General features: G+C 38.4%; 1 protein-coding gene and 1 long non-coding RNA gene across 6 annotated transcripts; one reads left to right on the top strand and one right to left on the bottom strand.

Annotated features, from left to right (window-relative positions):
* Window positions 1–18,040: 18,040 nt before the first annotated feature.
* Window positions 18,041–233,522, bottom strand: TEAD1 (TEA domain transcription factor 1). Of its 5 annotated transcripts, XM_087718159.1 has the most exons (19): window positions 233,143–233,522; window positions 232,182–232,312; window positions 229,162–229,213; window positions 173,178–173,256; window positions 171,249–171,360; window positions 170,583–170,736; window positions 169,185–169,300; window positions 144,057–144,310; window positions 87,489–87,553; window positions 81,585–81,647; window positions 81,433–81,495; window positions 65,775–65,909; window positions 65,527–65,573; window positions 57,138–57,199; window positions 55,498–55,622; window positions 43,940–44,113; window positions 29,757–29,897; window positions 28,490–28,642; window positions 18,041–26,259 (listed from the first exon to the last, which is right to left on the bottom strand). In XM_087718159.1, the coding sequence occupies exons 8-19, from the start codon at window positions 144,202–144,204 to the stop codon at window positions 26,146–26,148; spliced, it is 1,290 nt and encodes a 429-aa protein (XP_087574285.1). In that variant the 5' UTR covers window positions 144,205–144,310; window positions 169,185–169,300; window positions 170,583–170,736; window positions 171,249–171,360; window positions 173,178–173,256; window positions 229,162–229,213; window positions 232,182–232,312; window positions 233,143–233,522; the 3' UTR covers window positions 18,041–26,145. The 5 variants fall into 5 exon arrangements, with proteins under 5 accessions (XP_087574285.1, XP_087574296.1, XP_087574313.1 ...); XM_087718170.1 differs by lacking the exons at window positions 169,185–169,300; window positions 170,583–170,736; window positions 171,249–171,360; window positions 173,178–173,256; window positions 229,162–229,213; XM_087718187.1 differs by lacking the exons at window positions 81,433–81,495; window positions 169,185–169,300; window positions 170,583–170,736; ... (1 more) ...; window positions 173,178–173,256; window positions 229,162–229,213 and having other exon boundaries at window positions 233,143–233,521.
* Window positions 162,307–165,438, top strand: LOC148049611 (uncharacterized). The gene is made up of 3 exons (XR_015697008.1): window positions 162,307–162,335; window positions 164,501–164,671; window positions 164,934–165,438. It is a non-coding gene; the product is annotated as an uncharacterized LOC148049611 (long non-coding RNA).
* Window positions 233,523–246,544: the final 13,022 nt, after the last annotated feature.

Below are 246,544 nucleotides of genomic sequence, written 5' to 3'. Positions count from 1 at the left end.
GTTAGCTAAGCATTTTGGAAGCTATGCTTCTTTACACAAACTTGGGCTACTGATAGGACAATCTAGGACAGGGGTATCAAACTCACATTGTCATGCCAGCATCATGTGACATATCTGGACTTTCCCATCCCCCTTATGCATGACCAGCACATGATGCATCCAGCCCGCAAGCTGGGCATTTACAGCCCTGATCTAGATCTTTAAATATGTATTTTAATATGTATTTATTTTGCAGGTAAAGTTTATGCAGCTATTGCGAAATGCAATTGATAACCGGACACAGGTTTAAAAATCTGGAGTGGTTGTATGTTTGTTTTTCACAAACTTCTGATCATCTTGAGTTCTGGCAGAAATAGCCAGTCTGTGGCTAAGCCAAAGATTTAACAAATGCTTTCCCAGGAATTCATTAATAGCATAATGAGGCACATTGTCCTCTAATGCCAACTTTCCCTTTATTGTAAAAAAATTTTAACTGAATAGTTCTTGAGAATTAGTTCAAACAGCTCATTTGGGAACACACTCCTTGTTTCAGGTAATTCCATCTCCATTTCCTAATTTCAGAGAGTTCCATGTTCCAGTTTACACAAGTAATTTTGCATCCTCCCAAAGACCTGGAAATTAGCAGTAATTGAAATTAGCAGTAATTGGGTTACCTTGACAAGCCACTAGGTGGCTCCATTTGCATGGCAAGTCCTTCATTCAAGGCATTAGCGGCTCATTGCTCAGCCTTGATGCTCTATCTATCCTAACAGCTTTAATAATACATATGGAGGCAATTACTGTATGCTGAATCACAGTGAGCCGGCACTTCATTATACAGATGCAATTCTAATGCAATCCATAATGTTTCTCAACTAGCAATGATATTAATCATGGTCTTTTGCATCTCAGACTACTCACTTGTGTAAATAGCTAATAATTATTTGCTGCCCTTTAAGGACACTAAAACCAGCTGTTTGCAACAGATGCCTCACTTGGCCTATTGGCCTGCCTCGTTTTAATCACTCATAACCGTAATGAAAAGATGCACTTTGGGAAGTTTTACAACCTCATCAGTTTGCATTGGAATTACAGCCAGTTAGATGCATCCTAAATCTCCTAGGGAGCCCATGATGGTGCTTGTGCTCAACATCAGAGCCATGATTGGCGAACCTGTGGCACATGGAGACATTTCTGAGGGCCCGCGAGGTGTTGCCCTGTCAGCTCCAGGGCGTATGTGCACGCTGGCCAGCTGACTTTTTGCCTTGAAACCTCAGGAGGGAAAAAACAACCCAATGGGCAACACGGAAGTCTGTTCCTGAACTTCCAGTTTGCATGTTGAGCTGTTTTTCACCGTCCCCAGGCTCCTAGAAAGCCTCTGGAGTCTGGGGAAGGCCAAAAACGGAACTACAGGGCCACTGGAAGTCGGAAAATGGCCCATTTCCAGCCTCTGGAGGGTCTTCAAGGGGTGGGGGAGATTGTTTTCACCCTCTCCAGGCTCCAAGAAAGCCGTGCATACAAGCATGGGACAGTGGGGGGGGGGTCATGCACGCATGTGCAGGGGGCACAGCATGGGGGGGAATTACATTATGGAGATGGGCACACCCGTGATAGCGAGTGCACTGTGCTTTTGGCACCCAAGGTGAAAAGGTTCGCTATCACTGATCAGAACTATTGTTGACAACAAGTATTCTCCTTTACTGATGTTGACCTTATGGGCAAGATTCCAAGAGGGAACCCCTGCTATTTCCTGCTTCTCAACCTGCTCCCCGCACCTCCAGCATAATGTCTTTAAAAAGGCACAATCTGGCGACCCAAGTCTACAAGGATTTATACACATCCCAGATCAGGATGGCCCAAAGTCCAAAGCCTTTTTTTTTCCTTAACCATTTCTGAAGGATGTACAGCAGTAACATCTGTAAAGGGCCTTCTCCATGGTGGCTCCCTCTCTCTGGAACATCATTCCTCCAGAGATTAGAATGGCCCTCGCTCTAACACTCTTTTAGAAGGAGCCCATTTAATGGCTTATGTGATGTATTGTCAGGGGTGCGTGCGGTTATTACATTATTTTATTATTTTATTATATGATTGCTCACTTTTATTAAGTTTTACTGTTTTATATGTGAGGTTTTTATATTCCTGTAAATTGCCATGTGTGAATAGGCGGCAATATAAATTTCCTAAAATAAAAATAAATTGCTTTCAAGCTTTAGAAGCAGTGCTAATAACAACGTCTCTGTTTGAACTTCCCTTTGTAAAAGATAGAAGGAATGGAGACCTGGAGAGAGTGGTTGGATTTAAGGAGAATCATGGATGGAATTACTATAGGTAGTCCTTGCTTAATGACCATTTGTTCAGTGAGCAAAGTTACCATGATGCATAATGACTGGTAATTGTGACCAATCCTCAAAATTCTGGCCATCCCAGCACCTGGTGGTCATGTGATTATACGTGATCTGGGCACTGGGCAACTGGTTTGCACTTATGATTGCAACATTCCATAGTCACCTGATCACCACTTGCAACCTTTCCTGTTGGCTTCCCACAAGGAAAGTCAAGGGGAAGATCACAAGTTGACCCTGCAAGCCGCTTGAGTTCTATCTCTCTCAGCAGCATCCCCTTACCTGCCAGCTGGGCAGCTTGGAAACCACCCGGGGACTGGATTAACAATCCATGATCCTTGTTTAATGGCAGTGATGGGGAGTGCAGCATTGTCATTCCTCAATAATGCAGCCATGTGACATCATACTTTATAATTATATAACTTAGGAACAAAAATTCTGGTCCCAATTACCACTGTAAACCAAGGTCTACCTGTACCAGGGATATCCAAATCCCTAGCTTAGGAATTTTAACTATTAATGCACGCCAGCTTCTTTTAACAGTGCATGTGACAGAGGTCTGAAACTGTTAAACCTTCCATAGTAGACTGGAAGGGCGGGGGGATGAACAAACAGGACTCTGTGATATCATCAAGTTCATTTTAAAATCATATTCCATTAAGAGACAACGTTATATTCTTGATCAGAGCCACTTCTGTTTTGCCTCTTGCTTTGATCAAAAGTGGGGAGGGGAGATACATACAATACGTTTTACTTTATGAATTACAATAAAACTTGTCTTTAACAATAGGCACTTTTGTGAATGTTCCCAAAAGAGACACAAGGCTGAAGGAAAAAAATTATCCTTTCCTGCTTACAAATAGTCTTTCAGGAATAAAGGAATATATTGTCAGGTGCACCACAATGTTTATGTTCCCAACAAGTATCTAAAGAGAACTTCACTGAGTTTTGTTCACGCCAAGAATCTAGTAATTATTTAAATGGAAACATTCTGGAAAAGATTAGCAGGACATAAAAGAAGATTTTGTGAGTATGTTTTTCTATTGACGATTACTACAGTCAGCAATACTTCTACAAAGATTTATTAGCGCTTTATCTATTCATCACTGCCAAGACGAAGAATATTGTTCTTTTAAAAATGAATACAGTTCACATTTCATGCGCTTTAACATGCCACATTTTCAGAGTAACTAATCTGTTTCTTAATTTATTGGGGCAAGTCAGAGATACCATTATTGTCACCTTGGTGTACAAAATCTGCCTTTTATGTTAAATAATTGCCACTCTAGCAGCATTAAGTGTTTTTTTTAACATAGGGACACATCAATGAAACGTTGGTTTAAAAATTGTATGAATTAAAGAGAAATTAGTCAGTGTTCAATTATGAAGGGATAATTTACTAATGAATGTAGTGCCTGCATATTTTTGAAAGCCAACTCCAAAAATATATGTGTGTGTGTATGCATGTGTGCATGTGTGTGCATGCATGTGTGTATGTAGAGAGGTATAGATACACACACACACACACACACACACACACACACACACATGATATGGTGCTCAATGGCTAAGGCGCTGAGCTTGTTGATCAGAAAGTTGGTGGCTCAAATCCCTAGCGCCACGTAATGGAGTGAACTCCCGTTACTTGTTCCAGCTTCTGCCAACCTAGCAGTTCAAAAGCATGTTAAATGCCAGTAGAAAAATAGGAACCACCTTTGGTGGGAAGGTAACAGCATTTCGGCATTTAGTCATGCCAGCCACATGATCACAGAGACGTCTTCGGACAGCGCTGGCTCTTTGGCTTTGAAACGGAGATGAGCACCGCCCCCTAGAGTCGGGAACAACTAGCACATATGTGCAAGGGGAACTTTTTCACACAAACACACACACACACAAAGATTCCAAATATCTGTCTAATAAATTCTGACAGGAAAATAAAAAAATCAATCTGTGATTTTCAAGAGGCACTGAAGATGCTGACTTCCACATGCTTAAAGCCCAATTTACTTTTCCATTAAGGTTGGTACAGTAAGCAGAATTTCAGCAGCAATGAACAGATTGCCAGTGAAAAACGAAACAAAAAGACTTATTTCCTGCAATCCAAACCGAAGCATGGATTGCGAACTTTGCACTTCTTCGGTTTGGTCATCTGTGAAAGAGGAAAGGAAGGAAATAAATAAATAAATAAATATTTGTTCAGTATATATGTATATATACTGGATGGCCGTGAAGCACTCTATCAAAACAAAAGCTTTCATATCGGTGACAGGAGAGTCACTAGCTGCCATATGCCACTCTAATCTACATATGCTAAGCTCAGCCTGGCCAATGGAGTTCCGTCAAACTCTTCCCTGACCCTGCTGTTCCCTATAATGAATGCCCCTTTGTCAGCAGTGATAATGCTACGCAATCTGTTTGGCCATATTGCCACATGTAGCCCAGCTTGGTGCAGCCCCGCACATTTTGCCACATCAGAGTCCCGTGCTGGATGCTTCGCAATCTGTTGCTCTTGAAAAGTGGCTGCAAGAAAAGGAGGCCCTTCATTGTTATCCCCGTCAGGCATTCCAAGTGTGGCTCTTCTGAGAGCAGCTGTCTCCCAGGCCTGGGTTGAAAATACACTTCCTGCCAACAACTTGGCCTGTTGTATGAAAACAAATTGCAGGGTGAAACAGAGTTGTTTTGACCAGTTCCTTCAAGTGTGTAGGTTACACTTTCCAAGTCTTCAAGCTACATGAGATTCCATCCTGCCCCTTTGCCTGTTAGGACGACACCTCTGATTTGGTGCTGTTCACTTTTGCAATCGGCACACTCCCTGATTCCAGTAAATTGGGATATCTCTTATTGGAAACTGGGACTAGTGTACTCTATAATAAGGAGTGAACTTTTTGCTGAAGTAAGCATATGATATTAGGGGAATATTCTTGGATTCATGTTATATAGTTCAGTTAATTATTAGTCAGCCCATGAATCAATTGCTTCCTTTGTGGGCATCAGTTATAACAGTGACATTCATTTTTTATGTGTTGAGGATGATTACTAAGGGTGAACTTATTTGTTGTTGGAAACCACTTTGATTTTGCTTTCTAATGACAGGGGAGAAAAAGGTATCATTTCAAGCACAGGCAAGTTGCTTTTGTTTAATATGTTTTAACCTTGCATGTGTATTTTTGTTTCTAAAACTTCCTATATGGATATCTAATTATGTATTTGTAAAGGGATTTTTATAAATATTCCAAGTATTTTTAAACAGCGCATTTTTAACAAAAATGAAACCAAAATGCCGTAAGATCTGCTTACAGCCACAGAATTGTCATTAAAAAAAAATAGTAAAAGAAGAGTAAGATTAAGAGTAAGAGTAAGATTTCTCCTGCTCTGTCTTACATTGTCATGGAGTGTAAAATAGATTAAAAGGCAATGCTTAATCAAGTATAAATATTTAAGTTGCTTCCAGATTTAGTTTCCATTGTAATCTAGGTTTATGAAAATAAGAGGTCTATGTAAAGGAAATTACTGTTTTCGACATGAAGGATTAATTTATCATTTATTTATTTACATGACTTTCCAAAGAGAGGCAAAGTGGCATTTAAAAGAGGTGTGAAAAACAAAAGGCAGTAAAATTAAGAGACTATCCCTAAGTACTTAAAGCTCTCTGAAGAGCAAATATTAAAAAAAAACCAAAACACTACCACACACTTTTGCAATACACCAAATTTTGCAATACACCAAATAAAAAATGAACCAAATGTTAGCCTAGAAATAGATAAATGTATAGCTACTGTAACTATGCGTCCTTTATTACAAAACACAGCTCTTTTTTTCAAAACCATGTCATTTAGATTTTTGTTTTTCGAAAGTTCACTTTTGACTTACCTTTTACTATACAAATACTACCATTTCGTGCATACGTAGGATTTCATGTACCTGTGAAAAATATTGAACTTGAATTGTCTTTTTAAAATTTTTATTTATTTATTTATTACATGTATATGCCACTCACCTCACTACCAAGTGACTCTGTACTGTTTGATTTTAGATAGTTTTATTAGAATAGGAGTTTATTAAAAGATTTTCTTGGCTTTGCTCTTGAATTTTCCTTGGTAAAGCAATGTTATAAACATGACAATTTCTTAATCCCGATGAACCTATTTCAGATGAGCCCTCTTTTTGGGTTTGTCCTTTATTTGTTTCAAGAAAATATGGTTGCTGAATTTATAGTACACAATAAAGGGAAAGGGACTTTCTGGCATGTTCATTTGAAGCCAGAATAATAGCAAATGGCCTTTTGCAGACAGTAACTATTTCTGATCTGGTAACTGTAAAACATCATTTCCCTCAGTAGTCCATCTTCCGTTCTCCACCAGTTCCAATATAGTTCACTCGCATGATACAGGACTAAAGAAGAGACACCTGCTGTAAAATAAACTGAATTTTGTCATGAAAAGCTCCCTTTGCCATGAAAGCATATTTCTCCCTCCTTACTAAGACAAGGTTTATATTAAGCACATGCTGGCAAGCCAAAAAAAGGCTGTGTGGATTTATGGCCGGCTTTACTGCTGTCACACAAGGAAGACACGTTTGCTGTACTCAAATTGTCAAAAACTCTATGCGACACCGCTGCCTTCTCAGCCATTTTCTTCAGCAGGATCCTGGTGTGTGATATTATGAATCAATACACATTCTGTGCATGATTCTTCTCCTTTCCTAACTAAATTTAATAGTTACTCATCTGTGGGCCAGGTTCTCCAAAGGCACCAGCATTCTTTAGGTATTCATTGCTCAGCCATGATAAGACTTTCACTCACTGGACGATTCTAACAGGTGACTTTCCATTATGAGCATCCAAAGTTGATTTAATATCACGTTTCTTGCACAGATCCTCCTCCTCTTTTAGCGACTTTATAATTCCTTGTGGGGTGGAGTCTGGGCAACCGAATGGAACTGAGTGTTTACTGGCGGGATGCCCTTCCTATCGCCAATGCGGAGTTATATCCAGCAGATATATTCTCAGTGTGCCCCGAGAGAGAAATATCTGCCTCTACCGAGGATCGAACCCACAGCCTCCTGATTGTGAGACGAGAGCTCCACCTCTAGGCCACTGCAACCCTCATTTCTTGCACAGATAAACTGATTATTTTATTTGCTTATTTGTTTGAGAGGCACTGGCCGAAGTTTTCAGAGCATTGCACCGCCCCAGGGCCTCTGACTGTGTATCCCTGTATGTATCCCTTAATTGGCCTTTTGTGCCACTACACTATACTATACTTCAAAAGTATTGAGATGGTTAAGCCATTAAATCCAGGGTTCACATACCTGACTGGTTACATTAGTCCTTTGATCACAGGCAATTAGGAAATCCTAAAGGTGTTTTAGCAGATTAAAAAGTGGCAGCAATGTCCTAGGAAAGAGACATAGCTTTTGCAATAATGGAACACCCTCCGTCAGAACATGTAGATTGCTATTGTCTGTCCCAAGGCCAGGTAAGGGTTCAATTATACTGTAAAGTCAGTTGGTCTTCACATTTGCTCCTGCCCATGCAGTGACCACACAGAGTTGAGACTGTCTAGGATCTGACATTCCCCTCTATGGTGGCCCAGATATTGTGGGTAATTAAGAGAAACGACAGAGCCTCTAACACATACCAACTACTCCAAGAAAACAATAAACATAGTACTTAAAGCTTGGGTAGGAAAGCCTTGGATCTGCCCATTGTGATGTCTCCCCTTGGCATCTCTTGCCAGGATGAACCAAAATGATCTGGAGAAGAAAACAAAGCAAACAAAAAAAATAAAAACACTGTATGTATCCCTTAATTGGCCAGAAAAGCAAAATAAAAGCAAACATGCAAAACACATGTAGGTCAGTATAATTATTTCTCCAACATTCCTCTAAATACACAGTTCTCCCAATTATTTTCATCCTGTCAACATGAATGAAACACAAACATACTTTGGAACAAAGCCAAATCATCGTCTCTGAACTATGTCGTTAGATATGAAAAGGCCAGCATTTCTGAAATTTTCCAGTGTTCTTTACTTTGAAACACAATTGTTTCTCATGGAATGTAAGTTAATCCTAGTGAAAGAGATTTGTTGAAACTACGCAACAATTCAAGAGAAAGAATGGGCTCATCCAATTGTTACCAAGCTATGCAATAAATATAATGGTAATATTAAAACAAAATCAAATAAAAAAGTAGAAGGAGATTTAAAAAGCTCAGAAGTTGGGGACTTCCTGGGGGCGTGGCCTGTTGCCGAGGAGGGCTCCACCGAGCTCCTCAGAGACCTGGTCTGTATATCTAAATAAGATCATAGATAGCACCCCTTTTTGGCTAAGAAAGGGGCAGGGAGGATAGCTCCGTAGACTAGGGTCTATTCGTAAGCCACAGCCTTTTTTTTTTTGGGCTGTGGAAGAGATTAGATCCAGCCGAAGCGGAGCTTTTATCTCCGGCCAGTTCTTCTCAGCTGCCTTTTTTTTTTTTGGCAGCCCCAGACAGGCTATCCCCCCCCAGGACAAAACAAAGTTTTTTCAAGCTAGAATTGATACGGGAGGGTACCACCCCTGTGAGATTTATGTTTTTATTACTATCTTAAATACCAGCTCCATTCGTCTTAAAGACTTCTTTGTTTAAATAGACTTCAAAATGGCGATTTCTCTCCGTGGATGATTACTGGATGTACTTAGCCGGGTTTATCTTCCTGCAGACTGCTCCTTAACAAAATAAACTCTTTTTCTTTGGAAATAGAGGGGAGTGAAGCGCTGCTTACTTGTTTATTTATTATGGCACCCAGATCAAAGAAGCGTCCTGCTACAAATGTATCTAAGGAATTTAAAGAATCTTTTCTGGAAACACAGCCTTTGTCTCCTACGCCCTCTACTGGAGAAGTCTTAACACAGGAATATCTCTTTAAAATGTTTAATGCCTTTAAACAAGAAATTCAGGAATTTGTATTGCAACTTTATGATGATTTAAAATCTAAAGTTAATCAAATGAAGGCGAATACGTTTGCAGCCGTGTCTGCCCTCTCAGATTACTCTGCTGAAATAGAGAACAAATTGGAAAGTCTGGAGAAGGCTAATTTTAATTTGACTACCAATATTCAAATTTTACAAGAAAAAATTAGAAATAACAAAGATCAGCTTATGATGTTAAATTTTAACAGGAAGGCATCTGCAATTAGAGTCAGAGGATTCCGTGAAAAGGAGCAAGAGGATTTGAAACAGACCTTTGCTGAAGCCTTCAGCCATGCGCTGGGAAGCCCGGGACTTAACTTTGATTGGCAGATTCGGAAAATCTATCGCCAGAACTCATTGATAGCGGAACAGCGACAACTCCCGAGGGACATAATTATACATTTTTCCACAAAAGAAGCTAGAAATGCGATTGTGCAAAAGTTTCATAATAACGGTTTTCGAGTTGAAGGCCAGGACCTGATTGTTTTCAAAGATATTCCTTTTCAGATGTTGAAGGCAAGAAGGAATTACACCTTTTTAACTAAGGAGCTTAGGAGTCAACAGATTCGATACAGATGGGAGGCCCCTGCCGGTATTACAGTTACATTTGAGAATCAAAGATTTCGTCTTAACTCTGTTTCGGAGGCTCAAGATTTCTATTGTAGGATTCTGAAGGCGGGTCTTCCTGACGCGCTTGGAAGGGAGGAGAGACAAGCGGAAGGAGAAAGCAAACGGCGGGTCATGCGGCTGCAAGATGGAGGGGGCAGCCCCTCCTCCCTCAGAGAAGCAGAAGAACGCAGATCGAGAATTTAGATACTTCAAAAGACTTCCTAAAGTTGAGGACTGAATGGGGGTTTGAGACCTCTCTCCGGTAGAAAAAGTGGACTAATTTTTATCAGAAGGGAAAGCTGGGTGAAACTACTTTGAGCTAGATTCTAAAGTAACGTTAGCATAAATTTGATAGTGGTTAAAAGAATGCGGAACGATTTATGTTGTTTAAACTTTGTTAGATGGGACTATTTTAAAATAGAAGGTTAACTGACTCTTGCTGAAAGTATTATTTGAATATGATCCATGCTACTTAACTTTTATTTGAAGGGAAAGTTGGTTGTAATAGTTCTGAGTTACTTTTTAAATAAACGCTAGTATAAATTTGATAGTGGTAAATATCAGACAAGCAAGAGATGAGGGTAAAATGCATGTGGAATGAACTACGTTATTTGTGGTAAATATCAGACAAGCAAGGGAAGAGGGCAAAATCTACGTTGTTTAAAGCTTATTACAACAGGAAGCCACCTGGGAAGATAACTGTAAAAAGAATGCAGAATGACTTATGTTGTTTAAACTCTGTTAGAAGGGACTACCTTAAAATAGAAGGTTAACTGACTCTTGCTGAAAGTATTATTGGAATATGTGGAATGATTCATGCTACAATTCACTCTGAGTTATATTTTAAACAAATGCTAGTATAAATTTGATAGTGGTAAATATCAGACAGGTGAGGGATGAAGGTAAAATGAATGTGGAATGAACTAAGTTATTTATTATTTTGAATTACTGTTTGAAAAAGGGGTAAAGAAAGATTATTTACGTTGTTTAAATTTTACTAGAAGGGAAAGTTTGATTACTTGTCTGTAAAGTTATATTTGAATATATGGCATGAACCACGCTGCTTAAATTTTATTGGAAGGGATCATGAGGTTTAGGAAGGGAACGGGAGAGTCTACAGAAGGTTGGGGTAAATAGCAAAGAAGTAAGAGACGAGAATAAAATATAGATAGAATGATTTATACTATTTAAGCATAGATAAAGATGGGGGGCTGAGATCAATACAAGAGTGGTTTCTTTTTTTTTCTTTTTTTTCTTTTCTCTTTTCTTTTTTTCCTTTTTTTTTTCCTTTCTCTGCTTTTCTTTTCTTTTGATATATACTTTTATTTTTTAATTCATATGTATACAAGATATTTTAGACAGAAGGTAGTGCCAGGTGTGGGCCCTGGGAAGTCGGGAGGATTAGGGATGGGGATTGTGGGGGGTGGGGTGGGGGGGTGTTAACATAGTTTTAATAAGAACAAGAATGTATTTATATACGGTGGTTCTTTTTTTTTTATCATTATTATTATTATTTTTTCCTTGGTTCATTTTACTTTTATCAGATCAAACAACACTCGAATAAAGGCATACACCAAGGAGGGAGGTAGAGGGAAAGAAGAGGGAGGAGTAAGGAAGGAGTAAGGGGAAGGTAAGGAGGGTGTCCGGGGAGTAAGGGGAGAAGGAAGGATTGAGGGGAAAGGGAAGTAGGAGGGGAGTGTTAGAGGGAGAAAGGAAAGTTGGAGGGGGTAGATGGGGTGTATGGAGGATGCAAGGGTGGGGTTGTGAATGATGAGTTGTGTTTTCTCTTTACTTGTTCGTTTTATTCCCTTTTTCTTTGTTTTTCTTTTTTTTCTTTTTTTTTATATAGTAAATACCCTGTATATAAATGATTGCAAATGGAATGTGAAAATTGAATAAAATATTTTTATGAAAAAAGCTCAGAAGTTGGATGATGCACATTTTCTTCAGGAAAACAATGGCACAAAGAGAGGGTTATCTCCCCCTCCAACTTCTGAACATCTGAAACATCTGGCTGGCTTCTGTGAGAAGCAAAATGTTGGTCTGGCAGAGCCCTTGCATGGCTCCTATACAGGAAAAATATGCATTTGGCACAGGAGAGAAATTACAAGGAAAACGGTAGAAAGGATTCTGGAAATTATAAAGAAAACAGCAAGGGCAATAAGAAAGGGTTTTGATTAATTTTAGTATTATATATTTTACAATGGCCCTTTTCTACATGAAAGTAGGTTGAAATTTAGACACACAGCAATACAGATATATGATGCCAAAATATTTTTCAGTGCAATCTCATTATTTTATTCTTCTGTTCAATCATTGTCTGATTCTTGGAGGCTGTCAAGACCCAGCAGTTTTCTTGGTGTGGTTTTTCAGACGTGATTTTCCATTGCTTCTTTGGGCTGAGAGAGTGGTTGGCCCAAGGTCACCCAGCTGGCTTTACGCCTAAGGCAGGACTAGAATACATGATCTCCCAAGTTCTAGCCTGATGCATTAACCACTATTACAAGATAACCCTTACAGATATACTGTATTATGACACAAATCCTATAGCTATCGCCCTGGGATGTTCTAATAGTCTAAATTCATTTTTTGAGTATAGTTTAGATTTGAATGAAAATCAATTCAGATTACAAAGCAGAGAGATTTTTAAAGGTCTTCGCATATATAGAAAGAGTCTTACCTTAATATGTTTTTTTAAAAAAATCTTTGATGCTCCCTGTCCATGATAACCTCACCTCATCAATAGGCTTTTTTACACCTCCAAAAATGCTTTGTCTTATCACAGCTTGAAGAGTGAGCAGTGCAAGAGTTAAAGCCATGTATTTGGATGCTTTTCCTGCTTTTGAGGGGTTCTTGTTCAGGAAAAATGACTTCTGAAATTATTTTAGCTTATTTTAGAGGTATGCTTGCATTTCCAGTTTATTTTCTGTAATTTAAGCTTTAAGTCTGCCTGCCCATTTTTGCTGCAGCTCTGTACATGTGTTACTTTAAATCACGTATTTGTAATGCATTGTTATCCATATCTGGCATAGCTCTCCTATGGGTTAAACATACATACATGTGTGGAACAGGTGTTGTTTACCAGAATTTGCAAACATTGGGCTTCTAATGTTGGTCATATATTAAACCAAAATGGAAACTGCTCCATTATGATTGCATGAAAGATATACCCAGAAAACAGCTGCAGGCATGGTGAAACGGCTGTTAAGAACAGAGTTTGGGGATGGTACATACAGTCGGGGGTGGGGTTCAAAATTTTTAGCAAGGGGTTTTCTGCCCGGTTGCTGGGTGGGTGCTGCCTAGTTGGCCTTATGCACCATGGTGATGAGGGGGGGTGTTTTTGCCCTCCTCAAGCCTCTGGGAGGGTGAAAACAGCCTCTCCACGCCCTGGAGGCCCTCTGGAGGCCAGAAACGGGCCTGTTTCCAGCCTTTCTGAACTTCCGGTAAGCCCATTTTTTGCCCTCCCCAAGCGTCTGCATGCGCCCTGCACTTACCTGCATCCTAAAGGTGTCGTGTGAGGACTCCTGGGAAGAGTGGGGCAGGGTGGGCAGGGCCAGGAGTGGGATTTGGGAGTTCTCTGAACTGCAAGAATCTTAGCTAGAGGTTCTCCCAAACCCCCAGCAGCCCACCCCTGCATACAGTGAAATAAACTACACAGCGTTGTTTAATATGTGGTGTGAACATACCACGTATAACTCAGAAAGTGATGTGGTTCAGCTTTTCTAGCATGGCCTTGTCTCAGTTCTTTCATCCATCAGGGAATCCACCACCACCATCATCTGTAGCTTACCGCCTTATTTGCAGCATGTGAGGGTCAAGATCCAGACCCTGTATTTGGAAGTTTATGGTCCTGATCCTCTGCGCCAGCTTGAACTTTGAAATCCTGCACAGAACTCTGATCACAGGATGTTGTTAGTGATAAAAGAGACAAAGAAATCTTTCCCCCGAAAGCCTTTTTAAATCTGCTCTGGAGACGGGGTGCATTTGGAAGAGTTGCCATAGAAGATAAGAGTCGGGAAACCCCCAGATAAAAATAGCTTCTACTGAAAAGATCCCTTCATGAACTGTTGGGCCCTAATATTTGTGGAGCAGCAAAGTCGATCCAAATCTAAAAAACAAGCCTATTGCTGAAAGTGGTAGCCATAAAGTACCATAAAGTAAGGACTGAACTGAAGATTAAATAATTTTAAAGTATTCAAGCAGTCTAATCCTAAATAAAGTTTCCAGAAGACGGCATGACGAAGCACCTCCATACGGGCAAGAAAAATAGGCAGAGGTGTCAATAGGTTCATTAAAAATTGGCTCAATTTTAGGAACTCTTTTATTTTTAAACCTCAAAATATTTTCTGAGAAGTACATTTCCCTTGTGGCAGTCCTGCTCATTATTCCCAACCATTTGCAAAGATGTGAACAAGAACAAAATCAACTAACTAGCTCTGTACTTGACACTATATATGTCCGTGATGGCGAACCTATCACACGCATTCCACAGGTGGCACAAAGAGCCATATCAGCGGGCACATGAGATGTTGTCCTAGCTTGGCTCCAGCGTGACAACTGATTTTTGGCTGGCCCACCCATGCTGCCCTTCCCTTCCCAGGACTCTCCATGCGATGCCAGGTAAGCACAGAGCTCATGTGAAGGCTTTGGGAGGGCGTTTTCAACCTCCAGAGGGCCTTCAGTGGGGATGGGGGATATTTTCACCCTCTGGAGCCTGGGGAGGGTGAAAAACAGACCTACTGGGCCCACTGGAAGTTGGTAAAAAGGCCATTTCCAGTCTTTGGAGGGCCTCCAGGGTGTGTGGAGGCTGTTTTCGCTCTCTCCAGGCTCCAAAAAAGCCGTGTGCGCATGCGTGGGGCAGAGTGTGTGTGGGGTTATGCACACATAACCAGGGGGTAAGTGCAGGGGAGGACTTATTAAATTATTGGTGTGGGCATGCATGCAATAGTGCGTGCGTGTGCTTTTGGCACCTGTGGCAAAAATGGTTCACCATCACTGGCATATATGTTGACCTGCCTATCTCTATGCAAAATATCTCCATGTGATCCTTTGCTAAGAGAAGTCTTTATGCACACTGAATCGTTTCAGTGATACACTTCAGATAAGCCAGCTCTCAATTCTCTCAATTCTCTCAATTCTTCAAGTTAGATTGGGAACAGGCTCCAGAAGAAATACTAGAAGCTAACTTTATAAAAACAACACATTGTTAGAGCCTAGGGCACCTGTGGAGGTCCGATAAGTCCGAGGCGAACCGAGCACTTCTGACCACCTGCACCAAGGATTACATCCGGGCACTAAGAGATGCCAAAAGAATGCATATCTCCACCTTGGTTGCGTCCGCCGAGTCACACCCAGCCGCCCTGTTTAGGATCACCCGCTCCCTCCTTAATAAGAGGGATGTGGGAGATCCCTTGCAGGATAGGGCTGAGGACTATGCCCAGTTCCTGGCGGACAAAGTTGCTCGGTTTCGGTCGGACTTGGACTCCACTGCAGTAGATCCAGCCGAGACACAGGGGGATTACTTGGCAAACCATCTCTGGGTTGAGTTCCAGGATGTTGCCTCCGGGGATGTGGACAAGGCCATTCGAGCTGTAAGTGCCTCCACCTGTATTCTGGACCCGTGTCCCTCCTGGCTGGTTGCCAACAGCAGGGAGGTGACACATGGCTGGATCCAGGCGGTCGTGACCGCCTCCCTTCGGGAGGGGCACTTCCCCACCGCACTTAAAACGGCGGTGGTGTGACCCCTCCTGAAGAAACCATCCTTGGATCCAGCCATTTTAAACAACTATCGTCCTGTCTCCAACCTCCCCTTTATTGGGAAGGTTGTTGAGAAGGTGGTGGCCTTCCAGCTTCAACGGGCCTTGGAGGAAGCTAGTTGTCTTGACCCCTTCCAGTCCGGCTTCAGACCTGGTTACAGCACAGAAACCGCTTTGGTCGCATTGACCGATGATCTCTGGAGGGCCAGAGATGGAGGCCATACGTCCATCCTGGTTCTCCTTGACCTCTCAGCGGCGTTCGATACCATCGACCATGGTATCCTTCTGCGACGACTGCGGGAGGTGGGGGTGGGAGGCACTGTTTTGCAGTGGTTCTCCTCTTACCTCTCGGACAGGTCGCAGTCGGTGTTGGTCGGGGGGCAGAGATCGTCCCTGAGGCCCCTAACACATGGGGTGCCGCAGGGTTCGGTCTTATCCCCCCTACTATTTAACATATACATGAAACCGCTGGGCGAGATCATTCGAAGGCATGGGATAAAATACCACCAATACGCGGACGATACACAATTGTATCTGTCCGCCCCGTGCCAACTCAATGAAGTGGTGGACGTGATGAACCAGGGCCTTGAGGCCGTTAAGAGCTGGATGAGCGCTAACAAACTGGTACTCAACCCGGACAAGACCGAGTGGCTGTTGTGCTTCCCTCCCAATAATTTGGCCGACATTCCAACACTCAGGCTGGGGGGGTCAAATTTTATACCCCTCAGACAGGGTCCGTAACTTAGGAGTCCTCCTGGATCCACAGCTGACTTTTGACCATCAGCTGTCGGCTGTGACCAGGGGGGCATTTGCCCAGGTTCGCCTGGTCCGACAGTTGCGGCCCTACCTGAACCGGGAGGCTCTCGCAACAGTCACTCGAGCCCTTGTGATCTCTAGGCTGGAATACTGCAATGGGCTCTACATGGGGTTGCCCTTGAAGAGCATCCAGCGACTGCAGTTAGTCCAGAATGCAGCCGCGTGAGTGATAGTGGGCGCACCGCGGTTTGCCCACATTACACCCATCCTCCGCGAGCTGCACTGGCTACCTGTCGGTCTCCGGGTGCGCTTCAGGGTACTGATGACCACCTTTAAAGCACTCCATGGTAGTGGATCTGGATACTTGAGAGACCGCCTTCTGCCGATTACCTCCCTCCGACCGATTAGATCACACAGGCTGGGCCTCCTCCGGATTCCATCCGCCAGTCAATGTCGACTGGTGACTACACGGAGGAGAGCCTTTTCTGTTGCAGCTCCGACCCTGTGGAGCGATCTCCCCATTGAGATTCGTACCCTCACCACCATCCAGACCTCCCGCACAGCCCTCAAGACCTGGCTCTCCCAGCAGGCCTGGGGATAGGTTTCCAATTTACCCGCCCGAGTGTTGACTGTTGAATGCATGTTGTGGTTTACCATTTTATTTTTGGTCACTTATTGTTTGTCTCTTGTTACTGCACACCCTTCCCTTATGATTGTAAGCCGCCCTGAGTCCCCTCAGGGAGAAGGGCGGCCTATAAGTCTTAATAAAATGACTAAAAAAAAAAATGACATTGAAAATCAGTGAGTGTTGCCTCTTCTCCTACCCTCCCTATTACATGAAAGAAAGACAAGGTGGGGCTACTGTAAAATTATTTTCCACCCTTATTTTGTTTTCCCAGATTTAGCTCATGTTTTGAAGTTCACTGAACTTCTGCAAGTTCCATGAAACACTGTTGGATTTTCATTTCTGTTCTTCTCTATACCAGAGTTCCCCAACTTTTCTGGCTTAGCAGACTAGCAGGGGGCAGGAAAGGAAATGGTTTTGTGTGAGCAGTGGGAACGCAGGCACGCCACTCAATCAAAGGGCACATGCACTTGCACACTGCTCGCATAAGTGGGGGTGCATGTATGAGCATGCTCGCCCAGCACTTCCACATCCCAGTAATAAAAGGCTCAAGGCCTGTTAGTAGGTTGGAGACCCCTGCTCTACGCAACCCTTTCACCTCTATCCTGTAGTAATCTGGTGCTCTGTATAAGGCAATACAAGCAACAAAATGATAACAACAATAGCACAACAGAGATGCTCAACAGATATGTCGTAAGTAAGATACAGTTGGTATGCTCTTTACTGCCATTGAAGAAAGTATGTGCATGGGATTAACATTCTTGTAAACTTCTTTACCAAAGTTTGACCCTTGGAAGATGTTGTTCACAAGGCTTTAATGTATAATAGGAAGACCCTTTATTATGATGTGTTTAACAGCCAGCTTTTTGAAAGCACTTATCCTTTGAGAAGATAAAAGTGTCAGGGCGAGATCTCACGGCCTACAAGCCAAACTCTGCCTGCACACTCATCAGGGGCACCTGATGTGTAAAGAGTCCTGGCTCAGGGCCTAACTGACAACAGTGAAGCAAATTAAAACAAAATTGACAATGATTTTATTTCCTTTATTTCCAATCAATACTGTAGGAATACAAATTTTCTAGAAAGCTACAAAAAAATCTACCACTTTATCAAGAAGGCATCAAAATGTGTCACTTTGCAAAGACATGAACACCTGCAGTAACCGACACAAAAATAGCATTTTTAGAGTGATGAAATAATTGCACTTAACTGTCATGGATATTAAAGGTATCACACATATGTACCGCGAAAGCTAGAATACAATTTTTTTTTACAAAGCACTTTTATAAAAAAATTCTCTGCACACAAACCCTATACTTTTCATATTACTATCATACTAAAGATAAATTCACTTTAAAGCCAACACTTAAAACGTTTTTAAAAACAAAGAAGGTACCAGTACCTACACACAGACGACAAATACAAGAATACTGTACTGCCAAAAGGTTGGATTGAAAGTTGTTTTGAAAACTTCAAAATATGTTAAGACACAATTTGCCGAGGTTCATTTTCCTTTTTAAAATAGAGCTTTCCCTCAATGCCTAAGCAAGAGGTACTTAGTCATCCAAGGCAGATTGACACCCCTATTCCCAAAGTAACCAGCAGCAGTACAATATTAAAATAACCACTGACCATATATGAATATGCTTAAGTCACAAACCCAGTTTATACACATTACACAAAGAAACAAAGTGAGAATTCCATTAAGTCATTTACAAATGTGAACAAATGCGTGTCAAATTAAAAAAAAAGGAAACAGAAAGAAAACCTTTTGTTTTTACATAAAATGTACTGATATTAAAAAATTAAAGGCTATTCAGGTTTTAAAAACTGTTATAAAATTATTTTGTCTTTTTCAGGCACATATTGTAGGCTTTTCTTTTGCAGTTAGGAGCCTTGATTGAGAGGCCCGTGTAAAAGAAAGAAAACAAAATGAGAAACAAAAAGAAAACTACCGTGGGAGGAGGTAACAGGATGTATGTCCTTTGTGAAGTGAGTGCATTTTGGAATTGATACAGCAGAACAACCTTATGGGAAACTCTCACAGCCATAGTAATCTACTCAACTGGAGATCAACAAATCCAAATTTACACTGTACTTTCAATTATTCAGTCTTTCTATTCACGGAAATGGCCGGGACTAAAAAAAAAAGCCAAACAAGATTACCATATAGTAACCAAAATAATAATAGTAATGATAATATTAATAATAATTAACCTGAGTAGAGAGAAAAAGGGGAACCAATTTATGTTGCTATGGATATCCCATTTGGAGGTGGGCAGGGAGTGATGCTTTAATGCCTCCAATCCCCTTACATGGGAATTGGGGTGTGAGCATTGCAGGCAATTAAATCACTACCTACTGCAGATGGCGGAGTGTTCTTATATTAGCATATAAATCACATATATGTGTCCTACAGAACAAAGATGCCACATATATCTATCCTACAGAACAGTAGGACATTATATCTGTCCTATAGAACACAAATGGGCTAGTTTTTAGCCTGTGTTGATGTCCTTGTATCTGCATTATGTCCAGGGGCTGTAGAAAGTATGGGCAGAGTGGGTGAGGCCCCACCTTTCAACCTTGCTTTTCAGTATTAGGCAGATGCCCATACCGTCTGCTCTGGCCTTAACCCCCTTCCACCAACATGGGAAGAATGAGCCCATTTGACGGAGGGATTAGAGGACTTTTAATGGGTGAACTGGGTGCAAGTCTTCACCCTTCAGCCCACTACCTCAAAAACTGGATCCGCATTTCAGAGCCAGCCACGAGGAACTGCAAACAAGGTGGTGCAACCCCATATGTTGACCGCTCCTATAGCAGAACCACATGTTACATGATGCTAGCGTTGTGTTAAAGTTGATTGATTTGTAACTGATTTTCCTACAATGTCAAAAGACAAGGTCAGTTTAGAAAACATGCCAAAACCATGGGGTTTTTTTTTTGTTTCCTGTAACCTAGAATCCAAAAACTGAACAGCAAATTTTTCGAGCAGCCTTATGGGAACAGAAAATCTTTCATGACGAAAAATAAATGAAATTACATGAAATGTCCCTCAATCTTCTCACTTGCTCAAACCAATTGTTTATATTGTAAATATAAACAACAGCCTGTGAGATTTGTGGGATTCTGAGATTTGACCTATTTTTATTTTAACATGTTTAATTCAGATGTTTAATAATGGCTGCCTCGTACTCATGTATGTACTGCCAACTCTAGGTAGCTTAATTTATGATTTGAGATACAAAATATAGTAGGCAAATCATGATTCTGAGTTACCATGTTTGATTATATGATTGTTCAGAGATTTGAAAGTGCTATGATGCACAGCTCCTGCAGGATGAGTAAAGAACCTTTTTAATAAAAGGTCATTAATGCAGATGTTTTATCAAGTATAGAATGAATAAAACATTGATTCATATAACATTCCACTCTATGATTCTGATTCTGTGTACTTGGAAAATTGTGATTAGATTTCATAAAATTTGGTATTACTTAAAAACTGGTTCATACACTACAATATGATTAATTTTTATTTAGTAGATCCAAGCCAATATGTTTTATAAACTGTTTGTTAAACTTCAATGTGTAACATGAATCGAGCCAATATGGCTTATATGACAATCATCATTAAGCAAACAAAGATTTAATCAATTGTGTGAACCATTTCCAAAACATCATTAAATTTCTTTCCTGGTTTGGCATGATGTCTAAACTAAACAAAATGAAGCATACCCTAAGAATTGAACTAAGACTAAATTTACCACTTTGCAGCTTTTGAAATTCTATAAATCACCTTCATATTCTTGGTTGGTTTTGTTTCATTTAATTGCCTCTGTTACTTGAAGGTGATAAAAACAAGAAGATTGAGTTCAAGGGAGTTGCCAAACTGAATGGACTCTAGTAGTAAGTGAGAAAATAGATATGAAACTTGCAAATTACACAACATAGTGGTACAGTACCTAAATAAACCATTCTAGAATTCAAGTAAGTATAAAATTACATTTGTAAAAGCTATGTTTCAACTGCAACAACTTGTACCATTTCTTTTTTTTTCTCAATTTATACATAAGACAATAAATAAAAATGATTCCTTTGCAATAAAATATACTCCTCCCACTTCCTTACTTATATCTGTCTCAGCAGATATATTTAATAGTTGTAAATATATATAGTTTACTTTTGAGGCCAAGCAATCCTTAGTGGATTAGATGCAAGAAGAGAGTGAGGGAGATTCAAATCTTTGAAGAACAAGAAAACCAATATGAATCAAATGAAAGAGAGAAGGGGAACAATCACAAATGTTACTACTTTGTGCTGCACAGCAATTTTAATTTAAAAAAAACTATTAAAACCATAATAGCTACAATTCTCTCTGCCAACTTTTGGTTTTACTGCTATCAGATTTCTCATGTGTGTATGTCTGCATGTATACACATAAGCACACATACCTTTTTGAATGAGTACATCAGTATCAACGTTGTCAATGTCTCTTGAAATAAGCATTATTCTTCAAATTCACAAACTGTGTTAAATGGCACCCTTTAATTACAGAAGCTGCCTGTCTAGTAATGTGACAGTAACAGACTGAATGATACCAGTCTAAAGGATTTTCTAACAATATTTCTTATTCATTTCTAAAAAAAAAAATGGTGCCCAAAAGCATGGGTTAAATTTCAGAAACATTTTGATCCATGCTTTTCAATTTTAGACATCCAATTACTCACGTTTGTAAACAAAATAAGTGCAAATTTAAGATGGAGAAGAGGGTCATCTTCACAGAACTAGTTAGTACATTAATAAAATCCCATTTGTCCTTTGCTTAATTTTCTGCTAATTATGGAGAAATGTCAAATTGAATGGAGAAAGACATGGCAAAGGTGAAATACTGATTTTTTTTTTCTTTTTAATGCTAGTTATCAAAGCCTCAGAAACAACAAGAGGGATATTAGTTTCCAGTATTATGCACTCTTGTGATTTGAAAAAAAGCATGCTACTATAAAAAGATACTCTTTGAGAACGGAGGCCTGTTAGTTTTGACTGTGTCCAATAAACCAAAGGCATTATGGTGATCTCTAAATATTTTTGGTCTCTACAATTTGTCATTATTATGGCAGCACTTTTCTAAGCTGGAACTTCAAAACCAAAGGCACTTGCATGCACGAGTGCAGAGTCAAAACTAAGTATTTGGTCATGAGAACTGGAAAAGGCAGCATTATTTATACAATTCACTTTCTGCAGAAAATTATAGAACTGTTTTGTTTTGGTATAAAGATTCCAACTATGTGGTAATGGGGACTGACTTGTGTAGGAAGGTTTCTTTGACCAAAAGCGTTTCCTCTAGGAGATTATTTTTATATATATATATACATAAATAAACCAAATTAATGGACTACATATGATTGGCATGATAGGCTAGAAGGTACTCCTACTATAGCACTAAGGCACTGCATATTGTAATGCTTTGGCAGCTTGGAATTAAGAAGTTCCTACCACAAATAACAGTAACAAGAGAGATGCTTCCAGCTTACAAAAGAGCTCACAGTTGCCAGGCAGCGTTTGGGGGACCAGACACAAAACCTTTGACAGACTTAAGGCTTGAGGAAGAAACATGCTCAGGGGATGAATCGTTTACATTCACAAATAAGTGACTGACAAGGCAAACAGTTCCCCATACATTTTTACAAAAACAAACATCAAGAAACATCAGGATGCTTCAGACGGTAAAGTCATTACATATGTTTTGTTGCAGGCTGCATTATCAGAAGAAGAAGAAAAACTGTGCCTATTTTGCAAACCAATGTTTCACGTGTGAAAAGTGATCCTAATGTTTTAAAACTCCCCCCCCCTAAAATAATAAATAAATCTAAAACCCAAAGCCTTGTAATACTCGACTGTGAAAAAGAGAATTTTAGACCTGTAACACCAAGTGCTTCAAATAAAGGGCTCCTTCTGCTAGGTTAAATGCAGTGCTTCTATTTAAAATACTTTGCTTGTGTTAGAAACACGTGAAGAGACCCAACCATAAATGTTCAGTTCTAGTGCTCGCAGACAAAATGACTGACAGCACAATCCTGTGTGCATATATACCCAGAGGTAAGTCCTATTTAGTTCAACAGGATTGACATCCAGTTGATTGCAGCCCAAGAGGTTCATCTGCCTTAACATCCATTAGTCAAAAGATGCTTAGTTTACCAAGCATTTCAACGTTCTTCTTGGCCTTCCATTCTACTGCTGGCCTACCCTCTTACTTTTGTGAATGCAAATGTTAGAAAATGTTTGAGGAACCCTGTGCTGCAACAATCCACTAGACAGGTGAATGCAATCATGGACAGAAGACCACATCATTATGCAGTCTTCCAGATGTTAAGCACCATAATCTTCAACAATGAAGTAAAAGAGAACCTTCCAGATGAACTGTACCTTGACACATCCTCACAGTCTTTGATGCAAATGTTTTTAATTGTGGAAGTTTATTAACACAGTGCCTAAAATGTTATATATAGCATTTACCCTAAGAGTGACTCCAAAATTTCGAAACTGTAGGGAATTGTGACTCTAAGAGCAGCAACTATTGTCATTCTATCATGAATGTAAAATCAATATGAGGAAAGTGTCTGTAGTTCTTTGAGGAACCTTTCCCAATTTGCAGCTTTGGATAGCTGGAGGCTAAATTTTCATTCTAAATGCCTCAAAAAATCCCAAACCAAAGAAACTTAAATTTAGAGCTATAAAGCAAGACTGCCAGGTGCAAAAACACCCACAAAAAAGGGCAAGAGGTGCAATGACAAAATGTGCAAATTAACATCATGATGGAAAAATGATAACTTATGTCCTTGTCTCAGATGTTGGAGTGCAATTATGTGAAGATGGAAATTGCATTTCAGCATTTATCTACTACTATGCTTCTAGAAAATTCTCAAGTAAATCTGATTCCACAAGTGAAGAAACGAAGACAGACTTAGTTGCTATTTGTGGCTAATATTTTCATGTGCCAGCATTTCAAACCACCAAGTTGAATTATGGCACATAAGGAGATGGTTTAAAATCAGAGTAGTTGTGTAAATCAGGTATCAAACCATCTTGTGAGCATGTACTCTTCCTAAATTGCATGTCTTAATATAATCTTGACTAAGCCACATTTCAGCCTTGCTCTTTTATGAAGATTTTCATAAACTTTGTTCATAAGATGTTACTGAAGGAAAAACAACCCCACAGAGGTACAATCAGATTGTGTGCCTCAGCAATATGAACTATGGATATCTAAACAGTGGGGATGAACAGTCAGATGAAGGGAAATTATAGTACAGGAGCCAAAATGAAGAGATTAAGAGTAGAACTTGTGTAGAAAGCTCTATATAAATAATCTGTTCAAACCTTTGGCATGAGCGCGGTGTTCCTTTTCCTGACAAACACAGTTGTGGACAGGAAAAGAAAAACTGGGATTGAGCCAGATATTTTGAGAAGTCTACAAAAGAAAAGTTGGTCACAAAATCAACCATCATTGCTGGTTGGATGTTCAGAGAATTATCCAACCCATCTGGAGGGGCATACGGCTGGGGAAAGTTATATTCATCATGACAATTTTAAGACAGAATCTGCCAAGCCACCTGTAGCTCACCAGATATGCATTCTGGGCAGCTAAGTGTTTGACAGTCCTTGGATTGATTTCAAATAATCAGAGAAGCTACTTATTTGTGAAGGGATATAGTCGTGCTGGCATTATATATAAAAGGTCCAGTCTTGACTTTTATTTTTATTTATTTATTTATTTATGATTTTTTTTTTAAAAAAAAACATGCTTGATATCCTAGAGCAATGTTTCTTAATTTTGGCAACTTTAAGATATGTGGACTTCAACTCCCAGAATTCTCCAGCCATTGTGCAATCCTAGAAAATAACTCTCAATCCCTACTGGCAAACCTGAGCTAGGTGAAACAGTCTTTTGAGTCAGTGTAAAACAGTTCTGAAATATACTAAGTCCTTAATGTGGCTTCCACAAATAGCTGATATTTTACATATTTCGTCTGGTGGATCACATTGCGCAAGACTAGCTTGAGGAAACTAATCAGTCTTTTGTCAATGTCAAATATTTTTAGGATTCTAAAAACATTAAAACAGATGAACCTTTTGTTTTAGACCTTCTATTGTTCCCCCCCAATTACAATTGTGGCTTTTATCTGACAATGTAATTTAAAAAATAACACTTTCAAATCCCTCTCCCATATAATTGGTAATTTGGGTGTTGCAATTTCTTGAGTTGTTAAGAAAAACAAAACAAAACCATTTCATATAATATATAATCACGCACACAGGATTACATACACTGTAAATCTAATCTCAGTATTTGTCTAGTTATTGCAAAACGAGCCATCTTTTAATTAAATAGCCGAATGTCCTTATTAGTACAAATATTTTATATTTTTAATGCACTAGATAAAATTAGTAAAAGAAAGGAAGTCTTCTCGCTTTGCAATACCTGCTTGAAAGTTTCAGTGAATTAGAATATTAGTTAATATAGAGGGAAAGAAAAAAATATATTTTGCCTACTTTAAGGACCTATCCATTCCCATCAGGCATTTCTTAAGGCTAAGTTTGTCATTTGGCTTCAAACAGAAATTGAGTTGCAGTATAAAATAATTTAGTGATTTACATTCGTCTGTATTTTCCACAGTAATCAGTTATGAAGATACTTTAAAAAAAAAGAATTTGTGTGCTAATTTATGCTTAGTCAAAATTCATTTCATTCTTGCACCTTAGAAACACGATTTTTTAAATTTAGACAAAACACCTCATAAATTCTTAAAACTGCTGTTAAGCTTTTCCATGGCAATTGCTCTGTCTTACATTTTTCTAATACAACAAATTAAAACTTCCACAAATTCTTAAATATAGTCTCCCTCCAAAAGGGTGGCTTTATAAATTTAAAGAACACTTTGTTTTAAGAAAGAATTTGTACAACTGTACCAGAATTTCACAGCTACAATATTTATCAACACACTCCAATGAGGTTTAGAAAAATGTTGGGGACAGCTCAGCCAAAGAAAACTGCCACTTAGTGTTGAGGTTGACAGTCTGTATTTTCATAAGGAGTCATATTGAAAAGGTGTCTATAAATAACTGTTCAGTCCTTTACAAGCCTGTAGATGTGATGCTGTGCACCATGTTCACTGTTTGAAACTTCAAATACACAAGCCATGCAAAGGAGCGTTTCTTGAGTGTCCCTGTTTGTTACAACCTGTTTGGTTTTTTAATATGAAAAAAAGAAAGAAGAAAGGAAAATGTCATGTTAGAAACCTGTATACAAAGACACAAAAGGATGTAATTTCAAAAGCAGGCATCTTTTTCAATTTGTATATCAACAAATAACATATTTCTAAACTCACCCAGTCTGTTAAACCAGCAGTTTTTAAGTTAGATTTTTTTTTCAATTCTACCTTCACATGAGAACAAGGCAGGGTGGAATTGGTTCAATGTCAAACTCTGAAGGAATATTTTTTGAATTTTCTTAAGGAAAATAATTGTTAAACCCCGTCCATTAGTTGATTAAAAAACAGCAACTGAAGCATCCATGAATTCAAAGAGGTGGGAATATTACTGTGTTTCCCCAAAAATAAGACCGGGTCTTATTTTCTTTTGAAACCCAAAATAAGCACTTGGTCTTATTTTTGGGGAAGTCTTATTATTTTTGAGGTGCAGGAGGTGGCGAGCGTGGTCACCTCATGGCTGCTGCTGTATTTCAATATTTTTGGGGAGGGCTTATTTTAGTGAATGTGCTCAAAAGCCCAATTGGGCTTATTATCTGGGGAGGTCTTATTTTCAGAGAAACAGGGTAGTTCCTTCTCCTTCTGCAACCTTCCTGCAAAACGTGCTTCATTTGTTTTGGGATACTTTGAGAATAACATAGAAGCTTTCATAAAGATTAAAAAAAACAGTTCACAGATATTTTCTACTTTTTAAAAAGAGCATAAAAGTAAAGATAAAGGTTTCCTCTTTCGGTTGTGTCTGATTCTAGGGGGCAATACTCCTCTCCGTTTCTTAGCCCAGAAAGGCACTATTGTCCAAGGACACTTCCATGAATGATCATGTGACCAGCATGACTATGCGCCAAGGCACATGAACCACTGTTATCTTCCCACCAAAATGCTACCTGTTTATCTACTCATTTTTTTTCATGCTTTTAAACTGCTAGATTTGTAGGAGCTGCAGCTGAGATCATCCCATCATGTGGCACTCGGGTCTCAAACCGAGGCTGTCAGTTTTCCAGCTGACAAACTCAGTGTCTTTAAATGCTATATTATCGTGCCCCTTAAAATAAAAGAGAATATAATAGTGCAATTGCAGAACCACCTAACTTTTTAATAACCTGTTCCATCCTAACATGTGGAAATCTGAATTTCTAACCACTTTTTAAATGGAACCAAACCTACTCCAACTTAGAATTTTGGAACTGTTAGTGAGCAGTTCCATTCTGCTATCTTGCTTTAAATCCCCGAGAGAATGCACACAGCTACTCCAAAACTCTTCTACTGTAGGCTTGGCATATGGCTTGAGCTATTTGAGCTTCTCTGCATTTCTAAAGTGCTCCGAAAGTTAGGAGTATTGGAGAAGAGAAGTGGCAAAACAGAGGTATAATAAGTTACAGAGACAGATCTGAATTATATCAGATGTCCTGATATCCAATCTTCCTAAGTTCTCAAGAATTTCAGGAGCTTCTGAAATACAGCCTGTTGTGAAAATCAATAGCTAACACCGAACATTGTTTGAAATCAGTAAACTGACAAATGCCGTAAGGAAACATTACCTTCCTTGCACTTTGTACTAAAGAGGTGCCAGCTTCTTCCCCGAATCCCACTTCATCACTCAGAATACTTTGAGATAAACACATTGGGTACCCAGTCCAAAGAAAACATGTAAACTCCATTGCTAACATAATTAATAGGCACACATTAGATCTGAAAGTGTGTAACAGGCTTATGCGAATGTTGGTATCTCTTTCCTATTAACCTTCACAGATAAGGGCTAAGAGGAAGAAGCTCCAAGTATAAACACAGCCAAATTTCTACCATAAAGGCACAAATCAGTCTAAATTCACATGAAATATTAAGCCGTAATGCAATTTGCTTTTTGTTTCATTTAATGCACTGTGCAACCATTCCATTGTGCCTTGATTTCATATTTGAGGTAGGAACAATGGCTTGTTCAACATATCATGTTTAAAAATCCTAGGTTAGCATTGTCAGTTTCTGACTCCTAAAATTTTATTTTAAAAACCCTGAATCCTCAACACATAAAGTTTCAAATATTGTCCTATCAGGAAAGATTAAAAATCAGAACTGTCCTTTAAATGACATACCTCTCAGCTGAAGGACGTGGCATTTCTAACTCATTAAAACAAATCATAAGAAACATCTACCTCCTCCCAACACACTCCAGAGAACAGTGAGCAAAGGGAAGAAAATTATTACCAATAAAATTGTAAAGTTTTCCAACACACTGTTCATCATATATTTCTCTGGTAAATGTTTGAGCTTGTGGATGAAGTTGATCATATATTCACACATTGGGGAGCGATTTATTCTAAACACAAACCGACCATTCTCGAACCGTGCATATTCCGTCTAAGAAAAACAAAGCAAAAATAAAGTTGAAAATTGAACTACTGCAAATAATTATTTAGAAATCATTTGATTTTCCCATTAAATTAAACCAGTGCTTAAATATAATAAATTAAATACTGTAAAGGCATAACAAATTAAGAGTATTTAATTAGACTGCGCCCAACAATGGAATTAACTTTCTCTCCCTCTGCAACCCAATGCAAATCTTCAACCGTCTAAAATAGATGGGGAAGACCCTCTGAAGAAAACAAGAGGTATGGGGTCTATATGAGGAGAAAATGTAAGAAATCAGGGTAGCAAGGAAAACTCCACTTGCATAAACCAAAGTTATTCAGTTGAGAACATTAAGGAAGATTTTGAAATATTCCCTATTCAGTATGTGGTGAATTCTCAAATCTATAAAACAGATTGTTCATAGTTCCAAGAATTTAGGTAAGAGTTCTTAATTCTTGAGCTAAAAGCATGTATATAAGGCGCTCTGGTGGCACGATAGAATGTGGTATATTGCAGGCAAACTATGCCCCAGCCCATAGTTCAATCCTGATGGGGCTCAAGGTTGATCTCATCCTTCCAAAGTCAAAGTAAAATGACAACCCAAACTGTTGGGGGCAATATGCTGACATTGGAAACACCCAGAGAATGCAGTAAAGCATTATGGGGTGATATATAAGTGCTATTGCTAAGTACTATATTATGATTCAGCAGAGGAAATATGTAGACTAAAACAGCATTTTAGGCTTCTCCAAAAATAGTGGAAAAGGCTGTTACAGGGATGCATGCTTACATATCTGAGACACAAAGAGGTTTCATAATGAGCAAGCTGCAATACAAAATACTACAGCTGCCAAACAGCCAGACTGCTTTAAGGATTTTAAAGGGCACTCATTAAAGAAAATTCTCCTAGCAAATTAGTTCAAGTTGAATAGCAGGGAGCATATTCCATTTCTCTAGTCACTTTTTTCCCAAAAAGATTCCTAAGTATATGGAGAAAATATACACAACAATTTTATATTAGCGCAACTGTAGCTGCGTTGATTCAGATGGACAATTTGAAAGACGGCATTTCTTTCTTTTTAAAAAAAGAGAAGTATGAGATAGCAACAATAATCCCTACCTCTACTTTTTCCACCACTTGCTTTCCAAATGAGCAGACTTTGGTGGAACAGGTGATTGTCATGTTTTCTGAACTTTCATATTGACTAGTTACACCATAGAATGCTCCTGTATCATCTTGGATGTTGCAATTTAAATCCGCCTGTAAGAAAAACAGCGTTTATATAAGAAGCAATTAGCAATTAGCATTTTACCTTTATGTAGGCCACCCTGGAACCAAAAACAGCCTAGTTATATGCAAAGAAATATATTGCCTTGATTCTCACTGCAGGTGTATAATTGTTGCCAAGTGACTTTCCACTGCAATTTTGAAAGGCATGGTTATTTCATCTAAGGTTTGGATTCCAAATTCCTGGCCCATAAAAGTTTTTGACTATTTGAACTACCCAGTTTCTAATTCAAAGAATTAAGGGGATATAGCTATTCAATGGGAAGAATATCTCTTTTCCCCCAACTTGAACTGGATACATATAAATAAGTCATGAGTCAACCTTTGAAATGAAAAGAGCTAAAATATATAGCCCTTTATTTGCTTGGGTTAGGGTTCTCTTTGCTTTTCAAGAGAGCATTCAATAATTCCACATGCCAATAATGAATCATATCATACACTATATAATATAATAATCCACCACAAATAATGACACCCTCACAAACTCAGGTGGCATAGGTAAAGTTTAGATCACTGGGAAAATAAGTTATAATTTATTTAATTGCAGCAACTTGTAAAAACAGCTGAGAATGATTATTGATATAAATTCATAGGCGTGAAAATATAGCTACTGTATATGCCATATGTCATTGAAGAATAAGTAAGATTGTCCAATATTCTTCAACACAGCCACTGAAAAGGGCAACCACACCCTTTGAAAATTTCTCAGCAGCTCACAAGAAAGAGGAGAATAGATAATCTGTTGCAGACAGTGACGTGCGGTCAGGTTTATGGCTGGTGAGGCACTGACACAGGAGTTTCTAATTCTTTTAGACTTGTGGACTTTAACTCCCAGAATTCCACAGCCAGGCATGCTCAGTTCCGATTTAAAGTGACAACATTTGTTTTTCTCCTTTGCGAAAAAGTTTTTCTTTTTCTTTTCTCTCCCCCTCCTTCCCCCCTCTCTCCCTCCCTCCCCCGCTCTCAAACGGACACACGCGCATAGAGAAGTTGGATCCCTCTCTCACTCACTCACTCTCAAACAAACACAAACACAGAAATTGGATTGGATATATTTTTCAATGGCTTGAAAGCAGCTCCTCTGCCATACCCCCCCCCCGCCATTCCCCTGCTGCCTTCCGATCCGAGCCTTTGATTGCAGGTGGAGCCACATTGCCTTTTCTAACTTGTAATCAGTGAAGCTGGGCTTATATACTTTTATCCAGCTGTGTGTGTGTGTGTGTGTGTGTGTGTGTGTGTGTGTGTGTGTGTGTAAAGGCAACATAGCTCTGCATGCAATCAAACTACACTTGGGAAGGGATCTACACTTGAGGATGAAGTTTGAATTCCTCTCCCTCCCTCTGACCCACACGTACCTTTTCCAGCTGTTTCAGAGGGGGTTTCAACTCTGCTCTTCCCTGCCATCATGAAAAGAAAAAAAATTGAAAAGGAAAAAGGCAAGAGCTGAGGTCAGGCTGAGCTAGTTGACTCTGCTTAGTGCTTAACTGTTTAAAAAAGCCTCTAAAAAAGTGCCCTCCACGGGAGGAGGCAGGAGAACGACGTGCTTCATCTACGTCAGGAATTTTTCAGCTTTTAACCCTTGCTTAACTCTGCTTGAGTGATCATAAAACACCAGACTAGATGAGGCACATCATTCTCCCGCCTCCTCCTTTAGAAGGCATTTTTTAGAGGCTTTTTTAAACAGTTAAGTACTAAGCAGAGTCATCCACTGTGACTCTGGCAGCAACTAGCTCAGCCTTTTTCCTTTTACATTTTTTTTCTTTTCATGATGACAGTGGTGAGGCTCTGCCTCTCATGCCTCCCCTGACTGCACATCCCTGGTTGCAGAGTATAAATAATTACGCAAAGCAAGAATAAAGACACACTAGCTAACATATATTTGGAGAAAGTATTAGAAAATTTGCAGGAAACATCTCCTATTCAAATCCTCCCACCCAACACCACATTTGTAAAGCACAGCAAAGATGGAATGGCTTTATGATAAAACAGAACTATCCAAACATTTTGCAGACCGTGTTGTTTGGAGTAAGTAACCAAAATTTGATCATAAAATGGATGATTGGCAGCATTTGTGATGGATGCAGCTAATCCCAGAGAACAGTAAACTCCAAGGGCTAAAAAACAAAGAAACTGACTGCATGCAATTAAAAATTAATCTTGATTATTTATTATAATTCAGGATTATCCCTCACTCAATTCCCTCTTTTCCACTTCACATTTCTCAAACAAAAGTTATCTATTCACCACAGAAAGTCATAATTATCTTCTAAGCTCAGCACTCAGATATTTTCCTTTCTAACTTTCTACTACATTTTGTTAACATGAGAAACTCCCAGTTATATTCTGCAATATTCCCCCTCCCAGCCCAAAAAGAGGTTGTCCTTGGTTAATGACCATTTGTTGAGTGACTGTTGCTAGGACACTGAACTGATCTTTAAAGTTGTGGCTGTTGCAGCATCACTGCAGTGATGTGATTGTGATTTGGGCAGTTGATAATCAATTTGCACTTTTGATGGTTGCAGCATCCTGCAGTCACATGATCAACATTTGTGACTTTATTGCCAGCTTCCAACAAGCCAAATTAATGGGGAAGCCAGCAGGAGGTCACAAATGATGTCCACATGACTTCACACTTAACAACCACAGAGGATTTGCTTAATGGCTGTAACCAGACCTGCAGGAACTGCTGTTGTAAGTCGGTGTGATTGTGTGGCATCAAACTTTACAACTGCATTGCTTAGTGATGGAGTTTCCATTTAGTGTTGTTAACTGAGGACTTTCCTTGTCCCTCAAATAAGTTATTTCTAATCTCCACCATTCCTCACCCCACTGCTATCCCATTTCTACTGACTTCCTCTTTTATCTGGCAAGTGGTGTATATCCTCCTTTCATGGGAAAGGAAGCAATAGGAACACATTAAAATAAAGCATGGCCCTCTGACCACCTTTTAGCTTGACTTCTTAAGAATGTGAGGTCTAGAAAAATTATGAAGAATAAAGACGATGAACTGCTTTGTGTTGAAGCTCTCCCAGGAACACCTCTCTATTATAAAATCAGCATGAGTGAGTAAGAGTTATTTGTATTGCAATGGTTACATCCTTTTTCCAACTACCATATTTGCCGGAGTATAAGACGCACCAAGGTTTTGAAGAGGCAAGTTAAAAAAAAGTAGGTAGGTAGATAGAGTGATAGAGAGGGAGAGAAAGAGAGAGAAATACAGTAGGTGGGTAGGGAGAGAGAGAGAGAGTAGTTAGGTAGGTAGGTAAAGGGATAGAAAGAGAGAAATAGAGAGAGAGATAAATATAGTAGATAGGTAGGGGAGAGAGAGTAAGTAGGTACGTAGATAGATAGAAGGGGGAAGAGAGAGAAATACAGTAGATAGGTAGGAGAGAGAGAGAGACAGAGTAGGTAGGTAGGTAGATGTTTCCAGGTGTATTTATCCATGAGTTGGAGAAGGAAATTGCTGACAATCTGCAGCACCTAAGACTTTGTTTCTGCTGGCACAGCACTTGATCAACGTAATTCTCATCAATCAGTTAAAGAGCTTTCCAAAAGAAAAAAAAAAGTTTTTGCATTCTGCAAACCTCCCCAAAACGGCCTGTTTTTCACAAAAACTGGCTTTAAAAAAAAAAAGGCATGAATAGCCTTGGGGGAGCTTGCAGAGTGCTCCTGGGGGGATGCCCCCTTAAACGAGCAAAAAGTGGCCCATTTTTCATGAAAATGGGCCCGTTTTTTTTAAAAAAAGGCATGAATAGCCTTGGGGGGGCTTGCAGAGTGCTCCTGGGGGATGGGGGGCCAAAAGCGAGCAAAAAATGGCCCTTTTCCCACAAAAACGGGCCCCTTCTTTAAAAAAAGGCATGAATAGCCTTGGGGAGGCCTGCAGAGTGCTCCGGGGGGGGGGGCAAAAATGAGCAAAAAATGGCCTGTTTTTCATGAAAACAGGCCCATTTTTCATCAAAAAATATTGCATGCATAGCTTATGGAAGCTTATAGAGTGCTGCTGGGGCCTGGGGGGGGGCAAAAATGGCCCGTTCTTTGCTCATTTCTGCCCTCCCCAGCCCCAAGGAGTTCTTTGAAAACTTCCATAAGGCTAGGCACGGCCATGTTGGTGAAGAGGGTGGGGCTTTGGGGGCAAAAAATGGTGTATTCGATGTATAAGATGCACCCAGATTTTCAGCCTCTTTTTTAAGGAAAAAAGGTGCGTCTTATATTCCGAAAAATACAGCATATTAAAAGGGACAAGTAAAGCAAAGAAAAATGTATAAGATCAGCCTGAATCTATTTGTATGAAATTTGTATTTATATTTATGAAAGAAGGGGTCCCTGAGGATTTTAGTCGGTTAAGCATAGCTGATTTTAGGCAGTAGTGCTCATCTTCATTTCTAGAGAATAGAACCAGCACTGTCCAAAGACATAACTGTGATCATGTGGCCAACATGAGGTCATGGAGGGCTGTTACCCTCCCAAAATGGTACCAATTTATCTAGTTGTATTTGCATGCTTTCAAACTGCTAGGTTGGTAGGAATTGGGGTGACAACAGGAGATCACCCAATCATGTGGCGCTCGAATCTTGAACCTGGGTTGCCGACTTTCCAGCTGACAAGCCCAGTGTCTTAACTGCTATGTCATGGTGCTGCCTCCATTCATGTTAGTGCTCCCACATTATTTTAATAAACACGAATACAGGGCCCACAGATTGGAGTTTGAAGATTTGGGGCGGCTTTGCATGTATTCCTGTCACTAGTTAGTTAACTCCAAAGAGAAAAAATTTGCATCTAACTGGAAGAGAAATATCATTACTGAGATTTCCTTAGCAATACATCTTTTTGCAAATCTTCATGGGACTGGTTATTCAAAGTTCAAACACTCAGATCTGAATAAGTATTCTTAGTTTACACTGCAACAACATGTGTCTTATAAAGCACATGAAGCAGCTTTACAGATGAACCCAATTTTTATTAAGAACATTTTTACAGGCATTAAATTGAAATAAGTGTGAAAAACCAATAATATAATCTACTTCCACATGACCCCACCATCATTTTATTTATTTTAGTTTTACCATTAATATAATTTTAATATAATATATTAAATATATATAATTATAATATATAATTATAAATAATTTGCTATCTTCTTAAAAGATAGTGAAATCAATTTGCCATCAATCTGCATTCACAGTTGACTAATTGTTATATCTGAACAGTTATAAGGATAGTTATTTTGTCAGGAATCATCGTACAGATTTTTAAAAAACATTGCATTAAGTGTAATTATTCTGTAGTGTATGAATCATCTTTCTATCAGGAGTAGTCATTTTGGTCACATGGCAGATCTGCTTTTATCATCACAATGTTATTGGTCTTAGCCATTGTCTTAAGTAGCAACTCTCCTGAGGTAAATTATCATCATCTTCTCCTGTTTTTAATATTCCAACATGAGTATCTTAGAACAAGGGCCCCCAACCCCTGGGCCGCAGCGTACTACTGGGCCGTGGCCTATTTGAAATCGGGTCACATGAGTGGTTGGCCAGAGTGTGCACGCAGAGACACACATGCAACTAAACTTGCATGAGTGTTGGGCTGACATGCTAGGCTGCCTCTTGTGCAAGTCAAACTGCAAATGTGTGACCACTGCCATTTGTGCAAGGACTATGTGCGCGCATGGTCTGCTGCTTGAGTAACTCAGTTCCCCTCTCTCCTCTGCTGGACTGGCAAGCTGCAAAGGCCTTACACGCCTTTACCACTGAGGCAAAGATTATAAAACCAAATTATGGGGTTCTAGAAATATTAACAAGAGGCCCATTCTTCAAGAGGCCTCTCTTGAATTTACATATACTGTATTAGACAACAAGCCCATTTTTAGCAAAATAAAAGGGGGCATGCAGAGAGTTTAGAAGGCCTGCAGAGTGCTCCTGGGAAGAGCCAAGGTGGCGCAGTGGTTTAATGCAACACTGCAGGCTACTTCAGCTGACTGCAGTTCTGCAGTTCGACTGTTCAAATCTCACTGGCTCAGGGTTGACTCAGCCTTCCATCCTTCCGAGGTGGGTAAAATGAGGACCCAGATTGTTTTTGGGGGCAATATGCTGACTCTGTAAACTGCTTAGAGAGGGCTGAAAGCCCTATGAAGCGGTATATAAGTCTAACTGCTATTACTATTGCTAAAACACCCCCGTTTTTATGAAAAACAGGCCCATTTTCACTTGTTTTCACCCTCCGCAACCCCCAGGAGCACTATAGGTCTCCCAAACCCTCTGTACGCCTTGTTTTTGCAAAAAATGGGCCCGTTTTTCACTCATTTTTGCCCTCCCCAGCCCCCAGGAGCACTTTGTAGGCCTCCTTTGTGGGAAAAGAAGGGATGCCAGGGATGGTTTCGGGAGGCCAAAAATGATTTAATTCAGTGTACAAGAAGCAACCAGATTTTCATCCTCTTTTTTGGGGGGGGGGGGAAGGTGTGTCTTATACTCTGAAAAATACGGTATGCTTTGCCTTTGGAAAAAAACAAGGGAAAGGAAGAAAATACTTTCCAGATCTAAGACAGTCAGGGTTCAGACCTAAGCATAAGGCTAAAATTGCAATGGTCCCCTTCATGGATCATTGGTGGTAAAGTACAGATGATAGGAAATGATTACTCTTGTCTTGCTAGAATACTGTTGATCACAGTATTTTTTGAAACAGCTACGCTTGCTGGAATAGTGTTGACCATAGTATCCTTTGAAAAGTTAAAAGCCAGGGGAGTTGCAGACATCATTTTATGGTGGATTTGCTCATCTTCAAAGGTTCCAGTTAATTGTTGTAAGAGGAGAGTTGGAGTTACACCTTCCATTATTAGGATTGGGGTTTCAATTGGTGCATAGTGCAGTGCTCCATGTGTCTACTGGGCAGTCTCATTGTTGCCCTGTAATACGACTGCTGTGGGAGCTGCATTGTGTGATTTCTAGGCCCAAGTGAAGGTACTGAAGCTCTATATGACTCAGGAGAATTTCCTTGGGACCACTAGAAATTCTGTCCACTCAATCAGCTGAACCTTTTGGTTTAGTGCATTTAATGCCGAGTTTGTATGAGTACTAATACTAAAGCTTATACGAAAGAACTTTTCATCAGCGTACTTCCTGAAATGAAATCTTACGTTTTGGATGGTATTTTTCTTTCTATTTCTTCTATGTTGGCGAGTACATTTGCAAAAGCACGTTGTTCAAATTAAAAAGGGGAACGTGGAAGAAGAAAAATCTAACATCTAAATCTAATCCAAGATTTGAACTGTATGATTAAAGCCAACTGGAAACAGAGAATTGGATTGTTTCCTGCTTTCACCATATCTTAAAGGCAAGAGTAGTAGCAAAATTATAGTCTAAAATCCCAACACGGGTGTTTCAGTGTTAGATTTCCTTTTACTGCAAATACTTCAGCAACATCCTGGAAAATAGTACTGGCCATTTCCCAGACACTTGTTCTCTGTGCCTGTTGATACATATAATGTATTCATCCATCAGTATAATGCAGCTTGTCAGTACTGAGTGCTGGAAATTTTACATACCAAGCCTATCAGCTGCTTGACATGATGCATGCAAACAGCTCCCGCTGAAGGCCCACAGCAGGCATTGAAAGAGAGCTGGCTGAAAACAAGACTGCTGTAAGTGAAAAAAAAAAGACTAAAATCTGGGGAAATGGCATTTGCCTGCATGTGTTTTTACAACAGCATACTTTAACAATTTGCTTAGTTTCTCCCCCCACCCTCCCCAAACAGCATGTGCAAAAAGGGACTGAAATTCTTTTGCCGTGAACAGGTGGGTGGGTTGGGGTGGGGGAAAAATCCTAGGCTGCATTTCCTGAGGGAGCAGCATAATTAACAGACAAAATATGCAGTAGTTAAAATTGAACACGGAGGGTCATTTGCTAAATGGCATTGAGGCTTCCTACCATTAGCATGAGCTGCAATGAGTTGTCATTCATAGGAGCGCATTATGCTTCCTCTCCTTCCAGTGAACAGTGATCAAAGGGCAGAGATTCGTTCCAATTTCTTTTCTTCTCTCTCTCTCTTTTTTTTTTCAAGTGCAGCATCTGGAACTGTGGCTCTGTTTGCTGCCACACGGCTCAGCTTTTTGCTGCCCAAGCCAAGCCACTGTACTTTCCAACTGCTCTCTAATTCATTCACCAGAATGAACACACTTGTATCAAGAATTTTGTATTCAGGTCCTGAAGGTCCCTGGGCAGGAACGATCTTCTCTCGGGTGACTGGAAAGGGCAAGCAGCAGAGCTTTCCTTTCACCCCCAAAGAGGTTGCAAAACTGGGTCAAAATGACCAGGCCGCATCCTTCTAACCTCATCTCTCTAAGGCAGTTGATTTGCCAAGCCTCACTCGGTTATGCAATAAAAATGACATCTTAGGAGGGGAAACATTACAATGGCTTTTTTGTGAATGGAGACAAAGAATTGACATGCCTCCAAAGAGGGCAGCAGACACACATGAGGGACGTGGGAGGAGACCATGTGGCGGAGCTCTTTCTGAACACAAACTATACTGAATTCATTACTGTTAACAATGGGCCACAAAGAAACAGCATTATATTTTTCTCAGGTCACATCTATTTTACATGATAAGAAAAAGGAATAAAGTTAACCATCCAACTCATGTTACTTTGCCACTAATTATGGCATATATTTACATCTATAAAATGGGAGAGATTTTTGGACATGATTTAATACCCCTTTATTGTGCAGATTCCTTTATCTCTGTTCTACATTTGAATTTCAAAAATGCTTTGGACTTCAAAGCATCTTTAAAAGAAAAAAAAGCAAAGAAAACTGCTAATTACAGCATGTGTTGTTTTCTAGAATACTTCTTTGCAATGCAGATTCTTGAAAAGTAGGTATTCATTAAAATACTTATTGATATTAATCAATAGTTCTTCATGAAGCCCTCTGTTTCACAGGCATTCTCTGCCACGTACGTTTGCATTATTCTGAAGCAATGCCACAGCAATTTAACACTGTAATAGCATAATTCTGAGTATATTTACTCAGGAATGAGATCTATTGTGTTCCGAGTGGTGTTTATTCCTTTGTAAACATGAATGGGACAGCTATCTATGCCAGTTGCTCGTGAATATATAAAACTGATCAAGGTTTATGTCTTGTTCTGCTTCGCTCAGTTCAAAGCATATATTATTTTCTTTAAAAATATCCCAATCTCTCATTTCCACTACTAATGTTCTTACTAGGTGGTGCTCAATGGCAGATACTGCCAATTATTATTTTGTCTCAGATCTAACAATAATAAAGACAAAACAGAATTACAATGAAACAGAATAAAATTAAACACACTATTAAAAATAATTGATAAAAAATATAACTGGCACTCAATTAAATTAAAACAAATACCCTTACAACTGATAAACCAGTTTGAATAACACATTTCAATAGTAGACAGTATTTGCTGGATTAAAAACATTTGTCTCTCAATACTAAAGTATTGGAATCTTTGGTGGTCTCTGAGCTTGGTTCTTTGCTTGCAAATGTTTCATTACCTAACTAAATAATATCTTCAATGTGAGCATGATTTTACCCCATTTATATACTAGCTTGCTCTGCTACTTTTGGTAGGGTGTGGTTTTCTCCTTGGTGGTTCTCTTCACTAGGATATTGCTTTCCGCTTGAATGTTTGCCTGATGTTAATCTCTGTTTATCCGGATGTGGCCTGCTAGAGAGGATATGTTCTGGTCTTTTTGGTTCCTTCTTAGCTTTGCTTATTTTTCTCTTTTGAATAATGTGTAAGTATTCTTCACGTTTATATATCTATTGATGGCTGATTTATCTGAATGCCAAGTTCCCAAACATTTTTTTTTAAATTTCAAACCATTTTATAACTTTGTTTCAAGTAACAAAAGATATAAAGAAAGAAGCATACAGCAACCACCTACCCTTTTGGGATATCCTTATCAATAAGAGAAATGATGGCAAATTAGAAATGCAAGACTATAAAAAAATAAAAATAAACCACTAACCAATTGCTCCATCACCAAAGTAAGAATCCAACCTCCTGCAAGGGGATTTGTGTAAAGTCTTTATTTAGATAAGTACAAATACAATGCAGCAACCCAGAACACCAGGAAAAGGAAACAGACTGCCTATACAATATCTTTGAACAAAATAGATACCCACAGATCACTCACCTTACATCAGCTCAACCAAAACAAGCTATGAAAAGGATGACACAAACATACATCAAAATATCTCAGAAACAACCAACAGGCTATTAACAACCGCATGGCATTATCATACCACACAAACCAACAAAAGCCCCCCAAAATATCTTAAGCAAAGGAAAAGATCCAGTAGCCCAAAACATGAATCATCTACAACATACAGTATAAGGACTGTCGCAGCCACTATCTAGGACAGACAGGCAGAAAACTAGTAGACTGCATCAACGAACATTAATTAGCAGTCAGATGACATGATGAAAACTTCTTAGACTCACAACAATGGTCGACCATAATTTCAACTGGGAACCTGTAAGCATTCTAGACCAAGCTAAATCCAAAAATACTAGAGAATTCCTGGAATTCAGGAATTCAGACAGACATTCAGACAAATCAGTCATCAACACAGAGATAAAACAAGATTTACTAACCATTTACTGGGGGTGGGGGGAGAGGAGCTAAGAAGGAAAGTAAAAAACCCAGACACATCCTTCTGAGCAGCCTACATCCAGATAAGTGGGGATTAACACCAGACAAACAATTAAGCAGTAAACAATAGCCTAATCAAGGAACTACCAAGGAGAAAGCAACATTTCCACCAAAATCTGCAGGGCAAGCTATATAAAAACGGAGTAAACCCCACACGTCTTAGCATTGATAATGTTGCCTAGTTGGGTAATGAAATGTCTGCAGGCAAACAATCAAGCTCAGGGAGCACCAATTCCACAGTTCAATTCTGAGCTACATATATTCTATTCTACTGCAATAGAAAGATTGTTATCTTGATTAGCCAGGAAAAAAGCTATTTAAAAACCCAATTTTCTTATATTCCCATCAAATATGTTTGTAATGGTCGCAGAACTGAGAGGAGAACTCTTCTACAAAGTTTAAAAATGGCTAAGTAAATGCATACCACATAATTTTCCTGGACTGGGACTTTGTAGTTCTCCACAATACCCAATTTGAGAATGTGCTTCATAAAAACACTGGATGTTTTAAAGAAGAGATCGGATAACCATTTGTCTGAAATGGTATAGGGTTTCCTGCCTAAGCAGGGGTTTGGACTAGAAGACCTCCAAGGTCCCTTCCAATTCTGTTATTCTGTTCCAGACATTTATTGTAGCATTAAATAGTGACTCCTCTGAAAAATCTGTTACTGTAAAGTCTGCATCCTACAGATAGTGATAATGATAAAACCATTCTGGAAAATAGCCTCCAATGCCAAGGCAGTTGGGCAGTTGCTTGGGACACTGTCACTAACTTCATTCTAAGCCTCATTCCTAGTCATGTGATGCAGGATAGAGGTATTTTGCCTACCCTTCCTAGTGCGCACATACAGACAAAGATACAACATGAATAGAAAACAGAAACACATATTGCTTCATCACACAGAAGAAAATAAAAAGGCTGCATATGGCCACTGCTGGCATGAGAAAGAGTTCCAGCAGCCATGCTCTGCATGTTTCCCTACCTTGATTTTTTTTTAAAAATTGTGTTCAAGGTTTTATTTTTTTACTATTTTTCCCCATATCATAGATTAAAATAGGGATTAGCAGCTGTCCAGAGCTGGAGGCAGCAAACCATATGATGGCTTTTAATGAAAAATAACAGTTCATCAGAGAAAGACAATTATATATGCCTAGATCCATATGCATTGGATACAACAGGACCATCTTCTCCAACCTTAATGTTGGCCTTCATCTTACAACATTTTCTGTCAGCATAGCTCCTTAGAAAGCTTAAAAAAAATATCACTGTCATCTAAAACAGCCAAAATGGCCATCATATGTTATATTATCATGTTATTTCTATATTATTGTACCTACACTGGTTAATAGACTGTATCTCTTCTGAACTAGTGTTCTCAAGCCAAGTCTAAGTCTTTTAAGTCTAAGCCACATTTTACTCCGTTGGTCAAAGTGGAGCTACATTGTTTTTGTTTCCCCAGAAATGAGTATGAGGAATGGGGTCCTACAACAATTTGCACCCTTACATTTCTGACTCCAGTCTGGCCAATTATAGTTACACTATTTGCGTTGTTAAAAAAAATAAAAAGAGAAAAAGGAATTCGGTGACTTTTAGAAGTGTACATGAACATTCTGGAAATCATATTACGATGTATAAAGGGCACCTCGTTGAATTGCCTTTAAATACCACACTCAAACTTCTGCATCCACTCATACGTCATGCCAACTGTCAGATCTTGTGGATTGTTCCCTCCTAGCCATCCCTACTTGAGTAATTGAATAGCTGTATTATTCTGCTGTTTTATTCCATTTTCAATTTTCTGATGATCACCTAATTATGCATTAATAGTAGGGATGCCACTGTGTGTCTGGCTGTACTTAGCAAAATAGGTTAATCTAAGGTTTGAGCAGCTAATGTGATGTGTCAAATACTTTCCTTAGCTTAATTACTTTTTTAAAAATCTAACCTCTTGGCTACAGCGTCTCTTTCCTGAAATGTAGCTGCACTCTATTAACACCTGATATAGCATTCATCTTCCAAAGAGGGTTTCACATTTCTAAAATATAATGAAAAGCTGAAGTAGATACCTTACATCACTGAAGCACACATTTCATAGAAATACATTTCATAGATAGTCCAGTTTAGTAAATTACAATTCATATGGGGAAAAAGACAAAAATTCTTAGGAACAAGGCTGTAGGAGAAGTAAAATTCAAAGGTGGCTAGGAAAATGGTTTGAAAAAGTACAAGGGAACAAAACTCTAAAGTTACAGATCTTCTCTGCTGGGAGAACAACCTTTATAATGATGAATTCTTCCAAATTGGGGAAAGCAGCTTAGCAGTTGACTATTCCATCTATTCCATTCATCCAATGTGATTGCATTAAACTGGATTTGCATATATATTGTTGGTATATAGAGCATATTCTTCTAAAAATATATTGCCAAAATAATATGTTAGAAATAGCTGCAAATTGTCCATGTGTTTCCAGGACCTGTTGGAATTATGAAACTGAAAATTGCTTATGCTACAATTCTGAAACAAAGGCAAAAATAAGATATGCCTTTTTCAATTTTGGAATAGGATGTCAAACCAGAGTACTATATAACTGATTTGCATCCTAAATTATCTTGACTTTGGTATATATTTAAAAGAGCATTGGATAATTTGATAAAACTTGATAGTAACAAATAATATATCCATTGGATTATTGTAATAAATGATTTCAGGAAAATAATGTAACATCTCTACCACCTCTTCCTCCATTTTTCTTCCCGATCACAATCATTTGAGATGAAGGCTGAACTTCAAAATAGTGGCTTTTCCAAAGTAATGCAGTGAACATCATGGCTGAAACTAAATGTGAACCTCCCCTCTGAATTCAATACCTTAATGCCCTAATACTATACAACACTGCCTCTTCATTATAGCAGAAATCCTTCTAGATTAATATTCCATTCTAGCCACTGAGATTCCTCCAAAAAGTTCCCAAACAGAACCCAAAGATAGCAGCCCCTTTCCTACTATTGCTTCTTAGGACATTTCTTCCAATCATGACTAAAATATAGTAGTGGTCTTGTCTTCCATTTGTCTGTTCTTTTAGAAACCACTTCAGCTTGAGCCCTTAACACATTGTGAGCAGCCAATCCAAGTGAAGTGCCTTCTATGTCCTTTGGAATCTATTGTCATGTCTGTGGGTAAGACTGAATTATTCCTTGAGAGAGAGAAAAGTGCTTCCATCTACCTACTGTATACCAATCAAGTTTATTTTGACATTCAGATAACACAAAACTAAAGATGCACATGCGTAAAACTCAGGCAATATTTGCTTAATATTTTACTCACCCAAAATTTTACTAGGAAGAAGGCATTCTGGGGTCCTTTTCCAAACAATTCCTTCAAGCCTCCCTTCTTTTCAGGGAATTTGTCATAAATCTGACGAATGTCCACTGACTCCAGCAATGGATCGCTATAAGAGTGGTTGGCATGTCCAATGTGCACAAAGAGGTGTTTGTTATACTACAAAGGAAAAATACAAAGGAAGAATATATTTATATTTATAATATATTTGTAAAAGTTAGATGTACATAAAAGATCTTTCTTCTTAAAAGGAAATAGCCAATATAGTATTACAATTGCAATCTAACAGAAATCAATCGGAGCTAGATAACCTTTAGTTTGATACAGTATGTTCTCATATTCCTAAGAAACTTGACTACCAAATAACCTTCATTTAATAAATAGAACAGAATAGAATACTTTATTGGCCAAGTGTGATTGGACACACAAGGAATTTGTTTCCAGTGCATAAGCATTCAGCGTACACACAAACAACAAAGTATATCATCATAAGACACCAATGGAGAAGGTAGTAGAAAAGATTAGAAGGACAATAGCCTTTAGATGGGTAAATATCCTTAGACATAAGGCATTGCTGGGGTAATTAAGTGTTCAGGAGAGTGATGGCATGGGGGGAAAAACTGTCTTTGTGTCTAGTTGTTTTGGCACACAATGCTCCATTAGTAGCATTCAGGGAGAGGAGTTGAAACAGTTTATGTTCAGGATGTGATAGGTCTGTTGACATTGTCTCAGCTTTCTTTCTGATCCATGCAGTATACAGTGTAAACAATGAATAAAACCAATTTATTAATGTGTATCTATAATCAGCATTATCACAGTTTTTTTTAAATTTCAGAATCAAGAGTAGCATTTTATGACGTCTAAATTAAACTTAAACAATTATGAACTAGTTCCGTTTTTTTCCACTATTTGAATTTTCCCCTCCAAAAATAAAAGAAAAAAAATCTTCCTTTCCTAATAGCCAAAATCACACTATTGCCAAGCACAAGTAGAAAACTTTTCTATCTTCTAGGTTAGAGAGCTAGAGAAAGGGTATTTCTGTTTTAAAGGACAAAGTATATAGGTCAGAAAAGTAAACAAATGAATGGGAGAAGCTAACGCACGAATGAACAAATGCATGAATGAATGAATGCTTATGAGCAAAAGCTTTTGAAAGGGCAGGCTTAACTTGCATACCGATCAGTTACACAAGAATTACAGTAATTATCATCCTATTCTGTAACTCCAAGTAATTACCATACCGCGTCTGCGCAAATATAGGACAATTGCAAAAGCAACAAGCTTACTAAGCTCTTTGAAGCTCACTTCAAAAATATGTAAAAGGCTTATAATATGTACCATGATGTACCTTTTTAGTAAAAATAACTCAGTTTCAAACCTAGGCTTCATATTCCTTGTTTTCAAACACTTATATTGAAATATCCATAGGGATGCTAGCTGGATTATTTCTCAGGCATCTTTCTACTGTCTCTTTAGAATTCTGGATTAAGATGCTACATTAAGCACACTTAATGTAAAAGAACTTCAGTCTGGTTGGATGTTGAACCAACAAAGGATTATGAAGTTGCATGCATACTGCTTATCAATTCTAAAAAATCACTAGGAATTTCATTTGATATTTTTGTTTTGGTTTATATAGAATCCCCCATGGAAAACATAGACGCTAACAAAATATTCACAGTGTTTCAATGAAGGAAGAAATTGATTCACATATTATCTGAGAATCTTTTCAGCCTGTGGGTGAAATCTTAAATATTTATTGCATTTAGATTCCCGCCTTTCTTCTATCAAAAACAAGGTGGCTATATTACCAAGTAGTTTGATTTACAAACCATGCTAAAGCATATAATTTACATTGGTTTTCCATAAACTTTCGTTATCTGAACTCCACAATTCTTATTCTCTCATGCCCTCCCCCCTCTTACACACAAGTAAATTAATCAATTAATTAGTGAGAAGGCAGTCTTTGGTCCTACCAATCTTCTGATACCTGCTGAAGATGACTGTATGAATTTATAGTAATTACCAGTTGTAGATTGGTAGTGAATATTCCACACATGGTCACCATCACTTAGCAAGTCTCATACATCAAATCCCAGAATTTATTGGTTCAGTTTCTACTCTTAGTAGTTCCACCACTTCTAAATAGCTCATTTAAGAGAAGATAAACCCACAGCTGTGTTACAACCATTGCACATCTACTGTATGCAAATGCAGATTAATATGTTAAAAATAACTTAGGGGTGTTATAATCTTGAATACTTTAGTGTAATACAAGATTTGGGATGTAATCCTATCTACTTATACTTAATAGTAAGCACTACTGAATCAGTAATCCATATGAATAGTGTCTTTAAAATATTTCAATTCCCTATCTTCTTATTTTGACCTTGATGGTAGAGCTAATCTAAACAAAGGGTACTTCCAAGGTTACATATTATGAAGGACACTGCTATGTCCATTTTGTACTGCTGCCTGTTCAGATCCATGTCCTCTGTTCAAAATGTTTAGGGCTCTACATACATTAAAACTTGATTAAGTGTAAAACTGCAAAGATAATTCAGAAGTAACCTTGGACTGGTATAGATGTATTTTAACCATTTTTATGTATGCTTTTTGATAAAGAAAGATACAAGCATACTTTGATTCTGCCATTCTGGCATAGCTTTTCCTTTAGATTTCTTAGGCACCCAATAGCAAGTTTTCCATAATTTTTTTTTATCAATGTAAGTAAATAAAACTGTCCCATTTGGGTTTAAGTAAGCAGGAGCAGAGAAACAAAACATCACAAAATAATTGCCATACTATGACATGTTTGGCTTGGAACATGTATGTTAGCAGACTCCAAAGCAGATTTTAGACCAGAAGAATTCACACACCCCATGTTACTTCTGTTTTGAAGTCCAGGAAAATCAGTTTAGAAAAACATAATTCAGAAACTAAAAGGATTTGTTACAGAAGGCAGTGCAATTTAAGTTGAAGACAGTTGTAAAGCTACTACAGTTGTTTGCTGATCTTTCTGAAAATACCAGATGCTGCAGTAGCAGCATCAGAAAAAAAAATCCAATATGTTTTAAAGTAGCAGATGGTATAGCCTCATCTGACAATATTCTTAGAACATAAATGTTTTATTTTGACATTACATGAATGATTATTTTCTTCTTACATTACTGTAAATGCTATACTCTACTGAATGTCTTATTCCTTTACTTATGACATGTTTCTAATGAACAATAAACAGAACGTGGAAGGCAACTGCTCATATGCTTAAGAAATCACTGACATGGTTGAGAAGAGCCTAGAAGACGGGTGTCAAACTCGCTGTTGCCATCATGTGACATTTCACGATGTTTTTCCCATTTGTGTAGCTGGAGTGGATGGGGCCTGCGTGTGACACATCCAGCCTGCGGGCCACCAGTTTGACACCCTTGGTCTAGAAAAACTGCATATGCTAACAAGCAGATATAAGCTGGGAAAATTGAAAAAGGGAGTAGACCAGCTAACTTATTCCTTGCTATTTTCCTTCCAAATTGATGTTCAATAACCGAAAGTTACATCAAAAGGATTCTTTAAAGTGATGATGAGGAACTGGGAAAGAAAGCCCAACCAAACTTCTTCCTGTTGCCCCCCCCATCCTTTCTGTTTGAAACCTAGTTTTGCTTTTTGTTCAAAATTGTCAAGGCACAGAAGGACTCCACTTGCTCTTATTTTTGACACATAAACTATGAATTTAATATTTTCCAATAAGATAACATGGTGTGCCTTGTATGGCATGAATAGTGTTTGTTAGTGGAAAAGCTCCAGTTACAAACCCTTTACAACTGAGTTTCCATTGCAAAAATATCTGGGTTTGAAAAGATCATGAATGTATGTCATTCAGTCATAGTTCTTTCAATCTCAAATATTCCAGATAAAATAACATTCGTTTCTAAAGAGAAATTTGCCCACCAAGGTGTTCGCTGTTTTCAATATGACATCCTAAGCTGTTTTACTGTTGTAGCCATTGTTTAAAAGAAGGTTAGATTGTCGCACTAGGGAGCACAGAAAGTAGAAAGAGGTTGACAATGTACTTTCATGAATGCATAGTCTAAAATAACCCATGTAGCCTCGAGATGGAGGCTTCTTACTAAACATTCTTATATTTGAAGAATGCATAAAAGTGGCTCTTGTGAAATAATACTAGGATAAAAACCTATATAACCCATTTAGAAATTCAAAGGAAGCAAGACAAATCATTGTTATATATGGATGCATTTGTTTTACTTATAACATACAATTAAGAAATGGCATTGTTTTGTTTTTAAAGAACCACCACAATCCAAACCCAATAATAGTAGAAAGCTGTAAACATTGCAAGCTTTAGTTATAAACAAGATTATCTATTGTGTTTGTTTCAGAATACGCTACAGAGGAAAATAGAAATGTAAGATTCATTATCACTGTGGCCTAAATTAACCAATTCCATTGTTTCCACCAAGAAAACCTATGTCAAAGTGAAAAGTAAGAAGGCCATTCCAACATTTTTCTCAGTGGTATTTTAATGATTATTCCAACAATAGATACCACCTCAAAGTTATTTTAGAGAACCTTCCTGGATTATAGCCAGAATAGTTTTCTGCATATGATATATATAAGGAAATAACAATTTTGGTTTTATTTTGTTTCCTACAGAGTCATCACTATCCCAGGAGCCCTAGGAAAGCTCGTCACGGATTGTAACAGGGGATCATGCACAGCAATATTTCATCATTCATTTTTAATCTAAAACCAATCAACCAGAATTTCTGCAAAGATTGCTGCAAAAAGTAAATTTATTAAGATTTAGAAATTTGATTAAAGGAGAAGATTTCAATCAAATTCCAAATAATGAATTGAACTGGTCTTCTAAAACAGGATGAGGGAATATGACAACACTTGCCAGTTTTATTGATAGATAATGAAATAAACAATTAATTCAAGACAACAGAACCAATTAGTTATCATATTATCCTAAGAAATACTTTAAACAGTGTATCCAACAGACTCTAGCTTTTTTCTGATTCAATTAAACAATAACTAAAATAAGAGACGGTGAGATACATTTTGTAAAATATTTCTAGAAAGACTTCATTTGCTTCGTATTTTTACCATTAAAGAAAGAAACTTCAGCTAACAGCTTTGTTGTGAAAACAAATCCACATTACACTTGCAAAGCATCCCAGTATTTTTAGGGTGGAAGAATTATGACAAATCAATTCCCAAATACAGCAAGCATCTAAATGGAGAGCAAAGGTCAACATTGTATTGAATTCGCTTTCTGTTTTTCTGTGTGGCTTTTCCATGAAGATTTTCTCATTTCAGATAGTCTTCGACATACAATCATAATGCCCATTATAGGCAATTGTTATAACATTTTTGGTGGTTTTTAAAATGAATGTGGGAGATGTAAAGTGAACACTATGGTTGTTAAGCAAACCAATAATTGACTATGGGCATGGTTTTGCCAAAACTCGGAAATAAGTGGCAGTTCTTGGCAAAACCCTTATAAAATATGCTAAGTGACAAGACTACCTTATGCCTTTTGGTGCAGGCATAACATACAACTTCATTTCTTATTTATGGCATACAATCTCTACTGAATCTCTCTTAAATTACACAGGGAATAAATACTTACTGTTATTCTCCCTTTAAGTTAATCTTATTTCTGTTCATGAACTTCTACTCTACCTTTCAAGTCAACTAGTTATTTCCTTTACTCAGATTCTTTTTATTTGCACAATGGCTATATCAGTTACCAGTAAATATAAACTCAAAGAAGCAATCATGTGCTAAATTCAATTAATTCCACATTCTCTAATTGAAGGAAATAATCGATTTTGACTGAAAAGGGATGATAGGGTAATGGCCAATCACCCATACAGGTTGATCTGTTAGCACTTTATATCGGCAAATAACAGAATAATGCAAATATGAGATTTGGATTTCAGTGTTTAAAACCTGGATCATCACTGATCCAAAGTATTAATAGGCTCACTTAACATCGATACCTTAGCTTATAAGAGATAAAGCGTCTTTACTTCTAACATTAACATTTATTCAGTCTTTCAAAGAGCAGCATTGAAAAATGAACCATTATTGTTTCCGTTAATATTTCTTACTATTGTGCTGTTACTTTTTATTCATAGATTGTTGTAAAGATTCCTCTTATGCAAGGTTATAGTGTTACATCTCTGATCTCTATTATTCTAAAAAACACTCTTGATAATATCTCCTTGCACATATTATACTTACTGCCTTAGAGAAAACAGTTATATACAGACACAAAAAGCTCAAAATATCTCTGTAGGCTATTGTAGTTCACAAGCTTTTGAATAAAATTAAGATCGAAAATTCCATGTCTTCATGGAATATCTGTGGGGAGGGGGGAATCTTTATAAAATGTTCAGTTGAACATGTTTTCTCTGTGTGAAAACAAACTAAAAGAATTTTACTCTTTTGTGACACTCCATAGAGAAGCCAATTGAAAATAATAATAATGGGAATTATATAAATATAATAATTATACTTCATTTAATATAATAATACAATGTCATTAAGTGAGATTTCTTAATATTGCTATAGTTTCCTGTAAGTCTTATAGTATAAAAATTCTATAGTATAAAAATCCAGCTGCTTAATCTCAGATTTTAAAAAATCCATATAGAAAGCGATTCTGGTTATTAATTCACTTATTGCAATATTAATGGAGCGTTCAATTTTTCACATGAAATACTACTTATCTGTTTCGAGAAAAATTCACACTTAAATAAAGAACCAAAGCAATTGGAGATAGATGCCACACAAAAAAACACCCAACCCCTCACCAGAGGAATGGAGAAAAGCCCCAAGGCCAGTGGTGAAATTCATTTTTTTTTACTACCGTTTCTGTGGGTGTGGCTTGGTGGGCGTGGCTTGGTGGGCGTGGTGTGGCTTGGTGGGTGTGGCAGGGGAAGAATACTGCAAAATCTCCATTCCCACCGCATTCTGGGTCCAGTCAGAGGTGGCATTTGCGGGTTCTCTGAACAACTCAAAATTTCTGCTACTGGTTCTTCAGAACCTGCTAGATTTCACCCCTGCCCAAGACCCGTAAGGTTACAGGTTATATACCCTCTGGAAATGACATAAATTATATAAAAACTTACAAAAACAGTGTAAATTATACCATGATCTTCATTGCAGAAATATAGGATCCGACGACAACATAAAATGACCTTATTAAGGGCTGATTTGGTGTTTTCACATTCTGCTATTTTAAAGAAACTCCAAGCCTGCCTTCAGTACTGCTACCAGCACTTTCTAACATAAACAATAACTATTATTGGACAAATATATTCATTCCCCTTTGGATTATGGAAAAATACCACAATCTATTTTTTTCTGTTTCCTTCCCTTCCAAAATTATCAAGCAGCTTGAGCTTGCCTGATCTGCCTGCTATGCACTTCAGCATTATCCACGTATGAAGAATATTTTTGCCCCCACACACCTTCTGTTGATCATTTCAGGCAATGAGCCTTACAGCGGCATAATGTGACCATGTGATGGCCTAGAAACCAGGAGACTATGAGTTCCAGTTCTACCTTAGGCATGAAAGCTGATTCGGTAACATTGGGCCAGTCACTCTCAGTCCAACTCATCTCAAAGGTTGGTATTGTGGGGAAAAATAGGTGGAGAAAGGAGTATTATAGTATATTCCCTGTCTAGAACTACTTATAAAAGTAATAAAAGTGGGCTTTAAAAAACAATTCTAATAAATAAAATACAAATAAAATCATTTAACTTCAATTTTCATGTTGTTAATATAATGATTTGAATGCATTTAATTTTTTTTAAAACTTTCTGTTACATTCAAAATTCCAATTTATTGGTAAATTTTGGGTAAGTACTGAGAAGGTTTCCTATTCTAGGGAATGCAAAAGATTTCAGCAGTGAGAGAAAAGAAAAATGCTGTCAGAAGAAAACGATAGAAATAAAAGTACGAGGAAGGAAAGCCAGAGAGAACAAATGTTGATAATCAAAGCACAATATAACTACAGCATGATATGGGGTTGTTTGTCTGTTTTTTAGGTATAAGGAATACCAATTAACAATGGATGATTTGAAAGAAAAAACAATAACAAAAATAATTGATAGCTTTTTGGTTGGAGGGTGGGAGTCAGATACATAAATCTCTTGATTAGAATAATAATAATAATAATAATAATAATAGTATGCAAAGAAAATGAAGCCTACAAATACTTAGGCATTCTGCAGTTGGATAACATCAAGCATGGAGAAGTAAAAACTATTGTCAGGCGAGAGTACACCAACAGAGTTAGGAAAATTTTGAAATCTAAATTGAATGGTGGAAATGCAATCAAGGCCATAAATACCTGGGCAATACCAGTTATAAGATACACAGCTGGCATAGTTAACTGGACACAAGCTGATTTGGACCTTTTGGACCGAAAAACCAGGAAACTAATGACAATGCACTACAGTTTACATCCACGTGGTGATACTGATAGACTGTATCTGCCCCGAAAATCAGGTGGCAGGGGATTATTGCAAGTGAAGCAAACAGTTGAAGAAGAAAAACATGCACTGGCTGATTATTTAAAAGACACTCAAGAACATCTATTAATCGAAGTAAAGAACAAAAATCTACTGAAGGCCCAACAGACAAAACAAGAATACAGAAAAGATGTGATAAAATCAAGAATGGAGAGTTGGCAGAACAAAGCACTGCATGGTCAATTTCTGGAAAAAATAAAAGATAAAGTGGACAGTGAACAAACTTGGTTATGGTTAAAAACAGGTACATTAAAGAAAGAAACAGAGTCACTAATCCTGGCTGCGCAAGAACAAGCTATCCGCACAAATGCCATTAAGGCCAAAATCGAAAAATCCTCTGATGATGCCAAATGCAGACTTTGCAAAGAAGCTGATGAAACTGTTGATCACATACTCAGCTGCTGTAAAAAAATCGCACAGACTGATTATAAATTGCGGCACAATTCAGTAGCACAAATGATCCACTGGAATTTGTGCAAAAATTATAACATTAAAACAGCAACAAACTGGTGGGAACATCAGCCTGAAAAAGTCACCGAAAATCAGATGGTCAAGATCTTGTGGGATTTCCGTATACAAACCGACAAAATACTGGCGCATAATACACCAGACATCACACTGGTTGAGAAAAATAAGGTCACAATCATAGACATCGCAATACCAGGTGATAGCAGGGTCGCCGAGAAGGAACATGAAAAAATCGCAAGATACCAGGACTTAAAAATCGAAATTCAACGACTATGGCACAAACCAGCAGTGGTAATTCCAGTGGTAATAGGCACACTGGGTGCTATTCCAAAAGCACTGGAATTACATTTAAAACAGTTAAAAATTGACAAAATCACCATCAGTCAAATGCAAAAAGCCGCACTGCTTGGATCTGCACGCATATTACGAAAATACGTTACGACGTCCTAGGCCCCTGGGTGGGGCCCGACTAGTAACCAATGCCAAATCCGGCGAAACAACTGGCCGCTGTGATACAATTGTATAATAGTAATAATAATAATAATAAACAAGATGACTCAGGAGAAAAAAAATGTTCAATCTGTTATGCTTATTGTGTGTGAGAAGGTGACATCACAAAGTGATATTCACAAAACCTAAGTGAATATCAGCAGGAGATGAACAGAGGTTGCGAGATCTACACTGTGATCATCCCAACAGAAATGTATTGATGAGGTTAGTCAAGAGATAATCATCAAGAATAACAGGAGACTAACAGCAGGATACTGAGAAATCCCAGCAGGTAGAAAATGATATAAAGAGGAAAGAAGGGGGTGATTGGGAGGATTCACATGCCCTTCTAAGCTCAAATCAAATCAATCCTATTAGCAAGATAATGTAAACTAAGCCACATTAAGTATAATTTATGCTCTAAGTGCTCCAAGTCATTGCTTCCCAAATGCTTTCCTTCATTACCAAAAATCACTTATTAGAAAGTTCTTATTTAAATGTCCATATTGTGACTGATTTTTGTGTGTGGTTTGTGTGTAGTTACCCTCCCCCCCCATGGTGAAATTCAAAAATTATCCCTGCTGGTTCTGTGGGCGTGGCTTGGTGGTCATGTGAATGGGTGGATGTGGCTTGGTGGTCATGTGACCGCGTGGGCAACAAGCAGGGACCTCACAAAGTCACAGAGAGCTTAAAAACAAACTATCACACTTTACACAAAAATAACACAAAAGCTACATAACTGACTCACACACAATGCAAAAGCAGCTGGACTTCACACGAACAAAAGGTTCCTACGGTCCTGCGGCACAGCTGATTGTCACAGCTGATCAGAACCTCTTTTTTTTTACTTTTTAAACCATTTTTTTACTACCGGATTGGGCGAACCAGTAGCATTTTTACTATCGGTGTGGGCAAATTGGCCTGAACTGGTAGCATTTTAGCCCTGTGCCCCCAGCAAAAAAACATTTTTATCTAATTACACATTTGGGAAGCACTGCTCTATATATGAATCCAGCCCTTGTTATTTATTTGACAAACCAAAGTTCAAAGTATAGTTTAAAATGCAGAGTCGCCTTTGGTGAGATGGGTGGCATATAAATGTAAATAAATGAAAAAATAAACATGTGAAAACTTCCATTTATTTACAGTAAATCAAAGGGGAATTATGAAAACTGGTACAAAGCGGAAACATTAGATTTCCTAATAAACAATTTAGATGGAGTGAAAAGGTGAGTATTTTAAGAGGTTAAGACACAGATTTAGAACAACTGAACTAAGCAGAAAGTAAATTGAAAAGACAAGATTGGCCAGGATGTACTGAGTGGGAAAAAAATGGTTTTGAATGAATGACAAAAATGACTTTAAATGCTAAAAAAAACCCCAATTTTATGTTTGATTCCAAATAGTTCTGTTTTCTGTATTTATTATATTCTCTTCTGCACAGTTTTTAAAAATATTTAATAGCTACGTTGAAATAATTATTTTTAAATTTTAAATTAAATTAAGGTGAAAGATGGGTGTAAGCATTATGTATAATTTCACCATGTTAACATAGCTAATAAATGACCCTGAAACAAATTACACTTGAGAGGTTTAATATATAATTCTTAAATTTTAATTTTGGCTGAATATTGCTAAATCTCGCAGGGATGTTTGAGTGGTTGGGGATTGCATTTTTCTAAGAATTTGGCTAAGGCAGCAAAAACTATAATAAGTAAGATATTATCTACAGAACTAGAACAAAAGTTATGCTGCCAGAAATTACTTATTTTACTAAGCAGTAATTGCACATTAAAGTATTAGTAAAAAAGGTTCAAAAGTCAGATTCACTTAACAACTTTGTCATTAACTTAACAACTGCAGTAATTCCTTAACAACTGTGGCAAGAAAGGCCATAAAATGGGGCTCACATAGCAAATGTCTTGCTTAGCACTGAAAATTTGGACTCAATTGTGGTTGTAAGTCAAGGACTACTTATGAATGAAAAAATGAAGGAATACTTTGGAGATGCACTTACGGAGTCTGGATCTCTTTGTTGCTCTAGAAAAGCAGAAAATTCTACGAGTCTGAGTTTAGCTGTTCCAATAGATCGACCTTGCCAAGCTGGAACAGAGGGTGCTGGAGCTGATGTGGGTTCAAATCCTAAAAAAACAAAGAACCATCCTGTATGAAATTAACAAATGTATTGGTTGTTCTAGACCAGGGGTCACCAACCTTTCACAATTTTAAATCTCGCAGACCACTAATATGATCTGCCTAATGACTGGATGGGTGGACATGGCTAGGTGATCATGTGACTGGGTGGGAATGGCCAAATCGGTATCACTCACATCAAGAAGTGCCTTGCCAGCCTCTACTTGCCCCTCCCTTCCCAGACACTCCCCGCCTGCCAGCCTGGGCTCCAACAGGAAGCAGTTGTTGGAGCTAAGCAGCTACCATGAAAAAGTGTTGGCAAAACAACTGGCTCAGTTCAAATTCTGACCGAAAAGGAGGCTCAGCAGAAGCATCTCACTGAAAACTACAAGCATAGGATTTCCAAGCAGAGGGAAGACCTGTGAGAGTGCAAGGCTAGGTACCAGCACCTGGAGGCTCAGCAGGCTGAAATGGTCAGTCAGTTCTAGGCCATGTTGCACTTCCACTGGAACAAGGCCCCCCGTCTCTTCGCCACCAGCGGTACTTCCCTCCGGCCTTTGCTCAAAGCCCCACACCAGGAGGCCAAAGCAGACCCCAAGTTGGAATTTCTGCCCTCCCCCAACCCACATAAAACACTCTGAGGCAACACAAACATTCATTGCACATATCCGGCCACAGTTTGAAGACCATGATTTAGTGCAATATAAAAAATGCAAATAATTTTTCTGTGGACCACCAAAATTTTCTCAACCACCAGTTGGTGACTGCTGTTCTAGACAGTAAATGTTACGAGCTAATGGTACAACTAGGCTGTCTTTTCTGAGGGAACTAATTTCATGCTGTCTTTTAAGGTCAATTGAAGGCACATTTGTTCACTCAGACATTTGCAAGATGACAACTGTCCCAAGACTAAGCTGCCTTTTCAGCTGTCTTTGACCTGAGCTGCATTTTTCATGCTGGTACTCCAATCATGTCACCCTACAGTTGTATGAGAGTTTGCTTTATAATGTGTGTGTGTGTGTGTGTGTGTGTGTGTGTGTGTGTGTGTGTGTGTGTGTGATGTTTTCAGAAAGTTCCTTTGGGAGGAAGAGTGGAATGAAATAAATGCATGAAATAAAATTAAAAAGAAAAAAGAAAAACAGCAATTGTTTACAGGGTCAACTTGACACTGCATTTTGATTTCACAGCCAGGCCAGTTTGAATGATTCTAGCTGAGTTTCTGCTTCATTAATGCTTCCACCGTGTAGAATTCTGGAATACACATCAAACTACTGCTGTGCTCAGAAGCGGGAGCAGTTGTTAACCAAGCTCCATGCATATTCTGTAACTACTGATGAATGTGCACGTAATTATGTACACAAGTTCACATACATATAGACTCATTATTGTTAACTAAATAAAGAGGCTACCAAACTCCCCTGCATATTTTGATACATGTTTAACAACCTGTGCTGAGCTCTAAATATAGGCTAAGTTCCATCCACCCCCAACCCACACTACCACAAACAAATTAATAAATGTTACCTGAAATGGGAGTTGTGACTGTGGGCTGTATAGGATAGGCCTGCTGAACGAATGGCTTTATGCTGAAACAAACCAATGGACAACGAAATCACATTACTTAGAATAATCATTACTAAAAGTATTTCTTCTCATTGCAATCCAGTCCAGTGCAATAATATTTATTGTACATATTGTTTTGTATGAAAAACCTTAATAAATGCTACTGACTAAAAAAAAAAGGTGGGGTGGGAGATTCTGTCAAGGAGCATTTGGTTTTAATTCAGCTACGAGCTAGCCACAAACAACCTTTGGATCCTTACTGGGAATCATGATTATCATCTGCATCACAGATCTGTCATTGTTCCTGCCTTTTTATGGGTGACACATGGACCCAGTTTTAACTCTGGGAGATTTAAGGTGGCAGGATTCCTTCTTTCTTGCACAAGAAGTAAGGGCCATGCAAAGCTTCATGGGAGTGCTTTCCTATGACAGCAAAGCAGTTCATTATTTGCACCTTGCTACCTCTAACAGCAAACGGGCTGGCCACACTATCTCACTTTGAGGCTTCCTCTGGCAGATCCCAGGAAGGGAGTGAAGAGGCTTCTTCACTATACATGTACAGAAGTCTCTTTCAGCTACAGTGAACGAAGCTTAGAGCAATGCACAATATCTCCCAATGCACTGTCCTACCTTCTTGTCTTGAGAAGGAATTGCATTGCCTCTGGGCTGCAAAGTGACTTGCCAAGGCATACGCAAACTACCTCCCACGAGCCTACTAAAGAGAGGTCCTGCCCCACCCTCAGCTGCTCTAGTTGCTTTAATTATGGTGCCAAGCTCACTACTATGATTCATTGGTCAAACATATGCACAAAGTCAAATTACTCAAAGCATAAACCAGAAATACTCATGCCTTTTTAAGTTAATTGATTAGGTGATTTCCTGGACATTCAATAAATTCTCCTATGCAGCTAGACTGGGTTATATGTTTCTTCTTAAAAAGCTTTCAACATTTGTATTTGCTTTCTTTTAAAATGTACCTATTTTTCAGCCAAAGTACTCACAGCAGCCTATTGAGTCATATAAAATTATGTTATATGTACAAAGCATCTAAACTGAAATATGGCCACCATTTGCAGCTCTTAGACCTCAATAAAATGGATGGAGTCCTTTTTGGCTACGTTTTTAAAGTTATGGTGACTGTAAGACATGAAATGGTTAATGAAAAGGCCAAGTCTTTACCCTCAAACACTGAAAGCCATCCATTCCTTATTTACTTATTAAGATTAAATATCTGCCCATTTTTGAGTGTGACCCTTGACATCCGGCACAAGAGATGTCAAGGGATATGCCATAAATCTTTTCATATGTATTTTCCTTGACACTAAATACTAAAGGAAAAACCTACCTGCAGTTAATATGTGGAATTTGTGTGTGTGTGTGTGTGTGTGTGTGTGTGTGTGTGTGTATGATTGGTGACCTGCTGAACAGAAGAAGACACCAAGCCTAATTCTGTGATCTGGTGTTTGTTGAACCTATGGCACGCGAGGTGTTGTCAGGGCATGCGAGGCGTTGCCCTGTCAGCTGGCCAGTGCACATGCGCATGCTGGCCAGCTGACTTGAACCATCTTTTGAGACCTTTTTTGCCAATCGGAGGTTTCCTTGAAGCTTCCAGAGCATGAAAAACCGGCTCTATGGGCAAACCGTAAGTTTAGGCACCTACTTCCGGTTTGCTCGTAGGGCCGGTTTTAGCCCTCTGGAGCCTTTCAGAGGCTTACCGGAAGGCTCCGGAGGACAAAAAACAAACCTACGAGCAAACTGAAAGTCACTTCTGGGTTGCTCGTAGGACTGGTTTTAGTCCCCACCCCCGGAGCCTTCAGGGGCCTCAAGGTGTTTTTTGCCCTCTGGAGCCTTCAGGGAAGCCTCCTGAAGGCTGTGGAAAACAAAAAACACCCCTATAGACAAACCAGAAGTCACTTCCGGTTTGCTCGTAGGGTCGTTTTTTGTCCTCCAGAGGCTTCAGGGAAGCTCCTGAAGCCTCCAGAGGGGGGGGGCTGTTTTCGCCCTTCCCAGGCTCCTATAAAGCCTCTGGAGCCTGGGGAGATCAAAAAAAGCACATCAAAAATGGGGGGAGCGCAGGTCATGTGCACATGCATACTGGGGTCATGTGCATAGCATTATAGGGAATACACCAGGGCACTTAGGGCAGCAAAGAGATCCCACATAGCCACCCTGGTAGCATCCGCTGAGTCCCGTCCAGCCGCCCTGTTTAGGATTACCCGCTCCCTATTGAACAAAAGGGAGGCGGGGGAACCCTTGCAGGGCAGAGCTGAAGAGTATGCCCAATTCTTAGCGGACAAAATTGCTCGGTTTCGGTCGGACTTGGACTCCACCCCCGCAGTTCCAGCCGAGACACAGGGGGATCAAGTAGAACAGCTCTGGGTTGAGTTTCAGGACGTTACCCCCGGGGATGTGGACAAGGCCATGAGAGCTGTAAGTACCTCCACCTGTGTTCTGGATCCGTGTCCCTCATGGCTGGTTACTAACTGCAGTGAGGTGACACGAGGCTGGATCCAGGCGGTTGTAGCCGCCTCCCTTTGGGAGGGGAACTTCCCCGCCACACTGAAAGCGGCGGTGGTGAGACCCCTCCTGAAGAAACCATCTTTGGATCCAGCTGTTCTTAATAGCTATCGTCCAGTCTCCAACCTTCCCTTCTTGGGGAAGGTTGTTGAGAAGGTGGTGGCCTTTCAGCTCCAACGGTCCTTGGAGGAAGCAAACTATCTAGACCCCTTCCAGTCAGGCTTCAGGCCCGGTTACAGCACAGAAACCGCTTTGGTCGCATTGATGGATGATCTCTGGAGAGCCAGAGATGAAGGACATTCCTCCATCCTGGTCCTCCTTGACCTCTCAGCGGCTTTCGATACCATCGACCATGGTATCCTTCTGCGACGACTGCGGGAGGTGGGAGTGGGAGGCACCGTGCTACGGTGGTTCTCCTCCTACCTCTCGGACAGGTCGCAGTCGGTGTTAGTGGGGGGGCAGAGATCGTCCCCTAGGCCCCTAAATTATGGGGTGCCTCAGGGCTCGGTCTTATCCCCCCTACTATTCAACATCTACATGAAACCGCTGGGAGAGATCATCCGCAGGCACGGGATTAGATACCATCAATATGCGGACGATACTCAATTGTATCTGTCCGCCCCGTGCCAACTCAATGAAGCGGTAGACGTGATGAGCCGGGGTCTTGAGGCCGTTATGGACTGGATGAGGGTGAACAAGCTTGTGCTCAACCCAGAAAAGACCGAGTGGCTGTTGTGTTTTCCTCCCAAAGATTTGGTTAATATTCCACCACTCAGGCTGGGGGGTCAAATTTTATACCCCTCAGAGAGGGTTCACAACTTGGGAGTCCTCCTGGATCCACAGCTGTCATTTGACCACCACTTAACGGCTGTGACCAGGGGGGCATTCGCCCAGGTTCGCCTGGTGCGCCAGTTGCGACCCTACCTGAATCGGGAGGCTCTCACAACAGTCACTCGGGCCCTTGTGATCTCTAGGCTGGAATACTGCAATGTGCTCTACATGGGGCTGCCCTTGAGGAGCATCCGGCGACTTCAGCTAGTGCAGAACGCAGCCGCGCGAGTGATTGCGGGTGCACCTCGATTCACCCGCATAACACCTATCCTCCGCGAGCTGCGCTGGCTACCTGTCGATCTCCGGATGCGCTTCAAGGTGCTATTAGTCACCCATAAAGCCCTACATGGCAGTGGATCTGGATACTTGAGAGACCGCCTTCTGCCAATTACATCCCTGCGACCAATAAGATCTCATAGATTAGGCCTCCTCCGTATTCCATCGGCCAGCCAATGTCGGCTGGCAACTACAAGGAGGAGGGCCTTCTCAGCAGTAGCCCCGGCCCTTTGGAACGAGCTCCCCGTGGAGATCCGTACCCTCTCCACCATCCAAGCCTTCCGCATAGCCTTGAAGAACTGGCTCGCCCGTCAGGCCTGGGGACAAGGATAGTTACCCCTCCCGAATGATGTATGTATGTTGCTTACTATTTTATTATATGTGTCTATCTAATGTCTGTATTCCCCCTTCCCGGTTTTGTGTGAGCCGCCCTGAGTCCCCTCAGGGAAAAGAGCGGCCTACAAATACTAATAAAACCTATAAACCTATAAACCTATTATGGGTGTGGCATGCCCACACACAACCCCCCTGCGCTCCCCCCATTTTTGGCCCACGAGCCAAAAAAGGTTCGCCATCACTGGCCTAGAATGAACTATGGTAGGACAAAAGAGAAACAAGAAGCAGTTGCGGGCTTAGCCCTAACTTGCAAAGTTCTTAAGCCAGGAAGACAATTTGATCCTTCTGTGCCACATCTGACACCCCCCCCACACACCTAAAAAAAACAACCTAAAAGTGGTAGGGAATTGCTCTTGTGTATCATTTTTATTTCCTAAAAATTCTTTAGGGACCAACACAAACTATGGCTTGCTAAAAATAATAATAATAATCTATGATTCATTGGATTGGATGAATGTCCTACTTGCCCAGAAAACACAAAAGTCAGGTGATAAAAGTGGGAACATATGTGCATGTTCATAAATTATTCTTTTCTAACTGGATATATACCCGTCCCTCATAGCAGCCATTTTATAGGTGTGCCTGAAGTACCTCTCAAAACTGCAAATCAGTCCTCTGGACCAAAAATATTATCTTTCCTTCTTCTACTAGCTATTGTTTAAGTTGTTGCCTTCTAAATTAAAAATAATAACTTTCCAATTAATGCTATTTTTTTTAATTTTCAGATTGATGTCATTTGTTCTCGGTAAAATAAAGCAGGACGTGGCTTCACCTGGAAATAACATTATCAAGTATAGCAAGCATTCTACAGACTGCATAAGCATGACTAACAAGGAAAATTACAGCTATAATGTGATTGGTTATTCTTTATCCATGATATGGTTCCGCCTGATTTTTGTTGCAGTGAGAAACTGGGTCTGAGTTGTTTGTACCCTCTTTTCCCCCAAGCTCCTATCATCTTATGAACTAGTTATTCCTGAAGTTACTATCCTACTATTGCTTAAGCTAATATGTACGTTTTGACTGTGCTTCTTAACTAAATGTATAGAAGTAAGGAACTAAATCCATTTACCAAAAGCCCAAATTTCCCATCCAATAACACTATGTAATTAAAATAGCTCAAATCTCAAAACTGTGATAATTAATGACAATACAGGTAGTGCTTATTTAATAATTGGGAGCAGAATTTCTTTGGAAAAATGGTCTTGTCATAATGAGCAACATCATGAAACTGCATCGGGAACAGGAGTGACTTACCAGAGCACCTTGCAAACTCCTATCAGTTTCCTCATTGGCTTCATTATTTATTTATCAAATTTAGAGACTGCCCTTCTCACTCAAAGACTGACAATGGGTGGTATACAATTAAAATATTACTTGTGAGAAGCCAGAAAGGAAGATTGCAAAAGGCAATCACGTAACTGTGAAATATTGCAACACTGTAAATGTGAACTGGTTTCCAAAAGCCCAGATCACCTGACCATGGGTCACTGGGTCAGCCACAATTTCAAAGACCAGCCATAAATTCCCTTTGCTCAGTGCCATCATAATTTTGAATGCTTATTGACCATGTTGTTGTAACTGCAAGGACCATCTGTAGGGTAGAAATGTTTGGGGGATTTTCTAAATTTCAGGAATTAGTAATTTTACAGGAAAGTTTGATCATTCAAATGCTGCATACCAGTTGGTTTACTACTTTCTTCATTTATAGGGAAAGGCACTAAATTCTATTGGACGGGTAAGCATCATTTCAAATAACAGATAGTCCTTGTTTAGAGACCACAGCTGGCACTCAATCATTAAGACTTTAAGACAGCTAATTTCAATAAACTTAGAGAGAGCTTGGGAAACATTCCATGGATGAAAATCCTCAAGGATAAACAACTCAAGAAGCTTGGGAAGTTTTGAAAAATGAGATTACAAAAGCCCAGTCTAGCACAATACCAATGAAGAAGAAAAATAACAGCTCCCAAAAGAAACCAGCATGGCTGCATAAAGAACTCTCTGACAAATTGAAAGACAAAAAAGGTAAGTATAAAAAGCAGAAAGGTGGGGAGGGGGACATAACTAAGGCAGAATATCAGCAAATAGCCTGAGCATGTAAAGATGAAGTGAGGAAAGCTAAGGCTCACAATGAAGAAAGGCTTGCCACAAAAGTAAAAAATAATAAAAAAAGCTTCTTCCAACATGTTAAAAACAAGAAAAAAGTTAAGGAAACAATTGGTGTCCCATTGCTGGGAGAAAGTGGCAAAAAGGTGACAAGCAACAGGGAGAAAGCAGAACTATTTAACTCAGGTTTTGCATCTGTCTTTACACAAAGGGATAAAACAGTGCAACCTATCAAAAACAGCATCACAAAAATCAGATTAGGAACACAACCTGAAATAGGGAAGAAAACGGTAAGTGAGCACCTGTCTACCCTAGACAAGTTCAGATCACCAGGACCAGATGGATTACACTCCAGGGTTCTGAAGGAACTGGCAGACGAGATCTCAGAACCACTGAACTATATCTTTCAGAGATCCTGGAGTACCGGGAAACTACCAGAGGATTGGAAAAGAGCTGATATGGTTCCCATCTTCAAAAAAGGGGAAAAAAACAGATCCAGGAAATTACAGACCTATCAGCCTGACCTTAATACCAGGAAAGATTCTGGAAAAGATAATTAAGCAATGAATTAGCGAACACCTAGAAGCAAACAAAGTAATAGTCAGAAGCCAACATGGGTTTGTCAAAAACAGATCATGCCAGACTAATCTTATTGCATTCTTTGATAATGTGACAAAATTAGTGGACCAGAAGAATGCCGTCGATATAGTTTACTTGGACTTCAGTAAGGCATTTGATAAGGTAGACCATAACCTACTACTAGATAAAGTAGAAGAATGTGGGTTAGACAGCATCACCACCAGATGGATTTGTAACTGGCTGACCAACTGCACTCAACGTATAGTCCTCAATGGAACTGCATCTTCATGGAGGGAAGTATGCAGTGGAGTACCCCAAGACTCTGTTTTGGGCCCACTACTCTTCAACATCTTCATCAATGATTCGGATGAGGGAATAAATGGGGAACTCATCAAATTTGCAGATGACACTAAGCTGGCAGGAATAGCCAACACACCAGAAGACAGGCTTAAGATACAGAAGGATCTTGACAAACTTGAACATTGGGCACTATCTAATAAAATGAAATTCAATGGTGAAAAGAGTAAGGTTCTACATTTAGGCAACAAAAACAAAATGCACAGGTACAGTATAGATGGTACCTTGCTCAACAGTAGTAACTGTGAGAGGGATCTTGGAGTCCTAGTGGACAACCATTTAAATATGAGCCAGCAATGTGTAGCAGCTGCCAAAAAAGCCAACACAGTTCTAGGCTGCATAAACAGAGGGATAGAATCAAGATCACGTGAAGTGTTAATACCACTTATAGCACATTGGTAAGGCCACACTTGGAATACTGCATTCAATTTTGGTCGCTACAATGTAGAAAAGATGTGGAGACTCTAGAAAGAGGGCAGAGAAGAGCAACAAAGATGATTAGGGCACTGGAGACTAAAACATATGAAGAACGGTTGCAGGAACTGAGTATGTCTAGTTTAATAGAAAGAAAGGCTAGGGGAGACATGATAGCAGTGTTCCAATATCTCAGGCATTGCCACAAATAGTCAAACTATTTTCCAAGGCACCTGAGGGTAGAACAAGAAGCAATGGGTGGAAACTAATCAAGGAGAGAAGCAACTTAGAACTGAGGAGAAATTTCCTGACAGTTAGAACAATTAATCAGTGGAACAGCTTGCCTCCAGGGTCCCTTCCAACTCTGCTATTGTATTGTATTAAGTGGAATAGTCATTAAATAAAACTGGGACTGTAATTACGATCTTATTTCAACTTTCCTTTGTTTTACAGACTAGTTTTATTTATTTAGCGTATGGCACTTGTTAGCCAGAGATCACTGAGATGGCTAGCTACCTCTGTAAAAGGATGTTTTTTGGGTGGTGTTTTCTTTTACCCGCGGGTAAAATCAAGGGAGGCTCCTTTCTAGTCCCTTTGTGGTTTATTCACTCACGGGAATTGAACCGCTGAGCTACCAACCTCAGCAGCACACAGGCCCAGCATCTTACCACATGAGCCACCGTGGCCCCTACAGACTAGTGAAGACTGTCAACACAAGAATTGAACACTAAGTTACTTTTTCATCACTGCAAACATTTGCCAATAGAGGCAATTGCTACCTGAAAGTGCAATCAGGCAAATATTCCATATTATCACATATGTAAATAAACATACAAAACCAGAGGTAGCTGTTTCTTGATTTCCAACTTACTCCTGAGAAGATCCGGGCTGTCCTGTTTGTAGCATCCCAGGCCAAAACTAGATTGGAGTAAAAGGAAAGAGAAAAATGAAACACAGAGACTTAAAGTATAAAAGTTGCTTTCATGAAAGCACATTTTTAACCCAAAAGATATATAATGAAAAAGGGGAAGAACCTTTAATGGATAAGTTAACTAATTTAGACATATCCTGCCAAACATATCTGGGGAAATATATATTTATTTTAGCCAATTAACTTACTCCAGGTGCTCCAGGGAACGTCGGACGGGGAATTCCTGGCAAACCCAACTTATTGTGAATCGCTGTTGCAGACACTATTTGAGCGGAGGACATGGCTGCCATGTGCTGAAGTGCTTTGTCCTTTGCAGTCTGATCCTTTAACATGACAATTACAGGCAATCATCAATAGTCTGGACTCAACAAAGCACACTGAACAAGCACAGTTAGAAAGCATATGTGCTAAAATTAAACGGCACAGGAAATGTGAAAAATACAGAGCATACCATGCAGAAAAATGTAGCTTGGGGGAAGATAAAATACATTCCAATTGCATCAGGGCAAAGTTCTTTGCTCAATATTATTATGTTTAATTCTAAAAAAGATTCTCTACTGAAAAACAGTAGGAAGTCGACTGAATGAGAATTGAAAACTGGGGTGATGCCGCAACAAAGTAGGAAAGAGCCTATGTGCTGTGCTGTGCCATGCCAAAAATGAAACTCTGAAGCAGCAACAAAGTCCCATTTCTAGTGTGGAATAAAGTTTTGGGTTTAAATATGTACATCTGTAGTTTGTAAAATAAATGTAAATCCTCTGCACATTAAACCTCATCTAACTTTTATTATTTTCAGGCAGCTTAAAAGCTGTTTTAATGGCTGCTGTGTGTACAACAAGGAGAAATAGGTAAAGATAAATGTTCCCCTCGCACATTTGGGCTAGTTGTTCCCGACTCTAGGGGGTGGTGCTCATCTCCATTTCCAAGCCGAAGAGCCAGCACTGTCCGAAGACGTCTCCGTGGTCATATGGCTGGCATGAGTAAACACCGAAGGTGCATGGAGCACTGTTACCACGAAGTGGTCCCTATTTTTCTATTTGCATTTTTTACGTGCTTTCGAACTACTAGGTTGGCAGAAGCTGGCACAAGTAACAGGAGCTCACTCCGTTACACGGCGCTAGGGATTCGAACTGCCAAACTGCCAACCTCTCTGATCGACAAGCTCAGCGTCTTAGCCACTGAACAACCACGGCCCTAAGGAAAAATAGGACAGTGCTATAATGCAAGGCATAAGTTTGCAAGAGTTAGAGCAAGTCTTATCTGAAGTGGTTGAAAATGTAGCAGAGAATTCAATGCATCCAGCCATAGTTAAGTGCCTACAGTACCTCCCTGCTTCTTTAAAGAATATACATATGCACTGAATATTTTCTTAAGGAATGAGGTTTAAACACATAGGATGGACTCTAATTTAAAGATTGATCTATAGAAGAAGAATCATAAAATAAATATCCAGACACTTGGAAACATTCTATTCCAAACATCATTTGATTAAAAGTATTTATCTATTTTAGTTATTTTTATACAGCCTTTATTATTTTTACAGATAACTCCAAGTGGTAAACATATCACACACATCTTCTTCCTCTTATTTTCTTCACAACAACAACCCTGTAAGGTGGGTTGGTCTAAGAGAGAAAGAGAGACTGTCTCAAGGTCACCCAGCTGCTTCCAGGGCTAAGGAAGCACTTGGAACTCACAGTCTCCAGTTTTTTAGCCTGGTGCCTTCACCACTAGCCCAAACTGGCTCTAGCAATGAAGCACGTCTAGAAATAGAGTGATATGCCTAGATTCCCTCAGGACTACACTGTAATTGTGGGCAACTAGAGCAAGAATCAGGACATGAGAAATTAGCACATTGTAGTAAATTATAATGTAGTTGGTTTAGTTTTGGATAAGAAATCTGAGTGCATAAAGCATGATTTATTTTAGGATAATAAATTATAAACTTAAATAAGAGTTTGTTATTGGCTTACTGACTGCAATTCTATCTTGAGCACAATGTGCAAAGAGGGATACATGATTTGTGGGGTTCCGTCTGTCTTTGGGTTTTTTTTCTAGCCTAATCCTCTAATCAATCCAGAGGATGCCAGAAAAGAACAGCTAAAAAGAGAGGAAACAAGCTAGGAATTAGCTAACAATTATTTTGCACATCCCAAAGAATGATCCTGGTTTGTTTCCACTTTCTTCAATAATAAATCTATGAACACAACCACTTGTATCTTACTTCCTAATGTCCTAAGATATAAGACTTGCCTTGTTAATCGCACAAAGACAATCATCTATGTTCCCATAAACTAAGGTTGGGTTGGCCACTCTTGAGCCATAGAACCTAACTAGCCCAAGTTCCATCTTGGGACCAAGAGATCTGGATTCTGGCTTAACAACCTCTAACACATTGTGTCAGTGGCTGTTGCACAGCAAGAATTGCTAGTTTAACATTTCCCTTCGTATGTCAGGAAGACAGAATAACTGTTTTAAAAGGGAATGTTGTTGCTAAACAAATGCAAATTCTGTGTAGGACTGGAATAATGCCAGCATGGCTAACCCCTATACTGTATTATATACAAGCCTACCTTGGAATCAGCATGTCTGAAGGGTAACAAACCAAGCTATCAAGGTTAAAAACTAAGAACCATTTATGAATTATAGTTCTAAATATGGACTAACACTGCCCTTGAGGTTTGGATTTCTCTTGAGATGTTTAACATCCACATCTTTGTTTGATTTATTAAATAAGGACAGAATTCTTGAATTAGACAAATTTCTATTAACTCATTCTGACTCATTGAAATTAAAGTGATTATTATTGAATAATATGATTTTAGAAAACTTCTGAAGGGTTAAATGCAATGTTTTAACATGGAGGACTAATCTTAATTCAGTTTATTTACTTTTATACTACTTAAGAGTCCCCTTTTGCTTTGATTTTCTTTTCTTTTTTTTACTGAGATTTTAAACCTCTACTAAATAAATCTTGAAGTAAGAAAGAAAAGAAAATGTGCATGCTTGGATATATTGCTGCCAAGAGCCTACATATAAAAGATTAGGGGTTCATATGATGTGGAGAAAGCCAATTGCTACAGAGAGATGCTTTTGATTGATAGCATCCATGCATTTGTGCCATTCACACATAGATTCCACCTGTGTGGGGTTTTCCCATTGAGCAGCAGCATCCTTGGAGTTACAAGCTGTGCATAAATGGACTGAAATGGGCAATATTCCAAACAAATACTAGCCAGGCACTGATTTATTGACAATTAGAAGTTACATCATATGCATTCACATTTTTCTCACAGATCATTTATTACTACTGCTGTACAAGCAGCAGAAGAATTGATTTTAATGGAAGTGAGATAATTTACATTTTACTTCAAAAGTTTAACACCATGGAACAAATCATGGTTTTATGAACTGGTCAATTTTGGATTAACACTGAAGGGAGAGAAGCACTAAGAGGCAAACCTATAATTACAAGCAAAGTTGCAAGCATGCTGGCTAGGAATGCATGCCATCCAATGTGGAATACAGATTCACACAAGTATTCCCTTGAAAGCTCATACAGAGTAATGAGAAGTGAGCAGCTTTTTAATTTGAACAGCTCCTTTAGAAGCAGCACAGGCTAATAGTATAGTTAAAGCTATTAAAAAAGAATATATATGTATACATATATATGTGGGCACACATACACATATGTACATATATACATATCTCTGCCAAGCATAGCTAAAGTATATATTTGTTTTACTGACAATACTTACCATGCTTGTTACCTGGATGTAACAACAAAAAGTTTGTTAAAATGTTTGTTTCTATATAAGTGCAATTTCTTAGCAAAATAGGCTACAGCAAAATTAAAAAATAGAAGGGGGTTGGAATTCATTCGGTATTTACAGGAATGTTAAATTTTCACCATGAAGCAGATTCATTGAAAGAAGAAGGAAAAAGGGATTTAAGAATAGACATATTGATAATTTTAATAAAATTAAACACTTTGTTTTGGCAATAGATTTAAGACACTGCTGGTGGAAGTTCCTGTATTAAAAATGAGATGCTGCCTATTTTAAGCTAGCTGATGGTGGGGGTGAGTGGGGTGGATTGATGGCAGGAGAGCAGCTGCTTATAGTAGTCTTCTTCCGTCCATGATGCACAGAATACGAGACCGTAATCTGATCTGGCATAATGTTCCAGAAATGGCCCTAACACTATTGGACCCATCTGTAAGCTGTTCTTGCAGAGAGAGGGGAGCTACTGAGAACAGCCTGGTTGTAGAAGGACCAGGAAATATACTGGTTGGGGATGAGAAAGAACCTATTCAAAAAGCTGACCAAGTCTCTGACCAATTGTGTCAGAGAGTTTTTGGATCTTTTATTATCATTTTAAATATGAAAAATAAGCAGTACTGGTTCTAAATCACGTCTTGTTTTCTTTACACTTATTCTAGAGCTCATCACAACCACAGCCTATCCACACAAAATTTTAAGTGCCAGAATCGAGCTATGGACAATTATCTCAGCACCAAAGCCTCCAAAGACATCGTGAGATGATGATGATGATGATTTATTGCATGGTCAGCCAGATGTTCAGACTGGGTTTGGCATTTTTGTCTACCTATTGAGTCCTTATCAAGGACCTGGGATGGTGAATTTGTCAATGCCAATGGTGTTGCTCCAGTTATTTTTGGATTGCACTCAAGGAGCCTATTACTATTGGCACTACCCTTGCTTGCCTTTGCCATAGTCGTTCTATTTTTATTTGTAGGTCTTTGTATTTTGTTATCTTCTCCAGTTCTTTCTCTTCCATTCTGCTGTCTACAGGCACTGCCACATCACTATCAAGACTTTTTTGTCTTTCTTATCAACAACTGTTAAGTTCTGGTTATTATGTCCCTGTCTGTCTGAATTCTGAAGTCCCAAAGCAATTTAACCTCTTCATCTTATGATGCCACTTTTTATTCGTATAACATAAAGCAGCACAAATACGTAATGCCTCCCTCCTGTTCCCCCCTCCCTCCCCTAACAACCTCCTTACCAGGTAGGTTGCTCTGTGAGTGTGGCTCTCATGTCTGAGCGAGAGCTGCTAGGCCAGCACTTAACCACTATGCCAATCTCCATTATTTTCATATTACATCTGGCCAGCCAGTCAAAGACATTCATAACAACTATTAATTGGGAAAGCAAGGTCAAATATGCAGATTCATTTTTATATTTGGAGAATGTAATGGTAGGGTTCATCTGAAACACTAAAGCTTTATATTTTAAACCTTGGCTTACTATAAATCACAGTTGTCTGACTAAACTATAATCCTATTATCTGCACATAATGCTGAGATGTAGTAGGTGGGACGAAGTAAACATTAAGCCATAATATTAAGCTATAACAAGGTATGTGTGTACCAAGTAACAAAGCTATTTACTTTGCAACGTTTCATTTCCAGTCTTACTACACTGATTCAAATTCTGGAACCCTGGCATTACTATATCTTTATGAGTGTATCAGAGCAAAACCAATAGATTTTGTATCTTTAAAATATATATATATATATATATATATATATATATATATGTATGTATGTATGTATGTATGTATGTATGTATGTATGTATGTATGTATATATATATATATATATATATATATATATATATATATATATATATATATATATATATATATATATATATATATATATATATATATATATATATATATATATATATATATATATATATATATATAACCAAGTAATATTTGTTTCTATGCCTATGGCAGTTGGCTTGCCTTCTTGATTTCTCACATAAAGTTATCTCTAGCAGATAATGTTCTTGTTTGTTCTGGAACCAACAATGATCACCACCCTCTCTCCCGATAGATAATTTTTACCTATTTGGGGATATCTGCAGGACCAAACAGATACCTCTGTTTTGAAAGGAAGATTTGGCCTTCTGTCTTAATCAGCAGTTCTGGCGTAACTCCTAAGAACTGATTAAATCACTCATTAAAATGCTATATGATGTTTGAGCCACTAGTGAAGAAGTCTACATCCAATTAAAACTGGATGGGGAATTTAGGCAAGGAGATTAGCAGTAATTACCTAAACTGGAATTTGGCCAAGATACATGACTTAACACCCTTGTTCTCCACCTTTGAGTGCACTGAGATCTTTAATGAACACAAGTAATCAAGACCTTGACTTCTTAAGAAAACGTGCATCTATTTTCGCTGTCAGTTATGCAGCAGTTCATATGAAACAGCTTAATTAGAATAAGGTAAAATTAGGAAGTTGCTAGTACGAATTTGAATAGAAATTTGACATGAATTATTAACTTAAACTATTAAATCATTAAACAATAAATTAATCTTCCTTAAAACCTTGGAGCAAGGTAGCATTTCCATGGACAGCCATGAAAATATTTTTTTCTTTTTTTAAAAAAAATCATAAATATTTAGGCTCTATTAAAATAACTGCAAACACAGACAAATATTATATACCATATTTCCCAAAGAAAATATACCTCCAGTGAAACTAGTTGCAGTATCCTACACTATTCTGGTCTCTGTCAATCCTTTCCCATTTTTCAGGGCGGAAAAGGATTAAATTTGATCAAATTTATCAAGCCTGACCTTACTAAAGCATGAGTCCAAAAAATAAAAAAATAAAAATTGTTGATGGTTATGATTGCTCAGACTGCTTCAATTAATCTACAGTTCTTTATTTGAGTTCAGATTCACACATAATGTGAACACCGGTAAAAATAAAGAATCGAAACAGCTGCTCTAATTCGTAATATGCTTGTAGTGGACTGAAATTGAGATATAGGGTTTTTCCCTGTACAGATAGTCCTGGATTTATAAGCACAAATGAGGTCAAAATTTCCATTGCTAAACAAGACAGTTGTTAAGTGGGTTAGGGTGCACTATCTAAGGGGCTGTCACAAAGAAGAGGGGGGGGTGTCAACCTGTTCTTCAAAGCACCTGAAACCAGGAGAAGAAGCAATGGATGGAAACTAATCAAGGAGAGGGCCAAACTAGAACTAAGGAGAAATTTCCTGTCCGTTAGAACAATTCATTAGTGGGACAACTTGCCTACAGATGTTGCGGGTGCTCTAACACTGGATGTTTTCAAGAAGAGATTGGACAACCATTTGACTGAAATGATATGGCTTCCTGTCTGAGTAAGGGGTTGGATTAAAAGTCTTCCAAGGTCTCTTCCAACTCTGTTATTGATAACACAATTGTTAACACAATCTGGCTTCCCCATTGACTTTGCTTATCAGAAGGTTGCAAAAGGTGATCACATGACCCTGGGACACCGCAACCATCACAAAACACGAGTCAGTTGCTAAGGGTCTGAATTTTGATCACATGATCATGGGGATTCTGCAATGGTCATAAGTGTGAAAAACATCCATAAGTCATTCTTTCCAGTGTCTTTGTAACATCAAACTATTACGAAACAAACTATTGTAAATCAAGGACTACCTATACTTATAGCAGCACATGTATAGATTCTCCTATGAAACTGGGAACCTGAATACATGTAGTCCTCAACTTACAACTGTTCATTTAGTGATGGTTTGAAGTTACAACGGCACTGACAAAAGTGACATGACCATTTTTCATACTTACGACCATCGCAGCATCCCAATGTTCATGTGATTTACATTCAGATGCTTGATAACTGACTCATATTTATGACCGTTGCAGTGTTCATTTTGCGACCTTTTGACAAAGTCAATGGAAAACCCAAATTCATCCAACAATCATGTTACTAATTTAACAACTGCAGTGATTCACATAAAAACGTGGCAGGAAAAGTCGCAAAATGGGACAAATTCACAACAATTTTTTCATTTAACATAAATTTTGGGCTCGATTGTGGTCATAAGTTGAAGACTACCTATACATGTGGGATTTTTTTTTTACTTTTTATTACAAATAGCACTATTCACCAATCAATATTGTATGAATTTTAAGAGTTTTCTACATTAATTGGTGACAAAATCATAATCCTTTGTTAAAATAATACATTGTAATTAAAAAATGGAGAATAAAAAGTAGAATTTTGGGAGAAATTGGGATTAGAAATATTCAATTAACACAGGGACTGAATATTTATAAAGGTGTTGGGGGCAGGAGTAAAAACATTTTGAGAAACCAAACACTATAAACCCCAACCTGATAATTTCATATACTATGTGGGATGATAGTTATAGTTCAATATAACAGGAGAGAACCAATGCAATGTATTCATGTATAATGTAAACACATTATTTTTTAAATGAATTAAATTTTAGGGTTCCCATTGCTTTTGAAAAAATTACCAGAAAAATAAAATATGATTAGAAGATTCCATTTTTTAAAACCATGGAAGTATTTACTGAAAGTTATATAATAAGAAACTGATTTTTTTTCATGTAAAACTGTTGTTCTCCCTTAAATAATTTAATCAGTCCACTATGCTCTTAGGAAATTAATTTTGTATTTCAAAAAGATAAAAAGGATATTTAATTTAAAATTTAAAAGCATATATTGGTGTGGGTGTATAATATTATAATGTACATGGATATACCACAAACATATGTATTTAAAAATGATAAAATTAAAGAAAAAACAACCTGCAATTTATTAAAAATGGGTTTTATAGTGAAGCAGAAAATATGAGCATAGTTTCTTGATAAATAATTTCAGAAATCTTATTCCTGTTCACATATAGTATTGATTTGAATAATGGAAGGGGGGAGGAGGAGGAGGAGGAGGAGGAGGAGGAGGAGGAGGAGGAGGAGGAGGAGGAGGAGGAGGAGGAGGAGAAACAACAACAGAAACAAACAACAAGTGCCATGGAAGTATGTAATTATTCTAAACAAAAGACAGTAGAATAATTGTAGCCATGATCTCCAATTTTCTTATTATCAGAGAAGACAGTGGAAGACACAAAAGCTGACTATTTCAGCCAGCAATAGCCAGTGCTGAAAAAAGAAAGCACATTCAAAAGCTGTCCCAACTTGCTACTTAATGAGGAGCAATTAATCCATCTTATTGTATTTCAAAACGCAGAGGACTCCATTCACATCAAAGAGAATTTTCCAAGGCTTTCATTATTATTTTTCAATAAAGAGAAGCTACACAGAGCTATCTTTAGAAAGCAGACAACAGTATTTTCTTTTTACATGCAAACAGTATGGAATGTCCACTAATGGATATCAAATCATTGCATACATGTGAACAGTAGGCATTTTTCAAAATTTTGTTTAATGAATTCCTAATGGATACTGAAAACGAAGCAAAAATATTAGTTAAATGTTACTGTAGACCAGTGCAAAATGAGGAGCTGCAGCATTTCCTATGGTGGGCGGGTAAAAAGGAGCAACCCAAATTTCTGAATCGATCAATGAAGATATTATCAACAGTGTTCAAAAAGCTTTTAGCCCATATTGGGGATATTTCTATAATATAGGTAAAAATCCTGGATCTGGAAAATTGCTTTCTACAATAACGACAAAACTGCAAAGAACAGTAGTGTGCTCCTAATACTCAGCAATTTGAACTCAGGCCCTTTCAGTGCACTCCTTCCAGTAGATATTCACTACATATCTTTTGGATATCTGATCAGTCACAGAGTTGCTATGAAAATTGCAAGAACAGTAGTGTGCTCCTAATACTCAGCAATTTGAACTCAGGCCCTTTCAGTGCACTCCTTCCAGTAGATATTCACTACATATCTTTTGGATAACTGATCAGTCAAAGAGTTGCTATGAAAATTGCAGGCTATAGGCCAGTGATGGCGAACCTTTTTTTTATGGCGTGCCGAAATTGTGTTTGCTCATGCAAGCCCACACCAATTCAATACTCCCCACCCACCAGTGCATACGCGCACAATCCCTCCCTAAGCTCCGGAAGCTTTCCTGAAGAATGGCGAGGGTGAAAATGTCCTCCCCTGGAGACCAGAAACACATTGTTTCCAAACTTCCGGTTGGCTCATTGGGGTTGCTTTTTGCCCTCCCCAGCCTCCGGAAGCTTTTCTGAAGTTTGTGGAGGGTGAAAAATGCCCCCAATGAGCCAACCGGAAGTTTGGGAATAAACTTCCTGTTGGGCCGCTGGGCCTGTTTTTCGCTCTCCCCAGCTTCCAGAACGCTTTTCTCCGGTCCTCTGGAAAGCCAAAAACCAGATGGCTGGTGCGCTTATGCATGTCGAAGCTAACTGCTGGCATGCCAGCAAAGATGGCTCCGTGTGCCACCTGTGGCACACGTGCCATAGGTTCGCCATCACAGCTATAGGCTGTTCAGTTTACCTACTAAATGTGTAAAAGTCAGAGGTGGGCCTGTAGTTTTAATCACACTATCAACCCCTAAATATTGACAGTTGAACTCTTATGAAATATTCATAATTTGGAAACATAGATTTTGCTTTCTAATGATTGAATGTAGTTAGTCATACTATGGTATAGAAATGCTATGGTTATCTGCCCTCCTCTTTTAATGCTTAAAAGAATATTATTCCTATTAACGGTTTTAAATTTTTCAATGTGTTTTAAAATTTGCTGTTCTTCTTGATACTTATTCCTCTTGATATGATTTTTTTTTTAAAAAAGAAAAATGTATGTTGTCTTCCTTCACCAGGTATTTCAACCTCATGAAGCTATGAGCACTGAAGAAACCTTCCCCCAGGTAGCCTGAAAATACACCTGGGAAAACATTGTGACATTTGAAACATGGAATTTTCTGCATGGGGAAAGGATATTGCCACTGCAGTGAACTCGCTGGATGCACTGCTTTGAGTTGTTTCACTAGCACACTTTGCATGGAATTGCAGTAAGGGGCCCGAGTTTCTCTTTACAGGTAGTCCTCAACTTACAGCCACAATTGAACTCAAAATTTTTGTTGTTAAGTGAGCTTTGCCCCATTTTATGACATTTCGTGCCACAGTTGTTAAGTGAACCAGTGCAGTTGATAAGCTAGTAACCCAGTTGTTAAGTGAATCTGTCTTCCCCGTTGATTTTGCTTGTCAAAAGATTGCAAAAGGTGATGACATGACCTTAGGACACAACAATAGTCACCAGCATGAGTCAGTTGCCAACAGTGACGTGTGGTGAGGGATACCGTTGGTGAGGCAAGAGCGCGGCAGCGGCGAGAAGCAACGTCCCCGCCGCTGTGTCTGACAGGCGTCTCTTGTTTATGATGGACATAAACGCGAGATGCCTGTCGGACACAGTGGCGGGGGTGTTGCTTCTCACCGCTGCCGCGCTCTGCCGCCTCGCCCCCTGCCTCCTCCGTCCCCGCTGACATTCTTGGGAGCAGGTCGGGTGGCTGGCTGGCTGGGAGGAGAAGAGCAGTGAGTCTTTGTGCCGGCTGGCCGGCCAGGCAGGGAGCAGGTCGGGTGGGGGTGGGTGGCTGGCTGGCTGGGAGGAGAAGAGCAGTGAGTCTTTGTGCCGGCCAGCCGGCTGGCCAAGCAAGGAGCAGGTCGGTTGGGGGTGAGTGGCTGGCTGGCTGGGGAGGGACTCACCACTCTTCTCCCAGCCAGCCAGCCACTCACCCCCACCCGACCTGCTCCCTGCTTGGCCGGCCAGCCGGCCGGCACAAAGACTCACCGCTCTTCTCCTCCCAGCCAGCCACCCACCCCCACCCGACAAGGGCTCACCGCTCTTCTCCTCCTCCTCCTCCTCCTCCTCCTCCTCCTCCTCCTCGTCCTCCCCGCTCGGTGCTGGGCTGGCTGCTGAAGAAATGGCGGCTAGTGGTCAAAGAAAAACCTCTCCAGAATCACCCTTGCACTTGCGCAGTCGCTCAAGTGCAAGACATGATTTGCTGCTCCCAGATCAGGAGGCGGGAGAATCAGTGCCTCTTTTGCATATTAAATCTTTTGCTTTTTAACTCCGCCTTAACTTTTAAAAGGAGAAAAATTCCTTAAGCAAAAGAGGCCCCAAGTTCTCTCGCCTCTTCCTAGTTAACACTGAGAGCAGACACCAAGCCACTGTGACTTGAAATCTGGTAGCAACTATCCTGGCTTTAATTCATTAAAAAAATATATTTAAAACTCTTTCCTTTCTCTCAGGAGACTGGGGAGGCTCCGCCTCCCTTGCCTCTAGTGATTGCACGTCCCTGGTTGCCAAGCATCTGAATTTTGATCACATGATCATGGGGATGCTACAAAGCTTGTAAGAGTGAAAAATGGTCATAAGTCACTTTTCGGTACCATTGTAATTTTGAACATTGTAACTTTGAACAGTCATTAAATGAACTGTTATAAGTCGAGGACTACTTGTCTTTTGAAGAGATGCATGAAATCATTTCACTTAAGGTTTCCCCAGCTGTATGAGCAGGCAACAGCTGTTCACCAATGCAGCATTCAGGTGTGCTAAGTGAATTATATTTAGCAGTGCTAAATATTGTATTTTTCAGAGTATAAGACGCACCTTTTTCCCCTCAAAAAAGAGGGTGAAAATCTGGATGCATCTTATACACTGAATACAGCATTTTTGGCTTACTGAAACCCCACCCCTTTTGCAAAAATTGATGTGCAGAGGGTTTGGGAGGCTTACAAAGTGCTCCTGGGGGCTGGGAAGGGCAAAAATGAGCAAAAAACCAGGCCATTTTTGCTCATTGGGGGGGGGGCAGTCCTCAGGAACACTCTACAAGCCTCCCAAAGCCTCTGCATGCCCTTTTTGTTTTTGCCCTTCCCCAATCCCCAGGAGCACTCTACAAGCCTCCCAAAGCTCTGCACACACAGACACAAACACACACTTTTTCTTTTTTCTTTTGCAAAAAATGAGGCATGCAGAGGGTTTGGGACGCCTGCAGAGTGCAAAAACTTTTTAAATAAATTTATCTCTTCAAAATCATGGTGCATCTTATAGTCCGAAAAATACAGTATATACTATTTACTTTCAATGAAAGTTGTTCATGGAACACTAGTACTTTACAGAAAAACATTAAGAAATGCTCCAACACACATTATGTTATGAAAAATGTTCCAAAGTGCAGTAGTTGATCTGTGATCATTTATAGTCTTCAGATTAGATAGATGGCTTTTTCAGAAACTGTCCCTCAGCAAATCATGCTCAATAGACAGAACTGCAAGTGGCATTGCACTCATTAGAATCTGCTAGAGAGAAGGCCGAGTTTGCATTTATCTTAACATTTGCCTGATACATATAAAATATTATCTCATTTTGTCCATTTTTATCCTCTGTCCAAATCTTCCTTCATGTTTAGAAAGTTAAGGTGAAAGAAAGTCTTTCATACAAGGTTAATAATGTTTTTTAAAAATCCATTCCTTTCCTAGTCCCAAATGAACAATATAAAGGGTATTATTTCTTAGAGGACTCAGATTGTGCCAAAATAATACATTTTTATATTATCCCTGAGGCACACTGATAGAGAATAGGTTGCCTGCTATCTTACACTTTTTTATTTTTTAGCAAATATCAAGTCTAGAAAGGCTTATCATAACTCTGTTGCCATTTTTTCTTACCAATCTAACTTTTTAGATTCTCCACGCATATATCTGGATTTAATAGAATCACAATGTTACATTTATTTCGATGCAGCATCCAGATTTTCTCTAAGCAGGTTTTACTCTAGAGAATTCAGGTTACCCTATATTTAAATAAGTACAAGACATTCCCAATTTTGTAGTTTCCGTCGGCTTAATATCCAGCTTGAACTCCACATAGATCCAGTCTTGAAGGCTGAGTCCCATGAGATTTAGTCCTCCACCTCTACTTTAATAAGAGGAACAACTTTTCTTTCATTTACATTGTGCAAAAAATGAATTTTGCACAGATGGCGATACTACCCTTGCCACTCAAAGCTTATATTACTGTGGTGACATGTCTCTTTGCAGTGATTCGTGTCCTAAAATTGTGGCAATGGCAAACATTCTGAAAATGCAGCAAAGGATTCTTTAAATTCTTTAGCCACAGTGCATTCAGGACAAAGGATCCCTAAACTTTAAACAATAGAGAGGCAACAAGTCAAGTTCCTGCTGGGAAAGAGGGTTTGTAAATACAATTGGTATTTGCTCTGCAAAAGGAACACCTTCACCATTGCAGCTACCATCACTATCGTTAACAAAAGGAAGTGCATAAGTAAGAAATAAGCACATTTTCTCAAAGGAAACTTTACTATACTAGGTGGTGGGTGAAAAAACAGCAACATGTTTTCTCCATAAAACAGAACCATGACAACGTAAATAGGCAATTTGCTAGGTATAACACAACAAATTACTGAATTTATTGTCCACAAAGGAGGCTACAGGTGCCCAGTATAAATTTGGTTGTGCGCTTAAAAGTCAGTACACTGCTTTAATGTTCCAAATACGAGCTAAAACGCCTTCTTTTAGTCATTAGATTGGATGGTTTTAGTCTGAAACGCTACAGCCTTCTCCATCTTTGCATCCTGGGTTAAAAAGCAATATGTTTAAGTTAACTTAGCTGTTCATCAACCCCAACTAGTCAGCCAGTGCAGCTCAAAAGCCAGCCACCAACAGCCATACAAGCCTGCCAGCATGCTGCCCACAGCAGAGTCAATCCAGAAGCTCCTGACAAACAGATCACTTATAAAATGAATCTGTGGTTGACATTTTTCTGTTCCAGGACTGGGGCAAATGCCACCGATGGTATTTAGCATTTCAGACAATGAAGCCTTGCCCAAATCTGGTGCCTTCCAGAGTTTTTGGACTACAACTTTCATAATTTCTATTCCAATTAGGATTATATAACTTGTAGTGTATTGTAGTTGGAGCACATTAAGTTTGAGAAGACTGGTACACAGAGTTCACAGGGTGAAATGTGTTTCTTTTGGTCGAATTGTTACGGTATTTTTTTAGAGGAATGATTACAAAAATGATAGAAACAAAAGGAAAAAAAACTTCACTTGAGCTGTCATTTTTATTTCCCATTAAAAAAATATTCAGGAGCTTGCAATGCAATATTTGTATTTCTTACATGGAGAAAATGAAGCATTGTTTGCTGTTTTTGTTTGCTCTTGGGGAAACTAGGAAGAGAAAAAAGATCGACCCTCTTCGTTAATTTTAAGTGAAGTGATACGCAGCTTCTCCAGGATACATACTCTTTAAGAAACTACCCAGCTGAAATTGTGCAGCCCAATCTTCGTTCTGTGTGCTCAAAAGCCAGTCTTACTTGTGCTCTGTGGACTTTAAGTCTGTAAGAGGAGAATCCAGGATTTCTTCTGCAAAGCCCACGTTTATCAGATCTGACAAAGACTTCCACATCTTCAAGGGAGTGCTGATTAAGCACACGGCTAACTTTTCTACTGAAGAAGCCAATGAGGCTGTTTCATGTGTCTCATAAAAAAAGTGTGGAGGCTAGAACGATTTGTCAGAGGTAAACTCTGTACTTTGCAGATAAGGATAACATCACTGGAGGCAAAGTGTGAATTTAGACACTCATCTAAAAACGTATCTTTAAAAACAATACAGGAAAACTGGTATACTGATTTAAATCTCAGCTTTTACAATATGTGCTTGAGCACATACAAAGATCTTCTTTTATTTAACCAGTGTTTTTCTCTCCCCACCCACCCATATTACAAACACTTATCTACTAATGAGATTTTAAAAGCAAAAAACAAAAACAAAAAACAAGGACACATTTCCCTATAAAGTTGGCATGCAAACAGTGAATAGCATTCCAAGGTGTTAAAATAGTTTAATATAGATGCTACTGCAGAAATCAGAGGGAGGGAAGGAGATTAAACACAAAGAAATGTCAACAGCTACCACATGCAAGGAAACTAGGTTACAAGAATCACAGCCCCAGGCATTCCTCCAATCACCAGGGAACACAGGAAGTGAAAGGCATAGCAACCACAAGCCCCAAAGCAGAAAAGCGCATACCTTCAGCTTGGAATGAAAATCACGAGATTTCCTTCTGGCAAGAACCTGAATGTGACTAGACACCTGCAGGGTAGGGGAAGGGAGGGAAACAAAGGAAAAGCCTGTAACCATGGAGATGAAAAGCCCCCTACAACTGGGCAAGCCAAACGTACCTTAATGGCAGCTTGAATTTCTCGAACTTTCTTCCTGGCTAAGACCTGTATGTGACTAGACACCTACATTGTTTGGAATTTTAAGGGGGGAAAAAAGGGAGAACAAAGGGGAAAGGGAGAGAAGAAAAATAAAAAAAAGAACACGAGAAATCAAATTTATGCCTGGAAAAAAGGAGGAAAGAAAGAAAAAAAAACCCAGAAAGTTTCTTCGGGGAAAGTATTTTGCATTATCAGTAAGCTTTACTATTAGGAGATTGTATTTCCCAGCCATGCACCATATTTCGTAGCACAAACATTTTACCAATGCTGGTCATCGCTGCAGTGATTTAAAGGAAGAAAAACTTTTTAGACTATTATATCTTGAGCTCTTTTCTTAAAATTGTTTTGACTACAGCCTGTGTAACTGTAATCGGATGCTATTCAAATTTGCAGATGTTCTTCAAAAGTAAACAAATTAAAATTCAATTACCAGTATATGGAATTACTAGATTATATATTAAGACACACACACACACATGTACACAAGCAAAATAGTAAGCAAGATTTGTATCTTCTCCCAAAACAAATAGCTCTAAATTCAACTCAGTAAATATCACAAGCACTTAAATGGCCCAACAGCACTTCAATTAAACATTTTTATAAACACATACTTATGTAGATTCTTATTGTAGTTGTTGCTATGACACTTTTTATTTTAACTTGCATCTATTACCAGCATGGTAATCATTCTAATCAACTTGTCTCTAACTCAACTTCATGACATTATTTCACATTATATTGAAGAAAAAAGTTTTATTTCGGGAGAAAATACTATCCCCCCACCCCCCCCCCCAAAAAAAGCTCAGATAGGCACTGCCATAATGGGAAATTAAAAGTAACCACTATACTGCAAGGCTGGTTTTGCTATGAATATATATATATTTTAATCCAATGATTTACAATACAGATGCATGAGGATTATTTGAATTCCTTCACTGCAGGTTTCCTGGTCTGATCTACAGTGTGGTATTATTAAGGGCACTATAATGTTACTACAAAGTAGAAAAGATCCAAGTAGAATTATATTAAGAATGCAACTATTTAATAATAAAATTATGCAGAAAGGATTGTCTCATTTTCGCTCTCCCTCTTTAAAGTAGCTGCCTCACAAATCTACCTCAAGACTTGTTCATTTATAAGGAAATATAAGTGTTCTATGTATTATTTTATAATACTAATTAGTTGTTGGCAATTATGTCTGATACATTATCAAGGCTACTAAATTTTAGCATTCACTCTGCACCTATAGGTTACAAATAAGTTCACTGTTTTGATGTTCAGATTTCCCGTATTTCAAGTATGTGTCAACTATTATTACACTGGACTTTGTCATTACTACAATCAAAGGCCTAGTGTTAAAAATGACCCTGTGGTGAGAATTGAAATAAAATTTTATAATTAAATTAACTCAGTGGCAATTAATATATGACTGAGGTTTTTAATTTTTTATCTACACTTTATTTGTATTAGATTTGTTTTGAATTCTATTTATTGTATACAGTTTCAGAACTGAAAAGCAAGGGATGAAAATAATTAACTTCTACTTAATTTTTATTCTTTCTTATTTTATAAAAATTAAAACAATTTAAGGCTCAAGGGCCTCTTGGGCCTAATAAATAAATCGATATAGCTGGCATATGTACCAATGATTTTCTTTTCAGTGTGTAGAGGATTCTGATTCAGTGCATACCAATTTCATGGTCAGAAATCTGTTCTAAGGGATAAAAACTTTAGACATTCTGCACTCTAAGCAGGTCTATGATCACAATTAAGAAACATTTTATATCCCGCAACTGCCTCCCCTTCCTTAAAACCATTTTTAGAAAGTTGTATTTTCATAGGAAAGAAATGGTTCAAGCAAAAGAAAATCTGCCGAACCTCAGCGATTACTGGTTTAAGGGAAAGTCACTAGAGTAGCCTTATAAAAATATATCATCAGTAATCATATTCAAAAATTTAAAGTATCCAGCATCTGTACATTGTACTGATGTCTTACATTTTCAGTGAAATGGCAAAGAGAGTTTATGTGGAGTGACAGTGACATTTTGCCTTTGTTTCAGGATCTTGGGGCAATCTCTCTTTCTTTTTAATCACAGCAAAACCTAATCAGAAATTTAGAGTGAAAAATAACGCTTGGCCCTATCTTTCAATAAATCGGAATTTGAGCATGGTTCTCCAGTCCTACTCTCAATGTTCAATCATACTCCAGCTAAGCCTATTGCACAATATAATCTTAGAACACAATAACTCATATTATGGGCATTCAGAAGTGGGCGGGGCTCAAAATCAGGAAGTTAGTGGAAAAGGTTTCACAATCCAAGGCCTGCCCCCTTTTGGATGTGCATGAGACATTAACACATGACGTGTACCTTCCCTTTGTAGATTTTGATATATATGTACACTTTGAGCATACCCTGTGGCTATTCCTGCTTGTTTAGGTTTTTTTTTCCTGCTGTGTATCTAACTTAAAACATTGTGTACTACTGCTATGCATTTGAACAGTCAGGAAAAACAATGGCAACCTTTATGGGTGCATACTAAATCCCTAGAATCTGGATTATTTGATTTTCAGATGCAAGTTAAGTGTAACCAGAAGGTCCAATTTGATTCCAAAAGCAAAATAAAAGAAACAAAGAAAAGCAAAGCAAAACAAAACAAAAAACAAAAACAAAAAAGTCTAAGTAATAACAATAGTTACATCATAGTAAAGAGAACAAAGAATGCTAGGTCATCTATTACCACAAATTGTACTCTTCCATATAAAGTATTTAATTTTAATTCCTAGAATAATCTCAGCAGTGAATTGATTTCAACGACTCTGTTAAAGTCCTAATGTTTTTTTTCCTTTATTACATGATCAAGAGATAAAGCTATTTTCTTGTACACAGGTTTGAAATTCACTGTCCAGTAGTTTCAGACAGCAGTAGAAAAACAAATTTAAGTTTAAAATACTAAACAACTGTTGCCAGTTTACATAAATTATAATACATAAACAATGTATTACACCATATAAATTACTTAACATGAAAAGTTCAAATTGGTTGCTATTTTCTTCTAAGCAATTTCTTACTCTTTGATGCATGGCCTTCAAACGTCCTAAGTACAGAAACATTTTATTTGAAAAATAAATAAATAAAAAGTTAATAAAACATACTGTGACAGACCTATGGCCTGATAATCCCACTCAGTTTTAAAGTTCTTCACTCCAAAACTGACCTTGATATCTGTGCCTTTACTTTGATTTAGAAATATCCTAAAACAATCCAAAAATCTTAGAATTAAAAGGAGCCATCAAGATCAACCTCCTGCTCCAAATTAAGCCATCCATAGCTCAAGATTTTTTAGCTTCTGATTGAGCTCATGTGGGAAGAGGATACTCAGAATTTTTCTGTGTAATGGTGGCACTGTTGGTTTTTACCTCTTAATGCTATTCTAATATTAAGTTAGAATCAACTTTTTTTGTAATTTTAATCCATTATTTTGTGTCTTGGCCTGAGATTTACAGAGAATGTGTCTGAGTCTTGAAAAGTATAATCATGCAACTACATCCTTTCAAAGTACAATTTCAGGTATAGGCAATCCACAGCTGATTAATTTTATTTTCTTCCTAGCAGCACCCTAAAATTTAGGTACATTTTAGAGACAGAAAAAGAACTGTAAGCTGAGCTCATCAACTGAGATTGGTAGTCAAATGTTATAATTTGGAAATTCATTTCAAAGCTATTGATCTGTTAAACTAGGAATCACATTAGGCCATCATTAGTTTTCTCTACATATGGTTAGCTGGATGTTAGAACTGAACTCTTAAAATCCTTCAGGGAAACATGTGAAAAATACTGCAAATAAATAAAATAAAGTATTTTTACAATATTATCTTTAAATAGTCCAAATAATTTCATGGGATTTAAAAATGCTGCCATAAAGTAATTTTAGAGATTACAGTCTATCTACTTTTAATGTAATTTGGAGCTCAGCTTTAAGAGTAACTGCAATTTAGTTTCTCTCCATGGACAAAAAGATGTCAGGGAAAAAAATTAATGCAGATGACTATGAATCACTGACATTAGGCCATTCCCCTCTTTGTGATCACATACTGTAGCAATATTCCAGAAAATAGATAATTAAAAAAAGAAAAGAAACTCCTACATTACAGGTCTTCTATTCAAAGGTTATAATTAGGACATTTTGTCATCACATGAACAATGGGGATAAATTCTCACCAGCCTTCTCCCTTCCAAAGGCTAGAGATACATAGCCAGAGAAGGCACTTAGGCTACAGCAAGGTCATCTGCATCAAAAAGGCCTTTGTCTATAGAACTGTATGGGTATTTTCTTCCATATGATCCAATTACCCAGACAGATGGTAGACTCTTCACTGCATTCAATGCATTCAAGGAGAGTTTAGATAGCCATCTGTCCAGGATGCTCTAATGTGGATTCCTACACTAGATTGGAAGCAATAGCTTAAAAACCCCATTCCAACTCTGTCATTTGACAAGCTCAAATTGTGATTGCACAAATTTTGAATTCATCTGGAATCCAGGATCCATCCAAAGGATTTCTTCTAGATGTCACTGGCAAGACGGGTCATCATTGGCACTCACGTGAAGGAAATAAATGCTCTATTTGCAATGCCGTAACAGGGCTTTGATCAATTGGATATTCTTTGTCAGCCAGAGATAATTTCCTTTATGAAAATCTTGACTACTTCCAACTGATTGATATATTTTTTTGCAAATTGCTAAAAACCTGGTTGTTCCTATAGACCTTGGATAAGGATGGTGATTGAGCTTCTTTGGATTTTGATATATTTTGATTATTTAATGATATGGGATTGGTCTTCTGATCAGTTTCATTCTTTTTATTCAATATGTTTTCTTTTTTACAATAATTTTTAAATTGTAAAATTTTAATTGTAAACTTGTAGAGTCAGGTATAAATTATTTTTTTAAAAAACCCAAAACCTTCCTTTACTTTTTCTTTAAGTAGTATTTCAATTCTGTCACCAGTTTGCTGAGTCCTTCCATAAAAATCTGCTTAAACATATTTCTATTCCTGGAGAAAAATGCTTAATATATCAATAAAGTTCTTTAATAGATCTTATAGGAGCCTTTATACAAATTTGAGTGGCTACTTGCTAATCATGGGGTCAACTTCCTTGTTTTCAGATTTTGCTCCTAGACAACTTCTTGCTATTTCTATTTGAAATGTTTCACACAAAGAATTGGCCTAGTCTACTTAAAAGCCTTACACTGAGCAGATTACAGTCTCAAAGAAAGCAAGCATTTTACTGGTTATTCATGAAATTTTGCTAATTTTGAAACATTCTCTTTCTTTTTCTCTTTAATATCATGTGAACTATTCCAATCCATCAATGTATCTTATTTTTTAAATATGATTCTTCGCCTTGAGGTTTCTCAATGCTACCATCAGTTGATCCATTTGTTTGAAGCCCAAATATTTATGTAGGTCTTAAACAAATTCTAGCTAATGCACTGTGTCAAAAGGAAGAACTTAAGTTATGTGTGGTTCTGCAGAAAGCTTTTATAAGTGCTAATTCTTTTGAGATGTGAACAATAAGCTGGGAACAAGCCGGGAGTTTAAGAAAACACAGATCCATCATGCCAACTCAGCAAAGTATTTGTTCTGATATTATTAGATTAATAGTTCCAGACTGTTTTACAGGTCTATAGACGTTTAATCCTGCAAGTGTCCTGGGTGCCTAAGAAATTTATATGGAAGTGGTGAGTGGTACAAACAGCACTATTTTTCAAAGCCAACCTGAGATATTGTAAGCACCATTCTGCATCTGCTGCATTCACTCATTCATTGACACACATTTTCTATCCTGCAATATTGTCTTACCTGTTTCCTGGTCCGTGTCTTCCCCGTCCTAAGTTTGATGTATCTGGCTATCAGTTCATTCCTACCTGAAATGAATATGAATTTACAATGAAGGCTAAAAGTAACAATTCGTCGTGAATAATATACACATTGAAAGATAACTTAAAATAGATGCAATGAAAAGATGATTCAGGGATATTTTTGAAGAGAAAAAGGTACCAGCAAACTTTTATTTTTTTGCATAATGGGTTTTCCCCATTTTTAAATCTCTTTTGCTATTTGTAGATGGGAGAATTCAATAAGCGAATATATAGGTATCATTGGATTCCGATCCCCCCCCCCCCCGGTTTTGTCCAAAAATTGTATTTCAGCTAAAACAGTTCTGGCATACAACAAATTATTTTAATTTTAAACTATACAGATAGCTGTTGTTTAATGACCATTCACTCAACAACCATTTACACTTACAATAGGACTGAATGAGTGATAGTTCTGACTGGTCCTCAGAGTTCTGACTGGTACACTGCCTCCGTGGTCATGTGATTGTAATCCAAGCCCTTGGTGCCCAGTTCATGATTACAGTATTGAGCGAGTAGTAGTCACACAAATTTTTACATTACATTCCAATTTCCCACAAGCAAAGTTAACAGGGAATTCACAAACACATGAGGTCCTCACTTAACAACTCGTGTGGTCTTTGTTTAACCATGGCAACTGGGCTTACCAGAACTGCCGTTACTAAGAGACATGATCACCTGACATGACACAACACCTAGCAATAGCAACTCTGTTCCCAATTGACATTGGAAACTGAGGACTACCTGTATTAAAAAGAGAGAACAATGGCAGACAAAAAGCTGAAAAAAATGCAGAAGAAAGCTGTTACAAAGGGGAGCAAAATTCTACCATTAAACAATGTGATTATTAAAATATAAGCATATATAACACTTTATTTATTTCCATGCCTTTGAGTCAGTGTCAACTCCTGGCAATTGTCTGGACATTTTTTTTTACAAGATTTTTGCCTCCTTTCTAGGCCTGAGAAAGTGACTGGCCTAAGGTCACCCAGATGGCTTTGGGTCCAATGTGGGATTAGAGCCCAGGGCCTCCTGCGTTCAAGCCTTATACTTTAACCACTACAGCAAACTGGCTCTCTACATTTAAATTTAGCTTGCAATTAATATTAAATCACATTTTTGGCTTGCCTGTGACCACCTGTTCTAGGATGTCCCTAGGCACTAAAGAAGTTACATATTCTACTAACTGCAAAGGGCTAGATATTATATCAATAAAATAATTCTGAAAACACTTGACTCCAATCAAGATTAGCAGGAAATGTAACTGCAAGACTTACGTTTTACTGCAAATTCAATTATCCACAGTAAATAAAGTTAACAGGGAAGCAAATAGCAACTCCCAGGCCACAACATTGGTTTAACTTCACTTCTTTATCTTTCCATCAGAAGGGTGTTTTATTATATACAGGAAGTCCTTGACTTACAGCCATTCATTTAGCAACCATTACAACAATAAAAAACAAACAATCAGTATTCACACTTAAAACTGTCACACAACTGTCAGGATCATGTATCAAAATTCAGACCCTTGGAAACTGGCATGTGTCCCAAGGTCATGTGACCACCATTTGTTGCCTTCCCAGCAAAATTAATGGCAGAAAATGAGATTCACTTAATGACCTCAGTGATTCACTTAACAACCCTGGCAGAAAAAAGCAATCAAATTGGAAGCAACTCACTTAACAACTGCCTTGATTAGCAACTGAGAGTCTGGTCCTGATCATGATCATAAATTGAGCACTACCTGTAGAGGCAATTATCTCTATAAAGAAGTCCGTCTTCCCAGCTGTGCCCAATCCAATGTTTCTTAAATTTCTTCCTCTCAAGGGCCCTGCCCTCTTGTAAAAATTATGAAAGACAAGAATTTCTATTTTCATATGTTCCAGCATTATAAAAGACTCCAATTCAGTTTTGGGGGCATATATTTTTGGCGTCTTATTCATAATTAGTGTTTTTCTTTTCACAGTTGCTTTCTATTCGTACAGTTGATATTCTTAAATCTTATTTTCAATTAAATCAAGCGACTGTTATTGCCCTTCCAAGTGAGCTTTTATCCCTTGCAATTTTAATTTTTAAATAGAATGCATTTTCATCAGAATTCTTTTGAAATGTTTTGGGAGCATGACAGGGCAGCACAATTTTATCTTCCAATCCTAACTCCAGCTGTTGTTGTTTTGCTGATTTTTCAGTGCATGTTCCAGTAGTGTTTGGACCCATGGTGTTTAAGAGATGCTTCTCAGTAGCATCATTTGAAAAGTTATTTTAAGATAAGCGCTAAGATTAGAGTACAGCATTCAAAAATTTCAGCATCTCAGTCAAAGAGGGCCGAGCTGTGTAGCATCCCAGAAGAATGGGGGGAACCTCACCTTCTATGTGCATGTATTGAGTTGCCATGATGAGAGAGGAAGACATTTTAAATCCAAATTAGCAAAAAAAAAGGAAGAAAGAAATCACTGTAGGCAGGTCAACAACAGTTCATATAGTTTCCTCTGCTAGCTGAGAGACTTGCCATTTAAAATCCATGAACAAAATTTATTTTACGCCTTCACAAAAATAGTACAGCATAGGCAGGTGTTAAGTCATCCCTACAGTGAGTTTTGAAAGTCGTCCCCTTTCTGAGCCTTACGGAAAAGCAGGGACTAAAAGCCTGCGAGATTGGGCAGTCCTTCTTCAGCACAGGCTGTGTTTTGTTCAGACAAGCTTACGGCAGAAGGTCATGTGACACGGGCCAAATAAACAGCATCTGGGGATTTTCAATTACAGACCTTCACCCAGCATGCCTGCACTGTAATCTCTACCAGATGAGGCTCAGGCCTCACTATTTTCAATAATTCACACACTGTGTACACATAACATGACAATAAGGGCATTCATGCAATCGCCTGATTCGCACATCAAAGCTCCCAAATGGCCAGCTGTAAGCATGCTTACTGTTGAATAATTCATTCTTTTCACAGGCTTGAAAAAACGCTCAGCAGGACTTGGCAAGCTTGCCTTCTTTCCTGTGCGGTATGCTAAACTCACATTTTGAAAGAGGTACAACCCCACTCTTTTTTTATTATTTTAAAAAAAAGAGGAAGAAGAAGGGGAAAAAAGGAACTGGATATTCAAAACTTTCAAACGCATTTGCAAATGGTTGTCTGTATATATTGTGAGCTACAGTTTCAATTAACAACAATAGTAATAAGAGAAAGAAAGCAGATACAAAGCAACATTGTTTTCTGAGGCAGGTGTTTAATTTATATTTTCTTTTTTAAAAAAGAAACTTTTTCCTGAAGGATTTTTCTCCTGTATAAATGAACGTGCACCAAAAAAATAAATAAAAAGAAAACAGATCTTGCATTTCCTGGAGCCAAACAATTTTCACGCTTGAGAAAATTAATTTTGATAGATCCATTTATTTTGTTCTATAGCTCTACCTTTAAATAAAAGCCTTCATTATCCAGGAAGGCAATCACCAAACCATTCCCTTGAAGCCAACCTTCAAAAACGACTAGATTGATCATTTCATTTGCCTTCTTTGTGCTTTATTAGAAGACTTTTACAGGCTTTAAAAAAATATTGTGCAGCTATAATTTTAATTGCCAGAACAGCATCCTTAAAACAGCCTTTATCATTAATGTTTACTGAATTATGGTAACTGTTTCCCTGAGCTACCAAAGCAGGCAATCCTTTGCTTCATTATATCAAGTTTTCTTATCTGTCAATCAACCCTAAAACCAGCAGGATCAGCTAGTCTTGACCTCCCCTCATAGCAAACACATGCTGCTTACCAGCTGTGGGCTGTGTATTTTTACACCCTTTTCCCTATCCTTCGAGTGGTTTCCTCTTAATCACAATAATCCCAAAAGTGCTAAAACATATCAATCGTCTTCTAAACCCAGCCTACAAAAGGCAAATGGGCTTGTCCAGCCACAGCTGATGCTTCATTCAACTGCAAATCGGATTTAGCAGCTACAAGAGATTTAGCATACCTGGAGAAATATTGAGGGTCACTCTTGCACAGTTAAATTAGCTATATATCCTTCTGCCATACTGTTTGGTGTTTGGGGGGATGTTGCATTTTAATTTTTATTTGCATTCCTTAGTTGAACTCGAAGGAAGCAGGTTTTTTTTACCACTATTGGCCTGGTAATCAAATATATGTTTAATAAATTACAGTCAGGTTTTTCATTGTGATAGCACTCATAAAAAGGCATGAAATGCCAGCATGTTTTTTTCCTGTCAATAAATTTGTTTATATTATATCAGAATGTCTTCCTTTACTGTGCACTTAAGTCATGAAAATTTACTAGTTACTATATGAAAGGTTATTTAATAGGATACCATGTGAGCTGATGCTAATGATATGTATCTCACTGCCCATGTTGAAAACCATAATCGTATTTGGAATAAAAGCCATATTAATCAAACAGTTTCTGAAACTAGGAGTGCCAGCCATCCCTTGGCTTTCTCACTTGTTGTGCTCTACCTCTCAAGACAAAATTGCTTGAAAAATATAAATAAAGAAATTTATCACAGAACAGATTTAGAACTCATTGATTCCCAAATTCATGGTGTTTGGCCAACAATGTCAGTCATCATGATTTTATCATTTGAGAAACTTTGTTCTCACTGCAAGGCAACCTAGGGCTCGATATATTTAATCCTAATCCTAATCATTGGCGGTATCCACTCTTTTGGGATGTGGGTGCGTTGAATTAAACTTCTGCAAACCTGTATTTCAATTTAATCTCTCCACTCTAGGAATAAGATATAGAATTGTGGTTTAGGGACATCTCAGCTTCTATATTCACTGATTTAGATTTTCAACACTTGGAATAGTATTTGTTTTTAAATTTAAATTAATCAAATGCATCCAACATATACATACCTACATATACCTATCTATTTAGTGATTTCTCGCAAGAAAAATACATTTATATGCTAAACAATGCTAACAATCTGCAAACAGCAAATTGGCACCCATCTGTGCCTAGAAAACATTCTCTAGGTGTGTTTCTGTGTATATGTGGCTTATATTTCATTTTAGAAAGATCACAGCTACCATTTTTACTACTATGATAACTACTAAAATACAAATCATTTAATGAGCTCTATTTTACTTTTGATAATTTTTTTAAAATACAGAACATTAACTTATTTTAAGCAAGTTCTCTCCTTTCAAGAATTAGGAGAAAAAAACTCCACTTTGGACAGAAAAGCCTTAAAAATGGATACAATAGACTTGAGTCTTGTCTGTCATGCATGATGGATGAGTTAAGGGGATTAAAATAAGTATTTGCATCAGAATAGCTAAAAATTAGCAAAACACGTTTTCATAGTAGGTGGGTTCAGTTTTAATTATTCAGCAAGGAAAAAACAGAGGCCTTTCTTTATGAGGAATTATGATTATCAAATCGTTTTCAGTTATAAAAGTTTTCTTATCTAAATCAGTCTTTCCTACTCTGTTCCTTTCCAGATGTCCTGCATTCCAATTCCCATAGTGACACTGGCCAAGAAAAGTTGCATGGGAGTTCAACACATCTGGAAAGCAAGATATTTGGGAAGTTTGTTCAATTATTTTGTTATCTCTCGTAATTAGGTATTAAAAGGAATAAGTGATTATCATACAAATGATAATCTAGAAAATGAACAAATTTATTTCAATTGCACCATGGCATAAAGAAAATGCTATGAACATAGTATTTTGAAACGGTGTCATTAGACGGGTGTTTGCTCCTGAAAAAAGTGAAATATGTACCGGATGAACATACACAAGTTCATCTGTCACACTGTTTAGAACTCAATATCTTCTTGGAGAATAAATTCAATAATTGTAAACCAGATTCAGTAAAACATAAACAGATGAACATATATTCTTATAGATTACTGTAACTCTGTGGTTAAGAATTACAATTAGCACATCATTGCACACAATGATAAGCCTACAGATATTATGCTAAACCAATCACACCGTTTTTACATGAAAACATCTATACCAGCTATTTTTTTCTTCAATTGTGTCCAATTTTGAGACTGCCTGTACTAGTCCCTGCATTGCCACTTTTGTAGGGCTGAGGTAGAGTTACTGGCCCAAGGTCAATGAGTTCCTTTTGTGCCTGATGTGGACTAGAACTCACATTTTCTCAGTTATTAGCTTGACGTGGAAGTGGAAGGTATGTTATCAGTGAAGAGTATTTATGTTCCCAAATTCTAACTTTGTTTTCTATAAACAAAGAGTATCTTCTTCTGCCAGAAATATTGCTTAGGCAAATATATATGAAATATATGTTTAGAACAGGGGTGTCAAATCCGATCGCATTGCAGGCCGTGACATAGCTGGATTGTTTTTGCCCTTGCGGGGCTGGGGTGGATGTGGCCCACACAGGCCATATTTGGCCCACAGGCTGTGTGTTTTACACCCCTGGTTTAGAATGAAGACATTTAGGTGTTTTTGCTCTATACAAAGGATTTGGAGAAATGTGAGTGACAATACAATTTTTTTTTAAAATAGACCATAAAAAATTCAGAAACATTACTGTGGATAACGATAACTTTGATCTCTGAAACTGAAAAGAGATATTTTTGATTCTCACTTGGAAACCTGACACTAATAGGTCTTGACATGAGGGTTCAATACTCATGATGGCTACAGAGTCAAGAAGGGTGAAGTAAAGAGATTTTTTTCACTTGTACATACACAACTGAAACAGCAACTAAAAAATACACATTGCTTTAGTTTTCAGAGAGATAGCTGAATTATGAACAGTGCACCCATGCCATGAAGAGTTTTAAAGGTGATTACCAACACCTTGAATTACACCCAAAAGCAAAATGGCAGCCAATACAGCTTGCAGAGCACTGGTACTACATGGGACACACTTGGGACCCCAAAAAGCACCTGTGTCTCAGTGGTGGATTTCAGGCGGTACACCATGGTACAGGCGTACCGGAACCTGCCTGGAGCACTGGGTACCATTTTGGTACGGTGCTCCGGAGGGCCCACCAGCCCTCGCTCCTTACCTGTCTTTTAAGTCTTCGGCGTTTCTGCGCATGCACATGGCACATACAGTGCCTGTGCGACGTTCCTCTGAGCAGCTGGAGTGTTGTGGAGGCTCGCGGAGCCGTCACTGGACAGAACATGTGGACGACACCGGGTCCATTCCAACCACACCAGTTGGAACAGGATCTGGAATCCGCCATTTCTATGTCTGTTGCACTCTACACTAGCTGTAGTCTCCAAATGCTCTTCAAGGGAAACCTCACATTGAACGTGTTACAACAGTCCATCCATGAGATGACTAAGGATAGAATGACTGAGTGTAAGGACTCCTGATCCAGGTCAGGCTACAATTGGCACACAACCTGAAGTTGTGATGACAGTGCAAAAGTTTAGCCATGACTGCACCTGCTCTTCTATTTACAGCTACATTTGCAAACTTTATAGTTTTCTTTGAGACTTTCTGCCCAAATGTACAGAAACCATAGACAAGCAGCCTGAGAATGCATATTTGGTTTCTTTCCATTGAGTTCACATGATCCATGCTCAATTTTCAAACAGTAAGTCTATAAAAATTATGTTGATGTATATGGATGAAATCTAAAACACACAAGAGAACACAGAAAAAGGTAGAAAAAAGAGAATGCCCAGTTTTGCTTCTGCTTAGTCCCTTTGACTCTTTATGACCAAATGGAAAATAGTTCCTTAGACTGTCTGTCAGGCCACTTCTTTATGTTTTTTTGTAAACTCGTGCTTGTGAAATCAGTATCTTGGCTCTTCTGCTCGCCTGTTTTTCTATTGCTGTTCTCACATTAATATTAACAAGCAATGTGACATCACATCTATGGCCAGGGCATTCTTGGTAACTCTCTCTCCAGATTGCCAGATTAATGATGAATGTATAAAATAACAGTGGTTTATATCTCAACATAATGTGATATCATAGTATTAGCTTGGTGTGCAAATCCATATTTTTGTATTTAGGGGGCAGGGAGGCAATTTATGAAAGTAGAATAAGCAATGAATGGAAATTTATGAGCAACCAGGGGTGGGGAGGAGTGCAATAACTCTAGTGCTCTCTCAAGAACTTTCTTGAAGGCATTGAATGAGCAGTCAAGAGTAATGTTACTCTATATATGGTGTATCTCTCTTCCACTTGCATTCTCTTCAACATAGCTCTCAAAGCCTTGGCTTTAGCTTCAAATCTTGACAAGAACTGATATTTTAAGATGACCAAAAAATTATATTTCAATGATTTAGAAAAACTCTGTGATGATGATGAGACCAAAGTTTGTAAAAGGATCAAGAATAGACAATGGAATGCCGATAGCAATCACGTTTGCTAAAGCTACTGTAGGAGCTAACTTGGAATTAAATGCAAACTTTCAGGCAGACATTTACACATACATTTGTTGTTCCAGTTGTATAGTTCTTTTCATCTTTACTTTTATTAAAAGTTTTGTTGTTGTTTCTATAATGTTCCAAGACACAATTCTCAAAGGTGTTCACTTCACAGAACTGAATAATTGTTGCAACATGCAAGCTTGCTCACATGTTTTAAATTTAACAAGTTTATCAACAGAAACAATGCAGTCAAAATTGAAATAATATTTTGCTCATTTTATCTTTTCAAAAAAAGGAAATAGATGGCCTTCTCTGTAACCTCAAAAGTGAAAGAGTTTCTATCTAAATCAGTCTAAGTAGAAAAGTGTATGGACAACATGGAAAACCCTAAATTCTTGTCATCCTTTTCATGAATACTAATATATATTCAAGATGGAAGTTACCATGAAAATGTTTTTAACCAAGTGATATTGGAAGCTGCCTTAAACAGAGCTAGCATATAGTTCCATTTTGCAAAGTATTTACTGCACCAATGGAAGTGACTACTGTATCAACAGTGCAGATTGGAGTTGTTCATCATCATCATCATCATCATCATCATCATCATCATCATCATCATCATCATCATCATCATCATCGCCACTGTCTATTCACTACAAGATGAAGGGCTCTTTCCCATGTTTACAACCAATATGGTCCTGAGCTTTCTTTTGCCAATTGGGCCCAAAATTTTTGCCGATGTAGTTGATTCATCTTGATTTACCATATTTTTCAGAGTATAAGATGCATCTCCCCCCCCCCCCCAAAAAGAGGGTGGAAATGTTAGTGCATCTTATAAACTGAATACAGCCATTTTTGGCCTCTGGAAACTCCGCCCTGCGCATCCCATTTCTCTTGAGGGATGATCCACATGCAGTTCCCGCTGGCCTGGAGGAAGGAAAGAGGACCAATTTGCTCTCCATAAAGGGTTTTCTCAGGAGCCAAAGCCTTTGAATCAAGCTTGATTGTACCCCATTCCAGGTTTTTAACTTTCCAATCTAGGATCCTGAGAAAAGCCTTTGTGGAGAGCAGATCGGTCCTCTTTCCTCCCCCCCCCCCAAATCTGCCTGGATCTGCCATGCAGCAAAGAGATACGGTAGCTGGGGACAATAGCAGCAATAGCAATAAGCACTGCATGAGAGAAATGGGCGGATTGGGGGGGTGGAGAAAGGGAAGAGGACTGATCTGCTCTCCACAAAAGCTTTTCTCAAGATGCTAGATCTCCACTTTCTCTCTGGAAAAAGCTATTGGCATCATCAGGATCTTGGCCAGTGGAAGAAGCACGGGATGGAAAGGAAACTTCGGAATATGGGAGCGCCGGGTCAGGAATCTCCCTGGAGTCTGGCACTTGCTTTTGACCTGAGACTAAGGAAGCAGGGTTGTGAAGAAGGCTATGAACAAGCCCAGTCATTCAAGGAGGCAGCCTTACTGGGTCGTTTCTTTGGGCTTCCCTTTCTCTGCTCAGGTGCCACTGTGAGGAACCATTAATCCAAATGAAAGGGATCCCCACCCCTCCTCGCCAAATGGGCCGTTCCTGGGCGTCTTTACCTCCTCACTGAAGAGAAGAAGAGAGTCGACTGCCATCCTTGGATGAAGTGGCTCCATGTCACCACTGGTCAGAGGGAAGGGGGGAATAAAGTGGGGAGAGAGGTGTTTAGCCCTGCCCTGCCATGGGAGGGGTAGAGAAAAGTAGATTTGAGATTGATAAAAGCCTTACCCTTTAGGAAGATCAAGCCCATCGGAGTTTTGGAAAGCCCACAGCACAGTGTAGCAGCTTCCTTCGCATGTGCTCCTGCCTTCCCCCCCGGGCTTTGCAATCACAGCACAATCTCCACACACACACCCGGCAAGTGGAAATCATCCTGCATCAACAATTTAAGACCCCTGCTTTAACAATCTGCTTTTTCTCAAGGCTGAGCCTTCCAGGTCCAGGTGGTCGAGGACATTTGCCATGTCATAGGCAGGAGTTCTCTAGGTGAGGTGGGAGTTCCTTTTTAGCTGCAACTTGCGACGGGCCTGTTTTTCACCTCCCAAATTTCCCATGTGTCATGTTTTTGCCCTCCCCAGCCCCCAGAAGCACTTTGCAGCCATCCCAAACTCTCTGCATGCCCTGTTTTGTTTTGTTTTTTTGCAAAAAATAGGGCATTCAGAGGGTTTGGGAGGCCTGCAGAGTGCTCCTTGGGGCCAAGGAGGGCAAAAACCTATTTAAAAAATTTATCTCTTCAAAATCTTGGTGCATCTTATAGACCGAAAAATATGGTAGATCTCTTTTGTGGATGCTTTTTAATAAAGTGGGATCCATTCTATTCTTTGGAGTAATTATTTTTTTCAAATTCTGGGATTCTAACTTGCACACCATGTGCTCTGTTGCTGAACTAGCTTGCCTTCTCAGACACAAGAATTGTCTTCAGCTAGTCACTGTATTGCTTTGGGCTCTGCAATCAAGCTCAACTTGAGTCCTATAGCCATTGACATAGCTCATGTTTTAAGGAAGCACTGTCCTTATTGCTTCTCCAACAAAATGCTGTTTTTGACAGTCCTTTTCTATACATATGTAATGGAGAACTAACCATTCTAAATATTATTTTGTATTGTGTAAGTTTTAATTTGAGGTTCATTGATCCTGTTGCTACAGTAGACTCTCCCATTGTCTAGGCAATATAGGAAGATCTGATTCTTTATACTAATTCATATTATATTTATAAAACATTTCTTCCGCTCATGTTTATAAAACATGATAGTTATATAAAGGTATTAGAAACATATATGTTCTTGAATAACAATTGCCTTAGATAGCAATATATAGAATTGTAATTATTTACTATTAGAATGATACATATTACTTTTCTTTTAATTTTATTAAAAACAGCTATGTTTTTTTCCTTTTCTTTGATAATATATGTAATTTTATCATTAGCTTTTTGCTTTGCTTTTTTCACTTTTTTGTTATTTTAAAAACAATACAAATAAATTTTAAAAGACAACAAAGGTCTCTTGTTGAGAACAAAAAAGAACAAAATTGTTGTTCTTATTGCATGAGCCTTAGTGCATAAAGCCAATAATTTCATTTTCCAGAGAAAAATAAAGTTGGAAATAGCTGCTTGTTAATTTGCTCTAATGTTAAGCCACACAGGTTAAAATGAAAATGTTGTATTAAAAGCTTCCTTTTTCCAACCTTGTTAGAGAATTTTTACAAAGTTTCAGAGTTCAAAATTCTTAAAGCATCATAGCTTTATTATCTTTTAATGGCTTCATCCAAAGAAAGTGTGAAGTACTTGTTGAGAACACATTGCCCTACTTTGCATGTAATATTAGCAAATTCATGTCTACTTATCTAAAATGTTGAGAACTAACATCCTAGTTTTTAATGGGAAACAGAAAAATTATCCAGAATCAAATGAAACAAATATCTCCAGAGCATAAATAATACTTTCACAAGTTGGAATTAGAGGCTGAAATACATGCTACATCTACCTACAATTTTAACCAGAATACAAGTAGCCACACCAATTACATAAAATAAAAAACCAATAATTTGAATCTGAACATAATGGACATAATATACTGATTTTGGCTTATTGTTCATTGTTTTTCTCTCAGTTGTTTTTGAGGAACAGAGGAATTTAAAGCAACAACAGTTTGTAATCATGCTAGAAATCACACAAAAAGTAGTGCTAAGGGAAGGGAGATGGTATGGACATACTTAAAATAGGCACATCTGACAAGAACTTTATCCCCAAATCGGGCAGTATCACTATTTTTCAGCAATCCTTCTCCTAAATAACTATTGTCAGACTTAAGGAAATCATGTAATGCTATTGTGACACATCTTTTGTCTTATTAGGGAACAATAGGAAGAGACAGTCAGGGAGGACTGCTTTCAGGTGCCAAGCCCTCTTCCTTCATAACATTGTATTCTGCCCTACATCTTTTATTGAAAACAAGCTATTCTGGAAAATACAAAGAGAAGATTTTAAATTACACCTTTGTCAAGCTAGATTGCTTTGAACCAATATAAAACCATTTGTACCACTCTTCAGCCCAAAGGACCCGGAAGCAGATTTTAGTTAGTATAATTAAAGGACTGCAAACCTTGTTTGGCTCAGGGATGACCTATTCTAGTGAAATTATTTTATAATAAAGAATTAAATCGACAATTAAAATGGGAACATGAATGGATGTTTGTTTGTTTTTGGTGCCTTCAAGTCAATGTTGATTCCTGATGACTGCCTGGATTAATTGTTTCAGATTACATGGCAAGATTTTTGGAAGTGATTTCTCATTGCCTTCTTGGAGCTGGGGGCAAGTGACTGGCAATCTAGTTGGCCTCATGCCTAAATGTGGGAATTTCTAACGTGGTGCTTTGACCACTAAACCAAAACTGGATCTCTTGAATTGAATATAGAAACAATTAAGAAACAACTTATTATGAACATCTGTCTTCCATCAATAAAAATGAAATAGCAATAATTAATTTTCAGCTAAAGGCAAAGAATTCCTTAAAAGTACTCTTTGATAGTGGAGAAAGGTAGCACCCATCCTTCTCCTAGAAGAATAAAATATTCTAGGAAATATTAAAGAGGCAGAATATATACCTCCCTGGGTGAAAAAAGGGAAAACATGCTCTTGGAAAGCAGCCCCCACCTTTGTTAATAGTCCCAGAAAGACTAGTGCCAACCTATCTACAAGATAAAAGCCTGGGCTAGCTTATCCACAAAAGACCTTCACCCTCAGGACATAATAGGATGAGCCTTCTACCCATCTCACCACATGGCACCTGGGAAGACACTGTAAGGTTTAACCAAGCCTGGGACTCAAGACAGCCTACAGAGTTACCCCTGCATGGCCCCATGGGAGTTTGACAACCAATCAGAATACATGCCGTTGCCACGGGAACAGGAAGCAAGTTCAAAGTCCAAGAGAGGGTATAAATCTCTCTCTCTCTTGCTTTCACCCATGTGCTCAACTGCCCAGGACCTGAAACCATGTGATCCTGTCCACCATTAAACCATCTTTCCAAATAGCTTCCATATTTCCAGTGTATTTCTACCCACTCGGAACTGAACCCAGATGGACATTTTTTCCAACAATAGCCAACACTGAACAAGTTATTTTTTTAATGTTGCATATGTTGAAAAAAAGGGAAGGTAAAAGATAGTGTAAGGGAGTAGAAATAGTCATGAGTAAATATTAGATATTATAAAAATATGTGTTTTAAAACAGCATTGCCCTTAATACATTTCCAACAACATGCTGTCCTACACAAACCTTTTCTATTCAAAAAAAGGGTGTCCAATAAATTCTAAATATTATTTTTGTTGTAGAAGTGAAGAGTTAGGATTTAACATTCATTGACATAAAAGCTTGGCAGGGAACCTATCAGAGCAACTGGGCGTGACCTTTCCTGCTGGCTTCCCCATTGATTTTGTTTATGGAAATCCAGCAGGGAAGATTGCAAACGGTGATCACATGATAAGCTTATACGTGATAAGCTGCAAATGTCATGCATGCATACCAATTGCCAAGCATCCAATTGAGGTCACATGATCATGGGAATGCTATAATGGCCAGAACTTTGGGGATTGGTCATAAGTTTCCTTTTTCACTGATGTCATAACTTTGATTGGTCACCGAATGGTTGGTAAGAAAAACTATCTATCCTTTGTGTCATTTTGTACAAACTTTCTTCTGAAAAAGCCAGTTCATGGACAAGCATCCTCCTAATTTTGTCTCTGTTTCTGTGCTTTTTTTTCATCCCCCTTTTTTATGTGGTATCAAGCCAGAGTCAGTTAATAGCAACCACACAAATAGTCCTCCAGAATAAACTGTCTCTAATCTGGCCCTTTGGGTTTTCCATAGAACCCAGACTGTTGTAGTTGAATTCATTTCCTTGTTGTGATATTCACTCTTTCCTTCCCTATTCCTTAGCATTGTGATCTTTTTCAGACAAGTAGGTCTTATTTAAGGTGTCCAAAATGAAACAATTTATGTTTAGTCATTTTTGCTTCACATGAAAATTCCAGATTGATTTGTTTTATGATCCATCTCAGGAGTCATCTTCAACACCAACATTCAAAAGCATCAGCATCCTTTCTACCCCGATTTTAATCTTTGAAGGAGTAGTTGGATCCTGACATCTGCTAATCTTTTCAAAAACCTTCATTGCTATTGTACCAAGTGTTAGTCTGTGGCATATTTCTTGACTGCTGGTTTCTTTCCTCTTGATAAGTTGATCTTAAAAAACAGCATTACCTACCAAAATACCTAGATGGCACATGATGTCCACAGCATTTTCATGAGGGAGGCTACTCATCATATGTATTACACTTTCTTTTGTCTGTACTTTTTAATAATGTATTTTGTGTATTTGACTGCTAGGAAATCTCACTCTTCTGGGACAATATCTTTTAACTCTGCAAAAATCGAGTCCTTTCTAAGAGCTCCTCTCCTTCTTTCTCAGCTTGATGTTCTAGCCTGGCAGCTTCATTCTTAATGACTTAATGAGGCATCCTAATTGCAGTGGGATGCTGCTATCTCACCTCAAAGGCCTTTGCCACCATTCATTATTCCTTCCTATTCCTCCAAATCAACTATCAAAGTCTTAAAGGAGTAAATATGCTCCTTGAGAGCAAAGACTCATTGCTCCAGACTGAGCAGTGTCGTATATATGGCACTCAGTCTAATATATTGAATACCACAACATCCCTGATGGCTCTTTGATTGCAGTTATTTGGCAGGATTTATTTGGATGAGAATCAAGTTCCTTAGAGTATCATTGAATTGAATTGAATTGATTATATTTCTATGCCGCCCTATTCCCAGAAGGGACTCAGGGCGGCTCACAAACCAATTCAGGGTGGGGAGGGAATACAAATAGGAAAAAAAGACATGGACAAAACAATAGTATCATAGAGAGATACTTTTCTGGCCTCCTTGTCCTGCTGCTGAAACTGCAAAGATGTTTAACTTTTGAAGTTGTCTTTCTTGCAGTTTATAAAGGGGCCTAAGAAAGGAAGCATGTGCAAGTATATTTCCATACACCATTACAATAAGCATCAGCAAATAATGCAATAATAGAGGCAGTTACACTATTTTCAATCTATTACTCAATTAATCCCTTTTAAGCCTGCAGTTTTTCACTCAATTCAATTGAAATACATAACCACAAACCCAATGTAGTAGAACATTAAAAATCTGATTTAGTCACAAGCACTTTTTATCAATCATCTTTGACAATCTGAAGAGAGTCCATTGAAATCTTGCCTGTGGTTTTACTATCAAGCTAAGCACTGAGAAATATCCAATTTCTTTATAAAGTATCTGCCTAAACTTACCTGTAGTCACCCAGCAAGTTTTACTTCCTTAACTTTGCATGTCAAACTTTGTTGTAGTTTTTAAGCTTAAATAAGAACTGATATTATCACGAATTACATCTTTGTAGTGATGGATACAGCTAAATTTCTAGAACTGACTTTCAGCCTTTGTCTTTACACATTACACCATCTTCACCAGATTACATTAAAGTGTCTTAATATTTATTTTACTTTTATTTATTTTATTTACCTGTATCCCATCTTTATTTTTTTACAAATAACTCACGGTAGCGAACATATCCAACACACCTTCCTCCTCCTATTTCCCCCATAACAAAATACCACTTGCAACTTAGGTTAACTCAGGAAAAAAATCTGAGTGTGGACATTTTTATGTATTCCATTATTTAAACCCTACTCATGCAGCTGTTTCCATTTGTAAATGTTTCATTTAAAATATAATCATTTTCAGGTTGGTACCCCATTTACTTCCTCTTACCACTATTCTGAGTGGCTAGAGTCTAATGTAGTCTACACCGTCTGGTCAATTATAGCATGGACGCTGGGGACCAATTAATGCCATCTATAAAAGCCTGAATCATTCTGTCAATTAACTAGAACTAACTATGTCATCAGATATATTACTAGTGAGCAAGTCTATTTGGTTGCAATATGTCTTGGAGGAGTGCAGTATCAAATGAATCACAATTGACTTGGACAACTGCTAGCATAATTTCAGAAGATGAAAAGACAAATGGGGTAGTTATTAGTGGTCCCCTGAGGAATTACGGCCAATTGTAATGTGCTAAGCCTGCACTAGCAGGTGCCCTCAGCACAAATCAGGAAGAGGGTTAAATCAATATTTTCAATTTCTTTGGATCAATTCAGTGTTTGAACAAGATGGAAACTTGTTAGCAATTGGCAGAATGTGTAAATGAAAAGTCAAACTTATTATTTGTTAAAAGGGAACGGGTGCACTGCATCATGCCCTTGGCACAAAGTAACGCTTTCATGATCTACTTGCTTGGGCATTCGCTGAGAATCAAGCGGTTCTTAAATTTTAATAGAGTGCAAAAGGTTAGTTGTATACACGTTGACAATTCAAGAGCTTTAAAAATGATTGAAGTGTCAATAGGAATGTTTTTGAGGTGTGACAACAGAACAGTTATTAATGATTAGTGCAAGAACCAGCAAGAAATACTTGTCTGCTTTAAAGAAAAAAAGAGTCCTACTACAAACACAGCATAATAACTTAAATACTTTTCTACAGGGAATGGAATTGAGAAAAGAGAAGTTTTCTGTCTTTACCAGTAAAACTTTGTAAGCAAGCCCATGTGTTCACATAATCCCGTTAAACACTTAAGGACTTTTACAACTGAAGTTCCCAAGGCTATGAAATCAGGTAATTAATTTGGCTTTAAATTAAAAGTTGACCCCAAGAAAACAAATGAGCATCACATTCTGATAAATGATAACCAACACAAATTTTGATAACCAACACAAATTCTGAACAGCTCTATTCAGAAATAATCTCATTAGCACAGTTTAATTTCTACAAAGTGGGAATACATCAATTTATCTATAATTTCATTAATATGTCATTTTATTTTGTATTTCATTTCAAAGATCTAACAAGATCTGATTGGGTATAGGAAAATAAAGTGTACTTATTTACTGCAAATTTAGAATATGATGCATAATAGAATGAGGTTCCCCCCCCCCTGCCACTTTTGGAGTCATTTATTTTTCCAGATAGGAAACACAAAATGACAAAAGTAGATATATGAAAGGAACTATGGCTTTCATCGTGGAAAGCAAATAAACAAATTTCAGCATTTTTGAGCACTAAAGTGATTCACAAGTAAAGACTTCAGGTGTACCCCAGTGTAACTCAAAGCTGCATTAAATTAGAGCCTGTCTTCTCAAATAATGAATTATTTTCAGTAGACAAATAGCAATATATTTCCCTTTTTTAAAGGGAAAACAATGGGTTGGATCTTGAAATGTACAGGATAGAACACTGCAAAGCTGCTTCTGACTGGATTGGACTTAAATGGCAATTCCTGCTGATTTACCTATCCTGTTGCAGTCCAACTGCCTTCAATACAAGCCTTACAATTTTTGGGAAACTTTGCGATAAGTATGATGGGCATTACTGATCATCATCCAAGTGAGAGCAACTAGTAGTCCCATGTCCATCTGTTAAAGGATGACTATTTACATTCATAGACAGTAATTCTAGGTCATTTGTCAAAAATGCTGTTTAAAAAAAGCCATGAAATTGAAGAAGGTATGACTGGTTCAATTGTAAAGAAACCTGAAAAGCCACCCATTTTTTAAAAATGCTTTTTAATAGGCATGCAAATAAGGTTTAATTCCAAGCTTAAAGCTTGCACAGTCATAGCAAAACATAGTGTTTCTTTAGTTAAACAAATATTCCCCTCAGTAATTTGGACCTGATAATTTTAACCTTTGCCAGAATCAGTAATTTGTCAGGTGCTGAGAAATGACTAAAATAATTTGTGTTTCAGCCAGTCAACAGGAAACACAATATGGATACTGCCTCAAGAGAGATTATTCATTGATGCTTCAGAATGGTGGTCATTTTCAGAATGTTTCTTCAGGACCATTCAAAGAAGATAGAGAGGGACATGGGAAGATGTTCTAAGTTAAGTTAGATCACTGGTCCATCCAGCTTACTATTGTTGTCATGAGAATGCGCATGTTTTTCTGGACAGCTGTTTTAAATTTGCATAGAGCAGTTTTGGATGTAGAACAGCTGATTCACAGTTGATTCAGCACCAAAAAATTGATCAATGGCAACTATATAACAGTGATCAACTTTAAATATGATATTCCAACAGGGAAGGAATGTAGCCAAAAGAGAGTCAGAGAACAAAATGGAGGGGAAAGGTAGGGAGAACAAAAAACCTTGTCTTTCTGTAACTTTCAGAATAGTTTCTGCCTTGCTGTTTGTTAAAGCCAGCCACATATTTCATCAATTATTTTGTCTTTGATTTAACTCCATTAACCTCTGAGAACTATATGGACATGTCCTGATAGTTTCATTTACTATGTGAAGGAAAGTATGTCGAAGTGTTTTACAATTACTTTCTTCCAAGATTTCTTTTTTAAATTTCTTAGAGTCTTTGATATATTGGGGATCTCCTATCAAAATACAGATCATACTTAGCTTTCTTAAGAACCAAGGCTCATCACATTTTACAACTTCCTCTGGATTTTTAAAGATTAATGAAACACAAACTAAGTTCAACCTTGTTAAAAATCACATTTAAAACTTTTGATTCTCTGATAACCTTACAGGGGGGTGGGGAAATACTTCCTTATTAAACAAGGCTTACCACATTTTTGGAGATAAAAATGTTTGGAACATTGCATCCTCAGCTATTTTTACATTTGCATTTTGAGCTGAAGTAACAGCTCAAATAACATTGGTGTTATAATTTTCCTTCTTTCCTGCTTTGGATCCAATAATATAGATTTTGTTAACCTTTAAAATTATCAAGTTTATCAGGCTCATGTTTTTTGCACTGAGGTTCAATAAAAATAAAACCAACAGGGGGAAATGTCAAATTTGAAACTAGCCCACGCATTGACCAAGAAAAATCAATGGCTTGTGTCTCCTACTTTGGATAGACACACCCAATTTTTATCCCAGAAAAGCACACAGTATTCTATTTCTAAGTCAAAGAGTTAATTGACTCAATTATCTACTGTACAAGAAGCTATCAAACAAAGGCACAGAGAATAATATGAACATACAGCTCTTTAACAGCACCACAAGAGTTTACTGTTTAACAATGGTACTGATCAAGGAACAATTGGAACAACTGTTTCTTCAGTTGCCACATCATAGAAAGAATGCATAATTAAAATGAGAACCGTCTGCCCAGTCATAAAATGGATCTTTTGTAGAATGATAAATTGGCTTATGTTAGGCTCTCATTTACTAAAGATTTAATGAAATACAAATATATTTTATTTTTTTATAACTGCCAAATGAACAATTCCACTTTGTCATGGCCCAATTCAGATTTGGTAAAATCGACTTCATCAAGACCTAGATATTTAGGGCTAGCACTTTGAGTTTTAAAATAATTTGCATGATACATAATGATTATTTCATAACAGAACAATGGAGGGGCTTGCAATTGAGAATATTACAATAATGTTTTCAAGAGTAATCAGTTGTTTTGCACAGATAAAGAATAAGAAACTCTGGAAATCTATACTGGCAGCCTTTTGGTAACTTCTTTTTTTAATCTATCACACATATAGTCTAGGGGTGGGTTCCTCTCCCCATCGCTGGCTGGGGGATTCTGGGAGTTGAAGTCCACAGGACTTAAAGTCGCCAAGGTTAAGAAACACTGCTCTACAGACTTTTTCAAGTAAATTCATAGTTTAAAAAAAAATCTAGAAATCAAGCAACCAGCAAAACAAAAACAAACCCCTGAATATGTTTATAGGTTTGCATTGTTGAGAATTGTTTAGATGCCTCTTTGCCAGTGAAGTGTATATTGTTGCTTCCTAGCAATTACTACAGCTATACAAGAATGCTGCAATTTTTTTCCTACAAGCGATATCATCACGAAAGCTTCCTATTTTTTGCCTTATAGAAATATTAATAGAGTAAGAAAGCATATAAGCTCAACAGCAGTGACCTCAAACACAAAGCAGCTATCAACAGCTTAGACTAAACCAATATGTTCTAAATAATGTCATTCAGAAATCTGATTAACTCAAGATCTTCTGTAAAAATAAAAATGAAAGACACTCAAATACAGCAGCAAACTGGTCAAACTGTATTTAAATGAGTAATATTTAAGGCATGTATGTGTGTATGGGTATGTAATGATAACACAACTAACACTGAACTGCCAGTCACATTTAATATTTTTGGCTGAATGATTTCCAGAGGCTGAATGTGGATGCAAGTGTAATAATTCACAAGACACAGAGATGTTCGCCTTCTGGCTTCTTTTCAACACATCTTACTTTGAAGTTTGTGTGATTCATTTAAACTGGAAATCAATGTTTCTGTGTAAGATTTCTATGAGGATCCCCCTCAGGGAAGGTATATACACCATGGAGAGAAAGTAACTCAAGGAAATTTAATTAGAAGCCTTAAATGTACAGCATGTATACTTAGCTAATCGGATCAATTGCAGCCCACTAGCAAAGCATATTCTAATTATCAAGACAGATGAAATTTTGCCACCTCTCAGCAGTTGTGCAAACCATCTTCAGGAAAATAAGATACGACAGGCGAAGATCTCTCATACTCGGCACAACATTGAGTTTTCGTGCTTGCATTTTGCAGAAAATCCCCTGTGGTTGTTTGATTCGTTAAAGGTGGTTTTATCACATGTCTTTCAGTCGTAAATCAATGTGCAATTTTGATGAGCCAGATCCTTTGCAAAAACAGAGCTTTCCAGCTTGCCAGATTTGTAGGATCTTTAGCCTTCTAAGTATTTTAACATGTATTGCAAAACACAATCACAGGTCATGAATGCTTTTTTTTAATGGAAGTGGTTTACAAGAGATAAAGTATATATACACACAAATAAGGATGTACACTACATAAGAACCATCATAATCTAAGGCAAAGTATTATTTAAATGCAAAAATCAGAAATTTTATAATGTTAGATCTCCTTCCCTTTATGTCATTACATTCAACAGAGGGAAACTTGAGTTACCCAAGTATTTCCTTCTTTACTTGGGAGAAAGGCAAAGATGGGTTGCTGCCTGTTCAGCCCAGATCGGGCAAACCGATGGTAGCGGCGGTGGGAGGCTCCACCTATTTGCCCGGACGCTTCTGCGCATGCGCAGAAGTGTCACACGGGAGTGGCCTGACTGGTAGTAAAAAAATTAGCAACCCACCTCTGGAGAAAGGGGAAAATAGCAAAGCTACACAAACACGGTTCTTAGATATTCTATCAGGTCTGTTTCTGAACACCTTAATCTACTGGCAGAAACTAGTATAATTGAACCCAAAGATATTTTTATGTTTTTTACAACTTCTCCTTACAAAAAACAGTTTGAGGAAGAATTTCTAAATCTCTTACCGCAGCATATGTCAAAGCTGGGTGAGTTTTTATGAGAAGGGGAAGCTAGTTTGTTAGAGACCAATAAGTTGTTGAATGCTCGGCAGAAGTGACTTGGAGGACACCTGGCACTGAGATTGGTGAGAGCATAATATTCAGTTATGAAAAGGAGCTGTTGCCTGGAAAAATTACAGGGAATGAGAGCAGTTTGCTGGGAGGGAGAGGATAGGGCTGGCAAGGGTATCTCAGTTGTAGTGGGTCAAGGGAGATATGATAGAAAAGGAGGCCGCTTCAATGTTTGGCATAGGAGTTGCCTTCCAGTCAGCCCCAATGCCTGGTCACTGGACCCTCAGCAAATCTGGTCTTTTGCTGCTGCTTAACACCATATCAGCTTGGAATAAGGCCCCTCAATCTAATCTTCTAAGGGAGGAGAGATCTAATTTGGCATGAATAACTGAGAGGAATCTATCTCGGAAATGGGCCCATGTGGATTTCACGGAGAGGCTACAGTCATCGAGGAGGCTGTTGGAGATGCTCCTCCACAGATAACCAAATGTGAAATTTTACTTCCATATTTCCTTGAGGAATCAGGTAAGAGTGCTGTTTCTATATTGCTTTGATACTTCTGATGGGCTTGATGAGCTTAGAAACAGGTATGAGTGTCTGCACAGGTGCACTCAATGCAGGGGTAGGTTGCTGCTGGTGTTACTGCTGATTCGCTTTGTGTGTGCTTTGTGCACGCACTTCTTGCTTTGCTCGCATGTGTCCACACTGTGTGTTGTTTGCACATGCGCAGTTGCCTGTAAATTGTTCTGCACATGCTCAGAACATTATACAATGATAAAGGAACATGCCGGCAACAGCATGGGCGACCAGGGAACCAGTTAGAGGATGTGGCCAGGCTGACGTCCCTACCAGTTTGGTGACCCAGTCCCAATTGCCACAACCGGTTAGCCTGAACCGGTGTGAATTGGTAGCAACCCACCTCTGACTCAATGCATCCTCTTTATCTTGTTAATGTTTACATTCGGGGTGCTTTGTGTTTCCATTTATGGAAGCACTGTAAAAGTTCCACATTCAACAGCAAAAAAGAGCATGAAGAGAGTGCACATATGCCATTAAGCTTAGCAAACCTTCAGTGAAACATTATTTCCAAAAAGGAAAAGCTTATTGTGCTGGGTTTCCTTTGCTCTGGTTGGCTGCTTTGAACTTGAAGTTTTTTTGGGGGAAATTTTGCAATAATCTGCTCAGTTTTAGGTATTCATTATTATACTTTAAGCATTCTGTTGTGCTCTATTTGTTGGTGGAAAATTCAGTGTGCAGTAAACAATGTGAAACACACAACTGCCATATTTTATCTCATTGACCTGCTAAGCTAAGTGTGTGTCCTCAACTTTTCTGCAGTGTTGACACAATCCAGGATGCATTTTGCTATATTAGGAATGTTTGAACTTGCTGGTTCATCAAGTGTAAAATTGTTTTTTTTTAAAGTTACTTTGCTGTGCAAAAATACATGGAAGACTCAGGATTCTTCCTTTATTTTATATGCTACTAATTTCCAAGTGCTAGCAGCTAGAAAAGGATTTTTTTAAAATATATATATATATATATCTTTTCCAGGGTGTGACCTGTCTCCTGGGCAGTTTGCTCTTTTTTTGTTCATGAATGTTCTTTTTCTATTAGGCCAAAAGTGGAATTCTTTTTTCTGATATCAGATTGATGAATGTATTTTACAGGTGAACTTTTAATTATTGGAGTGAAGGGCATCAGTCCATATTTTTCTTTACAAGGTTAGGTTTAGGTACACATAGATGAAGTGCAGCTTCATTTCAAAGTAGTTTTCAATGGAAATCTTAGTGATGCTAATGACGATTGCAATTCATCTTATGTCCTCCTGCCTTTTAGTACTTCATTCGAAAGGAATGCGTGGGAGATTAAGATCTTGTTTCTTTTTCTTTAAAGAGAAAGACAATAATACATTTCACATTCCTTTCATTTAGCATGCCCTCAGGACCAAGAAAGAGGGATACACTTGTACTTGGATTCAAACAAGGTAGCATGAGGTAAAGATGAGCAAACCCTTCCATTCTGGGAATGAGTTTTCTCTGCCAATCTTTTTGCAACCTGGCTTGCTGGTAGCAGTCAGCATGAATTACGATTTATTTGTTATTTATTATTTATTTATTTATTTATTTATTTCATCAAGCATGAATTTGATAAAAGATATATGTATATACATGGTTATGAATACATGAAATGTATACAAATACAAGGGACTATTAGGACAGGACGGTAGGCACGCTGGTAAGCTTATGCACGCTCCTTAAAGACCTCTTGGGAACAGGGTGAGGTCAACAGTAGACAGTCTAAGGTTAAAGTTTTGAGGGTTTGGGGAAGAAACCACAGTTTCAGGTAGTACATTCCAGGCATTGACAATTCTGTTACTGAAGTCGTATTTCCTGCAATCAAGTTTGGAGCGGTTTACCTATAAATTTGTATCTACTGTATGCTCTTGTGTTGTTGTGACTGAAGCTGAAGTATTCATTGATAGGTAGGATATTGTAGAAGATAATTTTATGTGCTACACTTAGGTCAGATTGAATACAGTGAAGTTTTAAGTTGTCTAAGCCCAGAATTTCAAGTCTGGTGCCATAAGGTATTCTGTTGCAAGCAGAGAAGTGGAGGACTCTTCTCACGAAATATCTCTGGTTTCAAAATATCTCTGGATTCGTTCGATTGTGTTAATGTCTGATATGCAGTGCGGCAGTGGTGGGTTCCGGATCCTGTGGCAACTGGTACGGTGCAATGAGGCCAGGTGCCCACTATGTGCATGTGCACAGTGCGTACATGCGCCCCCACTGCCCGTGATGCTCCAGCTGCTCGGCAGTGTTGTGCAGGCACCATATGCTCCGTGCATGTGCGCAAATGCCAGATTGGCTCAAATAGCAGTAAGGAGAGCGGGCACGCGGGTGGGCCCTCCGAAGCACTGTACCAGAAAGGTAACTGATGCCTCCAGTAGCCACCTGTATGCCCATACTGGGGCATACAGGTCGTATCCCACCACTGGAGTGCAGGTTCCAGTCAGATGAGTTGTATTAAAGAATTGGTCTAGCAAAAGTTTTGTATGACCTAGTTTGCAGTTCAATGTTATCAGAGAAGAAGCTATGCAAGATTAGGTTAACAACTGTTCTTAATGTCTTTTTGGAAATGATGATCGCCTCTTATTTTTTTAAATCCTGAGACGAAGAGAAGGGAGCGAGTTCAAAACAACTTATTTATTATTTGTACATCTCCACAGATACCATACAACTAAATCTCGAGTTTCAAATCATCGGGAACAAAAATACCCAACAAAAAAATGATGCAGGCGGGAACAAATGCAACTGTGATTTGAAGTCTTCAATGGATATTTTTCTTCTTAAGGGAATTACCTTTGATTCAGATGAATGACAAATTGAAATTTTAAATCTTGTTCTTCTGCTCAAGAACAAATTTGGTATACTATCTGAAACAGTCTTCCTCCACCCAACCTGATGTCCTTTAGATTGTGAAATTGTATTCCAACATACCTTCAATAGTGAAGACTGCTAATTTGAAAAGCTTAAACTGAAGGAGGTGGTGAGACACTGGGGAGAAATTAGGCTCCAAGTATTTGATTTGTAATTGTTAGCATCTTATTTTTCTTGGTCTCTTCTGAGATGTGTGTACAAGTCAATAAAAATTAGCATAAGCCATAATCATCTGGTTGTAGTGTCAACGCATTGTAAACATTATTAAAAATAAATCCTTAGCAGTAACTTCAAAATGCCACTCAGGGGTATAATACTCATGCAGTTTGCACAGCATATAATCACTTTTTGCTCTGAGGATTTCACAAATATACTTCTTAAAGACATACATTAAACAGGTCCATTTAATAATTACACATTTACCTATGTTCTTTAAAACACAGGGTGACTAATGCTTACAGAGTTTTAAGCGTGTATTTTGACAAGCACCATGAAATCTAAAGGGCTCTGGCACGGAGGGCCACTCAAATGCTTTCAGTGACATAATGGCAAACTCTATAACTTTTGAGTGTGCTTCTTTCAATGCAAGCCTCTTGCGCTAACAAGTCTTACCATAACAATCTTGGGCTAAATCTTGTTTTATTTTACTCAGAATACTCATGCAGTATGAACATTGGAAGTACTCCAAAAATGAGGGTGTCTTACCACAGTTGCTATATTGAGCACCCTGACCTCTGAAAACTTCTGAACTTTGCATTGTCTCTTGGGGATCAAGTGCCTCTCTATGTTCAAGATAGTGAAGATACAAGCACTGCCTAGGAATACTAGAAACGAAAGAAAGGTAAATCAGTAGTAGCACCTTTACAAATTGCCTTCAGGCTGGTCTGGTCATTTCTTGATATGCTGTAAATAAGGAACATGGGACAATGAAGGCAAATATACATGTCCCAGGATAATGTTGAAGGATCCAATCTGGGTGACCTACCCTGTTTGGATCCTGAAACATGGGACAATTATGGAGGCTTCTGAGGTTTGAAATGAAATCGATTTTTAATGTTCAGAACCAAACCTCCATTTTCAGGATGCTGTGAACAAGGTTCAAAAGAACCCTGAATTAATTCTAAACAAACAAGGATTATTTGGACCCATAGATGGGGCAGGTTTTCTTTCAAAAACCATATGGTGATGTGATTCAAAGTTCACTTTAAAGAATCCATACTGGGTTTTTCTCTTTATTCATTTCAAACAATGAAAGTTGGTATATGACTTATTCATGGAAAAGATTGTTAGACAATAAATAAGAGAGATTTATACATTGTTGAAGCTGGGAAAATACCACACCTGCAGTTCCTCATAATTATAGAATCCTGCCATTTGTTTTTCTTCAATAGTATGCACATGAGACCATGGAGGAACACAAACTTTGTTAGAATTTCTAAAAAAGTATATAACTAGTAGAAATAATCTCAGGCAGGATTTATATGACTAGTTTAAGTACTTCTTACACTGGATTTATTGTTGCCATATTGTTTTTTTTTTCAAATACTTCTCTTGTATTGCTATAGTGAACAAAAATTATTTCAACATCACATAAAGTGTGGTGTGACCTAGTTTCAGCCACTTTGAAAGTTAGCATTAACTTTTACTAGCTTTGTCATAAAACTATGAAAACCAATACATTTTAACAAACAACACTCTCATGTTTTGCTTTATTTGAGATAGGGTGGTAGAACTATATTTAAAATTTCCTCTTTAAAGAGGGGATTCCTGAGATTTTAGCTGAAGATTGTATCATGTTGCAGTCTGAAAATATGGCTTTGGGGCTGAGAAGGAATATATGGATAGAAAAAAATGCATAATTTGGATACTAATAGGTGAGTCTGGATATGCTAAAAGTAATTAAGAAGCATAAGGTAGTGTTTTGGTTTAACAGTTCATCAGTGTAATGTCTATTTTACTTGAAATGTCCTAGGAAGCAGCGAGCAGCCAATAATAATACAATGTAATAGCAAGCAGCAAAATTTGGGAGTTTCATCAAATGTACAGCAGGCAGCCAGGTAATAAAGTTTGGACATAGGGCTGAATTCCATTTAATATTGGCCTTAATCCTGTCTTTTAGGTTAGAGAAGCAGACCATTCTATTCTTTCATTTTCCTGAGCTAAAAGATGTTTTCTTTTTCAGAACTTCTTTTCTTTATTGTCTTGCCCTGAAAAAGTCTATCTATGAGCTTGCTAAGAATCAACACCAATTTGATGTCACACAATCCATCCATCCATCCATCCATCCATCCATCCATCCATCCATCCCTTGCAGTGGTGGGTTCTGGATCCGGTTGCAACCGATACGGTGCAACGGGACCAGGCGTCCACCACATGCATGTGCCCAGCACATGCACAGTGCATGCATGCATACTCACTGCCCACAATGCTCCAGCTGCTTGGCGGAGCGTCACACAGGTGCCATATGCTCCCTATGGGGAAGCCCCAATCAGCTCAAATACAGATAAGGAGGCCAGGCAGGCTGGTGGACCCTCCAGAGCACTGTACTGGAACAGTACCTGGTCTCCCAGCAGGCACCAGTATGCCTGTACTGGGGTGTACTGGTCATATTCCACCACTGATCTCTTCACACTTTCATCTAAAATACAGTTTTAGGCTTCCACTAAATAGTAGGTATATTTTATTTTAAGTTAAGCCACCCAGAATGACCTTATAGGGGGAATGAGTGGCATAAAATTTGATAAACAAACATTTAAATATGCTTCTACCAAAATTAAGATAGCATGGACAGGGATTTTATTTTTTCCTAATTTAACTTTATATGCTTTTGGCGACTAAATATGTCATGCTTACTTTCTAATTCAACATTTACTATAACATGATCAAACATTTCAGTTCCTTCATGTCAGAAAGTTTAGTTTATTTCTATGGTTTAGAAAAAGTATAAGACAAAATGAGTAGGTATAAATTATGGAAATTTTGCACAAATATGTTAAGAGAGATTATAAGATGCAAGGAAGAGTAGTCAACTCCCTTGATCAAAATCAAGGAAGTTGTTTCACAGGAAAAATGTTGTAAGTTATATAAAAATGATAGAAACTAGATAAAACAAGTAATTGAATGATCTTCTGATGTAATGATTATTAAAGATGGAAAATACAGATGGAGAAATTGAAATGCAGTTGAAATGTTGGTAGAAAGTAGTGGTTAGCATTAAGAATGAATTAATCTTCCTTTTAAAGAAAAGAAATGCTCAAGAATGAATGGCTGCAAAAGTGTCACCAGTATGAAAAAAGTAGGTTAAAGCTGTTGTATTTATAGAGAACATTATTTATGGAGAAAATGAATAATGATCTAATTTACTAATCTAACAGAATAATTTTAGGATTGAACCAACCAATGTCTACTAAACCAAGGTTTTACTGCAAAATGACAGGATTATGTCAACTGCATCACTTTGCAGATGAGGTACATTGGCAAAAATGTTTTGAATTCATATTTAATAGATACTTTCCTCCAAAACAGTTTATTAAATCAATGTATGTTAGACTACTTAACCACTGATCTAGATCATTCCCACCTTGCCTTTCCCCCAAACGTATTACAGGTAAACAAATGAACGTCTTAGATGCAAATAGCAGAAGATGCACTTGATTTACATTCATATCTGCAAATCCCCAACTAATCTGGGCTGTCCAACAATCTGTCATTGCATTATCCTTGGTTCTAGCCACCGCTGGATAAGTGTGTGTCCAATTAGTTGAAATGAGTTCCAGCGTTGGAACTCCAAGTACCCAGGGGGAAACTTACTATGCAAACCAGTCCTAATAACCACCAAGTTGTTTCCGTGAAATATTTTTTCATCTCTTTAACACTGTATTTTGCTGTGGGTGTATTACAAAGGCTGTATATGAATATCTACAATACAATAATCTGATTGCAACTAAGTTTACTTTCTCACTCAACATTTATCTGTCCAGAAAGGAGAAGAGGGGACATTTTGCTTCTGGCAGTTGACTGTGGGTGACTGTATATTTATTTTATTAGACTATTTTGTAGCACTGCACTATTAACAATAAAAGAACCACAAAGCAAAAGTCAGTCCTTGTTATTAGCATATGCTGCATCTTTGTTATAGGTTGGCTTGGGAGGACAAATCAATGCAGGACAGCAATACTGCAGGTAATACTCGACTTACAGCAGTTCGCCAAAGTTACGACGTCACTGAAAAAAATGACTTATGACCATTTTTCACAGTTATGACATTTCCAGCAGCCCCCTGATCGTGTGATCAAAATTCAGATGCTTATTTATGACTGTTTCTGTGTCCCAAGATCACGTGATCACCTTTTGCAACCTCCTAACAAGTAAAATCAATGGGGAAGCCCGTGACCCGACAAATGCGCGCATGACAAAAGCGTGCCGACAAAACCGCAGCGCTAAAACCGCGATGTCATCAACACGCCAACAACAGCGCGCTGACAGAAGCGCGATTTAAATTAAGGGTTAGGGTCAGGGTCAGGGTCAGGTTTAGGGTTAGGTTTAGGGTTAGGTTTAGAGCGCGCTTCTGTCGGCGCACTGTTGTCGACGTGCTTCAGCGTTCATTCGTCGGTGCGGTTTTGTCACTGCGGTTTTGTCGGGTTCGCTTTTGTCAGTTGCCCTTTTGTCGGTGAACTGGGGAAGCCAGAGTCACTTAGCAACCAGGTTACTAACTTATCAATTGCAGTGATTCACTTAACAACTAAGGCAAGAAAGGTCATAAAATGGGATAAACTTCACTTAACGAATCTCTCAGCAACAGAAATTTTGGGCTCAATTGTGGTTGCAACTCAAGGACTACGTGCATCATGGAAAAGCATAATTACACAGCACAGGATAAAAATACAGAGAGGCAATATACTGATTTGGCAAAAGACATGGCACCTAAGTGTTATGTGTTATTATTATTTCTGCTACTATGAGGTCAACTACACTTCCAGAGATCTTTACCACAAGTTGAGTATAGTGAAATAAGCTTTAATCATGACATTTCCATTCAAATGAAATATAACAGAAGATGCCTGAGCTATAGGGTCATAAAGAGCCATATTTATGATACTGATGTGCCATTGTTCCACTAAAGTGAAGATAAAAAAATCTTGCAGCAATGCTTTCATTTTTAATGCTTCTAGCTGCATGACTGCTTTTTGCCTGACTGTCAACATGACGATCTAAAATGCTGCAATTTGAAATCACACATTTTATAAATAATACTTTAAAAACACTAGATGAGGTAAGCAAAGCATTCTTTATTTAGAATTTGCACTGCAGGGTATGCCTAGTTGATATACTGGTGCCCAGACCTGATTAATCCTACTAGAAAAACAGACACACTCATTCTACAGGTAGTAACAAAATCCTAATGTGAATTCAGTTCAATCCAGATAAAGTTGCAATGGTATAATTACAGTCCTTTTTTTTTGACAGTTTAATTAAATGAGCATTAGACTTTTTTTGGAAGTAATTTAAACTATTTCTATGAACAAGAATGGTAAAGACAAGTGGTGAGCATTTGGATGCAATTTCAATTCCCATTCTTGAAGTCTGTGCCTGAAATATTTCATTTGTCACTGCTTGTGTATGTGTGATTGTGTATAAACCAGGCTCTAGCATTCTAAGCGTGACTGCATTTTGCCACCCAATGCCCTTTTTATATCTGTGACATTTTCATTAAGATGACAGGTATACATTATGTCACTGCAACAAATGACAGCATTGTTGGCTGTTAATAACTATGCTGAGTGGGTAAGAAACAGCGACAGAAAAAAAAATCCCTGGGGACAAAGCCTCATTGTGATCATTAAACAATTATTGCAACATGAAATTAGACAGCGTTGTCAAGCAATAGCTCTGTTTTTCTGCGAGGGAAATGAGGGCAGATCTTTTCAAATATATGGAACAAAATCAAACCTGCAGACTGCCTATAGGAAGAGGCCAGGCTTACATTTCAGTGAATAATAGCCTACTATACTAGCAGTTCATAAAATACACTGTCAAGTCAAATAAGAAATCTTTATTGAAGTTTTTGAAAATAGAAAATGTTTTAAAACAAGGAGCATTTTGCATTAGTTTATTTTATGTTAAGAACAACTGGTGGTGGGTTTTTTTAAAAAAAAATGGCAGAAAATACATTAAAATATTTTTACATTTAACGGTTCTGTATTTATACCTTTTGCCTGTAGATTGTTTCACATGTAAGCAAATAAAAATGCAATGGGAAAAGTCATTTGTGACTATTACAGTCATTTCTTAGATATTAAATTAGAACCTGTGTTTTTTTGTTTTTGGTTTATATTTTAAAAAACAAATGAGGTTAAAAGAATGCTAAAATTGCTCTATTTTACAATATTTTGTTTAAGGTTTCTTGATGAGGACTACTAATTGAAGTAAGGCATTGGATTTTGTCCCCCTTAATTTTAACTTTATGGATGTTTCATCTAATTTGTGCCCTTTCTCCATAACAGAAGGAAATTTGTTTTTTTAAATTTGAGGGAATTGTGGATGATATAGAAAGGTTACAGAGTTTGAAAACAGGAGATGAGCCATATAATCCTCATGTTTATGAAGGCTGTCAGTCAACCTTTAAACCAGGGGTGAGCAACCTTGGTAATTTTTAAGATTTGTGGATGTCAATTCCCAGAATTCCCCAGGTAGCATTGCTGGCTAGGGAATTCTGGGAGTTGAAGTCCACTGTCTTAAAAGATGCCATGGTCAGATACCTCTGCTTTAAATTTTTTAGTCTGTGGGACTTGAAACCTTCCTTTCAATGCTAGCTTCTAAATTAATAGTATGGCTTTTACTAAACTGGTAAAAACAGCTGATTTGTGCTTAGCAGTATGATTTGGGAGAATGTGCTCTAAAATATGGATGAAATCAGTAACTATACTTTAAAAGGTTACTTTCATTCACCACACAAAAAAGCATAAAGTAATATAGTCTCTGCCACAACACCAGCTGAAAAAAAAAGACAAAAACATTAAATTCCAACAGACAATTTATAAAACATTGGTTTTCAGCTGATGCTCTAGACTAGAATAATATGTATTCCTTGAAAGGTCATGGCTATCCAACTTTTCAAGATATAGGCCTAGCTCTTAAAACAAATTCACAAAGACTGTATTAATGGTATTTTATTTATTTGTGTTTGAATTTAAATTACACTAATTTTTGCTTTGGTCCCACCTACTTCTTTATTCAGACCTTGCCTATTTTTGGAGTGTGGCCACCTACATGCCAAGAAGTGGTGTAATTATATTATTAAAAAGTTGCACTTTCTAAGAATAACCATTTCATAGTGAACTTTACCTCTTTAACTCTGTCACATCTTTTGCTCAGAATTGTTATAAATACACCATTTATAAGAATTTCTGTTAGGCAAAGAGTAATTATTAGATAGATAGATAGATAGATAGATAGATAGATAGATAGATAGATAGATAGATAGATAGATAGATAGACAGACAGACAGACAGACAGACAGACAGACAGACAGACAGAATGCTTTTGATTTGGAGACAAAAAGGTGTAGAGACACAAATGTGGCACTTCTTACAGTACTTAAAGCAATTGTGTATTTTCCTAGGATTGTTCAACCATCTTTTGAATATAGTGGAAATCTGGGACTGCAATCCTGGTTTAAAAAGAGGCAGACAGGAGCTTCGTTTGCACCTAATGAACTCTGAAACATCATTTCCTCTACAGATCTGAAGCACCACACAGCCTTAAGAGCATTATCAAAGCATTTCAGTTTATTTCCAAAGATAAAGGTGCAAAGTGACATGGCATGGTTGCATATTCTAGTTTCTACATTTGATGCCTATTCTATTTATATTCCTCCGTCTACTTCCAAGAATGGAAGAGAAACAGAAACAACAAATTAGAAGAGATACTCTGCTAAATAATGATAGCAGAAAAGAAGTCTAACATGATGTAACATTTAGTTTTCCTTGAATTTCTGTGGGTGAATTTATATATTATTTTTCCAATGATAAAATATTTTACAATCTATTACCTTACAGCAATTATGAATACTAATACTCTGAGCAATATACCATTTATTCAAATATCTCACAACTGTACTATTCTTCCTTGTAACATGGTATTCACAAAATTGTAAATTCTTTCACTGAAATAAAAAAAAAAATCTTACAAAAAAGTTGTCTATATTTATTCAAGAGAAATTACAGTGATTTTGAATTTATCTAGTTTTTAAGTGTTTGCAATTAGAAATGTTGTTACAAATATACAAAGTTGTTTTTTATATCAAAAAAAAGTCATGGTCAATGCATAAAATATACCTTGGAGCTCCTATTTTGAAAACAAAATTAAAGTAATTTAGCAAGTACAATATGTCAAAGTAAATGCAATAATACTTAGAATATTGATGCTTACCAAAAATTCTTTGAATTTTTGAAAGCTAGAAGAAAATGTCAAAAGATATAAAAAATATAAAGAACCATTTAACAGGAAAAGACAATGATTCCTTCGCTTTTGGCCTCCCACACTTCAATAAGCTGCCTTCTACATTGTTGCAAAGAGGCACCCAACTCTCTGAAGTAGCTACAAGAGGGTTACAAGGAAAATGATAAATGCAGAAAATCCTTCCCCCCCCCATTCGACTGATATAAAATTCCATTGGGTGAAAGAATTTGTTGCCTCCGTTGTTAAATAGGACTGTGCAACGCTTTGTACAGCACTTCAGATTGAGAAAGCTTTTGACAGAAATCACCCCATCAAAATAAATTGATAAACTGAAATAGAGAGTCCCATCAATGCCATGAATCAAATCCGATGGCTGCAAAACACTTTGCTGATTTCACATATATTTTATTACTTCTAGAATTGTGGGCAACAATGATTCAACATTGGAATTTCACTTCTATGTTCAGAGAATGCTGAGTACATTAAGTTGTGTGATGATTTCTTTAATGCATAGCGATCTCTATTGCAGCCTCTGACAAATTGACTGTAAACTTTGAGGATAAAATGCAATTTGATGTATAGAAGTGCCCTAAGCATTGATCAGATTCTTTTTGATGAGTTTTCCATTTATAGATACAGAAGAGGTGCTCAATAGAATTTCCCCAACCCTATATTTACTAAATCCTAGTCCCTTATAGCCTATTATCTCAAATAGGAAGTGGCTGTTTAAATAGTTAAATAGTTAAGATGTTGCTGGACCCAGAAGATCCAAACAATTATAAATCTCTGGTTGATATTAACTTCCTGGGCAAGGTTCCTAAGTCAATGGTGGCTGATTCGATCTAGATATTCTTAAATAGATTTTCTAGATCCATTTCAAAGTCTACACCTGGTTTTAGCACTGAAATACCTCATTCACCTTGCAAGATGATCTTTGCAAGAGAGACACAGAAGAATGCAATCCTATGGGTTTTCTAGGATCTCTCAAGAGTGTTCAGTATCATCTGCTAACTGTATCCTGTTGGAGTGGTTATCCAAACTCTGGAATTGTGTTTCAGTTTCTGTGTCTCTGCTCACACCTGAATAATCCTTTCTAGAGAGAAATGGGGGTCAAACCCATTCTATTTTTTCGTTGCAGTTTCACAAAGTACCATTCTCATTTCCTTGATATTTAACTTAACATGAAGGTGTGACTGAGATTACAGTAGTCTTCATTATTCTGAAGAACCAGAGTTTTACTTTGGAAGACCAAAAGCGGCAAAGGCTGTTCTGTAGACTGGATGAGGGTGAATGAGCAGAAGTTCAACCCAGACAAGAGAGATACTCTTTGTTTTTCTGTCCAAATGAATTGTGTTTAATCCTGTTCTGGACTAAACCGCACTCTCCCCAAAGGATCAAATATCAATATTTACATATTTGTTTATCAGCTTAGACTGGGAAACATTTACAAATGTACTTATATATAGTTAGTCTTCCTTAAATGCCTCCTCATACTCCACTGTATTATAGTTTATACTAATAATTCAAGTATTGTGATGCATAAAAATGACACAATGGAATATAAATTGGGAAAATTATACAACATAGTTTTACAAAAGTTTTCCATTACACTGTCCTTTAAAATTATGCTAACCGAAGTGTTTTCTTTCTCCTTCAGGTCCCTTAATTAGACTTTTATTCATATATCAAAATTTCAAAAGTCCAGCTACATCAACTTTCCCTTCCAAGATTGCCTTTCCAGATTTACTTTTTATTTAATAAGGAAATAAGGAATTGTTTTAATAATAAAACTAAAAATAATAGGAATGCTTCAGGATTAATTTAGAACTTGGAGCGCCAGTAAACACGCTCTGGATTGTTTATTGGCCAAGGGAAGTATGGAAAATGTAGTGAACTGGAAAATATTAGGGACTATTTATGTTTCCCATATTCAAACAGACTTGCCCAATTTCACAATTCAGTTAGCTTATGTTTTTTGATATGAGAAGACCTGTGTTCTCCTTGTAAATAAATCCATTTCCTGCTTCAGTTTTGCCAAAGTTATGTAATGCAAGAAAATCTGATGTGAGATCCAAGTGTGAGATTTTCTAACTGCTAGAGACCTTGTTGCTCTGGTTGATGCCAAACAGCAAAACTGAAATGCTATGTGTGACACACTGGATAACTTTTTTTTTAGGACTGCAGGCAGTTTATTGATTGATTGATTTGATTTGATGCCACCCAACTCCAAACAATTATACTGAATGACACTCTGGATTAAGTTCATTTTTAAATATTTCTTATGTTGCACCAGAAAACTAATAACATTTAGAACCTTGTTTGTTTTTTTGTGCAAATACAACTGTTACCTCTTAATATAACTGGGTGTGTGGGGGGGGGAGAATTATAGTTGCTGTGTTATTGGGTCCCTAAGCAATCCAATGAATACATAATTTGAATTGAACCAGGAACTATACACCTACAAAGCTTCTTTCAGGTAGGTTTGCCCTCCATTGAAGGTGATGGGAGAACCCCAATATTGACATGTTTACTGGAGCTTCAAAAATAGTCTAATTCAAATCAAAGTTGATTTGAACATAGTTGATGTTTACCCTAACCTTAAAAATTCTTGTAACTCAGAGCTTAGCATTTCAGGTGTGCTTACACTGGGGTATTTTTTATAAAGTGGAACAATATTCTCATTTTCTAAAAAAAAGAGAGAGATGGAGTTTTAACAATATTTATATTCCAATTTGTAAAAGAAATATGGAAATGTTGATTTATATTTTAAGTAGAAAACCTAGTTACTCGTTTTAACATGAAAAAAATACAACAGGGAGAAGTAGCAATGCCTTACAGATTGTTGGATTCACACTTCCATCGGTTCTAGACAATAGGCACACAGATGCATTTCAGAAACCATATAGTGAATTTGGGTATAAGGATGGCAGCAATATGGTACTTAAAATGTATCTTTAATGCTAGAATTTCACAATGTTCTTTAACTTTATAAATTTGTACTTGATGACTCTTCATTCACTTAAGACGTATTGAAATTTTATTTGTGGATTGTGTCTGTGTAATAAATATATTCTTCCTTTGTTTGGTATTTTATTTATAAAACAGGCAAATTCTAAAATAGTTATTTGATAAATTTTGTACAAGACTGTCATCCATTTGCCCAAAGTCTACTAATTTCCTTGTTTTCTTCTCTGACTTAATATGTATTCATTACACAAAAACTATTTGTAATATTTTAAAACAATAATTGTTATTCAAAGAAGCCAGAAGACAGGATGGTGTAACAAGTACAAAATGGCTTCATAGAGCAGAATATATTAAAATGTGTTTCTGCAGTGTCAAATGCTTGCTTCATTTTCTATTAAATAAAAATATTAATGATAACTTGGAATATTTTTAAGCAAATAGGAAAATCGACATATTTATAACTGCAGGTGGCCACAGGACTCCATAACATGAGAAGAAAGATTAAATTTATTTTAGTCTCTTAAAATAATCATTGTTGTTCAGTTTCCTACGGATCTAGGAGAAAAACATCTCATCTCTCCAAAACTTTGTGAAAATACAATTTCAAAAACTGTTTAGAGAAAATTAGATCAAACATTTGCTTCCATACACATTCAACATGCACTTGTATGCATCAACACAACTGTGAGGGCAATGAAAATTTAGTACTGGGAGATTCTCTAAAATGTTTCTAAGAATAAACTCTGTGCTTTTTTGATTACTAAGCAACCAGTCAACAGTTTAATTTAATTTAATATTAAAAGGCAAGTTCCAGTTAATACAACTGTTTTTTTCTCTTAGTTGCCTCTAACAAATTTAGTTTAAGATGATTCAAAAAGAACTAGTCTCTTATCTGTTAAATGGGTTCATAAAAGAAAAGGGAGCAGGCTGGTTATTTGTGACTATTAATGTAGAGCATAAGAGAGCTTTCTTAGCTAGTCTCACTGCCACAAAACAGACCAATTAAGAATGATTCTCATGTTTGAATTCATGTTTTCTTTCCCTACATCAGCATTCTTCCTATCACTTTGCCTCTGAAGGAAAACCGTATATAGCAGTGGTGGGATTCAAATTTTTTTTACCACCAGTTCTGTGGCCATAGCATGGCTTATTGGGGATGGCAGGAGAAGGATACTGTAAAATCTCTATTCCCTCCCCACTCCAGGGAAAGGTTACTGCAAAATCCCCAATTCCTCCCGATTAGCTGAGACTCGGGAAGCAGAGAATAGATGGGGCGGGGCCAGTCACTGGTGTTATTTACCGGTTTTCCAAACTACTCAAAATTTCCGCTACTGGTTCTCCAGAATGGGTCAGAACCTGCTGAATACCACCTCTATTATACAATAAATAGACCACAATCCTTACAGAGAAGAAGTTGCAAACCTCTGTAGGAAATTATCTGTCAAGATAAAGATATGAAATGTTAAAAACCACCACCCCCTGGGCCTCCTCCTCCTATTTCTGAACCGCTTAAAAATAGAATATGACCCAATGTGTTGGGTAGGGCAGCATAAATCTTTAGAGAAGGCCTTTTTCAGCTAATGGAAGCACCACAGAAGATGGTTTATGTATCCTTCATACCTTGACAATGAAGCACACTATCTTCATAGACTGAAGTCTTTCTTTGCCTCACATAGATTAACTTTGGAACAGCCTCTCATTTAGCATGATGACAAAATCCTTAGTCTGTCCTGATTAGCCAATATACAAACACCGTGCAGGTAGTCCTCGACTTATGACCACAATTGAACCCCAAATTTATGTTGTTAGGATAATTTTGCCCCTCCTTCTTGTCACAGTTGTTAAGTGAAACACTGCAGTTGTTAAGTTAGTAACATGGTTTTTTTAGGTGAATCTGGCTTCCCCATTGACTTTGCTTGTCAGAAGGTCACGAAAGGTGATCACATGAGCCCAGGACACTGCAGCGGTCATAAATATGAACCAGTTGCCAAGCAACTGGTTACCATGGGGGAATGTCACAAAGGTTGGAAGTGTGAAAAACGTGCATAGGTCAGGGCCATTTTCAGTGCTGCAGTAACTTTGAATGGTCACTGAACAAACTGTTGTAAATCAAGGATTACCTACGTACCGAAATTAAGATTAATAGAAAACCTAGGGAAGTAAACTAAAGCCCTATTTAATAATTATAGTCTATCCAAAGGCATCAACCTTGCTCTAAATTAGGAAGACTAGGAAAGCCAAGTCTGCTTTACAGGGTGGAGAAAATGAGATTCTAGTCCAACATCAATACTCTAAATAAACAAACATTGCCTCAGAGCAATATATTTCTATTGTCCTTTAGAACAGAGAACTTTAGCATTCTGCCTAGTTGCAGAAGCCAATTCAAACAACTCTTATGTGATTGGACCAGGGTCACATAACAAGAAAGTGACAAAAGTAGTTTGAACTTTAATTAACACAGTGCCAAAATTTCAATTTAGCAACTGTATAATGATGAGGAAAGAGCAAAACAAATTTCATCACCTAACACACGGACAGTATCTTAAAAAAAAACAAATAGAGGAAGTCATATAGGTATGTAAGTGTGGGTTATACAAGCATCACACAAAAGAAGATATTAGGTTTTTTAAAAGGAAATTTTCAAGACGGAAGTAAAATACAGACCATCTATTCATCCCAATAGGACACAACATAATTCATTAGTCCAAATATGTATAAATAAGGAGTACAGGTAGTTCTTATTTAAAAACCACATTGGGATCGGAAACTCAGTCATTAAATGAAATAGTCACCAACTGAAATTGTGATGGTGTTTTCAATCTTATTTCAGTTTTCTTTACTTTACACATCTGCAAAGGACTGGTCATAATGTTGTTTTTTCATTACCTATGAATGGAATGAACAGTCACTAAACAAGAATTGTTTGTACAAAGAAAAGGCTCCAGTGAGGCATTAGCCATAGTTATGCAATACCATTTCAGGCTACCTTAGGAATTACAGTTGAGGGGAGTAATTTATTTATTTATTTGTATTACCATAATCATAATCTCTTAATTGCTTGACTAATGTCTTTTTAAGGCAGTTTAGATATGAAATGTTAAAAATCATCTTATAATGCAACTGGAGTCTAACAACAAATAGCAGTAACCCTATAACCAATAATGATTTGCATGGTGAATTGAAAAAATAATTATCTGTTATAGCCTTCCAAAAACTTGTAGAAGCCTTCAGACTGCACAAGCTAGAAAAATGTGCCACACTAAAAACAAAACACAAAAGAACTATGATATTCATTGACACATTTTTTGCAATCTAGAACCCTAGATCTAGTCAGTATGTCTAAAAGCCATCTGATTTTCAGAAACCCAATGATTTCCTCACACTTCTCTCAACACAATCACAGAGTAGGTCAAAGAGTGGACCCTGAGATTTTCTGAATTATTTCTCTGCTTTGATGATTGACTGAATCATTTCATATTCAGGTTCTGGTTTGCACATTTCTGTAAACTGACAGCAAATAAATAAAAAACCCAGGACATTTTAAAGTTAAAACTGAAGAACTTGAAAAAGCTAATGGTATATACACCTTTTCCCCAAAGGTTCATGTGATTAAAAAATGAGAAACTCCAAACATTTTGAGTCCTTTTCAGATGAAAATATAAAATCTACATATCGTATTTGCTAACGAATAAATTGTTATGTCCTTTAAATAGTTACAGCAGAGATACCTCTATAAGTGTGCGTGTGAAAAAAGAAAGGAAAGTGGTAAATGCCAATAAATTACTTAAAAACATACAAGTACATATGTTTCAGGTTTAACCTTCTAAAATAAAAGCTTATGGATAATGCAATTTTGAAAAGAATAACTGACAATTAACCTTCCTTGGCACTTAAGAAAGAAGCTTTTGAAATGGTAGGGTCCTTCAAATAAGGTTTTTTTTTTTAAAGTTGGTTATGTTGTGTGGGAATGTTGTTGTTGTTTGGTGAATGGAAGGTGTTCTAATCACAGAAAATCAGGGCTGTAAGATTGCTAATTGTACCATATCCTTAAAAACAAGGAAACTTTCAGTAGGTCAGACTACAGTCGGCACCCAGAAAGGGATGAATAAAATGCAACACAATCTAAGTAATCCTGATAATTTAAGACTTAATGTAATGCACAGTAAAACTCCATTTTTTGTTTTTGTGAAACTTTTTTTTTAAAGTTCCCCATACAGCATCTTGCTGCCATGGAGTTGTTTTTTTCCCCCTCCTCTGCCTTGACAATTCACTTCCGTGGACAGGCATGCAGCCAACTCAAATGAGACCCAGCGCGGTGAAAAGCCCTTCAGGTAAACAGTGTGATAAGCTAAACTGCAAAAACTAGGCAATGTTTTTGGACTATGAGGCAGTTGCTATGGAGACAGTTGCTAATTAACCGCATTCAGCCAAGAGAACAAAGGGTTTTAAGGGCAGACAGGACTCTGTATCTTAGAGTGAGCAATGTCGTACTGTACATCTTAAGCAATCTGCACATTTCCTATATCTGAAATACCTGAATCTTTGCTTCACTTACAAAATACCTTAGGAAATACATGAGCACTTCCTTGGAGTTTAATCAGATTTGGCTCATCAGTTGCAATTACTAATCAAAATATCATAAACACTGAACAAAAATGCAGTTGGTCAAGAAAACTCAAGGTAAGCGTCAAGGCTTACTTAAGCAACTCCTTGTTTTTATATTAAAACCAAAAATGCTACCTCTACATCTACAGATATGCTAGAGAACAATTTAAAATTTACAATTCCAGAGAAACAAGTCATTTTCAAACAAATTTGCTCCCTACAAACAGCAAGTTTATTGCTATGTTTTGGGTGTTATTAGACTTTTTATAGAGGAAGGGCACAGGAAATCCATCTATATTCTGAGAATTGAATCATGAACCTATAAAACATGTTATTAGATCCAGGTTGATCTAGCGCAGTGATGGTTAACCTTTTCGGCACACAGTGCCGAAACTGGAGTGCGTGTGTGCTGGAGCACCAGGACCCAGAAGGGAGTAGCTGTCTGATGCACATGCACATGCCAGAACCCCGAAGAGCAGCTGGTGATGGTGTGTGTGCCTGCGTACCATCTCTGGTATGTGTGCCATAGATTCACCATCATGGATCTAGTGGATAGATTATTGCATTTCCACACAAAAAGAGTAGATTCAGATTCCTACTGAACCATGAAACTTAAGTTAATGACTTACTGTAAGTCATATCTCTTTTTCATAGTTTGCTTTATCTCACACATATGCAATGAAATAAGATATGAGCCCTCACTATCCTGATATAAAATATTTACAGATGATGTAAACATAGAAGAGAGTTTTGCTTGGTGTTTTGTAGAATTTGATAGAGCCTGTGGCATAATTTTAAGTACCACAACCAGTGAAACATTGGTCCTGGAGAAGATAAACAACACTATCACCACCACCTCTTGAATATTCACTAAATGTGTGAGCAGATTGGACTGAACTTCCCCTTTCTGTCTTACATCCAGTTTCAGGCAGCATTTTATTCCATGATGATGATGATAAAAAGTTTATTTCCTAGTATTTTAAAAAATATTTTTACAGTGGATAGATTTTAACAAAAATCATGATTATTTCTGGTGATATCAAAGTGGTGAATAGCTTCTGCCTTTTAGGATCAACCATCAACAATAAAGGAACAAATAGAGTTAGGAAACAGACTGATGACTAGCACTTTATAGTCTCGCTATGAAGGCTTTGTAAAATATATTAAGAAACAATGAAGTAAATGCACAAAGAAAGATTTCAAACCTAGAGAGGTAATTCAATGGACAAAAACCTTGACTGCCAATTGCTGAAGACAAAAGTAAGAATTAGCTGAGATCTCAATTCAAACCTTCAGGGATGCATACCTAATTAGTGAGGGTGGCAAGATCCAAACAAGGTAATTTTTGATTGTCTCACTCATCCAGTGGTTTCCCTACCAGCCCTAATTTTCCAATTGAATCTGTTTCATATTAGCAGATAGTTCAAGTGAAACTTCCATACAGTTGGATAAAATATGGCACTGGGAAATACAGAGGAAGACTCTACTTTTGAGCTTGAAAGCATACCTGAAATTTGAACAAGACGAAACTCAGTTTGTTCCAGCCAGAAACCATATAAAAACCACTGGTTTCAAAATTAGTATTTATGGGAACCAAAGTGCTGAAACATTCTGCCACAGATTAAATATGCAAAATTTTCAATTCACTCAGCCATGCCATCTGACCATCTTTGGTATATGTTCTCAGGGAACCTAGGAGTTTAGCTGCCCAATCAGTAGACAATACATTGATAATCCAATGCAACTTCCATCCTATTCTTTCTTCTTAAAGTGCTTCAATATTATTCTACCATTATGAAAGGTGCAGGCAGTAAAGAATCCATTTAACTTTTTCTACCTTCTGCAGAATATCTGAAATAACCAGTAGCTCAGGTTCTCTTGATGAGCTGAATGTACTGTGTTAGAGGTATGAGGGGAAAGCTATTACATTAAGGTAGTCCTCTTTCTTGGACCAATTCATGTAAACACAACTTTTTATTGAAAAGAGCATTCAGTTTTCTTTGCACAATCCTTCTTTCACAAGACCTTGGTAAGATATTCACAGTGAAACAGTTTGGATTAGAAATCACTTAAAGTTCAATCACAAATTCATTTTTCAACCACACTTTTAATCCAAGCCTTAAGGCAGGGATAGGCAATGTGGCATTTTCTGGGTGTTTTAAATTACCACTCCCTTAAACTTCAGCCAGCATACCTAATGGGAAGGGATTATGGAAGGTAACACTGCTTACTCTTGCCTTATGGCACGAACCTATGGTTAAAAGAATCAATACCAAAACAATCTTTTCTATTCAGAGCCGTTTTCAAAAACGGTAACTGCTATGATGCCACAAATCTTGGAGGGGGGGGGGAGACTTGGGACCAAGGATAGTGTGTGCTGGTTGCTGAAGACCAGAAAATGTTTCCAAACTTCAATTAGTATTTTTTTTGCATGATGATGTATATATAAAAATATAAATGGCTGTGTGTGTGTGTGTGTGTGTGTGTGTGTGTGTGTGTGTTCCAGCATAACTCTGGGATGCCTCAAGCAATTTCAACCAACTTGGTACACAGATGACTTACTCTCTGGAAACAAATACTGTGGCGGTAAAGACACCCCTAACACCAACCAAACTTGGTACACAGATGACTTACTCTCTGGAAACAAATACTGTGCCGGTAAAGACACCCCTAACACCAACCAAACTTGGTACACAGATGATTTACTCTCTGGAAACAAATACTGTGGCGGTAAAGACACTCCTAACACCAACCAAACTTTGTACACAATGACTTACTCTCTGGAAACAAATACTGTGGCGGTAAGACCCCCCTAACCCCCCTCGGGGGGGGTGTTCTGTTACAATACAGCCTGTTGTGCCTTCAAAATGGCTTCTACTGTACAGTGCAATGGAGTTGCCATGATAACGGCTTCACAGTACTCCACAAGGGGGCTCCCTCTGGTAAGGGAAAAATCCAACATTAGAAATTATATTTGGTCCGGACATTTTCCCCCTACAAATAAATACCTGGACAACGCCGGGTTATCAGCTAGTTGCATATAAAAAGGATGTGCATTAAAAAACCTGAAATGCATGATTTAGAAAAAAACAACATATAACACAAATCAAGAGATTAATGTAAAAGACAAATTACCTCACTGGTACATGTTTGCATTTTTTATGTAGTTTTCCTACAGAGTAGACAAATGTATGGCCTTTTTTGCACCCTTGGAGAATTAATCTCACATACATACACTGCTGTTTTTTTAATATTGGGGGTCTTGTTTTTTATGTTTTTTTTTAAATGAACAGCTATTTATTCATCACACTAAGAAGCATACATGAGAACATAAATGTTTTTGAGCTGAGGATTCAGTTTTTGGAGAAGAAAGTCCATGGCTCTTAGCAGCTAATTAGAAGGCAAAACTCATTTAATTTTTCTTAATGAATAGTGTTTTCATGCTGAGCTTTTTCTAGATCATAGAAGTTCAATACATGTGATATATAAGAACTCAGGCAAGCTGTGTGCATTGAATCCAGGTCCAAATGCTTCCAATACTTTTGATCCACCTATTTCTACAATTAAAAAAAACTTACAGTGGAGGGCAGGGGTGGTTTCAAATTTTTTTTATTACCTATTCTGTGGGTGTGGCCTATTTTGTGGGCATGACTTGGTGGTCATGTGACCAGGTGGGCATGGCCAACTTGTAAAATGTGGTGAAACTCACTTAACAATGTTCTTGCTTAGCAACCAAAATTTTGGCCTCAATTGTGGTCATAAGTTCTCTTCTCTTTCTTTCTTTCTTTCTTTCTTTCTTTCTTTCTTTCGTCTCTCTCCCTTTCTTTCTTTCTTTCTTTCTTGTGTCTCTCTCTCCCACTCTCTTTTTCTTTCTTTCTCTTTCTCGTTCTTTCTCTCTCTCTCTTTTTCTTTATCCTTTTTCTTTCTTTCTCCCCTTCCTTCCTTTCTCTTTCCTTCTCTCTTCCCCCCCCTCTCTCTCTCACACACACCCCTTTAAAATTATATTTGTAGATATATTCTATGAACTAAAACCAACGCCCAACAAATCCTATGATCATGGCCATCCATACTCTACAAAACAACTCACAGAGCCCCCAATTCAGCCTCTTCTGCTCTGGGGGTTAACCGAATGCCAGACATTTTACCAACAAGCCTCTTTGGAGCTGAGCCCAGGAAATTAGTGCTCAACCCAGGAGAGCGGCTCTCATCCTGCCCTCTCCTGGTCACCCACCAGGAACACAGTAGTTCACAGAACTGCCATCCCAGAACTGTGCCGCGCTGGGGAGTGTGGACACGCCTGGCAGCAGCGGTGGCAGTGACAGTGAGGGAGAGCTTGGCTGGACTCTCTGCCATCCCAGAACTGTGCCGCGCTGGGAGGTAACCTGCGTGGACATGCCTGGCAGCAGTGGCAGTACTGCGGGGAGAGCTGGCCTGGATTCTCTCCCATCCTGAAACTGTGCTGCGCTTGCGAGTTCTCCTGCATGGATGCGCCTTGTAGCAGCGGTGGCAGAGCACACCCTGCCTTCGGGGGCCCATTCCCCCAGCCAAATTAACCATGGTGGCACCAACAGATCGCAGGATATTCTTTCTTTCGCTGGTGGGAAAAGGAAGAAAGTGCTCCAGGAGGGCAGGCGCCAGGCAGATGTCTGGGGGCATGTGTACCGCCTGCCCTCCTGGACAACTTTCTTCCTTCTCCCGCTGCCCATTGGTGCCACCACAGTTGATTGGGCAAAGGCAGAGCCCCCCCACCCCCACTGCAGGGCGATCCAAAGAGGGAGTGGGGATGCTGCAGAAAAGGCTGCCTTCCACCCGTGCCTCTCATGATGGTAGGGTGATTATTATTTTTTTCTTCTTCCTGTGTTTCGTTCTGCCTTGAAGACGTATCTAATTCATGACCCCCACAGATTGGGCCAAGTATCTTTTTCTTGAAACCTGACCATTTTATTCAGTTTTTGATTATCAGACTGACTTAACTGCATTATTACTGCTGGGCCCCTAGCAGTTTAGACAAAAGGCTGAAGTCTGATTTATAGCTCTACAAGAAAGTACAACAGTAACTGTCCTAGAAATTTACAACTAGACTGTTAATCCCTGCAGGAATCTAGTTAAGCAGTGGGGAAAAAAAGTCCTCTCAAGATGCGGGCCTCATAGATTGCATGGAAGATGGTGGTGATTTCTGCTCAAGTGATTATACAGGGTTACAATTACATGTGAGAACTGCCTGAATGGAGTAGAAAAGAAAAGTCTTGGATATGTAATGCTATAGAAGATGCTCTTATGTGGTTATTCCAGATTCTAGTAAAGTGCTTGAAAGCAAGTAGAAAATTGAAGGCCAATATGTATAATAATCTGTATCAATAGGCCCCGGGCTGTCTAAAGAGGTATGTGCCCACTGATCAGAACCATGGGGACCAATAATCCAGAAAAAGAATGTATTTCTATATGAACATATAACACCAAGCAAAATTAGGGAGATATCACCTTTGGGAGAAAAATGGAATTGAATTATGAACTTAATGGTGTAGAGGACTCCTAAGATCTAGACCATGAAAGCAGTGTTCCAATATCGGGGGGGGGGGGGGGAGGAGGTTAACCTATTATCCAAAGCACCTGAACACAGGACTAGACGCAATAGATGGAAACTAATCAAGGAGAAAAGCAAGCTAGAATTAAGGAAAAACAGAATAATTAATCAGTGGAACAATTTGCATCCAGAAGTTCCAAATGCTCGAACACTTGGGGATTTTAAGAAGGGATTCAACAACCATTTGTCTGAAATGGTATAGCATTTTTCTGTTTTGCATAGGAGATTGGACTAGAAGACCTCCATGGTTCCTTCCAACTCTGTTATTCTATTAGACCAGATGGCTTTCAGAAAAAAGTGTCTGTCTGTCTGTCTGTCTCTCTCTCTCTCTCTCTCACACACACACACACAGACACACACACACACACACACCCCTAATCTTCATTGGCAAAAGTACAGGTCAGAAGACAGACGAAAAGAAATAGTACAAGAAATATAAAACATTTAAAAACTAAGATGTCCAAGAGTCCGACAAACATGTGATGGCTGTGATGGTTGAAAACTAACTGAAGGGATTCAGAGGGGATTCTTCTCTTGCAATCTGCTTGGAAGCTGAGTCTCCCAACACATAATTCTGTGAACTCTAGAAAACTCTGAATGTATCTCTATGCAAGCACATGTTCCCTATTTGTAAATTACAAAGTCTAAGCTAAAGAAGACTTAGGTGTGTAGGCCTGAGCAATAAGGTCAAACTTTATTGGGGAGTCTGGAGTTGAAAGAAGAGTTTAAACCACAGGGTTTAGGAAATCAAGAAAAACTAGATGGAACAACTAAGAAACCATTTTTTTAAAAAAAAACTGAGCACACAGGGCGGAGGAAGGAATAGTTGACTTTCTTGTTCTTCCCAGCTCAAACAAACGATGGAGAACTAGATCAGAAATGACACCTCTGAACTGAGTATACACTTCCTGCTCCAAAACTATTTTAGATGTATAGCAGTGGTGGGCTGCTAACCGGTTTGCTATCGGTTCACTCATGCTCGCGTGCATGCAACACTTCTGTGCATGTGCTGAACCGGGCCGAACCAGAAGCAACCCACCTCTGATGTATAGATAGTCCTTGACTTACAACAGTTCATTTAGTGACCATTCAAAGTTACGATGGCATTGAAAAAAGTAACTTATGAAAGTTTTTCACACTTACAACCTTTGCAGCATCCCCATGGTCATGTGATCAAAATTTGGATGCTTAGCAACTGGTTCATATTGATGATAGATGTAATGTCCTGTGACACACACACCCTTTGTGGCCTTCTGACAAGTCATGTCAAAGGGGAAGCCACATTCACTTAACAACCATGTTACTAACTTAACAACTGCAGTGATTCACTTAACAATGGTGGCAAGAAAGGTCTTAAATGGGCAAAACTCACTTAACAAATGGCACAATTAGCAACATAAACTTTGGGCTCAATGTGATTGTAAGTTGAGGCCTATTTGTAATGTACAGTATCTTGTTTGCACTGCAAGAGAAATTCCATAAACCGTATTTGGGATTTCCTCACCTTCCCCATTCCCAGATCACTTATATATTTGCCTAAATGCTGACTCTGGGTTGATAAATTTTCCTGGACACATTCCTAAAATCTAGAACTTGGTTTTCTTCTCTCCTACAGTCACATGACTAAAATATTTGGAGGTTCAGATTTTCTAAAACTTCATACTTGCTGCAACAAACTAACAGGTTAAATCAGAGAAATAAGAGGGGGGGGGGAATGATGCCTGAATTATTTTAATCTTAAATTCAACAGCTTTCTAACACATGTTCTAAATATTGTTAGTTTCCAGCTAAGCCAAGAACAGTATTACCTTCATTTATATTCTTTCACAACTTTCAAACAATAAACTCCAATGCAGCCCATTTACTGTTATTAGAGGCAGTGCTGAAGTGGCTAAAATGAACAAAGAGATTCCCTTAAAACATCTATGGCAGGAGGAGTCAACCATCTGGTGCTCTTCAAATTTTTTGGATATCTGCCAGTATCCACAGAATGGCCAATGATGCATGGCCAGAAAAAGATGGATGAATCCACCATACAACATGCTGAATTATACTTGTCTTCTGTTAGTAAGATATCATTCATTATTGATCAAACACAATGACTATGCAACATGCAACATGCTATAGGTAAAATCTGGCTGACTGCAATGTATGACTGAATCTATCTATCTACATGGAGGATCCTTCATGATTCTTCAATCTGCATGCAGAGAATGGGATGTGAAATTGTGAGTCCTAGACATGCACATATTAACAATAATTCATAAGAATACAATTAAAGAGATAAATTATCCATAAAGATACACATATTGGTATTTCACCATAAAAATGCATGTTGTGAAAAACTAGATAAAATTATGTAGACAACATAAAAATACTGTAATAAAAAGAATGCTACCAGAAAATATTTATCCAAATATTTAAAACAGTAATCAAGCTTTTATTCAAGGATATAATTTTGGACAACAGATTATTACAGTTGCTATTCTCTAAGTCAAAGATTCTAAACTGTGTTTCTGAAGGTCCCACAGATGGATCCATCACAGTTTCTTTCCCCCACCCCTCAGCTCCCACTTCCCATCACTACTCAACTGGTTTGTAAAAATTGTGGTTGAAAATGAATTCATCAAAGATACAGTGATTATGTGAGTGGCAGTATGAGTAATAAGTTCAGGAAAGTAACAGCAGTCTTGAGAGCTATTATCAACTGTAAGTCCACTTATCTGTTCTAAGTGGACCTGTTACCTTGTCTAAATGACCCCCAAAGAAAAGTGTGAATAGAAATTGGACAATGACTCTCCAAAAATGGATTTCATAGGGCTGGAGGTACCCATCATCCCAAATTTCCTCAGTGCTCAGAGATTTTTACTGAAAAATATTCTGGACAATCATGTTTATGCTAAGAGTTGTTACAAAGGTAAGGGATTAAAAAGATGAATTCAAATGATAAATAAATACTTTGTTTTGGATTAAATTTTGGGGTTCACAATTTATTTTCCAAAGATATTTAAAAACGGAGAAAATGAAGTGGCAAGCACTAATGCAAGTGCAATCAAGATCTTATTTTCTGAAAAACAGAAGCCTGAAACTCTTGTAGATAAAGATATAGGGAAAGAGTCCCTGTATTTTCCAAATGTTTATGTAGTGGTTCATACTGCAAAATGTTTGAGAAATGCAGTTCCAAGCAGAATATAATAGATAATGTGTTGGGTAGGCAGCTAGTAATGTGAATGGTAGCCATGGATAAATCTATCTGCTGCCCAACCTCACAGGGTTGTGGTGGGAATAAGACACAGTTAAAAAACGTGTGTCAAATGTAGCCAATATAGAGACACTGTATACAATAACATATTAACATATATACAAAATCCCATCCTTAACCACAGTTTTTTTTTTATTTGCATATTGTAACTGATCCACCAACTATAATAAGAGAGGCCCCATCATTGGAATATATTTTGTGTATGTTGCTGTGAAACAGAAATTGAAAGACTATATCTTTGTACAATGATCGCAGTAACAGTTGGATAAACATACAACCCAATATCTCACATCTGGTATTTCAGCTCTCTCAATAGTACTTCTACATTCAGATATATTTGTCCTTTATAGTGTACAAACTTTATGACTTACATTGTTAGAGCAACAGTAATGGAGAGGAAACACCTTTGAGTTAAACCCAGCAGGGAAACCTCCATATATTTAACAATGCATTAGAGCAGTGATGGGCAACCTTTTTGGTGTGGTGTGTCAAAAATCGGCAAAAAATCGAGCATAACTCGCGTTGTGTGTCACTTTGACAAAAACATAATTTTGCGCAATTTATAGTTTAAACTACAAAAATGGCGCTCACAGTTCCCGTTGGCACTCCGCTGTTCCCTGCTGTGGTGCGGTCATAACCGACAGTCCCAGGAGTAGACTCTCTGTGCCGGCCTGACTGGAGAGAGGCGCGCACTGTTCCTGCGCTCCTCTCCTGCGGGTCCTCCCTCGCCGCGCTGATGACGTGTGTGCGCACGGCACGCATGCCTTACCAGCAGCCCCTGCGCTCAGAAAGGGGCGGCGGCGATACAGTAAGTGACTGTGGGCGGGGGAGATCACACGTCCCCCCCCCCGTTCCTCCAGCACAGATTCTTTCATCCTCGGCGGCCGTGCAGAAGCCGAGGATGAATCGCATGAAATCCTGTGCGTGTCACCCCAAATGGCTACGCGTGTCAGCACTGACACGCGTGTCATAGGTTCGCCATCACTGCATTAGAGTGTTCCTTTAAACATGGGATCCAAAAGAGGACAAGGTATAAAACACTGTAGAGAGACTTCTGCATATGAATAAAGTTAAAATGATGTTTCCTCGGTGTAATGCAAAATCTCTTAAAACTAAACAAAAGAGGACTGAATTTGATGGGCTGAGATAAACCAGCAGAAGAAAAAGTTTTTTAAAATGACATGGTGTATCTTGGGGGATAGTCCCCAATGAATCCCCACAGCAGAAGCATGGGCAATGGCTTGGAATATTGGCAATTGCTACACACACACACCAGTGGGGGTTGCAGGCAGTACACCCTGGTACAAGTGTACCGGAGCGTGCCTGGAGCATCGGGTACCATGCCGGTACGGTGCTCTGGAGGGCCCATCCGCCCGCCTGAGCTCCTTACCTGTGCTTTAAGCCTTTGGCGTTTCCATGCATGTGCATAGCACGTACAGTGCCTCTGCGACATCTGCCGAGCAGCTGGAGCGTCGCAGAGGCTTGCAAAAGCGTCGCAGGCAAGTACAACGCATGCACGCACATCGCATGCATCCATGTGGGTGACGCCAGGGCCGTTCCAACTGTACTGGTTGGAACGGAGTCCGGAACTCACCAGTGACACACACCACTCCTGCTCATGTAACCCATGAGCGGAGCTATTAAGGAGTTGGAAAGAAATCTAGAAGTCACTTTCTGCATGTTTTCCCTAAGTTGTTATCTCCTCCCCCGACTCGCCAAATCCAATGGAATGTTGGAAAGAAATTATGTGAAGGGGGATTCTGACTTATTCTATCTATCTAACAAGTTGATAATGCTCTAAAAAACAGACAAAACAGGGTTGCATTTGAGGTAGAAGAGAAGCCAGCAAATAAAGATGGAGTTTAAAAATAGGCTGGGTCAATCAGAAGGCTATGGAGACGGGGGGGGGGATGGGGAACTACTGAAAAATTATCCCATCTCACTATGAAAAGAGTTGGTGTCTGCTCCATTATAAGAATATCTCCTAAACTTGTCAGCTGGATAGAAGTATATGCAGTCCATCACATGCTTGCCATCACATGACCAAATCCCTTAGCAACAGAAATTCTGGCAATCCCTGTTGTTGTCATACAGTGAAAATTGCAGGGCATTAAGAGAGGATAGCAATAGCAATAGCAGTTAGACTTATATACCGCTTCATAGGGCTTTCAGCCCTCTCTAAGCGGTTTACAGAGTCAGCATATCGCCCCCACAATCTGGGTCCTCATTTCACCCACCTCGGAAGGATGGAAGGCTGAGTCAACCTTGAGCCGGTGAGATTAGAACCGCTGAACTGCAGATAACAGTCAGCTGAAGTGGCCTGCAGTACTGCACCCTCGGATCTCCATATGACTTTCTGCCAGTCCCAACAAGCAGTCGGTGAGGAAGTCACAGGTCCTGAACAGCTCATAAACAGGCTGTTAGGCTGATTAAATGCTATATTAGTGTGATAAGGAAGAGTGAGAAAAGAATGCCTAGAAGTAAGAATAGAAAGATGCTAGGCTGGCTACAAGAAACATTTGGAAGCTATTACTTCTGCCAAAGGATTACAAAGCATTGGTCAAAAGGTATACAAACTTGTAATACCTGTCATATTCATTATTTTCTTATTTTGAGTCTATAAGCAATTGTCCATAAATAACGGGTACACATTCAAATTTTCACAAAGATATTATGCCTAACTTTATATCCATGTAGTTATGGTCAGCTTTTGTTCCTCAGGGGTGCCTAATCTTCTGACAAAACTATATTTGCTTTGCAACATGATCTTCAGTCATTCTCTCTATATGACCAAACCATCCCAACATACTTTTGTTGTATTTTACTGGTTACTTTTATATTCAAAATTCTTTCCACATTCATACATTCTTGAATCAATCACTTCTAGTTTTAGTATACACACTTAAGCTCCTCAGGGCCGCGGCATTCATCTTTGATATTTTTCACAGCATACTCCCAGTTCCACAAAGTGAGCAGAAGCATATATTCGTAATACAGCTCCTTTCCTTTCTCTTGACAAAATCATTAACATTTACAAGCGGAACATCTACAACTGTTTTTACCCATTCCTCTTTTTGATTCCTGTGGAATCTCTCTGCAATCTGCAGTGACGTGGTTTTGATATGAACCTCAGTGCATTCCTAACTCATAATTTCTCAACACATACCAATTGCAGATCAAAGAAACAATAAGGCAAAAATATGACAAACATTTTACTTTTCTGTGCTATAAAACTGGATTAGCTTTTCCCCCTAAAGATAAGGTACAGCTGCACTTAGACAACATCAGAAACATCTGTAGTCCTCTTATAAACGTACTCAAATATAACCTCTACCAAAGCAAAAACATGAACAGGCAAGTATTTTGGCAATAAGTAACTTTATAATTACTTCCCAAGAAGAAATTCATTATCAAGAAAGGTAGGCCAACAATTTTGATTTAAATAGAAATGCAGACAAGTCAATATCTTTGTTCTTCAGTATACAAGTATGGTATAATGAATTTTTAAAACTGCCAGCATTTGTAGATAATATCAAAGAAAACTCAGTTACATTCAAAGAAAACATTTAATAAATATTTTTCAAAATATAAAATAATGATAATGTGAGTAGAAAGTTTCAACATATAACAAAATCTTCATAAAGGTTCCATTAATTGCTCCATTTACAGCTATTATTTTCTTAAATTGTGAATTGTATTTATTCATTACATGTACATTTTCTAGTATTTAAAGTTCAGTTTTTATACATATACAGCTCCAAAGGATAACAATATGAAAAAAATGCATAACAATATGAAAAAAATGCACCATTTACTCTTTTGCCTCAGAAGTAGAGGTCTAAGCCACACCTTTTAACGAAAATATGAAAAACCTCAGATATGAGCACCAGATGCGTTTGGGCAGGTGAGGGAAGCATACTGTCTCAACAATCTCTAATTTCATTTGGAATTAACCACAGACAAATCTGAGGGAAATTACTGTTACAATCTACAAATTGCTTTCTTACATTATCTACATGAGCCATTTTAGGAGATGATAATACATTTATCTTTTGACTCCTATGCTGAAATCTGAATCGCATTTCTCCAATCAAAAATCCTAGGCATATATTACAACATGTAAATCAGTTTCATGGCACAATAAAGTAGGACCACAGTTCTCATCCTGTCATAACATTTTGACCTCATGATGGATCCGCCCTCTGACACTCCAAACGAACAGAATGCTTTACAACTGGCTAATCTGAATAGATCTTAAAAAGTGCCAGAGTATCAACTGTTGGATTTTAAAGAAATTCATCCAATGAAAAAGAGGACACACTTTTTAGTAACGTAATTGTTTCTATTTTCCTAGAAGATTTTTACTGCCTTAAAAAAAAAATCACTACAGCCTGGATACGTATTTCAGACATCATAAAATGACATATCATATAGTAAGTATGCCTTTTAGAAATCATACAACCTGGACTGTAGCTCTAGTTTGAAAGGACAGTCACCATTGCACAGCAGCCATTTGCAGCTGTTCTTCCATATCCTATTTTTTTTATTTATTTCAATCGGTTTTTCTTTTATTGTTTACTTTCAACAACTGCTTCCTGGTCCAAGTGCTAGTGAAAGTGGTAGTACAGGGGGAAAACGCTTTATATGCCCGTGCTCAGAAAACTAAGGAAATAATTCTGCATTATCACTAATCCATCAAAAGACATTATTGTACAAAAGAAATATTTTTAAAAGTCAACAGCCAGGCACTGAACACTGCTTTAATTATACATGCGTGCACTTTTGTACATACTTATCTCTGGGCTTCTTTGGAAAGTGGAAAATAATGTTCCCTAATTATCAGAAATCCCCAGTAAAAAATACTGAAAATGAAAAAAAAAAAGGGTAGCAACGTATCCAAGGAAGCCAGAGGAGGCGGGAAAGCTCTAGTGCTTGATATAAATTGGGGAGGGGAGGGGAAGGGAGAAAAACCCATCGAGCCGGGAAAGAGCGGTCTAGAAAGTTTCTGCCAACAGCAGCTGAGATGCTTCATCACCAGCCTATTTTCCAGACATTGTCTTTCATATGGCTTCAAGGGTCACATGACAGCTGCAAACTAATGCCTTGAGGTCTGTTTCTGCCTCTCTGTGACACTGGCAGGCTGTGAGAGACTCCAATCCCACAGAAAAGAATGTTTCCCCCTTTTTTTTCCATTACATCATGCAAACCGGTCCTGGGGGAGAAGGGAGAGATTCACAGCTGGTGGCAGCTGCAGTACCATCTGCTTTAGTTTGCTTGGCAGATTCCTACCGAACCTCTTCTGGGGAAGCACGCCTGTATCTCAACACAAAACACCCCATTGTGCAAAAAAAAGAGATATTTGCAGATTGTGGAGGAGTGAGCTTTTCGCTAAATGGTCAGAAACAGAGGCATCAGGTGAGGGTTTCTAATCATAGGAAAAAGGAGCCTATCACACAAAAGACAAAATTGCTAAACACGCCGTGCTTACGGGAGAAACAAGGCCGGTGCCATAACCTGCCATCTGCTTGCCACAATGCCAGGATGGAAAAACTACAGTCAGCAATAATTTTGAAAAGGGGGAGAGGAAGAGAAAGGGAGGAGAAAACAGCTTAAGCCTTCAAAGATAGAGATTAGCTGGAGCAACTTGGGAAAAAAACTGAAACTAACAACTTAGCCCTAGATGGGAAAAACTTCAAATATATTTATGAATACTGTCAGCACATCTGATAATTTATGGGAGCCCCAGCTGGAAGAGAAGATTTTGCAGGCACTCACTGTGATAGTCAGGAAACTTCACCATAAACTATTAGCAGAAAAGGAGGTTTTATCTACCTCCTTTGCTCGTTGTGGTATGCATTGCCAACCCCTAAGTTGCATTTTAGTTGTGAAAAGCGCTTTCCATATTTAGTAAGTATGAATACTGCTTGCTTGCTGGCTTGCCTTAATCATGTTACACTCTTGGAATATGTTTAAACTTTTGTGGAAGACTTCAGAACTAATGCAAACTTTCTACTTATCATTACACAATACACAGTTCAGTGAGGGTTTTTTAAAAATCTAATTACAGAGGAATAAGAAGTGGGGAAAATTGCACAACGCAACAAGCATGAATGATCAACAGTAGGCTGCCCTTATTGCCATAATTCATTTGTTGAAAAAGCAACTTCCCTGCAGTAAAAGGCTGGTATTTTGGAATACATGTACAACAGATGCACCACAAATGAATTGTTTCGGTTCTGATATAAACAACAGGCAAGACCTCTGATTTCAGGAACACTCCTGTCAACTTCCAACACTTTTGTCTCACATCTCTAGACAAGAAGCTTCAGGCAATGTTCACTGAATTGTTTTCAAAACTGTCTGGATTTGTAATGACTTACCATACATTTTGCCTTCATCAGACAATATGATTTTCCTCCTCCCACAAGGGGGATATATAGCTAGGGCCTCCTGAAAGCTCTGCTCAATATCTGGGCTCCAGACCCCTTCTGCGTCATTGTCAATAGGTTTATCTGCAGAATCACTCATTCTTTCAATGTCCTCGGCAGGACTCTCGCTGCCGCTCCAGCTGCTGGGCTCAATGGTGGTGGCTGGTTGGTCCAAGCCTTAGCCTGGAAGCTTTAAGAGAATTAACCTAAAAACAATAAAGAACAGTTTCAGGTGAAATTTTCTTGGTTAGTTTTAATAATTGATAGAACAAAAGCACAAGTTGTACTTAGAGATGTAGAGAACTAAAGAAAATTAGTCAAGTTGTATTCTTCGTAAAGCAATAGAAGGGCCAATATCCATTATTTCTGAAATTAATAAAAACTGTAATCAATACACATAATATTTCAGAATATACTAATTACACTGAATAACTAATGGGTTCTAGAAATTTAGAACTGGTCCCTTTTAGGAAAAGGAAATATTTCTTTTAAAATGGGAAATTTGTTACTTTAATTCATCTCAAACGATCGAGGAATTTTGACACAAATGGAAAACCAGTATACTACAACTGAAGAAACAAGAAAGTGACTAAGCCATTGAAAATAAATCACATAAAAGAGGCAAGGAATAACTAGACCAGATTTTTTAACTGTATCAACTACAGAACAAGAGATGTCTCTTCTTTCAGATGTGCAATCAATTTATTATGAAATAATCTAATACGACAACACCTGCTAAGTCCACTCGGCTCACAGACATTTCATTGCTTCTCTCTTATTTGGGGGAAATGTACTGCTGATATAAAGGTGTGCTCTAGGCAAAAATCTGCTCTGCCAGTAGGGCATCACAGTGGTAAGCCTGAAGAATACAGTGCAGAAGCACCAGGAATGGATTTATCACAACCTGCTGAAGCATTGCTGATTCTTATTAGGGACAAATCATACATGGACAGACTAAGACTACTATAAAAGATAACTTCCAGAAATGTTTGCTCAAATGTTCACATCCTTTTTTTAAAAAAAAAAAATCTAGGCAAATGATCTAAGAAAAAGTAGTAAAGTTTTTGTTTCCTCTTCTTTTTTCACAATGCAGAGGAAAATACGGGAAATAAACCAAACCATTTGTTTAACACTACTGCATATTATGAATTAACCCTCCGCGAGTGATTTAGATTTGCCTCAATGAAGAGACATGCCCTGGAGAAACATAATTCTCACTGAAGCAGAGATAAATTGATTTGCTCCAATGAAGCCCTTTGTGTTCTCTTGGCATTTCAATTCCCCACCTGCCATTTTGCCAATGTCAGAAGCAGCTTCCACGTGCCTGTCCCAAAACCTCGGTGGTGAGGGCAGGCCAAGGAAGGTGGAGTGTTGCTTTGAGGAGGTAAGCTGCGAGGGGCTCCAAAACAAAGCAAAAGTTGCAAGCACAGCATGCTCTCCTCCTTCTGGGTGACAACTTAGCAACAACCTCCTACATGGGTGAAAGGAGAGCTGCTGGCCACAGCAAGTCTCTTGGGTACAAATTAAATTCTCGGGAGCTAAACAGTGTTTAAACAAATCCCTCATTTTGGCAAATGCTGATATTTTACAGATGCAAACATCCTCTTTTGTGACAAATAAATAGCTTCTGTTTATCTCCAGAGAACTTGGTGATTAATCACTTCAAGCTCAGCTTTATGTATGAAGAGCCTAGTTGCATTTTAATCTGGAGTGAATCACTAGTATTGTGCAAAAGTAACCTTTGCATCATCTAATGTTTAAATGTCTATTACACTTTTGTGAGGGAACAGTCACTATTAAAACATTTCTAGATTAAATTTCAGAGAGGGTTTTTTTAAAAGTATAACTAAATAGCTTACGTACGCTACAATTTGAACCAGGTGGGTATCTTAGTTGAGTATTTTTAATACAAATTCACACATGCAAGATCATGATGTACCCAGGTGAATTAGATGCATATTAACTGAATTTAGTTTCCAAAACTGGAAAAAATATACTCTTCAAACACTAATCTAAACAGCTTCAGCTAATTAATTTGCAGGAGAGTGCTTCTGATCCCACAGCAGAAACCTGACAATCTTTAAAACAAGTAATTTAAAACAATTTTGTTTTTATTTACTGCACAATCCAAATATTTTCAAAGCACCTTATTATCTTTGTCTCTATAGTCTTTTATTTCTGCCTTGGTTCTCCCACCCATCCCCTTTCTAATATTGCGGGTGAAATATTTGGGTTGCTAGATGCACAAGCTACTTCTGGAACTGTGAAATGTTCATTTCCTTTTTGCAAACAGATCCAGTCCATTCTCTATCATTTCTTTTGTATGTGTTGCAAACTTAATGAAAATTTGGGGTCTCACTTCTACATTCAGTTCAATCCCTGGATTGGATCACTAATAAGCTATGCTTTAATTACATGCAAATGGCTGAGGCTTGGCTTGCTAATAATTAACTTACCCTATTTATTGTAACATGACTTAGTCGATATGTAACCTATTGTTAGCTAAGCAGGTCAAAATAGCTGGTAAAAATAGCTCAGTTCTCATTGTTTGCAATTAGAAAGGAAAGAAAAATGTTTTATCATCCAGATCACTTTTGGGTTGTTTTCAGTACAGCAGGGGTGGGTTTGAACCGGTTTGCGGCGGTCCCCGCAAACCAGTTGGTCGGCAAACCCAGAAGTAAGTAACTTCCGGGAACGGTGAAGGGCCCGCCTGCCCGCCCGTGCTCCTTACCCGGTTTTGACGAGTTCTGCGCTTCCACGTATGTGCAGGACGCATACAGCGCCTGCGCGATCCTCCAGGAGCAGCTGGAGCATCGCACAGATGCTAGTACGCATGCGTGCACTGCGCGCGTGCACGAGGACGCCACTGGCCCCGTTCCAACCGAACCGGTTGGAACGAGGTGAGAAACCCACCCCTGCAGTACAGTATATCTGGGGAGGTAACATATCCTTTCTATCTGCATTAATTTCTTGAAAAACTGATTAGGTGGGGCAAAGGAACTTCAAGGGCTATCATATGGCTGAAAAATTTGTTCTGAAGTTCTCTATAACTAAAAACTTTTTAAATCATTGCCAAAACTGAGGCATTCTCACAAAAGCAAAATTCTATTTTTTAATGCTGAAAGACTTATGCAAGCTGTGTTGTTCTGACATTGCATTCCTGTTGCATTTCCTTACATTTCAAATACAGAGAGACAAGTCCAGTAAAGCATAACTAAAAGTTGTATTTTCTTATGTTCTAACCAGAACAAATGCTTTATTTAACTAATTATAGCTTCAACATACACAAATCAGTGCCTTTTATAACCTGGTCTTATTACCAGATGCTACATTTGTATCATAATCATACATTTGTCTGCAGAGTATTTACATATCATCCTGGCAAACACTTGGCAGAGATGTTCAGCAATATTTAGCCAGATGTAGAAAATTATTTCCAATTAATAAAAGCCATCAAGTACAGGTTATTATATAATTTATTGAGATTTAACAGAACCCAAACCCTGATTCATGTTTATTAAAAATCCTTAACATTAGCCTTGGCAATAATTAATTATAAACAATAAGATTAGAACACCAGTTCTCAACCTGTGAGTCGTGACCCCTTTGGGGGTCAAATGACCCTTTCACAGTGGTCACCTAAGACCATCGGAAAAGACAAATGTTTCATGGTCTTAGGAACCAGTGTTTGGAGCCTTTCACAGCGGTCGCCTAAGACCATCGGAAACACATATGTTTGATGGTCTTAGGAACTGAGACACCTGAATGCCAGTATTTGGAGCCAGGGGAGTGGTGGCAGCAAACGGCAACAGGTGCTACTTTGAGAAAGGGAGGGGCAATCTGACAGGAGCAGTGGTGCAAGGACAACCTGCGCCCACCCAATTGCGACACGAGGGACAGCACTGGGCAGATCGGATGGCTGCGCTTGACGAGATGAAGGATAAGGGAGAATGGAGCGCCTGAGTGCTGGCGAGGCAGTGCTCTGAGAGGTGGCCGGGCTGAGCTCAGTCTCCCAGCAGCGAGGGGAGGGGACACCGGGAAGGAGGAGCTGAGAACCAAGGCGGGAAGGATGGTGATGATGTCCCTTCAGTGCGCAGCCGCTGCCTCCTCAGAGACTCAGAAGGTCATGTGGGCGCTCTGCAGCAATTGGCTCAATGTTCGGATTTTCCCTTTTCTGTAAAAACTTCCATCCATTCCCAAGGATATATCCTTCCGGCAATAACTATGAATGAATGAGTGGTTGGAAAACTTGGGGGCGAAAGGATTCCAGGAATTTAGGGGTGGAGGGGAAAAAAGCTAGCCATCACAAAACATCTTCAGCAGCCACTTTGGAAAAAAAATAAAGCACATCTTTTTAGTTTTAAATTTTAAGCTTCCATGCTTAGAATAGAATGCAATGGAATAGGAAAATGGAATGGGAATGGGAATAGAAATGAAATAGGAATAGGATGGAATGGAATAGAATGGAATGAAATATCGTATTTCCCTGAAAATAAGACAGGGTCTTATTGAGGGAAGGGTTTATTGTTTTGGGGTTGCTGGACGGCTGTTCTCTTGCGAGCGGGCTCCCAAAGACCCGGGCACAGCCTCATGGGCGAATGGCTGTTTTGCGCTGTCTCAGCAGCGCAGCACAGCAGCCATGAAGTGACCACACTCATGAGCAGCCATCCAGCAAACCTCCTTCCAGCTGGGCACAGCGCCATTCACTGACCTAGTGGTACTGCCAAGCCACGTGAGCCTGTTCGCCACCACCCAGCTCCCACGACTTGGTGCCTTCCAAATGCCAGTGAATGGCGCTCTGCACGGCTGGATGGTGGTTTGCCCAAGCAGCTGTTCCGCTCTCGCTCATGCACCTGCCAGCCTCACGATGTCCTGGCCCAGCTCTCTCCACAGAGCCAGGGCACCTCCGCCGCCACTGCATGGCTTTTTCTATGGCTTCCAAACCGAGTCTTCTGGTAGTGGCCGCTCTGGGTGTATGCTCTATGGTTGTGGGCCAGCTGCCAGCAGAGCGTACAACCACAGTACATATGCCCAGAGCGGCCACTGTCAGAAGACTCATTTGGAAGCCACAGAAAAAGCCATGTGGTGGCAGCGGAGGTGCCCTGGCTCTGCGGAGAGAGCTGGGCCAGGGAATCGTGAGGTTGGCAGGTGTGTGAGGGAGCGGAACAGCCGCTTGCACAACCCCCTCCTCCAGCCATGCAGAGCGCCATTAACTGCCATTTCAAAGGCTCCAAGCCACAGCAGCTGGGCTGCGGCAAACAGGCACTCATGCAGCTTGGCGATACCCCTAGATCAGTGAATGGTGCTGTGCCCGGCTGGAAAGGGGGTTTGCTGGGTGGCTGCTCATGAGTGTGGTTGCTTCATGGCTGCTGTGCTGCGCTGCTGAGACAGTGCAATACAGCCATTTGCCCATGAGGCTGTGCCCGGTTCTTTGGGAGCCCTCTAACAAGAGAGCAGCCGCCCGGCAACCCCCCTTCTTCAGCCGGGCACAGAGCCCCTCACCAACCTAGCAGTATCCTGAAGGCACTAAGTGATGCAAACACCTTTGCCTCCCCCCCCCCCAGTTCCCGTGGCTTGGCACATTTGGGATACTGCTAGGTTGGTTAGTGGCGCTCCGCCTGGCTGGAGATGGAGGGTTGTCCAGGGGGCTTATTTGCAGGGGAGGGTTATATTTTTGCCCACCAGAAAAATGTGGCATGGCCTTATTATCAGGACATGTCATAATTTCGGGGAAACACGGTAGGAATAGAAATGTTTATTGTTGAAGTATTGTAAGACACACAAGGAATTTGTCTCCAGTGCACCAACTCACAGTGTAGATATAAACAGTAAGTAATAGGTCATAATAATAGTTACAATCATTAGTTACAAACAATTGAAAAATCATAAAGAACCAGTAGGACAAGATGAAAAATAGGAGATATCCAACCTAGTACTGTATTTCTCTTTGGCTCATTTTTTTACTGTCTTTCTTTTCTGTTTTATTTTTATTTTGTTACCAACTGAAATGTTTCATGGACTTTTTGTAACAAGGTTAGAGATTATATTATATTATATTATATTATATTATATTATATTATATTATATTATATTATATTATATTATATTATATTATATTATATTATATATATATATATATATATATATATATATATATATATATATATATATATATAAATAATTATTTTCATTAGCAAACCATTTCACAATATATAATTACATATTGTTTTTGTGATTAATCACTATGCTTTAATTATGTTCAATTTGTAATAATGGAAATACATCCTGCATATCAGATATTTACATTACGATTCATAACAGTAGCAAAATTACAGTTATGAAGTAGCAACGAAAATAATTTTATGGTTGGGGGTCACCACAACATGAGGAACTGTATTAAAGGGTCGCGGCATTGGGAAGGTTGAGAACCACTGGATTAGAATAATGTTCAATTTAAATGTAAAGTTTGCTATTTTTATCATTGAGTCTCTAATTTTTTATTGGGTGGGGGAGAGTACTCTGCACTGGGATGGAAACCCACAGGTTTCAATAAAACCAAAGGTCAGAAATGCATTTTTTTTTCAACAAAATAAGACTGGATTTAAAATAAGAATTATGTACTAATGATGAACATGTTATTGCTAATTGTATAATATTTTGTTGAGATGTACAAGAACAACAAAATAAAAAATGGATAATAAAATGGGCTAAAAATTTTGTACTAATATAGAGTTTAATCAATGGGAAAATCTGTGGTTGAAAAGACTGAAATTTGCATTTTTTCTTAGTCTCAAAGATAATTTTTATGAAATATTATATTGTTGGCATTTGTCACCAGAGAAATTGTCTAGAATAAGGGACCCCAACTCCTGGTCCATGACTCAGTGCCAGGCCGCAGCCCATTAGGAATGAGGTCATAGAAGTGGGGTGAATGTGTATATGCACACAAAAAACTATCCCCTATCCGCTCCCCCACTGCCATTGCCTCTGCCAGTCTGCTGAGCCAGAAAGGTTGGAGACTGATAGCCTAGAAGGTACAGCACTATAGCACCTACACTTATATACCACTTCATAGTGCTTTACAGCCCTAATGGATTTACAAATGTCAGAATATTGCTGATATTGCTCCCAACACTCTGGGTCCTCATTTTACCCACCTCAGAAGGATGGAAGGCTGTGTTAACCTTGAGCCGATCCAGATCGAACTGCTTGCAGTCAGCAATCAGTACCACATTTTAACCACTGCACCACCATGGCTCTCTATGTTTAAAGATATTTCAAATATTTGCTGGAAATGTGAATAATATGAAGGGACATTTTACATGATGGATATGTAAAAAAGCTTTTAAAAAGTGAATATAAATACATAAATTGCGAAGTTTTTGAAGTCCGAGGTAGAATTGGGATTTTCTTGGGAGATTAATGAATAAGCAACTAAAATAAATTATGGAATTTTGCATTTATATATGACAACTGCAGTGACAGTATTATTAAAATCTATAAGGGATTTCCAGTGAACCATAATATCTATCTGTGTGGCTAACTGGAAACTACTTATGGATTTTTTTTCCATAAAAGGGAAAAAACATGATTAGAAAAAAGCCCGGATAATAATAAAAAAAGGTAGGCTTTCTTTTGTAACCATAGACCAAGATGTAACTTTGTAAATGTACTTATGTGTATTTTCTGCAAGCTTCTTCTTTGCATTTATTTTTCTTCTTCTATCTGCATTTTTTGTCTTTTTTCCCTTTTCTCTCTTTTTTTCATTTTAGTCGTTTGTGTTAAGTTTTTGTGTTCTTTGTAAAACTTTTAATATAAAAAATGATTTTTCAGTCCTGTCCATTATCCTCAGAAATAATGTCAGATTTCAGGTATAAATGGCTTCACAATATATCTTTTATCTTAAATGTCCAGAGAAACAAATCAGAAAACAGTTGCTTTTTCACTACATGGCTTAAAGAATTATTTTACAAACTCTTGTGCATCATTAGACAGAGAAAAAGAAAATATGCAATTAAAAACTGTGTTTTGCCTAAACATTGAAGCAAGTTGTCTTAAGAGCTGGATTTTATATTTTCAAAAAAGAGAAGCAGCATTTATTTTCCCCTTCATTCCAGCAACCTAGAACACAGCTTACTTTCATAATTCATCTAAACTATAACTTATAGAGACATGGATTGAATAACAATCATATTTATTTCTCTCCTCTGTTTTTCTGTAACATGAGCTAATTCAGCTCAAGCACATGGGGTTCTTGTTACAATTCTGAGAGAAGCAGACAAGTCGAGAACACTCAAAAGCTTATATATGAAAATGGCAAACATCATTAGCACTGATTGTAGTTCTGATACTCTCAAGGGGTATTTCTAAACATTGAAATCTTGTTCCCACAGTTCTGTCAATTGCTTCCAAGGATAATTTTAGCCAATGTGATTAAATCAATTTAAACAACAATGCTGCATTCCAGTTTACGGTTTCTTCCTCAGCAGAATTAAAACATGATAATAAAGGATCAAATAGTACATTCTACAGAGTGTTTTCCTTATACAGTATAATCTTCACAGAATTCTTCCAATAATTTTTGTATGTAATACTTTTCTGTTGTGTGGAATTTTTTTAAAAGTTTGCTTTGCTACATCAAAGAACTTAAAAGTGCTCTTTTATCCCCCCCCCCTTCTTGTTTGTTTAAATAATTTCCAACATGGCCAACTAGATAGGAATTTGGGAAATTGTAGGCCCAAAACATCTGGAAAGTGCCAGTTTGGGGGTGGAATCATGTTGCAAAATTCCAGATTTGATTTGCATTTAGGAAATACTTTCCACTGACTCGAACATACTCCTGCACTTTGAAATTCATGACAGGAACAAATGTAAAGCAGATCATTCATATGAGATAGTCTATGTGAGATACATTTGAAGGACAGTGTTACATTTTCAAGGATAACTTTTAGGCTTTCAAGAAGAAAACACTCTTCTTCATCACTTCTTTTTAGCATCTTTTTTCTCAAGGAGTTAAGAGAAAAAAATAGGGAAATTTCTTCCCATTGTTCATTGGAAGGAAATGGGATTGTATAAAGATCCCTTCTATTGCAATTGTTAATTGACAGGGCACAATGAGATGAAGTGATTTATCTCGGTACATATGATTAAGGGGCCTTGTGTTCTCTGTGCTTGGTTGTTTTCTTGCAGACATTTCATTACCCAAACCAGGTAGCAGTGATTACCTAGTTTAATGAAACATCTGCAAGGAAACAGCTAAGCTCAGAGAACACCAAGGACCCCTTCATTCCAACCCTGAGCTACAAATATTCTGCTTTATTGGTAGATATGATTAAAGAAAGCAAATAGTTTGGAATTTTACTTTTTCCTCCAGGACTTCATGGTTCATCCTCTACTATGCTGTAAGAATGAAGTGTTCATTTTTTTTATTTCTAAATTTTATTTTGTTCAAAAAATTAAAATACAAACTTTCAAAAAAGAAAAAAAAATTACAAAGACGAAACAAAACTAGACAAACCATTAAAGGGAATCCCAAAGGGCCTCTTTTTCTGTGAGGCTAAAATGTAACACTTGCCCCTATAATTGTATAATGAACACCTTGTGATCAAAATGAATAAATGGATTGATTAAGAATATACTTGTGCCTGTGGGTCTTAAATTCTAAAGGACAGATATATAGGCAACACACAATACAGTCTTAGATAAGGCACCCCAAAATTATTAGGAGCCAAGGTGGCGCAGTGGTTAAATGCAGCACTGCAGGCTACTGCTAGATCAGCAGTTCAGCGGTTCAAATCTCACCGGCTCAGGGTTGACTCAGCCTTCCATCCTTCCGAGGTGGGTAAAATGAGGACCCAGATTGTTGGGGGCAATATGCTGACTCTCTGTAAACCGCTTAGAGAGGGCTGAAAGCCCTATGAAGCGGTATATAAGTCTACTGCTATTGCTATTGCTATTACCAGTTTTGGCACACAACTGAGGCCCTCCCATTTGTTTGTGATGATGCTACTTGCATAAGGAGGCTGAAAGAAAATACTACTTCAGATAAATAAATATATGTAGGTATTCCTGAAATGTTTGGCTTTTGTCATTTCTTTTCCTAAGCATGTAGTGCATTGTTTTCTTAATTACTAGGCATTGTCCAAATATAAAGGTTCAAGAGAAGAGCCATAAAGGTGATCACAACCACATAATATCCTTATCCCGATTTGAGTTGGGGAGTCAGAGAAAACTGTGTACATCAGCTGCATAAAACGTACATTGGAAAAGGCAACTTTTGGCAAGTGACAGGAAATGTTTTTGGGAAGCGTAATGCCAGTTGGACCTACCACTGTACACTCTGAAAAGGTGCAGTTATGAACAAATCCAGAGGAGAAAGGGTAGAACTGGAAAAAGAGCAGTACAGGACAATTAAAAATACTTTTACATGATTTTCCCATATAATCAAGGGTTATTTTTACTGGCACTACAAAAAAATGACAGAGGAGGATAGCCAAGGGACATGAAGTTAAGAATTGCAAAGAATAATTTGAAGATTTCTAGGCAACGAAGACCTTTGTGGCACTGATAAGAATCTACCACTTTGAGGGAGGATCCACGTCACGATGTTACAATGTGCGGTCTTTATACTCTGAGACTGCCATTGATACTTTTGCTGCTGGAGGTCATTTAGACCTAAACCATCTTGTAGAGATGGTGATCAGGTAGACAAAGCCTTGCTGGTCTCAGGAATATCGCAAAATCCCTGATAGACCCAAGGGAAGTACTTCAAGCCCGTGGTAAACAGGCAGCCCCTAGGCTGATGAAATCAGGAAGCTCTGGAAGGAAGGAAGTGAAAAGAGAAAATGAGTCCATCTGGTGAGATAATTTTTCTATTTTGCTAAAGACTGCCCAAAGAAATATTTCTTTAAAGCCAAATTAGATCCTTAAACAAAAGAACTGAGTGGCGAAAATAATCCTAATGGGATTGCTGTGGAAAGTTTTTTTCCCTTTGTCTTTCTAACTATTTTTTGTGGATTGAAATGCTCATAACGTTCTTCATCTCACCTCTTAAAGTGAACGGATTGACTTTTTTTCTTCTGCTTCTTGTTGCTTTATTTTTTGACTTCTGGATTAAAACCTTCCTTTTATTTTAACAATTCTTCCTACTACTTGTTATTAAACCACACTAAAAGAAATCCAAAGAACTTTGTTTCCTGCAGAAGGTGAAAATTAACTGTGACTCGGAGTTTTTTTTTAAACAACGTATCTTTCTTCTTACTTGACTTCACTAACTTTGCAGCTGAAGGGTTTGCAACTTGTTTACAGAAACTGATAAAGAACCAAGGGCACAAACTGTTTTCACAGGTGCCTCTGAGAATTATTTTGGCAGGGAAAGAAAGAAAGAAAGAAAGAAAGAAAGAAAGAAAGAAAGAAAGAAAGAAAGAAAGAAAGAAAGAAAGAAAGAAAGAAAGAAAGAAAGAAAGAAAGAAATGGGGGAACAGAACCCTTCCCCCTTGAAGAGTATAAAAGAACTTGTGTTCAAGTCGATTTAAAATAAAAGTAAGAGAGGCCTGGAAGACTAGAGTCGCAGTCATTTTTAGTTTTTTTTTCTTTCTCTCTAGATGAGGAAACCTTAAAATTTCAAAATATCTTCGCTGGAATTCAAAATATATTGGAAGGATATGAGAGAATTGAGAAGAAGTTGGAAAAACTAGTCTTCCTCACAGCAAAAGATGATGGGGTTGGATCCTCAAAAATTAAAGAGGAGAATGAATATATAGAAGATAAAGATAATAGATAAATTTATTAATGGAGCAAATGTGGGTGAAAATGGAAAGAAGGAAATATAGGAAAAGGAATTCGATGAATTGGAGCTCTACCCCAGATTCCAGGACACAGAAGAGAAAAATTATTAATGATGATAGACATAAGAAGAGAATTTTTTTCAGAAGCAAGATTGAAAAAGACAAGTTAACTTTAGTAACAACTGGTGGGCAAGGAGATTATCTGAGAGACCCTTCAAGCAACAAAGTGTGGATAGAAGCCTATAAAAACCTTATAAAGGAGATAAAAAGAAGACTGACTCCACAATTGGCAAGAGAGATAAGACTGTTTTGTTACTGGAAAGATACATTTACAATGAAAGTTGGTAATAAAAAAATAGTTTTTTTATTATTGGTGATTAATAAGTAGGAATTTTGTAACTCCTAGATTGTTTTATTAAATGTTTACTCACTAACAATTATTTAACTATAAATAATAATAATGAAATGATAATGGACACAGCGTAATGATATATACATGTATTGACAATTTAGTAAAAGAAATTTGGATATAAATTGTAAATTGTGACTTGGGAAAAAGACCTATAAATTTTATTAACAAATTTTCATTTAGATCTTGTTATAAAGGTGTAAGGTTTTTTGGGGGGGTGGGGGCCCTGATGAGAGGAGATGGGGCATAAATAGTAAATGATTTTTAGCCAATTATAATAACAAAAAGGAAATGTTAATGGACATTGTTTAACAATATATACATGGTATTCCGTAAAGTAACTTGGATATAAATTTTAGTCAGTGAGTTGGAAAATAAGGGAGGGGGGGGCTTTATTAAGTGACTTTTACTTAAAAGATGCTATAAAGGTATAATGTTATTGGAGAATTTTTTGAAATAGCTAATGAATGCCATTATGTGGTTGTGTCTTTAAGTATGAATGATTTGAGGTAAAAGCATGTTCAAATAACTGTAGTCAAATGAGAATTGTGGTACATTGATAGTAAGATATACAAAGATTTTTGACTTAAAGTGTATAATCTAATATGAACTATAAGTAATGACTGTGGAAGAAATGCACAAAAGTTATCTGTAACCAATCGACACGCTTTCTACAAGATGTAATGCAGTATGATTTTTTTGTGTGTGTGTTTTTGTTCAATTAAAATTGGAAAAAAAATCTACCACTTCGCCAACAGTTAGGAAACACATAGTGATTTGACAAAGGAAGGGTCTAGTGACAAGGGATCCTGTTCTTACCATGTACTTTCCTGTGCATTTGGAAGCACAAACTACGGTTTTAGTGCTGAAATCTGATTGCACAAAAATGAATAGATAGGATCTTTGAACTCACCCACACACTGTGCCCTGGGCTATATCTCCCTAGCAAGACAAGAAAACTAGATTCTGCCGCAAGCAGCTGCCCTCAAATCCCAATCTATGCTTTGCACATGGGTGGGAAAAGCCTTCCAGCAGCAGGTGCAAAGAGGTGCAAAAGCTCAGTCTTACACTTGATAGCTATATAAGCCTTCTGGCAGCCTGCCAACCAAGTGGGTCAGCCATGCTTTGAACCTGCCAGCTGTATTCAATATTTCAAGAACAGGTTGCTACAGCAGCCCTTCGGGCGAGTTATTTATTTCCACAACAATAGGATAACAAGCCAGACCTCTACATACCCTCTGCATACCCTCATTTTAAAAAAAAACACAGTTAAAAGAAAATAGAATAGATTCAACTCGTTTCTTTTCATTCCTACCCTTCAAAACAGAGATTTGGGGTATACAAAGAAAACCAAATGTATCATTCTTCCGAAGGTAAGGAAAAAATGTACAATCTGTGGATACATTTTAACTATTTATGGGTCACTACTGGCAACATAAAAATATGTGTTAAAGCTATGCACTGCTTTGAAATTAATTTGGATTAATTAATGTTTATATAAGACTTTATATAGAGAATCTGTTTGCCTCATTAAGGAAGCTGTGTCTTTTTTCAACAATCATGCAGCTGTTGAAGGTAGAACTACAGGCAGCCCTCGACCTATGACCACAACTGAGCCCAAAATTTTATGTTGTTAAGTGAAACATTTGTTAAGTGAATCTTGCCCCATTTTACAACCTTACTTGCCACTGTTGTTAAGTGAATCTGGCTTCCCCATTGACTTTGCTCGTCAGAAGGTCGCAAACGGTAATCACATGACCCTGGGACACCGCAACCGTCATAAATATGAGTCAGTTGCCAAGCTCCTGAATGTTGATCACGTGACTGTAGGGTTGCTGAAATGGTCATAAGTGTGAAAAATGATCTTAAGTGACTTTTTTCAGTGCCGTTGTTACTTTGAACGGTCACAGAATGAATTGTTTTAAGTCAAGGAATACCCGTATTGATATATGACCATTGAATAAAATAAGTCTATTAGCTTTATCTGCTGAGAATATTGAATGTCTTGCTAGCCTGCACTAACTGAATCTCTGTACCTTTGATTCTAAGCCATACATGAACTCTTAAATTTATATTAAAACTTTTAACAGATTTTCTTTGGCCCACATTCCCTGCACCCTACACCCGTGTTTCACAATTTTAGCAAATTTTAAGATATTTAGACATCAACTCCCGGAATTCCCCAACCAGCATCTTGAATTCCAGACATTTTAAAGTTGCTAAGATTGAGAAGTGCTGCACCAGATTATGTTCAAGACTCCATTTCAAATTGCTACTTTCCGATAGGGTTGGGATTACAATTCCAGGAATTTCCAGATTGGGTAGGAAATCTGGCACTTGAAGTCCTGGAGGATGCCACTTGGGGAAAGCAGGTCTAGACACCAGCAAGCTACACCATCACACAAACTTTCTAGAAATCTGCAGGCAATTACTGATCTACAAGTTGAGGGCCTCCTGGTTATTCTTCAAAAAGCTGTAGGGCTCTTCTAGAAGACACTAAGAAGTCTATAGCAGTAGAAAAAGCTCCAGAAATTTCACCATGAACCTAAAGCCTTTTTAAAGGCTCCTGGAAATGTAAAATCATACTGTTAATAATTGGTGTCAGGCCAACAAATATTGGAAGCATGTTTTCATAAATAACTTCAGTGATCTGAGAGAAAGGTACATGAGCAATTGGAACAGTTTGATACATCTAACTATATGAAAACAAAATCCCGATAATGATGATGATTATGTAAAAATATGATTTACCTGTATCCAGAAAGTCATGGGACCATAAAGTGGAAAAAGTTATCAAAAATAAGAAGTTGAAGATCTTGTGGGACTTTCAAATACAGTTGGATCATCATTTGGAACACAACAGTCCAGATATCACAGTTTTCGAAAACCAAAACGTACAATTTATTGACATCGTGGTAGCAAGAGATGCCAGAATTAAAAAAAAGAAGTGGAAAAAAATCACGAAATACCGCAAGCTGGCCATCAAAACTACACAATTATGGATGAAACATGTAACAGTGATACCCATTGTCATCGGGGCACTTGGCACCATGTCCAAGAATTTTATAAGATACATCAACAAATTGCAGCTTCCTGCAATGACACCAGCAGAATTGCAAAAAACTGTGCTACTCGGAACATCTTATATTTTAAGAAGGTACTTGGTTGATACCTAGGATGCTGGCAGCAAACCGTATCAACCATTAGCACCAGTCACTGGTATTTGTAATGCATTTTTGAATGTTCAGTTGGCTGAGTTTCATGTTTAATGAATAAAGTATATAATAATAATAATTAAAAAAACATGGAACACCTATGAGGTATCAGAATATCCTTGTTATATCCATTTTGTTCTCTGGTACACAACAAAACAAATACAGAGAGAAAGAATGGTAAATAGCTTAAATATATTTTTCAATCCTGGCTTTGCAGCACTTGAATGCTTTTGTAATCTGGAATTCTGTATTTTGTAAGGTCATCTTATATGCAAAGAGACTCTTAAAAAAACATTTAGAGAATTAAGCCAATAAAAAGATTAGGCATTATTATAGTGTAATTATCTAGCAAATTTAATTAGATTTTACTTGGTTAGCTGTGTGTGAGAGAGAAAGAAAGAAAGAGAAAGAGAGAGAGAAAAAGAGAGATTTCCATTGATCAGGAAATAACATAATCTTCATTAGTTGCAAAGGTACAGTCCACTAATGATGTGCTCCTAGGAGATGAGAGGGTGAATTCATGCTTTCAGCAGTAAAAAGATTGCCTCCAAAAATCCACTGCTATTAAATTCTATGCCTCTTGTTCTCTTTTACTTTACCCTGCATTTTCTTCTGCAAGAACTCATCAAGAACAAAGTGACAAAGGCACAAATACACCATGTGTAGTACTAGCAAAATCTTCCACAATCTTGTGCCCTCAGCATGTAGATATTCAAACCATGGATAATCACAGAGAAAATTCTAGTATTATACCCCCATTAGGAACATTGATTTACTTGAGCAACAGCCTTACAGAGAAACCATTTCGTTGTGCTATGATTTGTAAGTGCTGTTTTTAAGAATCAACCTTTCTGCACACAACAGTGATATTCACCAAAACCAATGTCATAGTTTATAGCCTACATTTTCCTTGCAGTTATCATTTGTCAATGAAGCACTCTTTGTCACCAACTCAGATTTATGTTGGCAGTTTTGCTTCATCTCCTCATTGCTTATGCAGTTTAGCTCTGTTTTTAAGGTATCGGCTTACTATAAAAATAACTCTGTTGGCATTCGGTAGGATTGTGAAACCTTGACGACTCAGAGAAAAGAGACAACACAAAGGTGTTGCAATAAATAAGTCAAGCAGCAAAGGACCAAGGGGTTGCAAAAATCAGCTGAAGACTAAGAACCAGAGGGTTCTTGATTAAATTTCTACCCATCTAATTCTATTTATCTCAGATGTTGCTTTTTCCAAATACTAGCCCCCATATGGCTGTGATACAAATGCAACTCTTCCAACCAACTGTGCAGGTCATTCTACAGCACTCAAGAACACAACGACCATGTTGGATGAGGGAAGTGATGTTTCTCTGGACATTATGAATGAGAGAGGAGAAGGCTTGAACATATTCACCATTGAAGTAATCCAATAGTTTATACAGCTCCTTCCAAATATTAAAAGTATCTATTCCTTAAACAGGTTCTAAGCCAGTTGAAGTAATATGTGTAAAGCTGTTCTGCTCCAAGACTTCATCCTCACTGCCTCTAAATGTAGCACAGGGCATGCCAACAACCTTTTTACATTCCGTGTTCTCATGACGTTGCCTTTGTCTCATCTCCAAAACACAGCTGAGACTACTTGAAAACTGAAACACAACTTTTTAGTTGTCTTCTCCCTCTTTTCTCAATACAATTATTTGCTATCTTGTGGGGTTTTTTGCTATTTCACAAGGATGTGGCTGATGAAATGGACAAGTATTGGGATCTACCAATCCCTAATTGCCACCTAATGCTTCTGCAGGCATGCCTCCTCCTCTCCAGTTGCTTGGCATTGCCCTCAATGGCAATTTTGGTTTGGGTTGCAAAAGAGACTGGAAAGCTGGCTTCCACAGTCCTCTCTCCACATACTGTATTATTTGACCAGAAATTTCTGCACTGTTTGTGCCAGGTATTATGTGGGTTCTTTACACTTTTTCAAGAGAGATAATCTATTTTAAAAAGTTTAATGCAATTGGTTTACCCGTTAACATGACACTGGACAGGAGGAATTGTAGCTGGGGAATTTAACTTAACGGTCTTGCATTAAATCAAGATGGCCAGCATCACTTGTCAGCATGAGAAGCAATCTACCCTATTTGGCATAAAACTTTTCTGCCAGCTCACAGATTGGAAGAAAATACAGCTGACTGGATGTGCCCTCTAACAGGAGTGTTTGCACCACACAGGCTTGGCAACCATTAAAAAAGGGAAGAAATTAAAATTAACAAGCAACTGATTGAACAATTTGTAAATTGTTCACAAGGAGACAGACACAATTTAACAGGGACCTGCAGCTTCTGAAGAACAAGAAAAAATAGGCATTCTAAGAAAATGGGAATTTCCTTCAGATTAACCAAATAATCGGGAATAGAAGAGGAATTCCATTTTTGCACAATCTAGAATAGAATGTTGCAATATACATACACTACTGTATAGTTCAGAATACAGTTATCCCTTGAATTCCACATTTCTCCAAATAAAAGCATCTGTGTAAACTCAAAAATTATACATTTTCTAATGCATTTTTGGGGGAAAAAATAGTTGAAGGTGAAACAGTAGAACACACCTATAAATGTACAGATGGAAAAGGGGAACTCTGTGCACGCAACTTGACCAGACAAAGGAGCTGCTGATCCAGTGACAGTGAAATTAATGCTAAATATAGTTCTATTAATATGGGCTTGAAGTAATACATTCTGAAAAGGATACATTCTATTTTCAGCGATTCTATAAATAGATATGAAGTCTTTGGGAAGGGGACTTTTGTTTCAAGCAAATTTCTGATCAAGAGCTATGGATGGTAACTATCTAATAGAAATTAAGTTTCCAAATCTGGGAAAGCTAAATTTGAGAGAAAGTGACTGAAGTAGAGAAAGTGTTACTAGAGAACTAGGAATGCATGTCTGATTTAGGAAAGGTTGTTGATTTTGAATGAGGGTAGAAAAAGAGAGAAAAGTGGGCAAGAGATAAAACCAAGCTGCAATAAGAATGAAGAGAAAGGCCAAAAGTGCTGGGATCTATTGTAGCCAGAGAGTGGTGCCTTACAATGTCGGAATACTCCTGAAATAGCTACGGATGGCAGTCTAATGGTGGCTGCTAGCAACTGGTGTGTAACAGAGGACCAATCCTCTGAGTCAAAAGCTCAGCAATGCTGGCCTATGACAGATCAACTCATGCAGCATGAACATTGGCTAACAGCTGGAGTTGGAGTTTCCGCAGAAGGAAAGCGTATTCCCAAAGATGAAAGTAAAAAGAGTAGCTTAGATCATATTATGAGGCAGCTCACAGACCCACAGCCATAGAATGGGAGCTGAAGACTGAGTAGGGGAAGGGCACCTGAGTATGACTCTGTTCAAGACCATTTGTTAGTTAAAAAGAGAATATGAAGTGTGTAAATTGGTCAGACTAGTGATGGAATTGGCCAGAGTTGGTGAAGAAATGAGTGGAGAAAATTGTGTTAAAAGCCACTCTTTGGGTTCTTTTTCTTCTTCTATTTGTTTAAATGTGTATTAATTGTCATCTTTTTAATTGTAATTTTAATAAAATTATTATAAAAACAGGATTTCATCCATTAGAGTTAGAATAAATGTAGGCTTTTTTGGGAGGAAGGAACAATGAAATCAGTTTGCAGTAATCATACCTACTGATTTCAGACAAAGAAGTAATCATTCAAATATAGGAACAAAAACTAGATTTATGGTGCAAATATCAGAATTGGAACACCACACACAGCTACCCTTGTACTAATGTTCTTGTGAGACTTCCCACAAGTATTTTATAGTATCATGGATCTATTACAATGGAGACAAATATTATCTGTTCTCTTAAACTTAACTAATAGCTATTATAGCTAATATAATGCTATTAGAAAGAAACTAATGTTTCTTTCTAATAGCATTATATCAGCAAACATTCCATCGTAAGAAAACATACAAGTATTCTTTTTGTGCTTGTATTATTTTATCTAAGGTAACATGTATTCTCTGCAATATATATAACAAACATACTTTATATATGACTGGATATGATATGGAAAATTCGGCTTAAACAAAAGCTCATTTTATTGAATATGGGTAAATGTCTATTTTAAGATCAAGAATTGGGTCAATAAGTCAATAATTTCTTTGTAATTTACACTTCTTAGTCTCAAGACTGGACAACTGTTACCTTCCACATTTTATATATTAATAGTGTATACCTGTCATAGATATAAACATTCTCTTCTATCCAATGTGTGGGAATAACATTCAAGTATGTGTATATAAAACACTGCATATGCATAATCATGTATATTTGCATATAGCTATGAAAGAACATCTTGGTATAAGATGAATATTACTTATGGTAATTTAAAATGGAATCTCCATCATTGAAAAGCAGAATTCATTGCCTTCCTATTGCTTGGCAATTCAGAATGGAGAATTATAAAGGCCCAACAGGAAAGCCAATACAGAAGTCTGTATAATTACTTTATATTGTTATGTATGTTTTGTTTTTTCTTGTGGTGTTTTTCTTTATGTTTTTAAAGATTAAAACATTCAATAGAAATCATTAAAAAAGAAAACCAAAGCAGAATTCAAGTATGCTAAAGGGCTTATATATGGACTTCAAATCAGCTTATAATAACCCATTATTCTTACAGGATAAATACTTGGCTGGGAACTAAAATAAGTGCCTTGGATACTTTAAGTTGTAATATACATGCTTTACCATCTAATTTTATTTTTATTTTAGTACAAAAACATATCAGTATATATTAAAATATATAACACATAATTTTAAGTTATTATTTTAATAATATATATTTAGTTTTAATGATTCAGGCATCTTAAAAGTAGGCTTTAAAATGAGGTTCTCCTTCTGTAAGGAAGAGTAACGTCTCCTAGAAATAACATCAAATTAAACTGATAGCTATTATGAGTGACAAAGTTAGTCCAGTGGTGAAATTCAGCCAGTTTTATTCAGTTCAGGTGAACCAGTAGCGCTGGCGGTGGGAGGCTCTGCTCATCCACCCAGATGTCATCACGTCCCGTTTTTGATGCTCTGCACATGTGCGGAAGGTCCTGCTCATGCATGGAGGTGGCACATTCAAACCAAATGAACACGCACACTCACATTTGCAGACCGGTAGTGAAGGTAAGTTGATTTCACCCGAGTTAGTCTAAATATGTACATGAATAATCTGTATATTAAAGGTAACCTTGATTAACACCCAATTTTACAAAACTATCATGCTCAGGAAACAATCTTTCAAAACAGAGATTGTTTTTTCATTAGAGTGCTTTGTATTTTACGGGACCTCTTAATGCAAATGTGTACTGTGTTTTACATAGGTGAATTCTGCTGGTAATAGGAACATGATTTTACAATCTGAAATGTGCTTTTCTTTTCTTGACAGTTTTGAAACCAACATGGCCCAGTAAATGTTTAATCTCTACATCTTCTTCCAGAAAGCTGCTTTTATATTTTCATGGAATTTTGGCTCCCGCAGTTGGCTCAGCCTGGTTACAACTGACTGATCTGAATCAGGAAGTTTCCCAGGCATGTTTTAAGAGGTTTTTAAGGGCCTCTGAAATTTTATTGGTCTTCTCTATCCCATACAAGGATATAGAGATGCGTTTTTAAACTGCAAACGTTGGCGTAAATTATTTTTATAATTCAAGTGAAACATATCCTATGAAATTTGTATCTTTGAAACTAGGCCTCAGTCTAACAAAACCATGGAATCAATCTCTTTTTCAGCAGCCTACCACTCTTATATATGCAAACAAAGTTCATCTTAAGCTCACAAGTTCTGCAAATAATTACAGTCAGTCAGTGCTAACAAGAGGGAAAAGGTTATGAAACCTTCATCTCTATTTCTCTATTGGGAATTTCCTCCAAGCTTCAATTGATTTTCTACTTCATTTGTTCATTTGTTTTCCTATTCTAATAGCTACTGGTTGTATAAAAACAAAACTTTTCCAAAAATTCACTTTCCAATAAATGATGATTGAGATTTATCTTCTGCTTTTCCAAGCTCTAATTTATAGCTTTTTCTCTTCTAAAACAGCAACGCCACATTTCCATTTGTTTTGTGTTGCTACCTTAACACTAATTACCTGAAAAAAGTAGCGTATTTTCATCTAAACAGTTATTTCTTAAAATGCAGAGACCAACTTAGATTGCTGAAAGACAAGTTTCTTCCAACTACCATGTTTCCCCGAAATTACGACATGTCCTGATAATAAGACCATGCCATATTTTTCCTGTGGGCAAAAATATAAGCCCTCCCCCAATAATAAGCCCCCTGGACAACCACCACCACCCCAGCCAGGCAGAGTGCCACTCACCAACCTAGTGATATCCCGAAGGCGCAAAGCCGCTGGAGCCGGGGGGAAGGGGGCAAAGGCGCTCACATTGCTTGATGCCTTTGGGATACCGCTAAGTTGGTGGGTGGTGCTGTGCCCAGCTGGAGCGGGGGGTGCCAGACAGCTCTTTTCACGAGCAGCCACCCAGCAATGCCTCTTTCCAGCCGGGCAGAGCACCACTCATCGACCCAGTAATATCCCAAAGGCGCTAAGCCGCATGGCACTCTCCCGGCTGGAAAGAGAGGTTGCACGAGCACTTATTCTGCCTCCAGCTTGTGTGCCTCCCTGGCTCACCATGCCCAACTCTCCCTGCAGGGCTGGGCCAGGGCACCACGGCCACCCCGCTGCCACCATGCTCCGAGCATAACCAGCTCCCAAACTCCGGATATCTGCTGCTGAGTCTTCCGGCAGCGGCCACTCTGGGACTACGCTCTATGGTTGTGGGCTGGAGTCTTCCCACAGCCAGCCCACAACCATAGAGTGTAATCCCAGAGTGGCCGCTGCCGGAAGACTTGGCAGCGGATCTCCAGAGTTTGGAAACTGGTTATGCTCAAGAGCATGGCGGCGGAGGCAGCAGGACCCTGGCCTAGACCTGCAGGGATAGTTGGGCATGGTGAGGCAGGGAGGCACGCAAGCTGGAGGCAGAACAAGTACTCGCGCAACCTCTCTTTCCAGCTGGGCAAAGTGCCATGTGGCTTAGCGCCTTTGGGATATTACTGGGTTGGTGAGTGGCACTCTGCCCGGCTGGAAAGGGGTGTTCCTAGGCGGCTGCTCATGAGTTCTGTCACCTCATGGCAGCTTTGTTGCGCTGCTGCGACAGCACAACATAGCCGTTTGCCCCTGAGGCTGTGCTCGGCTCTTCGGGCGCCCGCTCACAAGAGAGCAGCCACCCAGCAACTTCAAACCAATAAACCCCTCCCCCAATAAGACACAAGCAAAATTTGGGGGGGTCAAAAGAAAATAAGACCCTGTCTTATTTTCAGGAAAACACAGTAGAAGGTATGCAATCACCTGAAAAATCAGAAATATTTTTGTATTCAGAAAATACAGTAGTTTTATTTTGCTACGGAATTATGATTTCAGAATTTCTGTTATGTCCACCAGTAATTATAGTCACCGTAATTGGGAAGAAGAGGCAGGCTAGGTAAAGCTTTTAAAACAAATAAAAATTTAGACTATCAGTGTTTTATTACCGTAAAACTAAGAGAACAGACTAACCTAGTATTAAAATTGGAATGAATGCTTACACACTGGCATGCTGCTCTGGTTTATTTTCTGGCACTGGTCTGGAAAAAGTTAGAAGCATTGACTCTTATTTGCCATTTATCAATATTTCAGCTTCTGCATTTGAAGTTAAAACTTGCAAAATCTCAACTACCGTTTACAGTACAGATATGTTTGGCTATCCAGATGTTAGATAATCCTAACTCGCATCAGCATTGCCAATAATAAGGTATAAATGGAATTAATGGAATATAGATAAAAAATATAAATTTATATAAAATATAAATAAAAATACAAATGGAAGCACCTTGGGGGTTCCAACACAAATGGAATTAATGAATCCTGATTTCTACAGAAGTGATTAAAGTCTTGCAAACATGATTACTTTCATGCTGTAAAGCTTAGGGATATGCAAACTTGGCAATTTTAAGACTTTTGAACTTCAACTTCCAGAATTCCCCAGCCAGCAGAGGTGGCTGAGGAATTCTGGGAGTTGAAGTCCACAAGTCTTAAAGTTGCCAAGGTTGGATACTCCTACTTTTAAAAAAATGCTAGTGTAATTGGCACCTCTTTTGAATTACTTTCACACTTTTACCTACCACTCAATCAATCTTTGTTTCAAAAAACAGCTTTTCTTTAGCTTTCAGCTCTGTTCCGTTGAAACCATTCAAGAAGCTCTTTTGCCTTTTCTCTCTCATGTAAACAAACTCTCTCACATACAAACACACAAAGAGAGGAGTTCTTTAGATTACAGCTTTACATAAAACAATCTTCCAAACTCACATCCTTTTCTTTTCATGAAATGTTAGTAAACATCCTTTTATCTAATGTCCTTGGATTCATATATATCTCAAAGTCAATGAAATAATAATAATAATAATAATAATAATAATTATTATTATTATTATTATTATTATTTTAAAAAGGCATTACTCCACATAAATCTACATAGAGATTAATTTAAATACCAGTAGATACAGAAGCACAATTCTTAAACATTCAGAGCATTTTCCCATCAAATTTTTTTGATGATGAGTGTTTGGATGGTGGCACATTTAAGATGCATAAGAAAAAGCAGAGTCAATTCAACCAAGTCAAGAATTCAATCTCAAAACAAAAGAAAACCATCGGAGTCTGTCTGTCTGTACTTCCACTCTCTCCCCCCACCCCCTTGCACACATATCAACTCCTGGAAGCTCAAAAATGATTCAGTCTAGGAGAAAGTACCCATGTAAAAGAAAATTGGAATGGTAAAACAAATGCCCCATTTCCCCTTCTATACATAGGAAATACATGGCAATGTTGACAGAAAAAATGAGACATTATATCCAAAATAGTGGCGATCCATAAATGCAGAAAACTGCAAGTGTCATAATTGATGAGGCTTCGTTAAGTCTACTTTATCTACTTGAAAGGCTTTACATATCTGAAACAGATATTGTCCCTGGAAACTGACTATAGATTTCATTAAGTATTCATTACACTATACTTGTTTTAAACAAGGACTCTCTCTTAAAGCTTGTCAGATGGGTAACATTACCACTTTGTTATCATTTTGTGTCATGTGAATCTTAATTAATCCTTCCAGCTATCCATCATGAAATTTTACTCACTTGAATCTGAGCCCGAAAGGAGACTAAATCAGTTATCAGTTAAAGACCTCTTTGGTTATTTAATGAATAATCTACACAGGGAACTAGACTTGCTCTGTTGCACGGAGATGATGGAAATTACGGTTCAAGACATCTGGAGAACACCAGGTGGAAAGGCAGGCCTATAGGTTCCTCCAGGCTATTTAACATCTACATAAAACATTTAAGGAAGGTTATACAAACTTGCCTTTTTACATTATATGGAACATTCACTTGTCTTGTTAATAGAATAGGCATGTAGACTTGATCCCAATTGCATCAGCTAAACTTCTTTTTTATGGGGATTTTGGCTGAAGCAACTTTGGCACAGGATTTGAGAGTATTTTTGGAAGCTTTGAAAAACATCCCAAGCTTCTGGGTTTTATTATTTAACAGAAACCTTATTTCTACATATCAAAGCAAAATAAAATGGTATTCACTCACATTTTTGCTGTACAACAGGGCAACAGCAGCAACAGAACTAAGGTGGAACTACCAAAATTTGTTCTGATTTGGCGCATAAGAACTGGAATTTTGTGGAATTGTAGTTTATCACAGTTCTTGGGAGAAGGTAACACAAATATAAACCTTGAGGTATTTCTAAAGGTTTTTGATATTTTAGGATGAATTCAGAAGGTTCTCTAAAAGCTATTACAAGTCTCTGCTCTTGCTGTTTAGTGTATAGTTTAAAATTATAATACATTGTGTGCTCTTTTGAAGGTTTAATATAAGAACATAAAACATGTTGCCTAATTTGTTATGGTAACATGTCTTATAGGCCTGTTCAAAATAGCACAGGTGTGTCAAACTCAAGGTCCGGGGGTGAGATCCAGCCCATGGGATGCTTAGATCTTGCCTGCGGGGCCACCCTGGAAATAGCAATGGAATGGCCAGCGGTGCTTCTGCCAGTGAAAACGGGTTCCCGAGCTCCGTTTTCAGCTGCCACTGCCTCCTGCAACCTCTGCCTGTGAAAAAGGAACTCAGGAGGGCCGCACATGGTTTTTGCCTTTTTCACTGGCAGAGGGTTGCAGGAGGCTGTGGCAGCTGAAAACAGAGCTTGGGAGCCTGTTGTCCCTGGCACAGCGCTTGGGCCACCATAGGCACCCCGGACACAAGTGATGTCAAGCTGGCCATGCCCATCCCATTGCGGTCCACAATGAAATTGAGTTTGATACCCCTGAAATAGTACAACAGGAGTGGAGAACAAATGGTTTTCCACATATTACTGACTACAGTGCCCATCTGCATCAATGTTAAGGGATCAAGAGATTATTATTATTAGTAATAATAAAATGTATATGCTACCTCAACATCTGGAGGACCATATGTGATTACCATCTTTTTTTTAAAATTCACCTTTCCTGAATTTGCCTCTAACATGGAACTTTCAGGAAGTCCTTTCAATTATCATTAAAAATCAAGCGGTTGTATTCAGTTTTAATTTGGATTTCATTAAACTACACAAAACTGACATTTGGAATACCAACTGGAGTCAGAAAACTCACAAGGGATAGTGTGATAAATTATCACAATATTACTACTGCTACTAATAAATGTAACAATATAACTACCATCAGTCAATTGCAAAAGGCAGCTTAATTTAGAATAGCTTAATCTGCAACATCTTTAGAAGCATCAGAAGTCTGCCTATCCAAGATCCTTGAAAGAACTCAATAGATGGATAAAAATGCAAAACTAGTCTAAACATCTGTCTGACTATAATTCCAACCATAAAATAATATACAAATATAGATATATTTTTACACTATGTATATTTTATTTTAAGAAACAGTTCTTCAGAAACCATATCCTAAATTTGTTATAAGTAACACTTTGGTTTACCAAACTAAGTAGTTGTTTTTACTCATTTCAGCACCAACGAGGTTAAATGTGACATAAAAGGTCTTGTCTGTTTCCAAAGAAGACTCTTATGATGGAAGACTGAAGCAGGACATTTTACATGTAGGCATGACTTTCTGATTCAAAATAGCTATTCCTGTTAAGTATAAGAAAAAGAAAATTCATTCAATTCTATGTTACAATTCTGAAGACATGAAGTAAAAAGCAAGCACACATTGATTGCATGTTTATACAGGCACCAATTTGAGTGCATCATCACAGAAAACAAGGATATAAAAGTCATGTCCTTATAAAGTCAACCAGCTTGTCCAACAGAAACATAAAGAGCGCCTTTTAAAAGTATCCTAGACACATTGCCAGGAAAATAACTAAAATGTTTCGCTAGAGCAGAATATATTTAGAGGGAATAAATTAAAATATCTTTGCAGAAATGGATAGCATGGATATCACTGGTTGATGTCTGTGCCTAATTTAATAGTATTTTCAAGTTATTTTTCAAATGCAGTTAAAAATCAACCTAAGCGGGTGCTGCTTCAAGCAAGCATTTTACCAAATAACAAGGGCACCTGTTTATATAGCTCTGTTCTTGGCAGAGAAGCCACCAGCAAGATAATGTGTGAAGTAAATTAGCATTAGTCCTGAACTTACACCGGTGACAGGAGACAATTCCCAACAGTTTAGCTCCGGTTGTACTACTGCCTCCTCTTTGTCACTCTGAATATTATGTGAGAATCCCTTTTTAAGATGTCTGGCAATACAGCTGCAGTGGGGAAGAAAGGGAAGAAGATACTAAGCAAATATAATTGGCTTAAGGGAACATATTGGGGTGGAGTGGAGGAGATATGTAAGAGGCAGACCCATCATTCCTTCTTCGTAAAAAAAAAAAAAAGAAGCAAGAAACATTTGTGCTTACTTTGCTGCCAAACTTGCAGGTGGTAAATAATCAGTGCTGGCTGATCACTTTATACATGATTTAGCCCAATGACTAGCTTTCTCATAAAATTAACTGGGCAGGATTTTCACTTCTAAGTGAAATTACTGTTAAGACAGCCAATGTTTGCCAATGAGAACTAAACTTGTCCTAAATGTGGAAATATCTCTCTTCCTCAGACACAAAAAGAGCCAGTGCTTCATGCTTTAGATATTGTAAAAATAAATAAGTACCTGGAACTTTAAAGAAAAGAAAAATAGCACCTTAACTCTTCCCCAACCCCCAAAAGGCAATAGTAACAGGGAACTAGTACTAGCATTAGCACTTAGATTTTACCCGCCCTCTCTAAGCGGTTTACAGAGTCAGCATATTGCCCCCAACAGTCTGGGTCATTTAACCGATCTCAGAAGATTGGATGGCTGAGCAAACCTTGAGCCGCTCAGTATCAAAGGAATCGAACTCCAGGCAATGTGAGCAAAGTTAGCCTGCAATACTGCATTCTAACCACTGCGCCACCACAGCTCCTATATGGCTGTCCATTTCTCTTCATTGCATCTCCTGACATTTTTTACGCACATTAATAAGAGGGTTTTTCCCTCTTTAGTTAGAAATAATATGAGGGGGGGAAATCTTCCTTAGGAGATGGAAATGAAAGCTGGTTGGAACAAAGGAAAAAGTATATGCTGCAGATTTAACTGCTTTTCATGCATCAAAGAATTGAATTTCTTTCTCTCAGTCACATCATGGGCGAATGGAGAGACCGACAGTATTACCAATAATGGTCTTGCCAGTGCTCCAAATATATTGCAGTTGCAGTTTCCAGTATTTCCAGACACCAGCATGCCATACTGGTTTTGAATTCTAGAAGCTGAGAATGCCAGAGGGAATGGATTTGAGAAAGATAAAAATGCATCTCAAACTACTACCTAGAATCTACATGAATTGTTACTCAGAACTCTGAAGCTTCCTGATTAGAACTTTTAACTTTCATCCTGTGCTTCAAATTGTTTCCACAAATAGGCTCAAAATAACTGTAGCTTCACCTAGAATCACTTGCACGTTTATATGTATCAACTTTAAAAAATAATGAAAACAAATGAGTAAAATTTATGTATAAATTGGATATTCTACATTTAGCACTATATTGAGATATTAGCCATGAGGAAATACTGTAAATTAAGTATGGTCCCATAATTTTGTTTTTCTTTTTGCATACACATGATAGGCACAAGTAAAGGCAGAGTTAGTTTTTTAAAATTCCACTGTATAATTAATTAAGAGCTATACTTTCTACCTTTTTTGTTACACACACAGATACACACACACACTTTATATAGATACTATTCTGAAACCTTTTTAGTGGTGCTTGGAAGTGATCAGTGGGCATTCTCTGAAAGTTGGGGAAAAGACCAGGGAAAGGGTGGGGATGATTTATGAATGCTTATTTGAGAGTTTGTGGAAGACGTGAATTCCAGAAATTCTTTCTTGTCTCATGAAACATGGATGGAATGCTGCTTTTCAGAAAACTCCTCTCCACAAGATTGTCCTTCAAAAGGAAAATAAAATGTCTTGTCTTTTAAGAGTCTAGTTAATCTGCTTATTATTTCCACTACTTGTAAAAGAATTAAACCATTTACTTTCATTACCTTGAAAAACTTGAATTTCTTGTATGTATGCAAATTTGCTTTAACATTTAGCAAACTTTGTTTTGCCAAATTTGCTTGCCTGAAACGAAATGTTGCATAAAGCCATTAAACAAAATATTGATCTAATTGAACATTTTTTGGTTTCTGTTCAGCATAGGACTGTGTTTTTGCAAAAACGAAACTACTGTAGTTCCAACATTGTTATTCAACTTCATAGGAAAAGATATTGTAATATTATTAATTTTTTTTAAAAAATCGAGATACCTAATACACCTGCCTATTTTCCCTACGAAACAACCCTGGGAAGTGGGCTGGGCTGAGTAACTGATCTACAGTCACCCAGCTGGTTTTCATGCCTAAGGGGACCTAGAACTCAGAGTCTCCTGTTTTCAAGGCCAGCAACTTCATCATTGTATCAAACTGGCTCCCTAATCATTCCAAAAGGTCTGTGTCTTTTATTTTAGTAAATATTAATATGATATTGCTTGCTACGCCAAATATCTAGTTGTATCTACTGTTCAATGCTGAGGGGTCCTTGGTGATGTCTGAGCTTGTTATCTTGCAGACATTTCATTACCCAAACTTGATAACATCAATGCTAGTTTATACATTTTATATACTTTACATACCTACCGACGCTATAGAGCACTGCACACCAAAGCAACTAGAAACAAGAACAGTTTTTTCCTCAAACGCCATAACTCTGCTAAACAAATAATTCCCTCACCACTGTCAAACTATTGATTAAGGCTGCCTTACTATTACTATTAGTCTTCTCATTGTTCCTATAACCCATCTCCTCCCACTTACGACTACATGACTGTAACTTTGTTGCTTGTATCCTTACAATTTATATTGATATTGTTTCCTGATTGCTTATTTGTACCCTAGGACTATCATTAAGTGTTGTACCTTATGATTCTTGATGAATGCATCTTGCCTTTCTATGTACACTGAGAGCATATGCACCAAAGACATATTCCTTGTGTGTCCAATCACACTTGGCCAATAAAGAATTCTATTCTATTCTATTCTATTGGCATGAGCATTATTTGATTAGCAGAATGTGTACTGTATCAATATTATCCTTCACTCACTATTTTTTATAGGTAGTCCTCGGCTTACAACAGTTCATTTAGTGGCCATTCAAATTTATAAAGGCACTGTAAAATGTGACAAATTTCTGTTTTCCATGGTTACGACCTCTGCAGCATCCCCTGGATCATGTGATCAAAATTCAGGTGGTTCACATTTATGACGGTTGCAGAGTTCAAGGGATCATCATTCCTTTTGCAACCTTCTTACAAGCAAAGTCAATGGGGAAGCAAGATTCACTTAACAATCAGGTTATTAATTCAGTTATTAATAAATAATAAAATGGAGCAAAACTCACTTAACAAATGAAATCTGGGGCTCCGTTCTGGTTATTAGTCGAGGGCTACCTGTATATACACTCAGGAGCTGCCATCAGAATCAGTTCCTAAATTCTTTTGTGCAACTGCACAGCCATCCAGGCTAAGCACAAGTTGTAGACTTACACAGGCATACAACCAGCGTCACTTCAAAATCAATCAAACCTTCCTCCCGTCTCCCCAATTTCTTCCTCCACTCAAAACACAGAGATGTGTAATGACATCTGCTAGACAGGGCTAGAATAGAAATTCCACGTACAAAAGTTAACTCAGTGCAGAGGAGAAATAGCACATTCTAGCTTCCTTGAAGGCAGATTCAGGAGATCAGGAGACAAATCTAGATCTGCATCTGATTTGCTGCAGGTACAGGATCAAGTTGCAGAAGGTCTTCCTGAACAGAACTCAGTTTATCTCCCATTCTTGTTCACGGGACTATCAGAGGATATCAAATGTACCATTAAGAGTGCCCATCTTTCAAATTTGTCTACGCAGATGATAAACAGGAAACAGAAGATTCTTGAATAAAGAGCAAAGAATTATCATTGCTCTTAAGACCCCAATATGATGCCTGAATACAAGCTGAGAGAAAAAGTAAGGCTCAGTGGAGATTTCACTACATAAGCAATTGTCTCCTTCAGTCATAAAACCTAAGAAATACGGGTAGTCCTCGACTTACAACAGTTCATTTAGTTAACATTCAAAGTTGCAGTGGCACTGAAAAAAGTGATTTATGACCATTTTTCCATACTTACAACCATTGCAGCAAATTTGCCCGTGATCAAAATTCAGACACTTGGCAACTGACTCACATTTATGACCATTGCCGTGTCCCAGGGTCATGTGATCCTCTTTGGCGACCTTCTGACAAGCAAAGTCAATGGGAAATCCAGATTCACTTAACAGCCATGTTACTAATTTAACAACTGCAATGATTCACTGAACAACTGTGACAAGAAACATCGTAAAATGGGATAAAATTCACTTAACAAACATTTATGTAATAAAAATGCTGGACTCAATTGTGGTCGTAAGTCGAAGACTACCTGTACTGGGTGACATCTACCTTTTTAAATCAACAACCTTTAAAGTACCGGTGACTCTAAAGATACAAAAATCTTCACTACTGTATGAGAAATCATGCAACCCAACTTTCGGCAGCGTTCACAGAAGAGAAACGCAGCAACAACAAAAAAGCCAATTAAAAGAGGTTTTGTTTAACATAAACAAGCTGCTGCTTTTGCCATATGTCTTTGTTCTTCTAAATGTAATCCCTCTATTTGGTACCCTAGGCTGGAGACTTTGAAATTCCTCTTAAGGATAATAACAGTAGACAGCACTTGAATGCTCCCTTTGAAGCACACACTACACAGACTTTACTGCTGACCTTCAATTTTCAACAAGATTAATCCCAGATCTACAACTGAGGTAGTCTAAGCGTGATTATCAATCACAGTTGGGTTTTTTTTTTTTTCATTGTTGCTGATCGGTTCAGAATACATTCCAAAATGGCAACTGGCAGGATATAAATTACCTGTTCAACAGTTGCATTAATATTTTATGCATAATGAAATGTAAATTGAAAGGGCATCTTGCTCCCTCTACATATTTTATTGTCTTTGGAGTAGACCAAAACATGGTTTGATTTGCTCTGTACAGTGGGCCAGTGCACAGTTGTGGTATTCCAACAAGAGTTAAGTGATAGACATGTTACTATTTTTTTCCAAAGCAGTGGTTTGTTGGTTTGTTGTTTGCTTGCTTGCCAAGTGATAGCTGAACTATGAATGATCACAGAGAATGCAAAATTCAGGAAAAATCTTATTTGAAATTATAAGAATATGCAAGTAAATGGTTACTGCAAAGACCGAAACAGAAAGGCAGACTGACACAGGAGGAGAGGTTTTTTTAGTTCTTACTATACTAACAATAAATCCAGTTTCCAGAATCTAATTTAAAGTTCCAAAGGATGATTTAGCATGATTCTTGACCTGCAAGTAAGGTTAGAGCAAAAAAACTCTATAAACACCATTAGAAAAAATTTCTACACTACCAGCATCCTTTGATTGTCACCTAAGCCTGCCAATTCACATTGAATCCAATGCTGCACATACTTCCCTTCAACAAATATGTGTACTATTTCTACTATAATGTAAAAGTAAAAAGTTGAGGTTCTTTGTTACTTATTTTTCTGCACCAAAGGGAGTTGGAACTCAATGCCTTTTCCTTCTTTTTCCCTTCTTCTCTACACTTTTCTTTTCCCCTTTCCCTCCACTATTTTTCCTATTATTAGCATTTGTATTTTATATTATAAACTAATAAAAAGAATTGATATCTGAACAAATATGTGTACCTGAGTATGTGTATCTTTATAAAGGCCACATTAGGAAAAAAACAGAATCAGGACAAAAGATTTAATATTAGTAGAATTAAAAATCCCTATAAAATAAGACAACCCATTTATATAATTATAGAGTCCTCAACCTTATGACCGGTCACTTAGTAACTGTTACTAAGTTATGATAAATCCCCCAAAAGGTACTTACAACTTGAAGTAAAAGCTTCAATGGCTGCTCTCCCACTGCAGTCATGTGATTTGCATTTTGTGGGCTCAGGAACTGGCCTGCATTTATAATCATTTGCAGAGTCCTGTGGTAACGTGATTTACAACATATTTTGCCAAAAAAACCCTACCCGGTATTTACTTCCAATGGCCAGAAAAAAAACACCCATGGCAGACAATGGGATTCCTTAATGACTGCTGCAAAAAATTGTCATAAAACTCGATCAGTCATGTTAATCATTGGCATGACTTATGAACAGAATTCCCATCTCAATCAGAGTCGTAAATCAAGGATTATTGTTAATGTAAATTCAATCTGCTTACACACATACTCACAAATCATTGCATATAGAAGGACATACATAAGAAAGAGAAAACAGAAATCTGGGCTAAGCACCGTATGTCTCCGTGTGCTTATTCTGTAGTAGGTATATTCTTTAGTAAGACCCATTACTAATTAGATACAGGGGCTCTAAATTTCAATAAAACATGGATACACTGCTGCTATCAAGGGAATGTATACCTTTAGCCAGCCTTCAGTACATAGTATGTTGTGGGTGGGAAGGGAACTTAGGAGAAATCCTTGGATACAAACCCGATTGCTACTAAGACCATGGCTGATAGAGGTTCAATTGATTTCTGCTACTTCTTTCCCAGGTGAACATGCTTGGATCTTCTAGTTTTTGTTCAATCAATGTGCTAGCTTCATTCTCTTCTTGCTTCCTGCCATCTGTAGGAGCTGTACGTCTACAATAGAGAGCTTTTCTGTCTATGAGATTCTCCATCACCTGAGGATCTGGATTTCGAAAAGGCCTCTCAGCTAAAGTGTTTGCTTCCATACCCAATGAAGGCTAAAGTTCACCAGCTTTCAACCAATTGCTTTCATTTCTGTGCACCTCCAAGACTGTTCCTTAGTTTCCACAATAGCTTTGTCGATTACCCTGTGTAATTGATTGTAAGGTGACCTTCCCCCTGCATTTCCCACCCAAGCAAAATACTTATTAGACAGGGAACCTTTTCTTCAATCTGTATAAGCACAACAGCGAATTGTTATCAATATCAATGGTTGTTGTTGTTGTTGTTAGTTGCGAAGTCATGTCCAACCCATCGTGACCCCATGCACAATGTTTCTCCACGCCTTCCTGTCCTCTACCATCCCCCAGTGTCCATTTAAGCTCATGCCTACAGCTTCGGTGACTCCATCCAGCCACCTTATTCTCTGTTGTCCTCTTCTTCTTTTGCACTCCATCTTTCCCAGCATTAGGCTCTTCTCCAGTGAGTCTTTCCTTCTCATTAGGTACACACTACTAAATTTGTGGATGGAATACTGGTAACTACTTGAAGATGCACTGAGGTCAGGATTCAACTGATTCTCTAATTAAATAAATTTCAGGCAGTCCAGCTAAACCTTCACTTTAATTCTGAAGGAACCACTGCCAGTCAAAGTAGACAACACTGGACTGAAAGAGTCAAAATCCTGTCAAGTGAAAGTCAGCACTAAATGTCTCATATGATTATAAAAGAAATCATTCCTTGGCTTTACATTATCCAGAAATTATATTAGTTCTTCTTCGTCAAAGTATAAGTAATTTGAGATGACACAGTTCAAATATATGAAGAAAATGAATTGATCAAGAGGAAGGGAAAGTGACTAGATTAAGAAGAAGACAAGAAAATTGGGTTGGTTAGAGTTGATGAGAGCCTCAAAAAGAGAGAGTATAGAAGGTTAAAGAACAAGAGTCAACATATGCATTGGCATATCACTGAGATGGAGCCAATAAAGGTTATCAAAGATATAAAGACATAAGAGGCATAAGGAACCAGGCTGGTATAAAAGAGACTGATTCAGATGGATACCTTTTCCTTTTCTCTTATTTCATCTCTTCAGTTTCTTTTGTTTGCTACTTCTTACTCTTTTTCTGAACTTTGTGTGATACTGCTTACCTTGAAAGGGAACTGTGTGATTAATATATTGGCCAAAACACCAAAAATACAAATTGGAACAGCTTGAAAACTACTTAACAGCCATCAATTCAAGTAGGGCACAAAATCTAACTGTGGATGTGTAAACACTTCCAACATAGTTCCCCAGAAATTTAGATATACATACAACAGAATCAAAGACAATGTTGGACTAATAACTTGATATTCTCGATACAAATTAAACTACATTCACCCAACAAAGGTTTCAACTGAACAAGAGACCTGGATTTAATTCCAGCTTACTTATCCCCATGTAATTCAATATTAACCAAGGGAATACTGAGTCTTTTACCAGAGTTTAGTGAAAAAGTAGAAATATGATTGAATGTCCTAAGCATTTTGGATACATTTCACTTCAAAGTTCTAGATAAGCTCTCTCAGAAATTTCCTCTAGATCTTGAATAAGATCAGAAAGCATATGCTGTAGGCTGGCCATGGTTACGCAACAGTCCTCCTGACACCATTATTTACCATGATGTGATAAGAAGACCATCACTGAAAATATGTCACTAAGGCACAACCCATAGTATCAAATGTTGTCAAACAGTCTCCCAAGTTAACAGGGCTCTATTTATTTTACTCCACCATTTCCTGGCATAGTGTAACTCATCAAAAGCAATCCAACCTGTTTTATCCTGAAATCTCAAAGAGTTCAGAGATAAACCAATATGGTATATTTGAATTTGTGTTATATGGTTTATAACCATATAATATAAATATCATGTTCTATATAAACATCACCAAGCAATTGATAAAATAGATAATACAAGAAGAAAAATTAAACAGTATAAAGTGATAACAGTTGAAAAAATAGAAGTAAAAGAATAGCAAGAGCAATGCACATATTCATCTAATATCATACACAAAAGATCTGGGTGAAGAGATGTAAGAGTTGGTGCCTTAGAAATTGCATGGTGTTGAAGACCATGGAGAAGGCTTCATCTCTGAACTATTACAAAATGGCATTCTGAAGCTCCTTGCCCACTCAAAAGGATCTCTCCAATGATCTGCAGTGGCAAGGACAGGCAACCAGGTATACATCTTCTATTTTTTTTGACCTCATAAGCAAAATCCTAAAACTATTTACCCATCAGCTGAGTAAGCAATTGGTAAACTTCTCCACATACTTTGTACAGAAAGGAATTGGACAGTTCATTGTCAAGATTATTTCAACCGGATGCAATCCAACAATACGACTAAAGAAAGGCAGATGCAAAATTCAGGGCAAGAAAGTATCACCATCAACTAGGCAGATCAATGCCAAGAATCCTTCCCAGATCAATCTTAGGATAAGAAAACTTTCTCCCTTATGTGCCACATCATGTTGTATGCTCTTGATCTTCAAGGGAATGATATTCTTAGAAAACTCTAGCACAGCAATGATTCAACCAGCTTCATCAAGTTGCTGATAAAAATGCAAATTCTGCCCTAGATCAAATTATTGCAATGTTTATGTTTGTGCCTGTGTACTTGTATGATTTAGTACATGCATCAGCAATTGTAGCCTAGCAAAATACGAACTAAAAATGGAAGTAGCGATTACATTACTACCCGTAATCCTTGGCAATAAGAACATGGCTGGAAATTAACAGGACTTCCAGGAGGTTGAGGAAATATTCATCACTAGTAGAAGAGCACTTGTTATGTTGATGCATGAGTACCAAAGACACTTGTTCATCCATGAACCATCAGCTGCCTGCCTATTTGGGTTCAATTATTTAGTAGTTCCAAACAGACACATTGCTGAAAACTCGTCCCTCTTCATTAGCAACATAAAGATGAAAGCTCTTACAAAATATTAACTAGACTATGCCTATACAGACGGTACAAATAAATTACTTACACATGAACGCAAACAACTAGAAACCTGTAGCAAAGCCTCAGCCTTGTTTTAACTAAGTATGCCACCATAGATTATAGATTATAAAGGCTCCTATTGTTTAAATACATAGACTGGGGAATATGATCTTTAATATGTAATGTCCCATACAATCGCTTTGCCTTTGCGTAATAAATTAACTAGATTAAAATACTGCCTTATTTGCATAAAAATGTAAGAAAAATAACTGCATAAATTTCTGAAACATTTGTTACACACACATGCATAATTATTAAGGAATTGTAGAAAAGCCAATAGATACTATGAAATAGGCTTACAGATGTTTGTAAAGTAGCTGCAGCTAGTATAAGTATTAATTGGGCTGGCAAAACAAATCTGTGATCTAAGGAGAAATTCTAGGACAGAAAGTCTGTTTTACTAGTGAAGCAAGTCAGCATGCTGAAATCAATTAGGCTTCTTCTGGAATGATCACAGTCTTCAGTATGACAAAGCTATGCAGGATCAACTTGAAAAACAAGTTTAACTCTTGCCCACAAGCTAATATTACTCTCTCCAACACACCTTTCTAAAATGTCTTTTGTGCGTACACCTTGTGCAATCCAGTCCTAGACAATTATTTACAACTGAATGTTATGCATCTTGTCCATAAAGCAATTTTATAGCTCTACATTTGAAAATGGTTTAAACTGAATTTCTATAACGGACAGCGGTTTTGTTTACATTTTCTGTTTTTTCCCTATAATGAGTTATAGTGAAAGATTTCAAATATATAACACAGATTTTTCCTAATCAGACACCCTCCTGAAGTATCAGAACTTCTTACTGCCCATGCTGATCCCAAATTCTTGGAAAATGTAGGCTCAAGACCCATCAGGCACAGCCAAGTTGGTAAAGGCTCAAAGAGTTAGCATCATGGATCTTTTCATGACTTTTATTTCTGTTTAGCTAACGCTTCGCTGGTAGATACCTTTGAGGAAATAGCTATGATTACATTATTTTGTACTTTCATTCCCAGATAATACAACATAGTGACTGCATTTATCTCTGTAAATATGGTCTTGTACCGTATACACAGACAGGTGATCTCTGGGTCAGGAGACATGTCCAATTAATATATTTTGTTTTTAGATGCTAATTAGTGCCAATCTGAAGAAGAGGCTGTCCATAAATTACCCATGCAAATGGTAAGGAAGTATACACTGCAATTATGCAGGCTATAACTTCACCATGTGAACGGTTTGTAATTAGCCTGCAGCAAGAACAGCCTGCAGAAGACTAGACAAGGAAACTTTGATACAGAAGAAAAGAAGTGGTTCTTTCAGGCTATTAGTGAGCGGCCTTAATGCAGATGACTGAGCAGACAAATACAGTCCTGTGTACTAGCAACGTTTGCAGATTTCTTTTCAAAATAAATGCAGCACAACAGGCTTGTAGAGGCATACAAGCAGCTGTGTATTTCCCCATTGTGAACAGCAGCAGACAACACACATGGGATCGGAACAAGTTGCCGATCCCTTCACCTTTACTATACAGTTGCTGTAAGAATAGCGTTCTCTGGCAAACTTTGCACCAATCCCAGTGACCTAAAATAATTTTTAAAAATGCAAAATTATAAACTGGATAGATATTTTAAATCATTGAAAACCCCAAACGGTTTAATTTCAGCTCGAGAATAAAAGCATAGGTAGTAGCCTAAATAATATATCTCTGGGGAGAAGAGGAGATCAGATCAGACAAATACAACTTCTTTCCTTATACCTAAGGAACCAAAATACATATCTAGCTACTTGATTATTTTCATAACCATCTTTCTATAGATCATTATTTTAAAACTGCATTTCAAACACAGCATAATTAATCCACAATAATCGGCTTCTGCAACTGTTTCAGAGTTTTTCACCTAAAAAGGCATGGATTATCTTTCCTGAAAGAAACAAACAGCAAGCACTAGCATCAGGGAAAAAAATGTCTCCAACTTTAACATGATTCAACCATAACCTTGGGGGAGGGAGGGGAGCTGATACGTAATGTTCTAATATGTAAACCCAGCTCTCCCTCCTTTCACAGGGTTAACACTTGCCCCAAGGGGGGGTGACTGTGCAAGATTTTTGTTCTGTGATTGCCATTAAAAGCAGCAAGATCCACTAGCTAAAACCACACATCTCTCTTAATTTGCCTCTTTGAATTATTTAAATGTCTACTCTGTATCATGACCATATGAGTTAAGAGAAGAAAGCCATGTAGAACTACAGCTTAGTCATCCATTTAGACATATAAACTGCCCTTTGCTTCCTGCATGAATAATCCTGCAGATTCATTACCAAAGGAGAATCATCACATGTGGTAAGAGTTTTGAATAACTGTAAAAAATGCAGGATCCTGGAAGGTGATCAAAACAGCAAATCAATCCAGTGTCAGCTCTTAATATGAAGTTATAAACTGAATTTAAAAATAACTAGTTGCCTTAAGAATCTGCATCTTTCTACTATAAATGATTGTTCTTTTATGAAAAGATATTTATCATTAATCCCCCCTCCCACATTTAGCTATCTATTCCAAACACCGCAGCATGAAACATCACCCTTGGTACTCCTTTGGTTCCCTTCTCCAGTTTACTTTTAAAAATTTTGAAAAGGTACTTACATTTTTAAACATTCTTTAAAAGAAGCTGGCACACTGCAGAGCAAAGCACCAACCTCTAGAGCGGTGTTTCTCAATCTTGGCAGCTTGAAGATGGGTGAACTTCAACTCCCAGAATCCCCCTGTCAGGCTAGCTGGTGGGAGAATTCTGGGAGTTGAAGTCCACTGATCTTCAAGGTGTCGAGGTTGAGAAACACTGCTCTAGAGTCACCATTACTTCCAAAAGCAAAGTTGGACTCTCTACAATGCTCATAGAGGCATTGTAAGCATTCTTTAAAACAACACAATGGGTAGCTACAGACCAGAACTTTGTTTCCAAATGTGCCCAGTTATTCAGAAGAAAAGACAAAAGCAAGACAAAGATTGACAGAAATCCTCAACAGCTACATGTCATTCCCAGGACCAGCCTGATTCACCTGATCGTTTACCACCATCTGGTTGTGGGAACCCAAAAGTTGGGGACTTCTAAACTAAATAAATATGCCAAAAGGGTACTAGTGATGCATTTTGGCATTATACCTAGTCTTCACTCATTTAGCGACCATCCCAGTTACAATGATGATGAAAAAGTAACTTTGCAACCAGTCCTTGATTTATGATTTTAGCAGGTCTGTAAAGCAAAGGAAAGCTGAAGATTGTAACTCAGTTGTCTTTTCGCTTAGCAACTGCTTCACTTATCGACCGAGTTGCAGGTCCCAACTTATAAAGCTATTTAACTTACCAATCCAAGGAACAGCATGAAATGCTTCTGCAGATGAGCCCTATCAGCAGTCTTGAACTGGGGAATCACAACATGGCACAGAGGTAAATTGATGTGTCCAGAATGGAAGCATTTATCCATTTATTTCTGCATGTAGCCTAATTTTTATACTTAATTTTCTAAACTGCCAAGCAGTTGTGTTAATGTTGCCCAGATGAGCTAAAAAGAATAACTTTGCTACACCATTGAATATTCTTTCCTAAAGTTGTTTTTCAAACAAAGCAAAACAGAAACACATTTCCCCCCTTTCTCATAAAGGAAGAAATCTAACTTCTTCATTTTCAAAGGCATCTCTTTTCTCAGACTGTGTCTTCCAACGGTAGCTGACAAATTAAACCATAGGTTTAATTACTCACAAAGTAACAATTTCTTCTTTATTACAAGCAGGAAGTATACCTCTATTTTCTGGGTCAAAGAAAAAGGCATTCAACAGAACAAACAATTCCTCTATCCACTAAGTGTCAAAGGAGCTTCACTGTCATAATGTCTATGGCCTTATCAGACAGGTTACCTTGGAGTGAAAGTTATGTCACATAATCCTCGATTCTGTTCCCCACCATACACCATCTGCAGGCAAAGTCAAACACTAATCTGATTTCTCTGTTGTTATTTTTTTAAGTGCCTATTTGGATTGAATATTGTATGCCATCTGGCAAGATAAGCTGTTTATTCACATCTATTGCTTGCTTGCCTGCAAATCATTCATGAAACCAACAGCACAGGCTTTTGTTTCTTAATTTGGTATGTGTGTATGTGAGGGGGGGGGATATTTCAGGAATTTATGAAATATATTTATACAAATCCACTTATCAAAACTATTCAACCAAACAGCATCAATACACCTTCCCAGAGTTCTTTCTTGAACACAGTAAGTTGCATGGTCTAGGAAATAAATTTTAAGAAAAACCTTAAAGAATCTAGACTGCTCTATGTCCCAGATATGGCCTTATAACATGCAGTTTCTCTGCTATAGAAAAGCCACATGATCTGATATCTTGTTCTACTGCTTAAAATGGAAATCCACCTGTAATTTTACTTATTCTCTTGGGATCTAGTTGCAAAAAAAATGCCATCTTTTAAGCTTCCTCTTCCCATCTAGACTGATTAAGGGCATATTTTCTTTTTTTTTTTATCTTTCATGATAATTTAGTAAAGCTAGAAAAAGTGGCCTGCTTTTCCCACCCCAAGATAGCTTTTCAAATTGAAACGTTTAAATTTTTCCTCATGTAAATTTTTTAAGCATCTCACTCCTTCTAAAAAGCTCTAGATTCATTTGAGTGGAACAAAACTCTTGGGATATACTCATGTACTTTTCTTGGCAACAACATGGTAGCGATTGCATTTTTTTCAAGTTTTTCTTTTTATTTCCCAATCTAGGCTACAGGCTGTTATATGCTAATAGCTCCACTCTGGTTAGGTTTTTCAAAAATCTATCGAGGTTTTTTAAAAATCACCTAAATGAGCTACTTCTTCAAAGCGGTGATTTAATCACCTTAGTTCCTAATTGTAAATCATCAATAAAAAACAAGACTGGAATATCTGCCTACTTTTAGAGCTATGATGTAAACAATGAAACAAAGCCATAGTGTCTTTGAACAGAGTTGAAAATTCATCTTCAGACAGGAAGGGGGTTGTCCCTTAAAACAGGGGTCCCCAACGCCTAATCCATGGATTGGCATCAGACCGTGGCATGCCAAAAACTGGGCCGCACAAACAAGCAAAGCCCCATCTGTGGGAGGCACACAGCATGTGAAACCATGCCTCTTCCAGTCCGCAGAAACTTCTCTTTATGCAACCGGGCCCTGGTGTCCAAAAGGTTGGGGGCCACTTTCTTTAAAAAGATAAAAGTTCCCCTCACACATATGTGCTAGTCGTTCCTGACTCTAGGGGTGGTGCTCATCTCCGTTTCAAAGCTGAAGAGCTAGCGCTGTCCAAAGACGTCTCTGTGGTCATGTGACTAAATGCTGAAGGCGCACGGAATGCTGTTACCTTCCCACCAAAGGTAGTTCCTATTTTTCTACTTGCATTTTTACATGCTTTCAAACTGCTAGATTGGGACAAGCTGGGACAAGTAATGGGAGCTCACTCCGTTACACGGTGCTAGAGATTCGAACCGCTGAACTGCCGACCTTTCTGATCAATAAGCTCAGCATCTTAGCCACTGAGCCACTGCATCTCTACTTCCTTAAAAGAACCACACAATAGAAATACTGCTTGACAAGTAAAAGGAAAAAGATCTTACTTGAGACCTACTCTAACTATTCCTGGGTCCAACATTTCAGAAAAAGAAGTTATTCTTCTGGAGCCTATCTGGAACTTCCACACAGTATTCAAAGGAACCTGTCATTCTAATCTATGTTCTATACAAGGAACTACCTTAATTCCAATAGCTTCAATGTGATTTTCTACTAAATATCAATTCCAGCACCTACTCAGAATGAATTCCTCCATACATTTCATATAGATGGCATATTTCCCGTATAATGAAACCTTGATTTAACAGAGGTGAATGCAAGGGGAGGAAACTCCATTAAATTTCAATTTGCATCAATTTACATCATTTGCATAATTATATAATTGGTGTAAATGACAGCATCCCCAGTAAAACCTCAATTATGGACAAACCCTCCGTGAAATCCAAACAGAAAATCTGTCCATTGTATCCAAAGTCCACTAAACTGAGGGTTTGCTGTGCTAAATAAACACTCTGAATGCACATTAGACACATTTGTTCACAAGCCTCAGTTAAACATGGATTTGCATGATGGGAATAAGCCAGGGACAGTCCATGCTTGCCTTGCCCTCTTTTCCCCCTAAGGAGTTTGGAAAAAGCTTTTAAAAAGTTTTGCTAAAATACAACTGCTTCTAAAACATAACTCTTGTGCTTGAGAACCTCTCCTTGTAGCCTCACATAAGGAAAAGAAATGTTAAGCTAGCCTTATCAGAGTCTGCTGCTGCTTTTTCTAAACCAGGTTTAGTCAATCTTAAATCATAGCCAATATCTGAGTCATTTACTGTGTTATTGACAAGTCAGCACTGGTTGGATTTGCATACAATACTAAACCGAAGCCATGGTTTACATACCAAAACCATGTGGGCTTAGTGCAATAGGCGAATCCAGCCATGCTGTTTTTTCAACATCTTAACAATAACTACTGGAAAAAATAAAAATCACACTGCAACAGTGAAATAGGGAGCATAAGACTACCTACGTTAGAAAGACAACTATCAAAAACTAAAGCTGTATACAAGTAATCCTCATTTAGAGACTGCCTCATTTAACAACCATTCATCATCATGGCTGTGATTTAGCAATCACTAAATAACTGAGATGCCAGTACCGGTTATGGTTAAATGGGGGCTACCTAATGTAAAAATTGACATATTTTCTCTCTCTCACTACTATTCAGTTTCAAAAGGAGATTCCACTAGAAATTAGTTACAAAAATTTGTATCCATAAACTAATGAGGGTTGGGGTAATATTTTATATCTTTATTTAACATACACTGGCCTGCCTTTTGCAAATGCAGAAAAGTATAAAATCCAGCTACTCGTAGTCAATTCATTATACAAAAAGATCACAAGAAAGGAGAATAACCAAAGTATACTAATTTTGTGCAGCAATAATTTTTGGCACACCCTATCAGTGCTACCTATATTAAAGATACTGAAAGCAATCAGTAGATGTATCTCAGTAAAAGGCATCAGCAAAAGAGGCAACCAGATGCTTCTTATCTTCAGATGTTTATCTCACCTCCACCCTTTACACATTTACTTAATTCCCTGTGGGATCTGTTCAATTGTATCCTTCATCTAGTAAAATGGATATCACTACCGGATCAAATTCTATTTCTTCCCTGCCACCTTACAAAGGCTGAAGAGATGTCCTCCGGCAGAGCCTGGATGAGTTGCTGCAACAACAAAAAAGAATCATACAAAGCAATCTGAGACCACTTGTGTAGTGAGGATTTCATGAATTTGAACATTGTGTAAAGCAGATTTTATTTAATCATCTGGCAGAATCTTTCATCCACAAATACGGCTTGACAACTTAAGCAATCAAACCTCAGGACAAGTTGTCTTTCCAGGGGGAAAAAGTGTGGCTTCCAATAATAAAGAGGCAGTTATTGTGGACATATGTCATCAGGCAGGTTTGACTTATAAGATTGCACTCTCCCTAATATACACATGAAAGCCAGCACAGAGAATTATTATTGCTGATATAAGAAAAAGAGCACAGAAATTGAGGAACAAATGTTATAACAAAAATGAACACAATAGTACTACGTAATTTTTCCACATCTGTTAGAGCAGGAATATCCTAAGGTTAGCTAGAGGCTATGAAAGTCTGAGAAAATATCAGGTTTTAATTTTCCAAATTTCATCGTAACTCATATCTCCTTAAATTGCAGGCAAGTTGTTCTTTCACTTTCACACCAATTTATTCAATGTGTGGCTTTAGTGCACTTTAATTAGCCAGCACTCTTATAGGTAAAATCAAAGCATGTCAGCTTAGTCATTTCTCTTCAGGAGAAATGAGAAAGAATCCAGATGAGTAGATAAGAAAATATATAACCATGTAAACACTTCTCTTCTGTGGAAAAGCCAGTTCACCTGCGCAGAGTGTGAAATGTGAGTGTTTTGTTTTGTCAAGCCATCTGTGCATGAAAAGCCTTTGCTTGTCTTTGTGTCAATACACCATCAAGACAAAAGATCTGCTAGGATGGATATACCTCCCCCATCCACCCAATCGATTCAAACCCCTATGGAACTCACATCATTTTATCACTCCCTGGACTGTGCCTTGATTCTTAGAAAACTTCCTCCTACAGCCATTAAGAAGTTTTTAACGGGCTTCTGTGGAGAAAACTATAAGTTGAATCCTCAGATTGTTTTATTGGATTGGGTGAACTTGGATATCTGTACTCTTCCTCTAAATATGTTTTGAGTAGCCTGGTCCAGCACTTTATTATAATGGGGGTTAAGTTTGTCTATTCAGTAAGTGTAAAGGATTGGAGAATACAATATGTTGTTCCTGAATATTATGTACACATTCCCAAGTTTAATAAAGAAGGTTATTTATTTTGCTCACTAGTTTATGTTACAGATGGATGGAGGGAGGGAAGGAGGGATGTTGAAGGAATCATCTGAAATGAAGAACTGCTTCTAGACATGGATGCTCCCCCAATTAATAAGGACTCTGATTTTCCAGGTTCTTAATCTCCTGGAGTGCCCATACAGATACAACAGTCTATCAAGTATAAATACAGTAACTACCATTTTCATATGAAAGATGACGTAAAGAGTTAGTACGCTTATCTCCATCCAGATTAGGAGCACATTGTTTCCCACTGCTGGGTTCCTGGTAATCATTAAACTTAATTGTTTTTTTATAAAAGGCTTTGTTACTATGCTAGGAAACATCACCAGTGCATTAGAGAGTACAGTTGGCTGGTAAAGCTACCTAGTTTGGTAATGAAATATCTGCAGGAAAACTAACAAGCTCATAGAATATGAAAAGCCAACAGATCAACTCTGAGCTATGTATATTCTCTACTGGTACCTGTTTTCTATAATTCCTAAAAGAAAGCTTTGTTTTCCCTATCCTTATACTCTTATCTATATCCCCTACACCAGAGGACAAGGAAGGAGCATATTAGCCAGAAACCTGTTCTCTTATTTGTCAAGAATCCGGAGATAAAAGAATGCCTGCTTGTGCATATAATTTGCTGGTGCTGGCTATTTACCCATATAGTAGGGCTGTATTGGTATTATCCTTTTCATCTTTCCTATTATGTTCTCCTATCGGTATCTTATGATTTATCACTTTGTATCTTATGATTTCTGATGTATTTTATGATTTAGGATTATGATTTATCATTTTGTTGTTTGTACATACACTGAGAGCTTATGTGTGTATGTACACTGCATGTATGTACTGTATGTACACTGAGAGAATATGCACCAAAGACAAATTCCTTGTGTGTCCAATCACACTTGTATATGTATATACACACACACACACACACACAATATATATATATAGATATATATGTATAGATTTATGAAGTATATTCAGGTAGTCCTCAAAGTTACAGCAGTTCATTTAGTGACTGTATACAGTTACAATGGCACTGAGAAAAGTAACTTATGACCATTTTTCACAGTTAGAACCACTGCAGCATCCCCATGATCATGTGATTAAAATTCAAATGCCCGTTAATTGGTTCATATTTATGATGGCTGCAGGTAATGTGGTCACTTTTTCCAACCTTCTTACAAGCACAAGTCAATGGGGAAGCCAGATTCACTTAGCAACTGAGGCAAGAAAGGTCATAAAATGGGGCAAATCTCACTTAGCAAATGTCTCACTTAACAACAGAAATTTGGGGCTCAGTTGTGGTCATGAGTTAAGGACTACCTTATCTATGTATAGATATATGAAGACACTAAGAGTTAAACATAAATGCAGCATGTTATATTATATTCTACTATACCAATTCCTGGAATTTACATTTACAGAGAATAATGTTTATACTCTCCCTTTATTAACTACCATTAGTATTACCTATTAATTAGCTATGTTTGGAGAACATGACTCTTTTTAGGTGCATGTTGTCAATAATGCAGACTTCCAGATAGCAAGCTTATTTCCTCCCCAGTTTTTTCTTTCCTCAAAAAGAAATTGTTTCTCGAGAACGAAGAAGGAAGCAAAAAGAAAAGCAGGACTGCTTTATGCTGCTTCTACTGTACAATGGAGATCTCTCCAGTTCCAAAATAAATCCGCAATTGCTGGTTGCCTGCAGATAATATGGAACAAGACAGGATTCTAGTGAATAATAAACAGTACAAAGCAGACCTCTGTTTCCACTCTGCTCATTTTTAGAAATGATAGGATTGTGTCTTTAAAAAACAAAAATCAACGGACAATTTTCTACACACACACCCCAATTTTTTTACAAATGTTATTCTCTGCTACTTTATCCAACTCCTTTATATTCTTATTTTAATACATTAACTTTTTACTAACATCCATCTTTGATGGATCTATTACCATAGTTCATTTTGTCGCATTCGTTTCTAAAACACCATATTTAATTAAGGATGGACTTAGGCTGCACTTCATATGAATGAAAGTAATCAGAATTCTAGACGTCATATTACTTGTTTCTCATATTCATTATATTTCTAATTTTATATTTCTCCCGTACTTTTTTTAATCATTGCTTCTTATATTTAATAAAACTCATCAGCGGAACAGCTAGCCTACAGAAGTTGTGAATGCCCCAACAATGGAAGTTTTTAAGAAGAGATTAGATAGTAATTTGTCTGGAATAGGATCTCCTGCTTGAGAAAAGGGGTGAGCTAGAAGATCTCCAAGGTCCCTTCCAATTTTGTTATGCTGCATTCTGTAAATTTAAATCAGTTTGTTACTAAATGTAACTTCTGCATTATCACTAGTTCTGTGGAATTATTTATCTTCTAAAGTGCAGGAAAAGCAAAGCTGGTACATATCAGGATATTTTTCATAAGCACTCTTTTTAAAATAGTTTTCATTAATTGCTATGCTTCTGTTACTTATATTTTGAATAGGTTGGTGCTTTTTAACCTTGTGATATTGTTTTTATGTTGTTTAAATCACTTCTGGAAATTGGTTCACAACAGGAGAATTAGAGAAATGGAAAACAAGATTTTTGTATTTTAAAAGAAATTCAACTGATGCTTCATTTTCACCTTTACCCATTTCTTCAACTATTTCAAAAGTTTTTAATAGCTAATTTACCATTAAATTATTTGTATATTTCAGCTTTGCCAATATCCTTTAATTAAACCAAGACATATCACAACATGTTGACAATAATTAATTTTGTAACTAATTTGTCTCCATTTTTTTCATATATTAGCTAGATTAATCTAGCAACTTATTTAAATGAATTTAAATATTATATCACCCATAGAATAAACTTTCTTCTTAAAACTGTCACTAATTAATGCCTGAATTTTTTTAAATTTCAACCTTCATCCAGCATAATTGTTTTTTGAATTTCTTGGAAATATCCTAAACTGAAGGTGAAATTCCTAATTCAATCATAAAGAAATAGGCAAAAATCAGAAAGTTGCATGAGTATCTTCCCAATTTTTAGATGCCCGAAAAGTAAATCTAAGGAAGACAATTAAATAAGTTTTGCCCCATCTTATGACCTTTTTGCCACAGTTGTTAAGCAAATCACCACAGTTGTTTAATGAATCATGTGAACCATTAAGCAAATCGGTATTTCCCCATTAACTTGCTTGTTGGAAGCCATCTTGGAAGTTTACAAATGGTGATCACATGATCTTGGCACAATTCAACTAATACTTGCCCATTCCAAGCATTCAAATTTTCATCACATGACTATGGGGATGCTGCAATGGTCATATGCATGAATAAAGAGTCATCAGTCACTTATTTCAGCATCATTGTCATTAAACAAATGGTTGTAAGTCAAGGACTACTGGTAATTCATGCATTTATTCATTTATTGGTAAAGAATACAGCTGCTGTGTTTTTCAAACTGCCACAGAAATGGGAAGACTTGCAAGTAGTTACTATCTTTTTTGTTCTTATGTGCTCTCTTAACAACATTGAGTGTGCAAAGGTAGGCAAATCTACCTCTGAGATAAACTGTACAGATAGTCCTCAATGCCCAACCTATCTTTCAAAAGTTACTTATAATCTGTTTTTAAATTTTACAAGGCCAAAACACCCCATGGCCATGCTATTTCATTTTGGGTGCTTAGCAACCAAGTTCACCTATATGGTCATTTGCAGCATCCCACTGTCATGTGACTTCAATCTGCAATGCTTTTTGCCAGTTCCAAAAATTATTCCTGGTCATCTGCCCTCCCCCCTCCTCAAAATGTCCATTGGGAAAAACTGATTCACTTAATAATTGCTGCATTCACTTAATGAACCACTTCAAAAAAAAGTCCCAAAAAAATACCAAGGTCTTATAGGGGAATCTGCAGCTGGAGTGAGGGAAGGGGTGAGAAGACTATAGTAAGCTTGGAGTACTTCATTGGGAAGTAAGTGACAGAGGCCAAACCCAACTCTGAAGCTTTTATCTGGCTGTTCTCAAGAGAATGTAAACTGTTTGGCCAGAGTCTTGTAAATAGGTAGGCAAAAATGAAGAAACAACTCTGATCAGCTCACAGTATCATTTTGGTTCCTTGCACCTGACAAGTCCAATCATGTGAGGACTCAACTTACAACTGCAATGACGTACAACTGGGCTCAGTTGGGGTTGTAAATGAAGGACTATCTATGTATGTTACTTTTGTTCAGGGAGCATGCAGAAATTCTGGAACTATATGGACATGGAGTCCTTCTTATTCATCTGTCGAACTTGCAAAGATGCCCTTAATGAAGCATTGTATATCAAATTAGGGGGAAAAAGAGGAACAGAACAAATGTGACAACACCTCAACTTGCATGTGATTGGTTTGTTATTTTTATGTCTCTTTTCAACAACTATACTGTTTCCTCTAGTTTTGCATGAGGATACAACCTCATCTTGTGCTTCCTTTTATGCCCTCCTGTCCACTTGGAATGTGTGCCTTTTATTCTAATCCTATGCCTTGTTCCTCTAAATCAGGGATGGGGAACCATGGCCCTTTTATAACTTGTGGACTTTGACTCCCAGAATTCATCAGCAAGCCATGCTAGCTCAGGAATTCTGGGAGCTGAAGTGCACAAGTCATAAAAGTGCCATGGTTCTCCACCCCTGCTTTAAATGGTCTTCATCTGGCACCATTTCATCTGACACTATTTGTCTAGGGCCATGATTGCAAACCTATGGCACACATGCCCGAAGTGGCACACGGAGCCATCTTTCCAGGCCCACCAGCTGTCACCCATTGCTTTTCTGGGTTCCGGCATGCCAGCTGGTCTTCATGCGCACATACATGCCAGAAACCGGAAGACCAGGTAACCAGCATCCATGCTATTATAACTTGAGAATGAAGACAGAGGCTCTTTATTCAGTAACACTGTAACCAATTTTAATGTAACAGCGAGGACTACCTTTTACTATACAACACATGCACATACTAGAAATTAGAAGCTTAGCTGATCTTCCAGTTTCTGATGCTCCCACGCATGCGCGCCAAGGAGCTGCTCTTCCACTTTCCAGCACGCCCCTCTCCCCCCGCGCTCCTATTTAAGCACTTGGTGCTGAAAAGGTTTGCCAACAATGGTCTAGGGATAGGCAAGCTTGGTCAACCAGATGTTTTGGACTTCAGCTCCCAGTTAGCATTTGCTGGCTAGCTGCAATGTTTCATGTTTCTTACCCTTGAATTAACCCCTGCATTGCATCATGGCCACATTTCAGATTTTCTACAGCAGAGCAATGCCCTCAATACCAATTGATATTTTGAATTACAGAAAGTGATGCTACCTATTGATTTTTCTAGAGGTGAGAATTTTCAGCGAATTGTATTTTAAAAAAAATCTTGGCAAAAAAAATGCAACTGAAAGTTTACTGATAAACAAGAAAAATATCTGTACCCTCCTTCCCTACTATGTAAGTATATTTACTATGCAAGAGTAAATAACCTTCAAAACCGTAACCAACTGTAACCAATGGATTCCCAAGGCTCTAAACACTATTTCGTTGTTATCCTACATTTTTTTGACAACTCAAGGTAAACGTTTCCTCTAATTTTATCCTCACAGCAACAACCTGGTGAAGTAGAATGGACAAAAAGAGAACAACTGCCCCAAATACAAGGAGTTATGCGGTTTAGTGATTATCTGGATCTGACTAGCTTCTTGTTACCTTCATTCCTGTTTTGAATAGTGCTTTAGTAGTAGGAAATGGCAGGTGTAAATATTTACACTTCTATCCATGCAAGCGGAATTTCTTCATCCCAACATGTCAAAAAACTAGACTCCACCTAATCTTTCTTACACAATCCTGTGAGTGTTCATTCACAACTCAACCCATAAACTCCAAGTTGTAATCTAACAAAATCTGCACTTGCTTCTCCCCCCCCCCCCACTCTCTTTTAACCGGTTTACAGATTCCTCAAGCTACTTATTTTGGTTCTTACTTGCAAACCAGCAAACAATAAATCCTGGTCTTTATTACAATCGTTTCATTAAAAATAAAATAAAGATTCTCTTCTCCTGACTTTTGAATCAGTTTTGCTTTCTCCGAAAAGAAAAGCTCTTTCTGATTTAATATTTAAAAACTGCTTTTATTTTGTTCTTAAGTGTTTCTTTATTCTAGGAAGGAATTGTTCAGGTAGCTCAGGTAAAAAGGAGGCCTATTCTCCTTTAAAAGGAATAGTAGCCAATCTAATTGAACAAAATGTCACATTCGTAAACTTATAAATGCACTACAAGAAGATTTGAATATACCCTTTGAATAACCTCAACATATCCATCTCTGTGCAAAATTAAAAACACTGGTTTATTCTTAATGCATATTACTAAATTAAATGTTGTGACAAGCACTGCATTAATTTTTTGTCCAAGTAATATATTGTCCTACACTTTTCAAAGTAGCTGCTCAGCATAATTATTACATTTAACTTGTAGGGTGCCAATTGCTTCAACCCAGCACCTGCCACTAGTCCGCCGCATAATTACATACTACTGACCTTTCTATAAAAGCATCATGGAAATGTTACTAGAAAACCCAATTGCCTTTTGTACAAACACAGAACTGTAGCTATGGCAATTCCCCCCCCCCCTTTTAAATGTGTTTATGTAAAGGAGGAGCTAACTAATTGCACTCACTACAATTTTCCAAATCTTGAACTGTTTCACAACATTTGCAACAAGTTTCTGCTGTCTTAAGACAAAGTGCAGGTCACAGTGTGTGTACGCAGATGGCTGTAGAATTGAAAATATTCCCTGAAGTCATAATGGTGGGGTTATGCAGGATGTCATTTAAAAGCCATTTATCAACAATGTCTTTCTCTTTTAGCCAGAATCCTACCGTATAAATTCAACTGGGGAAAAAGGTCCATTAATTGAAATTGTGAAATGTCACTATACTAGAATTGAAAACATAAACTGAAGGAGCTAACATGGTGAGGGGAAGGGGGGGGAACACCCTAAGTACTATTTGCAAGTATTGGGTAGTACAGGATAATACGGTACTTGGAAGGCTGTCTGAATGACAGTAGGCACTTAGCAAGTCAGAGGACCAACCCACATCTCAACTAAGATTCTGGTTCTAAAACATTGGGAGGCTTAGAGCAAGCTTCTTCACATCAGTTAAACTGCAACTCCCATTATTCTCATTCCAGACAGAATCACTGACCAGGCTATCTTGGAATTTTAGGAACTGTAGTTCAACCTACCAGGATTGTTTCTTCTAAGTCACCTTTTCTCATTCTACAACATTGTCCTGACCTCACTCACTTCTGAAACTACAAGCAAAGGTCATTCTTAGCCTCAGTTTTTCCTCTGTGAAATGGGAGCAAAATATTGGACTCAGTGGGCTCATTACAAAAGCACCTCATCTTAACATATGCCACGGAAATTAGAGTAAGGATGAATTTGCTCCACAGGATTAAAAATGGATTAGCACAATTAAATCTAAATTTCTTACGCCATACAAGGAAGTCATGCATGGATAATAATAGTTTCATCCCGCTGCTTTTATTTGAAGGCTTGGTAATACCTCTGCTTAAGATTACTATTTCAAGTTGAGTGACCAAGTCTTACAGCTGTCGTACAAAGATGCTATTTTTAAAGGTGCAAAAAGAATGTGTCTCCAGCACTTCTAACTTGACACAGGGCAGGGAATCCAAGGAGCTACCTCCAAACTTTCAGGGAAATAAAGCTACAGTTAAGTGCAAAGAGAAGTACGTGGTACGATGGACAGCCAACAAATTTGATAGATCAATAAATAAATGGAGAAGAGTAGGTGATACACTGAAGGTGGCCATTTTTTTTTGGGGGGGGGGGTGTCTTAAGATGACACTGTTAGTATACAGGTAGTCCTTTACTTACCACCACAATTGAGCCCAGAATTTATGTTGCTAAGTGAGAAATTTGATAAGTGAGTTTTTCCCCATTTTATGATTGTTCTTGCCACACTTGTTAAATGAATCACTGCAGTTGTTAAATTAGCAACATGGTAGTGCAGTGAATCTGGCTTCCCCATTGACTTTGTCAGAAGATTGCAAAGGGTGATGACGTAACCAAGTGACACTGCAACCATTGTAAATATGAACCAGCTGTCAAGCATCTGAATTTAAATCACGTGACCATGAGGGTGCTGCCATAAGGATGAAAAATGGTCATAAGTCACTTTTTTCAACAATGTAACTTTGAACAGTCACTAAACAAACTGTTGTTGAGGATTACCTGCATATATATGTGAGGCCTGCAGCCATCTTTTCTTTTGGATCTTTGGCCTGCCACACTTTCTATTATTCTACTATGCATTTTCTATTGTGAGAAAATGGGAGGGGGGATTGTAAGGAGTTACATACTATGTAGCCATAACAAAATTATTTCTAGAAAGCCAAGGGCATCCTTTGTCTAGGTACCTCTGCACCTGACCAGAACTGGATGGGTGGAACTGCCAGCATGGCAGTGGGAAATTGGGCCATGCGATGGACTTGTGGGTGTGGGGGCAAGTTCTTGAACTTTCAACTAGGTGGGGAAAACTGGGAAGCTTTCAGATTCAGATGTTCCCAGATGTGCCAACATGACTCTCTTAATAAATTGGAATTTTGAGCAATACTTTGCCTTGGACTCTGATTTACTTTTGGATGCTATTTGGAACGCTGACACTATATTGTAATTGTAAATTGTAATTGTAAAAGTTTATTTGTATGCCGCCCTTTTCCCTGGGGAGACTCAGGGCGGCTCACAACCCAAAAGGGAGGGGGAGACCAACTTTTAACATATAAGACAATACATAATTAAAAACACAACATTCATACCATTCGGGCGGGTTACAGTCTTAGCCCCAGGCCTGACGGGATAGCCGGATTCTGAGGGCTGTGCGGAAGGTCTGGAGGGTGGTGAGGGTACGAATCTCCACGGGGAGATCGTTCCATAGGGTCGGAGCTACCACCGAGAAGGCTCTCCTCCGCGTAGTTGCCAGTCGGCATTGACCGGCAGATGGAACTCGGAGGAGGCCTAATCGATGAGATCTAATAGGTCGCGTGGAGGTAATTGGCAGTAGGCGGTCTCTCAAGTACCCAGATATATGCATATGACCCTAGATTCCCTTTGCATTACAGGACACAGTCACTTTATTAATGGATCTGGAAAAGTAACAAACCCACTGGGGAAAGATTGTATAGTTTTGTACATCTTGAAGCTATGTTTTTTGTCTTGATAGCTTCTCTCCCTGTCTTATTTACCTCCCATATTGCACAGATGTTCACAAAAGATTCCAGCCTTCTCAATGAAAGGCATTTGTACATTTTACACTTATGCTCCAATACAGAAATCACTCTCCAGTAACTTAGGGGACAGCTAGTCAAACATTTTGTGTTAATTCAGGATTGTCATCCTACCCTGCTCTATCTTTTTATACCATTTCTGATTAACTTCCAACATGGCTGTACTTGAGAAAGATTTGCAGTGATAAAGCTAGAGCCCAAAGCAAACCGTTTTCCACCAGCAGGAATTCCTGCTTAGTTCCTCCTCCCAGCTCCTTAGCTCTCCTGGGCACTTACTACTAAGTTTTTTTCAATGCAGTGGAGGAATTGTTTTGCCTAGTCTTTGTGCTGATCATTCTTTTTTTTTTTTCCTTAACTGATGAGCTAAAAGTGGGGATAGGCATGTACCACTGACTAGGTTAGGTGCCTTATTTTTGTACTTCCTTCTTGGTCTGTTGAAAGGAACACAGCGGTTTGTAAAAGCAATTATAGGCCAAGGTGAACTGGTTCCTGAAGGAAAATGGTGTGAGTGCCTTCAGCTTCCCAGTTTACGCATTGTGGTCATGATGCAAACAAGGAGGTAGAGACATATTATAATCCAAATTATCCTAGCTTCGTGGCAAGATAATAATCTACTATATTGAGTTCCTGAATATTCTGATGCAATGTATCACCTAGGGCTGTTGCAATGATTTCAGTAAAGCAGCGTAAAAATTACTCGTTGTTTAATAGCTATTTCATTCAACAACCACTCAGAGCTAAAATGGTAATTTTTTTAAAAAAAAATGCATGCATTTATGATCAAATTTCACACACCTGACAACAAAAGCCTTCAGTGTGTGAAACTGACTGAGTTCTGGTCAGTTTCAGATAGCAACACAGCTGTGGGGAGGGCTCTAAACAACTAATTAAGGTCGTAGAGCCGATCTTGTTATCTTGTAGTTAGCATTTTCCATGGAAGAGCTTAGCTATGGAGAAAAGCAGCTCAGGAAGAGATAGCTTGTTTAAGCAATCTCTTTGCCCTGCGACAGAGTACAAAAAAAGGGAAAAAATGGGTCAGGCACAGGACAAGAGAACTTTTTCTAAATGAAATGTAAGCAACCAGTCATCTTCACATCATCTCTCTCTCTGTCACATGTTTCCTCAGGGATAGTTTTGCTTCCGATTTAAGGAACAGATTGCTGTTGCTAAACAGAGAGAGTATAACCTTTCTTCAGATCTCCTTATACAGAAAGATCACCAGATATTAAAATAGTAATAGATTTTAGAAACTTGCAACAAAGAGTGGATCTCAGCAGCAGACGAGGAGGTAGCATTTAAAGCACCTGAAAGGCTGATATCTATATGAAAATAACTTTTTTGACTGCCGACTATCCTCTACAGCAGTGACCCCAAACCTTTTGGGCACCACGGACCAGTTCTGTGGAGAAAGATTTCTCCAAAGACCAGAGGGGGGGGTGGTGGTTTTGTGTGCTACTTGCATCCCACATATGGGACTTCGCTTGTTTGTGCAGCCCTGTGGCAGGGGTGGGGAGTGGGTATCCCTGTTCTACAATACTAGCTTGCAAGAGGATTTCAAACAATAACTATGCATCTCTGTGCAGAAACTAACAATCCTGCAAATTCTGAAAACTGCCCTCAACTACCATCATTTGATCAAAACATTGCTAGTACGGAATTCTTGCATAGCTGAAGAAATGCTTTGATTGAGAGCAACTGACCTGAATATTACAAAACAGGGATGATTGATTCAAAGCACAGAATGGGTCAGCAACAAAAATGCCATGTCCTTGCTCCACATAGGCCCAGAGAGTGAAGTTTTAATTCCAAAAGACTCTTCAAAGGATTAGGTTTTTTTCCCTTTGATGTGGTTTACATTCCAGAAGGAGATAGTTGGGGGAAACATAGAAAACATTTATTTCCAAGGATTGCTTTCATAAAAGCAATCACATAATTGTTTATTTGCATCCATAAATCTAATCCTGGAAAACGTATTTGACCATCATGTTCCTTGCAACATGCTATTTCTATTTTTAGTACATTCAAAAAGACTCTGGCAGTGGAGATTAATTTTAAATCCAAACCCCCACTTTCTCTGAGTTTTATTTACAATTTAAAGCTAGAGGAGATATTCTCAAAACTTGACACCTGAAATATACTTGATCTAAGCAAATTTAAAGCAGTTTAGATGTTACTCAATAGGAAGCTGTGTATGCATCATGAGCAACATGGCTTATATGTGGATCTGAACAATCATTATTCTGTTTGAATCATGGAGCCTGTGTAGAAGGAGCAATAGCTTCCCCCCCCCCCCTGTATTCCTTCTAGACATCAACCTACTCAGGAATAAGCAATATAAAATTGGAAGATCTACTGGAGAAAAAGAACTGCATCAACCATTAATGTTGATTGATTAATTAATTTCAAATTGTCATATAGGGTTTTTCTAAATAAATAAAATAGTTATTCTGTATTTATAAACCAAACTGCAGAAACTGGCCCTGAAACAAAATAAAAAGTAACTTGCATAGGGAAGGAGGGAGGCATAGACAGACAGGCAAACGTTTGTGAAACTCATTTAAGGAACAGTGTGATGGACTGCATCATTTACTGGAGGGAGCATCGTCTTGAATCTTCCAAGTTGAATGGCAGAACCCAAGCATATTTCAAAATGCAATTTTTTGACCCAGAAGCAACATTCCATGATGTTATATGCATATAGGTAGGCCATGATTTCTCATAGAGGAAAATGAACCTTTTTTATGAGCTGGGGAGGGCATTGTTCTGCTGTTGCAGGGATGTCAAACTCGTGGCCCATGGGCCAGATGCATCACACACTGGCCCCGCCCACGCCTTGCCCATGTCGTGATATGTCAGTGATGCCACGAGTTTGACACCCCTGTTCTGTTGAAACCATTTCCTGTTAAATCTAACTATCCTGGATTAAGATGGGAAACAGTCCAACCTTTTGGCTAGCTGCACAGCATGGGTGAATGAGATTTTTAATATTTCCAAAGGCATGTTATAGCCCTTTTAGTTTTCAATACTTATTACCAGTTTCATCAGAACATCTGAGGTCTGCGAGTCAGCTCATCCATCTGCTTAAGACTTTGTAAAGCAGATTTTACAGATTAGACAAATAGATGAATTTACATTAAGAGGATAAGCAAAAAGAAAGGAATATCTAAATTTTAGATATTGGTTTCCCCCCCAAAAAAAATCCATGTTAAAAAGTAATCAGTGTCTCGGATTTCTATATATTGTAGCTGTATCTGCTGAAGTTACTATCTGCTTTAGTTTCACATCAATGCCTGCTTCCGTTTGCCGAAATATGATTCCTTAGGTAAATTTACTGTTTCAGAGGCTTGAACCATTAACAGGGAAGAAGGGGAAAACATAGTCATATGTTTTCCTTTTTTCATCTAGACACACAAAAAGCACCTTAATAAAAGTACAAAGGAATTGTAATTTTCTTTTAAAAAATGATGAAACTAAATGTGCATTAACTATGATGGAGGAAGAAATGCACAGATTTGGTGTCTCAGCTGCCCAAAATAGATTTTCTTTCTGATATTTTATCTTCATTTTTTAAAAAATGGGTAAGTTTGTAAGTTAAATTTGACTGCAATTCTTTCCTCTTCATTCCAAGACTGAAATCCAAATGCAAGCTTACTTCTGAAAGAGCAAATACAAGATCAGACTGAAAGCATTCATTGTGTTAAATAAGGGATGGGGGTAGGGATTAGGATGGTCACATAATACAGCTCAGCTTCCAAAGGGAAGCATGAAGTCAATATTTGCAACCAGCAATCTTTCTGTCCTCAAAGCTCCACTCCTTGAAGACTATGACCCACCAGAGGAAATTGGGCCAAAAAAAGAGATGCTTAAACACTAAACCTTGATATTAGAAAAATAAAAAAGTCAGGGGAGGAGCCAAGCAAGCAAGTGTTCTTCCCCAACACTTAAATAGTACCAAATAACTATTTCTACTCTAAATTGCTATTAGTTTAGGCATCTTCTCATTTACTTCTAGAATCCTTTTGTTTGCAATTTTGTTTGCAACTATTTCTGTCTGAATTGTACTGTATGGAATGGTGCACAACAAGAGTCTGTCATAGAAACAGCGCAAATTTTAGTTGGATGCAAAAGGACTCTGTTTCGTGAAGAGAGAGCTATGCAATAAATTCATGAACATAGTAGCCAAATTTTGAAGTGGCTGCAATGAAAAGAATGTTGGTCTTCCCTGAACGTGTCTTTTAAGAGGAAGGGAGGGAGTGGTCACGTGTGGGTATTCTCAAAGCCTGATTGGTCCAAAGACTGAAAGCAAACTCTTAAATACTGGTGCGTTCCAATCCTGGCCCAGTTTCCTCGAAGGTGAACGGTAGAACTGAAACAACAAAAACAACAACAACCAACCCCCCAGGGCACCACCCAGGCCCTCCCCTTGGCCCCAAAGGAAAACCCACCATGGCGGGTCATGACCACTCCCTCCCTTCCTCTTAAAAGACACATTCAGGTAAGACCAACGTTCTTTCTCCAGAGGAAGGGAGGGAGTGGTCACGTGTAGGTATTCTCAAAGCCTAATTGGTCCAAAAACTGAGAGCAAACTCTTAAATACTGGTGCCTTCCAATCCTGGCCCAGTTTCCTTGAAGGTGAACGGTAGAACTGAAACAACAAAAACAACAACCACCAACCCCCCTGGGCACCACACGGGCCCTCCCCTTGGCCCCAAAGGAAAAACCCCCAGGGCAGGTCATGACCACTCCCTCCCTTCCTCTTAAAAGACACGTTCAGGTGAGACCAACGTTCTTTCTCCAGAGGAAGGGAGGGAGTGGTCATGTGTGGGACATACCCAAGCTTCAGTCCCAGGGAGGGAGAACAAGAAAAACACAACTAGGGCCCAAGAGGAGCATCAGCTGCAACCCTCTGCAAGACCCTACGACCAAAAGACACGTCCGCCAAAGCGAAGACATACAGATGATAATGTCGGATGAAAGGCTTCGGAGAAGCCCAAGTGGCCGCATGACAAATGTCCTTAAATGGAGCCCTCGTGGCCCACGCCGCCTTGGTTGCGGCACTCCAAGTAGAGTGGGCGGTGATGCCCGATGGGTCCGGATGACCAGCTGCCCCATAGGCCTCCGCAATGGCCTGACGAAGCCAACAGCCAATGGGGGCCGAGGACACCCTAGAACCTAACGTTCCCGGCTGGAATGAAAGAAACAAGGCCTCTGACCTACGGACCCCCTAGGTCCGCCAGAGGTAGATCCGCAGAGCACGGTGCACGTCCAACCGATGCCAGAGCCTCTCCCTATCATTGGACAGGCCCGGGCAAAAGTCGGGCAGGACGATCTCCTGAGCCCTATGAAAGGGAGTGTTCACCTTTGTGGTGTTCGCCACCACAATGACTAGAGCCTTCTCCGCTACCACCTTCTGGATGGTCCCCGGAACGAGGGGGATGGGAGGAAATGCATAGAGAAAGCCCGCAGGCCATCTGTACTGAGGGCATCCGTGCCCTCCACAGACCTGGACAAGAAACAGGTGAAAAACTGGGGAAGTTGCGAGTTCGCGGGTGAGGCGAACAGATCCACCAGAGGAGTGCCGAACCTCTGACAGATCCTCTGAAATGACGACGGATGGAGTTGCTACTCGCCATTGTCCAGAGTCGCCCGACTCAGCCAATCCGCCTGGACATTGGAGAGCCCGGAGATGTGTTCCGACACCAAGGACAACAGGTGCCTCTCCGCCCAGGTGCCCAGCCTCAGAGCCTCTATCCAGAGAGCCCGAGAGTGGGTCCCCCACGACGATTGATGTGGGCCTTGGTGGCCACATTGTCCGTCAGGAGAAGCACGTGACGCCCCTCCACCAAGGCCTGAAAGTGTCAGAGAGCCAGGCGGGCCGCCTTCAGCTCCAACCAATTTATGTTGTGGCGGAGATCCGAGGTCCTCCACCTGCCCTGAACCATCCGGGAACCCACCAGGGCCCCTCACCCGAACAGACTTGCATCCGTGCTGACGGTCACCCTGTACGTCTCCCAAAAGCAGCAGCCCCGCTGAATGGTCAGGAAAAGCCACCACCCCAGAGACCCAGACCCCCACCGGGAGGCGGAGCGTCTGAAGAGAATTGCTCAATCGCCCCCTCTGAAAGGGGATGAGCTCCCACTGGAGAGGCTGAAGGTGAAGTCTGGCCCACGGGACAATCCCGATGCAAGAGACCATCTTGCCCAATAATTGTGTTAGAGTGAGGATCGAAACTAACCGACTTCCTCGAGCGCTTTCTGCCAGGTGACGTAGGCTGCTCTGACGCTCCTGGGAAGAAGCACCACCCCTGACACGGAGTCTATGACCGTCCCCAGGTGGAGAATGCGCTTGGAGGGGGAAAGGTGGCTCTTGGGGAAGTTCACCAAAAACCCGATACTCTGGAGGCTCCAAATGGTGAGCTGAAGGTCCAAAGTGACCTGAGGAAGAGACCCCGCCTGAACCAAGACATCATCTAAAAACATTGGAGTCGTACTGGGATGGAGCGCAGATGAGCTTCCAGGGCTGCCAGAACCTTCGTGAAGGCCTGGGGAGCCAAGGCCAGCCCGAAAGGAAGAGCCCTGTATTGGTAATGGCAGTTCCCATGAGAGAACCTCAGGAACCTGAGATGACGGGCCAGAATTGGGATGTGAAGATAGACCTCTGTGAGGTCTACCAAAGCCAAGAGGTCCCTCCTCTGGACGCCCTGAAGAATAGACTTGAGGGAGGACATTTTGAATCGCCTGTACACCAGAAAACGGTTCACGCGTTTGAGGTCCAGAATTGCCCTCCAGCCCCCCGAGCTCTTCAGAACCATAAACAGGTTGGAGTAGTGGCCCAGGCCCCGTTCCTCTAGAGGAACTGCCTCCACTGCCTGAATGTCGAGAAGGTGGGCGATGGCCTGATCCATCAGGCAGTGGCGCTCCAGGTTCCGGGACGGAGGGAACGACCTGAAGAGGGGTGGAGAGAAATTCTAACCTGAGACAATGACAAACTATGGCTTGGACCCAAACGTCCGACGTGATCTCATCCTATTGATTCGCATAGAGGGAAAGGCGGCCGCCAATGGGACGACTCAGGTTCGAGTCACTTCCCTCTGCAGTAGGGACGGCCTCCTCCTCCATGAAAGGGCCGTCGGGACTGCTACTGGAAGTGGTTTCGGTCCTGAAAGGATGACCTGGGAAACTGCCTGTCAGATCGGAAAGAAGAGAAACACTGGTTATAGTCATAATCAGTAGCCCTATACTGTTGTCTACGATAAGAATGAGACTTAGACTTGGGCTAATGATGGAAGAACTTTCTTCTTGTCTTTATTCTCGACCTGAATGGGGTCGAGAGCCTCCCCAAAAAGATTAGGCCCCTTGAATGGAGCAGCCGCCAAGTTCCACTTAGCCTTGTTGTCCATCTGCCAGTGATGCCACAGGAGCCTGCGAGATGTGACAGAAGTGGCCAGAGCACTGGACGCAAACTTGACCATGTCCAAGGTTGCATCAGCGGAAAACTGGCACGCCGCCATGATCTTGATGAGATACTGGTGGAGCTGCTCATCCTGGATGGGAATGCGCTCCTGGAGCTGCTTAAGCCACATGACCGTGGCCCGGTTAAAATAGGAGGCTGAGGCCGTGGACTTGATAGCCCACACAGTGGCATTAAAGTTCTTTCTCAAGGTAAGCTCAGCGCGCTTATCCTCCGGCTTCAACTTATCTGCTGCATCACCAGATACCACCGGAGAGGAGGATACCAGGGCAGCCACTGGAGTGTCGATGGCCGGCAACTGAACAGCCTGGACAAAGGTCTGCTCCACGTTATAGTGCCGGTGGTCATTGCTCCCAGGATTCGAGAAATTGGAGGGACGTGCCCACTGGTTGGTCAGGACCTCCATAAACAAGCCAAAATCTCCTCCTTGTTCGTGGCTGTGGCAGAAAACATGGCCATGTCAGGATCCCTAGGTGGAGGCACAGAAGGATCCCCAGTTCCCACCTTGGTGGTTTTCCATGCCTTGCCCAAGAGAATTTTGAACATGGCTGGGACAAAGAGGCCCGAAGAAGCAGGCTCATCCAATGGGGCCGCACCCTCATCCTCTGAGAAACCCATGCCCTTGAGATTCTCCTCCCCCATGACCGAAGCCTCGCTAACCATGGAAGGGGATGTAGCCCGATACTGGGCGTGGCCCACACCTCGATGCCTGGAAGAGAAGGAGCTCCTATCTCGCTGGGCAATGCCCCGTGAAATGGCAGCAGAAATAAGCCTTTTAAGTCCCTCAGGGAGCTGATCCAAATCCTCTATATCACCATAGGCAGAACTAGGCCCCAGGGGAGCCAACCTGCATGAGGGGTAGAATCCCCTAGAAGTATTCTCCAAAGTATCCCCTGAGCGGGAGGGAGAGGGTGACCCCCTCCTCCCGGAATAGGAGTGAAACCTGTCCAGGGAGGCCGAGGACAAAGAAGGACTAAATCCCCTAGGAGAGGAGTGGGCCAAAAGGGGCCTGAGGGGAGACTGGGACCTGTCCCTGAAAGTAGGCCTAGCAAACCTAGCCTGTTGCTCTGCCCTGGCAAATGTTTTCTCGATGGCCTTGTGCCTTCTGGCCTCCTCCCTCGTGGAGGATCGAGATGGGCATTGGGCAGAGGAAGATCTCAGAGGGGGAACACCCGACTCCACCCACTGCACTGGGCCTTCCTCACCCCTCAACAGGCCTGCCATCTGGCCCTGGAGAATCTCCGAGCCCTCCTCCATTACCCCACTCATGCGTCCAGCAGGAAGGGATGGAGGATTTCAAGCCGCTGTAGGCCCCACCGGAGCCTGGGCCTGCTGTTCCAGTCATCTGCTAGGCCAAGGGAAAGCCTCCGCACCGGCCATAGGCCGAAGCGCGATCCTCGCGCATGTGGTGGCCAAACCAAAATGGCCGCTGGAACTTTCCTTGCCAATTAGAGACTCCAGCGACTCTGCTGGGCGTCCAAAAGCCCGCACCAATGAAGCCAAGGTCGGGGGAGGCCACGCAGCACCCAGGCACGCACCCCCTCCCCCAAGAACACTCGCAGCGCTAGAGTCTAAAGAGAATGCGGCAGCCACCCGAATCAAGCGGCGGCTCCGCAAGTGGCTCATGTGCGCCTCGTGGTGCCGCTGCCGCTTCTCCCGGCCGTTTAAACAATAAAGCTGCTGCTCCAGCAGCTGGATCAAGAGCTGGCACCCTCACAATCCTGAGGATAGAGCTGAGGCTCTGGGCCCGCGGGGGGAGGTAGAATGCCCCACAGGGCCCTCCCCAACCGCCCGAGGCAGAAAACTGTCCCTTGGGGCTGCAGCTGCAGAATTTAGAAATTTAGAAAACCTTTCTAAAATGCCCAGTTAAACCAAATGAGACCAAATTGGAATAAATAGAAATCCTACCATGGAATATTCTCAAACAGTTCTTGGATCAAGTAGACTGAGAGGAAACTGGGCCAGGATTGGAAGGCACCAGTATTTAAGAGTTTGCTCTCAGTCTTTGGACCAATCAGGCTTTGAGAATACCCACACGTGACCACTCCCTCCCTTCCTCTGGAAAATGTTAAAAAGCACCCACATTTTTTGTTTTGCATAATTTGAGCTGCTGTGTTTTTTCATGTCTCAATATACGTTGTATTATGAATATGGTAAAAAGGGTGGACAATCCTGTACTGGCATTATCAAGAACATGAGGATCTCCAGCTGAGGTAAGCTTCTGAACTGTCTTTTGTGAATAAAGTCCCATTTTATTTAATTAGTTTTTCAGATTTCTAATCTGTTCTGTCCACCCTGAAATAAACAACAATAAGAGACTTATCTTGACTGCCAATCTTGTCCCTGTGGCTACACGTTGCAACCTCATTCATAATGTGTGATGCAAATGCCCCACAGGGACTTTCCAAATTATGCAATTCTTGCCCCAGGAGAAAGATAAACATTAAAAAGATGTGGTACAGATATACATGTAGAATGTCTCCCTTGACATATTTCTTTATAAGCCTGATAGAAAGAAATGCCTATCCAGTTCTTCATGATGAACAAGTCTAGCAGCCAGGACAAGAATTTGAAACTGGCCTAAATTAAAATCCAAGAACAAAGCAATAAAAGACAGTCTCATTGTTCTACATAGAATTTAGAATTCTGTTGTGACTGTTGATAAACAGGTCAGTGGGTGTTGCAGCAAATGTCTTTAGCCTACTGTGCTCTAGATTAGGAGTGTCAAACTCAAGGCCCGGGATACAGGATCCCACAGGATACTTAGAACTGGCCTGAGGGACCACCCTGGAAACAGCAAAGGACCAGCCCGCGATGCTTCTGCCAGCGAAAACGGGCTCCCGAGCTCCGTTTTTTGGCTGCCACAGCCTCCTGCAACCCTCTGCCAGTGAAAACAAAGCGGACCCATGGGGTACCTAGATGGGCCCATGGGATACTTAGATGTGGCCCACAGGGCTTGGAAACAGTGAAGGACTGACCCATGGTGCTTCTGCCAGCAAAAAGGGGTTCACGAGCTCCATTTTTTTTGGCTGCCACAGCTTCCTGCAACCCTCTGCTAGTGAAAATGAAGCTTGGGAGGGCCACACTCTGGGAACCCTGTGATTCACTTAAAAACTATCATATTATTGTAAAATTGGGTCTGGCTCCACTTATGACTGCAACAACGTACAATGGAAATTCCGGTCTCAAATCGTGATTATAAGTCAAGGACTACCTACAGCCTCAACAATATACAAAGAGCCATGCTTAATTAATGGTCATTTCTGGGGATTTTGTTAAACAGCAAACAGAATCGATCCAGGTTTTCTGTACACTGAAATTCACTCCCAGTCTTGGTAACAAAAATGAATGCAATGCCTTCAGCATCCTTGGTGAAAAATATTGAAGAACCTTCACAGTTCTTAGGATAGTGATTTGGGAGCCTGTGCACAGGTCAATGCTGTCATCAAAACTACTCTATTTTACTTCCTTCTCAAGGATCCTTGCCTTCCTTTTGGTAATTATATAATCACTCTATTAAAACATTAGAGGTTCAGCCAGAGTGCAGTTCCTGTAGCAGTAAGCCACACAACATCCAAATTTTGAACCTTTCAGCTGTCCAAAACTAGCTGTACATCATTTCAGTTACTCAGATGACTTGTCTTGTCATTATTAATCCAATGATTAATCCACCATTATTAATCTGGCGAATGGGATTGATGTAAACTGGCCGTAACTATGTTGCCTTTTCTTCTGATTTCAGCTTTCAGTTTTGCTTGAGCAATCTGCACAACAACTTAACTATTCAGAAAGGAATAACATTTAAGTGTTTATATATGTAGGTATTTGTCAATACTGCTGGTTTTTGACTGTTCGGTACCGCTTTTATCAAATCTTGTAACTGAACCATAAGTTTAAAACAGTTATAGTTGTGTCCCCCTTCACTATATCAGAAGGAGCATTGGGAAGGAGCTAATAATAATATTCTCACACAGAACATATTAGTAAAAAAGCAAATACAAGTAGTCCTTGATTTATGACAATTGAGCCCAAAATTTATGTTGCTAAGTGAGACATTTATTGAGTTTTGCCCTGTTTTGTGACCATTCTCACCACAGTTGTTAAGTTAATCATTGCAGTTTTAAAATTAGTAACAATCTGGCTTCCCCGTTGACTTTGCTTGTCAGAAGGTTGCAAAAGGTGATCACATGACCCAGGGACACAGCAACCATCATAAATATGAACCAGTTGCCAAGCCTCTGAATTTTGATCGTGTGACCATATAGTCTTAAATGTGAAAAACAGTCATAACTTACTTTTTATCATAACTCACTTTTTACAGTGCCATTGTAATTTTGAACGGTCACTAAATGAACTGTTGTAAGTTGAGGATTGCCTGTAATAGAAACCTTATCCTTAGTTTGCTGGTCTATGTTTAAGGAATTTCTGACAATAGATGCATTTAAAATAGAGGTACCTCATTTACCTCTGAATACAGTTAATCCCATTGCTATACCACATGGCTGTGATAAATGAATTACAGTATTGAATGTATAAGAAGTACAGTATTAAAAGTTTGATAATTCAAAGGTATCCAAACTTTTAAAAGTTTTAAAAAATAACCTTTAAGATTTATATATCTGACAAGGCAGAAAATGCTCCTGACAAACATTCATACAAAGATTAAAAGGACTGTGGTTTCAGGGAAACTCGATGCAGGTTTTAAAAAAATATATAAAAAAGAAAGTTTCTCTTTATGTAAATGTGAGGAACATTTCTTCAAGCTAGCTGTATTTTCTCTAAACATATTTGAAGGCCACACTGCTTTGGTGCTGTTAATAAGATAAGCAGCTATAGAAAGCTTACAAATCCATTTAAATTGATTTTAATTAATGAATCAATCACTAGTCACTGATGACTGGGTTTATAGACAATGATCAACTTGATGCCTTAGGCTTCTAATTCCCACCTGAAATCCACATTATAGTGATAAGTCGCCTCTTGAACTGACATCAAATTTGCTGCTTCTACTAAGTTAAGTCTTGCATGTATCATTGGGAGTCACAAATTTCAAACATGTCAAATTGTACAGAACTTTGCATTGTCAGTAAAGAATGAAACACATTGTCGGTCAATTAGCAGTATATTTCTGAAATTTATAATATCTTCTTTGGGATAATATTGTCTATTATGCACTCTAAAATACAGGGTTCTTTGTATATTATTTGACTATACATATAATTAGAGCTGTGCCAAAACAAGGCTTGCCCTTTAAGATCAAAAAGAATGCATCTTGTATTTTGTTTAAAAGAAATTTTGGTTGTATTGAAGTCCATTTTATTTAGTTCTCTGGTAAATTGTTCTGGAATCTTCTGACAGAAAAGGAAATAAAATAAGAAATAAGGTTTAAGGTTTATTAAAATTTGTATGCCGCCCACTCTCATCGGGACTTCCATCGGGACTCTAAATAAAATAAAATACTACTATGCACTCTTTTATAGTATGCAAAAAGGTTTCACTCTTACCACATTATGAAACAAATACAAAAATAACAGTTGTGCATCCTCACAAATCAAGTTCAGGCAGCTCAAAATCCTAATCTCACTAATCACACTAATTTGTTAGGAAGATATCTTAAAATCTAATTAAATTTAATTTCTGCTATCTTTTACCACATATTAAGCATACCTACTTTCATTTTCTAGTTGGAATCATAAGTGACTGTGAATCAGCTAACACATAAATCAGCTAACTGGGGAATTCTGGGAGTTGAAGTCCACACATTTTACACTTGCCATGTTTGAAAAACACTAACATAAACCATAAGAGACGTAGTACAGCAAGTCAGCTGGCAGCTAATCTAATAAATGGCAATTTATTTAGCCCAGGTGACAACATGTTAAAGTTTCAGATTATTCAAACAGACTCTGCCTTAATTAGATCACTATAAATATGGGCGGGAAAGTCCCCTTATAGCTTTTAAGATTGCATATTTATCCCAGATTAGCATTAAAGGTACCTTACTGAAGTCTGTATATTTCTTGTTTCCTACTAACTTAGATGGAAGGAATGCAACCATGGCACCAAGTGATTCCAACCAAGTATTTTAGGTGTTTTTCATTTCCCTTCCCACCCAAAAGTTTCAGATGAGCTCCTATTTACATAATAAAGGGTAGTTTTCAGAATCTGTTTTTAATTTGAAAGATAAATCAATAGTAGCTGACCTCCAACTCATATCCTCCAATAGGGTCATGTTCCATATGCTATCTGCCAGATGTTCAGCTGTTCTTGTGCCTGATTTGGGTACATCTTTTCAGTCATTATCATCAGTGTTCAACTTTTGTCACAGAAAAAAATATAGTGATTGTTATTGTGACTGAGTACATTAAGGTATCTGAGTGTTTTGGTGGGGGGATAAGAGCTGAACTTCTGTTATAGACCAAGTGCTACCTAAGGGAAGAGAAGAAGCTAACTCCAGAAGGATATACTTATCTAGTTGAATCAAATGGAAAACATGGCTATGTAAATCAATTCTTAGTAAATAATTTATTTCAAACTAATCTCCAACATGAAGTCCTGAAGTAATAAGTTTTAAGATAATCTCCAAATATTTTAATATATTAATTTAATCAATTTTAGTATAATTTGGTTAATGAATTATTTCAACATGTGACATTTAGCTTCAATTGAAGCCCAGGAATGTATTTAGAGTTTTCTAAATCCATTCTTTAATATGTATATAGAGAAAGAGCACATCCAAAGTTTTATAGTAGTAAAAATTAATTTGAATCATCAGCTTGCAAACCATTGGTCCCTCTTAGGAGCAGAGATATCCTCTTTTGGTCATTCTTCTGTATTAAATAATTTATGCAGGGGAAGAAAGATTGATGGGATTGTTTCCTAGGGACCAACTCGAGGAGTCCATATGGAGATTATTTTTTAAAATGACAAAGTTGATAGCAAAGGTTTTTTTTTTCTGCCAAAGTGCACTGTCCCTGAAATGTGGTGATAGCAGTCACAATTTTTGGCAGCACATTTAAATTCCAAAGTTAGAGAAAGGTCAGATGACATCCCCTAATGCTCTGACCTTATTGCTGAGCCCAAAGAATAGTCTTGATCAGGATAGACAGAAGATAAACATGACATGGACATTTCAAAGGTTGGTCCCAAAGGCAGAAAGGAGAAGGAACATGTGATCTGGGAACAGATAATCTATTTGGGAGTAACATTTGGCAGAGAGATATTTAACCTGATTATCCTTGAAAAGTATGGAGACTTACACGCAAGGCACAGAAGCCTTCAGAAGGGAATAGACAGGTGTTGAAATAATGTCCACAGCAGCTTTACCAACCCACTGTTTTCAGCTTGGCTTCCTGCCTATATTTTTTACTTCTCTTGTTAATGACCTTGGAAATAAATTCCTGACCATGTTGTGCCTGAAGACTGAATTTCTGCTGACTGCCATTTATAATGCCCTTCCTTTGACCTTGCCTTCACCTCTGAATGCTCTTTTCAGAATTGTGACTTCACTTTTCCCCCTTTACAGAACCCAATGACCTCTTAAAAGCTTTTCCTGGAAAAACTTCCAAAACAATGTGAATGTTGACATAGAAGGTAGGAAAGCTCATGGAATTCATGGAATGTATGATCATTAAGGACAGTAAGGTGCCAAGTTCAGCAAGGTCAGATGCACTATACCATATGGGATCTCTCTTCCACACTCATAGTCAAATATCCTGTCTTTAAAAAATGCTTCAGGTAACAAGAATTCCTCTATAATGTCCCCAAATTTGAATGACAGCTACTCCATGAATCAAATCAGAGGAGGGAAATAGCTAAATGACAGCCACACGGCAAAACATATCACAAATTCTTACTTCACTGAGGATTACAAGAACCCAAGAAATGCATAATTTTCCTCTAATCTCAAAAGAAGGAAAGGAAAGGGGAAAGGGAACCCACCCATTTACCTCACCATAGATCTATTAGTATTTGCACTATAAATCTATTGTAATTTGAAAGCTTTCATTTTGGAACTTAGAATAGCAAAAGCCAATCAACAGCATATATATATATATATGTACATGCATACATGCCTACTGGCCTCAAGAGTATCATTAACAGCAAATGTTGCTTTTAAATCCCAACAAACCCCCCCCCCCCCAATGTACATTGCTTTACAACTACTCCCTGGTAGTCAGGCAACTATCAGGCCACTACACAAGGCACAGCATCTAAATGTTTCCAATCAATCTGAAAACAATTGTAATGTCAAATTTGTTTTGGCTCAGAAAATTTCAGGTTTGGAAACCTATTGCAGGGAATAAAGAGAAAAGAAAAGCTCTTAATACAATAAAAGAAATCTGTTGTGTACAGAATGTGTGAGGAAAAAATATTAGGCCCCAGTACAAAATTTCATTTGCTGAACCCAAGTTACCATACAGGCTGTTGTTCACCTACATAAATGGACTTAGTAGCCCCCAAGGATGAGTTAGAGAGCAAACTTCATCCTGGCCTTAGTTATATTTGAGGCAAACACAACCAAAGCTAGGCTAGGATTTAAGGGTAATAGAGAGGAAGACAAATCACTTATATTTTTCAAATGTTTTTCTCTACTCTTTGTCTTTTGGTGTCTTTTAGGCTGGTTCCTACCAAGCTTTTTCTAAAAAAAATAAAAACTTTCTGGGGGAAAAGTATGAGTTTAAAAATGTTCCATGTCTTTTTTTAAAAAAAAAAAAAAACTACATGTTTATTCTTGAAAAATCCAGATAATAGTTCTGATTCACTTTTACAGATGTCACAGTATCCAGACATTCAAAATCAAGACCACAGATCACAAACAGCTTTAGCAAATGGAGCTCTGAAGGTCTTTGTTCCTAAGACAAACGTCTTCCTATTGCTTACAAAAGCAGCGTCTACTAACCACTGACCCTGATGTAGCCAGCACTAGGAAAGGAAGTTATTCAGCACTGAATTTCCTGCTTTTGGTTGTAGCCAAAAACTGAGATGCTTGTAGTGGTTTCAGGAACTGAGTCATCTAATGATTCATGAGCAAGATACTGGTTTTAATATGCTCCTAATCACAAGATTCAAAAACCTGACATCAAGCCTAAATGAGGCTTAATTCATAGTTTAAAAGCAGAACAAATCTCTGTTATAGCTGGAATGGGGGAAACCCCATCATTTTAATTTACATTTGCTTTCAGCTTCTTTTTCAATATATCTGTTCCCATTACCTTATTATCTAAAGCCATTCTGAAGATTTATACAGAGATCTAAGAAAGACTGCCAAGTAATCATTCAGACTTTGCAATTGAAACATATAATGCTTTTTTTGCTATGTGCATGCAGTTTTCAAAACAAAAAACAGGTATCAAATGTTTTTATGGAAACCCCCCCCTTTCCCAGAAATTACATGGAAAAATAAACTCTACAGCCATGTTTTTAATCAAATCTTTTGCTATTGTCAATCTGCAATATTTATACCATTCTGATTTAATCAAAAACCAGTGACAACACCAAATTTTGGACCTTTCAATTTTATGCTTCGCAACAATCTGCCAGAAAACAGAAAGTTCGCACATCAACATTCCCTTTCTGAGGTTTGGAACTTAAAGTCTCTTGAAGACATTGAGAGGCCTAAGTGCAGATATAAAATTCCCAATTCCTTCAACATTTGGGAAGAAAAATACTGTCCCCCCCCCCCCCACTTGATCTGAACATTTCTAGAACAAAGGCTGAAGCCATTAGCAGCCCCTGCTACACAGGGAGGCCAGGAAGATAGAAAAAGGGGACAACTTGGGACTTTTAGATTGTACACAATACTGCAAGCACATTTAAAAAGAAACTACAAAAGGATAGCATGCTGTGGGGGGGAGTAACCATTGACAAGAAAAGGCCAAAGTGCAGTTTGAAGCTGGCAGTCATTTTATGGCTTCAGTCCTAGAGCAGATTTACTTAGATGACGTTAGTGGCTCCAATCCAGTTTGCTTTTTTCTTTTTCTTGGTAGCTTTTCCCACTTGCCTCTTGAAGCCTGCACAGTGCTATAGAGCTGGAGACCATAATCAAAATTCCCTTTGTGAAATAGAGTTTACCTCAGGGCACAGAGGCCTAGCTGGCTGAATCGAAGGCTCTTCAACCTGTACTTCATGTCTAGCAATAAATAGCCTACTATACTATATTTTCCTCCGTGCACAAGAAACATTAAAAGCAGCCTGCCTCATTTTAAAAAGATGTTTTCATTAGGTTCTCAAAAATCTCACATGCCAGATTTCACTTAATATTTCAAAATATGTCATGACAATCCACCAGTCAGGCTTAGTGGCTCATTGAGACCTAAAAATGCTCATACGCACACAGCTCTAAAATATATGCCAAACTGTGATCTAGCTAACTTGTATTTATATATTAACAGGTATTAGCCTCGACAATATTTTAGTACCAAAGTCCTCTAGCAGATGCTTCGAGAAGAGCTGATGGACTGCTGATTGCTCAGCTCTGAAAAAGGAAATGCATCATTTAAAAAAAATACAGGCAATAACAGATTTAACTGACTTGTGTCCAATGTAGGAATGACGTAAATAAAATATAAACATGTTATATTTAGAACACACAAATATAAACACATCTTTTACACACACACACACACCTTTTAATTGAATATGAATGGCCTGGCTTTCAGGTACAATTCTGCTTACGCAGCCAAATATTCAAATATTTAACATTTTAATGGTTGGCAGCCATAGTATTTATTTATTACAAGTTTTTCTATGCTTTTTCATTCAAAAGTGAATCCAAGCAGTTTACAATAAATTGTACAATACACATATTAATAAATGTAAACATCGTAACTTCTAAAGAGAAAATAATTTCTTCCTGAAGCTAAAGGAATGTATATTCTGAAGCTGACTCTTAATACAGAAGACTGGTCTGCAAGTGCTACATGTTCAACAGGCTCCATAAAATAAGATATTAATTAGAGAACCCGCAACCATTCCAGAATGTACCTCTTGGCTAATTCAAATCCACATAAGCTAGAATGCTTCAGTTCAAATTTATGAACCTTTCTAAATTACGTAAGCACTGTGATCCCCTTATGTGACTTACTAAGGAAGAAGTAGCGTTGAAACATGGCTTACTTTTGAATAACGATCATATTGTGCTTTGAACTTTATTTTCCAAGCATGTAGAGAAATTGCAGTTAAAGTGAGGACAATATTTATCTGAAATGATTCCATTATTCTTAGAAGTTTAATGCTGTTGGATCAGATCAAAGATTAATCTACATATCAAACAAAATGCATGTTGGGAAAAACTAATATGAAAGTACTAAATGTATCTTCCAACTTTGCAGTCTAACCTTTATTTCCATTATTTTATCCTATAGAGAAAAGAGGGAGGGAGGAAGGAAACTGGAAGACATACTAACATAAATAAGACAGTTTTTTTCATAAGATTAAATCTTGACTGCATGCAATTATCCTGGTCAGTCCTTACACTGTGTTGCTAGGAAAACAATTCATAAGTAGAGAATTAACACATCAACAATCCAAGACTTTGAAATAATATAAGTGTCTCACCACTTCAGTAAAACAATTGTTTTAGCTCTGCTTAGTTCACAATAAATCTAGAGCTTTTCATAGATTGAGAGATTCCATATAATTTAACATAGTAGTTAACCTAACCTTTGCTTTCAGGACAGTACACTTCTCACATCATTGCTATAGGCACTGGCTTTCAGGGTACAATCTGCAGTCCATCTAGATAAAACAGTTATCATATGGGTGGGTAAATGACCACAATGTCTACTTACCTGTCAAATATCCTTCTCTCCATATTTTAAAATGGCTAGAGCAGACACTATATTAGTTTGGCTGTTTCTGGAGCACAAGAGAATAACAGTTTGTCCTCCAAGGAATGGGTCTCTTTCATTCTGGGTATTTTATTTATTTATTTACTTGTCCATCTAATCAACATCTCTGAAATTTCCTGGTAAGCTCCTATTCAAGTACTAACCAGACAGACAAGTTAGCTTTTGAGTCAAATCACTTTGGTATGGCCAACTGCTGTAATGCACAAAACACTTGGCAACTTTAAAACACCATCTGATCTTCTACACTCTACAACTTTACAGTGACCAAACTGTGTTTCAGTGATATGCTGTAAACGTTTTCTACAATAGGATAGTCTCCAGATGGACTGATTTTCAATACCCATTGGTCTCAATTGTAGTATGGGTCATCAGCTGGAAAATTGCATTGAAATTATGAACACTGTAGTACCAGACAGTTCTAGGAATTAGACACAGTTATGAAATTATGTTTTCACACGGTTTTCAGTCTGGTATTTGGTAGCATTAAAACTGCATCCAGGTCATGATCAGATACATCCAGCAGTTGTAATTTCATATTTTAGAAAAATAGGCCAAGTCCAAAATATTTCATTCATTGACTGTAAAATATGTGAACATGAGATTATGATGTTTTTCAATTGGCTGCACAAGATATTTTTCTTTTCATTAGCAGATACTTTTTCCAAAGTTTCAAGAACAGTTTCTCCTAAGTTAAAACTGTACACCAATATCTCACATAGAATATAAGAATTGAAATTGTATGTCAGAGTTCTCTGATTCTCATAATCAACAAGAGTTGTTGAGTCAACAAGAGGCAGGTGACAAGGACCTTCAAGGCCAGGAAATGAGCAGCCTCCTGACCACAGACTCAAGGGGGCTCTAGTTTTAATCATGTTAACTAGTGGATCAGGAAGATGCCACAAGACAAGAACTTGTTTATATGCGTAACTTCACTATTCTCTGTAATAAATGTATTTAGCTAATCTTATCTCTATCTGGGAAGGTGAAGATTGGAGGGAAATACTATGTTCACTATGAATCTTTTGACAGCACATTTGCCTTCATGTTACTCACAAAAGACCATGAGAAGGTAGCATGCATTCAAATCTCTAGACTAAACAACTCCAAAATATCTAACAATTCCACTGTTACTGGATCAATTCCAATGTCTTGCTTGGGTTACAACCCAGATGTCCTGTTAACCCAGAGGATATCACCGGGTTAACTTTGGCAACTTCCTGAATAAAAAATGATTTTTATCCAAGTATGATTATCTCAAAGTATTGGTTTAGCAATATGTATTAAGATTAATAGAGTACTAGTACAAGGATAGCAGCAAGTTAATTAGTTTCAATTTAGAACCAATATGCCTCTGATTACATGAGGTTGAAAACTTCCGAGTGTTTTTCTCACAGTCTTACTGTGCACTGGAGAGCAAACAGCTATCTTCACAGATAATGGAGATCTTCAGCTAGCTATTTACACAACTAGTTGAATCTTTATCTGTTTGAATACCAACTCTTATACCAGCAGGTGGGACAAAAACACCAAGTCCAGTATCAGACTCTAAGATACACAGTCGCTGTTGCAGTAGCAACAACACCCTGACACCAAATACCTGCCTTTCAGCTTGACAAGCATGATGGGTATCTTTGCAGATTTGTTATTTCATTGTTCAATGTAAATGAACAATGCAAATCACACATCACACCAAGACCGAAGGAATTTCTCACCACTTTTGTGTAGTAATTTTAATCAATTTGACCAAGGGAGTTGCAAAATGCACAACCTCACTTCTGGCACAAAACCGTCTGGAATTTTGCTACTGCAAGTTACATTTGAAAAAGCCAAATAGGTCAAACAATAGCCAGTCAAGTGTGTGGCAACCATAAAATACAAAGCCTTAAAGTATGATAAGCACACTGTATACACATGCATGCATGCACTCACACACACACTTTCAGTTGTTAGTTATAATGAATAAAGTTTAACTTAAATGAAGAGAACTATCAAATGAAATACATGATTAATTTATTTGACCCCCTTCTACATTATTTGCATGAAAAATATGCACATAATCTGTGATTTTGAAGATTTTTTTAAATCAGAGCAAGAGGTAATTTTAATCATACTCAGCAAAGGAAATTAGAACTTCTATTTCTTTTCTTTCTTTCTACACATTTATTTTTTCTCTCTGTTTTCCTTATTCTGTACTAGTTTCTTTTAATTTTTATGTCTTCTTTAAAATATAATAAAATGTTTATTTAAAAAAAAAGGATTGGTTGATTTGAAAGGTCATCTCAGAAACTTTGGTTGTTAATTCCACTGATCCATAGCTATCAATGGAAGATTCATAGAATTGCAATGAAGCAATGACTGCAAAGAAAGGTGTAAGATGTTTATATTGTGAATGACCTTGTCACTTCACAGGTGATATGTCCTGCTGAGAATCCCCTTCCAACCAACTGTACTGCTCTCTCATCAAGAAAAGGATCCTTTTAAGGTAGGATTCCAAAACCCCAAAAGGTTTTCTTCTACTCAAGCAAGCATTTACTTCACTATCATCCATTAGTCAGATTCACGCTGTCCTTTGTGGTTCAGGATGTTTCTGATTAGCTTCCATAATCTGCTCCAGAGTTTGATGACAGCTTGTTTTCTTTTCCCCCAAAATACAGACACCCTAAAGACCAGGAGAGTTAAATTATGGTATTTTTACCTAAGAGTTTTTGGCTACCAAAGATGCTTTAGAACATTAGCACCATCTTCCACGATGTATCAAGCACCCTCTCATAATCTTAGATGGTCACAAGGTCACAATTTTTCCCCATTTTAACATTCTTATCTCTTATATCTCCTAGCCTGCAGAACAAGCACTCCAATGACTTAGCATGTAAACTGGATTATTTCTTGTACTATGATCTTCCCACCACATTCATTTTGCACCTGGAAATCTTTGTCACCCCCTCACCACCTGTCCTGCTATGACAGCTGGTTGTCATAATGACAAGTCTAGCAGCTATTTCCAAAACCACCAACAGGTGCAACCTACCCCACCTTAAAAAGAGAGAAGACATATCCCCACTGAGAAAATGAATCAGAATCCTCCAATTTTAACTTGTCTGCATGTAAATTTCTCATTTAAAAATAGATTACTCGTGTATAATAAATATTAGTAATCAGACATCTGAAAGATCTTGAAGAATAGTTTCCAGTCCATGTTGTTACAAGAGAAGTTAACATCTCACACATATGTATTGGTTTGGTTAGATAACTTCGGAGTATCCCTAGTTTTCCCATCATCTTTTCTTGGAAAGAGGAGGAATTGCTTCACAGCAACTAGCTATACTGTATCTTCTTCCTTCTCTAAGAGAAGTCTTACAGCTGTGTCACAATAGTCAGACAAGTAGATATTTAGGATTAGTTAAAATCACTCTTCTTCTCTGTGACTTTTGATGGCCTTCCACTAGAGCAGATAGCAAGGTCTGTGCTTCTTCCTGCCTAGAGTAGTGCAGGCTAAGAGTCTTTTCAACAATGGGTTTCAATTGTCATACTCCCTCTCTTCTGCAGCTTCAAATGTTATTTCTGACGTACAATGTCTCAAGATCCTGGATGCCATTCTGACAATAACTTATATTTCATCTCTGACTTCATGTTTCACTTCCTGTCACAGCCTCTCCTCTATTCCTGAGATTATTCATCCATTTATTCAATAGATTTCTGGAAATATGGTTGACCGAATCATCTCATTTCTGAAAAGAGGTTGCCAATTCATGGCACATTTTTGGAAAGTTCTATTTCACCTACTAAGCTAGGGTTCTACAACCTGCGGCTCTGGAACTACACGTGGCTCTTTCATCCCTCTACTCTGGCTCCCTGTCAAAATATGCATCACGACCGCCAATGTGTGACACCCACCAGCACACAAGCTTTATTAAGATTTTCAACCCATCTTTTTTTCTGAGTTCAAAATATTTTTGTTGCGTGCAGAAATAAAAATTTGTGTTCTCTGTAGCAGTTCATTGATTTCATAAATGCAACACACTGTAGTTTTTTATACATAGCATAAAGATAAAAATGATATATGCAGTGTTATCTTCATTTTAGATGTCAAAAGGGTTTTTGTGGCTCCCGGTGTTTTCTTTTTTTGTAGGAAATGGGTCCAAATGGCTCTGTGAGTGTTTAAGGTTGCCGATCCCTGTACTAAGATAAGTAGCTCCACTTACGTTCTGCATCATCTATCTATGGAGGATGAAACAGAAAGAGTTTCTGTTCAAAGTGATTTCCATCTTCTATAAAAGTGTTCTTAGTATAGCATTGGATTACTTCACATAGATTATGTTCAAGAAGGGCATGGCACGAAGGCAGGAATTTTCTGTAGTAGCCCTGACACTATGGAATGTGTTCCCCTCGAGATATGTTTAGTCCTCTTGCTCCTTTTAGGAAGCTACACAAAACTTTCCTTTCTAAATAAGACTTTAATTAGCTTAATGTCGAAAAGAACAGCCTTATTTATTATTTAATCATTGTCTATGCTCACTGGAAAACTGCTTTTATGTTGACATTCTTCTGTGCATCATCCAAAGTTGTTAGAATTGTGGCACTATCGGAATATATTAATATACATATAGAGTTTGTGTGTGCCCATGTATGTGTGCACACACCATCTTATAGCAATAATGTCATTTCTAGCAAGAAAATTGGCCTGCTTTTTTTCCTATGGTCAGCTCATGTCAGTTTTTTTTAGGCCATGTATGGTCTGAAATGCTATCCAATGATTCTTTTTAACCCTCCCCATTCCAAATGCCCACCCAATGAGTCCTCAAGGTTCAGATGAATTATGCCAAGGACTCCCACTAATCTTTTCCTGTCACCACCATGCCTCCTTCATTATTGTTGGACACCCTTCCCACATTAAGAATTCTTCCAGATAGCACCCCTCCATATGGCACATTTAAATCAATTATATGGACTTATCTGCAATTTGTAGTGGAGATTCTTAGTTTTCCATCATTCCATCCTAGTCTGGAACAATCCTGTACCATTTGTGAACTTTTTTCTAATACCTCCCTTCAGTGGGGAGAACTGACAGTGTAGGAGGAGCAATCTAGAATATTTAGTTCTAGAGGCTGTTCAGAGACTAAAAGACCCTGGGAAGGAACATATCATATATAAGGTAAAGGTTCCACTCGCACATATGTGCTAGTCATTCCCGACTCTAAGGGTCAGACTCGTCTCTGTTTCAAAGCCGAAGAGCCAGTGCTGTCCGAAGTTATCTCCATGGTCATGTGGCTGGCATGACTAAATGCCGAAGGTGCATAGAACACTGTTACCTTCCCACCAAAGGTGGTTCCTATTTTTTCTACTTGCATTTTTCACATGCTTTCAAACTGCTAGGTCAGCAGAAGCTGAGACAAGTAACGAGAGCTCACTCCGTTACTCAGCGCTAGGAATATATCATATATATGCCCCAGCTTATTTGACAGCTCCATTTGTGACATCCTACAAACCCAGTCTTCCTGACTGGCCTTAGATTCTGAGGGAGAAGACAACAGATTCAGGGAAGGAGATGGAGTGTCTTTACAATGATAAATGATAATCCTGCATACAGCAGAAAAATCAGAAAGCAACCTGGGTACTAATCTATATAAATGCTACTATTAGATGAGAAAATCTTGATATGTATGACTTCAGTCCCAGAACTACTTTCCTCATTAAATAAAAATGAATAATTAATTAAGTTGTTAAGATTAGCAGCAGGGTTCCCAATCTGTTGGGAATTGGGCCATGCAAGCAGTGGACAAGCATGCAAAACTCCGTTTGTGTGAGTAGTGGGTGCACACACTTGCGCAAATGGAGTTTCACGTGTGAGCAGGAATCCCCTCTCTCTTCTCCCCTCCCACCACTGGCCACTCTGCAGCCCCAGGAAGGTTGGGGACCGTTGTTTTATACAGGTAGTCCTCGACCACAATTGAGCCCAACATTTCTGTTGTTAAGTGAGACATTTGTTAAGTGAGCTTTGCCCCATTTATGACCTTTCTTGCCACTGTTGTTAAGTGAATCACTGCAGCTCTTCAGTTAGTAACACAGTTGTCTGGCTTCCCCATTGACTTTGCTTGTCAGAAGTTCACAGAAGGGGATCACATAATCCCGGGATTCTGTAACCATCATAAACATGAATCAGTTGTCAAGTGTCCTGAATTTTGATCGTGTGATTATATGGAATGCTGTAGTAGTCATGTAAAAAACGGTCATAAGTTACTTTTTCCAGTGCCGCTATAACTTTGAACGGTCACTAAACAAGAACTGCTGTAAGTTGAGGACTATCTGTAGTGCTAAAATTGAAAACTATACTTAGTTTTTTTCAGTTTTTGGCTATTTGTAGAGATAACAATACTTGAGTGCTGTATAAAACTTATTATTCTGATCATTTTCAAGGTAAGAGAAAATAATGATAAGGTCTTTCTAAAAAGTCAATGCACCAAATAGAAGATTTAAATTCATTGTATTAACTTCCTCAAACATCTTGTCTCTCTAAAAATTTCTTTCTCAGATGAATAATCTAAAGATAGTTGAAAAATTTTAAATCTTTTTTCTTAAACACAGAGATACGAAGATATTAAGATCTTAGGAAGGACAGAGATATTAAGCTGACTGGCTTAATTGACTATTTAGATAAAACTAAGTATTTGGAAAATGTTGCCATGCAACTCATAAAATGAGAAAGAAAAAGCTCATACCAAACAATCTGATTTGCATAAAGAACTAATGTTTGGATTAGAAATCAGCAACCACTGCTGAAAATGAGAATGGTAAGCAGTAGGTGACATATTTTTTTTAAAAAAAGCTTAGAAAAGGAAGTTGGGAGGGGCACATTCACTACTATGGGAAATTGAAATACCAAAACAATAGTGAGCCTTAAAAAGGGGGAAAAAAAACTACGGTAGAAAAATACCCTTGAGAAAGTAGTACAAGCAAATTGGATGGAAAAGAGACAAGAGAGTACAGTGTATAATCCTTTTAAAAAAGATGGGTCAAATAAGAAAATCCCAGGAACAATGAATTTGGCAGGATCAGAGGGGAATAGAAAACAACTGTATTCTAAAATCATCCAATTACAAAAATGGAAGGTTGTTGGAACCAATATTTTCTATACCAAAAACAAAGAATAAGCAAAGAAAAAAAATCCCATTGCATTCTGTGCCTGTTCTAAAATCTCCCAATTCTTCAGAAGTTTAAAAACAAATTAATGATATAAGTAATTCAAGGTTACTAAAGTTAGAATTAGTAATGTCGCTGCAGTTTTCAATTATTGCAGTTATATTCTAACATTGAATCAATAAGGTTTTTTTTATATCATAAGAATTATCATGTGTTATAAATTATATTTATTGTTTTGATCTATTAAACAGAAACATTTAGACTCGATATGTTTAGATTGCTTGCACGCAGGTGGGTCCTGGGCCAGTTTAAAATATCCTTTTAGTACTTTACCAATAACCCACAGATGACAACATTTTTAAAATTGTTTTGCTGGGCTGAAAAGGAAGCATATTGATTTTATATCCAATTTCCAAGTTTGGGATGTATTAATCAGTAATGAATTTAGTATCTAAAATCTACAGTATTTCATTTCTAAGTAACCCATGCAATTTCAGAAATAGCTCTTCTGGGGTAATCTTTGAAAGAGATGAACACATCAGGTCTAAGATTTAAGAAGAAACAAAGGAGAGTCAAAAGAATTCCAGGTCATTCCACAGAGCCCAAATTTATCCAAGCACTGCATTAATTCATAGTTACCAGCTAAGCCATAGGCAGAATTTGCTATAAGAAAAAAAAAGTCAAGCATTCCAATAACTGCAAACTTAGTTCAACAATTGAAATATATACTGTAGACTAGTGTTGGCCCGTGCGCATGCTGGAAACCAGAAGAGCAGCCGCCCAGTGCGCATGTCAGGAAGATGATCTTCCAGTTTCCAGCACACCAGTTGATGTTTGCCCATACGTGTGTGCCAGAAACTGGAAGACCAGGTGGCTGGTGCACATGTGTGCAAAGATTAGCTGGCTGATGCACATGCGGGCGTCAGAAACCGGAAGATCATCTTCCCAGTATGCGCATGTGTACAGCTGCTCTTCCGGTTTCTGGCGCTCCCAAATGCATAAATACCAGTTGGCCGGCAAACCGGAACCAGGAAGAGCAACAAGCAATGGTTTGTGTGCCTGGAGAGACAGCTCTGTATGCCAAAGGTTCGCCATCACGGCTATAAAGTAATATGGCTATAACTACATATTTCAGCAAATAAACAATTCCAATAAAATGATAACTCTGCTTTCTTCCTGTAGCATTCAAGGAATATCTTCATCTGGAATAACCAAGCTCCTTGGAAATCCAAACATGAAATGCATAAAACTACTATTGATCAGCTAAATTCACTGATAACTTATCTACAAATAAAGTAGCCATATGGTGCTAAAACTTTTTATTTTTTATTTTTGGTCTGTTACTAATGTAACAACAGGGCATATAGTATTCTACTGGAAGCATTGACAGAACCCTCTGTGGCTTTTCCCCCCACCCCACCCCAGACACATAGAAAAGAAACAAAAAACGCCTCTAAGGCAAATGCATGCACATCTATTTGCATTTTTAAAAAAACAGGTGAACAAAGAGTAAACCAGATGTCAATTTTCAAAAGCGAGCTGTCTGGTTTGGGAGAGTTAACAGAGGCAGACAAACTGCTAGAGCTCAGAGGGAGACAATGAGCTTCTCTCAAAACATTCTGGCCAAGGGGAGTGGCTATTTAAAACACTTGGCTTCCTTTATTTCAGCATGGCCGAAGTGGATTCTGCCTGCTCTTACGTGCCAACTCCAATGAAGTCATTTTGTTTCAATGGGGTTTTCTATGCATTTCAGCAACACCGTGTGCAGCACTGTAGCAAAGAACAAAACACTGGGGGGGGGGGTTGTGGGGTGTGAAGCTTTCATTTGCAACTGCAAAAGAAATTAATGCTCTGATCCTATATAATGCTGGCAAATCCTGTGAACAAATTGTATCAATTTAGCGAATCGGAAATCATTATTGTGTTCTGCAAGAACTTTTGAGAACATTAAGAGCAAATAGAAATTATTGTCTTAACCAATGTCAAAAAGGTAAGGTGGCAAGAAGTAATAGAAAAAAGTGATTTACAACTCACCTTCTGCAGAAGTCATAGATTCACATCTGATTTACAATGAAGGATTGTAAGTTTCGTATGTACATATGTATGTATGTTTTCATATTGCTCTTAAAAGCATCCCTTAAGGACAGCAAATCAAGTGCTCAAAAGCCTTCACCACAAAAAGTTTATTAATATATGTGACAGACCTTTATAGTATTTAATTTGACATTATGAGCTGAATTTCATATATTTTCAAATAAATTCAATTTAGCTATGTTTGGATGGTGAGATAGAGAGAGAACATATAGCACACAAAAATGAATTAAAAGAATTAAAGGATCTCTGCTATCATCTGGTCTGCCAATAAGATAATTTTCAAAATGGAATTTCTTACTGAACTGAATATATTAACACTTTTCCTTAGGATGCCTTTATATTAACTTAGAATACCATCTTGAACTCTTTCCAGTATGACACTGAATTATAATAATTCAGAAAGTCTGTGGATAAAGCAATGAAACAGATGCACTAAAGAGTTAGCTGCAGAGAATGTAAGTTCAATATGTTCTCACATAATTAACATTTCCCATTGAGTAGCTTTCAGTTTATGTACTGTTAAAATAATAGAATACACTGATATTAGAGATCAATGGGAATGAAATTATAATCATTTGACTAATAGTTTTTTAAGTTTTGGTCTTGATAAAAGAAATAGTTGTCAAATTGCCAAAACATTAGGCTGCTTTGAATCTTTTGCTGAAACAAAAGAAAAGCAAAAACTATTAGCATACTTCAATTTTATTTGGCTAAATATAATAAAGAATCAGGCAATTTTAAAATAATCCTATTGTAATTTCTATTATTTGAAAGTAAAGGGAAGTCAGTGATTTTTCACAAAATACTCTTTTCTCTCTTTTTTTCAAATTCTTCCCCTACCTTTCCTGTAAAACCTGCTCTCTACATTAAAGCTAGGAGGCCTTACTGGTATTATAGCAGGCAGGTATTAGTAGGTATTATAGGGTTTCATTCTTACCTTAATACCCTCCTTCCAATAATACCAAACTGAGGTGAAAACTTTTGCTCCCAAGTATTCTGGTTACCTAAGTGCTATTGAAATTTATGTTAGAATTGCTTAGGAGCAAAGGTTATAAAATAACATACCTTGTACAGGACATAATCATATAATTTCATTCAATTATTTTAAGCTTCAAATTGCTTAAAATAATTTGAAAGCAAATAAAATACTTGCCTTCAATAAAATTCCACTTGAGGTTTTATAAAATAACAAGTTTCCTTGGGGTATGAAACTGCTTCTTATGAAAAAAAGGACTCCAATATAGTCTGTCTATGATCTAGACACAGTTATTTGTGAGTAAGCATTCCCAGGAAAGTGTCTGTTTAACACTGAAGATTATTTTCCAGCATAGACTCATCATCTAAAAATCCTCCTATAACAACTAATCAGGATTTTGTAATACTGTACCACAATATGATCTACTTTAGAAATCCCCAATTAAGTCTTTCCACTCCAAGCAGCATTATAAGATAGGTTCCTGGGAGCCCAATCATAAATCCAGGGTGTCAAGCCAATCGTGATGATAAGTGCCAACACTACAAGTTGCTGTTGTGATATAAGAATGTTAGTCTACCAAGTTGGCATGCAAGGCTTACAAAGTGACTATGAAGCTTCAAAATAAATTTAAAAAAGTACATTTGTTTCTGATTTTAAATTGCATCATCATAAAACATCAGCTTGAGATCACCTTGCCGTTGAGGAATATTTTAAAAAGTGTGTGCATGTATTGTATTAAGATCTGTTCTTATCTTTAAGCAAGAACTTCCAAGGATAAATGCATAGCTAATGTAGTAGATTCGCTTCTGAACATGCATATTTCCCATCTCCCATCCCCCCCACATACCCTCTGGTCAAGAAGATTCCAGTGATCTGTTAACTTGATGTGTCTTTGATATCTGAAAAGATATTTACAGACTTGGGGATCAATTGGTTATTACATTAACTAGATTTACAAAAGGACACTTATCAATACCATAAGATGTTTGTAGAAAATGTTTAACTGTTGCATTTCTAAGTTTATGATTTCTACATGATTCTATAGTAAAGATCATGTGCGGCCACAAAAAGCAACAGCTTCCACATAAAGTGATATAATTTTCATAGCACAAATATATTTCCAATTGAAATACATCCTTATTAGACTTCTTCACTTGTATATCGTAGGTAACTTTTAAAAAATGTCCACTACAATAAACCATGGAGACAAATATATCTCTATGTCTCTATGCAGAACCATAATGAGAAAATATATATATACTTGCTTACAATTCATATCCACATTGTATGTTTAGCTATATTCTTATTTTTTTAAATTACTGTCTAGATTACAATTCTCAAAATTCTCAAAACGTAAGAATCTTAATGATCAAATCAGCAAAAAATTAATTGCATAACAGCATAAATAAACACACATCCCATGTTAATATGAGGGCTTTGATGCAACAAATATTTAAATCCTAAACTAATGAAGCAGCTTTAGGAAACAAGGCATCAAGCCATTTCAGATAAACAGTGTGAAACTCATAACTGTGCCAGAAAACCTGCTAGGTTAAAAACTCAAAAAACTTATAAGATATCAATTCCTTACTTAAATGCACATGCTGCATATCAAATTTCACAATAAGGCCAAAATATTTTAAAATAAAATACATTGTTTTCACAGAAATCACAGTTCATTTAGAATTATAGTAGGATAATGGCTACCCAATTTCCATTTTTTATTATACATATACACAAAAACATTTATATTTATTTTTCCTTCAACTTTCCATTGCTTAGAAGTTTTTACAATTTAGTTCTAGTACACCTTTGGGCAATTCTACATAATACTTTCATGTTAACAACTACAATACTAATTCCACCCCTTCTTGTTTTAATGCCTCTAGATATATCCATTTTAAAAAGTTTTTTTAATATAATTTAATTGCTGAACTCTAGCAATGTTTTTTTGCTTTTTACAAACATGTTAGGGCTTACTGTGTTCATGTTTCTAATCTTAACTTTCATTAGCAATGAAGAACTACCATAAAAGGCTACCTCTTTCAAAAATTTATTCACCATCTAAGCAAAAGAAAAAAAGTGTTACTTTCAAATTATTAAAGTGGCTTTTCAACCAACACACATAAAAGCCACATTCTTCCAACACTAAAAATCTTCCAGCTGGAATTCACTAAGGGCCAAGTTCTTAGTTGTGCTAAAACTGTTCTTTTCCACTGTTTACTAAACTTTCTTTCAAAACCAACACTCCACTCTAGTCTCTTCCTTGTGATAACTTCAATGAATATAGTTTGGACCTAAATACAATATTAATTATACATCTAACAGACTGTGTAGTTGCTTTTGATAACTTTAAATGTTTTCAGCAGAACTGAACATCAATAATTATTAACAGCAATCACATACATTCAGATCTTATCATTCCATTACTTTCATTTAGCAAAAGGGGAGAATATGGAATCAAAGTCTCAAACTATTTTCCTAAACAATGCATCTATAAATGTTGAAAATATTTAATGCAATCAGAACTTCAAAGTTATGGCTAACTTTATTAACAAATCATCACGGCATAAACACGAATTAAAATAAAATATGAAGAAATCTAAAATGGATTGTGGGGAGCTGTGAAAATACTAAAAAAGTACCCCTCCAACACAGGAATCCTTTCTAAAACTCAGCTAGGCCCTAAGTTTGTACTCCTGACCTTTTGAAGAGAAATATGAATTCTCAGCATTCCATTTGAAAAATAGGCAGGAGCTGCTGTCTGTACAGAGATACAGAAGTAAGGCAGTGTAAAACAGCCTCTGAATTATCTGGAATCTTTTTAACACTGTCAGTACAGTCTAATGTCCTTGCAGTGGTATTCCCCAACTATTTATAGAGATGGCAATGCACTATGTACCCCAGGACAACCATTCCAAATTTAGGAGCACATTTCTTTAAATCTTGTATGAAATAAGACCAGATTTCTATTTACAATTTGTGTTCCCAGTGCACTGTACATAATGCTTATTTTTCTTTTTGTGAGTTTCTGTACAATTTCTATATCCAGATAAAATGCACTGTAAGCTTAGCGAAAGGTGATCTTTTACTTAACTGCTTTCAATACTGATACTTATCTAGATTACTCTTGCAAAACTACAACTAAGGATGTTTCTTTAACTTGATTAATTTACAGATTAGAATGTTTAGTATTCCTGATAAAGAGTTTTAGCTGAGCTACTTTTATTCATTGGCTATTTTAAATCAGAATAGATACACATCATGCCAGAAGTCACATAAACAGTAAAATGTTTTTTTTAAAAAAATAGAAAATATATAGCAAGAGAGAGATTTTCACACCTGAAATTAAAACATAAAGACACATTTAGAAATAAAGGAAGGTAGGTGCCCATCAACTTTGGAGGCATTTATTGAAGGCCATTTAATATGGAGACATATCCCCATATCCAGAGGGGATATGTCACTTCTAATCTCTTAACTATTCTCCTGAGAAACACAGGTGACACTGATTTTTCATACTTTCAAAAATATTTTAATTCAGTGTTAATGTTAGGTGCTTTTCAAAAAAGAAAACCAATCCAGAATTGTATACATTTCTTGTTTGTCCATCTCCCCCAATAGATTGGAATAAAAAACAAGAGTTTGGCTAGCAAACTATCACTCACTTCCTTTTTTTTTTTGTTTTGGATCTAGATAAACTTAATTCCCACCCCCCTATGTAAGTGGACTTCCTTTCTTTGACAGTGTGAATTGTGGAACAAAAGAGTCTTTTTTTTGGCCAGCAGCACTATTAACCTGTAGGGAGGGGATGCACAAGGTTCCTGTAAAAGGTTAGAGGAAAATAAATAAACATTGGGCTCCTACCTAAGGAAGTTTTCCAGGGACAATCTCCTCGTTTTGTTGGAACTGTGACTTTGTTGTCTTTTTGGGATACAATGTTTCTGCTGACTCCGGAAAATTTTTCCACTTGAATGTGCAATTAAGCAGCAGCAGTTCTGGAGAAAGCAAAGAAGCAACGAAAGAGAACATTCCTTCTTTCATCTTTAAAAGGAGGGATAAAAACGGGAGGACGGGCGGGGGAAAAACGAAAACGGGGGGAAAAGAAGGGAAGAAACAAAACAAAACCTCACACCTCTAAACAGGCAGCTAAATCTCCGATCCAGACACTTTTTACAAAAGCTCAGCGCTAGGATGAGGGACTCAAGGGATGGGCTCATTTTACTATTCAAGGCCTGATCTGCTCCCAAGTTATTTCTCCTCGGCGAAAAATGTGAAAAATGCCAAAGATTTGTGTGTGTGTGCGTGCGCGCGCGCGGGATTGTGTGTGTGTGTGTGTGAGAGAGAGAGAAGAGAGAGGCAGAGGGAGAGAGAGAGAGAGAGTGCGCGCGCGCGCGCCAGGCTGCAAAGCAGTGACTCAGGCAACTAAATTAAAGCAGCAAACAGCAATAAGGCGCAGAGGGCGAGAGAGGAACGGCGCGGCCGCCTGTTGCAGCTCTGGCTAAATACCCAAATCAGGCTAAACTCCGCTGGAAACAGCTTTGCCTCCCCCTCCCCTGCCTCCCAAGGCTACTTTGCCTGATTTTTCGCTTCCCCCCCCCCACAACTCCTCTCCCCTCTGTTCACCTGCGGAGACTGAGACGCGGGAAGGGAGGGGGGCGTGAAAAGAGGGGGGGCAACCGACACGATTCTCCCAAGTAAATAACAGAGGACCTCCCCCCCCTCCCGCCATCCACCGTTCCCTGCTACACAAAGCAAAGCGAACCGTAAAGAGAAGCTGCTCCCTCCAGCCTCCACTCGCCCCTCCACGCACACGCACAAAACTTACCTCCACTCCACTCCCCACCTTTGCAAACACCACCAGCCTTTCTCTTTTTTTGTTTTTTTGTGCAAATCAATTTCAAAACTTCTTCCAGCTTCCCCTGGGGACTTTTGCCTTGCTTTTAAAAATGTCTATAGCCTTCGTGTTTTTGGTTTTTTTTTTTTTTGCTTGTTGGTTGTTTTTTGGATGTTATTTTTTTTTTTGCCCCTTAAAAAATCACTGTGTGTGTGCGTCTTGGGCTCTACAGCTTGTTGGCTTGCGGGATTATTGAAGCCCTTCAAGTGATTAGTTACTGCCCCCAAAACCGGTGGCGGCAGGGCGGGCTGGGCTTTCGAATGGGCTTGTGCAGCGCGAGCGATGCTAAGAATGTTCGGAATGAGAAGAGGAATGAAATGAACGCGAGGAGCGGACTCTCTACAGGGGAGGCGGAGCCACGGCCCGCAACAGCCAGGGGATGCAGAGGGGAGGAGCCAGGAAGCAGCTGGTGACCTCATAGGAAAGTCCAGGGGAGGAGGGAGCGAGGGGAAAAGGGGGTGGGGGGGAGGAATCAGATCACATGGGGAGGGGAAAAGTTGGAGGGGGGCGGAGAGAGAGAGAGAGAGGTGTCCTCGCGAGCCACCTTAGTCGCGGGCGCAAGCGGAGGAGCCTCTTGAAATGGGATCTTGCTCACATGCCGAGGCACAATCGCGAGGGCGGAGCCGAGGGCACTCGGCGGAGCCAAGATCGCTCCAGCTGCGGCTCCCGTGGAGGGGCGGCGGGGTGGGGGAAGAGGAGGAGGATGTATAGGCGGCAGAGAACGAGGTTTTCAGTGCCCTGAGGGAGAAAGGCTGGCTGATGCAAACTTTCTGGAGCTCCTTGGAGTGCGCGCTGGCGAGAGCTGGAATTTGCCTGCAATCGATCGTAGCAACGAGGAGGAGGAAAGAGAAAGAAAAAGCCGCCGGGTTTCAGTGAAACACGATATTATAACCCTTAGGAGTCGACGGGGAAGAAAAAGCGCGTCATTCAGGAACAAATCCCAACGAGGATGCCTTAACTGGGAAAGTAGGCTGGGCGGGAGTTTGTTAGTATTAGTTTGTTTGCTCAGGGTGTGGTGATTATAAAAAAGAAAAATTTCAAGCGCGGCAACTCCTCCACTTTTGAATTTGTTTCAACGGCTGCGATTGTGTGATTCCACATCGCGTGTTTTCTCTTCCCGGGGTGGAATCGATGTCATTTTCCCCATGCAGAAAAGAGGCTCCTTGGGGATTTTCGGTAACGAACTTATCTCGTTTAACCATTTGAGAGCTGGATGCCAAAGGAAGGAAGCCTCGGGAACGGTGAGGCGTCGTGATTTTGGGGAAAGGGAACCAGAGGCACCCTTCACTACAGACTAGACAACCATTTATATGCAAACTTGGCATAATTGTGGGTTTAGCTTAACGTTACTGTGTTTGTCCAGAGAATGCGAGAAAATGGTTAAATCAAAGTTACTATGGATAAGTCATGGGTCATGCAAACACAAGCTATCTTGTGATACTGGAATCTCCTGTTTTAAAAGACACCCCTTTCCTTCCAATTGTGATTTTCTCTCTCACTCTAGTAACTTACTGCATCTTCTGAAGTCATCTAACCATCACGGTTCTTTCTCACATTCACCTAGCGATAATCTATGCTAAATATGCTGGTCATATTTAGACGATATAGCCTCATGGTGCAACCTTTGGCTCATCCCCAGTCCACCACAAAGGCAGCCAAAATTCACCTCTAGCTATTTCCATTTTATAGTAGTTTATTTTAAATCTTGGTGTCCCTGTGATATGTATCACTGCATTCATCATCATGTTGGTTGAGAGCCAGTGAGTAACCTATTCCCTGGTTGAAGCTGTCCTTGCCCTCCATTTTGTTAGGAAGCAGATTCTATACAACATTTTCCAGCAAAATGGATATCCATGTAACTTCATCAAAAAGTACCTGAGCACTCCACCCAATAGAGCACAACCAAAACAAGTGAAAAAAGGACAACATTGCCTACATCAAAAACATCTCAGATGCCACCTATAAATTATTATAATCACATGGAATCAGCGTAGCACACAAACCAACTAAAGCTCTCCAAAACATCCTAAGTAAACTAAAAGACAGCAAGACCAGAAGAAAAAATAGGAGTCATCTACATGCAGTTTAAAGACTGCAACAGCCACTATGTAAGATAAACACACATGAACATTAGTAGAACACATCCATGAACACCATCCAGCAGTCTGAAGACATGATGAAAACTTTGATTTCACACATGGGCAGACTTAATCATATTGTCAACTGGGAAACTGACCATCCTAGACCAAATCAAGTCCAAAAGTGCTAGAGAATTCCTGAAAGCCTGGCCTCTGACAAAGTGGCCATCAATAGAAACATAAAAGTGGGCATGATGACTCAGCAGTTAAAGATGCTGAGCTTGTCAGCCTGAAAGCTGACAGCCTGGGTTCAAGACCTGAGCGATGGGATACACTCTCATTACTTGCCCTGGTTCTTGCCCATCTATAGCAATAGCAATAGCAGACTTATATACCGCTTCATAGGGCTTTCAGCCCTCTCTAAGCGGTTTACAGAGTCAGCATATCGCCCCCACAGTCTGGGTCCTCATTTCACCAACCTCGGAAGGATGGAAGGCTGAGTCAACCTTGAGCCGGTGAGATTAGAACCGCTGAACTGCAGATAACAGTCAGCTGAAGTGGCCTGCAATACTGCACCCTAACCACTGCGCTACCTCAGCTAGTAGTTTGAAGGTTCCACCACAAAACCGCAGACGACAAAATCGCAGACGACGAAAGCGCACATTTGACGTCATCACAGCGCGACGAAAATATCGCGCTGTGATCGAAAAATGTAAAAATAAAGCGAAAACCTTACCCTAACCTCCCCAAACCTAACCCTAAACCTAACCCTTAACCTAACCCTAAATCTAACCCTAAACCTAACCGTTAACGTAACGCTAAACCTAACGCTAACCCTTAACCTAACGCTAAACGTAACCCTAACGCTCTAAACCTAACCCTAACCCTTAACCTAACCCTAAACCTAACCCTTACCTTTATGTGAATCGGCTTGCTTTAATTTAATTTTTATTTCAATTTTTAATTTTTTTCGTCGCGCTGTGATAACGTCAAATGCGCGCTTTCGTCGATCGCGCTTTTGTGGACCGCGGTTTTGACGGGTCATGAGTTTGAAAGCATGTAAATGCAAGTAGATAAATGGGTACCACTTTGGTAGAATGGCAACAGCTTTCTGTGTACCTCAACATATAGTCTTGGTCATGTGACCATGGAAATGTCTTTGGACAACACTGGCTCCTTCAGCCAAGACATGGAGATGAGCATCGCCCCTTAGAGTCGGACACAACTGGACAGTGGAAATTTACCTTTACCGTTAAACACATGAACATAACATCTACCTATTGTGCAAAAGAGACAACAGGCCAAAATGGGAATAAAAGGATCAAAACATCTCCGTGCCAACCATCTCTGTGATGAGCATAGATTAACATCAGACCAACAATCAAGAAGTTAAATAATACCCAATCAAGGAACTGCTAAACAAGCTAACAGTAACCAGCCCAACCAAAGAATCTCCAAAGACCACTCCCACCAATATTGACAGGGCAAGCCACCTGAATATAAAATGAGAGTAAATCCGACAACTTAGTAGCACTGATGATGTCTAATTTGTGTAATGAAATGACTGCAAGAAAACAACCAATCTCAGAGACCCAAGGACCCTTCGTTACAAACCTGAACTACAAATATTCTCCTTTATTTTTTCTTTTGTTTTGATTTATTTAGTTTTTTCCAAAAGAGAGAGCATGTGTGTTGTTAAAAAGTTGACTGTTCTGCCACTTATTTTTTATAGCAACCAGAATACTGGTTTTTACCTGACAAAGATCCTCTTAGACTCTGCTAACAGTTAAATGACTTGGCACAGCAAACAGAAATTCCTCAAACCTGCAGGATCCTGGTCTCTTCTGCTCTTCTTAGTGTATATATTCTTCATTGTCACTAATGGGCACATCCTAATCACGGGAACGTTTTCTTGCTTACTTGAAGTTCTACAATGGTGAGGCATAACCAAACATTTATCTCTACATTACTCTAGTCATAGCAGGAGCACTTAGATTTCTATACCGCTTCACAGTACTGTATAGCCCTCTCTGCATATTGGGGCAACAGGTAGCAGGTGTACACTCATCAACTGGATATTATAGTATTGCATGCCATGGGATCTTACTGAGTGCACCATTATGGACAGAATTAATAAGGAAGTCCTAATTGGGTTCATACATATGAACCCATAATGTTGCTTTGGGGTTTTTGCTTTATGAACCCAGACATTGGTAAACTATGATTTGTTTCGTATGGTATGGTATAGTGTAACAGACTCAGTCAAGTATGGGTCACACAGTAAAATAATTAAAACAAACCTTACTTTAGCATAGTGCGTAGCTCTGACTGATTAAGAACATTTTAAATTCTATTCCTCAAAGTGACTTGAGCTAAAAAAAAATTCTTCTAGTTAACATGACACCAAAGGCTATATGATGGCTTGTCTAGAAGCAGATGGTATGCTAGTATATCCTGTTTGAAGCCTCCCTTCCCAGAACTAGATGCTCGTTGTGGGGTTTTAAAACATGAGAACTAGAGAAAGAAACCAAAAACAAGGGAATGGAGGGGTACGGGATAGGGCATCCTCTTCCAATAGACCGATTAGATCCCACAGATTAGGCCTCCTCCGAATTCCATCCGCCGGCCAATGCCAACTGGCGACTACCCGGAGGAGAGCCTTCTCTGTGGCTGCTCCGACCCTCTGGAACGAGCTCCCCATGGAGATTCGAACCCTAATCACCCTCCAGGCCTTCCGCAAAGCCCTTAAAACCTGGCTGTTCCGACAGGCCTGGGGCGAAAGAGCTTTTGCCCCCCCCCCTTGAATGGTATGGTTGTTGTGTGCTTTTAAATTGTGTATTGTTCTGTTCATCTTTTTTATCCCTTATCTGTACCCCCTTCCCTGACTTGGATTGTGAGCCGCCCTGAGTCCCCTTCGGGGAAAAGGGCGGCATATAAATGCAATCAATTCAATTCCCTCTCCCTTTTTCTTGTGCCTTATATATTTTAGATTGCAAGACTAAGGATGCGGACACTCATGAAGGATAAAAATGTTTTTAATAAATATATAAATCCTAGCTTCCTTTGGGTCGCTATATAAGAGGAAATCTGAGATAACCAGCTACATAAAGAATGGACCAAAGAGTGTCCCACACAGATGAACCAGTGGCAAAATCAGAACAGGGGACTACACTTCTTTTTTTATTTATTCATTGGTGGCTTGTTCATTCATTTGTCTAGCCATGTCATGTAGAAACACCTCTGAAACCAATAACTGTTATAAACTACCTTTTGTTAAATTGGTTCACCTGGGTTCAAATGATTTCACTTCAGCATGAGAGTAGCACTGAGAATACAAAAAAATATCCTGATGCTGGGTGTAGTCCAGAAAATTAATCTAATTGTGGAAGAATATTTTCATGCGAAGGTTGATTTAGATCAGTGGTTCTCAACCTGTGGGTCAGGACCTCTTTGGGGATCGAACGGCCCTTTCACAAGGGTTACCTGAGACCATTGGAAAACACATTTTTTTAAAAAATATATGGAAAACATAAAATAATTGTATGGTTGGGGGTCACCAGAACATGAGGAATTATATTACGTGACCTGACAAAAGTGTGCACGACAAAAGCGCACAGACAAAACCGTGTCGCTAAAACCGTGACGTCATCACCGTGCCGACAACAGCGCGGCGACAGAAGGGCGCTTTACAACAGCGCGGCGACAGAAAGCCGATTTAAGTTAAGGTAAGGGTTAGGTTTAGGGTTAGCGTTAGGGTTAGGGTTAGGGTTAGCTTTTGAATGCTAGTAAAAGCATTTTGCTTAGCGCTTCAGACGGTGCGGATTTGCCCCCCGCAGTTATGTCGGCGCAGAAAAGGGCTTCGCGGTTTTGTCGGTGAACCTTATATTAAAGGTTCGCGGCGTTAGGAAGGTTGAGACCCACTGATTTAGATGAAAGCAAGGGTATTTTAAAAGTTCTCAGGAGTGGGATCCTACTCCTCACTAATGTGTAAATGTAGCTTGTTTGGATATGACTCCACTTTGTATTATGTTAAGGATTATGCTTCTCAACTCTTTCCTAGTTATGAGACACAAAGGTCAAATTATGGTTGGTTCACACAAGAATGAATATTTTCTGGTACTTATTGGCATCCAGATTGATGTAGTAATCATGTGTACTCAAGGGATTGTGGTTTATTTTGTAAAAAAAGAAACCCATGGCTTTGCATGTTGTTATGCAAATATTTACTGCTATCTTTACTTCACTGTGAGTTTAGGAAACTGATTGGTTTCTGTACAGTTTCTGTACTGTAAGTTTAAGAAACTTTAGGTTTGGTACAGACCCTCACAAAATTGACCTATATAAATTGGTTTAAAAATGGATGCGGTGAACGCAAGAATCTGATATGTTAAGAAAATTAACCCATGAAAATAGTGAATTACTCAAGTACGTTTCATTAAATTATATTAGAAGCAAATGAAAGAGTATAGTGGTTAAAGGCACTGAACTATACAATAGAAGATTATCAGTTGTAGTCCTGCTTTAGGCATGAAATCAGCCAGGTGACTTTGGGTGAGTCAGTCCCTCTCAGCCCTAGGAAGAAGATTTGGAGACTGTTAACATGAAACTTTTTTTTAAAGAAAAAAATATTAAACTAACAGCACACATTTTTCTTTCAATTGAAGTTCTTATAGGAAAATTCAGTAAGATGCAGTTCATTCAAATTATTTCTGTATAATACTGATTATTTACAGATATCTTAATGAGACACACACACACACCATGATATGTGGATCTTTTCTCCGTCGCAGCTCAGAGGTTCTGGGATAAACAGTTTCTAATCTTTACAGGTGGCTATAGAGCATTTCTGCCAGATTTAGTGGCCCTTCAGAAGGGAGAAGATGCTTGCCGGAAAACTTAGCTTCAGGGTTGACTTTTGCATATGGGCATTGAGCTCCCATTAACCCTAATTTTGTGGGTGTAATTTTTGTGTTCATAAATTATTTCGTCCACTATAAACCACAGGTACTGCAAGTGGCTTCTGATGTCTAACAGCTTGTTAATTCACTCAGCAAATTACTGTTCAATTCATTGTGGTTACAGAATTACAGGCTCAATTTATCAGAGGTCAGTGCTGAAAATCAGGTGCTAAATGAGCTTTGGATGGGGGCATTTTAATGGAATTAAATGTCCAGTGGAACACAGCCATTTCAGAAACCTCATCACTGATTACCACTTTATTCAGATTATCTGGAACACTGGAACTTTTTGCTCTGCTTGTTCTTTATTTCTGCCATGGGATGTAGATTTATTAATAACTAAAACTCTGTACATATCATGAAAATGAAACCAGGCTAGATTTATTGAATTGGTATGTTATGGTGTCTAAACAAAAGGCCTAAATATTCATACAACAATACTAACCATATAATGTGACTTCAAAATTAATACATAATATTTTGAAATAGAAAAGTCTGGGAATCTATATAAATAGAACTGCTATAAAAATTACCTAATTGCTCAAAAATCATTTTATTTGCCTCTTTGTTGCCAAGAAAAAACCCCTTATTCCATTATTAACAGACAGCACACATCAACAGTTCATTGCATTCAGATCACTTACATATTTTTTTCTTTGATTGTTGAAGCATATTTATTTTAGCCAGTTCTCCTACATAAAAACCCCACCATTTCCAATGTCTGCATAGGTGCAACATATTAGGGCAAGAGGAAAGATGAACATGCATCTTTCTATAGATTGTATTATTTTTTTATTGTTTTCTTTATTTGTATCCCATCTTTATTATTTTTTATAAATAACCCAAAGTGGTAAACCATGCCTTCTTCTATTTTCAGCACAGTTCTGTGAGGTGAGTTGGTCTGAGAGGGAGAGTGACTGGCCCAAAGTCACCCAGCTGGCTTCCATGGCTAAACTGGACTTAAATTCACGGTCACCTGCTTTCTAGTCTAATCACTAGGCCAAACTGTTACAATCATTGTATGTCCTAGCCACATTGACAATCCTGCTGCTTGCTGCTCCAAATATAACAATAACAGCATAAGTCAGAGACATATGGGGCTGTGAGGGGGAGTGCAAGTGACAAAACATGTCACATTTCTCTATTACAATGAAATCTCATTTGCTGGCTAAGTCTAAACCACGTGATTTGATGATCCAAGTCCAAATGGAATTACCAACAAAATGCTTGCAACTAACCTATATTAACTATTCACCAAGATATCCAACATATTTACTTAATTATTTATTATTAAATCTGAGCACGGCTCAACTCCAACCAACTCCCAATCACTTGTGTACAAGCCATATTTTTTCCATGTCACCTCATTTTAAAACTATAGGAAACTCAGTTTGCATCATTAAAAGCAACACCACTGGTTTACAGAACAGGACATTCAAGCATATTATTCCAGAGGTTGCACGAGTAACTAATATCAATGTCATCCACGTCCTTCAGCTTTCTATAAAAAAGGGTTACTGTCTTAGAAGTCAGATTAATTCCTCCCAAACCTCTAACCATTGAGAAGTACATACGCAGTAAAAGCATCTGGATTAAATCTATCAAACAACAAATGCTGCAGTTAAATAATCTGCCAAGAAGCACTCTGGGGTAAATCAGTCATTTTTTTAAAAGTGCAAAAGTTTTTAAAAACTGGGTCTTCGCTTGATCCATTGTAAGAATATTGTTGAAGGCCCAAACTACCTTCTCCCCTCCAAGAAAAGATTTACTATGTTTAAACTAAATTAAATAATTAAATTGCTTGAATGTGCTGAAAACTACATTTTCAAAACATTTTCATGTTTTAATTTTCATTCTATATAGATTTACATTAGGATTAACATTTACATTAAGAACTGATCCAGAAGGTGGTATTCACAGGTTCCGACCAGTTCCGGAGAACCGGTAGTGGAAATTTTGAGAAGTTCGGAGAACCGGTAAATTCCACCTCTGACTGGCCCCGCCCCCATCTATTCTCTGCCTCCCGAGTCTCAGCTAATAGGAAGGAAATGGGGATTTTGCAGTAACCTTCCCCTGGAGTAGGGAGGGAATAGAGATTTAACAGTAGCCGAGGTGGCGCAGTGGGTAGAGTGCAGTACTACAGGCCACTTCAGCTGACTGCTAGATCAGCAGTTCAGCGGTTCAAATCTCACCGGCTCAGGGTTGACTCAGCCTTCCATCCTTCCGAGGTGGGTAAAATGAGAACCCGGATTGTTGTTGGGGGCAATATGCTGACTCTGTAAACCGCTTAGAGAGGGCTGAAAGCCCTATGAAGCGGTATATAAAAAATCTGCTATTGCTATTGCTAAAACAGTATCCTTCCCCTGCCATGCCAACCAAGCCATGCCCACAGAACAGTTAGTAAAACATTTTGAATCCCACCACTGAACTGATCTTAAACCAAGGATTTTAGAGAAGTCCAATAACCAGTCTTGAATTGATCCAAAGGTAAATCTGAATTCTGAAATTCTTCATTCCATCCAGTGACAAAACTTAGTATAAATACCCAGTGTTATGACTGAAAAAATTGAAGTCAAATCCACCTGGATTCAGATCTAAATGGTGCAATGTATGTTTAATATTTGCCTCTTCTTTTTCAAAAAGTACTTTTTTTCTGTCAGTGTGTTGTGATGTACTAAGACTAACAAATGCCTGAAACTAGTATTTACTGAACTATTTACTGAACTAGTAAGTATAATTGCTGGGTTCCCATTATCAGTTCAAGATAAAAAGGCTTATTTGCTTGTGGCAAAGTGTACTCTGTAATTCCAAACAATTGTGACATCTATAACATGCCATGGTATACCATAATCTGTGACAGTAGTCACTAGCTGTGAAGTTGCAGCACTTTTAAATGTAATTAGAAACAAAGTCCATTGTTGCAAACTTCATTTCCTCCAGATTTTTAAGAATACACGTCTCATCATTCCCAGGTACAATTTATTTATTTAGCATATGGCATACAATGTCAGGGAAATCTAAACATGCTAGACACACAATGCCTAGAATGCTAGTTCATTCTGTTCAGCTTTCACACGCCTATCCTTGGTGAACTATGGCAGGGGTGGGAGTGGGGAAGCTAGCTTTACATTAGCTAACTAGCAGCACTCAGGTTTCTGGCTTTTTCAGGCTCCTTGGCCGGTATTGCCTCGCCTCGTATCAGGATGCCTTGTGTCCAGCCGGGTCCAGCACTGGGTTCTGCTCTCCATACAATTGAACACAGCTATTTTTTTTGCACACCAAAGTGGTACCCATTTATCTACTTGCAATATTGTATGCTTTTGAACTGCTGGGTGGGCAGGAGCTAGGGATCAAGTGACGGGAACTCACTCCATCTCACTGGGCTCGAACTGCTAGAGTACAGACCATTTCTGTCTGGCAGATTCAGTATCATTAAGTCTCTGCATCACCACATCCCCTTGCAAAGTACAATGAAGATAAATGATGGGTGCCTGGGTCTGAAACAGGTACATATGCAGTAGGCCAAAAACAGGCACTCATCTAGCAGTCTAATACTTCCCACTCTTATTCTGCATGTTAATGTCTAAATAGTTTCTAGTTCAAACTGCCCCTGTGACATTCAACTTTGGCAAGGGCCATTCATTCAAAAAGAGCAATCAGATTTGTCCCAGGCACAATGCGTAGTCCAAATCAGTGTAAGAAAGAGCCCTTTAACCATTTGTTTTGCTATTGTTTATTCATCTCCACCATGGTCCAGTTTATTGTCTCAACCAAGCTGATGGGAAGCATTTGGTGATTAATTTTCCCTTTTGTCTCTGGACATAGAGTGGGAATGAGAGCTGGTCCCTTTGCAGTATCTCACCTGTTTATAAATGTTTACATTACCCAATCGAGCAGGCATGCAGAGAATAAAATGGTAACATTAATAGCCTGAGAAATCTTAATTCCCATGCCTTTTTTGTAATGGCTGTGGCCTTTATCTGATTCTCATGTTATTTCTTTGTTGTTAAAAATCGATACAGAAGGGTTTTTTTTTTAATCAGCCACACAAAGATGGATAGAATATAAGTCAAAGTATAGGAAAACTAGCTTATCACAATAAACCACAACCTGAGGCATCATCTGACATATACCATGGGACAGGAAAGTAGCCTTGACTTAGTATGTCACACAAATGCATTCGTAATCTTGTCTATGTTAATAACTTGTCTGTAAGAATATACATCATTTTTTAAAAAATTGGTAAATTCCTTTAAAAGATATAAGCATTTGGTAGTAACTTCTGTGGCTTTTAATCCATTTATAGTATCTTTTCTCTCATATCCATAGAAATGGCTGGACTTGGATGTAAAGTGAAAAAGAACACTTCAGTCTTAAGAGGAACCATCTGATTCACTTCATAAGCTGAAGTATGTCCTTCTTTCTTATCCTCTAGGGCAGAGGACCCCAACCCCAGGGCCACAGCCCACTACCCAGCCATGGCCTACTTGGAATTGGGCTGCCCAAGTGGAGCATGCACACAGCTCAACTTACATGAGTGGCAGACTGCAGGGACCCGTGCGCACCAGCTCACCCCTCGTGCAAATTGAAGCTATCTACATGTGTGTTGGCCCACCACTTGCGCAAGGGCTGCATGCATGCACACAAGCCAGCCCAGTGCTCATGCAGCCCAGTTCCCATCTCCCCAGCCGGGCCGCAAAGGTTGAGGGCCACTGCTCTAGGCCACGTCAGAGTTAAGGGTAGTTCTTATAAGATGTACTTGCAACCTGTGGCCTGTCATCAATTTGTATAAGGGCCAGGAAAACAGGGGAGACACTAAACCCTAAGGAATTGCCTGCATTTCTTCACAGGAGCTGTACTGTCTGCTTCTATTCTCAACTAAGCAGGAGCAGAGGTAGAAGAGTTAGATCATTGCATGCTGGCATCTGAAAATGTCACCCTTGAACTGATAATGCTAGTGGTGCAACTTCATCATCTATCAATTTGAAATCATTTGGTAGAAAGAAAAGTCAGGGTGGGGTTTTCTCCCTAACATCCTTTGGGGGAAGCGATTGCAGGGAGGGGAAAGATGCTATGAAAATGGTAACTGGGTATACTGTAGAAGGGCATTATGATCACAGTGTTTAAAGTTGCTTTCATAAGTATTTGAATCTTGTTTCAGGCCTTTGGGTATTATTACCTTAAGGTCAGTCTGGTATACAAATAGCCAAACACAATAAAAATGATTTGTGTGAAAATTAGGGCTTGATTGAAGGCAATATTTTTAAATTCTTCCAATATATTCCGAGAAAAAGAGTTGGACTTTGGAGAGAATATAAATGTGACCACTATGACATGGATTGGTAAGTTTTGATCTGGAATGTTATGTCTATCAGGGTGACATGGTATGCAAGACATGGGCAAGGAATGGGTGAGACCGGGACCTACAGTGGGAGGAGATATATATCTTTCATTTTTTTTCCTCTTTCAGAATCCCTTTTGGATTTCTCATTCATTGTGACTCCTCCATCTTCTCTTTTCCTGCAGCAAGAATTGGGAAACAAGAATGCTGTCACTAGGGGCCTTTCTAATTTCTTGATAAGATTTTGTGTAATTAGGCTGAAGCCACATGAGATGAGCTTGAGGACTGTCTGTGCTTTAAGAGTTTTAGGTGCTCATTCTTCCAGGGGCATTGGCACAACATTGAAATGGGTTACTTCAAATTGAAGTCCCATCTTTACATCCCCTTTTGAGGTTTTTCAGAATCATGAAGAATCCTGTATCATCTGAGATCGTTGAAGGACACAGTGCAAATCTTACAGATAGGGATGGATGGGTTTTCTTTGTAGGCATTATAGAATTTATTAAAGAAAAGAAAAGAAAATGTGTCTATAATTTAAAGGGGGGAAATGGATAATAGATCTGGTAGAAAAATAAACCAATGAAGCTCAGAAAATAAACCAGTCAGAGAAAAAAAGACAGCTTATGAAAACAAGGGAGAAAAAAGAACAGAACTTCAGAAATCCACAATATATTTTGGAGAGAAGCTGTGGAAGAGGAGGATATTACTAGAGATGTGATCACTACATACATAATACATAACATATACAGTACATACATACTTAGTCACTGTTTGTAAGCACGTATGTATGCATCATTTTGTTCGGCTAAATAATAAACATTTTAAACAAAGCATGAGGGATCCATGCCTCACCTGTTCCATGTAAATAAACACTTCATTTGACATTAATAGAACTGACATATTTGTAATGCAAATGTTTGTAAATGATTATTTAAAACTGTTCTCCAACCTCCTTG

The sequence above is a fragment of the Thamnophis sirtalis genome, unplaced genomic scaffold, assembly GCF_051295495.1.
Source record: "Thamnophis sirtalis isolate CommonGarterSnake01/CBP01778 unplaced genomic scaffold, rThaSir2_p1.2 scaffold_1, whole genome shotgun sequence".
Lineage (NCBI taxonomy): Eukaryota > Metazoa > Chordata > Lepidosauria > Squamata > Natricidae > Thamnophis > Thamnophis sirtalis.
This window is presented reverse-complemented; position numbering and strand designations above follow the sequence as displayed.

Excerpts from the sequence above, each read along its gene's own strand:
- TEAD1 (XM_087718159.1), bottom strand. The coding sequence starts at position 144,204 with ATGAGTGATTCTGCAGATAAACCTATTGACAATGACGCAGAAGGGGTC. Across the intron at positions 44,114-55,497 it reads AACAAAGAGATCCAGACTCC|TATAACAAACACCTCTTTGT; the intron begins GTAAGTGCATCT and ends TTTCCTTTGTAG. Across the intron at positions 26,260-28,489 it reads AAAACTTTACAATTTTATTG|GTTGTAACAAACAGGGACAC; the intron begins GTAATAATTTTC and ends AAAACCAAACAG.